Below are 231,886 nucleotides of genomic sequence, written 5' to 3'. Positions count from 1 at the left end.
AACTCCTGCAGGGAGCAGCACTGTTCATGCAACTCTTAATCATCCTCTATGACTCATTATGTGAGTATTTTGGTCTGTTTTATTTTGGCCAAAGTCCCAGAGCGCCACAGGAAATGCTGGGCCCCCAGAAAACAGCTCACCTGAAACCAAAAACTTTCTGTAATTCCTGTCTTGGTGTTGTGCACCCCTGCAAAAGTCACCGCCTTGAAATTGCATCATGTTTTATTGCACATGCAGGAAAAGAGGCCATGCATGTTTTGAGCTCTTGGCCCTGTGGAAGCCACTGAAAATCTTTGTATCCTTACCAGGATATTTATCATTATTTGTTTTCCTTCCATATGCACAGTTTCTTTCTGTGCAACAGACACAAATCAAAACAGATCCACCCCCGTGCTCAGTGGTTGCCTGCCAAGAAGTTCTTTTATTTAAAATCTTTGAGTAAATCCTATTTTTACCCAGACATACTGTCGGAGAGCGTGGCCAAAGAGTTGTTGTTGTTCATCAGTCCACAACACAGACTGCTCCGTGGGCAGTGGGCTGAGCAAAGCCTTCCTTTAGATCTTGGAGACTTCTCTGGATTGTGATTCATCAGCTCACGGTCCTCCTCAAAGTCAGGCTGCATGGTTGTGAGCAGCCGCAATGACAGGTGAGGTATCCCACTTTGTTCAGGTGTCTGCAAACGTGTCTTGTTTCTGGTCCTTTGAGACGATCTTTAATGATGTGCTGTTTTGAACAAGTAGTGTTCAGGAAAAGGAGCTTTAAAATACCTTTATTTTAGTGGATAATCTTATTAATAGGCCACAGTAATAAACGACCTCTCAGGAAACTCCATGTTGCGCCTCCTTTTGTCCAGCAGATGGCAGCATTGTCATAGTAAATAAACGCAGCTGAGGCTGTTTTCAGGGCCCTCTGGCCTGACAGGACATCAGTTTGATTAGCTCTTAATAGCCAGTTGGCCCCTGTGCCCTCCTTCAACTGCACCACCTTCATTTCTGAACAAATTATATATATTTATCTTTTTAATGTCTCCACCTGCAGGTCTGGAAATCTGCACATGCTGTGTCTGTGACAAAAATGACCATAACGACTATCAGTTTCCAAACTGTCATGTCCTCCGTCAGTCCAGGAGTCATTGTTCTGTGTTGTCAAAGGGAGTTCCACACGGCTCAATACTGAGCCCTCGAGGTTTAAATAGAGCCATCAACTTCGCTCATGTTATGAGCAAAAAGCATCATCGCTGTTTTGTTTGTGATGCAGAAACTTTCTTCCACGTCAGGAAGCCACGCGTACACAACCACACCAGGTTGTATCCGTGGCCTTTCTTTTCTGATGCTTCCGGTGGACAAAAATAACCAAGAACACTTTGATCAGGCGAGCGCCTCCGTCCATCTTCACGACTTATTCAGACATCATTGAGTATTCCACATATGTGCTTTGCTTTTACCTGAGTTTCTCTGCACTCACCTGGCCAGTTATATGGACAGCCTCAAAATATCTTAGTCACTATGCTTTAAATAGCCACGTCCTCCTTCTTAGTCTGTTGAACTGGCGTACAGGAGGAATGGTCCACACATAAACCACTTTGTTGACTCTGGATGAGTCTCTTTAGACAACCTCAAGGATAAAAACATCATGTTCTTGTGGCACAGATAAGCAAAGCAATCAGACACTTTATTTGTGGCTTGTGCAGACGGAGCATGTGACGCAGGCTCAGAGTCCCAGAAGCGACAAATGTCCAGCAGCTCTCTGTGTGCTTTTATATGTCCCGCGGACAAACGAACAGGACCCACTTTGTTCCGTGGACTTATGTCTTCATGTGTTCAGAGACACTTTGATCAGACAAATCTTCTAACGAGTGGATGTGGTGGATTAACCGAGTTTAAAGTGGGAGGATTAAGTTGTTTTGCCCTCTTTTCAGCTCTGCTAGCAGCATGTTCTGTCCGTCCGTCCGTCCGTCCGTCCGTCCACCGCTTTGCTTCAGACGGAAACATCTCAGCCACTATTGAACGGCTGAACTACAAAACAGCATATTTTTCATATAAGTAAATAAAATCTCTTCAAATATTGATTCTGTAGCATGTGTGCAGCATGAAACAGGCCAACAGCCTTCACCAATGTGAGTGAATCCTCTGTATTAGTGTAATATTTATGGACTGTTGCTCCAGTTTTTCCAGTTGCTAAATGGGAGAGAAAAAAGACATTCACATGAATGAATGAATAAATAAATATAAGTGTCTATTCTGGTGACCCAGCAGCAGCAGCAGCAGCAGCAGCAGCAGCAGCAGCAGCAGAGCAGCGCTGTCACTGGACCGCGAACCACAAACACTGGTGATGTGAGACCCAGCCTCTCTCAGATACTTGGCAGTGGATGGTGGACGCTGCTCTTTCAGTACGATGTGATGCCACCTGATCAGAGTCTATCCCAGCATGCAATGTGTCACACACAGACAGACACCCTAAGGTTTGCGCACACACACAGAAAAACAGATTTAACGATGTTTCACACTGGTTATCATACAGGTATATGTTGTGCACCTTTCTGGCCGTGGGTTGCAGCTTCTCTACCAGGGCCCGGCTGTCAGCATCGTGAAACACAAACAGGATTACAGGCCCGAGTGTAGAAAGCAGAGTTTCCAGGAACGGAGCCCTGCAGCACCTTTCATCTCCCTCGCATTAATCTCACTGCAGTAAATGAACAGCAGATCTGACTGAAGCTGTGAAGCTCCTCACAAAGCGGAGAACCTACCTCCATCCTCCATGTGAACGACTTGACTCTCCAATCATGACGCACTCACCTGTTACCAATGAACCTGCTCACCTGTGGAATGGCCCAGGTCTTTTTGTTGTTCACAGCAACAGTGAGGATGATGAGGTCAGACATTAAATACATGGTCTTTGCACTGTTTTTAACTGAGCAGAAGCCAAAAATGATGATGAGATCATCACATCTGGTTTGGTTTGAGCTGCACAGGCAGAGTGGACTGTCTGGAGCTGCCCTGCCCTCCATGCTTCTATTATTCATCAGTTTAAGATCTCTTCACCTGCCTACATGAAAAACAGAAACCACCGTGGTGTACTGGACAAAATGTTGGACTTGGAGGTTGTGATGACTTACCTGCGTGCCGGTCTTCTCTCAAACAACGTCAATTATTAAAGACGAGTTACTCAGAGACCACTTAAAGGAAGAGAGAAACCCACCTGAAGCAACATCTGACCCAGTGAAAAGAAAAGGCTGCTGGGAATGATCTGTACTTTGGGCCCATTTGCTTGTGTATTTTGGGGATTTGGACAGCGGGACGAACTGAAAACATGTGATGTCATTTCTGGATTATTTCCAGAACACAGCGGAGCTCAAAACATGTTACCGTCTGTTCCTCTTCTACTTTTCTCCAAATTTGAGATACATAACGAGATAATTAGGATGGAGAATGAAAGAATAGTTTCCTTTCAGCAGGCTGAGTCATCATGTGCAGGGTTAAATATGAGCATACCGACCAGGAGAGGGACGGTGCTGACGCTGAGTCGAGCCTGAACGGGTTCATCAAAGCGAGGCTGCAAGGCTGAAAAGAGAAGCCCATTAATCAGTCAATATGCTCAAATTTCTCTGGAATCGATCCTCCTCTTGCACACTATTAGTAACCCAAAACCTTTGATGAAAGATTATGAAGAAAACCAACATACTGGCACCAAAATTGATTTATTCTTCTTTTTTTTTACAGTGTACATTATACAAAAATAGAGAGTACCAAAAGTTCACAGTGTCCAGAAGGCAGTGTTAAGTCAACTTCACATCAATCACACTCAGCTGTGTCACAAAAGCGTCTTTTGGGAGCAAATCCATGTAGGGTCGTGTGAAGATGCTGCCGCGCGTGGGACGACTCTTCAGACCTCACCGCCGAGAAGGCCGTCGAGGCCACGGCACGCGGCGAGGACGCCCCCTAGGCATGTCTACCCTCTAGGTCAAATACGCACAAGCAGATTTGCACAGTGTACACAAACATGTATTGAGTATTCCTGTAAGAGTGTTAGTTCATGCAGTCGCACGTACCCGAGCACCCGGACGTGAACGCGCATCATCAGAGCTGCTTGTTTCATGCTACATAACACTGCAGACGGTGAGAAACACCTGAATTCACTTCTTGGTATTTGCAATTTAGAAACACAAGATATGCAATATACATTTTACAGCACGAGTAACATAAATATTAACAGCACTGTCCTGGAGTGAGACAGAAATCCTCGACAGTTTTTGACTTTATTTAAAGCCCCAGTGTGCAGATTCTTACTGTGATTCTTCAGATTATTGTGACGTGTACAAGAACGAGATAATCCCAGTGAAAGAAGGTGGGATTCATACACATGGAGGCTTTAGGAGCCCACTACAGTGAGCTTTTTCAGCAGGAGAATTTGTGAAAATGCTTTATTTTACGTTTCTGCAACTTCAGAATATTTTCCAAGATAATCCTAATTGTCAGGAAAACTTCAAGTAGAAATAAAAAGTGTAAAGTTCCTAATTATAATGGAAAAATGACATTTATTTAGATTTAAATCACGCAATTATATCATTTGCTTTTTCTTTGAGTTTGTCCAAAATGACAAAATTATTAGGAAGTGATTCTGAAATGACAGACCCTTAAAACAAGGCATGACTGAATTTGTGTAACATCACGTGAACATAATCCAACAGGAATGTGCAAAACGTATTTATACAAGCAACTGGTAATGTCATCCATCCATCTGCACCACACACACACACACACACGCACATTCACATCTACAGACAATTAAGAGAAGCTGCTTCATGTCAGCTGCATGTGTTTGGAGGAAATGCATGCAGACATGGAGGAGAGCCACAGTTAAAAGCCCAGTGTGATTCCTTAATTGTCAGAAACAGTGTTTAGCACATTCGATCAGAAACAAATGTCAGAGTTAGAACTTCATCGCACTGCTGCAGAACGATTTTAAAATGCCCTTTTCCTGCTTCGGGGCGGCCGTCGTTTGTCATTCCTTTCAGAAAGCGACAAGAACAAAACGCAGACTTGAGACCTGCTGGAGCAGTGAATCCATCACAGTTATGCTTGTTATGAGTTACCTTTTTGCTGCGTGGCACTCGAGCTGAAGTGTGGACTCGTGTGAAAAGTCTCTGGCTGATTTAGGATGTGCTCGTGCAGCGGAGGGATGCTCTGAAATCTACATTATACATACAGCTGTGTTGTATTTGGTGATGTTTTCAAACAGTAACCATTGAAACCTGCAGAGGAGGAGTGTGACTGACAGAGTCAAATCATTTCAGCAGATACGAACTGCGACAGAAACTTTAAACCTTTAAACAATGTACAGTACATAGTGAGGTGTCAGAAACGTTCTCTACAGTGTTGTTTTCCATCCTACTAAACATGAACATTAAAGCAAATAAGTCAGAAATGTGCAAGTGTCTGTTCATCTCTTCCACCCATTCGCACACAGCGAAGGGTGAAGTGTGGGTGTTTCTCACAACATGTCATTTGTCTGCTCTTCGTCACAGATATCAGCGGGCCACACTTCAGCCCAACAGTGTACAGGATCAGTGAGTCCTCTGAGCCCACCAGCTGACAATGAGAGGGAAAAGCCTCAGTCCAGTGGAAATCCAGCTGCATAAAATGTGTGAAATCGAGTTGAACCCCGGAGCTGCGACCCTGCTTTCACACGGCTGTGAGCACAGACAGAGCACCTCAGGGTCGGTAAAGTAAGAGGAGGGACGGGGACACCTGCACTGAGAGGTTCTCCTTGGGGAAGCACAGGCTGCTGCAGGCCTCCTGCGCTGGTTGATGTGGGCTTGTGTTCCAGTGTAGCTTGCGCACATTATGCAAAATTTGACACGAGGACTGCGGTTGACCTGCTGACACGCAGCTCCTGGTTGACCGTTGGCCCATCGCGCATGCTCTCTGAGACGGCGTGCATGAGATTCACTGAAATTTGCCAGCGCTGCACGCTCTGCACCTTGAATTCCCTTGCATGCTGCAGCAACTCATAAATGCTACTCATCATGTAATTAAGAGCCAATTAATAAAACAGAGATGTGTCAAAACCCCAGCAAATAAAACCCAAACTATCACTTTAAGATCTTCTTAAATTTGACTGTTCAGACTATCTTGACCAACAGGATAATGGATCAAAATCTTTGCGTACATCTTTGAATGAGGAAACTCTTCAGGGTGGTGTTAACGGGTGGTGTTGGTGGTGAGAACCTCAGCTGTGCATGTAGGTCCTGCAGGGGGAGTCTGGGTGGAAGTCGTACTTGCTCAGGCTGGTCGGGTAGTAGGTGGTGGTGAACATATTGCTGGAGGGCAGCGGGGAGGGGAAGTGGTTGCACGTCTCATCGTTCACGTGGAGATTGTTCTTGTTTAATGTCTGCAGGGTGGAGACATAATGGAAGTTTTGGCGCTCAGGTAAAAGCACAAAAATCTCTTCCCATAAAGGCGTCTGCACATAGATTATACCGGAGCAGCCCACCTTGAACTCCATGGGGATGTACTTCTCATTCTTTGGCGTGGCGTTGCCCTGCTTGTTGTAGGTGAGGTGGTTGGGCGTGCTGGGGTGGATGACTGCTGACTCCGCTGACGGCCGGTTCAGGTGGTAGCAGTAGGAGTAGGCGAGCGCTGACAGCAACGCTGCTGCAAAGAAACTGGCTGAGCCCACAGCTACCAGCTGGAACAGAGTAAAGGCTGGAAGCAGAGGGGTTGGAGAGGAAGAGACTGTCAACCAACATGACTGAAAAATGAAGCGAACTGTTGTGCATAAGGACTGGGCAACTGATCGTGGGGAAAAATAGCTTAGATCATAAATACTGCATAACCATGAGGAAGAACATGGCCCATGGAGCAGGTGGTACAAATCTCTGAGCTGGAATGAGGCAGATTTGATGGCAGGCGTTACAAGCATGATGCCTAACGAGATGAAACCTCAAAAGCCCTGAGAGAGGCCCCGAGAGGCTGAATTGTCCATTACACCCAACAGGTCACTGAATCAACAACTTAAGGAGGTTTTCCAAGCCTGGTTCCAGATCTCCACAGAGCTGCCAACACCCCCATTTTTCAGGGATTCAAACAGAGCTGGTGACGCGCTCACTGGCAGCTGGAAACACAGCTGAGCCAGTCTGAAGTTTGCAGTCAGGATTATGAATGAGGGACATCATCTGCGTTTGTCCGAGCCAGAAAAACGGCATGAGGAAATACCTCTACAGGTTACTGCAACCCAACATAAAGAAATAATAAATATAATTGCAGTCTGGCCAGTAAATGCCAACATTTCTGGCCTTGGATCAAAGTCTAGGACAGACAGAGTCCTGACTGTCATCCTGAGGTCGTGCTGCCTGGAGGCTGGAGAGGAGGAAACTTCATCATCCTGGGATTTGATGTCACTACCTGGCTGCTTTCTAACTTCATCAAAAGGCCAATAAAGAGCCCACACTTCGCAGTCCCATGCCACACGGAGAAACAAACAAAAGCCAATATGCTAGCAACTGTGCTGTACACAAGAGGTGAAGAAGAAAACCAATAACTGTGCAGCTTTGCAGTAAGAACTAGGTGTTGGTATGAGTTCAGCAACTGCAATTAAACCAAGGGGAGATTTACTCTGTCTGCAAAAGGTGTGAGGTGTGTGTGAGCAGAATAATCTGGGGGGAAGAAGTGGAGGGGCATCACTTGTTTTCACTTACTTCCGCAGCTCTGGTCGTCCTGTCCGGGTAAAATAACTGGAGGGAGGAAGAAAAAAAACAATGCAGAGAAGTAAAATCACTCCAGCCCCGAAAGATCAAACAACAAAAACGACAAGGCCAGTTAATTCCTCTCAAAGGCGTCTCTGTTCTGCAGGTACGCAGAGCGCTGACAGCTCCATTAATTCATCTTTTTAATTTCTACTCGTCAGCGTTCACCGCGTCTGATGAAACTTTTTACAGCTCATATCAGCAACGGTCTCATTCCAGCGATTCGCCATTGAAAGCGTGTGCTTACCTGGCACCTCATGAGGCTGGCAGGGCCTGGACTGGGTGATGTTGCCCTGGCAGAGACCGGCCTCAGCCTCCTGGTCCTCACCACAGCGACGAGTGCGATGCTGCAGACCCTCCTCATCGCAGTCGCCCCACTCTGTCCATTCACCCCAACCTGAGGACCAAAGAAAGGAGGGGACAGAGAGAGCGAAAGCTTGAGAAACTGAAGCAATACAATGCTGTCGGCCGCTGCTTTGTTGTAAATCCAGGCAGCTGATTTTGGACACGAGCTAATTTTTAGCCTTTTTAGCATGAATAAAAGCTACACATAAGAGAGCTCGTAAACAATCAGACCAGCAGGAACTGTGTGGTTTAGGTTTAGAAATGTTGGCCGCGGCGCCGTGGTCATCATCAGTCACAGCTCGGCCTCCTTGTGCGCCCACTGGGGTCACTTTGTTTGCTGAACAATAGTGTAAAATACATGAGAGGTTAATTACACCCATTTGCTCGACTTCGATTTGAACAAAGTTGCACACAAGCTGCATCCATCCCTCCATGTTTGGAGTCAATAGTAAAATGTCAAAATTGTCTTTTTTCTCTTTATTTTCTGACTTTCAGCCAACGCATGCTGGGACAGACACCAACAGCAGCATTATTTGCCTTCTCAGCCCAAATATTGAACCACCCCTCGCTGTGTGGAGGAGATTTCAGCGTCCATACAAACACCGTTATTTAATCTGGGGAGACAGTGTGAGAGTTATGGAGTGCATTTATGGTGTAACAATTAACAGAACGACGATAACGCCGACGAATTGGCTTAGAAAGAAAAAAAAGTTAATTAAAATACCCAGTTTGCAAAAGCATAGAGTGATTTGTGTCACCAATAATAAGAATAATAACGATAATAATGGCAGCAGATTGTGAAGAATCCCACTTTTTCTTCCATTTTTAGAGCAAAAAAAAGACCAGATGCAGATGATGGGAAAGATTAAAATAATGACAGAATTTTGACTCTCGGCCAAATTGTTCTCCAGATAACAACAAAACATAAACTTGATTATCACAGCGTCACCTTGAGGTCAAGGAGAGTCATGAGTAGAAGGTGAAATTTGCAACCCACCTGATGTTTGTAGGTCTTACAGTTTTTGCTGCTCAGAAAAATAACAATAAAAACAAACCACAGTAATTATGTATTTGTCTCGGGAGATTTGAGTTTGGAAATTGCAAAAGTAGGACAAGATAAGGCATCAAGTAACGAACCAGAAGAGTTCACAACAGATTTTGATTCGAAAAGCTTCATTAAATGATGTCCTCTCATACCTGAAGTGTGTGTGCAAACAAAACACAAAACCACAACCAATCGAGCTGGTGGAGGCCTGGGAGGAAGAGGAGGAAAAGGCCTGGCCAAAGAGGCTGAGGCCTGTGCTAACCAGGCGCAACACCACTGGAAACATTGATATCCTGGTAAAATTTAACTGAATTTGACATTTTCAGAGCGGGATTGGAGCAAAGGTGCAGATGAACTGAGAGATTCAGGTCTCAGCCACATGTTGTGATTAGCCAGAAGCTAACGGGTTTTACATAAAGTCATACCTTCACAGACGTGTGTGTTACAGAGCGCCTCCTCAGTGTGCAGGCCGATGCAGATGTCTCCTCCACTGGCAGGCGGTGGACTACTGCACGTCCGAGTCCGCTGGTAGTGTCCGCCCCCGCAGCTGGCCGAGCACTGGGACCAGGCGGACCAGCAAGACCAGGCTCCGCTCACTGGAACGCACATAATAAACTTTATTTATGTAATGGCTGTGATGTTGCTGTGGCAACTAAACCGACCTCCCGTTACCTGGACAGGGCTGGATGTTGCAGTCCTGATACTCCACCGGGGATCCCACGCAGGCGCTGGGGTTGGTCCTGCCCTCTGCTGTCGAGCAGCTACGTTTCCGGGTTCGGAAGCCTCTGGAACACTGCTGAGAACAGCTGGACCACGTTTCCCACGATCCCCAACGCACACCTTGGGGCTGAGAGAGAGTTCGCCCACTAGTCTTCACCAAGTCCTCAACCAGAGCTGGAAACACACAGAAAACACATTTTATCTGCTTTATTAGAATCTAAAGGCATTGAAAATGCAGCATAAATTGAGATTTATTCAGTCGCTTTCACACCATCAGCGATTCACTGGAGCCGTTAGACGGAGAGCAGAATGAGTGAAACAACCTGCACTCATATAAAGACCGAAAGCTGATCTCTTTTGATCCACTGCCTCAACGAGCGAATCGCTTGGAAATTTTTCGCTGAGTTCAAAGAAGGACCGCAGGATTTTATCTTTTTATTGGCAAACTCAGCAGACAGGCAGCCTTTTATGAAACATTAATTAGTGAGATGTAATGTGGGTCACGTTGAAAAATGGAAGTCGTTTTCCCCCTACACCTGCCACACACACACACACACACACATCGGCATCCACAATCACAAATTATTAACTTGATATGAATGAGGAGGCTTTCAATGAGGCCATCAGAAATATTTCTGAGAGAAGCAACACAACATACGATGAAGCGATGAATGACATTTTGGCCCTGCTTCACCTATTTTGTAGTAGATTTCTGAACTTTTTGCATCTTTGTGTTGCATAAACGGATTCCATGAAGCCTGCGTATCTCCAAGGGATGGAGGAAGCGGACGTGTGCTTCCCCACGATGCTTCAATGATGTTTAATCAATCTGCCGATTGATGTCTACATACAGTTTGGCTACATCCGCCTCTGAATAGACCAGCTGTGTTTATTGTGACAAACTGGGATCTCTGCCACCAGCAGCACTTGATCCAGTTCTACTCTGCAGGTTTTACAGACGCAGCTCATTAGACTGCTCCATGGAGTTAGACCAGGCTTAGTTCTGTTTTAAGGTGGCATCTGGTTCCACCTGCAGTGGGCTAAGTAATTACAGCACCAGCTGTGTTTCAAGAACACCTGCTGGCAGCTGACAAAAGAGGAAAACATGGCGAGACCTGCTAAGTGAGCAGGGAAAGCTGATGTTTCTGCTCCATGGTCCCTCTACTCACAGTCAGTCTGGCAGGCTCCAGACCCGTCATTGGGGCAGAACCGCGTCTCCGCCTTCTTCTTGCCCAGCTGGAGCTGCTGGGGGTCGGGGAGCAGGGCCCGACAGGTGTATCTGAACCTCTGCTCTTGCCTTGAGCCATCTTGACTGACGTTGACTGGCATCCAGGGGGTCCAGGGGGTGTTGCGGCGCACCTCAGGGCAGGCCTCCAGGTTACAGGCCTTATATTCCTGGAAAACAGGACAGAGGAAGCTTGTTAGCATTAATGCAGATGGAAAGTCTGAACCAAGTTACTGCTGTCTCATCGACTGCAGGTTGTCTTTACCTCACGTAGCCATGGCCCCTGCTTCAGTGATTCATTTTCAACAGCTTGCAGAGACACACTGCTGTCTTATTACATTCTGCTAAACAACACAAATATTGCAGTACTTTGTGGAGGGACTTTATTATGCAGCTAATTACTGTCTTTAATGGAACAATTGTCTGGTGGCTGTGAAGAGGCAAAGTTAAGGCAGCATGGAAGGATGCACCTTCACAATGAGGCTCTGATGGCATTGTTGGATCACTACGAAGCAGCGCTTGTGGCTCCGTAGTGGGTTCCAAGACAAACACTTGGCATTGAGGATGGGAAGCTAGGAATAGCAACTGCAGCAGCTTCTACTTGTTGATCAGGGCTCCTGTGGGGAAGGAGGAGGATTCGTGGAAGGACAGCATAAACCTCTGCATGGAGCTCCTCATCAGCAGGTAAAAAGATGCAGCTATGGGACGCAAAGGCCACGGCCAAAAGAACTGGTCATGAAAACTGGATGGTAAAAAATGCCAAGGGGCTTCATCTCTGACTCTAATAATAATTTGTCTTCTAGCAAACAAAGTCTGGAGAATCTATTATTCCAAATAAATAATTGCTATAAATAGTTGAAATAAATTGGCTCCTCTCTGCAGAGAAGCATCAATGAGAAATGGGACTGCTTTAAATAAATATGGCGAAACTGTTCAATTTAACATATTTTTTAAAACTTTTATTATTCGCTTTTGTCTTCTATCTATTTCACTTATTTATCACGTTTGGAAAGGCCATGAAGAGAAGATTAAACCATATTTATCTTGAACTATATGCTGAAGTTTTGCTGTGAATGTGCCGTATCAGTGCAGGATTAGCAGAACGAGATGCAGCATTAAGATATTCTCTGAACTATTTCATAAATACAGCACAGCACAATAAAGAAATATTCACACGTCAGAATATTTCCTCTTCCTTCCTACCGTAGAACATCCAGGACAGCCGTTGCCGTTCTCACAAATCCTGGTCCTGGAGTGGACCCCCCCCCCACATTCAGCACTGCAGTGAGCCCAGGACCCCCATGCTGTCCACAGCACAGGCAGAGGACAGGGCTTCTTCTCATTGCACAGCCTGGAAGCACAGACACACAGTTGTGTCGTCATGCAGTAATGATGGCTGTTCATGAACTTCTAGCAGCCACACTGATGACGTTTATATCATTCATGGTAGCATTTCCACCTCCACGTGCAGAATGAGGCAAATATATTCCACCTCACCTCTCTTCTCGACCCTGGCCGACACAGATTCGACCACCGTGGCGAGGCGAGGGGTTGTTGCAGGACCGCTGCCGCACTTCAAATCCGATGCCGCAACTGCTGCTGCACTGGCCCCATGAAGACCAGGGAGTCCAGCCGCCGTTCCTGACCAAAACATAAGACGTGACGGGAAACGTAAGCTGTGTGTGCACGTGAATCCATGTGCTTTATGGCACACAGGCTCCACTCTCAACGACCACCTTAAATGTTACCAACTAGCTAGCTAAGTTAGCAGCTATTCAAGATTATGAGCATCATATTTCACAATTAATTCAACTCCGCAGGCTACATAACTTGCTTCATTGTCTTTCCAATTTGCTCACTTTTATTTTACACTTTATTAGTCCATTATGCACTCTGTAGGTCTAATTATGTGAGCACAAATCCATCAAGTGCAATCACCCTGTGACTCTCACTCTCTGCTTTAATGAGATATGTTTATGATAAAGGAGCACGGTTGCATTGATATAACTGTTTTCAGATTTATAGGCCAATTACGGCCTGTTAGGAAATCAGTAGCTTATGGTAATTGATCTCTGAAGCAATGACGATTACTCCTTGTTTTCACAGCACATGACTGGCAGAACAACACAGTGGTGTGGTTGTACCTGGAACAGTTTGCCACCTGGATGGTCGAGCCTTTACATTCGACCCCGCCGCACTGGGCTGGGGGTCCGTCACACGAGCGGGACCGACACACACAGCTGCTGACGGAGCCCTCGCCGTCATCGTGGTTACAAGGCTGCCATGGTGCCCATGGACCAAAACCGCCATCCTGTGTCAGGTTCCTCACCTCCAGAGAGGATTTAAGAGGGGTTTAAAGTCCACATCAAACGCATCACATTTGCATAAATGTATCATTTCGGCGTAAATCGACAGCTTGATGCCCTGAAAATGTTCAGCTGAACAAATAAACCAATGAGAATTAATCAAATGTCATTCTAGATTATCTGTGAGCTGTGAGTCTTACTGGGCACTCAGTGATGTTTTGGGTCCACTGGTTCATGTTGGAGCTCTCCTCGATGGTGGTGCAGCGCTTCTGTTTGTGATCCCAGCCGCAGTAAGGGTCCCGAGCTTCCATGCATTGACTGTTAGGAGAGCAGACGTTGAGTCAGTAATTGCTGCAGTTTCAGGATGATCAAGCCTCTCTGCAGCGCACTCTTTTTTGCCATGAATTGACTAATTATAACATAAAAAACTGCACGTTTCTACAGTCAGCAGGATGCTTTCAGTTACTAATTATTTTCTCTGTATTAAAGGACTTCTATTGTGTTTCAAGTAGGAGGGCTGCCAGAGGCACTGATACCGACAAAGAGCTGTACATCATACAATACTTTGTAAGGCTGTCAACATATTCTACCAGTGCTTTTATTGTCAACAAACTCATTATGCCTGCTTATGTAATGTCTGCTCCGAGTCTTGCCAAAATATGGATTGACAGTTTCAGAAGCAGTTTGTTTACAGGGAGAAAAAAACAGGCTCTTAACATAATCATCTTCGTCAGCATTTATTGTGGGCCTTGCAGACTTGGCCACCCACACGTGTTTGTCTCTTTAATGGCACTAAGTTCATAAATCTTTTTAAGCATTTTGAAGTTCAGTCAGTAAACTTGCGCACTCACCACCGGCACACAAACGAACACACAAACTGAACAGGCTCCCAGATCTAAAGCTCAGTGTTGACTGAATTATCAGCTGCAGATATTGGATTTTCATTTTCTCTAAACTTAACACATTCATACTGGATGTGTTGGATATGTCGCTGTGGCTGCTATATGTTTGTTAATCCTTGAGCCCTTCTATCATAATCACATAAAAAACAACAATAAAGTTGTGAGGGTCTGCGGGATCATACCGTTCAGCTGGATAGCTGGAGCAGCGCTCTAACGGGATCTTCACCAGCCTGTCATCGAGCCCAACAAACAAAGATCTGTCACTGTGGAGGATCTGCAGGCTCTTGATTGGTCTGATTTGCCCGTCCGGGAGAATCCTGAGCTCCTCCAGGTAGCAGCCTTGAAGGCTTTTATTGGTTGTGGAGAGAGCCTTCAGGATGGTGCCGTATTCTGATTGGACGAAAGGAACAAAGAGAATCATAAATGAGCTGGTCAACAGATAAAAAGGTACAAACTGTTGCTGATTCAGATCTACTATCTCTCCACTCTTGCTCACCGGTGCCGATGTACATGATATGGTAGAGGGTGTCTCGCCCCTGCACGATGTCCACCACCATCTTGGAGAAGCGCAGGTTATCCTGCGTGAGCAGAGGGTTGATGGTGACCGGTTGGACCACATCGTTCATGAGGAAGAGTCGCTGGGCGTCCTGGAGGCTGCGCTCCGTCAGGTTCCCGCCGGGGCCTCCCTCCTCCAGAACGCCACACTGCAGGCAGGAAGAAGGGATCAGTGTCAGGCGTTCAGGTCGCAGATGGTTTTCAAACACGCCTCTGAGTTTGCTCTTTTCAGCAAAAGACTCCAGCAGCTAATATTATTGCTTAGTATTCCTTCCACCTGGGGGCACAAACTCCAAATTAACTGCCACAGAGCCTTCATAAATCTTAGCAGTTACACCTCGTTGCTCTTTTTCTTGCAAAAATTGTGCAATGAGAAAGATCAATATGAGACGCAGAGGGCAGATCTGAAATCAGACAGAACAAAACTAAAGCGCGTGATGACATAATCTGAAGCTTTCAGCCTGATTTGGGCAGCACGCCGTGCACGTACTGTTGGAGGTTACCTGAAAATTGGGTATGGGGTTTGGGGTGGACAGCCAGGCAGTGCGCGGGTTCTCCTGGTAGCGGAAGGGTCCATTGAAGGCCTGGGTGATGGAGCTCAGGTTGAAGGCACAGACAGCAGAAGCTGATATACTGTTCCTAAAGGACGGAAGCACAGTCAGAGCTCAGCAGCTCAGTGAGACAGAAAGCAAGAATGGAAGTGGGAGAATGACAGTGGAGTCACCTGTGGTGTGATGTCATCTGTAATCCTGCTATTGATGAATATTACTCACACGTTGGTGGTGAAGATACCGTAGATCAGGTCCTGCTCTGGTAAGTAAAACGTACTCTGCAGCTCGTTGTAGTAAAAGGGGATTTCTCCTGAGCGCGAGCAGTTGAGCCGGGCCTTCATGAAGGTGGTCCACGTGTCCTCCAAAAGGAAGCGTCCGCCCATATCGTTCTTGCAGACCCGCGCCACGCGAGAGAACACCATCTTCCCGCAGTCATTTTCAACCGTGGTTTCTCTCAGGAAGAAGTAGGCGAACCGACCGATCTCATACACCGAGACAAAATGAGGCTCTGCGAGAAAAGAAAGGATATGGAGGACGTCCACAAAGAGACACAGGTCAATACGAGGCTGACAAAAGCACCAGTGAGGGTGTTTACCGTTGAGCCATTTGGAGTTGTACTGGGCGGTGCGCAGCGGCGGCATGTTCCCCAAGCTCCTGTAGATGACAGGGTCACGTCCAGAGAAGTCGATGACCGTGGCCGCATACAGCTCTCCCCTCTCTGTGACCATGGCGGTGGAGTTGTGGCGTGGGTCGTAGGGACACCGCGCGACGCCGTTCACCGTGTCCAACACCTGACTGATGTTACCAACCTGACAGGAAGCACACACACGTGTCGACACAGCTTAATCACAACAAATGGACAATTCGGCAGTGGGACAAAGAGGATCTGCTGACGACATTTTTAACACATTTTTAATAATTAATTTAAAAGTTTTAATTAATTTATCAGGACAGAACTTACTACCATTTCTCAAATGCTGAAAGCTTTCAAAAAATGTATTATTTATATTAATACTTTCGGGATCATAAAATCAACAAGAGCTATATTTCCTTTTTAGGGCTGAAACTATTTGAAAATGAATGATTTATTTATTTATTAAGCATAAATTTGTTGGTTCTATCTTTTAAAATGTGAGGATTTTATGCTGAAACAAGAACTGACACCCTTGAAATTAATCTAATCAGTATTTTGTTACTATTTTCTGACTCTTTTAGTTTTGAAAGACAAATCCTCATCAGCTTTTTAAAGATAATACCAGTGTTTTTGTATGTTTTATCCCATTTCAAAGTAATCAAAAGTGTTTTCAATTGCAGAACATGTTTTCCTACGTCAGGCCCAGCCTGAACTGCTCACACCTCATGATAAACTGTTTGTACCAACCAGCCTGGTGATGCAGACGGGGGTGAAAGCATTGGTCCCGCACGTGAAGAGCGTCCTCCCGCTTATCAACAAAACTCGGATGTAGTTTTGACACTCCTCCTGCAGACGAACGCAGCACAAAGTGTGAGAATCCTCTGTCAGTCATAAAACCATCTCAGTAGCATAGAGTGAGCGGAGTACGACGTGTGACAGAGGACACTACCTCAGACTTCCCCTTGCTTTGACACGAGCGCTTCGTGTCGTCATCAGGCGCCCATTCCGTCGCCTGAGGAACAAAACAAAGAAATACTTGGAAAATGTGTATTCATCTTAAATGTAATGAGCACGGAAGAAAAATGAAGCGAAGTAAAAATCCTCTGTCTAACATCAGCTCCTGTGTTGGTGAGCATTACCTGTATGAGCGAGGCGTTGCTCAAACTCAGCCTGAAGAGGAAGTTTCTGTGGAAGAGACGTTTGGGACGTAAAGCAGCAGAAGCAGACACACAGCAGAGGGTTTAATAAGCTGTTTTTTCCCTCCTGTTCTCTCTCATGATGCACTCTGATCAAACCTTATTACATACACTCATTTTACAACATACTGGCTGACTGCACGTAGTTATTTGTCACCTTGCTCCCACAACGAGCTGGTTTCTGCTCAGGTCCAGAGCCAGCTGGGAGAAATCCTTCACTCCTGGACGGGAGAACTCTGACACCCACGGCCTCAACGCTGGCAAGACAAAGCAAGAGGATGAAGGAAGAAAGGATGAGGAGAAGGAATTCCACCTCCACCAATCGGCTGGTTGGTCAAAGCACTCACCTTGGTAGGAGACAACAGGGTGTTCCTTTCGACTGCAGTCTGCCGGTTTGACGTGAGGCTGCTGGGACAGACACACAGACCAGCAGATGACCAGCACAAGGCCACTGGGGGAGAGGGCCCACGCCCCCCACCCTGACGTAACCATAGTTACAACCGCATCCAGTTTTCTATCAGGTCCTCGGGAAACACCTGAAGGAACAGAGGAAACAGAAAAAGTGTTACATACTGAAGGTTTTCTATTCTTTTTTTAACCAAAACATCTGCACTGCACTTCAAAAATCCATAAAACCGTACTTCACACTTGCACACCATTCCCTGCTCTCTGTCTGCTTGACGTCCATCTAAATTAGTTCTGCCAGTCTCCCCATCCCAGCGGTCCTGGTGCTGACTGTCTGCTCCGGGTGTCCTCCCCTCAGTGTCAGCGGGACTCAGTCACGGCTAATTCCAATCAAAAGGCCAGAGCCGCCGATCTCTCTAATGCCGGCTCTCAGACCGAGGGTGCCATCAACAGAGATCTTCATGACTGAGGAGACCCATTCAGAGATGAACCTGGGCCCGGAGCCAAACAGGGGGTGTGAACTTTGAGCTGTGAGCCACATGAAGGGTCTTTGTGCCGACATCCAAAACCGTTTACGTACATCAAATGTGCTCAGAGATGATGATCTGATGGCAATGACTCTGGGCGCAGCAAAGTGTCACAAAATGGCACAAAAATGCAGAAAAAACGTAAAATGTAAATAAGTCACCATAAAAACACCACAGTATGGATCTGCTGCCTTACTCATTTCCATTTTAGTCACTTCTTCCTCCATATTTATTTTACTTTCCAGCACTTGGTCAACTCACAACAGAGAGCCTGCAGACATACAGACACGCAGGTCAAAAGGACGATGCCAGCTTTTCTGTTACAGCGCAACATTTTACAGTTGCACATGGATTTGTTTTTAGCATGCCCTTTTCTAGGATGGGACGTGGCAATATATGTGTTTTTTCGGCCTTTTTGTTATGCTTATTTAATGATCTGCCTCCAAAGAACGAGAGAGAACCGCAGCACAGCGACAGAATCTCAGTCAGCGAGATTACCCAGAAGTTTATTATGTTTATTTATTAGACTAATCCATAAACATAGAGGGTTTGCTGTGAGCACACATCTCCACATCTCCCGGCTGAAACTGTGGAGGGGCGGCACATACTGACACACATCGCTGGTTGTTTGAACATATCGCCCAACCCTAGCTCCCAATTACTTAAGCCAGTTTCTCTGCAGCTGCTCTGAGCTCTGCAGAAAGAGGCAGTGGATGTCTGTCTGTCCACTGCTCACCAGGAGGACTGAATGTGTGTCAAGGCAGAGGTTTTTCAAGCTGCTGGGTCTCACATTGCTGCTTAATGAAGCGACAGGAACAGAGCCTCCACCACTGGCTTCGCTTTTGTTATGCGGCAACGCTCCTCTCACCGTGCGAAGGCTGGCCAGTGAGAGGCCGAGTGTTATAGGATTTGTCTATTGAGTACAATGAGGGGGGGCAGCAGCAGACGTCACTCAGATTCTTCAGGGCTACGAGGAAATGCACAGATGTACACCGAACCATCCACCCTGACCTTCTTCCTGAGAGGATATGCAGAGCTTTAACATTATACTTCCACCTGTCCTCGAGTTAATTTTTCATATATTTGCTTCAGCTAATTTTCCACTGACTGTGGCGGCACAAGTTACAATATGGCTTAAAAGATCAGATCATGTGTCCCCGATGAGTTCTGGGCACAGTCGGATCAGCCAAAACTCATTATGCTGCCAGGTGTGTGCTGTCTAAGATATTCAAGGTAGAAAGTAATGGTGGAAAAACATTCGAGCCGTTTTCCTGGAGCCCTGAGGGCGCCCCTTCATTCATGTAGCTGCCCGTGTTGGAAAAACAGCATAAAGCCTTCACAACCTGTGAGGAGATTAGAAATACACAGTCTCCGATTCATGTGACCTGTGTGTTTTTGGACTGTGGGAGGAAAACCGCAGGAACACGGAGCGGACATGTGACCTCCACATAGAGAGGAACGCTGCCAAGATTAAAGATTAAGAGTTCACGCTGTGCATAACGTTGAAGACGTGACTTCGATGTATCAATAAACCGCAACAAGACAGGTGCATACTTTATCTGTTAGCATCTGAATGCCTCGTGTTTGCTCTGCAGACTAATCTCCGCGCTTCATTCCTCTGTCAGAGTAAAAGCCCTCTCAAACATCACGTGGAGCCCTGCGCCTCGCTCTGAGGAAACACAGACCTGCATAACTAAGGCGCTGGTGTGTCTGCTGAAAGTCTGCAGCACTGTTCAGAGACACGCAGGCCAGCGTGCTCCACCCTGAACATGACAGCCACTTCGTTTCGCTCCACAAACAAACTCAAAGCAGAAGCACAAAGGTTAACTTGTTATTGTCAAAGTAAAACCTTTACTTTGTAGGAGCAGTTTTAGGCTTATCCTGTGTTTGCAATGTGCATAACAAACTTCTACTATGACCCTCACAAAGCTATAATGATAGCAGAATAACTTTGGGAAATATAAACACTGCTGCAGCGAAAACAGCTCACCACTATCTCCTTTAAAAGCCCATGAAGAGATAGTTTACCTGCCCTCTTACTTTATTTTGACGTTTGTTACTAGCACTTGATTTGTTACAACCGCTTCAGCTAAAATTATACAAGCCCTGTATGGAGAAAAGGCTAAACTATTTCCCTGCACCTCTCAGCCAATAGAGTTTATGACTTTACCATTTCTCCTGGCAATAATCTGACCGATACTGCCAATAATCACCTGTCAGGCTCAAATCCAGACTTTTCTCTAAAGCCAGAAAGTCATCTCACAGCAGACGTCACGATGGCCATGACCCTGTAAATCAGTGGTTTCCAAAGTTTTTGACTAGTGATGTCTTAAGAAGAAACTATAAACACAGCTTCATTTGCGACTACTCATCACGGTTTGCAAAACGAAATGAATAAATATTTTTCAGGGATGCATCTGCAGTCCTGCAAACAGCGTCAATCAACAGGTGGATACGCTGAAATGTGCCAATGAGGACAGAGAAAAGGCTAACAAACGCGGATGTAAACAATGCAGGATTAAAAATAAGAACAAGCCGAAAACATTAAGTCACCGGCCGCGGCTGTCATAATGTTTTACGAGGAAGGAAGTGCACATGACACATTTGTGAGACCTCAAGGATGCACATAATGTAAAAATAAGTGCTTGTTTAGATCCACAGTGCACCTTCAAGCTGCCAGTCACCAGAACAGCTTCCCGGATGGTCGAAAAGCCTCACAACCCCGAACCCACCGAGGTTGGCTGAACTCGCCGCGGCCTTCAGAGTCTCTATTTCAGTGGTGGTGAAAATACTCTGACACATTAACAAGTGTTTGGACAGAATGGAAGAGGTGCTGCAGCACTTCATCACGGCTGTGTAAAGTTTACACACAGCAGAGGTTTTTGTCCGACGCTCCATTTTTCTTTCAGAAGACTATATGGAGCCAGTTATTGGATTTTAGTGTTGGCAGAAAGAAATTGAAAATCTCTTGGTTATTTTTTTGTGTGTGTGTGTGTGTGTGTGTGCGTGCGTGCGTCACAGTCACACACACACACCACAATTTAAACCATTTCATGTTGAACACTGCTGAATCCAATCCAAGTTCAAGCGAACCTTCAATGCCACGAACGAATCCTTACACACCCTTATCTTCACAGCCACCACTCCTGCAGCATCCTTAAAAAAACGAGGAATCTCAAGACTTTAAAGCACGCTCTAATTAAAGTAAAGTTTTTCTTGCGAGCCTCCCTTCTTTATTTCAACAACTTTCCATTCAAGCACTCTTGGCTTTGTCTTGAGACAGACTGAAGCGGTAGAACATTTCAGCCTTTTCAGCAGCCAAAGGGATGGCCCTCCCATGGTGTGTGTCACTTGGAAACCTTCAACCCACTGCTTATATATGAATGAGTTGATTCGATGGGGTAAAAAGTAAGGCATGGACGAAGCTCTTTTGTGGCCATGCGACCGCTAAGCTTACTGGGCTTGAATTCACCAACAGGGCAGCCATACTGACACTGTGAAGGTACTATTTCTTTTTCTGTCAAGATGAGTAAAACCTCTTCAGTCACGTCTTACAAAAAAGCTATTAAAGAGAATTATATGTCATGATCTGACTATAGAAGACGCACAAAGACCTTGAAAATGCTAATTAACACTTCCTCTGGGATTACACAGGCTACAGAATGAGCATGCTGAGACGCTGGGTATACATATTAAGTGAGCTTCATTAAAATCCAGACAAATCTTCTTCACTCAGGTCATATATGACAGGGAAATTAATTACAAGTAATTATTTCCTCATTCGGAAGGCCCATAATTTGCTCCTCCGTGGCATCAAAAATAAAAGGGAGCCCAGCGTCTGACCCTTTTGCATTAGTCTCCTGTCTAAAATCTCTTGTACTTGGACTTCATCCAAATATCATTAAAAGAGAGAGTGGATCCCCCTCCCGCCTCCCGCCTCCCTGTGCTGAAAAACCTGGGATTCCAAACTCCAAATTCCTCAAATCAAAAGGGCTCACAAAGCAACAGCTGCTCCCGAACGCAAATACCTTGAAATTTCTCCTCCTGTCACGGCAGCAGCGACTCGACAGCCCTCGCCTTTAACGAGCGGTGATATTAATTACCAATAAAGTCAGTTCATGGAGATTTGTTAGTCGGAGCAAACGGACACTGAGAGGGCATCCAAAGTCTCTCCATCAAAATATTCAGAGAGGACCATTTCCGAGGCAGTGTTCTCAGCTCCTTCCTACCGGGGTGAATGGCCTCTCTGTGCAACCTGCCAACTATCTGCCAATGGCCGCTCTCTTTTACAAGTGAATAGACTGAGTTTAGCCACAGTTAAAAAGACACACTAACGTGCCATGGCTGCGCCACAATGGCCGTTCGGGTAATTTGCCAAACCTAATGATGCCGGTTTGGCCCCGGCTAGAGGAGGTAGAGAGCAGGAATCCTAAAGAGGCACACAGCTGCACTGATCCCTCTCTTCCTATCTCGCCTCTCTCATCTCTGCCTCTCTCTGCTCTCTTATCATGGACTCCACTTCTTTTGCTTTCTGGAAAATGGCACAAGTGGAGCGTGTAACCAAATGCATGCTTCTGCATCCTCTCAAAATGGTGCACTATCAGGACTTTTCCCAAATTTCCCAGGAGGGAAATCTCTCAGTCATTAAACATGACTGAAAATGAGCGGTCTGTCCAGTCATTCCTTACAAAATGAAGAGTTTTAGCAGCTACCTGCTCTGCTCCAGGCAGCAGACAGACGCAGTTAGAGATTTGCTGGTGAACATGGCGGAGCAGTTAGCAGCTAAAGAGCCAGATATTTCCTTCAGGACATGGTGGAGGACAAAATCAGAGCTAAAAGGAGAGTGATTATTGGACTAGCCAGAAACATAACTGCAAATGAATGTCAAAATTGGTCTGCTAATAGTTTGCTTATATGATAGCCTAAATGGACCAAACTGTAAAGCCCTCTGAGGCAGTTTTGCAATCTAAATAAAATTGATTTGACCATATATCAAACATTTGAGCTCTGCCACCTAGTGGCCAAAAAAGATTACTGCAGCTTGAAGTAACAACTATTACAAGGCTGGCAATAAGTGCAAAGATAATGCTCTGCATTAAACCCAAAATTTACAGTAGCTGCCTTTAAACTTTCGTAAGAGTGAGAATCAGTATGTGTGGATCCTGCTCTGGAGGGTTTGTTTTTACAGTAACACCGTTAAACACCGTTTTTGTGCACAGACCATCTGACTGCACATCAGAAAAGCACCAGTGCCAGTCAACACCATAAATTCATGCATGACAACATGTGATTAGACTGAGAGTCATGTAAATTAGACAACCACACAAAAACTGCAGCCTCAAAAATGTATCATACAGCTGAATCTACAACTGTCTGATCCCTCCAAACTGATCCCTGCTTTCCTTCACTTACTGTACAGACACCTGCAGGCAAACAGCAGCATTCAGGCATTGATACTGCAATAAAAGATACTGAAACTTCCACTGAGGAAGACCATGAGATTCTGTTAAAGACTAGTAGGTGCAAGATTGTTCTCCAGAGTGAATTCTCATGCTCATACAGCATTCTCTGATTGTCCAGTCATGTGTGATTAGCTGGTGGGTTACAAGATAAACATCCAATAGTTTGTAAAAAAGCAAACCATAATAAGCCTCACAGAGAAAGTATGATGCATACTTATTGCAATGGATTTAATTGGGCTGTAACAGTGTTTATATAATACTGTCCACCCCTTGAGGACATCTTGTAAATGGAAAAATATTCAAGCTATAATGCCCGAGTGCATGTAATTTTAATGGTTATTTGCAGAATACAAATGATAGGTTTGGAGTTTATTAATCTCAGTATGATGAGTAGCTTGTTTTCCACTTGCGAGCCCGTGCTCTCCTTACATTTATTCTTAAATATACCTTCGAGTGGCTGTTCTGCCTTTGCATGGCTGGTCAAACTAATATCAGCACGCCAATTAAGACTGCCTCTGCATACGAAACTCTTGGTTGACTTAACAGTGTTAGTATTTTAATAGCTAATCCACTGCAGCTAATTGATGCAGTAGTCAAGGAGAAGGATCTCATAAAATCTCGCCCTTATTACCGATGACAGCATTTTTAGAGAGTTATTGTGATGCCAGATATGGAACTATTATTTTCCAGATACCTCACTCTCCATAAAAATACCATAAAAACGACTAATTAACGAAAGAATTGTAAGTCAGCCTCAATCCTATTGGACGTGTAATCAACCACGAGAGGTGCAAACCCTGTGTCCAGCAATTATTTGAAGGGAAGGGGAAAGAAAAATGGCAATTTTTATGTAATAGTTGTAAAAAATAGTAATCTTTTCTAAAAGGAATTTGAAACATTGTCCGCGGTTACATCAGTGCAACATGTGGCTCTTGCTTGACAAAAAGCCAACTGCCCTCTGCTGAACAGTCAGGTAAAAAATGTCCCTCGCTCAGACATCATTTTAGACTCCAGACTGAGGCTATTGATCCAGATTTGGGAGTCTTTACCTCCGTCTCCCCTCTGCTTTTCTCTCCTTTGCCATCCCCTTGCCAATTTCAGCACTCATGTCTCAGACAGAACAAAGGAAATTTCCACTACACGTTACCTGAAGCCCTGAATGTTAGCGCATGTGTATCCATGCCACATATAGTCTGCAGAGTGAGAGACAGAGCGACATCAGCCGAGGATGGGAACGAGACGGGAGGAGGGAGAGGTCGAGGGTCGTGTTATCGATCATTAGAGGTGAAATGAGGCTGCAGAGAGGAAACAGATAGACAGGCAGAACAGAACAGCCCCAAAAAGTAGGCGAGCTCGGCACAGAGACGGAAAGGACGGCACAAAAGAATAAGTAATTGAACCGAACCAGCCAACGTCCACATGGGATGCATGCATGGGTACACACACTGCGCACGGAAATACACGGAGAAATGAACTTACTTATTCACCATCACCAAACTGACTCGGGAGACAAACAGGTGGCACAGATCCCGACGCTTCGCATGGTGATGGAGACAGAAAGAGGTACGAGAAACAAGAGAGAGGGAACTTGTTACACATCGGCACACAGTGGCACGCTGACCAGAGTGTGTGCAGGACGGCGGGGAGGGGGGTTAGGGGTGTGTGTGATGGGGGGAGCAAAGCATTCCTGTTTGTGCAGAGCAAACTTTACTCTGTATAGAGACGGAGTGTGTGTGCACTGTTGTCTTTGTGAGTTAAAATACATCAGATTTGAAGCACTATTTGAGTCACTTGTGTTTTGTCCTTATGGATCAGCAGCGTGGTGTTTTTGCGCTGCATTTATCATCAGTCACTTAACATATAAACATATTCACACACTCATATCCACTAATATTCTTCTCAGACTGATGCACTGAACCAGAGCAGTGCCAAACACTCAGTCACTAGTTGATTGACACAAATTTAATTGCATACTGCAGCCTCCTGGTGAATGTAGGTACGCACAAATCTCCGACTAATAACAGAGACGGTTCAGAAACAAGACAGCGCACTTCAGAGCCATTTCCTGTATCTGTGTCACATGGGCTTTGCCACAGACGTGCCCCTTTAGGAGAGTCTATTCAGCCTCACGGGAGCAGTGAATGCGAGCACAGACAACGTAAACAATATGGGACTGAAAATATCTTTTTAAGGGGATAGAAATGCATTCAAAACATGTTAGAGCTCACTGAGTGTGAATATAACATCCAAGAATCCAAGGACACTTTCACTGACTTCAACTATTCCTGGAAACACAATATCTCAGGATTTCAATCAATAAATCTGACCTGTCCTAAATGTTCTGGCCGTTCCTTTAGCAGCAGTTTTACTCTTTGTAATTACTCTTCAGGCCATTTAATGTCCACTGGACCGCTGGTGGACACAGCAAAATTTGAATGAAGAGCACCATTTTATAGTGCTAATTGTGTTCTTCTGAGTTGCTAAAGAAAATCGACATCTGAATCGGTGAACGGAGCCAGACTAGAATCTGAGGCTTGGTGTTGGTCGAACACAGCTGCGGTATCATCAATGTGTAAATGACTGAGGAGACAGAGTCAACAGTGAAAGCCATTAGCTCTGACAAACATTTTGTTTGCCTAAACAAAGAAACCCAGTCTGGCCTCCAGAGTCACCCATGATGGCCAGCAGAAAGAGCCTCATTGCTCACTCACAGTAACCTTGATTGAATGAGACCCATCAATGGCAAAAAACATAAATACATAAAGACCGTGTTTCTACACACAGTGGATATAAAGTGCAACCTTAGAAATTAGAAATGACCACAGAGTCATCTCTAGGTTTCTGAGCATCACTCGCAAAGGTAATATTAAATCTCCAGACAACTGCATGTGTTGACTCAGTTTCATGCTCTTGCCTCCTTGAGGTTTCTTAAAATCCCTCAGTGTAATGACACGGACATTCTTTTCCTCATTCCTGAATGGGTTTTGGTTTGTGGTACATTTGTGATATTTACTTTAGCATGCCAACACAACTGGTGGCACGCTGAGGTTGTTTATCATCCCTGAACGCAGCATTCACAGCGAGTCCTGGAGATTACAGGGAGGGCTGACACAAACACCAGAAAAATACTGGGTGTATCTAAATGTTTGTCTTCTATTAATACGCTGGAAACATTAAGGATCAGCGTAACAGTCGCATCAACAACACAGGAGAAAACCATCTCTGTGATAAGACATTCCAAACAGGCATTAAGTGGGCCTTTAGTTTGTCCTCACTACTGTTTCTGGACATATTCTGTGTCCACAAGCAGGAAATATGACAGATCTATGAATTGTTGACAGAGACACCAGTCAGACATGCCTGTAGAGGTGGATGCCAGTCTGAGAAGGTGAAAGGCTGACCTCCCATTCACAAATTCATGGCACCAATAAATCATATTCAATGAAAAACGACAGCATCGTTTAGCTTCTTGTGCGCCCAGCAGAGCATAAGAGACAAATAACACTTCCAGCCTCATCCCCAACCTTTACAGAGCAGGACATTCATCCATCTCAGCCTCAGTCTCACCACAGCGGAGTGTCAAACCCCCCTAGGAGGATGAATGGATCGTTCCTGTGCAAACTTCAGGATGACCTCCTGCGACTGTGTTTTTACAGCTCTCCTGTCACTGCTGAGGCTGAAAGATTACAGGCAGAGTGAGGCGCAGGGGAGCGCTGAGCAAAGGCCACACCAGGAGCAGCGAAAGATGGCCAGAGCAGAGAGCAGCGGACTTCAGGAGGCGCAAAGGAGGCCGCCAACCTGTCAACTAAAGCCCTGAATACAAGACTAACTTCTATATCACCTTGTATGAGTCAGAAAAGCTACTAGTACATATTCAGTCACCTGTGGTTGCCTCCAAGAGCCAGCATTTCAGGCTCTGACTATCATAACTTTAAAACATCTGCTAATCAGCTCTTTCAACTCTGGTGTCACGAGATCAACAGTGGCGGCTCCTGAAGAGGTTAGCATGGATGCTGCGACAGCGTCATTATATCAGAGAGTATTTCATTAAAGGATGAGCAGAGTACAGCACTAAAGGCTTTTCTCCCAACTAGCTTTGGCAAGAGTCGTACTACAACATATGGTTCGTTGATCTGATTGGTTTAAGTTAGCCCATATAGATGGTGATAGACAGATGGTTCATCCAATCACCTGCCAAGTATTTTTTTGAGCGTGCCTGCCCTTTTCCAAAGAGTTTACAAGGATTTCGTCCCAGATGGTTCTGTGAGCAATAATGAAACAAAACCTAAATAAATGAAAAAAAAGTCTCTCTAAGTTCATCAGTGTGAGCAACAAATTTCACGTTACACGTTTGACCTTTTATTCTTATAAAAAATATTGATTAGTGCAACAACTAAATGCAAAGAAAATGTGTCACAAGGCCACTGTTGTTTCTTTTTGTTGCTGTTCCTCTGTGGGTTTTTAGAGGTTTTTCGCTGAGCTCAGCTGCCTCTTGCATCTGGAGAATCAGTAGAAAGTTGTGAAAACCCTCTGTCGAGATGAGGACAAACGTGGATTTGGGTAATAATTCTCTGTGAGTTCCTCACTATAAACAACACCTTTCACGTCCTCATTTGATCTATTGTTAATATAAAAAGATTGATTGTCGCAGCAGAAAGTAAAATTCCTATCTTCCCTCCGTTTTCAGCTCAAACTTGTAGAGTCGAAGCATATTTTACAGGAGACAAGCCAATAACGAGACTACCATATGTGTTTATATGAATTAAAAAACATATTAGTTAATCCCCCATGATTTCCATTAATCTATGACCAGCTGGAAAAGAGGCCTGCAGTGGTTACCCAACAACTCTTAACCCCCAAAACCAGCACCCGACCCCGACCCACCCACCTCGTCACAGCCCTCAATGGATGCCTTGTCCAGCACATAGCACTCCTCTGTGAGACAGGTCTGCATGTCACAAAGAAATATTGACTTTTAATACTTTAAACATTCAGCTCACTCTGTTTTAAACAAGCACGGCTGTGTTGATCTTTGAAACCCTCGCAGTCACTGAGGTTTACCTTTCTGGTGGAGCAATAAAACTGCATTAACAGGAGTAACACGCGCACATGCAGACACAAGTTGAGGTTGCAGTTTAGAGGGCAGACAAGCAGCACAGTGAGGACGCTAAAGTGATTCACACATGAAAAATCACGTGTTATTTGGACAGTTTGACATTCAAGAAAATATGCTAATGTGAATGCTAAATATGGATATCAAATTCACCTAGCGTCGCATAAATCCAGGATGTGCTTAGCCGAGCTGAACGTGAGCTAGCTCGGAGAGGGCAGCCGCTGCCAAAAGTTAAAAAAAGTGCCGTCTGACACCTCCAAATCTGTATTATTTACCCTTCATATTTTGTTTATTTGCTTGTTTAGAAATAGAAATGTAAAAATGAGAGATTGTGGTTTTAGGGCGCAGTTAGCCTTTGAGCTATTTCTTGACCAAGCATTGGGGTTAGCATCTCACGTAGCAAGTCCGCAATGAAACTGTCACTCTAAAAAAGGCTGGGATGCTGCGTTGAACATGAATAAAAACACAATTCAATCATTTTCAAATGAACTGGCAATAGTTTTATGAAGTCTTCCAAAGCCCATGTAGTAATATCCTTTACACAATCACAAACTGGTGAACCTCGCTCCATCCTTGCTTGTGATCAAAGGAGCCTTTTGTAGCCCTGTCCCAACTTTTTTATGTTTATTCACAAAAAATCAATGAAGCTGATGAGGTCAAACATTAAATATATTGTCTTTGCACTGTTTTCAATTGAGAATATGTCAAAAAGGATTAGAAAACACACTCAGCATCATCACTGTTTTTAGAAACTGGGATGTAGCTGAGAGGTTAATGAATGCCCTGCTGTCCCCCAGCAGCTCTATCATGGTCCCACACACAAGCCGCTAAATGGCAAAAGCTTGTACGGCAGCGTTAAAAGACTGTGGCTTTCTATAGAAAAAATCCTGAAGTTCTAACAACATTTCCTGAATAAATAAAGGTCAAACACACTCACAGACACAGTCTCAGAGCCTGAAAAACACCCAGCCGCCTGTCCATCAGCTCCTTAGCGCTAAACTCTCCTCATCCATCTTTCTCTCCTTTTCCACTTCAGCCCGACCTCATATGTGACTGCGGAGGTCTGTGGGTAGCACATTCAGGCATCCAGTTTAATGATTTAATGCCACTTCCATTTAGAGTGTTATATATTAGCAGCAGTAGGTCCTTGCATGTCCCTGTGGTCCCTGCTTCCATTCAGCTCTGAGGCAGATTTTAAGCTGATGTTTAAAAAGAGGCAGAAAATACAGCAAAAAAATACATTTGCAGTCAAGTCTTTGTATAAATATCTGATATTTCCTACATGATTTCCTTGTCCGTTTAGAACTGCTTACTAACTACTTGTCAAAGGTTATTTTTACCTTCCTGAGTGTGTTTTTCAGCTTCAGCCTTTGGTTGTTATTCATTTCACTGCAGTATGAACGACAGCACAATGGATGACAAAAGAAAACATGATGGTCTATTGAACTCTCAAAGTCTCACATTGATGATGATGATCAAAAATAAAAAACAACCTGATAAGCTTTGGGAAATGTCAAAGCAGCTTATTGAATTTGTGATTGCGATTTAGAAAATACACTAAAACATGTAAACCCAGGAGTCCGACCTGTCAGTCAGTAAGCAATATTTTTTTGGTGCACCATTTGTTATGTGTGATGAACAAGTGCAATGGAAGCAGCTAAAAAGATGGAGGAGAAGATTTTCAAATTAAAGGCTTAAATATATGTTGAATAAGCTTTTTTTTTTGGTCTGTCTGTCTAATTAAATCTGTGCTGAGACTGAGAAATGCCACGGCAGAGCAAGGAGTGTGACAAGGTGGTTTAGGCTCTGGTAGTTTTGTTGCTCAGCCTATTATTCTTTTGTCTGTAGGAGCTGACAACTTGAAAGGTCCAATCGGGACACGTATCCTTGACAAGAAACGAGGATGGAGAGAAAGCAGCTGTCTGCTGGCTCTGCACATTAAGATATTTGACATGTGAAAGGGAAATACTGGGACCAATCACATTTCTGTTATCTATTATAACACAAATGATAGATCTTGAACTGGTCACTACTAAGTCAGTGTAAATTATTAGTACTAAAATGTGTCTGTTCAATGTTTATCAGCCTACAAAAAAGGATGTTCTTTAGGTTTACGAGCTAAAGCTAAAGCTGCAATTTTATTTTTTAGAGTTCGTTTTTGTTTGATTTACACAACCTTCCTCCACTATAGGCGAAACACTAAGAGTAGCAGAATTTATTTTTTCACTGTGGCACCAGATCATGGAAGAAATTCCAGTTTCTCCTCACCTACAAATGTCGTGATGAATCCTTAAGGGTTTGGTTACTGAAATGAAAGCGCACATCTCCAAAGTTCTGTTCAATGGATTAAAACGTGCATAGTCGCGGTCAGACCTGCGTGCAGCCTCCACTCAGGTTTCAGAAACGGTGCCAGACGACCTGCACGCTTTAGATTTGGATTTATTTTGCAGGAAAACGGCAGCTCTATTAATGACAAAACATTTACTTCATCATAAGCCGTGCCTGCATTTCTCTTTTGCAGACGTTCAACTTTGAGCATTACTTTGTACTGCCTGCATCCAGCTTGATTTATTTTCCAGAAATCAATGTTACAGCAGCATCTGCTGCATAGTACATGGTAGCCGAATTGAAGAGTGGACCCTAATTATGGGTTTCATAAGTGTCTTAAGACAAATATGTTTTCCGGAAAGCTCGGAAGCAATAAAATCGTATTTTTTGAATGAAGTTCGGTGTAAATTCTTTCAACGCCGGAGCTAAATGCAACAAAAAACGATAATGAGTGGGCGCTAGGCTACTGTCTTTCAAGCTTCCACATGAAGTAAACTTGACACAACTAAATGAATCTCAGTCTTACCATTCACGTCTGATTCATCGCGGGATTTCTGCTGCTGACTGAAGTTGTCGCTTTCAGGGACAGAGATGGTGCAGATTGACGGCAGCCTGCTATCCAGAGGTCTGGACTCTGCTGCGGCTCTGTGAACAACAGGCGACCAAGTTACAGGTTTAGCTGAGACCAGTAGGGGTGCTGTCAGGAATCAAAGTGAACCAAGTGTGTAATAAAGTCTGTAATGTTAGGAGAGGAGTGAGACTCATCTGACTGAAAAGTACTTTATACTGGAAAGTGCTCTGTTCAAGTCCCTCTGAGGACTTTCTGCTGTTTATGAATGTAATCATCTTTTGCATATGTCTTAATAAATAAAACTCAAAGCCAAGAAAACAAGTTAAGCAAGTTAAACTATATCTATTTATTTTGTCCAACCCTGTTTGAACTGTATTTGCATGAATGTGCAGTAATTAAACAGGGTGTGTTTTCAATTAAGTTTTGTCTTATTTCTGGAGCTCATTCCCCCATTAACTCTCAAATGCCAGCTACTGTCAGCGTATAACTTGATCACTGTTCATGGACATGTAACCCTGAGTCTCAGTAAGGTGAGATGCTGGGACAGAGCAATGAAATGCGCAACAAATGGGAAATGACACAGACATAAAGAAAATAAATGAAAAAGACAAACTCATACTCAACTTTTTCTTGGGCCGAGAGCTGCCTGTCGACCACCTGTCTTTCAGATCTGCTGCAGCTTTTCGATATAACCTGTCTGACCTACAAACACACTAAAGGATTTCATTGCCAGAGGTTTGCTGTGTTCACTGAGAAAAATGCTTTGCAAAAAGCTTGGCTGCCATCTACTGGGACATCACCCTCCACATTTCATTGATGCGGCTGAGCTGTAAACACAACCTGTTTTGGCATATCAACTCTTATTAATAAGAGTTATACAATACTAATAAAGTGTAAACACACTCTGCAATTGCAGTGAAAAGACATGGTGGGTAGTTTATAGGCTGATCCCAGTCTTTAGTATATTTACCTTTCGTCATCATATTCCATTTTCCATATGAAATAACACATTTTTGAGAGGGTGTTGATACAGCATTTACAGTTTGTGTTGTGAACATAACTAAAAATGACATTTTTAAATAACATTTATATAAAATATAAATGAACAGTTAACTTCAATCTGAAAATTAGGCATATTTCATTCATATTTAGTGGGAGCGGAGACTTGGACTCATGACCTCAGTATTTACAAAATCCTGGCTAAAGCTACACTTTCAAATCCATTTTAGCTAACTATCTTTTTTATTTTTTTTTCAATGACGCCACAAACAATACATGGAAGTATTCAGGTCATTTACTTCTGTAAAAGTAAGAATATAACTTACTGTTGGTAAAACAGAGAAGGTGGAGCTGAGTAGTTTAATCTACTACATTTTCACATTTTAAAAACTCACCGTGCCTTTTATGCGGCTCAAAATCTTAATTTGAGACGTCACTAGCAGGTATATTGTCGGCTACTGAAGTAGAAGACTAAAGTAGTATAAAATAGAAATACTGAAAAAAAGTATAAATATCTCCGAATTGAACTTAAGTACATTACTTGAGTAAATGTACTTCGTTACTTCTAGTACTCCGAATATTCATTTAGCGACGCAACGCAGTTTCAACTTCCTCACCGAGGATGAAGCAATTTCCCGCGCTTTAGATTATCTCTATTAGCCAATAGGAACAACGCATTCCCTTTCCGTGATCGAATCAACCCAATAGACACTAGGAAGGCGTGTGAACCAATGGCGTGGGGTGTCTGGTTCAATGAACGACGATTAGAGTTGATAAATCAAGCCAATGGGACGATAGCAGCATTGTGTGACCAAAGGAGGGTCAGCCCGGCTCATTTCGCCGCTTCTCCACCCGGCTGGTCTTTTTGGATCTCACTGCAATGGCGGAACAGCAGCAGTTCTACCTTTTGCTGGGTAACCTGATGAGCCCTGACAACAACGTCAGGAAGCAAGCAGAGGTGAGCAAAGCGATCGGAGCTGTTTTCATAGGTGTCACGTTCGTAGAAAGCAGGGCGGCCAGGTTAGCAAAAGCTAACAGCGCAGCTATCCAATGTGGCCGCGCGCGCAGTGAGCTTCGCGTCAAGCTTGGTAGCCCACGTGCAATGTGAAGCCAGCAGCGAGCACTGGTCGGCTAACGGTAACTACCTCCATCGTGTTGCGTAGTTATGAGGGCATAATGTGGACCTCACCTTACTGATACAAACCCCGTCGTTAAACTGCGTGATTGTGTGTGAATGTGTTTGCTCGTGTCACGATCAGTGGGTTTGATTCAAAGTGAAATACTCCTGTTTGCTGAGTACTAAACCTCATTTATCCAGCTGACACTAGCTAAACATTTAGCTAGCAGAGTACAGGAACTAGCATGTAGCTAATGAGCTACTACTATGTTGCTAGTTTCATAGCTAGCACGCTAGCGCTGAACACAGTAGATTGCTAAAAAAAAAAAAAAAGAGAAACCGAAAATCAGAGATTAAGTAACTAGCCAAAATACAAGTTACGCTAAAATGGCAATGATGAACAAAACAACAATGGGTTGTGTTATAGCTTGAGTTAGAGAACCAGTTCATTCAGAGGACGAGCCTTGTTAGCAGTACGATGGCCTTCAGTCATTTCATCTGAAAGTCTATTAAACACAACTGTATAAAGACGTGCCGGTGTCGTCCGTGTTTGGTTTATTGTTAACTACTTATGCAGGACATTGTCTCAGTTTCAGCCACGTCACTGTAAAGGCTCGTCTCAGGTCGACCAGCCCCTCTCACTGGATTAATTTCTCTCAGGATTTGTTTGGGCTCAGTCTAGCTGGCCTATTCACTTTTTTCCCCACCACGATTAGCCTCTTGTCGCGGCAAAGCATTGTTACCCCGCTATACCTCTGTAACAACCGACTTTTGGATGAGGTGGTTAAATCTTATCACACTCCCCCTCACTGGCAGTCAGCGTTTTCCTTTGTAAACCACAGACTGTCTGCCGCGATGCTAAGCTCATTGGGATTCATCCTTTATAGAAGCTCTCCCTCTCTGTCTTATACACACAATGGGGATTGATCTATGTGTACAGGACTTTAAACCCATATTTTAACAGCTGTGGTCTGCAGCTTCTAAACCTTTGAAAGTGTCCCCATTTAAGACATAATCAGAAGGATGACAAGCCACGAAGTCCAATATTGTTAAAGCTGGGAAGTGAAAGTGCTGTCTGTCTTGAGGTTAAAGTGGTTGAATGCTGAGGCTGTTCTTCTTGTTAATACTGAAGTGCTTTTCATCCACCGAGTGGACATGCCTTACCGCTCAGTAGTCATTTTGGCTCTTTATGTTGTGCTATGGACTGCTTGGTGTTTAGTAAAAGCACTTAAGTGTTAAAGTAGGCAGATGATCTGAGCCAATGGGAGTAAACACCCCAAGAACAACATATTGTGAGAAATCTGGTTAAGGCAAGGATTTGCCTCTGTGTTTACATGCAGTTTCTCCCCCGATGCCACAATGAAACTCCACCCGGCCCTGGTCCTTTGTCATGCGAATTTGTGTGCTTAAAAACCGTGAGAGAGCCAGTCTTTTCAGGTTGCATAATGTTTCTCCATCTGCAAATGTTTCAGTTTCAACTGGATTTCTCTTGATTCTTTCACCTGATAATGAAACCCAAGTTCATTATTTACTGTTGGCACATGATCATCTGCCATATTCCTTAGAGCACACACCCGAGGAGATATGTGCAGCATGCAATGTGCATCAGAACCATTGCCATACGAGCAGTAAACCTCCCAACAATAAAACAGGTTTTGCTATTAAATGGTGAACATTTCTGAACTAACCTCTGCATCTGTTTCAGTTGAAAATGTGTCATGGTGGAGATGGCATTACGGGCGTGTGCAAAATGCCATTACTTACATTAAGTGAACACGACACTCTCACTGGTGGATTCATTTTTCACAGGGCTAAATTTGTGTTTCTCTACGCATGCACCAATTGGCAAGTCTCCTCCTGACCACTGTCCATTAATTTTCCTTCCAGGAGACCTATGACACCATCCCGGGTCAGAACAAGATCACGTTCTTGCTGCAGGCCATCAGAGATGCATCTGCTGCAGAGGAGGTTTGTACACTTTCCGCTGACACATCTGTGAATGACATGTTCGCTTCTTTCAGCCTGAGTCAGAGGGAAGTTACAAAACAACATATATCAAAGGTTATGCACTCCCTTTTTTTGCTGGGAGGAAAAACATTTCAGGGTGGAAGCATTCATATTGTCAGTACTGGAACGTCTGGCAAAGGTCAGGTGATTTTATAGCGTGTCACCGATGAAGATCCCCTCCACGTTGCTGCAAAATCTTTGACAAGGTGCCACAGTGATGGCATTTTAAGAATGTAGTGTGGCACTGCACATGCAGCCCCTCACCCATAGCCTGACATATGAAGGCTTGTCATGAGTCACAGTTTTGGCATTTGGGCAGTTATGTTTACTCTGAGTCCACCAGCTGCTTGGTCCCTCATGCTTCCTCTCCTTTTCTTTACCTCAAGGCTGATATTTTTAGAGTCGTGAAATGGGAGCAGGCAGAGAGGTGCTTGGCCCAGGGAGAGTGACTCTGCCTTTTAGAGATGCTCCAGGTTTTGTCTCTGTAGTTTCATATTCTTTTGGGGTGTCCATTGAGTGGAAACATTTTATTCCACTCAATGTTCTTGTGCATGTTTGGCAGCTGCACTCCCATTGTCTGTCCTGTGACGCTTAATGATATTATTGTGTGTTTTCTGAACTGCCAGAATCAATCCAAAGGAGGACTGTGGCATAAACTTATTTCTAATTCAGGGTTTATTCAAAGGCAGGCAGCCTTTGTTGAAAATCCCTGCAAAAACACAAAGGCTTTTTTGTTTTAAATGCCAAAATTATGGTGCCTTTTATCAGCAACTGCTTTGAAGCATGTTAAGTGCAGCACTCTAGTATGGAGGGAATAACACATTCACAATTTCTGCAAGATGAAGGCAAGCAATGAATTACTGTTATTTGTGAGGCAGACGTGTGTACTGAAAGCCAGGACTCAGAAGCAAACCTAGGTAGCCTACTTTTTCACCACCGGTACTCGACCAATTGTTTTTGAAACTTCAGAAATGAACAATCTTGTGTGGGAAGGGTGACATGGTTTGTTGCACACCCTGTTGTTTCATGTTGGGCATGACGAGAAGCATGGCATCGCATGAAACCAGTGTTTTCATCCACACAGGTCAAACAGATGGCAGCAGTGCTACTGCGGCGGCTGCTGTCCTCGTCCTTTGAGGAGATCTACCCGGGCCTGACCCTGGAGATGCAGATGGCCATCAAGACGGAGCTCGTGACCTGCATCCAACAGGAGGCCGCGCCAAACATCCGCAAGAAGGTCTGCGACATTGCAGCTGAGCTCTCCCGCAACCTCATCGGTAAGGCCGCTCTTCAGATTCCTGCAGCTGTGGGAATATTTAGCCAGTGTCATCTCTGATCTAAAACTGTGACTCTCTAGCCGGTAAGATGAATATTAACATTCTTTGATTGTGATGTCTCTCGTGTAGATGATGATGGAAATAACCAGTGGCCAGAGTTGCTCAAGTTTTTGTTTGACTCTGTAAACTCTGACAACGTTGGCCTGCGAGAAGCTGCCCTGCACATATTCTGGTGAGCCCCAGTTCATCCCAGGTCTTTTATTATGGCTGATCAAAGTCAGACCGCTTGTATGTTCAGACAGAAGTACTGGTGGCTGACAGTTTGGTGTGTGTTGGCCTCTGTAGGAACTTCCCAGGAATCTTTGGCAACCAGCAGCAGCATTATATGGAGGTTATCAAGCGCATGCTTGTTCAGTGCATGCAGGACCAGGCAAACCCACAGGTAAGATCTTACCACACCTGATTTTGGACCGTTCATTTCCTGATTTGATATCACTGTCTCATTCATTCGTATTTCATTTTCTTCAGATTCGTACTCTGGCGGCTCGGGCTGCGGCGTCCTTTGTTCTGTCAAACGAAAGCAACACGGCACTGCTGAAGCACTTTGCTGACCTGCTTCCAGGCATCCTGCAGGTAACATGCCAGGACCGCTGCACTCTTCCTCTGACTCATGTCAACTGGCTCAGTCCCGTCAGTCAGTTTGGATGGCTTTCTTATGTTGACCTTGTGCAGCATACACTGCCCTGTCCATTAGTTCTGTTGTTATCTGATGGTTCCCACACGTTTGAGGACGTTGTCGCGCAGAGCTGTGTTTTGTGTGATGCCTTTATGTAATCCTTGCACGAGGAATGGCTTTTAAGCAGTCAGTGAAAGTTGGTACATGACTCCTCTGAGACCCGTTAATGCGAGCTAAATGCTACATATCCTACAGTCTGACATGGATGCATTAGCTAATGTGAAAGATCAGGTGAAAGTGATGTGCCGTTGACTGACTTCCACCCATAGAGCCGTTAAAGTTGAGTCTTGTTTTTCTGTGTATTGCATTAATAGCTATGTAAACGCAGCATATGGAAAGTAAATAAGGAGCTGTGGCACTTGTTTGCCTTTACTGAGAGGCATAGGGTGTCTTATCAGTCCACGTCAGTCTACATGTTGATCAAACTGTCTGCATTGAGGAAAGAGTGAAGTTCTGTTTGTAAAGTGCTCACAAAATGTGTCCAGCACTCGACACTCAGTCTAGATTGTGTTGATTTTATTGAACATGCTGAATCCTGTTGCTGGTTCACAACAGCTAGCAATGTCTCGGCATCCTTAAAAGCTATATTGTAACAGTGTTTAGTGAGTATTTTCCTCTCAGTGACTCATGATGGTAGAGGTGGAGGTTAAGCACTCAGATTGTGGTAACAGTATAAATTCAGCATTGGCAGCAGGCCACTGCTGAATGAATGCACTTGTAACACTGACTCCACCCGCTGTTGTTTCCAATCAGGCAGTGAATGAGTCATGCTACCAAGGAGATGACTCTGTGCTCAAGTCCTTAGTGGAAATCGCAGACACAGCACCCAAATACCTGAGACCCAACCTGGAGGCCACTCTGCAGCTCTGTCTGAAGGTGAGTCAGGGTGTTCCCCAGTGCAAAGAATAACCTGACTGCTGTGAATGTGAGACCCAAAGTCCCACTAACATCTGCATGTCAGTGTTTTGTTGACATTTCTTAATATTGACCTTGTACTGTTGCATGGACTCCTGTAGAAAACAAACCGGAGGTGCATTAAATGCATATCCATAACAAAGCGCCACCATGTTTCCACAGTTGTGTGCCGACAGCAACCTGACAAACATGCAGAGGCAGTTGGCGCTGGAGGTCATCGTCACCTTATCTGAGACTGCGGCAGCCATGCTGAGGAAACACACGGCCATCGTGGCCCAGAGTGGTGAGGAATTGACCCGCCGTCAGTTTGCTGCACTTAACCGCTTTGCCGAATAAACTTTGGGCATCGAAACACAAAACTAGACAATGATGGTATTTATGCATGTTGTCTTCAGTGCCCCAGATGTTGGCCATGATGGTGGACCTTGAGGATGATGATGAATGGGCCATGGCTGACGAGCTGGAGGATGATGACTTTGACAGGTAAGGCCTGGTGTACCGTCCTCACTGCTGATGTGCGTCAGGGTTGGGGGCGTGCAGGACCACTCAGCTGATCAGCCCCTTTTTTGTTGAAAATGTTTTTTGGTGTAATCATCTGACAGTTGGGAGGAAACTTTTTGGACATTTTGCGTTCTCCACTGATTTCTTACACCTAAAACGACATTTGTTCCTCATTATCTACCAGTAACGCTGTGGCTGGGGAAAGCGCTCTCGACAGAATCGCCTGCGGTCTGGGGGGAAAGATCATTTTGCCCATGATCAAACAGCACATCATGCAGATGCTGCAGAACCGTAAGTAAACTGTCATAGATTTGTTCTGAAACTCTGTGCAAGGCCTTCAGAGATCTGACACCTGCTAAAGTTTTTAATTGTTCAATGCGAACATGAGATCAACACCATGTATTTGTCACCAGCTGACTGGAAGTACCGCCACGCCGGGCTGATGGCGCTGTCAGCCATCGGTGAGGGCTGCCACCAGCAGATGGAGGCCATCCTCCAAGAGATCGTCAGCTTTGTCCTCCTCTTCTGCTCCGATCCAGTAAGAAACAACCTTTAATGCAAAGACGCACAGTAGACTTTTCTCTCTCAAATACTTTGTTTATTTGGTTATTAATATTCCAGGCGGTTACTGTGCTGCATGGTGACTGAGTTTCCTTTTCCCTCCTCAGCACCCAAGGGTACGCTATGCTGTCTGCAATGCTATTGGACAAATGGCCACAGACTTCGCCCCAACCTTCCAAAAGAAGTTCCATGATAAGGTAAATAAAATGACATGCAGCTTTGAACATGACCTGATTACAGATTACAAATTAGTCTCTGTTTGAGGTGTAAATAAAGTAAATATTTACGACTGCAGGCTGCGAGGACTCTGACTCTGCATCCTCCTCCCTTCTAGGTGATTTCAGCCCTGCTTCAGACCATGGAGGACCAGAGTAACCCTCGGGTGCAGGCTCACGCTGCCGCCGCCCTCATCAACTTCACAGAGGACTGTCCCAAATCATTGCTGATCCCGTATCTGGACAACTTGGTGCAGCACCTTCATGTCATCATGGTAGCCAAGCTGCAAGAGGTACAAATGAATCTTCACGCTAAATTTTGATTGATGACACAGATCATATCCAAAGAGACATTTCTATTTTTGCAGACTCCTGCTGTTTATTGGCAGCCAGTTCAGAAGCTACAGGGCTGTCAGGAGTCTTAATCCTGTTTTGTTCTCTCCTCCCAGTTGATCCAGAAGGGCACCAAACTGGTCCTGGAGCAGGTGGTGACGTCCATCGCCTCGGTGGCCGACACAGCAGAAGAGAAGTTCGTGCCATACTACGACCTGTTCATGCCCTCGCTCAAACACATCGTGGAGAACGCCGTGCAGAAGGAGCTCCGGCTGCTTCGTGGAAAGACCATCGAGTGCATCAGCCTCATCGGCCTGGCTGTTGGCAAGGAGAAGGTACGTCTGCACGGGATGCGACCACATTGAATTAACTGCACATTCAGGCCTCAGACGTCTTCACATCTGCCTCTCCTTTCTGCTCTGTTACTAGTTCATGCCGGACGCCTCTGCCGTCATGCAGCTGCTCCTCAAAACCCAGACAGACTTCAACGACCTGGAGGATGACGATCCTCAGGTAGGAAGGCCTCAATGTAACTTTGGACCAGCCGGTTTTCTGCATCACTAATGCTGCATAATTTAACTGTCATCACGTTTTGCTGCTTGTGGTTTAGATCTCGTACATGATCTCAGCCTGGGCCAGGATGTGCAAGATCCTGGGGAAGGAGTTTCAGCAGTACCTGCCTGTGGTGATGGGCCCCCTGATGAAGACAGCCTCTATCAAGCCAGAGGTGGCCCTGCTCGACAGTACGTAACACAGCAGTGGTTTTATACCGTGGACACGTTGCTTTCATTTTATTTATCACATTTAACGTGTTTGATCGTCTGTCTTGTAGCCCAGGACATGGAGAACATATCAGAGGATGACGGCTGGGAGTTTGTCAACCTCGGAGACCAGCAGAGTTTTGGCATCAAGACGGCCGGCTTGGAGGAGAAGGCCACTGCCTGCCAGATGCTGGTGAGTCCACCACAGCATGAGAGCACCGAGACCACGTCCTGACAGACTGTCAGAGTACCAGACAGAAGCCCTGACATAAAGACGTTGTTGATACTGAGCTTGTTGTTGAGACGCTCTGTGTTGTGTTCCAGGTGTGCTATGCCAAAGAGCTGAAGGAGGGTTTTGTGGAGTACACGGAGCAGGTGGTGAAGCTGATGGTTCCTCTCCTCAAGTTTTACTTCCACGATGATATCCTTTTGGTTTGAAGTGTTGCTAAAATATCACAGGAAATGTGAGAAAATACTGGAGATTGGAACATGTGGATGAATATGGGGCTTGGTGGTGTTTGGGGTTTCCTTAACTGGCTCACGGGTGCGGGTGGCGGCAGCTGAGTCCATGCCCCTGCTGCTGGAGTGTGCGCGGGTTCGAGGACCAGAGTACCTCACCCAGATGTGGCACTTCATGTGCGACGCCCTCATCAAGTCCATCGGCACAGAACCAGACTCCGACGTCCTGTCAGAGATCATGCACTCTTTTGCCAAGGTAACTTTGTTTTGGACTGAATGTGATTTAAGAAGCAGCTCCAGCCTCGGACCGCACTGATGGCAGTTTGTTTTCTGTTGAAGTGCATTGAGTTGATGGGAGACGGCTGTCTGAACAACGAGCATTTCGAGGAGCTGGGCGGCATCTTAAAAGGAAAACTGGAGGAGCATTTTAAGAACCAGGAGCTCAGACAAGGTGAGACTTTATTACAATCGTAAAACATCAAGAGCTGCTTTTCCCCTTGATTTTAACTGAGCTGCCATTCTGAGAAGAGTCCAGCCTGTGAGACAAACAAACAAACCTTGCATGACGATGACAGTTTCTATTAAAGTGTGTGAACGCTTCCTTGTCCTTCACAGCTAAGAGACAGGATGAAGACTACGATGAGCAGGTGGAGGAAACCCTCCAAGACGAGGTAAACATTTTCACCTCGGTAAAGGAATGCAAGCTTTTATAAAACCAAATTTTAAATGTTAAGACACAATCTCACAGAAATGTTGTTTTTCTTTCCTGCAGGATGAGAACGATGTGTACATCCTGACCAAAGTGTCAGACATCCTGCACTCTGTGTTCAGTAGTTACAAAGAGAAGGTGCTGCCTTGGTTTGAGCAGCTGCTGCAGCTCATCGTCCAGCTAATAGTGAGTACTTATTTTGTATAAAAACATCGTATTACAATAAACACTCTGAAATTGTGGAATTTTAGAGGCATATTTCACTCAGAAGAATGTAAAGTTTGTATGAATTGTGTGGGGATTTCATCATACCTGTTGGATTAAGTTCAACAGTGAGTAAACTTGTCTCGTTTGTCCTCAGTGTCCCAACAGGCCGTGGGCGGACAGACAGTGGGGTCTGTGCATCTTTGATGACGTGGTGGAGCACTGCAGCCCCTCCTCCTTCAAATACGCCGAGTACTTCCTGCGGCCAATGGTGCAGTCGCTGGGTGACTCGAGCCCCGAGGTCCGGCAGGCGGCCGCCTACGGCGTCGGCGTCATGGCTCAGTATGGAGGCGAGAACTACCGCCCCTTCTGCACAGGTGTGGCCTGGCTTTGGTCTTCTCTGGGTGGTGTTGGCAGGTGATTGCCTTTAGCTAACCACGTGGCGTCTTTGTGTCTGCTTCCTTGGTCCAGAGGCCATCCCCATGCTGGTCAGAGTCATCCAGGCAGCTGACTCGCGCTCCAAGGAGAACATCAACGCTACTGAGAACTGCATCTCTGCTGTCGGAAAGGTCATGAGGTTCCGGCCAGAGTGCGTCAACGTCAATGAGATCCTTCCCCATTGGCTCAGCTGGCTACCGCTCAACGAGGACAAAGAGGAGGCCGTCCACACGTTTGACTTCCTGTGTGACCTCATTGAAAGGTACCTCCAGCTGATTTCTCTCCTTATTTGCTGATGTAAAAACACCTCTGAGACTTCTTTTTAAACCAGATGAACAAACCCGCTGACCGCTCTCTCGTCTCTTGTCTCCACAGCAACAACCCCATTGTCCTCGGACCAGACAATTCCAACCTCCCGAAAATTTTCTTCATCATCGCAGACGGAGTTGCAAACGAGTCAGTCAAGAGTGAAGACGCGTGCAGCAAACGGCTGGCGAATGTCATCCGTCAAGTACAGGTGAGCCATCACTGTGTCAGTTAGCCCCCCCAGTGATTAAAAACTGTCTCTAACTCATTTTCCACGCGTACAATGAGGCTGACCCTTCTGTCGTGTCCCCCAGGTGTCAGCAGGACTATGGACACAGTGTGTATCGACGCTGAACGAGACGCAGCAGAAAGCCATACAGGACCTACTGAATACTGCTTGAGCCTCAACCCCCGGTCACCCCCCCGCTCTTTAACAAAGCCCATGAAGAAAAGTCGAGCTCCTGGATCTCCTCCATCCACTCCATCTTCTTCCTCCTGCTCTGATCTGTAGTGTGTATGGACGCTGGCTTCACCCCCACCACCCCCGCCCTACTATTATATAACTCCACCTATATTCAGCTGACTGGGGGAGCAGGTTGGATATGTATGACAATGGAGGACATTGGCCATCCACCTCAAAGACCTTCACCCTGTATCCAAGGAAGTGGGAACCAGAGTTAGGTGTCAGTCATCCCGTCTTATCGCAGTCACATCTTCTATCCGGACGTTTCGTTTCCAACCTCATTCCCGTATGTTTGACTTCACGCCCAGAGTCGCCCAACATAAACTCATTGGTCAGTCAGGCTCAGAGGGGCCACAGTGGGGGAAATGGGGACAGGACATTCTAGCGGACTGAGCAATTGAACGAGGTGGAAATGCACACTGGGCGATCACTGCCTGTCTCCTGTGAATTCTTCTTTTTTTTTTTTAACGTTATTTTGTTTTTCTCGTTCAGTGTTCCCAGTGTTACCTGGGGGAAACGGCCTCTGTGTGCCACAGCTCAGAGGGTGTGTTTCAGAAGTAACGGCATGTTAAGTGGCTAACCCTAGAAAATATACATAGTTAGGAAATCTCCATCATTGTTGTGTGGGACGAGTTGACGTCGATGTAAGCAGCTTTCTTCCATAGCCTTCCAGATAGCTGTTGACTGGAAACGAGTCTGAAGATTTGCTGAACGGTTCTCAGCCCTTAAGGTAGCAACGTCAGGGGCTCTCAGAGAAGAAGAGCAATAATCTGTTGTTGGTCACGGCCGTGTAGCTAGTGACAGGTTGGAGGTACACAAACTGTTGAGGAAAACAAATTGTAGAGTATTTGTAAAATGTGTGCTACCATAACTCTTAACTTTATGGTTTTGACCCTTTGCAGTCCTGCAGGTATGTGATGGAAGTCCAGAAACTACCAACAATAAAATTCCATTTGAGAATTCTGAGAAATCACTTTTCTTCCATTTGATTTATTCGCCTAAAATAACAGAAGTGATGTGTCGATTGTCCGGAGTTGGATGAGAAGATTGATACCAAGAGACCTTTACCGTAAAGACTGGCTCATTGCAAAGGTCCAAAATGTGCCGATGTGCACCTCCAGAGCTCATACTGAAAGACTTTACAAGTGTTTTGCAATTTAAGATCAATTTAAAATCATTAATGCAGAGAAATGAATCAAATAATTTAAAATGAAGTTTAGAAATTGAACAACCCAAACAGTGTTTTACTCTAAGGTTCGTCTCACTTCATCAGATCGCCTGCTTCCGTTCTAAAAACTGGTTTATGTTCGGTGTCTTCACGAGGTCCCAGGCATTTGTTGACAGACAGCAGTTTCAACAGAGCAGCCATGCTTTATTTAGGACATCTAGACCAACAGCAACAAAGAGTTTAAATTAAAGCTTTCAACCAAACTGTCATGAATTGGTGACCCTGGCTTGCTGTAGACAGCTGGAAATGTGTTATTCCCACATTTTACAACCCCCCCTCCCCCGATATTCACATGTATGTTCCACAGTGTACAGCACATACACTCAGTTGCCAGTCTGTCAGAGGGCTATAACTAATGCGGTCCAGTGCAGCAGCCCTGCCTTCATGATGGTCATCAGAGGTTCTGACGGTCGCGGTGGGAAGTTGAAGCTTGTGGTGTCGGTTGAACTGTCAGGCTGAGATGTCTCCACTCAAAAGTATCCGAAACAACTCCGTATAACACAATTCAACAACTACGGCCTGACTCAGACTTCAACCTTCACTGCAGGCCTGCTGTATTAGTTTTAGGGAGGTGAGCGTCGTTCACTACATGCTTTTCTCTGTACATAAGGACAGCAGTTGCTTCAATTGCTTTGGGGCCATTTGCTGACATTGAAGTTGGCAGTTTAAATCCCCAGACCAGCTGGGAAACACCTGGTTAGGGTAAATGAGATTTGTCACCTCCGTGTTGCCTTTGAGCAAGGCAGTGCGCCCTTAATGGCTTTTGATACTAGGACTCGATTGCGAAATGTTAAGTAGGACATTTCTGAATTACTCGCCTCATTATGCAAAGGACTGCTGTCCACTGGAAGGCTAAGTGCAACTTATTTGCCAAGACCAGCTCTGGAGAAGAAGCCTTTCCTGAAGCCAAATTCACAACAAATGTCGGCTTGATTTCTCGAGTCACTTCACTGACCCTCAGGCCTTAGCTCAGATATGATCAGTTCAATCGTGGATCAATTACAGTGGCTTTATAATGGCTGCCTAAAGTGACTACATGATCATCTGATTTTGTGATTAAACACTGAGGACGAGAGCAGATCTGTGCCACAGAGAAAACCAAGATCTTTAGATGAACTATCAGACCAGAGGGGGGTGGGAGCCAGTGTCAGGAGCTAATACAGTATTTACAGTGGAAAGGACGACCTGTACAAGCTGGTAGGGGGGGTGAACGTGCTGGGCGGGGGAGAACAGAGGACAATGTCAGAAATGAGGAGCTTCATATTAAAACATGGTGGTTAGGTCTGATTCTCACAGAACAAACAACTACAGAGCCTCCAGGCTGCTTCTCCCTGTCATTCTCTTTGTCTGCTTCATTCACCGTCACCCATTTAGTCTTTTCTCACCAACAGCCTTTTTCTTCACTCCTCCTCTACTGGAGCATGTCCACGAAAGCGTCGAACTCATCGATGTTTTTCTCGTAAACGGCCAGTTTCTCTGGCAGTGAGTCCTGCAGACAGGAAGCACAAATCCTCATTACGAACATGCGCTAACTCAGATTTGCTCCAGACTTTAGACCTTTTTTTCAATAGTGAGATTTTTTTTTTTGTGTTACCAGGTCATCAGCCATCGACTGGGAGCTAATGTGCAGCGAGAGGCTGGCCAGCTGAGGAGGGTTTTGAAACTCTCTGTAGAAAGTGCCCAGATCCATGGGCAACAAATCGTCTTTAGAGAAGGCTGGACGCTGCAGACAGATAAAGACACACTCTTCAATCTTCACAAAGACTCGTCAGCTTTGCTGTTCTGATACACTGAGGTCCTTATCTACATAAAACTACAAATAGTTGGACAATCAGGACAACTTCAGGACTAAACTGTCTACAATTGTGTCTTTCATATTCATAGTGAGCGGGCAGACGTACAAAGTCGACCATGACGAAGTCATCCTGTGGCCCCGATCCCTCTGAGCCCTGAGAATGGAGGCTGGCCTGCAGGGGAGACGGGCAAGGAGGAGAGTCTGGAGGCTGCACCTGAGACAAATACACACATTATCACAACTGCATATAACGAACAAACCACAGTGTTCTGCTTTATGAGGAAGAAAGGTATTTTTGGGATTTTGTCAATCTTAAATTACCATGGGATCGTTCTCCTCTGAGTCCAGGCCTCGAGGAGCAAATGCAGCGAATGGCAGGTCCAGACTGGCTGCTGTGATCTACACACACAGGGTGGAGTTCAGTGTACTAAGCGGGTAACAAAGAAGCCACGTCAAAAAGTCTGCCAGAGACAATTCTGAGACTTTTGTGTTTGTCGCCTTTATAATTAGTGTGAGGATAATTCAGCAGAAGGAATAAGCAGGCCCACGCGTGTCGGTCATGTATGGTTCACCTGTGTGCTGGGTTTATTCACAAAGGCTCCGATTTTCCTCGTGAACGCATTGAGAGACTCCACAGGGTCTGTTGGAGAAACGCTCCTCCTGCCCTCATCCCTCCTTCCCTCTCCAATCTGCGACAGGCCGTCATCGTCGCCGCTGGGAGGAGAGACGAGACACGGTTACAGGAAGTTTCATTAGTCATTGTTTGAATATTGATATTTATGGTGCAGGAGAAGCTCATAAAAAAACTCTGCTCGCTCTGCAGATGCTGAGTGTAACTGATGTCAGGAGAGATGTACCTGCTGCCAGGTGTGTTGGGGGCGTGCTCCACTGTCAGGTGGGCATCAGCTCCGTGTGCAGGCTGTGGAGGACCCAACACCACCCCGCCCTCCTTCCCACCATGCAACATCTGAGGAGGAGGAACAGAAATGAGTTATTTGTAGAGTGCAGCCCAGCAGACATATACTGTGATTGTGACACCTATGCATCTGGGTGTGAAGTGGACTGACAGGTGAGTGACAGGTGCATCACCTGGTTTGGATTGGCAGCAGGGTGACAAAGCTCAGCAGCTCCTGCTAGAGCCGGAGGCTGGTATGATAACCTGGAAGTATAGAGCTGGAGAGACGGACAGAAGGGGGAGGGAGGCTTAATCACACAGCATGAAGATCAGCATGTTCAGGCAGAACATCAGTGCTCTTGAGATGGCGCTCACCACTGTGCTACATGTCATGGAGATGATCAAATGTTCCAATAAAACAGGTGTGGTGCAGCAAACAGGAGCTACGGTGCTGTATGTGATGCAATTCTAAACAAAATCAGAAGGAATGATGGGAAAAAAGGTTTCTGATGCAACCCTGACGCACAAGGTGTCTCACACACAGTCGCACTCTCACAGTGGCCAGTAAAGACTCACAGTGTGAGTGACAAGTCCAGGAGCCAATGGAAGCTGCAGATTGTCCAGGGGGACGGGCTTTGACAGTTTAGAGGGCGAAGGACTCAGTGTGCACACACACTGAGATAACGCAACGTGCACACACACAGATAAACACACAATAAAAAGACAACGAGAAAGAAAACAGACAAAGAGAGAAAAGAGCAAGTGAAATAAAAATAGGTACGAAAACGAAGAGAGGAAGTCACAGGATAAGGAAAGGGACAGTCAAGAGGAGTGGGTGAGGGCGTCCTCGTACCTGAGAGGGTGGGGAGGTAGAGAAGGAGGTGGTGCAGACCTCCTGTGAATCCTGAACCCCTGCAAACGGTCCTCCATCCTCCTCATCTGGAGCTCTGCAGGATAACACACAGACGACTGGATGCTGACAACAGCAGAGGCAGCAAAGCCATAAACCTTCGGACTCCTGTCCCAACTTTTCTCAAACATGATTCAATATATTGTTTTTGTACTGTTTTCAATTAAGTTTATGTCAAAAAGGATTAAGAAATGATCACATCCTCATTTATTTGTTTCACACAGCGTCATGGAATCAGGGTTGTACAGTGTTTTAATCATGGAGAGATGAACAGATATGAAGGCTGGATCGCACAGAAGCAGAGTCTGTGCTCTAAATGGAGTTTAAACTTTCAGATGCAGCTGAGTCATACATTTAAAAATGCAGACATTAGTCACCAAGAGCTGATGTTTACAGTGTGACCTCCAATGGATGACTGGCACCAACTAAAAGCTCTCAATTGTTTGTGACGAGGCCAAGGCTGAAGAGCAGCAGCTGCATGTCTGTGTGCTTTGCAGCTGTTTAACTTTGAGTGCAGCTGTGGGCAGATAATGTCTGTGTTTTCATTTTTAAAAGAGTGGCTGCTTTCTTTTCCGCCGCTCTTTGAAGCTACCTGTAGTTGCAGGGCTGCCCCATGTTTGCTGGACGCTGGCTGCTGCAGGGAGGATCCACGAAGTGATCCACAATGATGCCCATGATGGGAGCTGACCGCTCAAACTGTCTGCAGAAGACATTTCAAAAGTCGATTAGTTAAGCTCATTTTGACTGATCTAGACAGCAGAGCAGTGAAGAACTAAAGGCATAAAAGTGTCTAATATTCATATTAAATATGCTTCGAATTGAGGCAAATGCGTTTCTTTGCAAGAAGACATGCAGTGTGTTAGCTACCTGTTGGACATGAATGCCAGGTTGGTGCGGTAAGCACATGAAAGTGTGACTGTGCCAACAGGAGTGCCAACGACTCCAACACGCACCGTCTGAAAGCCTTAAAAACAAACCACAAACTACAGTAAACTCTCAAATAAGTGACATTAACAGCATAATTTCTAGTTCATATACCGTTACCTTCTCCTAATCCACTCAGCTGGACTTCCCCAAAGTAAATCCTGGAAATGAGAGAGGCAGAAACAGATGATCTCATCTGCCAACCATCAACTGAATGAAAACAATCAAGTTTGATAAGAAGCAAAATCAGCATGAATGAAACCAGCTCAGCTGTTCACAGACACAGTGGAGACAGACCAAAGCTGGTGTAGCTTGGCAGTCAGGCAGCTGCTCAACAGGTTTAACAGTCCACTCACCTGTATAATATGACATAGTCGTGTCCCTGCTTTCGAGACAGTTTGTAGGCGGGCGTTACTCTGGTGATAGCCAGCAGAGACTTCAGAAGGACAGACAGACGATTGTAGACCGTATAAGACACCTTGATGTCTTTATCGCACCTTCAGTAGAGACAGACAACACATACAGTCATTACAATTAAACAGAAATCCTTAATCCTTAAATCCTGGGATCCTTTAGCTCACACAGAGACCTGCAGCCCTGCAGGTTGACCTAAAACAAGTGAAATTAGAATCCACTCACTTTTCATTCATCTCCAGGCACCAAGTCTCTAACTCCATTGAGTCACCCTGAGCAAGACGGAGAGAGACAGACACATTTTACACGCAGGCATTTTACAAAAACAATACATGGACGGCGGGAGGTGGTCCAAGGTCGCCCTGCTGAGGGAGGTCCTACCTCTGACGTCTTCAGAGAGATCTCCACACACATGGAGCGTCCGATGCCTGGGAGCTGACCGGCCAGCGCCTTCTTCGCTTCATGAGTCACCTCTGGGATGTCTTTGATGGCCAAATTAAACTAGGAGACGACAGTAATCAAAATGATTTTCAATTTATGCTTTAACTTTACAAAAGAAGACCAACAATCCAAACCAGATATGTGAGGATCTACAGTGGAACTATGAACTATGTGTGAAAGGTATCTTTAAATATATTTTACCCAATCAGAGCCAGTGGGTGATGAGGACGAGCGGGTGCATATCTTCTCTCCGAGACGAGCTTGGACAATCACCTGGACAGTCTACAAACAGGACACAGGAAAAACAATCACGCTTCAAGCACATAATTTACGACAGGACGACCTGAACGAGACAAAAACAAGTTGGAAGGCGAGTCCTTCTCCCGACAGCGTTCAGGCAGCCTCTCACTGAAGATTCAGACCAAAGCAATGAATAATGGTACAGAGGTGTTGATCTCTGGGGTGACCACACTCATCCATGGCTTCAAAATGCCCTTTCACAGAGCAATAATCACTGATTCATCAACACGATAATCACACTGGCGTCTTACCTTCAAGGCAAAGAACTTGATGAACTTGTCCAAGTCTTTTTTATCCTGGGGACTCAGGCCGCTGTCCATGTTGTCACGACCCTGTAATCAAACAAAACAACCCACTGGAGATAAACATGACTCAAAACTGTGATTGTAATCTGCGTTCAGCTGTGAAAACCTCTCCTGTCAACCATCTAGCTCAACACTGAGTGGAAGTAAATTAAACGTTTGTTTAATAAAGCTGCTGAATTCAAGCCAAATTGGACCAAAACAAACAATCCTGATCACACAGATAGTGTTTTTCTACGTGGCAATTCAACGGTTAATGACTAAAATAATGTACAATACAGTGCCAATACTGCTTTCAGCATGAACAGGACAATATTGTTTATCACAACTGTCTTAAATCCCCAAGTGTTTCTGTCTCAAGTTAGCATGTGAGGCCTCCACATTGAAATGAAATGGTCCGAATAAGATTTGGAGGTCACAACAAACTACAGATACCGACAACCATCTCAACCGGTACACTACGCAACCAGGCAAATAAAAAACGGGCAATACTTTGATTTCATCGATAATTATTGAGCGTTTACGATTCACGAAGGGGAGGCACATGCACTGGATAGGTGACTCACTGGCCACCAAGCGTTAGCCTATAGCTAATGTTAGCTAGCTAGCTAAAAAACACGCAGTTTCACTTCATCACAAAACGGCAAAACTTACATTAGCTTGTCCTTTAACAATGTAGCATCAATAAAATATAAATTAATTTGATAACGATGACATGCACCGCTGTGTTTCACAAACATTTACACGCCCAATTCAGATGTGTACACCGTCAACGGCGGCTGTGCTACTTTTCTGTTGTGTTTATCTTCGCCATGTCGACGTGTTTGGATAGCAGCACTTTCGCAAACGCACTTTCATTAAATTTGTTTATTATTATTTTTTATATATTTTGAAATATCTAGAAACTCTACACTCTGGAGAACAAATAGAAAGAACACAGAATAATACACAATTTATAGTTTTGTGAGCAACGAAACGACCATCTGTGCAGAAAACAAATAAAACCACTTCCTGTGTCGAATCTGCGAATCTGCGTAGCAAGCTGCGTATTTCTGAGGCTTGTTTTGGTTGATGAATGCTGCATGACTTTTTTTTTTTAAGGTAATAGCGTTTTCCATTATAATGAAAAATAAATTAATTATGCTTTCATTCTCACTTACGGCCACTCAACTACGTGTGTTAATAGAGTTGTCTCCAAAAGTACGCGTCGCTGATATCGGGAAACCTCGCATGCTAGGTGGCTAGCTAGCTGGTTAGCGCGTACGCTTGACCTGATTCAGTTATACAGCAATGCGTACGTAACGTTAGCGTTAGTGGCTTCCTGATATTTATCCTCAAAAAAAGAAGAAGACAGGGTTTACGTTCTGGAAAGTCACAACTTTCCACATTTTTTCAGCCAGCAAGGGCTGCATTGGCACTGTACTCAGCTGAAACAAATAAAAATAGTAATATACACATCAAAAGAGATTAATTACTACAGTAATGTAGACAAAATGTTGTCTTGATGAAGGCACCATCAATAGGTTTTGAAAGGCCAAATCTTACTGAGGCAAAGAACAAAGTGTGGAAATGATTGTGTTCTGAGTGTATTTACAGTATTAAAATGTAAAACTATAAATGTCAAATAAGAGTAGAATAATATTGTATTGATATATATTTATTATCACCCACAGCATGGCGATCCCTATAGCCATCTTGGACTGTGATCTACTATTACACGGTCGAGGCCATAAGACCCTGGACCGCTTTGAGCTGGACTCTGTCTCTGACAATTTCCTCCTCACGCAGTTTGGCTTCCCCAGAGAGTTCATCCTGTATCTGGTGGAGTTACTCAGAGAGGTGAGTGTGTGCCGATGAAGTATCCTGTTAAATGTGTCTTTGTGTAAATCTGCAGATGCTCTGTCTGTACTGTGCATGTTAGGCTCTCTGCAGACGGACCCAGAGGTCCAGAGCCATCAGTCCTGAGGTCCAGGTGTTGGCTGCTTTGGGCTTCTACACATCTGGGTCATTCCAGACCTCTATGGGAGATACTATAGGGATCAGCCAGGCATCAATGTCAAGATGTGTGTCCAATGTGACCAGAGCCCTGGTGGAGAAAGCTCCCCAGTTCATCACATTCAACAGGTATGATGCCATGCTTCACTCCTGGATACACTGACACACTGTAGGTGCATAAGAAAGTGTGCAATGACAGCAATGTTTCCCAAACAGAGAGCCCTCCAGCAGAGAGCAGTCCTTCCAGGAGTTTCAGAGGGTGGCTGGATTCCCAGGAGTGCTGGGAGTGCTGGACTGTGTTCAGGTTTCTAATGTTTGAACACTTTTGAACACTGTGTACACAGGTGACAGCCTCACTGATTCTCCCTTCTCCCTTTCCCCTTCATCTCCAGGTCACCATCAAAGCTCCAAACAGCGAAGACTCATCGTATGTGAACAAGAAGGGGTTTCACTCTGTGGGCTGTCAGCTGGTTTGTGATGCCAGAGGATTGTTACTGAGCGCAGAAACCCACTGGCCAGGTGGACTCAAAGACACCGACGTTCTGGAAAGATCTGCTCTCTACAAACAGCTGCAGGACACAGAGGAGGGCTGGCTGTTGGGTGAGACATGGACTTCAGACTCTGACGTCATTCTGTAGACTCTGAAAAGGTCTGGAAAAGGTCTAAAGTCCTCTTCTGCTTCCTAGGTGACCGCCGTTATCCTCTAAAGAAGTGGTTGATGACCCCGGTTGACTACCCAGAGTCCCCTGCAGAGTTTCAATATAACCTGGCCCACACTGCTACACATGAGATAGTGGACAGAACCTTCAGAGCCATCCAGACCAGATTCAGATGCTTAGATGGCACCAAAGGATACCTGCAGGTACTTCACTACACCTCTCTGTTCTATGTGAATCTGTCCCAAAGCAAAACGTCATCAAATTTTCCATTAAAAAGAAGGAAAAAGATGACGTATTGTTCAGGAAGTAATGTAGTTCCCATCTCTCCCCGTGCTCGCTGCAGTATTCTCCAGAGAGGAGCTCGTCCATCCTGCTGGCCTGCTGCGTTCTCCACAACGCCTCCCTGCAGTCGGGACTGGACGCCTGGACCCTGGAGAGGACAGACCCTCTGGAGCAGCCCGAGAGCCTCGAACAGAGGCCCGAGGACCGCGACAGCCAGGCAGAGGAGCTCCGAAAGCAGCTCATCCTCAAACACTTCAGCTAAACTGCTGAGACTGAATCAAGACACATTCAAATCAAGTCCACAGACAGAGTTGCTGATGCAGTTTTTTAATATTTTGCTGGTTTCTACTCTACGGACTACACTAAGATAACATACTTATATATGGAGGAACATGCAAGACGCTATACAACAAACCAAGACGACATGGTACCCGAACACATTTCAGATAACTCCCTGGAAAGTGCTTGATTATTCTTTGTCAAACAAACATTCTCCAAATACTGACGGACAGGTCAAAGTAATCAAGCACCTCCTTTTGTTTTACGGCTATTCAAACTGTGTGCAGCTGCTGTGTTATCAAGGTTTCTTTACAAGTGGAAGAAGTCACCCTCCCTTTATTTTTTTAATCCCTCCCCACTTGACATCTTCCTCCCCCACACATCCACTGGTCCCCCCCCCCCCCCCCCCCCCACGTGATTCCACAGGTGAAAATCTCGGACTATGTCACAATACAAAAACAAGGCCCTTATTTACAACAACTGCACATTACATAGTTGTCATTATTTATGTACACTGGTGCATTAAGACTGATAAGGCTGAGAATAACAGGGTGTTTGTGCGACAAGCTGCAGTCACATGATGTTTGTGTGTACGCTCGGCACGAGGGACACAAAAGGAAATGCATACAGAAAATCGGTCTTAATTGAAATGTTTTGGGGATTTTGGGGATCTTGTTATTCCCTCGAGGATTTGGACTGGGACAGTGAAATGTCTGTTTTCATAGCTTCTAATTTGAAGGAATACCAGGACCTTTAAAGCAGTTGCTTTTTTGTTAGAATAGTGGTGAAGGAACAGAGTTTCTGCTTGTGTCCTGGTTTGCCTTCAAATCATAGAGATAGCAAAGCTAGTGGTGTTTTACTTCCTGGAATGTATTAGTCCCCTGATTGGCTTCATCAATATATACACACTTTCTACAAACAGGAATAAATACAACATACACTGCTGTCGCATGAGCACATTTACTGTCGGTGACGACAGGTTTCCTCTGCTGCTTTGAACTGTAAAATATGTACATGAAGTGTTTTTTCAAAGCCAATGTTTTTGAAATTCTGCAGTTGATTTGTGACACTTTCATTTTTTGGCTTTTTGGGTCAAGAAAGTTCAGCTTGAGGCTAAAATTTCTTCTTTTTTACATTCCATTGTTAAAGCTAAAGGCGTTTTTAATCATGAAGACGCTGTGAGGTTTCCATGCGACAGCAGTGAAACATAAACACTGTATTACAGTTAAAAGACACAAACAGATCATGTCAAAGTTTTACGCTCCACCGCCACGTAAAACTTCACATCATCCTAAATGCCGAAACACAACAGACAATTCCCTTTTTTTTTGCATATATTAAATATGCTCTTTTTTTTGATGCTCAGAATATATTATAAGTTGGATTTTTGAGTTTTTTTTGTAAACATTATTTAGAAAAACAAGACATTAAGATAAACTAATCTTAAAAACAAGTTCCTTATTTTTTTGTCGCATAAATTAAGTATGCTCCTTTTTTGATGCTGCAAATATATTACATATACAATTTTTAATTCAATAAAAATACTTTTATGTCATGTTTCCCCAACCTCTGTCAGGACCCCTTTCACGGTCCCTTGATATGAAAATATGGTTTCCCCCCAAAATGATGCAGAATTTTGGTCTGTTGAAAGTCAAAAGCTAAACTTCGGAGACGGATTTAAAAAGTGGAAAAATAAATCATTCCGTGTTTTGTCGTGGCTCTTAACTGTGAACATGTCTGTTTGGGAACCAAGGCTGGCTCAGGGTGAAGGTGGATTTGCTGAGCTTTTACTGCCATGCCCCCTAAATACAGCTGCAGGCATAAACGAGAGACAGATAAACCCTGAACATTCATCCAGGTTATGATTAGTCAAAAGAAAGAAGAACCAGAGTGATTAGAAAAACAAGCTAAATCTGAGGCCAGCAACAAACAGTGTGAGCAGTCAGAGTCACGTTTCAAGGTTTATAGTTGAGTGTGGGCTTCAGTCGTTAAAGGCCAAGTCGGTCATAATTGACTTAAGTGGAAGGCACTTTTGAAATGGCACAGCTTCCTTTCAGACATTTTCAACAAGCTAGTGGCAACACGTCGCGTTCATCACGCACTGTTCTGAGAACAGATCGTTATGACGGTTATTCCGATTAGCTGATGTACAGAAAATGAATCGACGATAATTTTCATGATCCAATAATGACTGAACTTTCTTTTTTTGGACTTTCGGGAAGACGAAACATTTGAAGATGCTACCTGGGCCTCTGGGGAAGCGTGACAGTGAGATACGTGCACCATGTGGATGTCAAAGAGGGTCCTACAGTGGAGGTCATGAGTTGAGACCACATTTCCCATGAGGCTGTTTGCTTACTCAGCGAGTAAACAGTGCAGCGCACAGTAGCTCATATCTCCTTGGCAATGGTCTGACTTGTTTGTGGTGATGATGAAGTGACTTATTGTGTACTGACGAGAGGTTCTTTAAGATCTTACGTCTTTAATATATCTCTAAAATATTATTCCTGAATTTTAAACATTTTCACATTAAAACGTCGAAAAACAACTAGACCTATTTTATCTATTTAACTGACTTTGTACTGACATTATCCCAAATGTTCATTCAAACAGTGCGTTTAATTTGGTCACCTGTCAGCGGCGTCACATCCCCTGAACCTCCTCTAGTAGCTCTAACTTCGGGGGAAACACCAGATGATACGTCGGAGAGCGAAGAAGGAAGTTTGCAAACGCAACTTACTTAATGTGAATAAAACCTCAATACATTACCTCGTCCGTGAACATGATTTCTGCCTGAGTCACGTCAGATAGACTCTCATCGGCCATGTTGGCTGTTTGACGATGAAGAAAACGCTTTCGTTTTTGCTGTTTTGATTGGCAGAAATTACATGCTGTGCATTTAGAATTACACAATATTTTCATACACAAAAATGGAAATTCCAATAAGATTGTCCTTTTAAAATCAAGTATATTCAGGTGGAGCAGAATCTGTGTAAGGGCAGTGAACCGGCTGTGGAGGATGGGACGGCTGTCTGAAGGGATGACGGTGAAGTAATGCAGATTTTGGTCCTGGTGGAGGTTGATGAAGCCTGCTGAGTTCAGGAATCCGGACGGTTAGGCCTTTTTAGGGGTCAGAGGTGAGAAATCGGGCGTCAGGTCGTGTCAGAAGAACTCTGAGACTCCGTCTGGTTTTGTTTCTCTGAGGAGAGGAGAGGACACTGTTAATGCTGAGAGGACACTGGAGGTTTGAAGACATGAAACAATCTCCACGTGTTCGTACCTCCGCTCTAGCTTGGGCCCAGTTGTCTGGTTGCTGTGTGCGTCAGCTGTGTATCGGCTTGTCTGGACGTGGGAATGGCCTTCTGACTGTGGCCTCTCTCCCTCTGACGTCGCTAAGCTCTCCTCCAGCGGAGCCCCTTCGTTGTAGAAGAGCAGGCTGCGGGAACGGACTGCAACGCACAGACACACACTGGTTTTCACTCTCATGCCATTCGGGCTGCAGTGACTTGTCAAATTCATTCATTTCGTAGACTTCAGCCAAAAAGTCCTTCCTAGGAAGTGACAGCGGCAGTGTGCACTCAATTATCAAGCAAAGAAAAGGAAGTATTGCTACCAGGCACCATGTCATTAAAGGAATTATCAACTGCTGAACATAAAAAGTGAGATATCTCAATGGTAACTGGGCCTGTTGGGTGAAATTTAACGGATTTAAAGGAGCTGAAATTAAATGTAAGCAATAAAGATGACGTGCACACAAGAAATATGAAAACTCACGCACAGTTTACCACAAGATTATCCAAAAGAATCATATCTAGGGTGTATTTTAGGGTGTTATGAACATCGTGGCCTCAAGGGGCCCCTAGCAGGGACTTTTAACCCCTCCCACCTCCACCCCTACTGCAGGGCAATATGGCCAATTTCAGCCCCCGATGGTTACAGTCGAGCAGACTTTTTCCAGTACCACTCAGAGGATGGTTGTTGGCAGAGAGGAGTGGTATTTAACATGATCACAGCCTAACTTTCAGCGGGGGTTTCCCAAGAGTAAGCGGTTAGAGACAGTGAATTTATAGGGAAGTGGAATGCAGCAAGAAAGTGGATCGTCTTCACGTGTTGAGAGAAATATGTTTGTGGTGTGGAACGCTGCACTTGATTTATTGTTCTTATAATGAGTCTTACTGCCTTTCACTCAGTCATACTTTTGCCATTAGACATTACACAATGTGATGTTTTTCAGTCTCTATCTATAAGTATTAACTTGTTGAAAGGCACTCTGGGAAATGTATTATGACTAAAGGGGCCGTGCAGAAGGAAAGTTTGTGGGTACGTTAAAGGAGAGTTTTTGAGTGTGCTTCAATACCAACCCTGACTGGTGGTGTAGAGGTCCGCTGATGGAAGAGAAGGAGAGGAGGGATGCGAGGAGGAGGAGGAGGTGTCGGTGAGGAGGGAGAGGGGAGAGAGGCAGGGAGAGAAGGAGCCCAACACCAGGACAAAACACACGGCCATCATCTGCGCAGAGGAGGTGAGAAACGCTCGCATTAACAAATGTCACTTTGTCATGAAGTCACTTAAATAACAATATCCAAGAGCTTGTCAATAACAGCAAGAATATATTTACCATGAGGCACGTTCCTGTTTGAGTTGAGGCCATTTTACAAGAGCGGGGAACAACTTTCCCTGAAATCAAGGACTGGAGCTTCTGGAGCTGCTGTAGGAGAGACCTAAAGAGAGAAATTAAAGGCATCATTTGACTGATGGTTTGTGCAGAGCCGCCCAATGCTCCTGCAGTCATTTCTCTCCTCTTGCACAGGTCTCAATACGGGCTTGATCGGACATTAAAGCAAACTTTTTTTTTTTTGCATCGTCAGTTAGCCAGAGTAAGCAAAGAGTACAGTCAGGCTGGACAGATAACAAGAGGAAAACCGCTAGAATACAGCATGTCAGTGGGATCTGGAGAGCAAGGTTCTGATGGTATGAGCTGTCAGGAGATGTGAGGACACACTCTGACCACTAAGTGGAGACAGAGGACCAGATACTGCTGAAGCAGCCCTCAGCCAGTTAACAAGCTGGGAGCAGATCTGCAGGTGGCAAACTGAACAGTGAGTGAATCAGTCGGTCCATATGTACGTCCAGCGTCTCACATCACGTGCAGCAGAACGCAGCACTGACCTGCCAGTTTGCCAGCTGTAATAAACTTATACGGTATGATGCCGACCAGCATCACTCACACGGGACTTTGATGCGAAACCGCAGTGATTTACTGCTGAAGTTACTGCTGCTTTAAATGTACAGCGCTCCCAAAGGTCACGCTGGCTGGCTGGCTGGCTGGGTGGACGGTTGTGTGTAAATATTCAGCACAAAGATGGCACTTTTTAATACATATTTAATGCTACATGAGTTCAAATTGCTCTTGTTCAGCTAATAAAGCAGCAGCACTCACTCAGCTCTGCATGAATCAAAGCGGATGAAACCGTCGCATGCAGAACACAATGACCACTAATAACTGCATGCGGGGAATTTTTAGAAACGAGGACCTTAAATTTAGCTCATTTGTTTAAAAACTTTTTTTTTTAGACCTGCGCTGAGTGAGTGTGCTGTGTGCTGACTCATGTTTGCCACTTTGTGCCAACTCATTGTTCCTCCTTGTGGTGGTTTAACATATTCATCAGTGTGAGTGTGTGTGTGTGTGTGTGTGCGGTGGGAAGGGAGGGGGTTGCTTTCCATGATGAAAGCTTCTGTTAAGTTGCAGCTTTAATGACAGGCTGAAGCCGCCACAGACAGACAGACAGAGACAGACCCCCCCTCTAAACCTTAACCCTCTGTCCCACCACACCCACCCACCCATCTACCCATCTACCCACCCACTCCAGGATAATAGCAGATTGGTTTCATATTGTTATAATAACAGAGGAGACAAAGAGAGCTGGGTGAGTCCACACTTTGCTCATGGAGCCGACAAATTTCTGTTTAGACTCCTATAATGTAACACACTGCATATAAACTGCAGACCCCAAAAGTTTTAACATACGGAGCATAAACACTCACATGTATAACCTACAGTTGCACGCTTTCGTCCTTTGAAGACAACATGGCTGCAGCTCAATCAACATTTCCCTGCTCGCAGTTATAATCATGGTTATCGCTCCAAGAAAGATTAAAGAAGAATCAGAGGCGGTTTCTCCCGCCCTGCTGCAGCACTCATCATTCAGCCCTCAGTTTATCAAGCGCACAACGCAACACTAATGTCAGTGTGTGTGTGTGCGTGCGTGTGTGTGTGTGTGTGTGTGTGTGAGAGAGGCAGCCTCACCTGTTGGCGGTCTCCAGGTTTTCTACTTTTCTCCACAGGTCGCTGTTTTCTGACGTGTAGCTCTCCACCCTGATCAGACAGACAGAGACAGATTTTAGTTTCTCAGATCAAATGTTATACATATGGACGGACTGGACATACAAGACACCAGATTCATTCTCCTGTATGTCATTTTTGAGCAGCATCCACCAACAGTTTGCAGAATGAGAGACGCTCTCCTCCCAGCCTCCTACTGATTTCCATTATCGTCTGTTGCCCATCTTGTGTTCGGTTGCTCAGAATCCGCCTGATCTCCTCCTGTGTTTGGTTTGAACACGGCTCATTCATACATTCCTTTCAGCCAGTCGCCCTGCTGTTTTCTTTCTGAGATGTCTTCCAATAATCCCGTCCTTATGTCCGAAACAGAAACACAAACACAAAGAGGACAGAGAGAGGAGGATTTCTGCGCTTGCACACCTCTTCTTGCTCCTCTTACTGTGTTGATTCAGAGGAACCTGCATGAGGACACACACTCTCATGGGATTAACAGGGCATTTTGTATGAACCTTTTGGATATATATCAACTGACTGCACCAGTTCACTTTTGGCTATGAAAGCCACTCAAGGCGCCTCTCTTTCAGTCCCACTGACTCACATTCAGCAGGTTAATGGAGTCCTGCCATTGCACGAAATGGGCAGAATAACAAAGGAAAGAAGAGGAGGAGGAGTTTCTGTTCACTCGTGATGATGAAATGCTTTCTGTTAGTAAGATGTGCTCATGTGGACATTCGTACCTGACTCCACTTTAATCCCCTACAGTAATCTGGTGTCTGTTACCACACTCAGCTCCAAAGACAAAAACTACCTCTTAACTGAACTTCAAGGGCCAAGCTCGCTTCAGGATTACACAACTCTATCTTTCCTGTCTTTTGCCAGTTTTCATGTGTTCCTCTGCCAGCGATGTGCATAAAGAGCACAATTATGTACACAAAGGCTTACGGTCAGGTTCAGCTTACGAGCCAACATGGCTGCTTTCTGGACGACATGCAACAAGCTTAAATACAGCTTGTAGAAGAAGGAGGGAAAGTCATTCATTGGTTGCTGTGAAGGATAGCCGTATCTATCTATCTATCTATCTATCTATCTATCTATCTATCTATCTATCTATCTATCTATCTATCTATCTATCTATCTATCTATCTATCTATCTATCTATCTATCTATCTATCTCTAGAACAACATACATCGTTTGGCTGTCTCAGCTTGGCATCAGGTAAACCTGCCTTCAACAGGAGACACACAAAAGAGAGCAATTAAGGGGCACAGGGTTGGGAAATGTCAAGAACGGGTGTCAAAAAGACGTCCAAACAGTTCGAGCTTTGGGCAAGAAGCACCTGCTCCAGGTACCAGAAAACAACAAAATTACATCCAAAAAGACAACACGTTCCTCTGACGTGATGCTGGGGAGGCAGGTCTCAAGTCGGGACCACATTTGGTTCACACAGACTAAGTTAATTAGTTAATCAGACAGAAGTATCAGAGGGGGGCTGTGATTTGTAAAGGCTGTGCATTGAAAGAAATGATACGCACACGGATAAAAGCTTTCAACGTTTTCCCATAATCCATTTCAGGTAATAACTTTCGTCGAGCGTCCTGTTCGCCCACCTGACATTAAAGTGTCACTTGTCATGAGTAGGACACAAGGCTGATGTGTGGTTTGGCTGCAGTGAGTCTTGCAGTGGTTAAGGCCAGACCATCTTTCCCCTCCAGTTTCGAATGGTCGTCCACTTTCTCTTTGGGTGCCGTATTCTCCTCCATTGCTGACTGAGGTTTAACTGGAGCCCACTCACGTCAAGTTCCAGCTGCGTCATCCTGTCGCTGCGGTCAGACAGGCTGGTCTCATCCTCTCTGCTGTGACAGCTTTTCAAGCTCTTGCTCTTGAAGTTTCTCCATTAGCGGTGATACACAGTCATCCCCCATGTTGCTACAAGTCTTAACAGCCTGATTTTGGGCTTGACTACTCGCCTTATTGCCCATTTTTCCCGTTGTGCTGGGAAGATGTGCACCATACTGTTTAACTGGAAGTCCACTGGGCCTTTTTTTAACCATGGAAGTACATTTTTCAGTTTTTAAAGATTGATGTCCTCAGTAAAAAGTCATGGACATTGTGGCTGCGAGCGACAGACAAAGTAAGGAAGTACTGAGAGACAGACTCAGCCTTCAGTATGCTTCAAACAAAGTCCTTCAGACTGTTGAACAGCCTCTGAAACCCCTGTCTGACACTGGAATCGTGGCCAGATAACATGCGACCAATTTTATTGCAAGAATTCTGAAGGCCGTGACACATCGTTGGTTTCGGTCTTTTCACGGGATATAAAAAAATACTGAATAACACCAGTTTTATCCTTCAAAATTCAATCCCTATGCCACTGACAGCAGCTTGGTACAATACATTCCAGACAGTGGATTGATTAGGTTTTTAATTTGGGATGAATTACAGATCAATTCAGGAACTGCGCTGTGATGGATAATCTGGAGCTCTGCATGGACCACTGATACAGTGCAGTGTCATTACTTTAATACTGTTTGAGTGGACTATAATGGGGAAAAAAGGTTTGGAAATACACACGGACAGATAGAAAGGTAAACCAAAAGGAGCGGGAAAGGAATGGAAAAAATGATTTGTTTTCCGAGCCTTACTTTTTCTCCAGACATTCAACGTACTCCTTCTTCTTCCTCCGACTCTCCTGAGCTGAGATCTGGGTAGAAAAACAGACGTTTCTCAGTGTTAGGCACCCAAATCTCTTTGTTTGGATGCTTATAATGTTTCTGTTTCAGCATCATTTGTCAGAGCACATTGCTTGCACTGCTTCTGTGATGTTCAGAGCACAAACTGAATGAAAGGTGCAGCGTTTACCTTATTTTTGATCTTCCGTCGGACTCTCTTCAGTGCCTTCTCTTCACTCTTAGTGAGAGGAAGTTTGTTTGGTACTGGGTAACCCTCAGCAACCAGGGTCCTTTTCTCTTCTTCTGTCAGCATGAGGGGCCCTGAACCCTGCAGCTTCTGCACAATGAAGCAAGAACCACATCAATCTATATGTTGCACGATCACATTTGACACATCATCATTTCTTATATGCACAAAAATGAAACAGCCTCCCCCGAATATCTCAACCTTAATATGTTTTACATTCTCTGTATTAGCCAAAATCCTTTGTTTCCTGTGCATCCCAGCTGCTCTCACTTTCACTGAGTCTGCAGCTCTGTGGGTGCAGAAGGGCGGAAAGATGCAGGGTGGCGTTCTTTTACTCACATGTGGTGCAGTGAGGAGAGGTGAAGAAGAGATGGCTGAGGAGGAGGAGGAGGAGGAGGAGGAGGAGGAGGCACGACCCCCTGGCCTCTGTTGTGGTTGAGGGGAAGACGGTGGCAGAGGGAGGTGCGGGGAGGAGGGGGGGAGGGAGCCGTCACTGTCGCCGTGGTTGCTGCTGGGAGGGGTGGGTGGGAGCTGGAGAGCATCATCTGAAGGAGAGAGGGGTGTCGACTGAGTGCTTCTGCTTTCAGCTACTCTCCTTTGTGGCAACTTCTGCTCGTGAGATGTGTGTCGGTGATGCTCTGTAACACGTGTGTGCATCTGTCTGTGGTGTGTGTGTGTGTGTGCGCGTGTGTGTACCGCTGGGCAGGCTGAGGTACTGTCCAATCTCTCTGGGCTCGTCTTTTATGGCCACTGGCTTCACTTCGTCTTGACTGTGCTCCTGCAGAAACACACCAACAACCGAGAGTGATGCCGATGAAGTTCACATCAGTGCTAACACTTTGTAATGCTAGGCTGAGGATGCTAACCGTGTGTCTCCATGGCGATCCCCTGTGTGGCGGGGCGGGGCTCAATATGAGAGGGGGGCCTTCCAGAGGTTGAGGATCTAACCGCTGACCCACGTCAGGCTCCTCCTGTTTCACCAGGATGGCTGAAAGGTCCTGACTGAAGTTCCATTCAAACTCTGAGGGAAAGACAATAAACACCAAAGAAACACAGAAATGTGCTTTTGTTCTTTTCTTTTTGAAACTATCAAGTCAAAGGTCGAAATTAAATAATCAAACTTTAATTCTAACCCAGAAAGTTCAAAAAGCAGCATGAACCACAATGTTTTGAGCAACTTAAGTAAATCTAACTATCTGTCTCCAGCGAGGCTTTGCTGTAGGTCTTCCAATGGGAAGTAACTGGTAGCTTATAAATCACACTTTCAAAGAGCTTCCCCAAAACATTTGAGCACTTCCTGACAAAGCCGGTCATTATAGACTGCAGGAAGACGTCGCTCTGGCAACTGTGGTGCATAATTTGTCTCCAGCGAGTGTGTATCTACCCTGAAATAAAAGATTGGGCTGAACCAGCAACTCGTCTTCAGTGTCCTCCCCGAGAAAAAGACAGTCACTGCCTTTCAACACCGTCGAAAATATGCATAATCATTGACCCAACAATGAGGTTAGAGTACAATTTTGAAGGAGGTTCACCAAAACACAATGAGGATATATTTCTAAGAGCATCTTGCAGGTACGTGGTTTAGTCTACTGTGAGCTGCAGGAAAGTTAGTCACTGGCACTCCTCGTATATATTTGGTGTCCTAGAGGGCAAGATGATGAAGACGCTCTGGTCCTCCTCACCAGCAGCAGCCAACCCCTGAGTCTTATGCCACTGGTCCCTAAAGCAACACGCCCGCAGCAGCGCAGCCCCTCGTGTTGTTTTAACAAAGGGCTGTTTTCAGCCTGGACGTCAGCGAACCTCCTGCAGCCACCACTGGACCACAGTGAGCTTAAACTGCGGACCTCAAGGAAACCCTGCCACTGGCAAGAGAGGGTCATGTCTGCTGCAGTCTGTCTTACAAAGCAGGATTAGTGAGTCAGGGCACTGAATTAAACCTGGAACAGCTAACTGCTCCAAATGTGGTTATTTCCAGATTTTACTCCGCACACTATCCAACTAACTCAACTCCAGATGCTGCAATCAACACGATCCAGAGCTAACTGACTAGACGTCTTACACGGGAGGAGCCTTTAAAGGAGCGCTCCACCAATTTTACACATGAGGATCAGTTTACTCGCCATGGGAAACACTGCTTGTGGAGACCGGTCTTTAACGTCTTCTGTGGCTCTGGGTGGGCTTTGCTGAATCTGATGAAATCCCCGATTTTAAGGCTTTTAATTCATAACAGAAAGCTGGATCGCAAACAAAAATGTGGGGGTGTGACAGGCAGGCAGGGTGTGATGAAACATGCAATTGAGCTGTCTTATGGGAATTGTAGTTTTTGTTTCCGCTTGACCCATACTTGGGAATAAATATGGGATATCTGGTTCTGCTGCATCAGTTTTAACCACTGTTTTTTCTTTCTTTCTTAATCTGCCTCTTGCAAGTCCCCAAACGTTATGGCAGTGCAACACTAAGTGCTGCTATAAACTTAGATAAAATACAGTCATCAGCCAACATCTGTTATGTCGCTGCACCATTACGTTAAATGGAAATGATGTAGATGTCTTTTATTACACACATTTGGTTCAAAATAATGTTCAGTTATTGTAACAATACACCTACTGATGGAGGTTAACTGTGTATGCTTTCAATTAAGGCCCTTTTAAAGGTGAGCTGATTGGGCACCGATCCAAAGGACTCCCACCAAAAAGCAAACATTTGACTTTAAATTGAGAAGTGAAACCATGTTCTGAGCCATGACATGATGAAGCGGCTGCAGGTAGAGACGGAGGGGTGTGTGATGTTTCAGCGAGTCAGCTTTTTTCATTTTAGAATAAGACGTAAACACCAGGAAGGACACTTTGATGTTTGTCGCAGCTCACGCACACACAAACTACCAAAAGGCCCCCATGGTGTATGGAAAGAGCGCAGTGGCTGTTTAACAAGACACGGGCTGCTGTGTGTGCGCGCGTCGGGGGTCAACGTCATTTTAATCACCTCCTGGTTTCCAAGCAACATCGTGCTGGTAAAATGCTCTGAAGTTTACAAGCTGTGTGCGCGCTGGGGAAAAAACGGCAATGCAAAGGGTCAGCAAACCTCACGTCAATCAGCCCGGTCGCCTGCCGGACTGGGACGTTCTGAAGTGATGTTTGCACCAGAGGAAAGGCCTGACTGCTTATTATAACTTCCTAAATCCTTTGTGATGGCTTCAAATGTCTTTTTATATCCAACCTACGCGCACAACTCAAATATATTCAGTTTACAATCAAATAAAACAGACTGGAGTGCGGGATTTTAGCTTGATAAGCGACTCGAGCAATTAATCTTCTCTCAATCAGCTTCCTGTCTAACTGATGAATGGTTTCAGCTCTACTGGAAAACAAAGGAGCATCACAGGTTAATTAATCTAGTCCTGTCTCAAAATCAAATGACAGCTTCGGTCTCTGATCAGCATGATGACTCTGAAATCAATCACTACATATTAAAGATCAGGAGTAGCATCTGAATTCAGTTTTGGGGGGTAGCTCCACTCTTTACTCTCCCCCCACATCCTCTCCGTAAGTCAGACCCACAGAAGCCTCTCCTAATGAGGCCGGTCCTGCTGCTAGCCTGAGCCTCGTTAAGCCTCCTGCCCTTGTTAAGCCAGGGCTTGATTGGAAGCCCTCCACCACCATTTCATAATGAATACCAGAGGCTGCTAGCTGTTAGCCAACACATGGGAAGGTTCTGCACATTTGTAGCTACTCTGGTATTTTCATCAAAGCTAGAACGACACATCCTTTGACACGTCTGGAGGAAGGTTCATCAAAAAGAATGCATTTTGATTATTTGATGCATTCTTCGACAGCTGTCTGGGCCGCTTTCTTCTTTCTTTTTCCTTCATATTATCAGACTTGATACTCCTAAATATAACTCTGTGAAGTGTACTCAGCAAAGAATCATTGAATATTATGTAATTTGAATGGGCTGCAGCTGACGTTTGCTTTATTTTGGCGCCACTGACAGAAACTGCAAGGAAAAGGCTCGACAGAACAAGAACCAGTGGAAACTTCACTTGATTTAAATTCTGCATATGAATGCTGCAGAGAAGTAGGCATGAATGCATATTTAGTCTTCTGTTCATGCAAATAACATAAACAGAAATGATAGCAAGAAGACATTTTCTAAATAACGATGCAATTCAAAGAAAAATGCACATTTTTAACATTAAAGTGATTAAAAATGTTCGTACTCTGTGAAGAGGGGTCTAAACATCATTTTAGACATATTGTTTTGTATTTCTGTAACTGTAAAAGATGCTTCTGGATACAGTAAAACCTGATCCTCTGCTTAAACACTTTACGGCATCTCTTTGGATGCTGTCAATAAAAGAGACTCTGCCTGTGCGGCTCGTAAACGCAGGTAAGAAATCCTATCATAGGGCAACGGCTAATGAACAAAGGCTCCTGGCAGTCATGACGGGGGGCTTTAACGGCGGAGAGGTGGTGACTGTGTTTGATCTCAGTGGGACAGCAGGAGTATTAAAACCATAAATGGAGCAGCGCAGCAGGAGCTGCAGTAAAACACACAGCTTCCCTTTGACTGAATGAGACCAAATGAGACCAACACGCGCTAATACCAAAAAGAAAGAAGAGGGGACAGCAGGGTTAAAACCTCCCTACCGATGCTTTGCCAAATCAGGCAAATTTGATTTGTATCCGGGGCATCCATTGCTTGGGCAGGACCTTAAATTACTATCTGTTGTTGTCCAAGAGAATAAACTATGATCCACTAACTCCCTCATTCAGAACAAACTAGCTGTCTGAAAGGGCAACCACTCCTGAGATCCCCGGGTGGCTAATTAACCTGATTCATCAAGACAAACGAGCTGCTGCTGCTGCCATAGCGCTGCTCTCACTGGATGCCTGTGAGGCCTGTGAAAAGGCACAAAAAGCAGCTTGCACATGGATCCTCTCAAGCATCACTGGAGAATAAGATTGAGCACCAAGAGATCCCAGTTTTATGTGCGACTCTTAGCAGAATCTACAGCTGCTTTTTGCACGTGTGTTAGCATGCATCGTAAATGTACTGAAACACAGTTGTGTTATGGTCCAAGGCAACTATTGTAGTTAAATACTTGCAAGCCCAACCCTGAAATGCCATCATTAGAGCGATACTGTACGACTGGATCAACGTTTCAGCTGCAGCAGTCTTGTCAAAACACTTTTCAAGCCAAAATGGCAGCTAATGGTCCAGCTGTCTCACAGAAGATTTTTCAGAAGAAATGTGAACAGGGCGAAGTGGTAAATCTGAAAATGAAAAGTATGCAGTAGGTGTTCCAACAAGTGGCTTAATCCGACATGTGACACTCAGATCAGAGCGCACAGCGGCGTTCTGCAGGTGGAGCATCGCGTGCAGGAGACGCGATGAGGCCCGGAGACGACACAAACGAACATGCAGTAAAACCCTTTGCTCATTCTGCAGCCAAAATACTGCAATTTTTGGACAACAACACATATAAACACACAATCTAGCAAGTATGAGAGAATAACAAAAGCATATTCAATAAAAACAAACGTAATTTATGGAGTGAAATCTGGGGTAAAGAGTGATATCTTCCCAGAAGTAATAATCATAATATATGTATTTGTATGCAATCATGCATTTGTGCAGGGGAGGCACCAAAGTAGACTTGGTGGAAAAGTAATACGGAGCACATTCTGGTTGCAAAATGCATTTTGGATAAAGTTCAATAGCAATGGATTACATTCAAATACATAAGACATGTAGGTCTCTCTCTCTCTCTGTGTGCATGCTCCATATGTGAGCTCAAGACTACAGCTATGCAACTACAGACGAAGGCAGCGAATGACAAAAATATATATGAGCTACCACGAAATCAAAGCCGCCTAAACGTTTCAGTTTTTTTCTTTTAGGTTTCAGAACATCCTGTTTGCTTTGGCATCAGTGTACATTTACATTATAAGCATAGCGTATGTGTAAGAGCTGGATTGACTGCAGTGATTCTGACTCTGTCTTACACTGATTCATCCAGTCTGATGTTTTTTTAATCTCGCTGAAGAGCAGAATATTATATAAATAAACATTCAAGTTCACAGTGTTGAACTGAAAACAATGCACGAGCCAGGCGGGCGTTTTATGATGTGAGCTCCGTGTTTTTGTCCAGTGTGGTATTTTGGCAATACAGGTAATCCGACATTCATACCAATAAAATGGATTTAATTGGATTAAGGGAGACGGAGAAGGAACGATAGAAAAAGAAAAGTTAGAGAGAGAGAGAGAGAGACAGAGAGACAGAGCGGGAGACAGAGAGAGACAGAGAGAGAGACAGAGAGAGAGAGAGATAACCTGTCAGAAGAGAGAGTTTCCGCTGCCTTCGGCTAAAGCTGCAGACTCGAAACCATATGCTTGTCATAGCGTTTTGTGTGTGTGTGTGTGTGTGTGTGTGTGTGTGTGTGTGTGTATGTGTGTGTGTGTTAGGTGGGCAGGGCTTAGCTGGAGGAAAACTACTCAGTCTGGGATCCTGCTGCTCAGACAGCAGGATCCCCGGGACAAACGGAGAACAGACAGACAGAGCGAGGACGACAGGTACAGACAGAGACAGAGGAGGACGGGCAGAGACACAGGCAGAGAAGACGACAGGACGAGATAATGAGGAAGACTAGACAGACAGAGAGAGAGAGACAGCAGAGTCTGAAAGACAGTATTTCTATCTTACAGCGCAGAAGACAAACGCTCCTCTTACATACAGCATAACAGACCTATCAGTCCCAGCGCAGCCTCCTCCCCGCTGCAAACTAACCGATTGGCCTGTCTTCCTGTCAATCAACATATCAATAACCTGGTCCTCATTAGACAAATGAAGCATCACGCCTGCTTGCACACAGTCTTTGTACAAGACAGTAAGGTTTCTGGCCCTGAGGCTGAAAGAGCCAATCATCACACATATCACATGACAGACGGCGGATTAATTCAGTCAGAGTTCATATGATTGGACAGACGGGGTCAGAGTGCTTGACAGATAGTATATGAGAGAGAAAACAGGGCCAACCAGATAAACAGAGGACAGCCAGGGTGATGATGAACCAGACTAAACATCAGCCGCTGAGTTTTGGTTGGCTCGCCATTTTTCCAAGAGGCATAAACTAAGACAGAAAGGAGCAAACGGGTTTAAGGATCGGTGAAACGTTTTAATGAACAGGATGACCTACCAGACTCTTGGTCCATTTTGATTGACAGGGCTGGGCTCTGGGGGGCGGAGTCTTCGCTCAAAGAGTAGCTGTGCTCCGCTTGAATATCTGTGAGATTCAGAGGTCCTTTTCAGAAATGGAAAATGTGACATTGCTGCGTTTAACACGTTGAAGTGATGCCTTTTAGTCATTCAGGCGTATTGTAGGAGCCACAGCGCTCTCATGTTTACCACCTGGTGCGTGAGCGGCGAGCAGCCTACAGGGTGCTGCTCTCATTTACACTGTGGGAAAGGTTTGGTTTAACCCACACCACGAGGGGATAAAATCATTTTTATATTACAGAAAAATTTAAAATCACCTCATTAACATTGTTTTTTTCCGACACTGGTGTTTATGGAGACATGACACCGACATGCTAAACTGACCTCAAATTAAAGTCATAAACTTTATGTCTGAGAGGAGCTTATTATTCATGATTTACTATCCAGACAGCTTTATTAGCAACTTTATGCGAAACATATTTTCGTGGACTGTTTAGCTGTGATATGAGAACGTTTGTGACCCGACCGCCATGTTGGAAAACAGACGAGCCAAAACCAAGCACTCGTAGTACATCACCGGATTCTGTCCATAGGCAAGCGCTCAAGATGGTCCTTCGACAGCTTTAACAGACTGACACAATAACTCTGAACAGGCAGAACAAGCCCCATCTGAGCGGCTCTCGTTTCAGATTGTGAGCGAGTAGCTCGGCCAGTGGCCCCCTCTTCACAGACCCAGCACCTGCTAGGTGAGGGGTGCAAGTCCTGTGTGTTCCCTCCTGGTCCACAGTGCGGAGTTTTGGAAGTGAGAGGCTTTTGCAACAGACTCTGGCTCTCATTTGGTGGAATTCGACCTCTCTGGGGAGAACCGAGCCAGGGTTGATGTCAGTGGTTGGGAAGTTACAACTTGATACGGTTGCTGTTCATGCAGAGTTTTGGCTTTCCAATCAAACCAAATAATGGGATTTTCTACTCGCTCGGGAGTGGAGCAACTGGCTGCTGCGCTGCTGGACATTATGCGAGTAAATGAGAAGGTCATGTAAATGTCACCATTACTGCAGCGAGGGAAACTGTGGTATTTTTTGGCCTACAGGCATTTCAAGGCAAACATATGGGAATGAGTTCCAGCAAGCAACTTCAGCTACCTGCTGTGAGAAGTTAATCCAGACACTGGAAATAAGTAGGAATTTTAGGCTAATGGAACGAGTGTGATCTAACCCCTGGTGCATTTCTATCTTTGCACAGGTGTTTTATTTTACACTGTGAGGAGGAAAGTGCCATGCGTTTTCTCGTAATAATGATTCTTGATTATGTAAGAGGAGCTGACCTGGGCTGCTGTCTATGTCCATGTGTAACAGAGAAGGTCTGTCTGCCAGCAGGGGCCGCTCTAATAGGTGGTCGTCAAAGAAACTGCTGAATAATTCGCTGCTGAAGTCGTCCATCTGGTCACCCGAAAAAGGCTGGAAAACAACAAGAGCAACAATTTAATAAAACAAAGACAAGCAGCAAATCCTCGGACAGAAGATGAAATATTTCAGACCGAATGTGAATTACGGCCACGGTCTCTCCTCGCATTATGACGTCACAGAGAAGCTGACCTTTGCATATGAAATGTCACCACTTGTTCATGTTATCTTATGAGGCGTTTGTGTGAAGTTCTGTCAAAATTAGCGACCTTGACCTTTGACCACCAAGTTTTAATCAGACATATCTGCATTCACGACAATGGCGACATGGAGGCATAAAAGTTACTCAGGTTAATTTCAAAATAGTGGACGATTAGTCGACGGCGGACTATCTCTCCGAATCAGAAAGCAGACAGCGCTGCGCTGATGGCCTGAAGACTGCCTGGGAAACAGCCCTGACAGATTCATCCTCAGTCTGGATGAATGAGTCACTGAGCTGAGAGACGATGTTCTGGAAGCCTGGGACAGCATGGTGCTCTGCTTTCACTGCTTTACACACACAAACACACAATATGAGTCACCCTGGTCTTAAGCAAAAATGCACAAAGCAGTACAAAAGCGTGCACACACACACACACACACACACACACACACACACACACACACAGATGGATTTGTTGAAACCAATCAACTGCACAAGCGAACTCTGCTTGGAGACGTCTCAGGCAGACACAGTGACAGAAATAACTTGATTTAATTAACAGCAAATACAAAAATTGATTTACATGTTTTATGCCTGGAAATTAGCTTCAGATCTTCTCCAAAAACTGCCAGAAGTGTCACAGCAGATTAGATGTGGCCAGTAGCAACAATAAAGACACGACTGTGATAATAAATACAGAGCTAACTTCAATATGCTTTCAAATGAACAATGGAGGAATGAAAGGCTCGCCTGTCGTGACAAAACCAACAAGGAGCACTCACCAAACTCTGCAGCTCCCTCAGCTCGACGGAGCTTTGCAAAGTCGGAAAAGGTGTGCTCGGCCATTGCTTAGCGTCATAGCTTTGCACAGGAGTGTACTAAAGGTATGAGTGCTGGGAGTCACTGGTGATGTGCGCAGGTTATGTAATGTAAGATTATTTGTTTGTTTCAATAAGTTAAGCAACTTTGACATGTGCGTTATCTCCGAGCACCAGCACGTGTGACTGTTGGAGGTCAACGGTGTTTGTCAGGAAACTCTGAGACGCATGCAGCTGTCTAATAAAAGCATGTGGAGTAAGCACACACTCATACCCACACACACATACACACAGAGGATAGACATGCATATGGTGGGTAGAATAACAGTAGCACGTGACACATGAAGAACTGCTGACGCTTTGAAACTCAGCTGTGGACTGTGATGAGCTCTGAGAAAGAATGTTAATTTAAAACAGCACAAAAAAAAAGATTTGCATGAAGTCGAAGCCCGTTTTTGATGATTATTTACGGTTGTAGCCATTCAACATATTTGCACTCTGTAAGTCATCTGTGTAGTTTTCATTGTTAGTGGCACCTCCATGCTGAATTCAAGTGATGAACGGGAAACGAGGCGTGTGCGTAATCCTGCATTGTTTTTAATTCTCTCTCATTGATAACAGCCTCACTCTTCACTCTGCTTACTTTGCATCAGAGCTGTATTAAATTACTGCTCATGCAAACCTGCAAAACGTTCATCAAAATGCATCTACGAGACGTCTCCGTTCAGCTTCGTTTCTAATTGTTGCAAGGGAGGAACGCAACAAGGAGCAGCTGCAGTTCGATGAAGAGCTGCAGGTGAGAGGCTGCAAACCCTCAGAAAGGTAAACCCTGCATCTGCCCCGCTGTTGTGTAGAAAACTGCAGGGTTGTGTCTGCACAAACAAACATCGGGTGGTTCACTTTTTTCCACAAAAAAAGATAGATGGCAATCAGGAGATCTCATAGTCACTCAAGGAATCACATCAATATTTGTATTTGAGCATAATCTCAAGGCTGAGGTACAATTGCTCTTCGCTCACACACAAGCGAACTTCTTATTCATTCATCAGTAACACAGCATTGTTCTGTCGCTGCACTAAATGCTGGAACAATATGGCTTTAAAAGAGCCGTGACGTCCCCCCCACTGTAACTGCCCTTACCGGTGTGATCAACTCTATCCGTCTGATGGAGAAAATGACTTTTAACCTCCAACTACAAAAAGAGAAGGGAGATATATTGTGGAACAAGTGGGACTGTTGTTACCAAACAGACAATGAGTAACTGCTGTATCTCCTGGACACTTCTTGAACTTGATAATATGTATCTGTGACTGTTTTCCCTTTTTATTTTACCTATAGATTGTATTACGTATTGTCCCAGACCTCTTTTGTTTGTTCGTTTGTGTGTTGTCTTATGGTAAAAACAAAAAAATAAAAGTGTTTAAAAGAGCCATGACGGCGCTGCTGTGACCCTGTTCCGTGAAGGAATATAGGCCACATTTAAAGCGGGCAGCTGAAAATAAACAGTGGAAAGGTTCCCGTCTGGAGAAATGAGGGTGAAATTGGTGGTAGGAAAGTTGCAGGGAAGGAGAGGAATAATTGAAACAATTTAGTATGACCTTCAATTAGCTAATAGCCGCATTAGATGAACAGTGTTAGCCTTTATGCTGCTCTCCACTAGCAGCGCTGACATTTTACTGTATAATATTTAACTCCTGCACACCCAGCAGTGGCTATAACACACAAATGATCAAGGATTGATAGACTGACTTTGAGGCTGACAGTAGAGAAATGAAAGGTAAGTGAGGGGAGAGAGTCGGGAAATTACACTGATGTTGCAGCTCAGGGTTGGTGTCTTAACCCTGAAGCCACAGGGGAGCCCCTCAAGGATCGATGCAGGCTATAAAAAGCTATGAAGGCTAAAAAATATTTGCATTTACAACATAAAATCGTTGCTGGGGCAGCTGCTCTCTTAATTTAGCAGGTATTTATGTTATGCAGGTAATCAGTGCATCACCTGATATCTCATTATAAATGTTATTTTCTGTTTGTCTCTGTGTAATTGTTTCATCATTTGTCTTGTAAACCACTCCAGAGCACAGCTTTGAAAGACAGGGATAAATACATATAGTTGTGACTTGTGATTGCAGTTATTAGGACAGGAAGCTTTCTGAGTCCACGGTGGTTCAGTCGCTCCTGGAACAGATGCAGTCAGTCTGAATAGAGCTGCAGAGGTCTGGACCTTTCATTACCTGAACCCTCTGTGCTGGGAAAAGAATCACATTAGGGAGGAAAACAGTGTTAAAAAGCAGTTGACGGGTTTTATAGCTTATTTCAGTGGTGGTGTGTCATTAGGGGGATGGGGCTGAGATCTAAACCACACAGGCAAAGAGCTGGGAAAGGCAGATGCAGGGAGTAATTATAAAAGCAGAGCGCGACTCTGTTATGCCTGTAATTAACAGTGTTGAGTCTCAACATATCTCCGTCCTCTCCTTTCATTTGGATGCCTGACTGGTTCAGGTGAAACAGGCAGAAAGGGTTCAAATCGCCAGCGTCGCTCTGCATGCGAAGTTTGCTGCCATGAGCCAAACTGCTCATCCATCAGTCACCTTTAACCCAGCAGGGTGGGGGTCTGCTGGTGAGGCAGCCACCTGCTGCTCCTTAACAATCATACAAACGAATCACATTCTCACTCTTTCCCTGATAGAGCGACGGAGGAAGCCCAGATGGGAAGTGGACTGACAGCCAGGTCAAAGATTTTATGTCATTATGGCGAAAACACTGCAGTCCAAACCATCATAAACTCCTCAGAACATCAAGTACAGGCCAAAGGGAAGCACGCTGAAAAAATGTCACTGATTAAGGCTACTTTCTAACTTGAGATGTAGATTTTTGTGTAGTGTAAAACGCTTGCTGCAGGTGTGAGAGAGCTGAAAACGTCGGCATTACGCTCTTATCCTGGCTAACACGCTAGCACCGTCCAGACGTCCAGTCTTCAACACCCAGCTCTGTCCTAAACCAAAGGACCTTGCTTCAATACGCTGACGCTTTGTGCATTTCTGTTGGTATGCAACTTAAACCTGTTCTCATAAACTCTTTCTACTGTCGCTGCCATTTCAAACCTCTGTGATTGCTGGGATTCAGTCCAGCATCAGACATTTTGACCCTTCTCCTATTTCATTTTATTAAATTACTTCTGAAAGGTGTCTCTAAAGTCACTCACTTTCCCCATTTTGCATTGAATTGAACCGGCTTGACTTGACTCTGATGATCTTTTCATGCATTGCTTAGATGGTGGCGAATACACAGCATCCTCTAACAATACTAGAAATAGTCTTTCACCCCGTCACTACAGTCCATGTCTTACGCAGAGTCGCCTACTCTGCGGTCCTGGCTCAAAATCCATTATCAAATACTTCTGCGGCCAATCGCGTCAACGCCGTCCTCGCGAATGTAAGCTCTCATTTTTGTGGTTATCAGCTCTGATGTTCCCCTGTCATTCCATCTGCTGTTGTGGTCCCGGCTGCACTTATCTTGTATTCACGTCCTCCCTAGTATATAATTCATTCAGATAATAAAGGTACCAATTATCAGGCAATGCATCATCGCTGACCTTGCTCATTGCATACACATGCATGCATCACATCTGGTCATTACCATATTCATGCATTTCTGCTCACCGCAGACCTCATATCATCACATTCATTTCAACAGAAAAATGAACCGATAACCACGTGAAGTTTTCCTCTGCTTTGCTTTTCACTTTGCGTCCACTGCTGCCCGTAAAGGTAAGGGACGATGTTTTCTTTGGTGGTGGGGGGGCATCACTGCCCCCTTATGTCATGATGGGGTTTAATTGCCAAAGACTTTCAATTAAGTCTCTCCTGAATGAACTGGCCACATGTGGTGATGTGAGCTGTGTGTGTGTGTGTGCGTGTGTGTGCGTGTGTGTTGAGACAGAAGCGAGCTCCTCTGTAGTGCTCAGTGAAACAGTGGAGGAGTATTTTTCCTCACACACTCACACTGCTGCATGCCTGCTCACATTCCATCTGGCAGCTCGGTGGCCAATCGGCAGCGAGCATGCAAATGAGCTGGGTGTGTCCTTTTAAAGCTGGAGTACAGGGTCTGAACGGAGAGTAGAACAGAGTTGAATAGAATATGGACAGAGGATATATTAGAAGGAGGAGAAGACGGGGGACACAATATAAATCTAGAGGAGACTCATGGATGAGGGACTGAAGGATGTATATATGTGTGTGTGTGTGTGTGTGTGTGTTTACCAGCGAAAGGCTGCGTGGTCCAAACATCTGCAGAGAATTATGACTGCAGATTTGGTTTTTATAGAAACATAGATGAGAGGAGAGTAGAAAAGAATCACATAGAAAACACAGAGACCAACCCACAACTTGCACTCACTGAACTACCCCTGCTTTGTGCAAGTGTGTGTAAACGCATGTGCTCGCCTGCAAAGAACGCTTATTTTCATTTTTGATAAATCTCAGCCGATTAAACGGTGGAAGTTCAGAATCTCAGACCAAAACGTAAAGATATCTGCACTTCTGAATTGTGAGAATACACAAAGTAAAAGTAAGCGGAATATCTTTAGGTTTTGGAGTCTCATGACAATCATGAAAATACTCATTAGCTGCAGCCCGACTGATTCCTCCTTAAGGATTCAGGAGAGCGGTCCTCACCCATCAGGAGTTTGCAGACAGTGGTAAATGGTGCATGACCCTTGATATTGTGGGAAAATGCAGAGGTGCACATGATGCTCAGATGATCGACTACAGCAAACCAGCAGCTGTGGTCACTGATCAGCTTCACAGCATCTGTTCAATTCCACTGCAGCTAAGAGCTAAACAGAGCGGAAAGTGTGTGAATCCCTGCTGTCCTGCATGTAGGAACACACCCTGCCATAAAGCAATCTTTGCTGTTTTGGTGCACCACCACCACCACCACCACCATACCCATCCGACTTGCCCACCACTGTCTGAACTTTGGAGCATTTAGCAGCTGCTGGGTGAAGTTGGTGGAGAGTCAAAAGCAGAGTAAATACTGGATTAACAATAGTCAGGAGGCTCCACATCTGCTGATCTGGATCTGCTCATCCTTCTCCACACGACTGCCATGAACGCTGCACACCAGTGGAGAACACAAGCAGGGATGGAGAAAAAGAGGAACTCACAGGTTACCATTAATACCATTGCCGGTACATAAAGATGGGCGGCATGACAGAAGCCAAAACATCTCGCCTCCTGGTGGCTGGCTGCAGCACAGGCCATAAACCCACCCCCTCCAGCAGGTGGGACACAGGCCGAAGTAAAAATCAAAGTACTAGTCAAGTGCATTTTGCCAAAGATGGTCAGTTTAGGTAGTTCTCATGCTGATCGATGCTCAAGTCTTCACTTTTCTGCTGAGTTTGGGTTTTAATCAGATATTTGATGCTATAAAAAGAGGGAGTCAAGTGATGATTGTCAGCTGTGACTGGCTTGTGATTGAGTCGGGTGGGTGTCCCCTGATAGGGGGGATATTTTTGAATAAATTTTTGTACAGTGGGAAAAAGACGCGTCGCCCATCTTTACGGACAGTCTATGATTAAGACACTGTCAGAGGAAGGTCTTTGATGCTGCTTCCCATCATTAGCACCTGTTCATACAACACCACTGCAGAGTACATGTTAAGGAGAGAAAATCAGGCCCATTCACTGCACTGAAGCATGTATAAGCGTGCCATTCTGCAGTGCAGCTAATCAGCCATCTTTTCCCATGTCCTCAATGGTACAGCCCAGCCTAGTGGCTTCACAGCAGAGTGGACTACTTTATTTAGAACAGGGACGGGGGGGTATAAACCACAAGCAGACTGCTCGGCTGACTCACTGACTAGAATAGAGGCCTGCTTATAAAAACCTGCACTGTTAAAAAAAAGAAAAGAGGGAATGACACAGAGTGGAAAAAGAGACAGCTGCTGATGGACGGAAATGAAGAAAGAGTACTTCCTGCTAACACGGAGATATTTGTCATTAAACTCCCAGCGTGCAGCAGGGAAACGGTACTCAGAGTGCAAAGCTCGGTCAAGCATAGCGTGCACAGAGGACGCGGCGGTGTACTTTCGTAGCTGGAGGTGCATGGCAGTTCACTTGGAAACAGGGCAGAGTGGGGAGGAATACATTGTCAGACATCACAGGTAACAGGCTCTCATCACAACTGACTACATTTACATGGAGCAGCGCAGTCACTAACGCTCAAAGTGGCCATGAAACAACTAATTATTTGCCTGGAAACGAGTGAAATTCTGCTCGACCACATCCCGTTCACTACAGCCACAGGTCTTCTTCTATGGTGCAACAGGAGGATACGTGCAGCTGTTGCCCCTGGTAACCTGTTGCTTTTGGACACGGCATAAGGATTGGTGACGACAGGTGGCTTTAAAGGGGTCTGAGTGATGCACGGAGAGAGAGAAAAGGGCGGCAGAAGCACTGAGCTGGTAGGATAAGATTCAATCACAGGACAGGATACACTACAGCTGACTAAACATGAGATGTACAATTTAACAACTGGCTGACTAAAGTCAATAAAGACATCAAATTAAACACCTGATTTCATTACTCAGGCCTGCATCTGCCTTTTTCAAAACTCAAAGATCATAGAAAATGACCAGTTTGAAAGAGTGCAACGAGCCATTTTCTGCTTTAAAAATGACTTAAATGATCATCAAAGCAGCCGCAGATTATTTTTCTGTCAGACAACTGATCGATTACTTGGCTGAAATGCGGCTTGAGTTGCAGCAGTGAAGGCTTTCATTAGTTCAGGAGCTACCTGGGTGTTAATTAAGGTTTAGTTAAGACAAACACTGGAAGGCTTCATTGAAAACTAATGGACACAAAACAGCTGTGCACAATCCAGATTCTGCTGAGGACATGCCCAGGCTGTCACACACACACACACACACACACACACACACACACACACACACACACACACACACCGCAGCAGCAGTCAGGTGTGCTGCTGAGGACTGCAACACCTGCAGCTGAGCACACACGCGCAAGTTAACGAGTAACTCGCCAGCTTGTGTGAGTGTCCTCAGTCTCACAGCTTAGTTTACACGATTAAACACAAACAGCACGATAGGAGGCCCGGATGTCAGTCAGGATCTGAAAACTGCACCGCCCTCCTGAGGTCCGGCTCCGGGAGGAACGGGCAGCGCTGTGCGTTTGATTGAAGGGACTTTAAATGCGGACAGCTGACTTCCAGCTGAGAAAAATCAAAACACTGCATCACACTTTATGGGTCACACTCGTCAACATGTAGCTACACTGTACACTCACACAGGTGACAACAGGGAGATGCTAATTAAAGGCAGTGTGCGCGAGAGCTCACCACATTAGTGAGGAAATCTCCGTCGCTGAGTTCCTCCAGGTCCAACAGGTTGGTCCCTCCGGACGGGTAGAGTTTCTCTGCTGTCAAACTGTCTAAGATAGACTCCATCATGGTTGCGTGTCTGTCTACAGCTCACTGGACGGATGGTCAGCAGCTATCTAATCTTAAAATCGACTCATTAATGAAGCGAGGCAGTTTGTTTTCAAACGGCCGCCGCGCGCCGTGTCCGTGTCCAGCCGGTGTTGGACCACCCGCGTGCGAACCCGGTGAGTCGAGCTGAGTCCAGCTGCTGCTTTCTTTCGGTGACAAACTTGAAAAACGTCGAAAATTCACATCCTTCGACAGCTGTGGCGGAGTCGGTCCTGTCCATCCAGCTGCGTGCGTGCGGCTCTGCCTACCTCCTCGCGTGCGCTGTCTCTCCCTCGCGCCAATGAATATTCAGCGCAGCCCCGCCTCGTGGCGTCAAATAACGAGCCCGTCCAAAACACTGAATATGCAGCCTAAAACTACTCATATCTGACCAATCCCGTCTTTGCAACAACATGTAATACATAGTTTAAGTACCCACATTTAGAGTAGAGTACTTATACTTGAGTATTTCCATTTCATATGGGCGAACTTTACATTTCAGAGGGAGGTATTGTACTTTATACTACTACATCCATGTGAAAACTACAGTTTCGGTATGTTAAGAATATGATCATGAGGATAACTGAAATGCTGAAAACACCTCAAAAACAAGTAGTGCATTAGTAATAATAATCCAGTAATGTAATACTATGATACTATTATTTTGACAATTACTTGTCACAGCATACATTTTCACTGATTATATAAAGTACAGGTGTATGTACTTTTACCTAAGTAAAGGATCTGAGTACTTCCTCCACCACTGAGTAGAATTATGGAATAAATGATTTGACAAAATACAGAATAATACAAACAAACATTGATCTCAGGTGTGGATTTTTAAGCGTACAGGTTATTAATGGCCCTGCACGCGCATGATACACTCACACAGGTGATTTCAGTTAATGTGATGTCCTGTCAGGACTGCGTGGGCGTGTACAGACCAGATGGTTGACGTCTCTCTTACACTTATGTCAGCGCGGAGGGGCAAATTACACCTTTATCATCAATATTAGCCTGGACACCTTTAACCTGAGCAGTCAGCTGGAGTAAGTGAAAACACCTGTGTTGCTCAGATCCTGACACAGCTTCCTGGGACTCTCCATGAACTGAGCCCTCATTTATGTCATTAGTTGCAAAAGTCCATATGTCAGTTTCACCAGCAGGCACTGGGGTGTAACATCACCCCCTTTAGGTCAGAGGGAGTCATTGCAATTTGAGTTATTTTAATATTTTTTTATTATAGTGTGGAAATAAGCATGGAATTAGATTTGAAGTTTGCTGCAATTTTAGATTAAAAATGTGTTTATGTGTGGAAGAAAAACAGAAAAAGAGAGGTGGATGCTGTCTGCAGCTATAACACACACACACACACACACACACACACACACACACACACACAGCAAAGTGGGAATGAAATAGACTTTTCTCTCTCGTCCATGATTGCTCAGGCTCGCCCATCTCATTCCTCCCCTGTCATTCTGCCCCGGATCGTTTCTCCTCTGAGAGACAGAGACATGGAGAGGCTGAAACCCAGACGAGCCGGAGAAACAGCGACCATTGTGCAACAGGTATCAGAGGTGCCTGTGTGTGCACTGCAGCTCTGACCTGTTACATAATCTGGATAGATTTCAGTCAGAAGAGGCATGTAAGGAGGACGTTTCCAGGCATTTCAGCATGAATTGTGATCGCTTTGACTCAACACCGACAGAACAAATGACACTCCCATCAATCTCTGCCGTGCATTGTGTTTAATGTCAATAAGAAACTTGCTAAACAGAGAGTGAACATTGTAAACATTAGCATCACCTCTTAGCAGCATCATTATGAGCATGTCAGCAGGATATTTTCTTGGATTTAGCCCTGACTGTATTATTCATATCTGGGTCACTGCAGAGGATGCGGTGGAGGCTCAGAGACAGAATTCTTTGTTATACTGGACGACAATGATTCCCATCAGGTATTTGTTTGGATGCTTTATGTGACACTTCAGACAATAGTTATTACCCATTACGTGACCATCTCCTGTTACTCTGCCACCTCTTTCCACCTCATTTCTTCTTCTTCTTCCTTCCTGGGTTTTCTTGTTTTCTGCCTTTTCCTTCATCACTCATTTCTCCTCTCTCTGCTTCCACCCCTCCTCTTGTCTTTGTCTCCTTTTTCTTTCCAGGTATCGTCTTACGGAGGTGTCCCACCTCAAGGGACAGGGTGTCTCTCTTTTCTCTCACACATGCTGGTGTTGCATAAGTAACAGTGGTGACCTTCCATTAACTACAGTAACTCTCTCCTAAACCTAGCTGATCCTAATTCAGTTTTAATGGTACCCTTTTGATCAGGCCACCCTTATTTTGGACTGTGGATCAAGCTGTAAGCCCACCATAGACATATTATCGCCTTATAAAGTTGTGATTTTGATTTTTGAACACTGTTGCACGCAGCCGTTGGTTTGTTCTCGTGTCACTTCAGCATGAAATCAACTCGCTTTTTAATCTGTGGAGTGAGGAATGGAAACACATCTAGACCTCAGATCTAAGCTGGCATTGATCAGCAGATCTAATTAGCAGTCAGCTTTTATGGAAAGTCAGTGCCCACGTCCTCCTGGACACAACACACAGTGCAGGACGCCGAGTGAGAAGACGTCTCCATCATTCTTACGTACTTAACATTCATATTTGCATATAAGATGCAAACTTCAAGTAATACCTCACTTGGGATAAGAGTAGTACATCTGATTGATGTATTTATTTATTTATTTGAAATAAATCGGATTTATACAAAATTCAAAAGCTGGAGTTTTTGTCTGTTTGAATGTAGTAGCTCTCTGATTGGTTGGTCATGTGTTGATGCAGGTTGTGACAGGCAGCTCTCTGATTGGCCGCGGATGTAATGATGCAAGTGTGACTCATCCTCTATTCTCAGCTTGGTGACTTGGGGTTTTGACCTTTTGTCTCCGTGGTGACTGCTGTGATGTCATCACCTCTCCGCGCATTCGTTGTTGTCATCATCGTGCTCTGTGTCTCTGTCAAGTCCACTCAGGTTTGTTGGCATCACAAAGCATCGAGGGGGAGAACACACGGTTTAGACGAGCCTGTGTGACTCAGTGATGGGTTCGACCAGACGATGATGGATTCTACCAGACCGCTAGTCCTCCTTATCTCTAACACTCACTGTGCTGACCCAGTTCAGAGGCTGCAGCGTGTTCGCTCTAGCACCCACTCATGTTGATGAATATAAATTCATACTTACATATTAATTACTTTTATTTCCATCTGGCTTATCGCCTCGCCTGAAACAAACTAGTGCCGTTGAGAAAGAGGACAGTCAGCAACCACACTTTGCTGACTTTATCTTCTCCACTATGGTCCATCCAGTAAGCGCGTCCATCATGTCCAGTTGTGTGGCTGCAGAATATGAATCCTGTCCTGGAAAGGTGGACTCTGCTGGTCACAATGAAAACTATTCTGCAGAGATGCAGTCATAAAATTCAAAGACACTGAAAGGGTAATGCTTAAAAAAATGGCAGCCATAAATAGTGTCAAAAAATGGGGTCAGACTTCAAAGCCAACATCTGAAACAACTGCACATTTTCATCCTCTGTGTTTGTACATCAAGCCCAGTTGGGCTCTGTGGTTGGTTGGTTGGTTGGTGGTAGCTGGGTGGAGCAGTTGATGTATAATAAATGGTCAGGGGGTGGATAGAGTGGTGGGATTGAGAGTAAACTCGCAGTCAATTTTCCCAAGATTGCTTTGAGGAGTGGCTGAAGATGGTGCAGTTCGACTCAGTGTGGCTGCAGCTGAGCGGCTCCCCTTTCCTTTGTCTGCTCCTCGCAGACAAAAGAGATGCCAGAGAAGCCCAATGTTTTCCTTCCCTGTTATAGTCTGTCTTATTTTCTGCTGCTCGCTGAGTTGCTTTTTCCTGCCTCTCTTTTTTCAGATGCCTCGCTGATCATACGGTTCAGAAGTTCAGCGTGTGCAATGAGGAGAGACAGAGATACACGGAAAGGAGCACAGAGACGAAGTCAAATAACGCCAAGAGGGTAATCAAAGCCAGCCTCATTCTTTACACACTGTTACATCATCTACACACTCCACAGCAAGGGCAAGTTTAACTGCTTTACTCGCTAACTGATGGGCTTCAGCGGCCCTTTCATTGATCGACAGGTTAGATTCTTGCACAAACTATGCGTGAAAAAGTCAAATTTTACAAATGAACACTGAAGTTGACAGCCTGGCCAAAAGTATTTGGACACAATGTGACACAATCATTTGCATATTGTGTAAAAGGGAAATAAATACCTTCCTGTAACACAAGCTGCAGCTTTGACATCATTAGCATTTAAAAGCTGATTTATCATCCTCCTGTAGGTTTCAGTAATTTCTTTCTCTTTGCATATCCGTGCTTCCCACCGTCCCCCTCTTCATCTATTAAAACTGCATAGGTGGAATTGGGTGTTTTTGACTGCTGTCCTCCAGGACCACAATACATTGGTATTTTTAAAGAAAAAAAAACAAACAGATATCAATAATATGAAGTCATTAAAAACAAAATGCACCTGTGAGATTGTGCTTAAAAGGCCTGCAGGTGCGTGCTGGGGTTGAGGTCAGGGCTCTGTGCAGGCTTGTCAGCTTCTTCCTCACCAAACTGGACTTGCGTGTTGACATACCTTTGGCCACATGCTGCGGGACTGAGGTGAGTCTGCACGAGAGGAAATGACTCTACCGCCCTCTACTGGAGAATCAAGCAAATAACTCCCGTGGATGCATCAGAAGCTCTCGTGGGGAGCTCTCAGTTTACACACAGCTTAAACAGACTGTAGCGTTTGCAGTGGGCCCGTGCACGTGTTGAAAAGCATGTGACTTGGTGAAGCTGTTGCTCTTCATAGGCAAAAAGCTTGGGAGCAGACTCTAATAAGAAAAAACACATTTCATTTCCGCTTTCTGTTGTCTGCTGCACTTTTGGGCCGCTGTATATTTGTCCTTCAGAGAACAACAACAAGCATTTTTCTCCTCGTACTAACTGTCCTGCAGTCACATCCAGGCCCACTGAAGTGTCTGCTGAGAGGAGCCCCAACTCTCCTTCTAACATTGCATGCATTCAGATCCAACCTCCTTTCCAGAGTACCTCAAACTGAGCTGGAAATGTGCAATAATATTCCTTTGAGAAGCAAAACATTCAAATTTGCTCTGCGTGGATGTAAAACTGCAGTGTTATGAGAACAGACTACACAGTCTCTTCAAATGTCCCTCGGTCCCTCACTGATGAGCTGTTTGTTTGCTGCGGTCACCACTGCATGGTCTTCGATCGGGTCAGTTTCCGGGTCAGAGCGTGGCGAACAGTCAGCATGTAGGAGCGACGGTCAGGTAGAGGGCGCTGCTGATCCAAGACCAGCCTGTCAGACACAAGAAGCACAACATCAGCACCAGCAACAACACGTGCAACAGCTACACAACATGCAGATGAGATCTGCTATTTGACTGTGCATCTGCGGTGCCTTTGTGAAATGCATTGTGGGAGCACAGTGTCCATGAACAAGACACCCAAAAATCAAGTGTTTTTGAGTGTGCCTACAGTGTGTTTAGAGTACACTTAATGATGTTAACTGTACAGTAATAGGACTGAGCCAAACCTGATGAGCTGAAACACTGCTGCCTCTACAGCTGACACAGCTTCTGCCACCGACAGCTCCCTGAAACCACACCTGCACACACACACACACACACACACACACACACACACACACACACACACACACACACACACACACACACACACTGAATGTTACACCTGGCATCTGCAGTTCACTTATGTCAGTCCAAACTAAGCAGAAAACTAGACTTAACATTCACAATAAACAGCAGGGAAATATCATGATTAGGATTTTTGATTATGAAGAACAATTTAAAATTCAAACATTCAAGAGAAATTAAGAAATAAGTCGCAAACACACTCAAACCTTAAATCCTTGGCCATTCTCTGTCCCTCCTCCGTCGTCACCTCCCTGCCAATCTCCAAGTCAGCCTTATTGGCGATCAGCACTGTCGGAACAACTGACACACACGCGCACACACACATGCACGCACAGTGAAATAGAGAGTCAAAAACAGCAGGATGATGCCGTGGCACGCAGAGTTAGGAGTTTGTGCTGTTAATGCATTACCTACAGAGCACAGCCTACCAAGTATGGCATCTACGTTCACTTCCTCTGTGCATGTGTGTGTGTGTGTGTGTGTGTGTGTGTGACAAGACACAGAGTTAGAACAGAGACATGCTGGACTTAAAGAGCAAACACAGTGAACACTTTGTTCCTGTAGAGATCACACTGCTGGGTCAGTAGTTCAGCAGCTGGTATGTTGCTTCGTTGCAACTGTTTCATGTCTCTTAAGTCACCTGCAGCAGCTACAAGTGATGCTGATTTCTATGGAGAAGTTTCACTCATCTCCTGCCAATGATTGCAAAACAGATCTGTTCTCATGCTGCCACATTAGTGACATTAAAGCCTCTATGTGTAGGATTTGCCTTAAATCCCGATGGTAAAGAAAGACTGGTCCACCGGTGGTTGGACGTAGCTCCATACCCAGACTCTGCTTGGTTTGGTCGATGAGCTTCTTGATTGGAGGGACCTCCAGGAAGCTGAAGCGTTGTGTGATGGAGTAGAGCAGCAGGAAACCATCTGCCCAGCGGATGGAGGACTCCAGAGAGGCCACAGAGCTCTGCTGGAGGAGAGAGCGTCATGTATTATGTTGGAACATCCTCATAACGTTGGAGTATTTCATCAGCAGGTTTTAAAATTAAGAAGCAAAAAGCAAAACTTACCTTACAAGCTATGTCCAAAATCTCCAGATCAACAGCTTCTTGGTCCACCGCCCGACTGCATCTGTAGGTCACCTCTGCGGCGAAGCACAGACACATCTGACTTATGCTCTCCTGTCAGTGAATGATGCAGGAGGGTGCTGCACAGTCCATGTCAATAATGTTTATTGTTCGAAACACCTAGTGAAGTCTCACCCTTTTTATGGTCGTATTCACCGATGAAGCGCCTGGTTATGAAACGAACACACAGTGCTGGAGACACAAAGCAGACACCAGAGAATGAACCGCCAGACGCACACTAATACAGTATGTCTGTCACATGCTGTGCTGATCTGCTGCAGTATGCTCATGTGTAATGTCGTCACTGTCGCGTTGAGAAGCATCCTCTTCGTATCGTTACCTGCCTTATTTAACCAGGCGCAGCAGTGCTTCCTCTGTGTTTGGGTGGAAGCGGTCTGGATGTGTTCATGCTTGTTTTTGACGTCTGGGTCTGCCATTTGAGGGCTCATGCAGGACACATTCAAGGGTTATTTAGCCTTGTTCAGACTCTTATTTGAGTCAGCTGAAATAATCACTTTTAGGAATGAAGCTAGCTTATTCTTTCTGGTCACAAAACGCCTTAAAAAATCTGGTTCTGCAAAATGAGCACATATAATGAAACCATGCACCGTGCACAGGTTTTCCCACCATGGAAACTCTCGACACTCGACATGAAGGTGCAGGAGGTAGTTTGACACTGGCAGCGGTCACAGTGGCTGGATACGCTCACACTTCAATGCTCAAGAAGAGGGGTCAACGTTAGACCTGTGTGAGGTTTCCATATTTAGCAAAATGTCTTACACCGTGACTAAACCTCTCTAACTTTTTTCTTCACATGAGGACCATGTGACAGAACCTATGGTGCTGTTACATAATCCAAAATGTGCACACACACATTCCCGCTTCTTGTCCACCTGTTTCTCTGTACGTCAGCGTTTCTGTCCTCTACCTGTTTTTCCAGTGTTCTGAGCTCCCAGAATGAGGAGTTTCACTGGAACCATTTTCCTGTTGGGTCCAGTATTAGTCTGCTGTCTGTCCCTGCATGGAAACCCTACAGAGGAGGCAGAGTCAGCTGTAAGTCGCACAAGAAGGCATGCAGCCTAACACAAAAGAGCACCACAAACATGGATGAGAAATATAAATGTACATGGAGCAGTCCATAAGTATAACTAAAGACAAACCAAGCAGCCCCTACAGGTCGCAATAAAACTGACCTTTAAGTTGAAATAAATTCCAGATATGAAGAGGAGTGAAATCAGTCAGTGGGTTCAGCTTCAGACACTGAGCAGACGGGGAATGAAGAGATGGGACCAGCTTGGTTATATACTCTCTTGCTCTCTCGCTCTCTCTCTCTTTCTTAGGGAACAGTATATGACAAGAGCCATTTGTCTGGAGGAACTGGGTCCAACTCCAGATACCAGTATCTCATTCTGGATCTGCTGGAGACAGACAGAAAGACTCTTTTAATAATAATAATAATAATACATTTTATTTGAAAGCGCCTTTCAGGACACCCAAGGTCGCTGTACAGAAAATATACAAACAGTGATATAAAATACAAGATAAAAACAAGATACAGATACTTTTGAGGTACGAGGGACTTCCACTGGTTCACAATCTTTTCCAAAGCGAAAGAGCTAAAAATAATCATGCTGATGCTCAATATTGATGCCAAAAATCACATTTCCTACCACCTCGCTGTGGTGGTTTTTAGGCTCTGTAAAATGTCTCTGAATGTTCAGACCATGGGTGTAATACTGGTGCACAGATTCATGTCTTTACTCATTTACTTCTCTCAGCAGTCTTGACTTTACCTGTGAAGCTGTTTTCTATCAGGCCGTCTGCATGTCAGCAGGCCTGTGCAGAAAGCCACATCTGACCACGCATCATAGAGTATTTGGCAAATGCTGCCGGCAAAGTTCAGACATTTTAAAGTCTGCGGTGTAACAGTTTGTTTGAGGGAGACTTTTGTTACAATTCACTGCAAAGATACTGTGCAAGTGCAACTTTAATTTGGTGTGCAACAATATTTTGACACATTTGTAAGTCTCAAAGCCTAAATTCATTAATAAAATAGATGATGAATGACATTAATGAGGACTGAATTTCAACCAAAAATAAAAGAAAACCACTCAAACGGGAGTAAAGACATTCGTAAGGTTTTATTCATATTTCATACGTTTCCCATCTTTATTCGACAAAGCTCGTTCTCTGGAGTGAAAACGATTAAACTGTATACAACAAGCATCAAGGACAACTTTAAATTAAGGAGCGGCCGTGTGTTCTGGCAGAGGACAGAGAGTTTATCATCGCACTGTACGGGAGCGTTGTTGGGTGTTCAGCACACTGACGGCTCGTCGACAGCGGCCGCTCCCTCCGTCACCGCTTTGACGCATTTGGCCATCGTCTGGGAAGCCCTGCTGATAGAGTCTGAACACAGAGCGGGAGGGAATATGAGAAGCTTATCTTACATTTGTATGCTTGTATTTTCGCTGGTGTAACTGCGCACTCGCCTGTCATGTAGAAGTCCTTTACTGAAAGCTGAGGCGGCACCAGAGGAGCTGTTAACAGGTTCTGGTTCACAGCCTGAAGGAGGAAACGGAGATTTTCTTCTTACTGACTCAACAAACTTTCAAGCTTAGGTAACAAACACCCTGTGGTGACAAAGAAACCTGCTCATCAAAGCTTGACTTGAATAAAGGCAGCGAGCACGAGCCAATCAGAGGCAGAGGAGGGTGGGTCATACCTTCGCCATCCTATACAGACACTACACCACTGCTGCTGTGATACAATATGAACATACGTGAAAGATGAAGTTAAAGAGACTCTATGGATGGTGTGTGTGTGTGTGTGTGTGTGTGTGTGTGTGTGTGTGTGTGTGTACCTTGGCGAGCTCGTTAGCCTGTTTGAAGTAGTTCGCCTCCTCTACGTCGTCATAACGCACCAGATTAGGAGAGACCTCGGCTAATCTGGATCGGACCTCATCCAGAGAGTCGTAGGGCAGCGTCACACCAGCCAGCTGCAAGCGCACAAAAACATTCTGTTTAACGACGGCCCGTTAGGTCAAAGTTCATGTTAATGTCATCTGCAGGATGACTCCCTGCTTACTTCAGACACAGCCCTGATGATCTTCCAGTCCTCTCTGGCCACTCCAGGAGCAGTGACGGCCACCCGGGTGTGCTGGCTCCTGCCTTCAGTGTTGACGTAGGTGCCGTTTTTCTCTGTGTATGCAGCGCCGGGCAGGATGATGTCTGCCATTGGTGCTCCTACGTCACCATGATGACCTGGAGGGTTGAAAACGATGTTAAATACGCTGTAGTAACACAGCTGAATGTGTATGCTTTGTGTGCGTGCGTGTGTGTGTACCCTGGTAGATGATGAGGCTGTCTTTGGGCAGGTCGGCTCTGGTGATGCAGCCGGCATCAGCTCCCAACAGGAACAGGACTTTGGGTGGGCTCTTCCTGATGGCGTCCACGCCGGTCTTGTAGCCCAGGTCCAATGCAGCTACCTGACTGGCCACTCTGCTCTCACACACACACACACACACACACACACACACACACACACACACACACACACACACACACACACACACACACACACACACACACACACACACACACACACACACACACACACACACACAATGGATGAGCAGGAAGCATTTACTATAGCTCACTTAAGAGAAAAAAAGCCAACTATGACGACGCAGACTGCAGAAAAGACTTCCAGCTGTACCTGTGCAGGACGTTGAGGACCTTCCACCCCTCTTCCACTCCACTGCTGGTTCTGGCGTTCTGAGCGATGGTGGAGACGGTGCTCAAAATGGCGGCTCCGTCTTCCCTCTGCAGAGCGCTGCTGCCCACAACCACTACCGGACGCTTAGCAGCAGAAAGGACCTGGACACAGGGAAAGGAAAAAATTCAAGCAAAAGTTGCCAGAAGTGTTTCAGCACCAAAGGTCCGTCCAAACGTCCTCTGAGTCAGACTGTGTGCTCATCACCTGGCAGAAGGGGTGTGTGCCATTCGCCAGCTCCTTCAGCACCGACGTCTCCTCTCCCAGATGGTCGTACGTGTAGCTCAGATCAACCTTGTGACCCACCATGGCGACACGCAGCTCATTGTGGAGCCAGCTGACAGAGGATGAGGAGCAAGAGAGAGAGACGGAGGGAGGCAAGTTACAAAGCAGCTGGTTAGCTTAGCTTAGCTCAAAGACAAAGCAGCCAGCCTGGGTCTGCTCAGCAGTTATATCCTGTTTGTTTAATCCATACAGAAAGTAAAGACCAGGTCTCGGCTATGAGCAGTTACCAGACCCCGATTCCGATACTTGCATAAATGCAAACGATGAAGCATACCTCTTGCGGATTCGGGTGTTGAAGAGCGGGGCTTCGTAGCGCGGGTTGGTTCCTATGAGCAGCAGCAGGTCACAGTCTTCAATGCCCGCGATGCGAGAGTTCAGCAGGTAGTTGGAGCGCAGGTCAGTGCTGGAGCGAGAGAGGATGAAGAAGCAGCGTCAGCTTGAGACAAACTGCACCACATTATATTCTTACTGTATGAAGCGCTACACGCAGTCTCACCCGGCCCCTGCCGTCGGGAAGAGCTCCTCGGTGCAGAGGTTTTCTGAGTTGAGTCTGTTGAGGAGGTCTTTGAGGGAGATCAAAGCTTCGGCGTCGGCCATGCCTCCTGCGATGGCTGCCACCTCGCTGCCCTGCACGCTCTGGAGCTACACACACAGCACACAGTACACACTCAGATATGCACCTGGGATGCCTCAACTCTCACAAATGACCTCTAATAATGAATAAAGATGCAGTTGGCTGCATGAATAGACACAAACATCACCTGTGTGCTATCATACAATAAGTCCAGAAAGAGGAATAAACAGAAATATCAAATACAGAAGCAAAAACACACTTACTGCTCCAGCAACACGAGTAAGAGCGTCCTCCCAGCTGGTTGGGGTCAGCTGACCTGCATCATTCTTCACCATTGGTTGGGTCAACCTCTGCCTCTTCAGACCATCATATGCAAACCTGAGGACACATATGGACACAAGCACACATGTGTGAGTGCATATTAAGTCAAATCTGACTGCATTCATTTTAAAGACTTCATTTATCCAACAAGTCCAGCAGGCACCATGTGACGCCCCCTGAACCCAGCTCCTCTGGCTTCTGTGTGTACGTCACCTGGTCTTGTCAGAGATCCATTCTTCGTTGACGTCTTCGTTCAGCCTGGGCATCACTCTCATCACCTCACCGCCTCTGGTGCTCACAACAATGTTACTGCCCACAGCGTCCAACACATCAATCGACTCGGTTTTCCTGCAAAGACAGCAGAAGATGTTTAGCATGGTGAAGGCACTTGTGCGTTAGCTTAACCTAAAGCATCACAGCCCACCTGGTCTCCCATGGCCGCGCAGTGAAAGCGTAGGGTTTGGAGGTGAGCGCTCCCACAGGACAGACGTCGATAACGTTGCCTGACATCTCTGACATGAACATCTTCTCTACGTAGGTCCCGATCTGCAGGTTGTTTCCTCTTCCTGTCGTTCCCAGGTCTTCAACGCCGGCGATCTCACTGGCAAAACTGCAAAAACACATACAGGAACACACAAATGAGCTCTTGGAAGATCCCACATATTCCAGCACTTGAAATGATAACAGCAGATTATCACAGGGCCCCTTCCTGCACCTCATCCCCTCTCTCTCCCCCGCTGTCACTATCTATCTAAATAAAGCAGAAATGCTTAAAAAAGGACGTCTGTGACGCTTACCGGACGCAGCGTGTGCACTGGATGCAGCGGGTCATGATGGTTTTGATGAGCGGCCCGATGTTTTTGTCCTCCACCGCTCTCTTGCCTTCTGAGAAACGACTGCGGTCCGAACCAAACTGCATGGACTGATCCTAAGAACACAGGCAGAGTGTGAACAAGGACATGAGAGTTAAAACTGGATCGGCTCTAAGGGCTAAATCAACGCCTTTGACCCTTTAACCTTCATGCTACTAAGACTACTCCTACTAGCTGTTTGGTTACCTGCAGGTCACACTCTCCTCCCTGGTCACAGATGGGGCAGTCCAGTGGGTGGTTGGCCAACAGGAACTCCATCACTCCCTCTCTGGTGAGACACAAAGACACACATTCATAAGGCCCGTTTCCAGTAGTTTATTGACTTTGGTGTTGGCCTTTTTGAATCTCTACCTGGCTTTGCGCGTCTTCTCTGAGTTAGTGAGGATGTTCCAACCCTTCATGACGGGCATGGCACAGGCTGCCACAGGCTGAGGGACACACGACAGCACACGCACATCAGATGGACTATTTCTATGCAAAGATATCTCGTTTAATCTCAGTCAAACAAATGCGCTCTCTTACCTTTGGAGCTTTCTCAATCTCCACCAGACACATACGACAATTTCCTGCCACTGAGAGGCGCTCATGGTAGCAGAACCTGGGGATCTGGACTCCTGCCTTCTCACAGGCCTGAGGTGGAAACAGTCATCAGGCAGAACAACAAGAAAACAACTAATGAGTGTCTGAAGGATACCTTTGTTTTCTGCAGTCTGTGTGTGACACAAGAGATGAGGTTAACTCTTCTTTTAGAGTGAGGATCAAAGTGAAATGCTGAGTTTCTAGTTTCTATAATCTGCCATTTCTTACCTGCAGCACAGTCGTTCCAGGCTCCACTTCGAACGGTTTCCCATCCACAAACACTTCCACCATGTTGCTGGCGGCACGCACTGCAGTGCGCACTGAAAGTGGGCACACAAAAGTGAAAGTTACTGAAATGAAATGAAGACCAAAATAGAAATAATGCTTCTGAAAATGATATAAACTACAAACATTTGCCTGACATACTGAAATGCATCTACATTCGAAATAAGAAATGAAATACAAACGAAATACATTGAAGAAAATCAAGTTTTTTGATTTTCTTCAAGTTTTTTTCTAAAACTACAAGTCTGGTCATTAAGAGTGAGGAGAATAACTTGTTGTTGTTTACCTTGACCTTGACATGCACACACACAAACACAGACACACACATACACAGGAGGTCTCACCAGCGCTGGAGGGAGTCAGGCTGCCCTTGGCGGCTCCGGCCAGAGCTCGGCCGACGGTCGGCAGTCGCAACATGACGCTGTGAGAGCAAAACAGACAGACGTGAGCTGACCTCATTCTGATATCATGATTAATATCCTGTTGATCAACTAAAACTGACTAACTAATTATTTCAGATGCAACCACAATCACCACAGTGTCTGTTTGGAGATAAGAAGTGAACATAGCTGCCAGATGTTTCAGTCCAGCTGTGAGAAGCTACATTAATTTTTTACCAGAAATAAATAAGACTTTAAATACAGATTTAGGAGGCATTAACATTGTATTTAGTGAGATGTTCTTTATGTCCTTTTGAGTTGAGGTCTTCAACTGTAAAACTAGATAATACTTTCGCCATGCCTCCCTAAAAAAATCACAGTGGGCACTTTGCCTGGACTTTATTTTTCATATAACAGTACTGTGCAGTGTCAGTAATTATTAAAGGCTACAATCAGGATCTTTCACAGAGGCCTGATGTTGATGTTGTGGTTGTGCAGGTCTTTCCAATTGACTCGTATCGCAGCGGCAGTGTATATATGCAGAACCACAGTGGCTAATGCTAACTAGCTTCATAACTGTCACTGTCAACAATAACAAGAGATACTGAGTCCCATAGCAAACGTTTCAAGGACATGGTGCACATACAACAAAAGCTGAATCTCCGAAATGTACTGAGATAAAATGTAATCACAAATATATAGTTTAAATAAGTGTCATGAACCATGCAATGAGGACTCCTTGCTTGCAGGCTAATAGCATTAGCGAACAGTAAATTGCTACTCAAGGACACGGGCATTGCGGTGTTGTACAAGGGTTACTGGGGGTTGTAAGGTCAAATACTTCATTTTCCTCTGGCTTTGCAATTTTATAGCATATAGGTTTAAGCGTTAATAAGTACATCACATGTTTCTGGTTCTTACCTTTCGCTATTTGGCCTTCTTGACCAGAACAGCAGTGATCTGAGTTATACCACCAATCAAACGGCTACGCAGTGGTTAGCGGAAATAGCATATGTGGTACTTCCGTTTGAAATTACGTCCCCATTCATAATAAAAGTTACTTCTACACTTCGTGTCATCATGTCAGTAACTATAATATTGGTATATCTGAAAATAATTATTTACTGCTCTTCAAAGCGAAATAAAGATAAGATATTTTAATTCGATGTGTTTACATCGCAGCAGAAGAAGCTTGCTTTAACGGACTACATTTCCAATGATGAGCTGTTACCGAAAGTAGCTACGTGTTCATTTTCGCGACAGTTCAGGAAGCGTCTAGATTAGGGATAGTACCTGGTACCCAATACTATTTTTAGTACCTGCTCTGGCGAGGTTCCAAGCGAGTAGAACATAGACATAATATACGTATATTATGTCTATGGAGTAGAAGCGATACTATGTGTGACGTCAACAGCCTGTCGGCCACTGATTGGCCGGAGAGTGTCGTCACTGGTCTGCGATGTCCAACACCGGAAAGACAATCCCGCCCCCTCCATTGTAACGCCGGGCAACAGCAACCGCTGACTTTATTCTTTATTCGCACTCGAGGGAAATGGCTGCTCGTAAAATATCACCGTGGTCCGTCGACAAAAAGCCACAAACCGAGCAGCAAATACAACATCGCCTCGATGTCCTCCATTGTTTGTCGGCTGTTTGCGTCGCCTACAAATTGACGTCATGGCAGTTTCGCGCAGCCGTGGTAAGACGACCCCGCCTACGTTGAGGAGGTACTATGAAGTACTCAATTGTAATGGAAACTCAACCAAACCAAGTAGAGTAGAGTAGAGTAGAACCGAGTCGAGTAGAGCTGGAACTGTGTAATGGAAATGCGCCACATATGATGTGCCATGCCTTACTCTGCTCTACCATACTATACTTCACTATGATTATTATACTATGCCATACTATACTTAGTAATATGCAATATTATGCCATACTATACCATACTATACTATGCTATAATTTACTATGCTATATATGATACTCTACACGTAGACTTTATTGATCCCAATTTGGGAAATTCTTTGTTGTGAATGCAAAGATAGAACTTACAAACAATCTGAAAACACAAAATAAAAAAACAAACAAAAAACAAATAAAGACAAAGGAGCGACTGCAACAGGTGGCCACCTAACACGATGCACAGCACAGTATACCAAAGTGTAGCATAGCATAGTATAGTTCAGTAGTGTATTTACCTTTTGACATTTCCTACACAAAGATTTCATTTTTGAACTTTTACCTTTTTGGTATTCTAAAGACCAAATCATCTGTCTAAGGATGCAGATCACAAAGAGGCAAACACCAGTTAGAGTTGAAGACTGAATTACTGCCTATGGGAGTAATGTATGTAATGTAATGTATGTAAATAAGGTAAGCTTTCTGTTAATCCACTTGAAAATATAAGCCTATAATACAACAAGTCAAACAGTGAAGGGTTCAAAACACATGCTCAAAATTTAAAACTTTTATTCGTGAACCAATGAAATCCATTTGTGCCTTCTATCTTAAAGAATACTAACATGAACATAAAAAAAGGGACAGAAACCCAGCAAAACGTGACAGCTGGTGGCAGGTCATCACAGGACACTGGCTTCATTGGAGGGGACAGGCAGGCCAATGACACTGCAGAGTCTAACTGAAGCCTTACAGCTTGAACGTGGGGGGGGTTTGGGGGTGTCAACAAGAGTTTTCTCCTCCAATGAAGCTGTCCAGTACAGCGAAGCGTGCTGCTGGTTTAGGGTTTTTGAACACAATACAAAAATATCAGCTGGAAGCACAAGATGATTTTTTCACCTGCTATGGCAAACACAACACTAACAACAGACACTGTGAAGTTAAACACAAAAAGGCAGGCTTCAGTGTCTCGTTTCATACAAGTGCTTTCACTTTAAAACTTGACAATTTAAAAAAAAAAAAAATATATCAACCTACACCAGCTGTCACGTAGAGCATAACATATAATACCATACACATTTTTCAATATATTGTTAATAAAAAAAATTCATGTTCACTCATTTCAAAAAAATGCACCCTGGAACTTTTTTTCCACCCCACAAAAGATGGAGTCAATTTGTTGTCTGAGCACAAATAATGTTGTTAGATGACAATTTATAGTATGCTTCTAGGGGAAGAAATTGGCCTACTCGCCATCACATTCTGAAGAGATGTGAACACAATAGCAAGGTCCCTTCACATTAACGACTGCTCATCAATAACTCATCAACACTCTCAGTCTCCTGAATCCACTGCACGTCTGCAAACTGTCTCCTGAAAGTGAAATCTTAACAGACATCGAAGGTCAGTTTCAGCGAGTCTGTCACACCTCCATTCTAACATTCGCAGCATTATTTATTTCACCTTCAATTCTTTTTTTTTTTACAGACAAAAACGAGAATGAACCAACACATCCGAGCAAGGCCAGGAGCAGAGAGAGACCACTAGTAACACTCCCTCCTCCACAACCTCCATCTCACTTAAGTCTTACATAAACCCTCTATATTGTCTAAAGAGCTGTGCAGCCACAAATCAACTGAGCTCTAACGCAATGCAGCCTGCCCAGAGCCCCACCCAAAGATGTAACAGTAACCAAGTAAAACCATGACTTTCAATTCTGGGAAGGGGGGGCACCCTGAGTGTTTGACTGTCAGTCACCACTGCTAACATTACTGAGGTAGAGATTTGTCCCGGGTCGAGGACTGATGTTTTCATAAGCTCCCCAGCCAGAGAGGTGCCAGGCCTCAGCTTCCACACATGTCGCAGTTGGACAGACAGACAAACAGCCTGGACGTAAAACTCATCTCTCTGTTCCTCTGTCTGTCCTTTTAATACCCTGGGTTCCTTTGTGAGCTGGTAGGCAGAGAAAACCATCTGTGGTGACTGGGAATGAAACACAGGGATGCCTCTGGAAAACACGCACACACACAAGGCTACACAACTATCAATTAGCTTATTGTTTGTAACACTTTTAAGCTCGAGGGCGATAGCTCAGTGGCATTAGCTCGTTAGGTGCTATCCTATCACCTCTGCATGTAAAACACTTTCCCTTTGTTACCTTTGCTACATTCAATCATCAAAACCTGTCATGTGACAAGTTGGGTGGCTCTTTTACCTACGAGGGTCAATTCGCTTCCACTTCATTCACAGAGAGGGTTTTCAGCCTGAAATGTAACTATTAAAATACTGCAGTGTCCTTTTTATAGAAATGTAACATTCAAACAACGGTTTGAACTGGTAGAATAGCTCTCTACTGACTCACAGATGCTAAGCCAATTAGCATAACTAGCTCGTGATATGCTTTGATATAATTTAACATGAATGAATTTAGCCCAGAACTCTGGTTTTCATTCATAGCTCGGGACAAAACCTAGATCAATGTGTTCGACAGACAACTATAAAGAAGGGCATCATCAATAAAACGAGTCAAACAAAAGCGGGGGGGGGGGGGGGGGGGGGGCTTAAAAACAAGGAGAGGACAAGTAATCTTAAACCGAAGACATGGAATCATACTAAACCTTTGCATACAAGTCGCAAAGCAAAACCAAAACAACAAAAGTAGCTTTCTATGGCCATGTTTGCTCAAATAAAAAAAATCCAATCGCTTCCATTTTGGTTTAACAGTTTCTCTTCAGGAGTACAGATGATCTCAGCAGTACGATGACATCTGCGTGTTCAGAGTGGCGTGCAGGCGGCCCCTTCTGAGGGAGACATCCGTAACTTTCAGAGTGGAGATGTGGGGCAGGACTTTGGCAGTTTCTGACAAGATGATTTCTCAAGATTGCCTGGGGGCATTGAGGGGGACTACAAGGACGGCAGCATCTGTTGTCCATGAAAATCGAGCAGCCGCTGAGGGGAAAGTTCGGGAACAGACACCCCTGAGGGCAAAGAGGGGTGAGGGGGCAGAGGCGCTGTCCTCACATGGACTCAAACTCATCGATGCGCTGCTTCGTGTTGCCCTGTCGGATCTGGCGCAGCGTTTTGTATTTGTCTCGGCCTGCTTTCACGTTCTCGGCGTGGAGCACGTCGTTCTGTGTCTTCTTGGTTTCGTCTCTGGCCTGGGCCAACTCTGAACTTAACGTCTGAGAGATCAAAGAGAAGGAAGGATGAGGGGGAGATGAGGAAGAGGGAGGAAAAACACAAGAACACGGTGAAGCGAGGAAAAGAAAAGAAGGGGCATAGAGATTGCAGAGGAGGAGAAAGGGGAAAACACGGCTCGGACATTTTAAAAGTAAACATCGGACTGACGCGAAGCAACTTATCTACAGCTACACTTAACTGTGTGTGTCAACACGTCTTCAGTTAACAGGTAAATCCATCCATGAGGCACAACAGCTTGCTTTACACCCTGAAGCAGGGGTCCGCTGTAATAGCCCAGTTCATTGAGAAGCCCGACGCAGGCTGGAGACACAGGCTTGGATGTCACTTCTTTTTGTTTGACGTTCGTTTGGAAATTAAGATTCCTGACACTATTTGGTTGATGTTTGACCTCTTCTTGCCATAGCTTCAGTACAAGTCCTGGCCTATACTGTAGCCCAGCTTACATCTGAAGCCCCTGTAGTTGATTTAAAGTTCTGCTACATATGAAGAGTTTTGACATCATCTGTTTGATTGATTAATTAAAATCAGGGCTGCTTTCAAGCCAGGCTACAGTCCAAGCCAGAGTTTAAAGACGAACGCACAGAGAAGTTTGCCTTATCTTACCCTTATTTGCCATTTCTTGGCTGGTGTTTCTCCTTTGCAACAAAGCTGCTGTTAGAAAATAATATAATCTCATTGTTATTTGTGTTTGTGAGACGTAAATCTCTTTTGGTTATATGAAACCGATGAACTGTTTCATTAAAAAGAGCTGGTTCAGTTTTAAATGTGTCGTTCATCTGGTCTCTCTCCACGTGCAACATTTATGAGATGTATTTTCATGTTTCCTTTTAAATGAATTTTACATTAAGTGCGAAAGTTCATTTAACCTTGAGAAAAGTTGTCTATATTGTTGATATTTCCCTTCAATGGAAAATACAAGACTTCACTCTGAGGCTAAATTTGACTGCCATTTTCAACCCCCCAGCCCCCTCTCTGACCTGCAGCTGCTGTTTGACCCTCTCGTTCTTCTGAGCCTCGGTGACACGCGCCTCTTCGCTGCGGAGGTCGAGCTGGCTGACGCCCTCGTTGGAGAGCTCGGCGCTGGCCTCTGCGTGGTTCTCATCCTGCTCATCGTGCTCGCTCTCGGCATTGCCGCCCAGAGGCGCTGGCATCACCGTCACTGCAGTCTTCAGCTCCTCCTTGGCCTTTTCCAGGTCCTCCTGGGCTGTCAGGGCCTGCAGGTGAGGGCAGAGTGTGTGATGTGTTGATCTAAGATTACACAACAAAGGCAAAATCAGAACGTGTAGGATTGGGGGAGAAGAGCCCTGTACCTTGTGCTGCCATTCTATGGCCTCATTATCTTTCTTCCTCTTGGCTTCCTCCAGGAGGGAGATCTTGGCTGTGAATTCAGCCAGTTCAGAAGCCTGGGATAAAACAGAGACCCCCCGCTGTTACACATACTACACATTTAAAAACACACATGAATGTATCATAGACTCCTCCAGCTCCGCTGTCACGAGGACCTCTTCAGGAAAACAGAATTGCGTGTGCGAAAATGTATAAATGTCGACATAAGCCAGAGCGGAAACAAACACACACCAGTTGTTCCTGGTTCTTCTGCTGGTCTGCTGCCTGTTTGGCCAGCTCTGCCTTGGCCTCCTCAGCAGCACGCCTCTCTTTCTCCAGCCTCTCGGCCTCCTCCCTCGCCCTCATTCTCTCCTGTTCCAGCTCCCTGGCCCGGCGAGTCTGTTCCTCGAGCTCTGTGGAAAGACAGACACAGTGTATGACTTGTTAACTGGGTTTGACATCTGTTAAAGAAAGAGTAAAAAACAATTAACAGTGAGACCCACTGGAGAGAAAAGAGCATGACGAATAGACATGACTGGCCTTGACTTGCAGCCCTAGAGAAATTCTCTAATTTGACACCAGGAGGGGACACAGCAGCAAAGACGAGTGAACAGATGGATGGATAAAAGGAAAAATGCGTACCTTTCTGAGCTCTCATCGTCTGCTCTTCAATCTGCCTCAGCCTCTCCATGAGCTCGTCTTTCTCACGCTCTATCCTCTCCTTCTCTTTCTCGGCATACTCGCGCTTTTTCTTCTCATTCTCCAGCTGAGCCCTGACAAGTTTTGCAGTTACATGTTCAGCATTTTTGAGTGAGAAACACAGGTTACTATATGACACATACAGAAAAACACAGTCACTCATATCCTGACCTGAATGCTACTTATCTGTTGCTGCATCACCTTTAAATGAATAAAATGCTGGCAACACTGCCCTCCAGTGGAGAAGCTCTACCAGCTTCGATTTCCATTTGACTGAGTAGGAGGCAACTGCCCTAAAAACTATTTGCCAGTGATAAACATTGATTAAAACTCATCTGTTATTTGAAATAATACATTTTTAAATGTGACAAATTGGAGTTCGGGGGTCTTATATTAATGTTCCACTGCAGTACCTCTCCATCTGTTTGTGGTGCTTCTCCTCCCGGGCCTGAGCTTTCATCTGCTGCACCTCGATGGTGTCGGGCTTTCTCCTCCTCATGTACAACTCGTGGTTGCCCATACACAATGCCAAGATGCGCTTGTTGATGCGCAGTCGCGGGGCGTAAAACACAAAGTCCTACATGTTTTTGTTTTTTTATAAAGAGAAGGGCAGAAATTACACAGTGGATACTTCAGTGCCAAACAGGACATGTTCACTGTATACATATATACTTCCAATGATCTGACACTCACGGGGGCTTTCTTGTCAATAGGTTTGATGACAAACTTCTTGTCATTGAAAGAGATGTTGCGAATCTCACTCCAGGGGAAGCCAATCTTTGGTGTCAACCTGAAACAAGAAAAGAAGAAGTGGTTAACAATTTACACTTTAAGCATTTCAACTCTTGTGATGATCCAATGGTTACACAGTTAAATATGGAAGGTTTTATAACAGCAGATAGGGCCTTGTATAAATAGACCACTGTTCAGGAAATCTGAACACACAAGGAATACTTTTTTAGTTTACGTTCACATTTTTTTTCAGGAACATGGTTAAGAATAGCGACAGGAAAGAGGAGAGGTGGATGAAACTCAAAGCATCACTTCCTGCCAAGAGTTAAAAGGATGGTGGGTGTTTTCTAATCGAGAGGGAGCGAGCAGAAGGAAAGGAGAGGGGATAAGGTGATGAGGAGGTTACTGTCTCAGGAGGGGGAAAGAAGCTATCCCTTGTTTCCTTCCTTTGTCACCTGGACAAGAGAATAAAGATGGAAGTTGTGATGGCCTACGATAACAGACAGGAAGGGAAAAGCAGTGACAGGAAATGCAGCTACAGCTGAGATTAGATCTATCCTCTCTTCCATGGGGTGGGGTGGGGGGGATCCACAGGAGCACAGGAAAGACTCTCCTACGACTGACGGACAGACAGACAGCGTTTTTCCACCTCTTCCTCAGTTTTTACTTCGATGTAAGCCTTTGTTTCCTCTGAACTTGTGCATCTCATGCTGGCACCGGATCTCTCACATATGAGAACACAGCACAGACAGCTTGGCAGAGAAAATAAGGAAATGCGAAGCAGTTTGAGGTAGTTTGGAAACAGTGGCATCACTGCATTGTTTACCCACAAGAAAGCACAGGATCACGCTTCGCTCACAGTAATTTCAAGACCAGCTCTGTGGACACTAAATAAACTGTGTCATATTTATTGGCAAATGGATCTCGTGCAGCCTGGTTTGTGAACACAGATTCAAATCGTTTCCAAACATTCTGCCTGACACCAAAATGTGTGTCGTAACTCCAACAAGCACCATTTTAACTAACTTGCTATGAGAACTAAGATGTTATGAACATTATCTCTCCAGTCTGTCAGAGATGTTTCTTGCGGGGTCTGCCAGCTGATCCCTCTGCAGGAGAGCCGAGTCAATGTTAAATCCTTAATTACAGACCTGTTTGCTGTCTCTTTTCTATGGATCTGACACATCTCTGTTCTCCATATGCATGCATCATAATGTTGCACAGAGCATAGACACAGACATTTACATAGTTTGTAGATAAGCTGTGTATTATTTAGGCTTCAAGTCATTTTTTTTCAACAATATGCATGTAACCACGAGGGTGATGCCCAATTAAAAAGCACTGAATAAATATATTTATGTAAATTCATGAAATATCTAGTGCAGTATTACATTTTTTCTTCAATATTACATTCCTATCTTCTTGAATCAAGTCTCTGCATATGCATATTTTTCTTCTTTATACTGCTACATACTTTTAATCCAATGTGCAATACTGAAAAACGCTGTACTCCCTTGTATAGAATGTAAATATACTGTTTTTTTATACGTTTTGATGCTACTGCTGCTGCCTGAAACACCCAAATTTCCCCGATGGAGGATTAATGAAACGTTATCTTATCTTAAGGCTCTGGCTCTGATTTTATGGTGAGGCTGTGTGACGCAGCAGGTATAACAGACATCGTTATGACAGCATGCATTGACTCACATCCCTTGTGACATGCTGTGTCATAAGCCTCAACCTACACACTTGCCCTGATGTCTGCTGCTGTTTAGTAATTAACAGTAAACCACAGCTCTGAGCCCTTTGCAAGCACATGTTTCTGTGTGATGGCATTCATACCAAAACATGACACATCCATTCAGGGGAATAAGCTGCTGTTGTGTGTGTGTGTCCCTTACTTGTCTTCGTGTTCGTAGATGTTGAGGCCAAGGGCATCTACGCCCAGCCACAGCTGTGTGCCCTTCTTGTTTTTGATCTCAAAGTAGTTGACGCCGTACATCTCCAAGTCCTGGGCGATTTTCAGATATTCCATCATAGAGTCCTCTCTGGAGGAAGAGGAAAAGCAGAGGAGTTAGGGGGTTTTATATTACACATGTTTTATTAGAAAAAGTTCACATTGAAAGGCCCCGTTCACCCCAAAATCAAAACTACATTTTTTCCTCTTACTTGTGGTTCTATTTATCCATCGACATTGTTTTAGTGTTGGGTACTGAGTTCTCGAGATCTCGGCCGTAGTGATGTCTGCCTCCTCTCAAACATAACAGAACTGCATGACACTTGGCTTGTGTTGATCAAAGCGCCAAAAAAAATAAATAAATAAAAATAACAGCAGCCGCTCTTCCCAGAAATCATGACCCAATTACCCAAGATAATCCACAGACCTCATTGTGCGCAGTTTCATGATGGAACGATCTTCCACTGAGCAGAAGGAAGCACACATCTGCTCAGTCTGACATCGTTATTTTGTGGATAGCTTGTGTATAGCTAAGCGATGCTGCTAGCTAATGGAAAGAGAATCTAATCTGTGCATATCATACTTTTCATTTTCTAAAGCAAATGACCGCTCAATCATACAATCAAAGACAGGGAACACTCTCTGAACCGTAGGCCTTGTTCAGCTCTCTACAATAAGCAACTGCACAGACAATGACGAATATTTCCACATCCTAACATGATATAACAAGCCTAAAGGCGTACACTCAAACGCAATTGTTCTTTGTCTCTCTGGCTGTTTCATGCGAAGAATCTGACATGAAATGTTGACACGTACCTGAGCATTCCTCTGTGCTCTTCATGCCAAGTCTGTATCCTGTCCTCCCACTGCTCCTTGGTCAGCTTGTGCTGCTCCAGGACTCTGCATCCAAACATCAACACAATGACTTCACCTGAAGGGATGTTGAACTGAGCGGAATTGTTTCCTTGAGAGGAAATTATTAAAAATTCCAACGGGGTACGAGACACATTCCAAGTCTCTACAGATCTAGTCTGCGGGTTAAAAATGAGAGGACACCTCCTGCACATCCCTCTTCACCTTCAGTGACTTTGGCTTGCAGCAGAGCCATATAGGCTGTGACATACTGTGTGCATGTACCTCTGAGGCAGCAGCCTGTCATGGGTAAGGTACCCAGGCTTGTGCACATCTTTGTTGTAGTCTCCATATTTGGCCTGGACAGCATATGATGCCAGCAGCACTGCTGTCTCTGGGGGACAGTAGTTCTCATCATTCAGGATGGCTTCCTTCACCTGGCAGGACAGGAGGGAGTATAGGAGTTAGCGAAGTTATCAAACTTGATCAGCCTGGCTTTAGCAAATAAATAATGAGGTTATTGAAGCATGTGACTGAAAGATCACTCGAGCCCTTTGCTCCACTGAAGACACTAAAATATGCACATTCTCCCCTTCTGCAATGGTTTTATTCCAACCAGTTGAAGAATTTATCTCGATGTTTTCATCTTCACGTTTCAGCAGTGAATGGAGATGCGCATTCATTTGCATCTTCTGCTCATTCAAATGCAGACTTGACTATGCATTGGCTTGTTACCTGCAGGAAGAAGAGTCTCTGGGTGATCTCCTGGATCAGCTCCTCTGAGACATCCTCAGGGAAGAACTTGGCTCTGAATTTAAACTGCAGAGGGTTCTCTTTCTTCACGTCCTGCTGGGTCACCTGGACAACAAACACATCATCCATACATTTAAGCAACACATCATAAACTTTGTGTCACAGATACATCTCAGTGAGTGGCCTTGAAGAAAGATCAAGTCACACCTACGCCTGTTACTTTGGTAGCTTGTGTGAATTTTGAATCATCATTCTCATTAAATTTCTATTAAAGCGCATCAAGGGACTGTAAACAAGAACACTCATCACACAACACGTCTGTAACCAGGTCACTGTGAGATCATTTGATAACCGAGGACATATGTTATTGGGCTGTTCTGTACATACTGTATGTGCACAGCTGTTACTCACACACATGCAAAATAGTTTGCATTTGAGCCCAGCTTGTTCGACGCAATCAGCCTGCATTGGTCTACAAAAGGCTGCCATCACACACTTTCCTCTGGAAATTAGTGGGATAACTTTTGAGCCAGCGATTGCGATTTTCACCACTGACACATGAGCTACATTCAGGAACATTCAAGTCTTGCACCTTTTCACACAGCAATGCCACAATAGACGGGGCAGAGGACGGAGGTACTGCAACACTAGACCTGCCTCTCTCCATCTATCTGAAACACACTCGTTGAGTGTGAGGGGAAATTTATGTCAGGCATTCTTGGAAACACACAGACACACTGTAATAGCAGGGGTGTTAAGGCTGGAGGGTGTGTTGGCCAGAGTGAGAGACAGTGAGAGACAGTGAGAGAGAAAGCCTGTTAAAAGAGCACATGTGAGGCTCCAGATCCCAGCAAAGCTTCGAGGCAAATCCCAGACAAACAACAGACACTGACTGGAGCAAAACAGAAAGATCCTGAGAAAGAATGAAAAAAAGGAGGAGGCAGAGAGACAACAAGGAAAAAGACAATGAAAAAACTACGTGCTTTGTGGTGGTTAAGACAAAGGAGAGGAGTAAAGCAGAGGACTGACCTTCTTATTGAGTTTGAGCCAGGTGATGTAGCCTTTACTGTCCACATACTGTAGACCAAAGAACCACACCTCCCGCAGTCCCACCGTCTTCACCACCTGAGGGGAAAAACATCCAAAATGGTTTGCCATGTACCTATTATCTAAGCACAGTACAAAACAAAACCTTTTTGACACTTACTACACACTGTCGTGCACGTCATGTTTGATTTCACGCTTTCTTCCATACATGCAGTTGTTTTTAACATTAGATTAAAATACTACTCAAGTGTGCAGCTTCAGTTGTTTTCTGCAGATGCTCCACAGGGGCTGCACACACAGCCATTACTGGTTTGGAGTATGTGGGAGTATGTTAATTGCTTTGTGACTGACTGGACCACAGGCTCGACTGATTTTCTTTTTGCTGCTAGAATAATCCTTCTTGTATCTGCTATTAAATGTGGAGATGATGGAAGGACGGAGCTGTGGAGGCAAGCTGTCCAAGATGAACACACCACAAAGGTAAAACCTTCTGAGTGAGTGCACCCAACATGTCTGTTATAGTCGATTACACAGTACACAAAGCCAACTTCTAACCTAAAAAGGTGGCCAAAGAAGATTTAGCTTTTAGGGAAGCAGCAATCAGTCAACATCTGTGGTTAAGTCACTCGTGCTCACCTGGTCAAAGAGCTGTTTTCCTGTGGTATTAGGCTGGATGGCAAACTCCAGCTCTGCATCCATGGTGGTCACACGGACGTTGATCTAGAAAACAAGCATAACAATTTTCCTTTGCTTGCCATGTTACACAGGCAAAGACTGAGGCAACGATATGAAGACGTGACAAAGGTCTACAAAAATACCCCTCTCTACTTAAAATGGCTCTTCAACATTATGAAGCTGAATGCAGGAACTTTATTGTATGTACGTAACAACATGACAACATATAAGTGTTGCTGTTACTTTTTCCTCAGTCGAGTCTCCCAGGAAATTACAGGATTCCTCCAGAGGAGCAAGGAACAATGCTCACTGAGTATGCATGCAATGTGTCAATATCCCTCAATCCTAACCCAAGTTAGCCCAGGCGTATAGTAAAAGTGTATACTTGTCTCTCTTTCCCTCAAGCCCCACCTTTCAAGGCAACCTACTCCTCAAGGGCCTCTGTTGGGGTGGTGCAGAGGATGAAACTCAGTCATTGGCTGTGCTCTGTTAAGTGGCACTGGCAGTAGGCCTAGCAGCAGCTGATGGTACAGAACCGAGCGGGGCTGACCTCCGAGGCATCTGACATACTTCCTCTCACGCCTACGCATACACTGAGCTGTTACGTCGCCTCAGTAGTGGTTAACAACATGAGAGGGAAGACGTAGGGTAGCGCATGGTACAGAAGCAAAATGCTTATGCTTGAGCGTGCAAAACAAAAACTTTTAGCGAGAGTGCAAGAACAAAGAAACGAAAGCAGGGGATATCAAGCACTAAACAGGAAGAAAGAGAGATCCGGGGTGTACTCCCTTTGAGATTAAGTTACAGAGTACAACTGTGCTTGAGCCAGCCATACAAAAAAATGGAGGAAAAGAAGGGCACAGAAAGAACCTTCCTTTTCCTCTGAGCAATTATACACTAAACCTCAAGAACGCTGACTTTGCATTTCTCTCCCTCTCCTCTCAAGATCTCCTCACTGTCTCTCATGCCTTCATCCCTCTTTCTCTCAATATCCCTGCAATGAATAATCCATGAAACTTGTGTCTATACAGCACATAGCTGGACTCCCCTGCGCCACACGGAGCTCAGACCACAATGTATCTGCCTCTGTCTCCCTCTCATTAATTACCCATGAAAAGTTGCAGCACTTTCTCCACACTGTAGACATCCCGCATGAACACTCCTGCATGGCCTTCACCATTACTGTAATGTGCAAAAGTCCATTTATATAACTTATCAAAGGGACTAAACTGTATCCCACATGTTCATAATCTAACCTGCTTCAGGCCAGGCTTTATGTTGTTGTCATGATACCTGAAATTTAAACTTTAATGATAGCAGTAAAAAAAATGATACCTCTTTCGATAAGATGGGATAATCTTAATAGTAATGGTTGAGGACCAGTTGATTTTCTTCCTGGTTGTTTCATCTGTGCAGCCTTGGGTTGAAATTGTATCATTTTAAGGATGCGATATCAAAAAAGTATCAAAGCATAAACAGTTTAGACAACCTTACTTCAGTCAGGGTCAATTTTCGATTGGTTCAGTTTGTGCTCTTTGACAGCAAATCTCTCTGGCATGCTTGCTGCCAGTGTGTCTTTGAATGAAGATTCCACACAGCGAGAGGCACTTTATTTTTAGTCCACATCAAGACCAAGGCTAAATCCTTGATCCCTGTCTGGAAAAATCAACCCACGTTGCAATATATGCCAGTTATCTGCAGGGGAGGGAAATGAAACGGATGCACAAAGGGACGGCTTGTCAGGCAAATATGGTGAAATTGGAGTTCAGTGTGATGATATGGGCCTGAACTTAACTTTCTTTATCTGTGAGAAACTAGCTTTTCAGATCAGTGGCATGACTGTTAAATTTTGTTTGTTCCTCAATAAATTTTAATGTGTTGACTGCACACCAGAACAATAGAGGAAATTCATCATTATAGTTCTTTGTCATTAAATTCACTCAATAAAAACCTCTACATACTGCTGACTGTGTGTAGTAAGCTTTATCATTAATACTCTGGAGGTTGCAGAGTTTCTAATCCTAGTTTAGTTTTTTCTTGTTTCCTACAAAGTGATTCTGAGATGCTTTATAAACGCAAGTCTCTACACCAATGACAGTCAAATCCAATAACATTAGCTGCTTATTACAACACAGCCCTGTTGACATCATTTCAATGAGCGTGCTAAGGATATGGTTACATGCTGGAACATGAGCTACACCGACCAAGGAAAGCCAGCTCTTGCCTCTGGTTGGTTTGGTGAAGATGCAGACACTTAAACACAACCAACAGATTGTGGATTCATGCTAATGAAACCATCAGCCACCACAAACTAATGTGGAAAAACAATTCAAAAAGAAGCCAGCGATTACATTTTCCCAAGTTCAATTAGATGCTACTACAAGACAACACGATCACAACTCAGGCAAAACTTGGAACTACTTGGGAAACATCTCAATCTGCTCTTGCAAGCGCACAAACAAACCCCTGACAAAAGCCACATCGGCAAATAAGCTCTTCATGGTTCACGGACAGATGAATTAAGGCTCTGTGTTGGTTTCAAGAAGAGCTGCCTCATTGACTTTCTGAGACGGGAGTAGTTATGGAGAATGTAGTGCTGAGCCGGGGTTTCCAAGTGACCAGCCTTGAATGTCCCTTCACTTGCGTTTGCGTGGGGCCCGCCTTTGTGTGAGCGTCTCTGCCAAAACATAGCAACCCACAGAGCAGAGAGAGGTGGAATCCTGTATGGACCAGACGGTCAGTTAATCCTCTCTCTCCTGCAGAGAGAGGGGGAGGAGAAGAGGGACAACAACACGCCGAGGCACTGACACAACTAATCACACACTCGGACAACTGAGAAGTCTCGAAGGAGCGACTTTTGCGAGCCTGTCCTTATATGACACTGTCTGGTGATACTAGACACACTGACTGGGCAACATGACAGTTCTTTAGAGGACCAAATTACAGTAGTCTCTTTAAAAAGACAGTCACACCAGATAGATCAGCAATAAACACCAAAACGCATCGAACAACTCAGCAGTTTAGCCCAACCTCTGTAGGTAAACGCATGTATACTGACACGCCATATGAGCCTGTGAAGCCTGATGTAATGATGATGTTCCCAAAAGCAACAGGTAAACCTATAAGTAGTCTAACACCAAATGTCCACTTGATGCGGCCGAGTCACGTTCCACATGCAGCGCTGGCCCGACACGTCTCGAGTGCGGCTCCGATGCCAGAAGCGTTTTAGAAGCAGAAGCCCGTTCTTCACATTTGCAATATAATGTTTGGCAACACTTTTTAAGTTTCCAAGCACACTGAATAACCTCATTTAGATGTGGTAACACATGCTTTGTGGCTGTAATTTACTTAATTGCGGTATTACCCAACACCATCTTGTACCTGCATTGGCTGAATAGTGTTTATTAGAAAAACATGTCTGGGCAGCATGTTTATTCAAGTGCAATGAACAATACGTGTTTATCTTATATAAACATATTAAAATGATTGATAGATACAAATTTTTACCTAAGTTAACTTACAGCAGTTTTAGGACAAGCACTTATCTAACTTAGCTAACTTCTGATGAGGAACAGCAGCTCTTCATCTGTTGCTGGTGTATGGAAGCTCCAGAAAACATTCGAGGAGGCGACCCTTTAACAATGAGTCCTTTTATTTAATGATGTCTGCCCACAGACGCTCATTGTGGCCAATGACTTAAATCTATTCTGGTCTTCTGGATCCTTGTTTCACTGCTTCCCATTTTTTTTGTAAATTACTAATAAGAGAACAAAAAGCAAGCATAATCAACATGAATTTCTGAATGGCACTGTATGTATGATGATAGAAATTTACTTACAACATTTATGTCCTTCGCCAGTCACATGGGATGAACTGCACTGCATGTGGTGGCTTTTAGAGATGGTAACAGATGTTTCACACTTGCGCTAACATTTTGTGGCCTTTCAACCTCTGTTGCACCAGTGCTTTGTGCCAAAAATGTTAATGTACAGCCCTGCATATCATCTACGATGGCAACAGCAGAGCCAAAATACGACACAGCTGCATCTGGTGGATATTGTGGATCACTCCAGGTCCATCTCCAATTGCATGACACTGACCAAATGGCAGGCAGCTATGACCAGGCTTTTCACAAGTTTGGGCTTTTATTGGTTTGTGGTCTTTGTTGTTTTCGACCTTCCTCTGGTCTTTTTCTATGGTGTAAGGGAGGGCCCGTCTTAAACTATGCGTCTCCTCCTATCTCGTACGAACACTATAATTTGCTCTGCGTCCTTCGTGTTCAGCGACACTAAACAGACCTCGAGTTGCAGTGAGTATGGATCAAAACTGCACTGAGGCACTGACTCAACACGCAAGTGAGTAAATGAGGCAAACAAACACGAAAGGCCAGTGAGAATCTCAGTGTACCTCTCATTTGCGTTATTTTTTTTTTTAGCGCTTTCGGGATGTTTCTAAATCCCCCTCTCCATTTCAACTGTGAAGATGAGTTCTCACTCAGACGGGCCCCTTGTTAAATGTGCAGCTGTTTAGTAACTGTAAGCTGTTAAGAAGAGCTTTGCTGAGAGAGGCCTTAAGACATACACACACACACACTTCAATCAGTAGAGCTGCTAATCTGGCCTGCTGGGCTCTGAGCAGCTGTCTGTCCCTCTGATTAACCCCCATGCAGGATGAGGCAGGCTTCAGAGGGAGGGAGGAACGGAGGGAGGAGAGAGAGCGGAGGAGGAATCACTGCTACCTACAAACACAAAGGGAAGGTGAATGCTGCATGGGACGCAACCCTCTCACAAGGGGGGGGGGGATCTACTTATAGGTGTCCAGTCGACGGTTGTACAGACGGGATGTGGAAAGCTTCCAGTGACTTTACAAGATTCATTAGAGGGAAAATAAAGAGGAAACTTTATTATGGATCTCGCTTTTGTCTTGTAAATGATGTGAAGGGTCAAACACAACTGGCACAACAATGCAACTCCTCCCTTTCCACAGGTCTTGCTGTTTTCCTACCTCTTAAAATTCCTATGAAATATCTCCCAAGCACGACAACAAATTCCCATGTCCCCTTCTTTCTCTCTCAATTTCCTATTATTCCCAAATTTTATGGCCATCCATCTGACTCCTTCCGTTCCTGACAGTCCCTCGGCCGTGGTGACAATCCTCTCTCTTCACCTTGCCCCTGTACTTCCAGAGACAGGATGTTGACATAGACTGGGCCCCGATATACACAGCGGGCCCCCTCTCCAGCAAACAGGAAAACAGACACGAGCGAGGAAGACAGTGAGGGCCCTCATCCTGTAGGGTGCCATCACCTCATAATAGCCCTGACCCAAGCCCACAGAAAGCAGGAGTTTATGTTCACAGACTCCCTGAAAAGGACTGCTTCATGCTTTATCTGCACTGATGTTGATGCCATCAGACAGGGATGCTAATATCTACTTCATGATCAAAGGGTCATCATTACAAAATCTACTGATCTATTAACTAATTACTTTCCTGTAAATCCTACAAACGCAACAAGAGTGTAGAGAAAATCCTTAAGCCAGCAAGGCCACACTTATCAATGTTTAACAGCAACAAAACACCTCCAACACACCGGCTAAATCTGTTTTAAGCAAGTTACTGCAGACCTCAGCTGTTCTTGTGTTGCTATGCTGCATCCCGAGTGTCAGTCTAATTATTCTGATTTTAATTATGCAACTGCGTTTTTGAGAAACTGCATGCAATTTAGCTCAATCGCTGATTCACTCGATGGATAAGAAGTGGAGGAGTTTTGGAAGAGCAGCTGACAGTTCGATAACAATTTTAATGATTGCTTCACCATTTAAATAATTTATCAAGAATAAATTTGCAAGTGACAGCTTCTAAAATGTGAGGACTTTCTTCCTTGCTTTGTATATTTTCACATGAATATAAGCTGAACTTATCACATTTGGCTCTGGGAAACTGTGACAAACATTGTTTTTACCATTTTCTAATGTTTTACAGAGTGGATTCATCAATAATGAATCCTTGACCCTTCAGCCTCTTGCTCAACCATGATGGGATGAAAATCAAAACTGCAACAGCTTTACCTCCAAACTGACCTTAACAGGAAGTGCAAAAGTCCTGTTGTGAACAAGAGCCATATTGTTTTTTCAACTTTGAAATTCTGTAAAGTTGTGATTATAATTGCAAAATCACTACTGAAAAACAAAGTCAGTATCTTCCCTGCTAGCTAAACAAACTCTTGTTACTCAACATTGGGATTGTTTTTATGTCTTGGTTACAAATGAGTGCCTGGCAGCGATCCCAGACAGTTAAGTCTGATGTTTCCTCTGTTTATTATGTCAGTGCCTCCCTGCAACAATCTGTACTTTCTCTGTCACTTATTGTCTGTGACAGAGACGTCGCTCTCAGCAGAGGGGCCAGCTCTGTCCGAAGAGCAGTTTTTGGGACGGTGCCCCGGTGACTCAGGGGACAAGAGTGGGAAGTGGAGGATGACATCAGCGGCTGGCTGTTCCTCTTCTGTGGCTTCCTAAACCTCCCCACCCACAGACATACAACAAACGCCCACCACCTAAAGAGCTAGACAGGAGATGAGCTTCACTTGTGGCCAAGCCTGGAGCATGCTGCTGCCAGTTCCTAGGAAAGTTTCTGATGTAATCTTTAGCAACTTTCCACAGAAACTTTAATTAATCATAATGTTACACCAAATACTCAGTGCTGCTGTCATAGTTTGACATGTAGCCTAGACAGCTTCATATTCCCTAAAATCTCTTACCGCGAAAAAGTAATAGTGTAACATGCAATCCCCAGACTCATGCGTGCCATCTACCGAAGTCTGTTTATGACGAAAAAGCAGCATGACAACAGTGGGACCGCCATGAAGGGGCTGCATCAAATTGGCTTTGATTGGCCGTTGTTCACATCCCAGGACTCTGGCATTCTCTCCACCCTTTAAGCAACAATGGCAGCAGTGTTGCAGTTGCAGGCCTGTGGGCCAGGCAGCTCATTTCACACTCTGGCTGTTGTTTACTTGGAAGAGGAGTATGAGGAGTAGGAGCAGCCATGGGGATGAAGCTGCCACTTCCCAAAATGCACAAATGTAGCTTTCGGTGGCAGTGCAAGCCGACTATTATGACAGCTAGAGAGCAGTTCTGAAAAGTCAGTTTATACAAGCAGGGCAGACAGGAACAAACAAGCAACTTTCATGTTTCTGATCCATATCATATACCCTGAGCTACAAGGGCTACTGATTAACTTCACTTTTTTCATCAAACAATCTGAATCAATTAGCAGGGAAAGTGGCTAACTCAAGTGTTTTTTCCTGGCATCTTTCCCTTAGAGCTGCATTTCTGTTCACAAGAGGAAACGATAAAAGCTGCTGACATTCATAAGCCAAATGTCATGTAGCTCCATTCAAGCTCTTACCGGTTTCGGCATCTTGGCTTCCTCTCCTCCGTGTACCAGACAGCTGAGAGGATAAATCCGTCACAGGACGGCAAGAGCACCTGTATCACAGGACCTGAAAGTGACAGAGATCATTTTTCCTTAAGGCACAGAGTATGCATGGGTGAAACAATAAATACATTCCATTTTAATGATTAAACTTTAAATTTACTGGACAGTTTTTCTAACTACCATCTATCAGTCAGGCCCTGAATTCAGTGGTGTGGACAATATAAGGCATACAGCATAAAATAACAGGATATGATGCTTCAGGAGAGGTAAATAAGACGCTCACTGAGTAAAAGTAGGATACTCCAAAGATCTGACGGACTGAAAAATAAGGAAAAAAATGACATGAAACGAATCCCATTCCTAAATCTGTTAATGGCTACAAGGCACAGAAACCCCAAACAGCCCGATGCAGAGAAAAGTGGTTTCACATTCAGTCTCAACATGCGCTGCCACTTCGCTGTACACAGCGTACATATGGTAGCTATTGTACGGCTGTATGGGGAAACTACTTAAAACATAATTAGTCTGGAAGACAGAAGTGAAAGACAGCAAGTCGTTAAGTGGTGACTCATGGACAATGTAAAATTATTACGTTACACTTAGAAATAAACTATCTGACACTCTACACCTCATCAATGCATGCTTTAATTACTTATACTGCATCATGCCAACTAAAAACTGTGCTCTGTAATATTCTTGGTGACTTATTCTCATCCAACCCCTGAAAGTTCATCCAATCAGATTTTTACTACATTGGACTGCTGCCAGTGGCTGAGTCCCTGCCATGTTTTCTGTAAAATATGTGCCACAGCCAAGGTTGAAATTTCCCAAATTGGGATCAATAAAGTGAAGTCTAAGACACACTGGCCTGAAAGTTTGGATATGACCTCAGTTAAACTGCCATATGATGCTTCTTGGCAATACTGAGATATTAAAGTGACACGCAGCTCTTGTCTTGCACAATCCCAAAGTTGGCAAATAATTAAATCAATTCCACCTCATTTATTTCCTCTCTTTGCTGGAGCACATTTTTTTAGGGCCAGACCCCAGAACACGACCAGCAAAGGACCCTCCTCCATATTGGTAGCTGAAGAAAGAGCAATGATTAACACCACACGGAGAATAATGCTCTCAGCTATCAATGAGCGTGGCCTCACTGAGTAACAGTGAAACAAAAACGATGGTTTTGTTCAAGAAAAATGTGCAAGGGAGCCCGCTGAACATCTGAGCCTTTGTAGCATACTCCAGATGAAGGCATGCCCACTTGTAGCTTGCACGCAATTAGCTTGACTGTCTGCAGTGCACGTTCATTTAACCACAATTGAATCAGACGGCGGACAAGTTACCGACACGTTAGCTAAGTTTCAACGGTGCGACACGGCGAAAGAAACATACCTTTGTCGTGTCAAAGCGCCCTTTTTCTGAGTTTCACCCGGTAGCACGCTAACGTTAGCCGTTTTGTGACTCTTCAATTCAAAAATAGTTTCATGAAGTCAAGAGGTGGCCCCGCTGAAAGGCTGACATTTTCAAGCTAGTGAGTGTAGTCAAGCTAACTACATAACGGGACCGGGCTAGCCAAACTTTGCCTCACTCTTCCAAATGCAGGTCTACAACCTATAAACGTTGGCCATCGTTAATTCACCACTGTGACTCAAAGCTACAGCGCGTTTAAAGGCAGTTTAAGGGGTACAACTTGGTACAAGTCGGCGTTTCTATCGCGTTTTAGATGTGAATTGGTCGAACACGAGGATATCCGCTACTGCATCTAAGTTGAAGAGAAGCTCATCTTTAAGGGAGAGGCAACTCACCGGGGGGGGACGAAGTATAGCCTTGAATTGATGGGAAAGCCCGTTATCTTCAAATGGAAGAAAATGTCAACGATCAGAAATCCGTCCTGGTTTTCGCTCCTTATCTCTTGATGCTTTTACAGAAACAAATTAGCGCAGACATAGGAAAACCGTTGAAGTCTTAACAGCCATAAGGCGATTTGGGGCGCTAGCGTCGAGCCAGCCGGAATGAAATACTATGACTTCCGGTCTCAACTTTAAAAATAAAAGCCTCGTAGAAGAATGGGTCGAAAATATGTCAATTTAAGGCGTTTAGTCTCGTAATCTTAACAATTCTCTAAACTATTACGATGGTTAATAGTTAACATGTCCCGGAACTATTAACAACAGTTCAGAGAAAAGAAGCAGTAAATAAAAAGTACAACTTTTCCCCCTCAAGAGTCTTTTAAACTACTAGCAAAGCCGTTACCGTAAAAAAAAAACTCATATACATATGAAAAATAAAAACAGGGAAGCTACTTTCACTTCGTTTCAAAATCATCTAACCAAGAGCTCTAAGACGATTTTTGTTCTATACACAAGAACCGTGTCCCTCCACCAATATTCGTATTTTGAGGTTACTTTGAAGGGAGAAAAACCTTATTTCCGGTCATGTCTTCAGTTTCTGTTGCAAACTTGCCGCAGCTGATTGTGGAGATGTTCAATATGGCTGTCATTAGCCGATGACTAGATCCAAGGCATATATGGGGCATTCATCGTGCCATGACCTGTATGGGGGTGATTAATATCAGACCGAGCATTTAATTTGAAGAGGCTGCATCAGTGCCCGAGCTCCTCACTCTGGACCCCCCTGGCAGACTGCATCTGCGCCCGAGCTTGCACTGGAGGGCAGTTCATTTGGTATATGCACCCAATCTGCAGTTTAAATCTGTGTTAGATTGAGCCATACATGCATCACATGCAACAGCTACAAATAGCTGACCCAAAGCATTGAAATATCTGACATCTATCTCACAAATGACATCATGCGAAAGACATTTGATGCATTGAAGTACAAAATTAATAACATTTTTGACCTACTTCTCTTGCCCTGACCTTCACATGAATACACACTCCTGACCTCTGTGACCCTCAGCAGAAACATTCAGACTTATGATAGTTAAATACTTGTGTGTCATAGATTCTCCAGCTGTCATTTTACTCCACAGATGTCACAGCGACTCATTGAGTTATTAGAATTTATAGGGTAATCCTGACATCTAGTGGACAGATGACACAACTGCAGCTTGTCATTTTGTATTTAATTTCTAGCAGCGGTTTCATTTCAGCTGTCTGTTATTTGTTTACCAGATATGCCTGTATTAAAATCACTTTTTTTTATGTAAAACACAGCAGAGACAAGGCGACACTGTTACACGTGTTTGGTATTATTCTGCTTATCTTAATGTTTCTTTCAAACATAGCAACAGGTGGTCGTTAGATAACTGTGGGCTCAAAAGATAATAAAAAAAAACCCCAGAAAGAAATATGACATATTTCTAATTTCTTCCATCACTTTCCTCTAAATTTAGCCATCTGTAAAGTTCGAGTTAGTGAGCTAATTCAGTAAAAAAGGATTCTTGACAAGCAGGCTAACCAAAATACCTTCATACAGTATGAGAAACACAAGGCAAGGGAGGTGGTGGAGGAGGAGGAGGAGGAGGAGGAGGAGGAGGAGGAGGAGGAGGAGGAGGAGGAGGAGGAGGAGGAGGAGGAGGAGGAGGAGACCGAACTGGGTCCAATTAATTGGGTAGGAGGAGCTGTGCGACTGGCGGATGACATGCAGGTAAGGACGGACCGTTTTCATTGGAACGCACGATATTAACAATCAATTATTTACACGTTAAAGCACAAAATCCACTTCTGGTGCTGTGACAGATAAATGTATGCAGTTTCCTAACAGGACGCAGGGAGGCAGCGCAGATCTGTCGGCAGGCATATTCATTTTACAGCGCTATCAGTGAAGGTACCTTACGAAGACGCTCGCACGCCAAACTCTATTCTTAATTGTGCAAATTAAATGTTTTCATATCGGCAAAGCATAGCTATTCACTCCGCAAGGGATATTTTAATGAAGATAAGCTGGTTGACAATTCGGCATACAAATGGTTAACTGGTTTTTAGAAACAGTGAACAAATTGGACTCTACAAATCCCTGCAGAATGGCATTGGGGACGGCAAAGGGGGAGACTGAGATGAGATGCATGTGCATGTGAAGCTGTATGTGCTGTGTGATGTGAGTGCATGCTGCTGTGAAGACATGCTTCTGTTTTAAGCCCCTGGTTTGCATAATGTGGTATTTGACCTGCAGATAATGCTGAGATTTTGGAATCAGGTTTGGAGGGATGATGATGATGAAGAGAACATTATGTGAACAGGGGTGTTTGCCCCCCCAGTTCTGGTCCACTTTTTAAAAAACACAAGAGCAAATATTGGCTGTGGTGGGAACTTGAAGTTGAAACTGAAATTAAGATTTAGGGGCTTTCCGTGGAAAACACACAAACCGTTGACTCGTTCCCATGTGCTCTAGAAATCCCTTCGGCCACATCTGTAAACTTGGCTGTTAGAGGTGTCACATTGTGTTGCGTGTGGGACAAGTCTTGGTCTTTATTTAGCCTGGCATATACCACCACATCACAAGATCTCTGTTCATATGACTAAGGGCATGCTGCTCTATTGTCAAAGCAATGAAAGGAGCCACTGTGAGGGGACCTGTAATTGGGTGGGGGGAATTGGATAAATTTGCTCTGATTGTTCTCCCAGAGGTCATCAGGTGTGCGTGCTATCTGTGTGAGAAAGTCAGTTTTTGAAGACCAGGTCAGATATTTATGGACACACTCCTCACATGCAAGAAAACAGCTTAAAACACTGAACTTTGACACCATGCCCGTTCCTCCTGTCATGTATGTCTCTCAACAGCATTGTGTTATTTATCATCACAATCCAACAGGTTGACCTGAGTTGACCACACACGTCCAAACGCTGGGCTAAACCGCTGCGCAGCTCAATTTAAAGCAAGGGTAAAATTAGCATCACTAATGTCGTTAACACCACTGAGGACAGACGTGTGTGTTTGGTGCACAGAGGCATGGATGTTGTTATGTGTTACGCAATTGCAAAAGTACCTTCACTGCCGTCCCGTGTGTGTCTCTTCCTTCCTCCCCTCTCTCTCTCTGTACACTGCTGACCAAATTAAATGGACAGTCCGTTAGCCTCTTTCGCTTCTCATTATTCCTGCTGTGCACTCTCTCCCCAGTCTGCTGCTCAAGTACGGTCATGGTTCAGTTTTGTTTTTTTAAGATCTACTCTTATATTTGTCCTTTCAGTAATAGCTGCTGTGTGTGCTCTTGCAGGAGCTGTGAAGCACATGCAAAGAGGAGAGTCTGCTGAGGTTTGGTGTCCAGGGGCGAGGATGGGAGAGCAGCTGTCGGTACCAGACGACCTGGAGCAAACGCTGGAGGTGCTGTCAACAGTTAGTGGTAGGGGTCCCTGTCTTGTGTGTCTGTTTAGGGTCCTCTGTACTCATATGGTGTAAGGGATGCATGAACTCTTGGCCTGCATTGTTCTGAGGTAGAGTTTTCATTTACACCTGACACTGAAATGAGCCTCTGGTGCACACATTATGCTTAAACTCGACGTATTTACTCTTCTCCGTTGCAGCAGGTGTTCGAGTTATTCCATCTGAGTGTAAGAGCTGCTTATCACAAGTGATTTAATACAGATAAATTTGCATGTCCTGTAAGGGCTGACGCGTGTTTATGCATAGGTCGCAAGTACTGTGTTTCATTTGATGAGTTAAATGGGGCAAAATGAATTCAAGGGAAAATGATGCCATGCTGCAAATATCAGGTCGCTTTTGATTTTGAATCTGTGTTTTTGAATTTTAGGTTTTTCAGTTGCTTTTTCTCTCAAAATCTGAATAAGTTCACGTGATTCCCCCGTTTCTCGACCTCCTCCACACACAGACTTTGTCCAATTAGTAGGAGTCACTAGTGCAGCGACAAGGAGATAATACTCACTTCGCTCTGAGATCCCAGTCAGCCGTGATAGATTGGGAGAGTCGATCAATAGGGACTGAACGCAGGCCTTAGCTGTGTGTAGCAGCTTTGGCTGGAGAAATCGCTGTAAAGCTGGAAAAAAACGCATTGCAGGACATATTTTCATGTGGTCTTGTGTTGACTTTGTCAAACTATACAGCTCAATGCTAAAGGTAAAACGCATTGTTGTTTGAAAGACAGATACAAATGGTATTAATTATTATAAATCACTTCAAGAAAGCAGTTGGAGGATGAGCTTCACTGAGAATAAGCAGGAATAACTCAGTTTTGAAGCCGTGTCAGAGCAGGAGGCCGTAGGTTTGGATCTCTCGGGGTGTGACTCTTCTCCTTGATTGATTACTAAATCTAATTGTGCAAAATGGCACATAATGCAACGGGCATGACCATGTCTGCCGGCTGCCCTTTGAGGTTTAACTCGGGAATGCCTGTGTGATTGTGCGATGATGAATTAGATGACATAAAGATAATGTGAGACCTGAAAGGATGGCACCAGTTTCATTTTAGGTTTCTCCCCCTTTTTGCCACAAATGCCCCAAAAGCGCCCCATTTGGTTGCCGCTATCGAGGCCAATGAGACACTTATTGTAGCTTCTGACATGTGGCAGAGTGTTTTCGAGTGACAGGAGAATTAAAAGCACTGACCGTCATATCAATCACTCAGCTGCTCACTCACTGCTGATTTATTACTGCCTCTAACTTAAATTCAGTGAGTTATCAGTGATTTACTGTTCATATCACACTGGCAAGTACAAGATGATCATTCATGGGGCTTAAGTAAGGTCACCACGGGGGAAACAAGTAGCAGTTTTGTTTCTCTGGCGTAAATAGTTCATTAGTTTCTATGATTGTTGTTGCCAAGTTTCAGATCTCTAAATTTGTGCCCACGTTTGCTCTCCCTCAGTGAAGGCAGTCCCTCCGATGAAGTGAAACCAAGTGGCACTTCAGCCTGATTATCAGGTTCGAGTTCTCTGGTTTTCTGATACTCAGCTTGTTAATTTGGCCGCACATTCACTCATCATCTCAGATGTGAACAGGCCTCTCAGATATGTCTCTGTCCATACATAACGCTGCAGTCGCTTTGACATTTCCAGTGTCAAAGCCTATAGAAACAGGCAAATTTTGCATGCAGTGTTTGTTCTTGGGAGCCTTGTGTGGCTTTTCGGATCATGTGCTCGTGAATTACTTATGCGCACACACAGAAAAACACACATTGTTGATACCAGTTTAATAGATTACTCCTCTTTCTGCTCAGACTTGTGAAATCAGGCTCAAGTTTATGTGCTTTTCAGCTGGAAAACCAAAAAAATGAAGGCGACAGAATCTGTTTTTAGAGTACTTTTGAACCCTGGTGAAAAGTCCAAATCTGTCCTCAGTTGTGACATGGGACAACACACACACGCACACACACACGCACACAGACGCAAGTCAGTGTAATTAGTTGTAGGGGGGTTTGTGTCACAGCCCACCCTCCACCCCTCTCTTCCTGCGATAAACACAGAGCAGACATTAAGTGAGATAAACAATCACACATTCACAAGAACAAACCCGGCAGCTTCATCAAGGAGGAGGAGGAGGAGGAGGAGGAGGAGAAGAGACAGGCGGCTCCAACAAGCTCATAGACATACTGTAGCATGAAGCCGACTCTGATGTGACAATGTCTCTTTTGGAGTTAATTCAAGAGGGCCAAGAGGTTTTGAGCGGACTGCTTCACAATCTGTTCGTGTCTATCAGTCTGTTGACCCGACACGCAGACAGCAGGAGCCGCGAGCCGACCTGGAGAACAGGTTAGTGTTTGTTTTCCGCGCACCCATTGGAGGAGCGCAGGTGTGCGTTTTGTGTTACGCGTACGTCTCTCACAGTAGCTGCACATCCATGTTATAAGAGCCTGTGGTGTCTGTTATTTAGATCAATATGGCAGGATGACAGGACAGGATTTCCCGTCACCACGGGGAGATTCCTCCTGCTTTGCTTCTCCCTTCATTATTCTAACATACTCGAAAAACCTCACTATTTAGCTTCCTGCTGATGCTTCAGTGTGTCTGTGGGAGTTTGGGTGACCTCGGATTTGACCAAAGGCACCGCAGAGGGGAACAGCCATGAATGCATTGACCTTAAAAAAGCGGTTTTCTGCATCTTAATTCAACAATTAAGGCCCTTTTTAAGGTGCAAATTCAGAAAATCTTTATGCAGAGGCCCCACTTTCTTCCATCTGCACATTATCTGTCTGAAAATATCACATTTAACAAACTCTTAACTGGAAAATCCCCATCATCCTCAGCAGTAGCTGTCACTTTTTGCAGAGCAAGCCCCCTGACTATAGCCATTGTGAGTGACAAATTGATAATTAACCACGTGTCTGCCCTCTTGTTGGATAGTTGAGGGGCAGATAAGCAGGCAGACAAACAGAAAGTCAAAGAAAGTGATTCGGGGGAGAAGCAGACTGGTGGACGTTTATCATGCCAGGCAGCATTTGCTGTGTCCGTCGACCAGCAGAAAGGAAACAGAATCACAAACGCACGCAGACTTACAGACAAGGTGAGTCCTCTTATTGTATGGAGTTGTTATTCTACTTCTGGAAGCCTGTTGAGTAGGATAGACAAGAAGCAGGCACATTTCCACTGATCTGACACTTCGTAAAAGGGTCATTTCAGGGTTACATGTGAGGTCAGGTTTAAAAGGTCAGGTTTAAAACACGCCATAGTCACGCGGCACAGCCTAATCAATATTTGTCCACATCAGCAACTTTCTCACAGGGCCAGAAACCAGACAGGTCAGGGGAGCAATCTTGGTTTGTAGACATTAGATTAGGTTTATTTTGCGCTTGAGCTTTTCCGTTCAAACAATAAAATCGCTTCAGGCTCTTTATCCGATATTCAGTGAAGATATCTGACTCACAACATGCTGCTGAGGCTGAGAGTTAAAGCTACGAGCTTTAGCTCTGAGTAGCATGTGATTGTAGCTAAAGCAGCACAATCGGCAGCAAAATATTGGCATTATCAGTGTTATGGTCCAAATACAGGCAAGCGGGAGTGTTTGTGTGGTTGCAGGTAAAAGCCTTTCTTCAGTTTAAGAGTGAAGAAGCAGCTTAGGTCTGTGCTGCAGGAGTCACGCTGGCAATCAGCTCCCGGATGGACTATGAACTCTTTAAAGGGTAATTCCAGTATCTTTAAACCTGGACTGATAGGTGCAGGCGCCTCTGCTGTTAAAGTACATCCACCGAGTGCTTGCTTTTGCCACTGACAAGCTCAAAGTATGTAAAAACAGAGTTGAAAACTACCTGAATTACCCTTTAATTTATGTAACTTTTATGTTCACCAGTGCTCTCAAATCTGCAGATTTTACGACATCTGTTCACGTCCACGCTGACACCTGTTCGAGCCCGTCGCACGCCCCCGTTAAAGAAAAAGAAGGCTCTTTATGTGACAGCATCTGTGCCAAAACTGCAAGCCATTAAAAATGCAAAATACTGTCAGTTGTGCTCTGGTATCAGTTCTGCTCTTTGTCAGATACGCTGTACAGATACAGATATACTGATATACTGTAGGCATACTGATTCCCACGGCAGAGGGAGGGGCAGAGCAAAGACGAGTGATGTAATCCCTCAAGAAACTTTGACAGGTGTGCGTGCGTGTGTGTGTGTGTGTGTGTGCAAGAGAGAGGCAGATGGGGAGGGTTTTGGAAATACAAACGAAGTGAGCAGGATGAGGTGGGTGGTGCTCTCCTCTCTACCTGTGGACATGAAGACGGTAAGGGAGGAAGAGGGGAGCAGGCAGAGGCACGGGATGAAGGAATGCACGGGAAAAGAGGGTTATGGAGGAGCGAGGTTTGTCTGCATCTCACTGGAGGAGATGAAGAGCTACTACAGATACACCCAGTGCTGTGAGCAGCTGCACCGTGAGTTTTGGAGGGATGTGTGTGTTGATTGTGGTGTTTGAGTTCATGTCCAGTGTCTCGTTTCACATTCGATTTGAACGAAGCGCTATGAGTGATGTCCACAATCTGCGAATGCCGCTTTTTCTCTTAGTTGTGCCTGTTTGCCACATGATGATCACATGCACTTTTCCATCCTACCAGCCTCTGTTCCTATGAAAAGTCGTCCCTACACAAGCTTAAAAAATTGGGGGTCAGTGCACTGCAGACTAACTATCAAAGTCTGGTCCTAAATCAAGCTGTGTGCTCGTGCACAGCTGTTAATTTTCCCAGCTGTTTCAACCACGTCTGTATAAACTGGGCTTTGCTGGTCAAGTGCATAATGTGTCCATAGCCACTCTTTATCCGTGTGACCAGGAGTTAGATATAAAGTAATATAGCGTATTCCTGCATCCTTATTTACTCAAGGTGGTTCGACAGAAGGTGACCAGACTATCTGACAGCCCGTGTGTGTATGTGTGTCTGTGACAGATAGAGGAGGAAAGGTGTGTGTGTGTGCGTGTATTAACAAAAGACTGCTTAATATTTGTACACCATTAACCATGCAGACTCATGGGCGTTTGTGTGCACGTGAGCACTGAAGGATGGTTTTTACATCTTGGTGCCCATCAGTGATGGTTCAGGTCTATTCTGGTCTGCTTTCCTGTGGGCTTTGGTCTGTATTTAGAGACGATATGTGTATTTTTAGCAGGAGCTATTCTAGAGAGGCTGCGTCAGGGAGACAGGTGCTGTGTTTTTTGCTCTTGATCTTATTTTCCTGCTGACTGTCGGCCATGTTTCCATCACTTGTTTGTTTGGGGATATAAAACGTAGATGCTAAGACATGAGGTGAGACATATTTGGAGATCTTCTTCTCTGGACAGGTCTTTGTTGTGATAGGTTTAAACTTAAGTTTAAATTACGCTGCTAAAGTCTGGTAATTCATCAAAATTAATGCAGTATTTGTGAAAAACGCACCACCAAAACTGCATGAGAGTCAGCTGCTGCTTCCTGTGGTGTTCCCCTGAATGATGATCCATCGTGACAGATGCCAGCCCTCCCTCTAAATGACATTACTTCCTCATTCATGAGTATTCACATGATTTTGCAGTCTGTTTCCCATCATTTTAACCGTCTTTCCCATAATATCCCTCTCTCTCTGATTTATTTGACACCAGGTGACTTCTTGAAGTGAAGTCCCGGGTCTTCATCTGAATTCTTGGCGTGTGTGACCCTGACCCTTCCACTCATGCTCCTCTTCTTCAAGTTCATTGTCTTTACTGCGAGCAGGGAAAATGATCTCAAACGGTTTCCTATTTCAGAGACATGAAGTCTCATGATAGTCAAAAACGGCTGAAATCTGATTTATCACTTTGAATTTTCCTACAGGAAGAAATGCAAACGTGGATTTTTGCAGATTAATTAATCACACCTTGTTCTCTTCTCCTACTTATCCTTAACTGGTTCGGCCTGTGACTCACTTCTCTATTGGTGTCTTCCTGTTTACGCTCCAGCCGGCCAATAGCGTTTGATCCTGGAGCGGAAGGAGTCAATAGGGTTTTTGTCCCTGCCGACACAGACATGGGGGGCAAGTCTCGAATAGATAATTCAGCTGGGGGTTATTCTCGCTGTAGTCTGCACCACATCCCTCATACATGCACATGCAGGCACAAACAGGTCTCCTTTACATCCTTTAGACACACTGAAGTCTGCTCTGCATCCCACAGATGCTCGTTCACACGTCACAAAGTATTTTTAAGTCAAAGTTGATTTTCGAGGCTTTGCATGCGCCACATTTACTGATGCACTTACACACACCTGCGTTTCTTCCCTCGCATGAAAATGACCTGAAGTCAGTGTCATATGAGCCGCTGTGCGTCTGTATGATGACTTTCATAAGAGAAGTTTGAAGCTCACATCATAATGAAACTCATCATGTGACGAGGTGGAATTTTACAAACTAATAAATGTCTTCACCTGGATCAAAAGTAGATTAAAGTTTGAAAAGACTTGAGGTCATCAGAAATGATCATTCCTATCATATACTGTAAATAACTGGAAAATAGATCCATAGATTGTGATTTATTTCTCATAACTTTCATTTTTTATCAGGAAAGGCTGCGACTCGTATCAAATAGGTCATTGCAAATGTGAAAATAGAGTCAAAATGTGATCCATCAGACAGTTCAGTTCAGTTCAGCCAGATTATCTAAACCTCTTTATTTTGAGGTTAAACTGAAAATGAGTGTTGCATAATAATAAAACACTGATTCCTCATTATACCAGAAAGCTGTGTGCTGACAACAGCGAGTACAGTAGGTCAGATTACGCAGGAAGTCGGTCTGTAGACTGATGGATGTTTGAAACAGGCTGCGGTTGCAAAATAAAAAGACAAAAATCACCCCCCAAAAAAGGGAAAACGACTGGTGATGAGCTCAGTCAGAGGCTGAGAGCTGATGTATTCGTCCAATCATCCAAATTTTCAGCTGACAGTTGGGAAATATAAGAATGATGTCCACCGGAAATGCGCTGATCTGTCACAATAAACTAGAACTGTTAACATTAATCTGTAATTCAGTTAAAATGTGAGTGTTGAGGGTGGAAGTGTAAACCTGCTGCCACTGGGTGAAGCCGGCTGCTGTCGGGGCTGTTTCAGGATAAATCGGCAGAGACAGGAAATGAACCATTATAAACCCTCTGCTGCTTCCTCTCTCACAGCCAGCATGCTCTATCATCTAAATCTGAGGTTAGGTAAACACACACAGGCAGGCCTGCAGTCTGACACCACGCTAACAGACCGCCATTTTTTTAAAATCCCGGCGGCTCAAACTCACTTGAATCCCTTCATTTGTTGATAATCTTACCTCGATTTGGCGCTAATCTAATTCTTAACCTCACACTTTCTAGAATTTATACCACTGTGACGTCACTTTATTTTAGTAAACGTTTGTCTTAAAATTCCACTGGTGGCTGGATGGATGACGGATTCAGTTCATCTGGGACGGCGCATATTTGCCTTTGCGAGTAAAACTATTGTGCAAGTTAATAAAACGACTCGGCGTGTACTTTATGCTGAGACCGAGGGACCACACAGACAGATTGAGGAAGGGGTTTCCCTGCCTCTGCATGTGTGTTTGTGTGTTTGTTCATGCATGTGAGCACGGATTATCCCCTTTGTGCTGGTCAGCGGTGTCACAGAGGAGGCCTGAAGACGAACGTGATGCTTCTCGATCAGCCTCCTTCTGAGGTGTCATACTGTAATACAGTCCCAACACGACTCGAGAGCATGTCTGTATTAAGTTCAGTGAGGTTTCATAGACTCAGATTGATCTATTTGCTATTAAAAGCTGGCTGACACCAAAGAGGAAGAGAGGGGAAAAAGAGGAAAATGGGTCTCATGGGAAGTTAACTCTTAAAGGGCTACTCCAGCAACTTCGTATTATACTTAGATTAAGTGGGGGGACTTGTGTGGGACACGACAAAAAAAAAAAAAAGTAATGGTCACAATGATTGAGTGTGCTCATCTTACACACACAGGATGTGAAGCGACAGAATGGCAGTTTAAACGTGTGTGTTTTCCTCTGCAGGGCTGCGTTTTGTGAATCGAGCTCCTGAGGGTCTGTTCACATTTTCAGTGTGTGGCACACTGGGTCCCCCTGCTGTCTTCGCTGGCATTGCATGTGTTTGTGTGTGTGTGGGAAAGAGTGTGAGAAAGCAGAGAGAGAGGCCTTCGCTCCCCCTGGCACACGCAGGAGTCCAGTATTCACAGACAGTACACACAGAAATCAAGCTTACCTCACATTAGCCGAATCTGAGCCGCGCTGTCGGTTCACGTCTCTGCCTGCTCGATATTCTACAAAAAAAAAGCCAGACATGAAGTCAGACATTAAAGAAAGACGAAAAACTCAAAAATACTGTCAAATACTTTATAGATTAATATCAATTAATGTAGTTTTGTGACAAAAATTTGATCAGATGAAACCTCATACTTCATGCAGTAGTGACATAAACTCATTTTTAATTTTACTATCGTGACATCTCTCATTACCTGCAGAAACACATCGTGCAGAAGCAGATCTAAACAGCACGACTTAACATAACCAACGAAAAGATTTTAAGATTGGTGTTGACAGCTGTCCCAACTTTATCTGCTTATTTATTTCTGTTTAAAAGGCTGACTGACAGACAGACATCCGCCATAAAAATGGAAATAAACCTTTAAAAACGAATTAGTATTGGCCGAGAGATCCTCTTCGTTTCAGCTAATTTACACCATATTTCATGCTGCTTCATGTACAAAACAAAGAGATGCATTCATGCAGTAATCTAATTTATTAACTCAGTGTCTTTGAACCAGGCTGCAGACAGATTGTGCATGGGAGCGATCATAATTAACAATAATCATTATCATGTTAGTATGTCTTGGGAAGTCAGTGCACATGGTTTTCTGTGTGCATGTTTTGGTTTATCGTTCAGACTTTTTCTTCTGTCCATCAGTGAAAACGGTGTGAAATGTGAAACTGGAGGCGGATCAGCTGAAACTCCGCCTGCTTGCTGGCACACATGAGGAGGGGGGAGGTGTGTGTGTGTGTGTGTGTGTGTGTGTGGGCTGCGCCGTGCAGTGACAGCTCAGTTAGAGGCTGAAGTGCTCGGCCGTGGCGGAATGGGCTGCCTGAGCTTCCACCGTGATGCGCTCTGACAGGATATGTGGCCGTGTGTGAATGTGTTTTAACGGCGTGTGTGTGTGTGCATGTGCATCAGGGGGCATACATGTACCGGCAACAGCATGGCTCTAAACCGAGTGTCTCAACTCTGCCACGATATCACCAGGCTGTGGCTGCAGCTGAAGATGATGACAGGTAGAGTGTGCATGTGACTGTCTGAGTGTGTGATGGGTGTATGAGTGTCACCTGCAGGAATAAGACCATGAGAGGCCTGCAGGTGCTTTCCTGTTCGTGTGTCTGTTATCATGTGCAGCAGCAGACTTTGGCTTCACAGGTTGAGCAGGTGGTAAAACAGAGTCCTGCGTACCTTTTAGAGCTTTAAAGTAGTGGATATTAAACTCCCGTAGCACTACTGAGGCCGCTGAGAGTGAATGACAACACAGCAAATTGTTTATTAGTTAGAGGTTGTTTTTGTCATGGCTGTAGTCAAGACAGAAGGAGTGTCCATGCAGTATTTGTTATTCACAGTGAGTCAACTATGATTCACTCAGTGTAGTTATATCGCTTTGGATTTGAAAAGTTTGAAACAGGAACAGGAAACAATGTAAACCTGCCTCAAAATATCAAATTATTTGCTGAATTTAGGATTCAAAAAGAGAAAAATGTACTTACAGTACAGTATATTTCCACACATCTGTGCATAATACTACAAACTGTGCATGTGATATTAAATAATTTTACACAATGGCCACTGAAAATCCCCCTTTCTGATTGGCTGGAAGGTGACGCAGGTGTTTGTTTGCCATCAGGTCGTTCCCATGTACAATTTGGTGAGGATTAGCCCAGAACCTGAGCCAAAGCTATTCAAGCTAATTATTTAGCTTGTTATAGATATGTTACAAGAAATTACAGTAAGACATAAACTTGAAATAATTTAGTGTAATCATTGCATAGTTTGTCCACCGAGAGCAGCAAAAAGTCTATTTTTCAACTATAAAATGCCTCCCAGTGTGTGTCTTGGTCGCAGTTCTCTGAATGAGTCGAGGGATCTTTATCAAAAAAAATGTGTTTATGTTAAAGCAGAATATCAAAGTCAAGCAGTCAGCAGCAGCATCATGAATCATGTTGAGGGGAATATCTCAGTCTGGCCTCCGCTTGTAAAGATATATTGGACAAAGTGTTGGACGGAGACAAAATCATCAGTGTGTGACGAATCTCTCGTTAGAAGCTTCTGGATGGGTGTGAAACGCTGTGAATGAGCAGGACCTCACTTTGTCATCCACATTGATTTTTTTTCCTCATTACTCAAAGACTCTCTTCCTGCTGAAGGCATTATTATCCATCAGACGGTTACGTAAGCCAATCTGAGGTGGACAGTTTTGTCCTGAGGTCCTGGCTGTGTGCTGAAGTGCGCTGGACGTTAACGTGAGGTCCGTCTGTCCGTCCTCCGTACAGTACACAGCGGAGCACACTGGCGGCATGTTAATCACGTTCGTCCCCATTAACACAGTGCATTTCCTCTTGTCAGCTGGGAGCAGCGCGGGGACAAAACCCTTTTGAGAGTTTGAATGTCAACATCTCCTCCCCCTTATTTCCACTCTCAGATGTGTGTGTGGCCATTGGTCGACTCCATCTCTTTAATTCAGTTTGCTCTGATGTGCAGCGTTGATAATAATCCATGGAGATGTGTGTGTGCTTTTCTTGGCCCTCTGCCGGCTTGCTCAGGTGTGTGTGCCGCGCGGTGTGTTTTGTTTTGTGTTGCTGCGCAGAGATGGTGTTTGCTTTAGAGGCAGATGGACCGAGGTTAACTGCTCGCACACACACACCCACAAACACACACTGTATCGAGGTATCAACCTTTCCAACTTTGCTTTGTGCCAAGTCAAGATTAGAAGTTGACAAGCCTCAGCTAAGCTCCCATAATGCAATCTAGGATGTAGAACAGCGTTTCTCTGTTGGAGCAGCGGCTGTCTGCTGTCGTGCATCTTTCAGTCAATTTATTTTGTCCTCAAACAAACTGTATCAATACAGAAGCAAGAGGACATGATCAATAAAGTCAGCGCGGAGAGCTAAACTGGATTAAGTGGACGGGATGAATCTTTAATGATCCCAGAGGGCGGATAGGATGATGGGAACAAGACGCAACAAGCAAACAAACATATTGATTTTTAAAAGGAGCGACATATTGATCGTGCTCCAGTGACTCCTGCAGTTAAATGATGACTTCATATTTGACCTCGCTGCATCCAGATGTCATTTGGCGTTTGCTGATGAGCCCATGTGTCATTAGATTGTTGTCTTTCAGAAGCTAAGCCCTCTTCAACGTGAGCTATAAAGTCGGTGGAGTGGCCCTGAATGAACGCATTCTGCATGCGCACAATGCAAACCTGCACATGCAAACATACCACAGCTGAGCTGAAACTAATGATACTCTGAAAAGCTGTATATCATAGCCCGGGGCAGCGGGGCCTTTCATCATGCCCTACATATGAGCTTTGAAGGGAGGGATCACTTTCTGCAGAGGACTGCTGACCTTTTGATTATGACCTACTCAACCTCAGCACAGAGGTGTGTTAGCAGCGTGCCACAGTCCAAGTTTCCTCTCCTCTGTTAATATTACAATTGATTTATCAGCGATCACATGCCAGATTTTTCCTGCAAGTTTCTTTTAGGGCAGGTAAAAACAGAGTCCTCCTGGATTCTTTGCAGCCGTCCTTCTCTTCCGCCTCTCCGTCTTTCTCAGTTTTCATGTTTTCTTTGTTCCACGGAGTGTAATGACTGGTAGCTATGGCCAGAGGCAGCTAAAAAAAAAAAGGCTGCTGTTTTACTCCCAGCTGAGCTCTTAGTCTGTTGTTTTTTTAACTCTAATGGTGGAGAGAGAGGAAGGGAGGAGGACCTGGATTTAAAACCCACAAGATTGCGAGTACATGCTTTGTCGTTTAGTGAGCTGCACCGCAGATGGCACAACAACTCGCAGCGATTTCCATAAATTTCCATCAGACTCCAGGTCGGCTGTGTGCGCTCAGATCGAGACATTTTGGCCGGAGCAAAATTTTCTTGGTGCACAAATTGCTGCTTGGCAATCAAATACTGACAACTCAGCAAAACCACATCTGGTCACTTTTACTCTACAGTTTTTGTCCAGATTAAACAAACAAGCTGCAAGATTTTAATTAGTGAGCTTTAGAGGTGATGGTAAGCTCCCAGCGGTTATGCTAAGCTAAGATAGCCGGCGCTGATACTGATACTTAGTGGACAGATGCAAACATTTTGAGCTCATACAGTTGTTGGCACTAAATATTTGGCCTAAATCACAAGAGAAACATTCACTGAATAAATCGCAGTGTCCGTATTTTGACATGATCTGACGCTGGCGAGCAGTAATTGATGTAATACATGTGCATTATTTATTCGTCTGTACACAAATTCTTTGTCATCCCAGATAATGGAATCTCAGCTAATTGCCGGTTTTTGCATCAGGTTTGAGTACAGTTTGCCCGAGCGTTGGACGGGGACCCAGCCTCTCAGCGTGTGTGTGTTGTGACGGCAGCGCAGACTGCGGACAGGCGGACAGTAGTGTGTTGTTTGGCTGAGATGATGATGCCACCGTCTATTCAGTAGGCCAGGGCGCGGTGCCAGCGACAGAGTCAGGCCTGAAGCCATTGTTCTGGATTTCTAACCGTTGCTGAACGGAGGCAGTGCGCGTCGCTTCTCGCTCCTTGGCCTCACCAAGACATGACATGCTGGACGATAAATAAATATGAAATGATTTAGCATCGTTCTTGTGATCTGATCTGATCCCTGAAGCACCTTCATCAAACCACACGCGACCTGTTACTGGATCCCTGCTAAGCATCCTTGAACTGGGCTCATTTTTATTAAATGACATGCATGTGAAAGTGAAATGAGCGTGGACTGACCTCCGTGACCCCTGGGTGTCCCCTGATCGCAACCCAAACAATTCACGTGACTGTCGGCAACATTTTGATAATTGTCTGGCTGCTGGTTTTCCTGATCCACAGTAAGTCAAGCTTTGGGTTTGGGTATGGGCACCACGCACACACACACACACACACACACACACACACACACACACACACACACACACACACACACACACACACACACACACACACACACACACACACACACACACACACACACACACACACACACACACACATTCCAGGCCACCGTTGGCCCTGTGACCCAGTTGTTGTTTGGCATGGTGTGTCCCTGTGTGTGTGTGTGTGTGTGTGTGTGTGTGTGTGTGTGTGTTAGAGAGCCCACAGCAGTGACAGATGGGCTTTGGTAAACCCTGACTATAATTCCAGATAATAGAGCTTGGATTCCCTCACACAAGTGCATGTACACACACACACACACACACACACACACACACACACACACACACACACACAGCTGCAGGGCGGCTGGCAAATCCTTGCTTTCCTACATGCAAACACACACAATGCAAGTGACCATCTCCCTCTCTGCTGACATTCGATACCAACGCAGAAACTTCCAACCCTGTGGCCACACCCTCACCATGCGCACACACATATACACACAAACCTTCTCCAACCTGGAGCCCTCAAGTCTACATTTCACGTCCGTCCTTTGCATGTGTGCATTGCAGAGCAGCAGCTGGAGAGCTGAAGGCCTCGCTGACTCCTGAGTGCTCGATGTGTCTCTGCGACATCACTGTTGTGCTTTTTTAATACGAATGTCTTGATCTGACAATTTATTTCTGTGGTAGTCACATTAAAGACTCCACCTGGAATATTGTTATACGTACATATTAGATAAACGAGCGTTATTGTGGTACGTTCATCAGAGTTTTTGCATGCATATTAATAATCAGCATTTTAGGCAGCAATTTGGGGAACAAGTGGTTGAATCTAGCTGCTGAAAGGTGGCCACGTTCTTGCAGCTGTAGCATCTGTAAGGTGCTACCTTAAAGTGTATAAATATGCAAGGAAATATACAACTCACTCAGGTTTTAATTTAAAAACGCTGAAGGTAATTTGATCCCAGCAACAAATCATAAAGAGATGTTTGCTGTTATCAGTGTATCCTGATGGGAGTTGCCCTCTATGTCTGAGATCTTCTGTGTGTTTAACATAGTCCACAGACAGAGCTGTGTGTGTGTGTGTGTGTGTGTGTGTGTGTGTGTGTGTGTGTGTGTGTGTGTGTGTGTGTGTGTGTGTGTGTGTGTGTGTGTGTTTGAGTGAACATCAGACAGCTTCCAGCGGCTTTGAACTTTGACCGGCCACCAGCGCTGGCCGCCATTAACCAGCAGAGAACAGCTGTCTGCCATCTTTGAACTGAACAATGTGTGTTTAGCAATGAAAACCTGTCGGAACACGAGCGCAGAACAGAGGAGGAGGAGGAGGAGGAGGAGGAGGAGGAGGAGGAGGAGGAGGTGAGCGAGGCGGACGACGTCAGCTGGGTTTGCATCAGGTGCTCATGGTTCGAGTGTGTGCGCTGGACCGCAGCGTAACGAGATGTAATTGGTCCGTTGCCTGTCTTTCACCTCTGAGGACTGACGTAATCAAAGTGTGTGCACAAATTGAGTTTTTCCACATTACAAAGGAGTGTTAGTGGTAATCAAATCCCAACACACACTGTGTAAAGTCACATTGTACTCACTTATACACTGTTAACTGTTGAGGTTGAGATGCTGAGATCAGTCTGCTGGTTCTAAACCAAGACCGCTGGTATTTCAGACCATAGCGCCGTTTGAAGGCAAGTACTGCTACTTTATTTAATCAGACCAATGCCGGCCTCATGATTCCAGCTCACTGATTCACCAGTTTAACCCTAATTTGGAGGGAGTCTGCAGGCAAGAAACCGTGCTGCTCTTTTACACAAGCATGTTTTGTGTCCTAAGTTAGAGCTTGCATCTCCATAATACCCTCACAAATGTGGCGACTGCGCTCACGCTTCAACATTCAAGACTCCAACGGGGCTGCAGCTAAAGATTATTTCATCTATCCGCTGATTAGCTTCTCGATTAATAAAGAAAGCATGAAAACACGTCTGAGAAGTCAACAGAATCATCAGTTATCAAAACAGTTGATGCTAACTGCAGCATCTCCTTGGGAGTTGTGCATTTGTTGGTGTGTGTTTTACAGTATTTTAGTGTGTGGTACTGCTCTTGACCCCCTACCACAGGGAAAACACATCCTCAGTATCAGCTAGCGCCGGGCCAACGCATTAAATATGTAGGCATGTGTAAAGAAACCCTGTCCTCCATTTCATCCTATTGAGACGAGAGCACCTCTACGCTCTTTTTTCCGACTGCCTCATTCCCCCTCCTCCTCCTCCTCTTCACTATCTTTTCACCTCTCTAAATCCAGGGCTTATGCTCTCTCTCTCTCTCTCTCTCTCTCTCTCTCTCTCTCTCTCTCTCTCTCTCTCTCTCTCTCTCTGTGTGTTTCGGTTGGTTTTCATTTGAGTAAGTCTCATGTTGAAATCCTGAAAACAGGCTGAAAAGTTATGACGCACAGTTTGTTATAGCAACACCTGTTACATCAGGACATAATCAAGAGCAAAAGTGACCTGAGCGTACGTCTAACGGCTGAGTAGAAACACAGAGAAAACTGGAAAATAGAGCTGAACAGTCGAATATTTAGTTTTAATGGGAAGATTGCTGGCTTGTATTGGTTTGCCCCTCAGCTAAGCCCCTGGAAGAAAAGGATGAATGAAATGCTGAAGGGGTGTCAGGGCTTGGGGGAAGGGTACAAGGAGGCGGGGGGACATTCTTTCTAGGCCCCCCATAATCACTATTTGTGTTTGGCCCGCATTGCCCCACTTCCCGTGTGTGTGTGTGTGTGTGTGTGTGTGTGTGTGTTGTTTGGTGGGTAAAGGGGTTCACTTGCAGCCTAAGCGCTATAGTTTAATTTCATTCATTCGACTGAGGACAAAGCAGGACGTTTTAGAGGTTCAGCACCAGTGAAAGCAGCCTGACGCCTGAATGTCTGATATGTTTGTACAATTCAGCCCTGTGGTGCTCTGTTTTTTTCCTAATAATCACCTGGTACCTAACACAGGTCTCAGGTTTGTATCTGCATTTCCCCTAAAACCCCCAAAGCTGATTTATTGCTAACAGTGACGATACCAGTTCGTGATGGGCAGACTGGAAACAGCAATGTGAAACTCTTGTGGCTGCTGCGTTAAAGCAGTGATGCACAAGATGCGTCATGTGCCACGTCATGTGATTTCAAGGTATTTACATCATATTATTTTGAAATATCTGCAGTTGTGACCTGGTTTTGTAGGTGGCTGCAGGCACAAATCATTGAATTGTTTAAGGTGAAGTTTAATGTGTTTTTAATTTAACACCCTGCTTCTCCCAAGGCCAACCTGCTCTTTCCATCTGAATGATAGCAAAAAAAGTACAGTGTGAAACAGCTGTTATTCCAGCCTGCCCTCTCATTTCCCCGGCTGGAAAACAAATCGCTCACTGATGCCGTCCCAGCTGCTTTATTGACCTGTATTTACAACCCACTGCTCAGTGCTGCATGTGCTGCTCGTGGGAAAGTCCACAGGCTGCTGAGGTACGATGGTGACTTTAATACGGGCTAAAATTTACTTTGACAGCTGCTTTTATTTTGAAATGATCTCGGACATCCTCATATTAATGCAAATTTGGTTAGCTTTTGGTTTACAGGTTGTGATCGTGATGTCTGTGGGTTATGAGTATTGGGTTAAAGTCTGGAGGTCAAAGACACACACACACACACACACACACATGCACGCACGCACGCACGCACGCACGCACGCACGCACGCACGCACGCACGCACACACACAGTAGAGTCAGAGAGCAGCGCACATGTCTGGCCGTGCTCCAAAGTTTGCGTCTTATCCCGAGCTTACTGCTTGACACACTGAACTGACAGCTGGCGCGACAACACACTGAAACACACACCCCGACATATGACAGCACACTTGCTCACACACAGCCTCAACCATGGCTCTTTTTAACTCCTTTGCATTGTGCACACTTCGCTTAAAGTCACTCCAGAGTGACTCCTTCACATTTCAAAGCACAGCCTCTCTTCCATCCCTTCCTCCTCTGTGGTTTCTGCTGTAGTAGAAGCTAATTATAGCAGAGTTCCTGTTTTTGGTTAAATTAAAGGCTGGTTGGCTTCGCTGCAGGCTCTGTGGTCTGTAAGGTCTCTTAAAGTGGACTTGCATTAGTGCCACGTTAACCGTCTCTCTGAGCTGGATCCTGCTTTCCTTCATTCTTTCCAGCTTTGCAACTTCCATTTCTTCCTTTTTTGCCCAATTAATCAGTTCCTTTTATAAATCACTCATTTATTTTCTTCCTTCCCTTTTCTGTCAGTGTGATGTTTGGTCTTGGATGTTCCTGCTTTTGCGGTATTTGTGTATATGCACAGAAGCTGGATGGTCCTGAGTCACTGCTCTGTCATCTTAATATAATCCCATGATATCTGGTGCCATGCCCAGCGCCTTACTGGCATTATTAGCATGTGAGTGTGTGTGTGATTCCTACCTGACCACAACTACATGTACTCTGTGCTGCCTGTTTAATCGCTGTAAAGGAACAACAGCTGCCCGCCCTCTCACACATGCCACTCTGTGCTAAGTGTGGACTACACATGAGACATGAGACCTACAGTATGTGATGTGTCACCGTCTAGCCAATGGTATGTGGCGCGGTGCTGAGGATCTAAGCTCTTAATCTAGCGGGTTTCTTCATCATATGGAACACAACAGCGTCCACAGACTTCTAAGATCAATGAAAGAAATGACCAACAGGCATCTGAATGTGCACTTTTCTTGCAGAAAACCTCATGAAAGATCATATTTATGATGGCGAATGCGAGCTGTATGATCACTTGCCTGCTCTCACAGGTTCATTTGTAAGATTAAAAACTGCAAAGATTGCTTATTTTAAAGATCAGCTGTTGGACCCAAGAAGCTGGAGCCTGATACTGAGCGAGGAGCTGCTCTGTGGGGGGCTTTGAGCGCCTGGCTCTTTTCTAAAATATGAACAGTTTGCTTGGTTTGCACTTGGATGGTAATTAATGCCTCTCGCTGCCAGCCCGACCATACTGCTGGGAAACCTTGCCACGCTTCCCTCACACCACTCTCAGTGCCAGCCTTTGTCTGTCTGCGCAGACACACACATGCACTTCACAGCGCCTTTGCACACAGTAAAATTCTCAGCTTTCGTTCACACATGATCGTACACAGTGCTGCTCCTTGTGTTTGGCATGCGCGGGTCACACATGGCAAACAAATGGGTGGGCGGAGAGTGCTTTTCCTCTGTGTCTGTGTTACTCTGTCTCTGCGGATCTCACAGAGATAAATGAGATTACTGTAATCCAGAGAGAGGAAATCCAAATGCTGTTTAGTTCATCCCATCTCTCTTTCACTCTCCTCTTTATTTCCACTCTCAGTTTATGTCAGTGTAGCAAGAAGTCTATGAAAGGTTGACACCAGTAAGATCAGCTTCACGCTATATAAACCTGATTCAATTACATGTATTTGTCATGGAAAGATCATCTGATGGCTATTAAACCCAAGAAGCTCACACTGCGTTATTTGCTCCATATCAGAACACGGCTCATCAGCCATGGCCTGATTGAACTTTTCTTAGACCTTTGTCAGGATTCAGATCAGTCCAGGCCCCTTTGGGTTCAAAAGCACGATCAGCTGTCCTTAATTGCAAAGAGCTGAGAACTTCCAACATGGCCACCGGCTTTACGGGGCGATAATGCGCAGCAATGATGTGTTTTGTGTGCGGCTACATGAGCATCTTGTAAATCTGTCTCCCTTTTTTTCCCTCAGATGACATTCTGCAGAGGGAGGCCGGCCCTCTGTGCGCAGCAGAAATCGGCTCTGGGCTCCAGAAACAGTTTGCCATCCTGCCAGGTTGGTCTGAGTTCACACTGGGCACGCGGGCCGTGTAACTGTACAATAGGACTTTTTAATAATTAGTTAAGCAAATTGAACTAATTGACTGCACCTGCAAACAAACACACGCGAGTTGCAGCTTTTATTTCTACATTTTTCTGGTAAGTAAAAGTGCAAGTTTTGAGTTAGCTTAATAAATTCAATTACATGACACAATGTAATCCTGTTAAATTACTGTGTTAGACTGAGGTACAGTGGCGAGGGTCAGGATGAACTGCTAACCTCTGGGTTTGTTCCCAAATGGGCACCATGAATTAAATTAGGATGGAGAATTGGGTTGTTGGTGCAAAACACATTTAATAAAAAAATGGGGTTAATAACATAATGCTAAGGCCGAAACCCTTTGAAATCTAAGTTCGCACACCAACGCACACACAAACACACACTAAGGGCCCTGTGTTGGGTTACTATGACAATAATGCCAGCCCACTAACGCCATGTGAATAATTCAACGCCGTGATGATTCGCTCTGCAACTTGAGCCATCAGTGAAAGACACGGCTGAGTGTGTGTGTGTGTGTGTGTGAGGCCCTTTTGATTTTACACTTTCGCTATAGTTTGTTTCTCCTCCTGTTCGTTCTCAGTTTTAAAATATTTGTCTGAATTTCTTAAGAAAATTAACATAAATTGATTTTCAAAATAAAAGAAGACAGTTTTCCATTTCCGCTATGATCCATAAATACACCATTTTTTATCAGTGTATAGGGTGTGATATTCAGCGGTGAAGGAGGTATTCAGATCCTTTTTGACTAGGATATTATTATATATCATTAGATGAGATTAGATCTTTTTATAAGCTCTTCATATGTTTTGTAATTTGTAAAGTAATCAAAACTTTTGAATCACTGTAGTGAAGTAAAACGTACAAAACACCTCAAATTTGTGCTGAAGTACAGAACTGGAGTAAATGTACTGAGTTACAAGTCCATGGACGTCACACTGACCTGCCTGTTTGCCTGTGTCTCCAGGGGGCCGCGGGACGAATGGCAGCCCCATCATCGTCTTCCCAGAATTCCCAGCTTTCGGCGAGCTGGAGGAGGAGGAGGTCCAGAATGTCCTCGGCTACCTCACCAGCATCCCCAGGTTGGCATCTCAAAGCGTGTGCATGCCTCATCCTGTCAACAAACAAACTGTGGTGATTAATCTGGCCAGTTTGTGCAGGTGCAATACCTCACGGAGCCAACAGATGGCAGCATAATACAAAAGGCCTGCCACAAGGGGACAGCCACAAAAGAGCAAAAAAGGAAACGACAGACTGCACAAAAAGGGATTTTGAGAATGAAAACTAAAGGATGCACAATTTGCTGCAGAGAGGAGAAGAAACAACAAGCAATATCCTGAAGACGTCCCAAAATCAGATGATCTTGGAGATGTTCATTAAATTTGTACATAATTTGAAGTATTTTTCACCCAATACTCATAACCCACAGGCAGGCCAAATGAACAGCCTGTGCATTAAACCTGAAAGAAAGGTTTTAGGTGTGGCCTTGAGGTTAATGCACCATCATTTGTTTTGCTAATTAAAGTCTAATTAAATCATAATGTACACCTCCTTTTCCTCTCGGTCCTTTCTCCTCCTTTCCCTCTTTATTCCCTCCTCCCTCTCTCTGTCCCTCCTCTCTCTCCCCTTTCTTTCACCTTTCCTGTACTGCTGCACTCTCATCTCTCTCTCACACACACACACACACACACACCCACACACACACACTCTTGCATACACACACATAATTAAGGGGAGGAGAAAAGATGGAGATGTCTGCATCTGTATATCTATGTATACTGTATATATGTGCTTGTGTGTGCCTGTGTGTGTGTGTCATGGCGTCCTCTTTTTTTTTTTTTTTTTTTCGTGGCTCATCACCTTTCATATCCCACCCCCCACCCCTCCCAGAGTCCCCTCCCACCAGCTACTTGCACCCAGCTGCCAATCGGCTTCACTCTGAGCTCTGATTGGCTTTGGGAGAACAGCAAGACTCTGGGCTTGGCTCTGATTGGCCGAGGGTGGGGAAGCAGGTGGTGGAGGAGCAGAGTGAGAAGGGAAAGGAGGAGCGAGATGCTGTTTGAGGATGTGAACGGTCACCTCTCTCCATCTGCGAGCTGCAAACAGATGATTGTGGATGCGGGATTTGAACACTGACAACAGCGGGATGAGGACAGATTCAGGACGAGCGGATTCTGGATGGACGATAACGATGGGATTTTAAGGATCTGTTGTCTTTTTGTCCTGGAATAGCAAAGATTTTCCCCGTTCAGCAGGCTGCATTTCTGTGATTTGAATATTTTCTCCGCTAGAGATGGACTGAGGATTTGCTGTCGCAGCATTTACCGGGTAGTGTGGCGTGTTCGTGTTCTTAACATGTCTGTGTGATGATGAAAACTGGCTAATTATGTCCCCCATATGGACCCACTCAGCAGCATCCGTATGCTGGACCCACAGTGTGTGCGTGTGTGTGCGTATTCCTTCATCTGGCTTGTGTGTTTAGGTGTCAGGATGTATGTCAGTTTGTCCAGTACGTCCTCTCCTGGAAATGCTGCATTCACACACTGACACACACACATTTAGCTTAATGAGGCTGCTACATATGGCACTGCCTATGGACCGAGTGGCAAGATCTTCACATACACAACTCGCAGATATTAACACTGAGCCAAGGTTGCCATGGTAATCAAAAGGGTCTCTCTCATAATCACCAATGATGACAAATGTTGGCGTCGGTCTGTACCGAGGTTTTAACCTTTCCCAGCATCGCTCTTTCATCCCCAAATGATGCTTTTTTCCAACAAAACCCACCAAAATTCTGTCATTTTTCTTGGATTTTTATATAATCTACCATGTTGTGGTGACCCAACCTGATGATCGCTAACGTACAGCCCTCCAGCGGACCGAAAATGTGTTAATTTGTGTTATTGTTAATACAGAATCACATCACCTGCTTCACTGTTCGAGAGACGAACGGTGCAGAAATCTATAATATGAACAGATGGAGATCTTATTTTTATAATATGTGTTGTGTGATTCTAACACTTGATGAATTTAATTAACAGGGCCTGACTCCTGTTGGGGACACCCTGCAGTTGCAGCCACATATCACATCCATTAAGTTCCCTTGCTGGACTAATGCAGGTTGACCTGATGTCTAGACGTTAACACTTAGATCTCAGCCTGGTGCTGTGTACAAACACACACACAGTCACATATAGAAAAGCGGTGATAACAGTGTGTGCTTCTCTCCTGCAGCGTTGCAGCATCAGGAGTGGGTTTCATCCTGGTCATCGACAGACGACTGGACCGATGGGCCGCCGTCAGGGCCACCCTGCTCCGCATCGCTGTAAGACCCCGCGTGATTGTGTGTGTCGCTCTGTTTGTGTGCATCATTTGCTGATGAAGTGCGTCTGATGATGGGCGTGTGTGCATTACTCCACACATGCTAATGCTTATTTAGAGATGTGTCTGTGTCTGTGGGTGTAGCTGCTGGTGTCAGCGGTGTGTGTGTATAATTTGGTTTGTCCCCACTTAGAGTAATGGATGTTTTGGTCCTTCCTGTGTGTTTGCTAGCTTGTAACTGTACATTATGTGAGCGTGTTTCAGTTAAGTTTGTATGTGTTCATTAGCTGTACATACGAAGAACATTTACTGGCGATTGGCGATTGTTTTTTCTTTTCTGGATGTAGGAACGAGACAAGAGGGGAGTTAAAAATAGCTATTATCTTGGAGTGGGTGGTGGAGTCTCACAGTGTGTGAGATACCGTCCTGTTAGACAGAGAAAGTCCAAACTGTGCGCGCCGTCAGTCTCATTCTGTAATTGTTTTTTACCGTCAGCGTTGTATCTGTGTGCCATTAGCCTACTAGCCTACTTCTTGGACAGTGTGAAACTTTCCCTCCTCTCTAAGATGATAAAACGAGGAGGAAGAGGAGGCGAGTGATGTGATGAGAAAAGGCACAAAGGAAAAGAGGAAAAAGAACATAAAACAGCAGAGAGGATGAGAGGACTTACATCAGACAGACTTGAGAATCAAAGTTACTGCTGTCCTTAATAAGAAAAACTGGGAAAAGTAGAGAAGGAAACTATCTGCAGGGACTTTTAGCTTTCTTGAATCCTTCCTTTGAATCATGATTAACCAGCTGTGCCACCACGAGGAGGCTGAAGCTTCACCACACCCTACACATCGTTGTTAGGATGCTCATCCTGAATTACACCACTAAGCGTGTTCAATATATGCAGATCTATGCTAATATATGCTAATTGGACACTGATTATCATCAAACCTAATGGTCTTTCCATGGTATTTCTAAGAAACTATCCCCACTGTGACAATAAATCATTCTGAAGCTCCTTTCTTTACTAACTTAACTCCTCCATGTCGGTTTAACCTGTACACACAAACATCTGCACATTCAACCAGCCATAATGGACCGTTCCAGGGCTGTTATCTTATGCCAGTCCATTGGGCCAGTCCGTGTCCTTGAAAGGGACATTTATGGACTGTGGGGTGGACTGATAGCAGGGAACCAATCAGTAATTGTCTCGCTGCTTTAATTGGTCTCAACAAATCAAGATACATAGAATCAGTTTCAGGTTCTGCAGTATGAAGCTGGAACCAGCGACTGGTTGGCTTAACTGCTTGTTCCACTTGATTAAATACGTGTAATTCTTCTCTGAAATGTCTTTGCAATTTGCGCTTTGTCTTTGCTGTCATTGGGTGCAATAATACTAAGGAGGGGTAAAAGATAATGGTGCTAAAGCTGCAGTGAGGTAAAATGAGCCTCACGTCCTATTATACCAGGTAGAAACCCTATGATGTGGAGAGGTCGGTGGAGGGTTATCAGCAGGATAGCAGAAGCTTTCCCATCCTCCCTTTAGATCTCCTGCTGAGCACCTCTCTCTCCTCTTTTTTTGTATCCATTACTTCACTTCTTTGTTCTGCTTTTGAGTTTGTGTCTGCGCTCTGTTCGTCTGTTGTGGATTATCATGAAGGAAATGATTCTGCAGCTTCTTATATCAAGATATAAAGCAGTTCAGCAGATTTACCACTGACCTGCTGGCTGGCTAGATGCTGATAATCTCTTGGTGCATCGTCTACTCGTATCTCAAAATAATTGCAGTCATAATTTATCGATGGCGAGATGCTGCACCTGGCGTGTTTTGAGGAAGCACAAGCTATTATAGTGCCATCAACACAAACACAAATGTTGCACGCAGTAATAGCTTGCCTACATGAGAGCCAAGGATGCTGCCTCACTGTGTAAATCAGCAAATTCAGGTGACACGAGGGTCTTAAATCCATGCTCTAATATAAGTCCCATTTAAAAAGATACACCAGCTGTTTTAGCTTTAAATCCTGTGCGGGTTTCAGGGGATGAAGCCAGAGTGTGTGAAATGTGTCCATGATGGAAGCAGACAGCGCTTTAACTAACCTGAAGGCATGAAGAGCAGGTGGTGCGCTCTCCTCCTCACTCCCCGACGCTGGATGTCCCTCTTCGGCCACGCCTGCCTTGTCCACCAGCCAATGGCACGTGGTCTTCCTGGAGAATGAAGGTCGTTCGTCTTCCTGCGAGACGCCCTGCTCATCAAGGCCGTTCAAGGTCGCCTAATGCCATTTGCCGGTCCCCCCCCGCTGCAAAGAAAAAAAACAAGAGGAGTGGGCAGCATTGTCATGTAAAGATGGAGATTAGTGTACATGCACGGATACTCTCATTCTGCCACGTTGACTGTCAGACAGTCAACTAGTGTGCTATAGCGGCAAATAAAACCAAGGGTGACATTTGACCTCCAGCTAATAGTCACCATGAAATATGCAACAGTTGCTGCTCGACTTGAGCCTAGAAAAATGTGATTATCTAAAGGGACGTTCTAGCAATTCATAACCATCAGTCACAATCAGTTTTCCTGCGAGCCCGACACTTTCTCTTGTTCCAATTGTTGATCTCATTCGTGGAAGTTTCAGTATCACCTTTGGATGCTTTAACAACAGACTCATCATCCATATTAATCTTACTGTAGATCCACCAGAATTTAATCAGTCTGAACAGGGTGAATCCATGTGTGTAGCAGTCAAATGATTTTGGGACACCTTCATCTCTGTTGCAGCCCATCTTTGTGGTTTAGGGTAATCAATATGCTGCTGTTGAAGCGTACAGGAGCATTGCTGCAGGGTGAACACACAGCCGGTGCAACAAGAAGCTTGAATTTGTAACAAGCAGCTAAGAAGCAGCCTCTTGTCAAGACTCACTTCTGGCTCTCTTTGTCATAATTGGAGCTCCTTTCATGTCCAAAAGCAAAAGCAGTGATAGACGGGGGGGGGGTGGAGCATGAGGAGGGAGGCGGTGTAATACGGTGGCTATCCAGCTCCCAGGAGGACGATGTGGATGTCGTTAGAGGACATGACTGGAGTGGTTTTCCTCTGCTTCCTCACCGGGAGAATATAAATCAGCCTGGTCAACAGAAAATTATATTCTAATCCTTATCATTTATTTATGTGTGCTTTTTATCTGTGAGCCCTGTGTGTGTGTGCGCACATCTCTTAAATGTATAAGAGTGTGTCCAGGGATGTGTATGCACATTAGCATGTCTGTGTTCGTCTGTCAGGGGGATGCATGGAGCAGATTGTGTATTATCATGTTAATGGGGAGGTACAAATTAAACCAAGACCTCTCAGGGTTTATTGAATTTAATAGATTCCAATTACAGACATATTGCTTCCTGTGGTTTGTGTGGTGTGTTACTGGTAGAAGAACCAGCCCAATATGAGAATTTGAATTTAAAAATTATGGTTTTATGTCTGTAAATGTGGCTGTAATCTACCGTTTTATTGCGTTTTTGCACGTTTGTTATCTGCAGATGTGATTATTTCAGATATTCTGTGAAATTAGAGAGGAGCCATGTGGGACGAGTGAATTTTCCAACCTGGCTGTCTTTCATCAACATCACAGCAGGCAGTGTGTGTGTGCGCGTGTGTGTGCGTGTGTGCGTGTGTGCGTGTGTGTGTGTGTGTGTGCGCGCGCGCGTGTGTGTATGAGCCAAAAATAAATGAGTGGAAGAGCAGAGTGGAGCTGCAGCACCATTGACTCTTTGAGAAGACTCCTCCACACAGAGACATCAGCGTCTCTCCCTCGCTTCATTCCTCTCTCCCTGTATCATCACTCTCGCTTGCATGCCGTCATGCACACTCTCTCTCTCTCTCTCTCTTTCTCTCTCTCTCTCTCTCCATCCCTCTTCATGCGTTTTCCAAGGAGGGTTTCCATGGCAACGCCGTGCAGACTGTGATATGTGTGTGCGCCACTGTGCGAGTGCGGGTCTCGTTGTGGACTAAATTAAAGCCGTGTACAGCATTTTTGACTGATTTTATCAAAGTGCTCCTGCTGTCTGCTTTCTTGGGGTGATTTAGGTGCATACATGACGGTGATGACAGTCAGTGGGTGGTGCCATTTTGTGGACATGCAATATAATCCGTGTATTAAAACATCCTTCTAAATAGGTAGATGATAAATCTATAAATAGGGATGTAGTAAATCCAGCAATAGCTAGCATAGCTCAGTAGATGCTGCTAATAACAACATTACATCAACAGGAAAGCTGGGTAAGATTAGGACTGCCTATGATGTTTGAGATCAGTGTAAATACCACATCTTCTGAGCAAAAAAGATTCAAATCCTTCAAACATCCTCAACGTTTTTTTCTTGAACGTCCTCATTTTTTCCGGGTTTTATTTATGGCAACGCTAAAGATTTCATGAGCTTGTCACACATCTCTGAGCGTGCCTCCGGCCTCGTGTGTTGGTGTGCGCACATGTCATCCTACGTCGATTTATGATGCCTAACAGGGTGGAGTAATTCACCCAGGGCTTTAGAGGAAGCCATAACCAATATAGCCTTTTAGCTGAGTGGCCTCTTGGGCTGTTGTCTGTGTAAAGGCAATTCTACGCTTTTAACCTGTTAGTGTGGAGGTGGAGGGACACAAACTGTGCTTACTCCCAGAGTCACAGGACTAATTTACCTTGCAGTCACAGCTTTCTAGACGAGAGGTGCAACAAGGGAACAACTGTAAGAGATTTAGGGGATATTAAATCCCAGAAAAACTGGCTTCATGTCGGTTCAGGGTTGCAGCTGGGGACAGCCGTTACACCAGAGTGCTTGTTCATACCTCTGCAGGACTCTGGACCTGGAGGCTGCATAAACCTTTTCCTTAATTTACTGAAAATACTGATAAATAACCTTTTAATGTCTAATGCTGAAATTAAAGCTTTGAGATATGCATAAAATCTGGACTATAAACAAATTTTTCACTGCGAGACACAAGAGGCAAAGTGCATATTGATTACAGAATATATATCATATATATGAACTGTATTAAGACCAGTTAAGACCTTGGTTTCAGAATAACTGATGCAGATCTGATCCTGATCCTCACGCTGGCAGACTATTAGCACAGCTGATTTCCTCCATAATTGAAAGCCACACACACTAAAAGATGACTAAATCCTGTCAATCCTCTCCTCTGTCTCAGGGTTCATTTCCAGGGAACTTACACTTGGTTCTGGTGTTGCGTCCCACGACTTTGCTCCAGCGGACTCTGTCAGACTTCCTGTTCAAGTTCAGCAAGGATGAGTTCAAAATGAAGGTGCACTATCCCGTCTTGTATTTGACTCCCCTCTTTATTTATCGCTTTTGTTTTGTTCTAATATGACATATTACGTTCTTCAGGATTCTCTTTTGATGAATAATTTGTCATCAGGTGGTGATGCTGAGTTCAGTGACTGAGCTCCATGCCTATATCGACCCAAGACAACTGACCACGGAGCTGGGAGGCACGCAGGAGTACTGCCATGACAGCTGGATCTCACACCGCACTGTGTGTCCTCACACACACCTCCAGGTTTTTCCTGTTTTCCACGGCGTAACCTCTGTGCATGTATTCATGCCTGAATGTCTCCTCCGCAGGCGATCGAGGCGTTCGCCCTCATGGTGAAGACCACGGCTCAGACCCTGCAGGCGTTCGGCACTGAGCTCGCAGAGACAGAATTGCCCAACGATGCCGAGGCCACCACCAGCCTGCTGCACACACACACTCTGAAGAAGGACAGAATGAAGGTCAGATACGCTCTGTTAACCAACCATACATCCCACTGTACTTCCTCTCATAAATATGAGGTGAATAGTGATCGATAATTATTTCTTCAATTTCCAGGAGGACCTGCAGGTGGCGCTGTCTCAAGGGGGACGCCTGTTGGAGTGTATCAACGAGCCTCTACAGGCCGACCCAGAATACAGCATGACCTACGATGAGGTGGAAAACTTAGCGACTGTGCAGAGGTAGAGGAAGGGACGAAGGCATGCATGCACAGATGAGCACCTGAGCACATGAATAAATCCTCTCTGTCTCTCTCAGGCTCCTGGGTCAGCTGGACGAAACGGAGACAGCGTTTGACGATTTCTGGGAGCGTCACCACACCAAGCTGGAACAGTGTCTACAGCTCCGCCATTTTGAACAGCACTTCCGTGAAGTGAGTCACGTTGTCGTGAAGTGTGCTTTCAGCGTAAATGAAGTCGGCTAACACGTGCGCTGCTAACACGACGGTGTGTGTGCTTGCAGGTGCGCGCCCAGCTTGACGTGACGTCAGAGCGCCTGTCGGGTTTCTCCGAGGTCAGCGTAAGCCCCGCCCATGCTGAGCACGTCCTGCGAGAGCTCAGCAGCCATGAGGACAAGGCCTGTGTAAGACACACACACACACACACACACCCTCACCCATCCAGAATTAAGTAATGAATGCTGCAGTCTACTTAGAGGAAGAGGACTGAGGAGGAGGAGGACGAAGAGGAGGACAGGGGGTCGTTTTATTGTCAGGCATTGATGGATGATGTGTCCGTTGCTGTTAGCTGACAAGCCAGCAACTCTCCATGTGTCCTAAAGCATAGTCTCGTATTGAAACAGACGTCTTCACTGTGTCTCCACAGGACGTACTGGACAGAGCTCTGTCCCTGGCCAGTGAAGGTGACAGGCTGATAGAAAACTCCCACTATGCCGAGGACTCCATCAGGCCCAAGTGCGGCGAGCTGAGGGGGGTGTGTGAGGAGATCAGCTCCACTCTGAGGAGCAAGAAGGGCCTCCTGCTCAGGGCGATGGAGCTCCACCACGCTCTGGAGAAGGTACGCTCGGTCAAGTCTTAGCAGAATTTGGACTTGAGTAACAGAAGAGGGAACTTTTGCCATTATTTCTGTAAAACCTTTCCTCCCAGGCGTCACGGTGGTGCGAGGAGGGCATCTTCCTGCTCGCCAGCCAGCCAGTCGATCGCTGTCAGTCTCAGGACGGAGCTGAAGCAGCTCTGCAAGAACTGGAGCGATACTTGGACACGGCGGCGCTGCACACCCTCACCGACCGCAGCGCCATCTGCTGCCAGTATGAGGCGACGCTCACGACACAGCTCAGGGTCAGCAGGGAGCGGATTCAACAGATTAAACGCATGCTTTTCTCACACTGTGATCAGTCTCATGCCTGACGGTTTCTGACGGTTCCTCCTCCATCAGGACCAGGTAGAGAAAGTTTTCCAGAAGCAAAGCTCTGTCCAGGAGATGTTTGAAAAGAGACGCATCAGCCTGAAGAAACTCGCTGCCAAGCAGACCAGACCGGTCCAGCCAGTAGCACCTAGACCTGAAGTGAAGTCTCCGCTCTCCTCTCCCAGTAAGCTTGGATGAATAGATGGTGATGTGATGGAAGAGAGCAGCCACACTAAGACTTCTGCTCAAAGGCATGAAAACTTTGTTTTCTCTCTGTCCTTCAGGTGAACAGAGAAAAGAGAGAAGATACTCTGCAGATAATGCCATCTGCAAAAAGGTAAATGCATGACTGCTGATACTCTGTTTTCATCAAAGCGAGGCGATGTGGATGTAAAGAGGTAGATATGCGAGGTCATAATATACCATCTGTGAATGTGTGTGCATCCAGGCAGAGTCGCCCATACATAACGGTGGCACCAGACATGCGTCTCTCTCGGAAGAAGAAGAAAACCTGGCAGTGCTTCGGCGGTAAGGGGTCAAAGGTCATCCTCAAAGCCTTAGATAAGACAGCAGTTAATGGGGCACTGGGAGCTCATCTTGGGGTTACAGAAACTTCATTTGTATTTTCTGTTCCAGCCACGTTATGAATGAACTGCTGGAGACAGAGAGAGCGTACGTGGAGGAGCTGCTGTGTGTGCTGGAGGTGAGCGTTCGTCGTGCGTATTCCAAGAAAAATGTCCATTTTCATCCAGTAATTTATCATCATTCTTTACGTAGTCACATGGGGCGTGGGCCTGTCCCATCATCCACTGGGGGGATGAAATTTAGTGAATCTGCTGATGTGATATATGTGATATTAATCTCCAGGGCTATGCTGCAGAGATGGACAACCCCGCCATGGCTCACCTCATCCCCAGCAACCTGCTCAGCAAGAAGGACGTCCTGTTTGGCAACATGTCTGAAATCTACCAGTTTCATAAGAGGTGAGCCTCTTCCAGACAGTTCTCTTATTTCCCAGAATGTGGAACTGCTCCTTTTTCAGCGCTAATATTCAGCACAATATTGAGCTTTTACTTCATACTGTAACCACTGGCCATGTTGTTTGTCTCCAGGACGTTTCTGAAGGAACTGGAAGCGTACACTGACTGCCCAGAGCTGGTGGGCCGCTGCTTTTTAGAGAGGGTGAGCTCTCACTTCCTACACTCTGGTCTGCATTTCCTTATAAATACCCAGTAGAAAAAAAAGCGTCAAGTCTGTGACAGACATAGCTTCATTCTGGCACCTGCTGTGCTCTCTCTGCAGATGAAGGACCTGCAGATCTATGAGGCTTACTGCCAGAATAAACCTCGCTCGGAGAGCTTGTGGAGACAGTGCTCCGACTGTGCCTTCTTCCAGGTTTCCCTCTCGCCTTCCACCTCATAGCAACACCTTCCTTTTCATGCGCCTTACAAGTACAACAGACTGAAAGTATCCTCACTGGTTTATGTTTTGTGAACCAGGAGTGCCAGAAGAAGCTGGAACATAAACTTGGTTTGGACTCCTACCTCCTCAAACCTGTCCAGAGAATCACCAAGTACCAGCTACTGCTTAAGGTGAGCTGAGTTCATGTTCTGTGTGCGTATTTCAGACAGGGAAGACTCGCTGTGTTCTCTGCTTACATTTCTTGTGTGTTTGCAGGAGTTGTTGAAGTACAGTAAGGGCTGTGATGGCTGCGATGACCTCCAGGAAGCTCTCTCCTCCATCCTGGGGATCCTGAAAGCTGTTAATGACTCCATGCACCTCATTGCCATCACAGGCTACGAGGTCAGAGAAGCGACACCCCCTGCGCCCTCACCCTCTGTGGCTGTCAGAGGGCTGATCTCAAAGTCTCCCCTTTCCCCCTTTTCAGGGCAACCTGTCGGAGCTGGGCCGCCTCCTGATGCAGGGCTCCTTCAGCGTGTGGACGGAGCATAAAAAAGGTCACGCCAAGGTCAAGGACCTGGCCCGGTTTAAGCCCATGCAGAGGCACCTGTTCCTGCACGAGAAGGCGCTGCTCTTCTGCAAGAGGAGAGAGGAGAACGGCGAGGGCTACGAGAAGGCTCCGTCTTACAGCTTCAAACACTCCCTCAGTGTAAGCTGCTCACATTTGAAGACAAAGTCCATAATTGGATGCAGCCACAGCGGAAGATGATTGCTGACTGTGTGCTTTCCTCCCTCAGATGAGCGCGGTGGGCATTACAGAGAATGCAAAAGGAGACAACAAGAAGTTTGAGATTTGGTGTAACTCCAGAGATGAAGTTTTCATAGTGCAGGTACGGCCTCTGAGTCTCGCTGCTGAGACGACACCACATCACAGCCATGGCTGTATAACCATCATGACTTGTCTCACGCAGGCTCCGACACCAGAGATTAAGACAGCGTGGGTGAACGAGATCCGCAAAGTTCTGACCCAACAGCTGCAAGCCTGCAGAGGTACAGTGGACGAAGAGCCACACAAGCTTGTTTGCACGTCCTCTGCTCACCTGCCCCAGCTGTAATTCACTGTTATGTGTTTTAGATGCCAGTCAGCAGAAGAGCTCCGACCCCGTTTCCCCGAGCGCCACCAGCACCAACACCTCCATCTCCCTCAGGTTGGCGTCCAGCCTGATAAACACTGCACAAGCCCACAGATAAGATGCCTTTTATTCACAGCCGTGTTTTCTTCTTCTTCTCCATGCCAGTCCCTTTCGTAGCAGCGTTCAGAAAAACCAGAAGAAGCAGGAGGAGAAGAAGGCGGAGGCGAGCACCATCTCTGAGGTCACCTCGTCTTCTTCACCGAAACACAAAGGTGAGTGATGAGCGCTGCGTCGTCACGCACAGACAAAATGCATAAAACTCTGAAACTGTGACTGATCTGGACTCTTTGCTTCATCATCTTCACCTTCATGCTTCCTCTTTCTGTCCCTCCACCTCTGTGTTTGGGTGACTGCAACGCTCTTTTCTTTCCCGTTCCATTTCAAACCATCGTTTCCAGATGAACCAGTGACCAGTCCGACCACTGACAGGTCTTCAGTGGCTAAAAAGCGTTTTACTTTGCAGGGCTTCAGCAATCTCAAGAGCCCGAAAGGTAACACCAGCAGACCTAAGAGTGTTTTTAAAACGGGCTCATGATGCCTGTGCTGTGATCACAGTTTAATGTGGTTAGTAAGCTTTTTAAAAGATTCCTCAGTTTGCTAATTTAACTCATACATTGAGCAATAAAATGCATGTGCTCAGTTATAAATACATGAAGGAATTTTGCTGCTTTACAGCCTTATTTATCCTGCAATGAATGTTAGCTTATGGTGGCTAATGTTTGCAAACTTTACATAGATATTGCTGTTTATCTGACGTTACAGAGTTTTGAATGAAATAAAGATCATGAAATATAAACTTGATCTTGACAGACAGATTTAGCATTCAGTTAATATTTAAAAAAGATGGATTTGATTGTAGGGGAAAAATATTTTAAGTAAAACATCAGAAACAATGTGTATTTGTGTCAAATTGGAAATGTTATATTATTTGAATCAATAAAGGAAGATAGTGTTTAATTAATTATCACCAGTTCTACATTAGATGCACGTTAAACGTCTTAAAACAGCGATTGGTCAGTGCTGTGAGTTCTTAATTAAAGATCAATTATTGCTCCTGGTCTAACTTGATTTAGAGCCTGCTCTCGCTGAGAGGCAGTCCTAGTTTTTATTTGCAGACACTCTGCCTCCTGGTGGTGAAAGCCAAACATTGCCACTTGTGTACTTTCCTGCAGTAGCGTGGGAAAGAGTTATTTAGGGTAAATTCAACAGTTTTTTATCCTAATGGTGATCAAAGACTGGAGGTCACATTAGTTACATAAGCTTCTCGCTGCTCTAGATATTTAGTGTGTTGAGTGTTAACAGACTTCTCCTCTCATTGCTGTCTTCTTTTTCTTCCTCCTTATCTTGACTTTTCTCTTCCCGTGTGGCCAGGCTCGGCCCTGAGCCCCGAGCATGGCTCCAAACGCCACTTGGTCAAGAGTGACCCCACGCCGTTTGGGTTCAAAGGTATACCGACGGCCCATAATGAAGGCTGTTTCATTCTCGAGGCCATCGTCCATCTTTTCATCCCTCACTGAGAAAGTGTACTCCAGTCTCATGTGTTTTCATGATGTAGATTTCACCTGTGTCTTACATAGAAGATGAAACTGGATAGATGTTATAGCAAACATTCATCCAGTGATAGAAGCTGTTCTCCATACTATCACCCTACATTTAGAGAGAATTATGTGGTGCTCACACATGCTATCTGCAGGTCCTGGAAGTCTTCAAATCAGTGATATGAGGGACTTAAATAGTCTTAAACCTAGTTGTATTTCCATCACGATGGATTTCCTTTGCCCAGTTTGTCAATCCAGTACAAACTGCATCCAGTTTGCTCACTTTTTTGGCTTTCTGAAACATGCAGATGCCCTTTGACGTACACATTTTTCCCTGAACACTGCATTTGCCATGTGTGTGACAACATTTTTCACAGGTCATCATCATCATCACATTTTGGGAAACATGCTGATGTGCTTTGACTTGCTGAGAGTTAGCTTAGCTTAGCATAAATACTGGAAAGGAGGGGAGACAGCTAGCCCTGCTCTGTCCAAAGATACAAGCTGGACAGAGCTAGGCTAACAATTTTGCCCTGTTTCCAGTATTTATGCTAAGCTAAGCTAGCTAGCTAGCTGCTGAATCCAAATGCACCATACAAACATGGGAGTGATACTTATGTACTAACTGAGCAGCTGATTACTTTACTGACCATGTCAGAAGGGTCATTGCACGTCTGATGACAGTGATTTTGAGCGTGATTACACTGTAGTTTTCTCCTGGTCCACATCGAGGACGCTTACGTGGACTGACCAGGTAACCCAGCTAAAGCAGCTGTCTGACCACAGGACTAGTCCAGCTGTCTCACTCATTCGCTGGCTGTTTCTCCCCGTCTAGAGCCGGCGCTTCATGTCAGTCTGAGCAGAGTCAAATGGATGAGTACGTCTAGTCTGTTACAGAGCAAGCGGCAAGGTACAGAGCCGCTGTGAGGATGAGCCACTGTGGGTGTTTGCTGTGCTTTTAAGGTGGTCATGATTGATTTTACGAGAGGTAAAGTCAAACAGAATACCTGTTTTCCTTTCATTTGGCCTTGCATTGAGTCTTACTGTCTTATCTTCCATTGATTGAAGCTTTTTGTGCTCTTTTTGCTTGTCGATACGAGATGTTAAGTCTCAATTTGAGGCTAAATGATAATGGTTTTTTGCCACTACTCTACCTCAAATCAATCATTTTCTCCTCTTCTACCGTTGGGTGTTTTGGGTTAGAGGTTGTGTGGACTTTCAGCCCTGGCAGTCAGATCTGTGTCCTCTCACCATAAATCCCTCATCTACTTGAATTTGCTTCTTGGTGTGTTTCACTGGGATCTGTCCGCTGTCTCCATTGATCTTTTCTGGGATTTTGGAGGAGTTTGGTTTGACCTTTTTTGTGTGTGTACAGATTCATCCCTAGATTTCCTCAACTCACTTTTCCCTGCTTCTCTCCTTTGTCTCTCATCCTCTCTGCACCACCACCACAGGCTGGAACAAGGCGTCTCTCTCGGTGGACGCCTCAGAAGAGAATGATGGGTACTCCAGTGGCGAGGACCCCATGAACTCTGACCCCGAGGACGAAGCAGGAAAGAAGCTGGTGAGCATAAAGAGTTTGACATTAGTTTATGTCTGCTCACTGCGCTTCTTTCCTCTATTCTGCTGTTTCATGTTCGCCGCCTGACTCCTCTCACTCACCGTCTTTGGTGACCTTTAACCCATCAGGCTCCAGGAAAGTATACGGTGGTAGCGGACTGCGAGAAGGCGGGACCTCAGGAGCTGTCTGTCAAGAGCGGAGACATGGTCCAGCTAATCAGAGAGGGAGAGGAGGGACAATGGTAAACATTTCTCCAGTCAAAATAATGCAAATTTAAAGCAGACTTGGAAGCGTCTTCATATTTGTCTGCAAATCACGGAAGCTACATTTTTAACTAAAGTCACCGTTTGTGACTCTGCAGGTTTGTGAAGAACCTCCGCAGCAGTAAGGAGGGCTGGGTGGCCGCAGCGAACCTCCTCAGCCTCATCTCAGAGTCCAAATCATCCCAGTCACTCAGCAGCTCAGGTATTTTATGAGGATTATTGTGCAAACGGCCAGCGTATTCGGATAGAGCTGTTTATATGAGGATCTGCCTGGAAGTAAGCCAACACTGCTGTTTGCGCGTTTGTCCTGCAGATGGCAGCGTCTCCGGGAACCTCAGCACTTCCTCCAGCTGCAGCGAGACCTACACCAGCTTCTCTGACATCAAACCCTGACCTGCCATCACCGTCCCGGCTCCAACCCTCCACCTAAAACTATTTCCAGGTGGAATTACAGCTGACCCTGACGGGGGCGGGGGGACGTCCACTGCACATCTTATCGGATACAAAAACTATTATTGTATCTGCGAATACTGCTTGCTGCGCTCACCTGTTCTATGATTTACTGTATCTGCAGCCCCTTGTCAATGAAAAATAGCTTATTTCCACTCAGCGGTGTTACACCCTCATTTTGAATCAAGTGTAGGTATTGTCATTGAACTATCAGGGAAAAATAGTTCTTCACATGGTGTAGTCGTGTGATCTCTGTGACCTACAGGGAAAAGCTAAATATCTTCAGCTCAATAACTTACTGAACAGATGTTTAGTGCTATGTTTAACCCTCCCGATCATGTAGCATTAAAGTGGACAAACGTCAACAATATCTGCACTAAACGTGAGCTGTAGGCAGCTTTCAGAACCTCACTGAAACCCCTTCGCGTCACAGCGCAGCGACAGATTCTTGTGTGAAACATCCACAGGTACAGATACTACGAGGCTGGTATTTCACACGATGCATCGTCTGTAGTGTCAGACATTAATCGTACACTGTGAAAACTGGCAGCTGGCTGCAACAGGAAAAAAAATGCTTTCGGTGCGTCTTGGAGCATCACTGAGCAGGATCAATGTTCAGGGCGTGATACTGAAGAAGTTTTCCCCCATTCAAGAATGCTGTATCCCTCCCTTACTGTTAATATGAGCTTCTCTTAGCCCCGGTTTTCTGGTCTTAACTACACGTCAGTCGCATGCATCACTGGGTGAATGTCACCAACAGCACTACCTGGTGGTCAGACATCTTGCACTTCTCCAACTACGCAAACAGTTCACTCACACAGAGCGCGGCAGCTTGGAACAACTTCTGAACCTCTTTTTTTGTTTGTTTTCCAAGAGTGATTGTCTAACTCGCCTCTGAACTGCTCTGGATTTACCTCTCAGGAAGCCCAAGAAGTTGCGTGGGCAGGCAGGTGTGATTGCACACCTGCCTGTGGCGACCACCTGTCTTTGTGTGTGTGCAGCCTTGTGTGTGTGTGTGTGTGCGCGCGCTTCAAGCCTACGTCGCAAACCGTCAGAGAGATATGTGGATACAGTCACCCGCTGGATTCATTTCAAGCCAAGGGTCCCATAACTGCTAGTTAAAGAACCCATAAATGTCAGCGCTGCGTATGAATCCAGTTTTTGTGTCACAGCCGGCGTGCTCACCTATCTTTGGTCTGCCCTGCAGCAACAAAAGCAGGCTTTGTCCTCTCCCTGTGCTCCCAGCCCCACTCAGACATGTGACAGTCGCCACTTCTCTATAAGCAGGACTAACCGGGGCCCGGACCTTTTCAGCATGCTTGCACAACCAGCCTGAGAGCAATATTTGTTTACTTGACACCACGATGTAGCTGAGTAACTGTCACATAATAATGTGCAAAAAAAAAAAAAAAAAAAAAAAGACAAAAGTCTGACTGGATTGCACAGCAGGGGTGGTGAGTAAGCTCAGCCCTGTTTGGCCCTGGACAACCAGCTGCTGTGACACCCTACTTCACACACACGCATATAAGGAGCTTGTGCTATTCTGAACACTGAATGAATCCTGTTTTCTTGCCTTGTTTTTCAAGGGTTTTTTAATATCCCAACATTTCTACTGTATCCGCAAGGCGCTCTGTACAACAATCTCTTCCTTTTTCCGTATTTAACGTCGAATGTGTGACTGTTACTAAACCGAGAAACACCAAGCGCAGCATGCTGTTACACTAAAACCAGCCCCACCCGTCTGTCACTCAGGATGGGTTGTATTTGTCCACTGGTTTAATTGAAACCACTGCGGTCTTGTTTGATTTGTCCCTGACTTTCGTCTCTGGAAAGAGGAAGAAGCTAGTTTACAGGCCTCTCGGTGTGAGAGAGTAAACTTTGGCTGGCGTTACGTGTTGATCCGTGTAAGTTCTGTAAGGCTGAGAAATGTGTGTTACACTTGTACAGATGTGTCCTCTATACCTCACATTGTTTTGCTCGAGAGCATGTGTATTGTGAAGAGGATCATGGTTTTTGTGAGTCTCCTTGTTGCTCTGTGTGTCATCGCTCTTTGTGGCATGTTCTTCATAGCCCCAGTTTTAAAGCTCTCGTGTAAAAAGCCCTGAACGAGGCAAGTATTTTTACCAGGCACTGATGTATTTTGTGAGAGCTTATTTTCTGCCCTCTGAAGAAAGCTGACCCGGGGCGCTAAACTCGTCAGTGTTTTATCGTGATCACACAATAAAGCTTATTGAATTATTTGTACGTCTGACTTGGCTGGATGAGATGAGAAGGTTTCTATTTTTTAGTTTCTTTTTATGCAGCACATTGCAGCAACCACTGTCTTTATTTTCCTATTGTATCTACTGAGTATGGTGTTGATATGAACATATTATAATGAGACATATCTGTGTATATTTGTAAATATGTAATTCTGAATTGTATGTAAAATGAGAAGCAGCTTTAATAAAGTCTGAGATGGTTTCCTCTATGGGATTTGGCCTTTTTTTGTGGGAAACGATTTAATTTAATTTAAATCTTCAATGTTATTATTTTTAATGGACGACAGACCACTGATGAGTCGTGTGTGGACTTTTGGAGCCCATTTAACCAGAACATTCTGTAATGAAACAAAAATGTTTGCTTTTAATTTATCAGTTTCTACTAATTTAATAATTTTGTACAACAGGAAAACACATGGATAAATTCCCAATGTTATGAATTGTGTTTTTGAATCCGGAAGTGTAATTTCACCCACGTGGTATTTAGCCTCCAATGAGCTTTTCCCAGTCGAGGCTGTCATATTGTAGCCTGGGATTCGTTCCAATATGTACATTAGCCGACCTTCAGTCTCTATTCTCCTTTATTTTTCCCTCTTGGGGTGGAGAAAAGTTAATAGCTTCAACAGAATATTTTAAATTTAAGATGTTGTCTGTTTTAATACCATATAATGTTGAAACACATGAGGCAAGCGGTTACAAGGTCTCGATATGAGAGGATGTGAACGAGACTCATCCGCGGCTGGAAAGATACAGGTGTGTCAAGTTGGCAAACGGAAGCCGGACTAATACCGGACGTGACGTTGATGGCTCTACAAAGCAAATTTGTCTTTCTGACAGCGCCATAGTGTACAACTAGGAAATTAATAGATTGAATTCATAAACATGAGCAATATGTTGAACATTAATTTAAACAGTAATTCAACTGTGCTGGTAGAAACTGAATCAGTATGAATTTCAACCTGGCTTCCCCTTTTTCTTCCATTAATGGAAACGGATGAGGGTCAGCGGCTTTTTATTCCGAAAGCTCAAACCGGAAAGGCTTCACGTTTGTTCAGCTTGACAGACGACTGGAAAGCGACCAGATGGAATTCTGCTCTGCCTTCTTAACAGATTCCACACATTTAAAATTGAATCGCACACATTTTTAGCCGACTTTCCCGTTGACAGACAGTCCTGGCGTGACCACAGAAGCTGATCTGGGAGGCTCGGCTGCGCTGTGAACCGGGACAGAGGCGGTCAAGACATTTAAGAAACCTACCAAACATCTTCCCTCTGAAGGTATCTTTTCTAGCTCATTTTGTCGGAGAGCAGTAGCTTGTAGTTATCCTATCGGTGTATTATTGTTGCCCTTGACAGTCTTGACAGAGAGGCGGAAACGTAGAAATGTGTTTAGTGTTAAGAAATGAGACCTGCCGAATGTCCTTCACAGCAGTTGTTTCTGAAATGATGCAGACAGCTGTGATTAGCTTTGGGAATCTGTCAAACAAAAAGGGATTTTAGCCGGAGGCGAGAGGGGTGTAGCCTTGTTAAATCACATTGTCTGGGGCGGCCTGATGTGTTATTTACTGCCGTCTGCGTTACCAGCTCTTATTCCTCTAAACACTGTCGTTCTGGATCTTTAATTATTCAGCAGCATAAATACAGTGTGTGCCTTTTGTTTTTGTTTTTTTTCTCCTCCTTGCTATGTTACTTTAGACGATCGGCGTCAGGCTGGCCTGAATGAAAATACTGCAGCTTCCGGTGACGAATTTCAAAATAATACCACCCTTTTACGATTCTCTAGAGCTGAGAGAATTGCTTTATTGATCTATCAGCTGATCTCCAGAAAGTTAATTGCATGTGCTATATGAAAGCCCATTTTTGCTAGTGTGATGTAAAATAAAGATCATTATTTTAATGAGAAACTTCATCAAAAATAATGAATAATTTCTCATTGTTCTGAGATACTAACTCATTTTTGAGATATTATGTGATTATTTCTCATTTATGACATACTGAGTCATTATGTTCAAGGATGTTTCTAATTATTTTGAGACTCATTGAGAGAAATTAAGTTGTTATTTTGAGTTACTAAGTCATTATTTATCAATACTAAATCATTATTTCAACAAAGTTTCTCATTATAATGATTTACAGATCTTTTTTTCATCATATTGATGGAAATTTGCTTCCAGAGGTTATAACCAATGTTTAAGAAACTGTAATGACCATTTTTCATCATTTTCTAACATTCTGTACATCAAATAATCAAAGAAATAACTGATCAATATTGAAAATAATGGTGTATATGGTGTATCAGTTTGTAATTTGTGAAATCAATTAATATTTAAAAGACCCTTTACTTTTGCTGGGGTAGGATTAGACTGATGGTGACAGATTTTATGCTCTTTCATGCAGTAAAATCAGCGTTTAGAGTGAGACTCAATGAGTTTCAGTGTTTTTTTGTCTGAGTAAACAGAATGAATCATGGAGTGATTCATAAGTTATCTGCAGCAGTGTTTGTTTGGCGTTTTAAAATGATGTCAGTATTTTCAGGTTTCTCCATCCTCTGTGATAAGAAACTGAATATCTTTGGGTTTTGCTGTTTATGATGCTCTAAATCTGCTCTGCTTTTAATTTGAAAGCAAAGCTACAGAACATCCTGTGTTCCTCTGACTCCCTTTATTTGCCTTGACACATAGACAGACCAGAATCAGATACAGTCGGCTCTCATATCCTGGTGGGGTAGGCCAGTCTGTCACTGGTTCACAGCGTTAACCCTTTCTGACCCTGCATGTGACTGCAGACTCTGCTGGTGAGGCTGCTGCTCACGGTGACAGACAGTCTGCTTTGTCAGTCTGTGTAAGCCTGCTGCCAGTCGGTTTAGTTCCTGTTTTTATGCCCTGAACTTTGCCTCCCAGGCTCTGTACCTGGGCCAAATACCCAGGTTAGATCTAAAGCTGCCTATAATGAAAGAGATGAGGTTTGGATGAAGGCTTGCCTGGCAGACCGACCTGAGGGTGCGGAAGTTTTGAAATACTGCTTTTAGCTTGTTTCTTGTAACCAACATAGACCTTCCTCTTCCTCATTGCAGCAGCTGGACCTGCAGCAGGTGATGCAGGCAGGCGTCAGGGTTTGCACAGGGACATTTCTGGCCTTTTGTTTTCCACCCAACATTCAAAAGAGAAGGAATTTTTCACATCATCATCAACCTGAGGACTGGACATGACGCGCTGATGTCTGTCCTGTCGGGGAGCGTTCCTTCCCTCCACGCAAGAAGCAAACCATGTTATGCTTTCTCATATTTCTGGGGGTTAAATATCCTCCTTGCTCCTCCTTGAATGCCTAAATTCCAGTTGTATGCGTCCTCTGACATCATGAACGGCTGCTTCTGCATTCCAGACGGTCGTGAAGAAATGCTGTCAAATTAGAGGCAGCCGCCCTTCTTCCTGCCTGAAAGGCGGCGCATTCATCGCATTGTTCAACGCCTTCGCGACTTAATGGAACAGCTTTGCCAGCATTGAAGGACGTAGAAACAAAAGCTAACAATTCGGAATCAGTGCATGTTTACATTTTGAATCCCGATACGAGCTTCTCTGCAGGTTTTACATGCTTTGTGCTGCAGAATGAGTCATGGCGTGCAGAGCAGGCCTGCTATGGTTTTCTGCTTCAGATGCTTCAGCAGCGTAAAGACAGCAGTGTTGAAGATTGTGAGTTTTCTGACCCTGTGTGCAGAATGTAAAAGCAGTGGCACTCTGATGTCACTCCACGGGCTGACGCCAAACCTGTTTTTTGCTCTAACCATGAAATGCCAAACTTGTATGTCCACAACTGCTGCCAGAGGGACACAAAGGTGTGACGAGTCACCATCTTGCTGTGCTAAAAACTCTTTGATTAGTCATGAACCACCAACTGCCAGCATAACTACTTCTTCTGAGGCCGCGGATGATGCTGCACCTTCTGAACAAAGAAGAAAACCAGACGAAAGGCCTTTAAAGTAATGCACGAACAACAGGTGACACAAAGAGAAGAGCGCGCTGCAGAGGTCATGAACTCAGGATAACAAAATGAAGTTTACAGTCAGCCAGCAGCCCTAATGCGTGTTCTGTAGGACGGCCTGAATGATTCAGAGCACACAGAGCGGCTGTTGAACGCGGGTGAAGATGAAAGCTGGTCTTTTCTTTCAGATGTCTGCTTTTACATTAAGCCCATATGTCACAGCAAAGGTCACGCTTCCAGATAATCCAGCAGAAATCTGCTTACAGCCGAAATATGCCGTCGTCCTTACATCTACGCCGCAGCCGAGGCAGTTCGCTGTGAATGAGGAGAGGACTGGCTCGCCCCCGCCGGCTTCAGGCATAATCGAATGGCGCTTTGATGTTCACGTGTCACACGGCAGAACACGTCTTTATGTGATCACGCTGGGGATGGACGCGGTGGCTTTTTGTCTAGCTGAGAGAGGTGCTCCACCACGGAAAAATAACCGTCAATCATGTTAATAATCGTTATTTTTTCTGGCAAAAATGAGCCAGTTCAAGGCTCTCAGCTGGGAGGACTTTCTGCTTTTCTTCTTATCTGAGAGTAAACTGAGCGTCATTGAGTTTGGGACAGTTACTCATAAAAAAACAAACATTTTCATGGATGATTAGCCGATGATGAAAATAATGAGTCATTTCTCATTCACTGCTTTAGTCAGTAATCAATTAAGTGCAGCTCTGAAGTGTATTTACTGTGTAGACGTTACTTCCACCCTGCTTTTGTTGAAAATCAGCATTTATATAAAATAACGTGCCTAAATACGTCTTGAGAGCGACATTATTCTTTATAATCTGAGCATCCTTTAGCTTTGATTTGTATATCTTTATTCAAGGCTCATTTGGTCGCATAATTACAGCTGAAAAATGAATATTTGGGGCAACGTGGAGCCTTTCTCTGCTAGATTATACTTTAACAGAGCAGCTAGCTGTGTGCATTGGAGCCCAGTGGGCACCAGATTAATTCCATTACATAACATTTAGTCAGTCTTAAGTAGGCTACAAGTGAAAATGAAGGCTTCACAGTCACCTCGAGCTTAAGCTTTCCATGACTCAAAGGAGCATTATTGGATGATTAAAACGGACCCGTTCAGTTTTCTTTAATAATCACGAGCGTTTAGTCACAGCTGCAGATGACAGAGTGGAAATATTGGACTTATTATCTGCCGCGGCCATCGACAGTAGGGCTGGATTTAAGAGCAGGGGACCTTGTGCAACCCAGCCTCCTGTTTTGATAACTGCTTCCTCTTTGCCTGCTTATCCTTTGACAAATATTGACTGTGTTGCACTTTAAAGGCATGACGTCATGTGATGATAAAGCGAAGCCTCAAAGTCCGGATATTTTTCTAAACAGGAAGACGTCACACACCTGAGTGCAGAGCGTTAAAGCGAGGTGTTTGGAGGCGCGCATGGTCACGTTAGAACGCGCGTCCCGCCACATTAATGCATCATGTTTAAGGGACTAAAGGGCATTGAAGTCTTTAAGCTCCTTGAGTTCAAGCTGACCTCCTGAGGGGGAAATATTTTGTGCACTTAGCAGCTTGTGGACCAAGTGTTTTTGAGTTTACGGGGCATGTTGTTCCGTGTGATTTGATTTGCTAAATGTGAATCAGCAGTCTGCCCTCTGGCCGACGCCATTGTCTCGGCGTCAGAATAAAAGCATCGTAAAACATTGCCGTGACTCACAGAGAACTTGGCCCGGCGTCTCGTGCATCAGAGCCGAGGGTGCGATCGTTAAAATCGATTCTTTGTGCCCTGATGAAGGTTGAGCGCTGCGTGGAGGAGAGTGAAGTCGCTCAGCGGAGGTTTGGTCTTCGTCAGGTGAAAACCTCGTGACTCCAATTTGAGCTGTTTTCTTGTTTTTGCGGGCGCTGAACGAATGGGGAATTGTACAAATGCAGACTCTCTGTTTTTAAAATTAGACATTTAGCAGTGATCAAGGACTCACTCTGAGCGATTTATCTTCATGCTTCCATCTGCTGTGTTCATCTGCAGCAGCTGTGGTGTTGCCCTGTGCTTTGGACGTCTTCTAGAAATCTCCAGCTGATAGTATTTGGGCAGCATGTTGGGTTTCATGTCATGTAATTAGATTTTTCTAATGCATGCAATAAATCCACTGTGCAGCTCAGAGTTTAGCGCTTTGTTGCAGTTGTCTGGGGAGTCAGCAGGCCCCGCTTTGCTCTGTCGCTGCCATAAAGCGTCCTGACTCCGGCCGGCCGAGGAAGCCGATTTAGTGAGTGTCCTTAGAGGTTTCCTGTCTTAAATAGAGATCCACCCCTGATCACTGTTCTGGCTTTGGTTAATGCGTTTTCAGGCGCTGGCGATAGCTGATGGACGCCTTGAAAAGCCAAGAGGGGGATGAATTTGGCTCACTGCTTCATGCAGTGTGCGGGCTTAAAGGAGCGCTCCAGTGAATTAATAATGTACGTCCATTAACTCCACACCCTCAGTTTATAACGCAGGCTTTCTGTTAACACGCCGTGCTTTAAGCTGAATGTTGGTATGATGGTGACGAGGCTGGATTTTGGCCTTATGATCGCAGGAGAGAGGATGGAAGGAGGGAAGGTGGGAGTTGGAGTGAAGGGGGGAGCGTAATGCCCGTCCACATTCCCAGATGAGGATTAGCAGTCACAAGTTCTCCGCCTGCTCTGGACCTGGCCTGGATCGTGAAGGCCTCTGCTGCCTCCTGAGTGCTTTAAATGCTCACACTGGACCACACACTCTCCCTCACACCTCCACCACACACACACGCAGCAGCACATTCAGTGTGTTACCTGGCATTTTAACTTTAAAGCACAGCATCTACAGCCTCTGACGCCGTCATGGCACTCTTACAGCACCAGGGCAAAACACAACCTGAGGCCTGCTCACATATTATGAAATAAAACAAAACTCAATTACATGGATCACATAAAGTCACGACTGGACCTCATTGAATCGAGGAACAGCAGAGTGAACAGCGAGCGCTCCGTCATGTCGCCGCCTTTTAAAGGAAACTGAGTCAGAGAGCGTTTACTGAAGCTCCTGACTTAATCAGACTTATAAAGAACATTGAGACAGGTCTCACAACCTGTGCACACTTATTAAGAGGAGCTATTAGTGGGATGGACTGAAGCATGACTCTACATGCACAGCGTCTGTTTTTGAGGTTTCCTGTGCGGTGGATCCAGTCCATCCCTGCTCTGTTTCTGGTGTTTGGTGACTGATCAGATGGATCCGACTCTGATTATCTGAAGAGTCCGGCGTCAAAGCGCCTGCAGCTGTCGCTCATGTGGACGAGAGATGACTCTGGAATGTGTCTCTAAGGTGCTAGAGGAATCCTAGCATGCGCACACACATGCATAACACACACCTCTGTCTCCCACAACAGCCTTTTGTTGAGTCGTCAGACCCGCTGGATGAAGAAGAAGAAGCACAAGCTTAATAATTCATCCATTCCAGGAATTGCTTACGATTGGTCAATTACTGCTCGTTTCCTTCACACGGCTGAGCTGCGATGGGACGGGCTGCCAGAAGATGATAGTTTGGATATTTCATTAACTTTGTATTTGCTATTTGTTTCCTCATGTTTAGTGTCAGGACTGTCGTGTTCTTCATATATATGACGTCTATATGAGCCTCAGAAACGCTGATTATTGTTGTCATCGCTGCGTCTCCCAGGTCCCAAGGCGAGTGCGTGTCCATCATGCCGCTGTTTGGAAAATCCCACAAGAGTCCAGCGGACATTGTCAAGACCTTGAAGGAAAACCTGGCCATCCTGGTCAAACAGGACAAGAAGACAGACAAGGTAGAGGAGGACAGCGTCCTTCAGCGTGTTTGTGTGTCTGTGAGTGCCGGCGTGTCCGGGGGGCCCGAGGGGTGACAGCCCTCTGTGAAATTAGAACATGGAACAGCCTGGTCCTGTCATCTCCTGACACTTGACTGTCAGGACGGTTTACGCTCTCTCTCTCTCTCTCTCTCACACACACACACACACACACACACACACGTAAATTTAGCCACACAGGCCAAGTTCAGGCTCAAGTGAGTCGCAGCTTTCTTCCTCTTTCACCAGGATGTCTCTGTTAGTTTTAGGTCCATGTTTGCTTCTCCTTCAGCTCCTCCTCTCTGTTCTCCAGGCGTCTGAGGAGGTGTCCAAGTGTTTGGTGTCCATGAAGGAGATTCTGTACGGCAGCAACGACAAGGAGCCTCACACCGAGACTGTGGCCCAGCTGGCCCAGGAGCTGTACAACAGCGGCCTGCTGATCGCGCTGGTAGAAAACCTGCAGGTCATAGACTTCGAGGTGAGGACTCACTTTTGTGCAAGCGTGTCCAGCGTGGAGCAGGTGTTGATCACTGGCGGCCCCTACTGGCCGGCTGAGGGGAGTCCGCAGTCAGGAAGGGAAGGACGCCACAGTACTTGGTGCTTGTTCGTCTAATTATGCGTGTGTGTGTGTGTTTTCAGGGGAAGAAGGATGTGTGTCAGATCTTTAACAACATCCTGAGGAGGCAGATTGGGACGAGGAGCCCCACTGTGGAATATTTCTGTTCCCACCAAGAGGTCCTCTTTATACTGCTGAAAGGGTGAGTCATGCACACACACACACACACACACACACACACACACACACACACACACACACACTGGGTAATGGCTGCCAATCAAATACTCCGTCTGTCTGAAGGTACGAGACGCCCCAGGTAGCGTTGAATTGTGGCATCATGCTGAGGGAGTGCATCCGCCACGAGCCGCTCGCCAAGATAGTCCTCCAGTCGGATCACTTCCACTGCTTCTTCAACTACGTGGAGATGTCCACCTTCGACATCGCCTCCGACGCCTTCGCCACCTTCAAGGTAAGTCGGGTCTCACCGGAAACTACAGAAATCTGTTTTCAGCTCAGACTTCAGTAACGAACGCCACCTCAGGCGACTTCTTTTGTCTGGCTATCTGTAATTCGTTGTTCTGTCTTGATTCACAGGATCTGCTGACAAGACACAAAGTGCTCGTGGCTGAATACCTCGAACAGAACTACGATGCTGTGAGTGACTTGAGCCACACACGCGTTTCTAAACACAGGAGTCATCTGGAAAGCACATGAACGACGGCCGCAGCGGCTCCCACGCACGTGACTTTGAATCAGCGTCACACGCCTCCCCTTCATCACACACACACACACGCAGCTCCTGCAGCAGCCGCCGAACGCTATTTCGGAGGCGTAAACATAAACACTGCCCACGGCTCTCAATGACGGCTTGACCAGGAGGACCCTGAGAGAGAACATACGCACAGATACATAACCGGATCAGGCGTCAGCCCCCTCCGGACTCAATGGCCCAGTCACACATCCCAAAAACCAAAAAAAAGTTTGTCAAAGTTTCGACTAAAACGCTTAAAGCTCCAGGAAAACTGAATCCGTCTCAGTGTCACAGCGTGCGTCAGCACAAAGCTCTGCTCTATGCTGTCAGTCGCTCGAGGCAGAGGGGCCCCTTTCATAGGGAGGACCCCAGGGGTCTCAGGCTGAAGGAACCCCACACAAAACTGCCTTTTTACCTGGAGGCCGTAAGCTGACAGGTGTCACAGAAAAGGAGACGGCGGCCGAGGCTCAACAGAGGCGATGTAATCTGTGATGAAGCCCAGCCTAAACACAGCGCTTGGGTTAGAAAGAGCTCAGATTGGCTCAAGAGTGAAGGACATGAAACATGTGTGAGATTAAGATCCAAAGGTCGCTGGTATGAGGAAGTGGAGGAGTGAGATGACATCTCCCGCTTCATCCTCTGCCTCGTTTCCATCCAAGTATCCAAAACACAACGAAACCCGTTAAACTACAAGCTGAGAGTCTCAAATCTGACTGTCAGGCTGTTCCTAAGAACGTATAATGAGGTGTGTTTCCTGTCTCGCTGCAGGTGTTTGCAGACTATGAGAAGCTGCTGCACTCCGAGAACTACGTCACCAAGAGGCAGTCTCTGAAGGTTTGATCAGGCCTGAACTCACACCGTCTGTGCTCAGCAGTCATGAGTCCACTGGACTTGTCTCACATGTCATCCTCTCCTGCAGCTGTTGGGCGAGCTGTTATTGGACAGACACAACTTCACGGTGATGACGCGCTACATCAGCAAACCTGAGAATCTCAAGCTGATGATGAATCTGCTGAGAGACAAGAGCCTCAACATCCAGTTTGAGGCCTTCCACGTCTTCAAGGTAAAAACCTGCCGGTGAGAAACCGACAGTGAAATCCTCTTAGTGTCTGCTCTGAAGTGTCTGCCCCTGTCCTCAGGTTTTTGTCGCCAACCCCAACAAGACGCAGCCCATCATCGACATCCTGCTCAAGAACCAGACCAAACTAATCGACTTCCTGAGCAACTTCCAGAAGGACCGCATGGACGACGAGCAGTTCAATGACGAGAAGACCTACCTAATCAAACAGATCAGGGATCTGAAGAAACCAGCCTCCTAGAAAAGCCCCCCCCCCCACCCGCCCTGCCCTCTCCCCCAACTTTTTATCAATAGGAAGACATACAGTAGAAAAAAAACACATTAACAATAACGGTTATTCTATTTAAAAAAAAAAAAAAAATCAAGACGTTATTTGTCTTTTTTCTCTTCGTTGGTTCATTTAAAACTCGTGCAGAAGTAGTTCTCGATCACTGATCTTTCTTTTGTAAATTTCTCTCATGGAGCCTTTTGTTTTTTTTCTTTCTTTCATCTGTAGCATGTAGTGCCACAGCTCCAGCTGCTGGAGGCGGCTGATCTGCTCCGCTGGGAGAACCGGCGGTTAAAAAGCTTCGGCCAGCGTGGTCGTGCTGCACATGAGCGCTAACTTTCAAATGAAGTAGCTGCAAATCAAAAGAAATAATGAAGAATTTCTTTTCCCTTTTCACTCTAGAGAGCGTTGAAAGTGTGAAACATCCTCAGGCTTTGCTAAAAGCTTCGTTAGCCAAACGGCGGCAGCAGGCCTTCGTCTCCCTCTGCTAGCCAAACGTCTTTCTTACTGTGCTGCCAAAGCCAACGATTGCTCCAGTTCTCTCTCTCTAACACTAAAAAGCATCACTAGACTGAAGTACGATCCCCGAACGCCAACTCTCGTCTTCCTCGAAAGAAAAACTCCACGTCTAACTCGCTTATTTGTGCCATGACTCAGCAGCTCGACGAGGCTACAGGATGTATAAATGCTGATTTGTCTGCGGTAGCTTTCCAGGATCACAAACATGCAGAAAAACTGCAAAAAAACGTAACATTCAGATGTGTTGCAGCTTTTTGTGCCGTTGTGATGAAGCGAATAAGCTGTAGTGAGACTGAGAGTATCCTTGGTTTTAGGATTGCTGACGTAAAATCGTACCTGCAGCCTGTGAAGCGGAGGCGTGCTTGGATTGATCCACGGCTTGGGGCTGCTATCGGTACAGTAAGCCTCAATCGATTTGATCACTGGTTCTCTTTGCTGGTGGCTGATAGCACTTTCTGTATGATAAAAAAATAATATGATGATTCAAGTGGTTTTTTTTTCACTGTTTTCACACTGCTTGGTGGTATTTTTTTTATATATATGTAGAGTTTCATTTCTCGTTGTGTACAGTTTATGGTTTGCACACCTGAAGCGAGTGCCATCGCGAGTGAGAACATTAATGGGAGAGGAAGAGGAGGAGGAGGAGGAGGAGGAGGAGGAGGGGGAGAGCAGCTGGAAGAGCGCTGTTTGTTTCTGTTTCACTCCTTTTCTTTCTGTACTGTAACAAGCGTTTTCGCTCTGACGTGGATCTGATGTTGGTGTTAGGACGGAAACACGGGGGAAGATTCAGAGGTGCCTTTTTGGTTTGCTGTGTTTTCCCTTCTTTGATCTTTTTTTTTGTATTTTCAGTATCTTTATAGGGGGAGCTTAATTATTATGTTAATGAAAATATGCTCTGGATAGAACATATTTGTTGTGATTAAGCAGTGAACCTCTTAACTCACTATATTTGAGTTATGCTGTAAAGGAAATGTTTTTTTTTGGTTGCCATTGTGTCCGGTCCAGGGTCAACGTCTTTCGCCAAAGTAGCGCCGATTCAACGTGTGAATGACAAACTGTGTCGAGCGCGGATTCGTCTGGCCAAAGCTGAGCTGCAGCAGGATTCGACGGTGAAACGTAACTGTGAAAAACCCACTTGTAGTTAAAGGACCATAAAATGTGCAGAGTCGGCGAGGTGAGATGCTCCTTTAAAGTGGTGTTGCTTTTATATTTGACTTCAAAACGACAGAAAAATCCTGAATTGAATTCCCCATCGATATTTGATGCGCGTCCGTCGGGTGACTTTGCGGGTTCCACAGACCTTTTTAAGTAAGTTTTATGTTGAATGGAGTCATGAATGAAAATCACGTCTCTTCAGTTGGGACTTTTCACTCTAAACAGTTACAAAGTAAATTTCAAGACTAATGTCAAACACAGCGAATCTGAACAGAAATACAGGCAGTAGTGGAGTGCAGGGGGGCGACAGCAACACCTGCAAGGAAAAATAGTAAAAGTTTGTCTTTACGGTGAAAAATAAAAACAATACCAGCTGTTTTGGGATGTTATAAGCTGTGATTTATCAGAATCTCGTCACTTGAGCCAAACTCCACTACGTCTCTGTTTGGATTTTGCCTGTTTTTCGAGCAGCTTTGGTCTCCGCGTCATCTTCCCTCTCTGAAAGCAGCCGCTTTATTTTCCACTTTGATGCTATTGTACTACATTCACGACAAATAAAAGGATGGGAATGCAAGCTTTGTGTGTGTGCGTGCTCGTTTGCAGGCAGGTGGTGTGAAATCATTGATGCTGATCACTCTTACTGTGTAAAGAAAGCGCTTTATTTTCATTTTGTCTGCATTTGTATTTGTATCTCAGCCTGGAAAGGTGATTAAAAGTGTTTCACACCAAAGCACTTCTTCCTGGATCACGCTCTGAGGCTCAGTCGTAGATACACAGTCTTTTGGCATGATTTGCCAAGTTACAGCAGCATTTGAACAGCGTGTTATCGTACCAGCAGGAAAAGGTATGACAATGCAAACAGGAAAAAAAACTCCTCAACACTGAAGATTAATGACCGCAGAGTAAAGCTACGTTCCTTCCTTAGAGCTGCTTCATGCAACACCTTCATGTGACGTTAAAATGAATTATGACTGCTTGATTTAAAAAAAGAGACTTCCTTTCATTTGTCTGCACCGAGATGCAAACTGCATTTTGTTTGGGCCCAAATCAAATAAAAAAAAACAGTATAATTGGAATATAATCCTAAATAAAATATCCTCACAGCTGCAGCCTTTCCAGTAAAATGCACGCAGAGATGCTGCAGAGTGCCTTATTAAAGTGAACGTCCTGGTGAGCAGAGGCTGCACCCATGCTGACCTTTGATAGATTCCCAAAAAAGATAGACGCCGCATAACCGATAAAACAGATAATATTACTTCATGGGTTTGGGAACATTTCGTAGAATCGTTGCCAGTAAACACGGCTCATTTGCGAAGGATTGCATTGTTCTTATTTCTGACTTATTTGGAATCGGGGATGTATGAATGCATGAATGTTTCTACATCCACACACCCGTTAAAGAAACTACTCACCACATGTGCAACAAAATAAAACAACATGAACAAATCCACGTAGTACACTTTATATTTCTATCTTAAATATAGATTTTCCGTAGAATACCCATTTCCCGTCTCGCTCCCCTTCTGTCCAACGTCCTCGTGTGTTCTCTTACCTCTTCCATCACCGATCCATCCATCCGTCCCTTCTCTGTGAGCTCATCCTGTTGTTTTCAGTTTGTCTCGCCTCTCCAGCCCACTGCCGACGGTTTCTTAATGACTGGACGCAAAAGATACAGTAGAGGGAAAGTCGTTCAAAGGAGGGCTCCCACTCCTTCCATTTGAGCCTCAAACATGGGGGACTGTCCTCCAATCACCCATCAATAAAAAAGTCTGTTTAAAGCAGCCCTTGGTGGTTCAAATACAGCCTTTTTGGTGTCAGTTTTGCCACCTGAAAGTGGGCTGCTGTTGGTCCACCATCGCTCTAAACAGTAACAGTCAGAGGGACACCGGAAAAATGTCAACGTCTACGTCCTGATCCCATAACGCACAGACTGATCGATCATCAGTCTCCACAAATAAAATGCCAATGTGGCACAGATTTGATTTAAAGGGAGGAAACGATCTTCACATTCCTCAGATTTTCCTCCCAGAAAATATCAAATCTGTGGTCCAAAAGCATGACCCAGCGCTTTTTTTTGGCGTGTCCGTTTATCTGTCCGTCCACCCATCCGCGGCTCAGCTAACGGGAGGCGAGGTGTGCGATCGGCTGGTGCGCAGCTTCTTGTTGCTGTGGCTCTCCTGATCAGCCTGCCTGCTGTGCTTCCCAACACAACCATCTGGACCAGAAGACACCGCCGTTACTAAAGGCCACAAGAAAGGCACATGTGAAGACACAAAGATAACGAGATGGAACTTACTGGCCTGCTGAGGAGGGGACGAAGAGCAAGCTGACGGGCTCCTCTGCCACTGTGAAAGCAGAAAAGTGTCATTTCGTTATATAACCTAATAAATTAACCTTCTCACGCACATAGAAAAGCATATGTAAAGGTCTCACTATGAACTTGTTGACGTTCTTCATGCTGCTGAACCTCAGGTAGGAAATGTCCTCCTTGTCCTTGTCCCTGTCCTGGTCGGTGGTGTAGATGTGCGTGATGCCGGCCCCTCTGATCAGAGGGACGCACTCGTCACACGGACATTTAGTGACAAACAGCATGGTGGGCTCCTCCGCTTTGATGGCTCGGGCCCTGAAAGCAGCACTTCTGTCAAACACTGTCTGAAAGCAAGGAGACATTTTCACATGACTGTCGTCCTCCGCTGTGTAAACTGCTCTGACCTGAAGGTGAGGGCATTCTGCTCCGCGTGGACAATGTATCTGTATTTGCGTCTCTGTCTGTCCTCCTGCTTGTCGTCCATCTGGGGGTACTCGGCGTACTGTGAGCCTGCTGGGTAAGCGTTGTACCCGCAGCCCACCAGGTACAGACACCCCGTTCCATCACCGCCAGTCTGGAGCAAGAGCAGTTCAAATTCATTTGGATCTAATAGTTTAGCTTCGCATAAATACTGGAAACAGGTGAAAACAGTGAGCCTGGCTCTGTCCAAAGGTAGAAAACATGCACCTGAAGGCACCCTCTGCAACCATTAAAATCATCTGTGTAGATCAAACACACTAGATATGATGTGTTGGTGTTATCTGTCAAAAGCTTGAAGCACTACAGCATCCATGCACGCCGAAAACATCAGTGTCTTAATGCAATCACCCATAAATGAATATCTTTGATTTGGAGGCTGATGTTGTCAGTTTTGACCATTCTGTCACTCGAGCAGCAGACAGAAATCCTGGAGGTAAAACAGCCAAACCAAAGCAAAAGGTGGACGGGGGAGCTTACCGACTGTCCCCTGGCCCAGATCACAGCACCCACGCCCACTTTAGGATCCTCTGGAAAGAAAAATGGCAGTTTTGCATGGAAGAAGATAAACGGGACCTTTGAACCTGACACTCAGAAAAATGTCCTCCAGGCGAGGACCTGTAGCCTTACCCTTTAAAACCTGAGAGTAACCATAAAGATATGAGGAAGAATCAGTGAGTCCGACAATCATCCAGCCAAACCTGAACAGCTGCTCTCATTAGTTTCTCCATTACTCTGATTATTTTCTGTCCCTTTTAACTCATTTTCAGCTGAACGGCTGCAGCTCTCAGCCTCTTTTTGTTCAGTCTGACGTGAAACAGGATATGTGCTGCTATGCTGAACCCTTCCAGCTCTGTGTAACATCCTGTGAGAAACATAAAAACCAATCAGACCTGTTCTATAAGCCAGCAGCCTGGCTTGGATGATGCAATGGCGAGCCCCTTCCTGAGAGAGTCCCTCATGACGAAGAGGCAGCGAGGACTTGGCTAGTGATGGCTCGGCGGGTGAATGCTGTTCCCTGGCTCACAGGAACAGCGCAATCAACAACAAGAAACATCCCTGAGCAGGCAGAAAAACTGGAGAGGTGTGAGTGTTTCTTACTTGTAGAAGCCGTAGTTTTGCTGCGGCAGCCCGGCAGCCACTGCAGCGAGAACCTCCACCAGCTCCCTCATGTTATTCCTCAGGTTGGAGAAGTATGGCTCCAAGCAGAAGTTCTCCAGACGCATGTGGGTCAAAATGGCCCGGTGCTGCCGAGACGTCTCAACCAGGAAGCGTCTGGAGAAGTCCCTCAGGTGTCTCGTCCTCTCTCTGTAACACAAGGGGACAATTTATCTGCAACTTGACTTACTCTAAGTGTCAGAATCCAGATGAAAGAAGCTCCAAGTTGATGAAAAACGTTAAAGGTCGTTACTGCTGCAGCAGTAAAGGTGCGGTACCTGTTGAAGAGCTCCTCTGTGTTCGGCCCTGGTTCATCATCAGTCACCCTCTCCATGAAATCACACTCTCTGGACGTCTCGTCAACGAACTGCGCCAGGCCTGGAGCGAGCGGCTGCAGCCGCACGCAGATGTGAGATCGGCTGTTGGACTTCAGCTTCTCTGTTACCACGGCGTCCAGCGCGGCCTCCTTCGTGATGCCGTCAGGTGGACTGCGGGGGTGGGAGTTGGAATGGTTTGCAGAGGTGGACCTCAGCATGCTGACCTCAGGGTCTCCGGGCCAGAAGGAGATCTGACTGACTCCAGCTGGAGGAGATCAAAGCGCATCGTCAGTATTTGGAAAATAACCACACATGGAAATAAAGTGGGTTCAGCGGCTCTCCTCACCGTTGATGATCATCTTCAGGCAGGTAGCACAGGGTCTCCTGGAGAAGTACAAGTGACAGTCAGCCAGGGAGGCGCCATGATGGATGATGGCTGCTTGTCCCGCGTGGAGCTCAGGTCCTGAACAGTGGAGCCCCACCACCTTGCTGTCCCGCACCACCACCAGACCCATCCCACGGATCTGGAAGACCGCACATTCAGAGCGATCAGAGAGAATATTGGAGTGCTGGCCTCATTCTGGATGCTCCACCTGTGTGTTTGTACACCAACCTGGATGTGGTCATCCTCCTCAGGCTGCTCCTGGGGAAACAGCTCCATCCACAAACTCAGCAAGGTAAACAGGTTCACCTTTGACAGCCTGGGACCGTGACCTGGAGGAGGAGGAAGCTGCTCTATGAGGCTGAATCGGAAAACTGTGTTTGAGTCCTCTCTCAGCACTCTGCTGTTAATGACCAGCATACTCAACTCAAATGTCTTTGGAGTGTAATGGGTGCTGACCCCAAAATCACAAACGCAGCAGATGAAGTCCTCAGTATTCACAAATACGTCTGTAAAACTGAATCCTGCCTTTTTTATGACGGGACAGAATAGAAACCTATGCCGCTCACCATTACCGCATTAACTCTTCCTCCATCCGGCTCACCTTGTATTTTGCTGTCAGTCTGGGTGCTGCTGTCTCTCGTATCTCGACCCGGCCTGAACTGGATCGTATCGGCTTGCTTCGGCATGTCGCTCCTTTCCATTTGGCCCGCCAGCTGGCCAAATAACGTGTCGCCCTGGCAAAATAGTAAGAGTTGAACCAGAATTAGTATTAACCCGGTATACAGCGTCAAGATGGACAGATGAAATACCATTTCCAATCAGTCTTTTCAATATAAAAGCCTAGCGGGCGAAACAAATTACCGTCGGTTTGCTAAAGCTAACGCAACAACGACTTACAGCAACATTAATGAAAAAAAAGTAAATGAATTCAATGGGTTTAGGTTATTCTATACAGTCTGGCATCATTTCAACCCTGTCCAGGAACTGTTAATATCTTATTTGTAAGGACATTTGTCCTTACCTCTGTTCCTATCGCCGCTAGCGGGTTGTAGCTTGACGAAGTTCCGGGTTATTTCCGCAATAACGTCTGACGCAGGCACGAGGGCGGGGCAACGACTATATTTGTTAAATACCGCCCTGCTCCAATAGATGGCAGCACACTGCTGCTCTCATACAGCATCATATAACTGCTCCTTGTCTCAACCTACGAATTACTTAAAAACACACAATAATAAGTAATACCAAGTGCTTATGTGACAAAATATGTATTAGATGGAAACAAAGCAGAGTTTGGAGTCGTTTATTTCGTCACAGAAACATCACTCCATAGCTAAATATAAAAAACAAAGTAAAATAACATGTCAGTTATGCAACAGCAAAAAAAAGTCATACAAACCCCACAATTATAACACTGATTGCCTCAAAGCAAACCACTATGCTGTAAATTGAATTTAACCCAAATTACCTGCCGTTTTATAAACTTGCCATATGTAAATAAAAGCTTAACAAAGCACGATAAAAATAGAGATTCTTATCTTCATACGGCACGCAAAACAATCTTATTTTTTCCAGTTCGCTCTTCATATTCAAGCATTAACTGCCACACACACACCCTTTCAAGCATCAAGAAACAGAAACCTAACAGAGGAAACAGAAACTGACCTCAGAGTCTTCCAGCTGACCTGCTCCATAACACACATCTCTAAAACAACTCCACCTGGTGAGGCAGCGGAGCCTGCAGGTAGTGTTTGGTCATCACCAGCCAAAGCTAATAGAATATAAACACAACATCTCACTTACTAAAGTGGTCATATTGCTTTAGTTTGCAGTGTCTTCAGTGCAGTGTGACAGACAAATGATTCGTCATTTTGGTCTTACCAACTCTGCTGCATTGCCCATTTGTTTCTTTACTTTTGCCCCAGTAACAGTAGCAAACACGAACAACAGTCACCGTGGATCAGCTTGTTAAAGGTCCCTGTGTCATCAGGAAAATAAGGTTATTCTTAGAATATAAAGCATCTGCAACATACCATCAGCCTTAGATATATTTTACAGCTTTTACATTTGTAAAGAAAGAAAAAAAGCTTTTCTAAGTCAGTTTTCTAGACTTCCCCTCCACTGCATCACTGTTTTACTGAATATGAAGAAAAAGAAAATGTCATTTCTTAAAGTGCCAAAGAGCAAAAGTTTAAATCAGGCAGAATGAGCATAAAACAATAAAACAGATGTTGGTATAAAAAGGAAAATATTATGCATCCCACCACGGTTTTGATACAGGGAACTGTTCAAATAACCAGCCAAGTGAGCAATAACAGGAGCCTCTGAATGGGATTTATCAGCTCAATAGCTTCAATAGTTAAATAAAATTTTAAGGTTCAACACATCCAGGAGCTGCTTTTGCCTAAATACAAAGGCTGCTAATTGAAAAAGACGAGTGTCCCAGCCAGTGTCAGTCAGTTATCTAACCCCCTCTAACGAAACATCTCTTTCAGTTCCCTCAGAAACACACAGGCTGTTCTCTGCTTTCTCACCCTCCAGGTTTTTGGTCTCCCGTGTTAACTTTTCCAGAAGTTTAAAGAAGCACACGTAAGTGCTGCCGAGAGGACGAACAAAGTTCAAAATTCAAGTATACAGACGCCATGTAAAGAATAGGGACAGAAAAAGGTGCCATGACTTCGTCGAGCGACTCCACAGGAACTGGCCAAAGTGCTGATTTCAGATCCACAGGCAATGCAGCTTAAACTCCAGTCCAACACCTCCAGAGTGACGATGCTCATGTGCCAGCATGTGCCTCAGTAAGTACGTAAATCCCAAAAAACAAGAAGCCTTCACCCTCATGAGGAATGTGGTAACTTTGGGAGCAGTGACACACACCCGCCTGCTCAGAATAGAGTTTGTGAAAAGAGTACCACTCAGTTCTTGAAGGCTCCGCAGCGGCTAGCTTTGCTGATGAACTCCTTGAGCATGGCTCCGTCCACCTGCCAGAAGGCTCCAGTCTGAGTCACCTGAGTCAGATGGTTTACACAAAACCTGAAGCAAAACACTTCGAGGTCCTAGAAGAAGACAAATATTACGAGGCGGGATTAGAATACGCACAATGTAATGTAATGTAATAGAAAAAGAACAGCTCCGAATGGAGCAGAAAAGGTAAAATTGACACGATCCCTCTGGAGAACACAATGCTGCAGCGTTACAGTGTCCAGTGAGTCTGTGTATATTGTACCTCTGCATCGTATCGTATGGCAGCAGACAGCAGGGTAAAGGCATTTTCGACAGTGATTCCTCTCTTGATGATCTGCTGGCACAGGCGTTTCAGGCGGTTTTCACAGTAAGAGGTGGCCAGGTCCAACAGGCCTGCAGCCAACACACAGACGAGCATAAATACCGTACAATGGAAGAAGCCTCGGAGGGCGTACAAATGAGAGACAACCGTGCGCGTGCTAACCGATAGCGTCCTCAGGCGGAAGGTCAACTGTGTCCGTGTAGAGGAACTGCAGGAAGGATCTGTAGACGGGGTAAGAGAACTGGTCGATCTGGATCACGTCCTGCTGGTCCTCCGTCCACTGGGAGCGAAACATGGACCGGAAATGCTCACACCTACTCCAAGAAAAGGCCGTTAACTATGCTGCATCTACCGCGGAGCTGCGTATGGGAAAAGCATTCAATGACTTGGCATGATGACGCTTTAGTGACGTCTTCTAAGCACACCTGATCTTCAGCACAGCTTTGTGAACGTGAATGCATTTGCCGTCGACGCTGAACTTCAGGTCAGCCGTCTCCGGGCTGTCGAACTCTTTCTTCAGAGCCTCCCCGACGGTCAGGAAGTCATCGTGCTCTGGAGTAAAGCAGATTACAAAAACGACCCTTCACAATACATTTAAAGCAAAATCCCCCCACTGCTGAGGATTGGCCCTCCCTCTCTCTCTTTCTCACCCATAGACATGAGCCTCCACATGACGGAGGGCGTGGCGAAGCAGGCGAAGACGTCGTCAGTGCTCGTGAAGTGTGTGAGGTGCGGCATGACGATGGACTGCCCCCGACACTGACCCCACATGTACACCTGGAGGAGAGGCACTGTCAGTCCATTCCAACTGCAAGCATCCTCACCGTATGACGCTCTTCTGATCGTTTTAATGTCGTTATCTTGAGATCACAAGTTAATTATTTCATTATCTCACGATAACGAAGCTCGTTTCCTCGTGATAGCGGGTTGATCTTGTTATCTCCAGAGAAAAAAAGGCCGTGCTCTCAAGATAAGGAGATTTATCACAAGAAAACTACTTTTGTTTTCTCCTGATCAGGCCTGAATCAGTTGCTACAGTGGTCAAGATGCCATCTGTGCACGCTGGCACATCACTCCTGATCTTTGATAAACACTCTAAGTAATAAGAGGAAGCAGCCTTTTGTTTTCTCTTCGTAAAAAGTTGATTATCTCGAGATAACAAGGCTTGATTTCTCTCAGTGACCTCACAGCATTAAAAAATAACACGGCCGTCCTCTGCTTCTGTACACAGGGACATTTTGCACCTCAAAAATTTGCTTATAGCCGAAGTGCAAAACGCAAAAATCCACTCACATGTAAACAAAACACATGAAGCCATTGTAGTTACTTGCATACACACCTGCCCGCTTTGGGTCTTGGCTGCTGAGGTGTGTGTTGAATGGCATGCTGCGACCTCGACAATCCTGTTAAACGAGAGCTGTGTTAGCAAACAGGCAGATTTTCATCTTCCAGTTTGTACAGAATCACGTGGAAAGTGTAAATATTGTGTTACAGCCACAGCGAGGCGATAACTGGACTGAGCAGTGTTTTTGTGGTGGCAGGATTGGCTCTGCAGTCATTGTTTATGAAGGGGAACAACATTACGATGAGTTCCTTCTGTCCACTGACATCTACTTAAGACTGGGAGCGGAAACAGAGGGACAGAGGGAGGAAATGGGGACAGGAAACAGGAAGCTGAGGTTTGAACAGGATGGGATGCCTGTCCGTTCTGCAAATACAAAGAAATACTGCTCTGAAAATCAGCTTTGAGCACCCCTCCTTGTTCCACCACTACCTCTCTTTGTCAGCCATGATCTGGACTGGTTTCAGGTGGTTGCTCTTGTTGCCAGTTCCCAGTTGACCGTAGGTGTTTGCTCCCCAGGCGTACAGCAGCCCTTCATCTGTCAGAGCCAGGCAGTGGCCGTAGCCTGATACTATCTGGAGGAGAGGGAACACCTGAGTCATGAATAAAGAAAAATTATGTTTTCATCAACTTTAAGCATAACGTTAGGTTTCACCTGTTGAATGCACAGCCCCTGGAGTGCAGCGAGGCGGCAAGGCGTGAGCTGGTTTCCATTGTTGCCGATACCAAGCTGTCCATTCCCATTATATCCCCAGCCGTAAACCTACATAGAGACAAAACAATCCTTTTTACAGCGTGAAGTTCAATTTCTCACCGGGATAATTAAGATTTCATCTCATCTTCACCTCTCCGTTGTCGATCACAGCCACGGAGGAGGTCTGCCCACAGGTGATGCCGACAGCAGCCTTGCCCTGCAGGCAGCCGGTCACTTTCCTGGGGTAGGGCTGGTTGGCTGTGGAGCCCGAGCCAATCTGGCCACAGTTATTATAACCCCACGCAAAGACCTGGACGAGCAGGGAGGCAGGTCAGGACCAGGGGTGCGACACGCTCAGGTTTGGATGAAGTTGAAGTGCAAGGAAAGCTGAACGTCTCAGTTTTACACGGCGGTCGAATGTAAGTCTGTCAATTCTCTCATTCAGGAGACAAGAAAAGCAACCTTGAATTTCAAACTCAGTCGCTTTCTTGCTGGGAGTTCGATGAGAAGAGCGATGCCAATTTCATATCTGCAACTTATTATGAAGCTACAGCCAGAAGACAGTTAACTTGGCTGAGCATGAAGCTGGAAAACAGCTAGCCTGGCTCTGTTCACGGGAACCAAATCCACCTACAGGCACCTCCAAAGCTGCAAATCAACACGTCACATCTGATTTGTTTAATCTGCACAAAAACTGAACGTAAAAGTTGTGCGTCGTGGTGTCACGATGCACAATTACAGAATGTAGACAGACAGAGCGATGTTTACCCAACACCGGCACGCTCTACTGCGCAGTTAGCAACATTTAACACGGTGACAACCTTTCCTGCTCGCAACACACACACACACCCTAATTAGCTCTAATGCCTTGGGGGGTTAAAAATAAGCCGCTTAGTCTGACACTGGCGGAGCAGGAGGTGGCTATGTAAAGGTTTTCAAGTGAGCCAAGTAAGGTTAAACATGAAATACACACATACGAGTACATGCGAGTATATGTAAATATGCTTCCTGCTTCATAGTAAACAGAACGTCAAATTCTTGTGTTTTACAGTATTTCTGTTTCTTTCCTGCGGAGTATTAGAGTGCAATACTTTACTCAGATGGGAATGACATTTATTTAAGAGAAATTTAAGTCTGTAAATCATTCCATATATTTGACCTATTATCATGGCAAAATCAGTAAATGATGATGAACAGCTACCTCTCCATCGTGAGTGAGGGCCATGGAGTGATGAGAGCCACATGCAACTTCTCTCACTTTCTTGTCCTGTAGGTTAGCGGTGACCAGCACCGGGGACAGTCCCTGGTTGGCATTCCCATTCCCTATCTGACTGTAGCCGTTGTGACCCCAAGCAAACAGCTGTCCATCTGCAACGAATCAACACAAGGTCAAGAACAGAGGAGTCAGCGGCGTGTGAAAGTGAGCTCAAAGGTGCACATATATCTGCATTAAATTTCCCTGACAGTTAAAAGGAGCCACAGCTCCGGACCACAGGACAGAACCCCCTACTCAAGAACCTTTATATCAGAAAATGACTTAAAAGGATTGAAGGTGAGAGGAGCAGAGAAACATGCTACGAGTTGATGATTTACATACATATATATAGCGAGCATAAGCAAAAACTCACCGTCAGTGGCCAACAGGACGTGAGGCCCGCTGCCATAGCTCAGGCTGACCACCTTCTTCCCCCGCAGGAAGTCCAGTTTCTTTGGCACAATGGTGCTCAGACTGTCTCCTGTGCCGAGGCAGCTGCTGCAGTTCAACCCTAACACAAATACCTGGGAAATGACAACACACACGCACTACTCAACATAAAAGAGGGAGTTCAAAAATATAACTTGTGCAACACTGCGTGGTGTGGTGGCCATGTTTCCTGCTGTGTTTTATAGCGAAGATAAGGTACCTTAAAAATAACAGACTGTTATAAACTCACATAAAATCAGCCTTTGGAAAGAGGTAGATATACTGGTGTCTCTGTAACACACATGCACACTCCTCACCTCATTGCTGTGTGTGATGTAGATGACCTCATTAGCAGAGGTTCCAAACACACAGGCCTGTCGGATTGTGGCTAGTTCCTCAGCGTTCAGCAGAGAGAACAGGGGCCACTTGCTGACGTCCACCATGGCTCCCGCAAAACTCAGCCTTCCCTGACGCGGCGGAGGAGTCAGGGCTGACGGGGGAGAGGATGGAGGGATAGGAGGGGGCTGACGAGGAGAAGGGAGGGCGTGAGGAGGAGGAGGAGGAGGCGATGCTGGAGGAGGTGGGGAGCAGGGAGCAGAATCATCCCTGCTGACGCTGACAAGAAGGACAAGATGAAGGGCAGCAGTGAGAGCGTGGAAGAAGGCGAACAGAGACAGAGAGATGCACTCAGAATCACATGCAAAAAATAATTCATAATCCTTAATCCATTCATGAAAACCAGAAGTTGAAGAAACCAACTTTCTTGGAAATGAGGCATGCAATCAAAGCAGCACAAGCGATCAACTATAAGATGTTTCGCTTCACATGTGGCTGTTTTTGAAATGGACCAAATTCTACGCAAATTTTGTCAATTCAAATTATGATTGCTTGTGGGCAACTGTTCAGCAGTGGTTCAGCAGCTATGACTCATTACTTTGCTTAACCAAACCCGCAATTCAATTCGGGATATATGCCAAGTTCGTTTTACTCTAAATGTAATAGTAATAGTTCAAGTTAAGGTGAATGACTTCCTATGCGGAGTAAGATACTGAACGTGAGTGCATAATATTGACTGGTTTGTTGGAATGAGCATTACTCGTTGTGTTTAAATGATAACCAAACGCTAAATGTGCTAGCTTAGCTCTAAGGGTCAAGAAAAGCCTCTGAGTCGTTTGACAAGACACATCCTGCAGCTGACAAGGAGGGAACAATTAAATTGCTCAGTTTTTGACTGGAGTTCGGCGTCCTGTCCTCTCGACCAGGACTAGCTAAAACACATCATAGAACACTATCCGCGAGCTAAAATGAGGTTCTGTGTTGGACAAAGTGTAAAAAACTCTTTTCATTTTAACTATCTAAGAATGCACCACAAGTAAGTTAACTGGCACTGAAGCGTTTGCTAATGGGAGAAGCTAGTAGCTTAACGTCAGTTAAGCGCTTTCCTCTCCTTTTCCTACCTAAAGCATCGCTCCATGACAACGAGTCAACTGAGAAAAGACAGACAGACAACGACATTTAATTACAATATCACAACAAGTACAATACCCACGATAACAGCAGCAACACTAATGGTACAAAGTTACCCGACTGAAACCGCTTGCCCGATGTTGTCAACAGTAGAACTGCGTCGGCTAATTTCTCTTCCTCGTCGCCTAAATTTCCGGTAGACTAGGCGATGCCTGGGTGCATTGCTGCCCCCCTTCGGCCATTATGTAAATAATCCTTCTTAAGATGTCATCAAGCTGTAGCTCCTAAAAGTCTAATTGGGGGAGTTACATCCTCCTTTTCCTCTCCTGTAAACATGATCATTCCAAATATTTAAGATAATATTTTCTTTGCACCTTATCAAATTTCTTTACAGAGGGCGAACATGTTTATGATCTTGTTACATTTTCCTCTCTGCATCGTCTCCTCCTCCAACCCCTTTCGTAATAGCGTAAAATTTAGTAATTTTAAGTAAGTGTAATTTCATTTTTGACACTGATAACTTAAGTTCTCATCTAGTTTTCTTGCATTCATTTTGTTCTGTTGCTTGATTGATGCTGAACTAATGTGAAAAACATGCAAGTTCATTTCGGTTAGACTATATATATTTCTTTCTCTGTTTCAGGATAAAATTGCGCTTGTTGATTACGCATATAAACGCACAAAAACCCTGCAGTAACCATCACTTCTCCGCAAATATGTAATTTTCCTTGACAACCACCAGGTAGAGCACTAATACATAGCTCTGTGCCCATGATGTGCTGCATCATTTGGGATGCTCTTCCAGTGATACAATGCCAGAAAATTAGGATTTAAGCTGTAGGGTTTTTTGATAAAGCATCAATTGTCGTGATTCAGTATAAGAGTGTTTTATAAACGCTGGACTTTACTGAAAAAAGGTTGCCTCTGAATGATTTTGAAGATCAGATTCTCACTCAAAAAAGACTGGTTGACAATGAATAGCAGCTTTTCTAGTTGGAAAAAGGTAAGCATGCTGAGTCAGGACTTCAAATTCTTCACCTACTCTTCAGCAAAAGGAGACGATCAGAATCAAACTCACATACGTTTACCTGAGTTTGTCTTTGTTTGATGTGTCCAGAAGAACCATTTCAAATCCTTTTTCAGTTTTTCTGGCATTTGTAACACCTGTTTTAGATCACAGGGGATTGGATTAAATGTGAAGGCCTGCAAATCAGGATATAATCATTTCCAGTTTGGCTTCCATTCTTGTCCAGCTGCACTTGCGTTGCAGCATATTCTGTGGCTCAGAGTACAGTTATATGATATTCCCTGGACGCGAGCCACATTGAGCTTTTCTATCAGAGCTGCAGCCAACAGATCAATGCATCAGCAGGCTTAGTGCTAACCCACTTCTCACTGTCCGGGTGTACATGCTCCTACAGGCGTTCAGTCTGCAAACCTGCCACTCTGATGGGCTGTCAGTCTTTTGGTAGACAACAGCTGCGAGGACTTAAAATAAATCACCTTCACTTCAGGTGTTTGCATTAAATCAAAAAGTTAACACTGCAGTTTTACATTTAACTTTCTTTACATTCAGCATAAGGCCAAACTAACTAACAAATTCTGTTTTTATTCATGTTTCACACAGCATTCAAACTGTATGGACTCTCTTATTTCTGTAAGTCACCTCTTCTCTGGTTCATTTTCTTCTTCTGATTTCTCACTGGTTCGCCTTTTCTCCTGCACCCTTCTTCCTCTCACACCTCATTTCTCCGTGCTCCTGCACCCTCGCTCCTTTCAGCTCCTCTCCCTCCTCCTTTCCCGAACTACGCTATTTGCTGTGTGTGACAAACACACACATACTGTGCACACACATGCAGCTGGGACTGTGTGCTCATGGAGCTGAAGCAGCTCTCTGTGCACACAGATGATATTTTGCCCCTTGATGACAGCAATTCCACGCTGCAGCCTTGAAAACAACGCAAGTCATGAAGAGAGTGTGAGAAAAAGTCTGTCAGGCGTCAGTTGTCCTGCAGTAATGACTGTCTGTGTGTGTGTGTGTGTGTGTGTGTGTGTGTGTGTGTGCATCTCTTATGTCACAGTATACCACACTGTGTGGCTGTTTGTGAGGACCATCGCACTGGACTCACTTGCCAATACTGCAATGCAGCTGAGAGTGATGTTTGCTCCAGGAAGTTCAGGGTTTGTCTGTAAATTGATCATTTGTGCAACTGCAGAATTTCACTCATTTGCATGTGAGTCTGACAACTCCAAAAACATGCAGCTGTCTTAAACACAGCTGTTTGCCACAGCGTGAGGCAAAAGGTTAAAGGTGCAATGTGTGGGAAATGTAAACATCCTGCTGTGCCTTTACAGCATGACCAGGATCTAAAGGAAGAAAATCATTGACTCGCATGTTGGTGTTCTCAACGTTTATATGATTCAAGTTGTGCTGGATTTTTACTGTATTTTAGTAAAAACGCATATTTGACTGCAGTTTTTCTCCAGAAAATTAAAATGTGTATAATTGCTGAGAGACTTCCTCATATGCTGAATTCTCTTCTTGAATTCCCAAGTCCATGCCTTCATTTCCGGCAGCTCGGAGAGGATTTTATTACACTGCAAACATCAAAGGCACTTTATACATAAAAGTCTTTCCTCTTTCCTCGGTGAAACTGCTGTTTTGGTTTAGAAATCCAGTGACTGACACAGGCAAATGAGCACAAACCCATCTAGAGAACGGATGGTGTGTTTTAAAAGCTTTTCAAGATGCCGAAACGCTCTAAGGGGCTTGATTTTGTGTGTAAGTTTTGTATGACTTGCTGACTTTGTTAATCATTCCTCGGTCCTTCAGTGAAATGTGGACACAGGAGAGGTATCAGTGACTTGGATGATTTGCATCTGCAGAGTCATGAAGTCACTTTATTGCTTCTCGTTGTGCTTCGGTTTATTCAATCGGTCTGAAACGTCACTGGCACTGTTAAGGACCAGAGACCTCACGCGCGTGCCAACAGGATAATGAAGCTGTCCGCTGATAAGGTTTCCGGCGCGCGCGTGTTTGTGCGGAGTCTGAGCAGTTTGTGAGGATTCAGCACCGCGGACAGCGCGAGCTCTCCTGCGACCACTGCAGCATTTTCAGCTGCGCTTCAGTCGGCCGTCAGCGCGAGACAGGACAGCCTTTAATCATTTCTGTGGTCTGTCCGGTGTTCATTAAACAGCCTCAATCTCGGCTCTGATAATTTAATAAATTCTTTTCAGGTTTCTCAACCTGAAAATGTGGAAGAAACAAACTATTGTAAAGGAAAGCTGCATTCAGCGAGCCGCGTGCAACAGGTGTGCACATCCTCCAACAGAAGAGGCGGCATTAATCTGACTGATTTTTGGACGGAGTTTGAAGGGACGCCTGTCTGATGCAAAGAGGCGCGCGCTCGTACAGCAGCGACAACAAGGAGACAAAGCTCTGTCGTGGTCTCGTACCCACATCAGTGACGGCATCTCGCCGCCGCCCCCCTCCCCAAATGTTGCCGGTTACGGTTCATATCCCCTCAGTCCAGATACTGACGGTGTGGGAACCACGTGTCTACGTAACTGCGAGCGGGCTCCTCTAAGTGGGGCCGCATCAAGCTGCACGGGCAAACCGGAGGTTACTCACTCCTTCAGAATAAAAATCGAGGGTAAGACGAAGAACAAGGGCTTGGGGAACATGCATAGCTCGAGGCTGCTTTAAGGAGCGATGCGGACAAGAAAGTGTCATCAAAAATGTAATCAATACACATAAATGTATAATAAGGAAAGATAGTCTGGGCTTATAATATCATACTACCTCATTTTATTATTATATAAGATTATAAGACTTCCAGTTCTAATTTAGTCCACATTTCTTCTTTAATATTTCTTTGCTATGTTGCCTATTTATCAAAATATACTGATAAAATGCTGTTTTAATAAATCAAGTACTAAATTACGTGTTGTAAGAAAATGCATACTAGGCTATAAAAGAAGATAAAAAGCACATACTGCAAGAAAAGCGAAGCAGTTTGCTCACATTCAATCAAGAGTGTTCAATTAAAACGTTCATGCTTCTTTTATTTTGTAGGTGCCAACCGGAATAGGTGCTTTGTTTAATTGCCGCCACTTTGTCGCTGGTTGGGTATAGATAGGCTAGTCAGTGCACCTCCTCGCGCCCCACCGGCCGTCGGTCGTCTCGAGCGCTGCTGAAGAAGCCGCTGAAACACCAGAGGAGCGCGAGAGGACCACGAGCCGGACCCGGTCTTCCTCTTCTACTTCCTCTCCATCTAGTTTCTGGAGTAGTAGAGGCAACAGAGCCAGAGTCCAGCAGCTTCTTTTCATCAGCAAGGTGAGGAAGAGGAAGAGGAGGAGGAGGAGGAGGAGAGGAAGAGGAGACAGACAGACAGACAGCAGCAGCAGCAGCAGCAGTATCTTGGCGCATTGGAGATTATGGATTATTGAGAAGTGGAGGCCGAAACGCGGATGAAATATTCATAAGGACTTTTTAAAGAGAAAAGCCCTGAGTGGGATAGTGCAGAGATCCCTGCAGTGATTCACCTGCCAGCTCCAGCGCTGCATGCGCTCTCACTGACCAGAGAGCAGAGAACTGCTGCTGAACGGGATTCTGCATCTGACGTGTGTGTGCAGTGTGTGTGAGTGTGTCTGAGTGAGTGTGTGCGTTTGGAAAGGAGCCCCCCTGCTGCAGTACTTGCCTGCTGTACGGGTACAGGGATGCCACCGACTTTCTGACGGACGCCCGGTATCCGCACCCCTCCCCTCCTCCTCCCCTCCCGGACGGACGGACGCACCGACCCCTGCGATCCCCACTAATATGCAATGGTTTTTTGTGCAGAAGCCGACAGCTGCCGCGTACCGCCGACTTCACGCTAGCGCCGCCGCATGCCTGTCCGCCGCTGCCGCTCCTCTCCCCGCGCCGCGCGGCAGACGACGCCATTTGAAGAGGAGCGCTCGGGGGCTTTTCACGCCGCGGCGGCCGGGCGGCAGCAGCAGCGACCGATCCTCTGCCGCTGAGGACCACCGGCCGCTGGGGCAGCCGGAGGCGGAGACCGCGGAGAAAAGCGCCGCAGCGGTTGCTCTTTTCCTGCCGCACGGGGACGACGTCGACGCGGAATACGTGCGGTTGCTGGTCTCTGGGCTTGTGGAGGAACCGGGCGAGAAACCGGGCGACGAGCCGGGCTTCCTGCTGTTATTCTTGTCTATGGTGCAGATTGGGGGGGCGAAGCACCGCCGAACTGAGCACAACAGCTGGCCGACTCTGCTGGCATGCAAACAGGGGGGCGGATCAGCCCCCATGCGGTGGGTGAATTTTAGGCTGCCGCATCCGGAGCGCCTCTCGTCCCCCACCTCCTCTTCCTCCACCTCCTCCTCCTCCTCCCCCGTCTCAGCCAAATCCATGCGGTTTATTTGGAACAACATTTTCAGCAAAGGATCGCATATGCTGCAGTGTCTTTGTGGCAGGAGCCTCAAGAAAAACAAGAACCCAACTGGTGAGTTTGTTGTGGGCTTGTTTTTCCCCTTGTGTGCGCGCGCGCGTGTGTGCGTGCGTGCGTGCGTGTACGTGCGAATGTGGGTGTCACGGAGAAAGACTTTGTTGCGTGTTTGTGCGCGCGCAGGAGTGTGTGTGCGCGTGTATTCGCTCCCGAGACTGCACTGTTCGACTGCTTGCTGGTGTTTCTCTGCAATCGCAGTTGTGCAGCAAGTGAGTGCACTACAGGGAGGGGGAGGGAGGAGACGGGGGTATGATGGGGGGAGGCAGAAGGAGACGAGGAGGGGGGGTGATAACTTATTAGCACAGAAACTGACTACAGTGGCTGTGCGTGCGAAAAAGAGTGCGTGCGTGCTGTGCGTGGCAGAGATGCTGCAGAAAATCAAGTCTAATGCAGCATACAGACCCGTTCAGGCTCCAGTAACCTGCATGATTAAACAGCACATAGCCTTATTTAGACTTCCACTGTGGATACTCGGAGCATACTGTGGAATAGGAGGAAAGTGTGTTTTTCTTATGACTGCAGACATTTCAGTCAGACCGTGTGAACACAAACATCTCTCCTCCTGAGACCGAACGTTGGATGGCGAGGCTGTGCTCAGCAGAGCTTCTTGGAGGACTTTCCTTAAGGGGTCATTCAGTGTTTCTCATGCAGGTGGACTGTGAATCATGTTCAGGCTTGGTAGGCTCACAGGCAACATGTGCATCCTCTAAAGTTGGATGTAGAGGTAACTTCAAAGCTCAGGGCCGGGACATCCCTCCATCACATGTACCCGGCTGTGTTTATCAACAGAGTGCAGGGACAATATAATTAAGAGTGAAATTCAGTTTAATTCGCCAGCAGGGCTTTTGATTCCCTTCATGCTCTCCAGAGGGTCCAGCACACGTTCAGATGTTCTAAAAGCTTTGGCCAAACCGAATAGCTTGCTGTGTTTTCCCTCCGCTCTGGGTGAGGGCAGGACAGAGATTGACATTGGCATTGCAACAGGAAATGGACATGATGACATTATTGGCATATTGACATTGCATCACAGAGTTGGCCTCTGTATCCTCAACACAGTGTTTAGAGGGCAGCAGCAGGTCCCATGAGTCAGATATTATGGTTTCAAGAACAAATGTGAGAGAGTCATCAAACCATAAGCGTCATTCCTTCCTCTTCCATCGCCGCTGACAGTGATTGTGTTGCTTTTATGTATTTTAGAGGGATTACAGTGAAGACATGATCATTTGTATGACTGGTCTGTTCATTGATTGGTCAGTCAAAACATGATAATTCTGTTAATTTCTCACTTGTTTAAGCTGTAATTTGAAAACTTCAGACTTGAATCATCCAGATGAAAAACTGATTGACAGACAGTAACAGCTGCAGTCCTAATATCCTGAAGCCAGCTCTGCAGTGCACAGTCCTCACTGTAAACTCAGCCAACATATATAGAGATTCACCTTAAGTGCATGAACACATGTAATTTGTAGTTCTGAATATGCAAATTTGAAGCCATGTCTTGTGGCATTACTTTTTATCCTTGAAAAAAATAAGCTGGTTGGCGACCACATGGCTGGATGCAGCGTCTTGCTCGAGGGCACCTCATCAGACCTCAAGTAAAGGACACCACTGCACCAGCCAAGTGGCCCATTTATAAGCAAGTTACAATTTCACCTCTAACTTGTTATTCTCTCCTCTTTTTTGACCCAACTAAGCAGCAAACACACACGTAGAAAAACATTGCTGGGACCAGCAAATGACTCTGAACAGCAGAGACACCTGCCAGTTAAAAGTTAAGTGAAAAGAGAGTAAATGTTCTTGCTGCTCTGCCTCTGCCACCATGCACTCCACGGTGCATCAACAGGCCTGTTCACACACTACTCAGAGTCACCACAATGCAACATTTTCACTTTGTGGGCACTTCTGCTGCACTTCTGCTTACATGAAGAGGTCTGTGTGGAGGAAACCGCACACCAGAAGACCAAAAAGCAAAACACACTGAGCGGATATTCTGATGCTGTGATGAGGACATTAATGCTGCGTCTCCTCTTTGTCCCTGAACGCTGAAGAGTCTTTTTTTCCAGTTGTTTGAGTGATTACAAAACACTGTCCATCTGGCTTGGAGCTGATGCGTACAAAGGATGAACACATGATAAATCAAATCTGTATGAACGCTGCAGCACAGCTTTGCTCAGTGGTGTGAATGTCTTGTGTCTAAAGGCACACAGGACACTTAGTTTGTGCTGCAGCAGCACTCAACCGTGTCTCTACAACTCTGTATTTGTAAGTACAAATTGCAGTGGTGACAGTGTGCGAGAGGCTGGTTGGTCTTTCCTGAGAAACACATTTGGGCTTTAGTTCAAGCAAAAAGGCTCCCGTGTGCAATCGACAAGTATCTCTGTGGGAAAACACGAGAGCGCTAAACCTTCAGCGCCGAAGAAAAGCCACTAATCTAGCAGATTAAAGGTGAAAACAAAGAAAACAAAATCAATATTGATGTGTTGGCGCAGGTGAAAGGACTCATTCACTTCGCAGAACTGAACCGTCGTACCAACTGCAAAATTTTCACAGCATCCTTTCGCCGCCTGCCAACACGCCACTGCCTGCAATTTACAAAGAGTCACATGACTGGTTGTGTTTTTTGTGTCCTCTGGGCTCTCTGTGCTCCTGCTTTAATTCCTTTTTATATTGTGCTCCTCTTTGCTTATTTGATGAATTGGCTTGGAGCTAGACTTGCTGGATTTCTGAGAGAATGTGCACTCCTGTGATACATAAGCAGGGATATTAACAACGCTGAGCATAACCTCCAAACTCATAGCTCCCCTGCAGTTTCAAACGAAATAAAATAATGCAGAACTTCACTTAGATGTGTCATAGAATAATCTAAATTCAGCTTTTTCTGGAGCTTTCAAATGAATCTCACATCCTTCATCAGTTGCCTCACTTCTCCTGAGAGAGCTAGTTAATAAGCTATTTTGTCAAATTAGTGGATTAATTAGTGGATTAACCCTAATTTGTTGAACCAGTCAGAGATATCCCATAGATTTGTTAAGTTATTATTCAAGTTAAAAATAACATCTGCTCCTCATCTTCTCTCTTTCATGGAACTGCACCTTGAATGCTTTCAGGTTTCTGACTGTTTGTGTGGACTCTGGTAAACCTGATTCATTCAGGGTTTGACTTTTTATAAACTACATGAATAAATAATCATCAGTTTTTCCAGATCTCTGCACCCGTGAGGTAAATTATTGTAGCCATTGAAGTAATTATGTTATTTTCTGGTGTAATTCCAAACATGTTGTGTAAATAGTTCAATGTAAGTGGCTGCAACCAGGAGTTCAGAAACTTGGCTTATGTGTCGTTGATGTTGCTTCGTCATGTGAGGTGATCAGCGAGCGAAAGACTATCTCACTCCCACACACACAGTGGGAACGCAAGGAACGGCACATACTGTACGCTATCTTTGAGAGAAACAAGTTCCCACCAGCGTCCTGCTGTCAGGCTCATGGATTTATAGCAGCAGACGCGTTAGCCGTCGCTTTCTCTTTTAATTAAAGGCAAACGTATGAACGCTCTGCCTTGGCGTTTCTGTGTGTTGATGCATAACACACACAGAAGTTAGTGGTGAAATATGGACCTGCTGCACATAGGGAGGAGGCAGAGTTCTGCTGAGTCAGCGTTTGCTGGCGCTTTTCCTCTGAATTGCACTATTTAGTGAAGGTCCGCTGGGAGGGCAGAGACACAGCTTTGTTGTGTGTGCACGTGTACGTGTGTGAGTGCGAGCATCAGTATGTCTAAAGCTAAAAGTTTCACTTTCTTTCTCACTACGGAGACTTCTGTTCAGTTTCCAGAATTAGCTAAATAACAAGATTAAGGTTTAAATCCCAATTCGCTCCCAAGATACTGCAGTATTCATTACACTTCACAATAAAGGACGGAGGGAGCAACATCAGTGATTTAGCACATTTTAGCAGCACTGGGATTAAAAACATTTGGTCCCATTGCAAGCAGGACGTGCTCAATAAATCTCACAATTACTGTTTGATATTTCTTGTGCACAAATGGAAAGTTTGCTCTGATGGTGACGCTGGCAGAAAGGCAAAGGGGGTCACCAGAAGCACTGTGTCCATCCTCTGGGGGTATACAGAGTGAATTTAGAGGAAATTTGGTCATTAGTTCCCAGTATTCCTTCCCATGAACTTAACTGTTTGTCCAGGGGGACATTTGAGGATGCTGTCATCATGTTTCTGAGAGTCAGACTCAAGATTTTGGTTGACTTGAGGACTCCAGTTCCTTCCAACATAACACATCCACCACTGAAGCTACCAGACACGCCTGAAGTGGCTAATGTGCAACAGAAGAAGAAGAGAAAATGCTGATATTTTGCAGCGCATCAAAGAAACTGGGGGCTGGGATTCCCTGACCATGTTAAGAGCCCTTCTCATGCTGTGAAGGCTTCTCCAAACATCAGGACAGCATGGCAACGACTGCAGCCGCTTCCTCATTTTCCCCTGGAAATATTAAATTCACTGCCACCCGTCGCCGGAAATATGCTGTTGAGAAGACACATTTCAGTGAACAGTAGCTTTGCTAACAAATTACCACTAACTACGGGGAGAAACGTATTGGATTTTCTGTGGCTGCTGTTGTCGGCTACATTAAAAGCCACCTCATGCTTTGCCGGTTGAGCAATCAGCAGGAAATGTTTTCTCCAATACAGCTCTGTTATGGCTGTGGGAGAGCGATCAGCAAACAGGGAGGTTCCTATCAAATAGATGAGGGTTCGGCACAAGAGAAACTCACTTTTCTGCAAATTCCAGCTCAGTGATGAGGTCAGGTCCCACTGCTGTGGAGTGTTTCCTGTTAGAAAGGCTGAAACTGTGTGAATTGACTTCCAGCCTTGTAAATGGGACTCCCTTGGTTTCCTCCAGTTGAACCAGCATCAGTGTCATTCATTGTTAAAAGGAATAAGGCACAAAGTTACTCAATCTCTTGTGTCCCATGTGGCTCGACCCAGATAGAGACTTTCACCTTTTATAGCACACGTAGGCGTGAATGCCCACACACACACACACACACACACACACACACACACACACACACACACACACGCCCGCTCACCTTCTCTGGAGAGCTGCCATTAAGGCATCGTACTTTATATTTTATTCAAACGCTGGAGTATAGCAGTGGGGTTAGTGCCAAGTCCGATCTGTCTCTGTCAGTGAAAGGCCCACACACGCACACACACACACACACACACACACACACGCACACACACACACACTTTATGCTATTTCGATGTATTGCCTTCAAATTGTATATTGGTGCATTGAAAGTATTCACGTCAGATTTTCCTCAAGCTTGCACTAAAGTAAATGTGTGTCCCTCTCTGCCTCTGTTTCTCAGTTGCGTGCTGTTACATTGTCCAAAGGTGATGAGTTGACGAAATAGTGACAGACATCATAGTGATGTCTGTCCTCTAAGGTCACACAGAGGCTTTTGGTGCAGTCCTCTAATACGCTGCCTTTATGTGCATGTGTGTGTGAGAGGACTCATTAGCTCATGGCCCCGCTGTCCGAACACACTGAGTCTGCAGAAAGACTTTATGACTTTGCTTTCGTCTGAACTCTCTTGTACGTCACACTTCACACACACTCGCAAGCTGTCAGCTAATCACCCCCCCGACACAAACAGAGGCCTACAGCGCAGTCACACATTGTGTAATCGGACCAGAAACTGAGCTGAACCTGCAGATAAAAAAGCCAAAAATAAGAGAGCATAGAGGATCATTTAGCAGCTAAACAAAAAGCTTTGCTGGATGTACAAATAGGCCAGTGTTTGCTAACATGTTATATAAAACCACTGATTAGAGCAGCTTCGAATCACACCATAGCTTAGCATGGAAGGAGGAGGATCAGGTGGTGGCAGCAGATTATGATACTGGCGTGAGCGCATCAGCGGAGAAGTCATAATGAGAAGGTTATAACAGCCAGGCCGCACCTGCATAAATATGATTGGACGTCAGCAAACAGCTTGTAGCCAAACAGCGAGCGAATGAGCCGCTGATGGAGAAGCATGAATGAAGCTGCTTGGTCTCTGCTTGTACTGACGCTGTATTAATACAGCTAATGACACGCAGTGAACCTGGGGCTTTTGGGGGGGCCCTGGGAATCTTGCATGCCTTGCCCAGCTGCTGATCCAGTATTGGCTGAAGTTACGTAACAACCAAACAGAAAACTATTGTAAATATTGCATTGACTGCAATGAGTGCAGTTACTGAAGGGTGTCAAATAAAGAAAAATGAGAAGCCAGCGCTGCTGATTACAGCGTGATGGAAACGCTGTAATTTTCAAAATGAAGCAATGAGGATACAGATGTGTGTGTGTGTGTGTGTGTGTGTGTGTGTGTGTGCATGTGTTTGGACAGCTCTCGCTCCAGGTTTCTGTCAAGAGTGAGTGAGTGAGTGCTGAGTGTTATTTTTCCAAGTGCACTTAAAAAGCAGCAGGGCATCAAAGGCTCCACTAAGAAGTGTTTTCACAGACTGAATGATAAGAAGCAGAGACACACTCGACAACAACTCAGTCTCCCTCTCTGACTCGCTGCATAAAATGTGTTTAATTGGCTGGGCTTGAAGATGCTGAAGCCGGATTCGCACAGTATTACCTGGAGACCTCAAGTAATTTGTAATAATCATCCGTGATCTTAATCCCGTGTGAATCCGCCATGTCTGTAGTCTGTAAAATAAAAATTCCTCTGCAGTTTACCAACCACAGCTGCCCAGATGCAGAAATCAGCTGATAAAATCAGGTCTGTGTGAATCAGAATTCAGGAGGCTCATTGTTCAGGAATGTTCCTTGATCATATCCAGAGGGTAATGTCAGTGCACTTATAAGCTTTTCCCAGAGCTTTCAACCAGTCGTCATCCATAGCACCTTGTCTGGCCTCAGTTTGTTGTTTTCCTTGCAGTAATTAGACAAACAATCTAATCCATCCCACAAAAATCCAGCAGGAAGTTGGGGTCGATGAGTGGGTGTTTGTAGAGATGGTTGTCTGCATCCTGCCTCTTCCCAGTGCTGTACACTGGTTTCTTCAAAACAGGGGTACCCAAATGTTTTGTCTTTGAAGGGCCAAAGCTGACAAAATATAGCATAAGACCAGAAGAGGACGACATAGATATTAAATAATGATATTAAAATGCAAACATCTGCTCTTTTTAACTAATGAGTTCTCACTCTGTGGCTTTTTCTCAGCGCCTCCTCTCTTTATCTCTGTCCTCCACTTCTTTCCTACCTCTCCCTCACACACACTTGAGCTGACTTCTTCCCTCGTCTGCGCTAACCTTTTGCTTGATGACAGCCCTGCATGACATAATCGCCATATCTGTCCCACTCACTCTGTGTGTGTGTGTCTATGTCTGAGGCCGCGTTGGGGGAGTCCAGGCGATTTTAGAGGGGAGTTGTTGTAGGAGTGTAATGGGCTGGTGTTTACAGGTGTGTGTGTGTTAGCCATGGACTTTGAGTTTATACTGACGGTAGCAGAGAGGAGAATAAAGGCTGCTTTGGGCAAAGCTGAAGCAGGTAAGACACTTTTTACACTGGCAACAGCTGTGTGAGACACTTAGGAGAAGGACATGCAAAGACAGCAGTATAATTACATCCAAATAAACATTTCCATGTGCTGTCAGCTGAGGTTAGATATCAACTGTCTTTTCAAAAGTTTGCTTAAAATTCATTTGACAATTTGAAACAGAACTTCCTGTTCTGGTTGCTTAAAATGACTCTTTTGAGTTTGAGCACATCGTTAAAGAGTAAAGGCAAACTTGAGGCAAAGCTCCTCCACTTTCAGATGTCTGGTAGAAGTAGCGTTCTGTGAACTGGACAAGTGACGGGACAAAGGCTGTCATTTCCCAGAAGGCCAAAAATACCACAGATCTGACTGACGGGTTTGGAACAGGCAAAAATGATCCTGCTGATGTTAAGCTAATCCCATCCAGATGGGATTAAGGGTGCTGTAAAGTGGGTGTATTTGAATTCTGTGAGCATTAATTCTCACAAAGCTTATGAATTTGGACTGATAATGAGAGCACACACACACACACACACACACACACACACACACACACACACACACAAAGCACACACAAAGCACACCTACAGCACACAGACACACCGTGTAAACTGACGTGCCTTTTGCAGCTGATGATAAGTCAGGCGTCACCCTGCAGCCTCTGTCTGGATGGCTCTGTATTACATAGCTGCTGATGATATGTGTGCGTGTGTGTGTGTGTGTGTGTGTGTGTGTGTGTGTGTGTGTGTGGTGGACAGATGAGGTCATGACGCCTCCTTCCCGGCAAAGCCATTTTCTCATTTCATTTGCTTCTCTTCCTGTTGTGTCCTGTTTGTCCGGTGTGTGTCAGTCACTTTCAGTCTGCAGCCAAAGCATGCAGGCGTTCAGGTGCAGCTCTGTGTAAAACACTTCAAATGCTCAACTTTTAACTCTCACATGAGGCGGCAAACACCCCCATCAATGCAAATCACTGTCCCACATGGGTCACCGTTGGTGATATTCACTGGGCAAGCAAGCTCCTTTAATCAGCAGAATTTGCAGGAATGTGCAGCCACAGCAGAGCACGTTGACCCTCTCATCTCACCGATTCAACAGAGAAACTAACTTTTCTCCTAAAACATTTGGGTTGGGGGTGGAGGATGGACCGAGAGAGGAGAACCGCACCATCCTCTGTGAGGTCTGCTGAAAACAGCTGAACAGGGCTGATCCAAGCTAAAGTACCGTGAGTGCGCTCTTAGTAATGAAGGAATAAGTCAGGCAGAGCAACACTGACGTGTTTTTGGACCACAGTGCGGCTCTGTGGCACAGAGGAAAAACTGTATCAGCATCAGGTTATTGTTGGCTTTGATCTTCTCATGAGAATAAGAAAAGTATAAACCAGCCTTACTCTTCAATCCACGCCTTTGAGTTTGGATTTTCACCTGCTTCAGGTCATTAAGATATTATGGCCTGAAGGAAAATCCTGTGGAGAAACAGCTCCTTTAACGCTCTGAAATGGCAATAAAAGGCGACTTTGTTCAAGCTGGAGCAGTCAGACGAGGCGGAAGGAGAATCTGAAAGTCTTCACCTCTGATAAAAACGCCCGTCATGTTGTGTTTTGATGATTAACACCAGTTGCTAACGCGCTCTGATAAGCCGGCTCTTGCAAAATGAGGAGATTGGGAGCAATTTCATGCCTTTTTGTCCAATTCTAAATGAAACGTAATGTATGTTAACAGTCTGTCATCTCACATCCATTACTGTTCTCTTTACGGCTCCACATAATGCCCTCAGTGTTTTCCATATCCCCACTCAATCAGCCTTTTAGTTTCCGAGGATTCCTTGAACGCAGCCTCAGTAACGTGTGTTTCACCACCTTTACGCCTGCCTCCTGTCATGTCACTCTATTATTTATCTACAGGGACCAATCTGCTGAATCACCTCAGTCGATAACACTAGTTTTTTATTGTATATGTTCATGGTTGAATGTGTTAGCCTTTGTTTTTCACCCAGCAGAGCCAGAAATCGCAGCTGACCACAACAATGCAGAGAGTCTTCTCCAGAAGTCCACCACCTGCTCAGTCATCCTCCTCCTCGATCCAACTGTGAGCTTCTCTCTGAGAGGTGTGAGGAACAAAATAGCTGAAATTAGGCTTCATTTTACTCAGACAAAAGCTGACTGGAGCTGCTGCCGAGAGAAATAAACTTAAGCTGTCGCCCAGCGTGCGCACGGCTGTGGGTGGCACTGAAAACATTCTCTTTTGTTGAGTCTTAAATGCTCAACAAAGTTTTATCTCTTGTCACATTATCGACCTACGCTCTCTGTTCCCACTATTCAAAACTAATTTTGGGTCTTATTCAGTCAGGGACACATACAGGAGTGTTTGAAAGCACTCTAAAAACTACTAAAAAGAAAAATAAGGCCGTCATCAAAGCTGTAATCTCCCTCTTTGGGAAAATATGAAGCAGATAGTTTGCATATTGCTGCTTGTCGTGCTCTAAGTAGCCAAACAAAACATTTTAAACTTCAAAATGTTTTCATCTGTAACAGCACAAAAAAATCAGTGTCTTTGCTGTCAGCAATCAGATTCTGACCTGCCCGAGATGTGACTGACTCATTACAGAGAGGCCAGCAGGTTACAGTGATGCAAACACACTGAGGCATGAGAATAAAATCACTGTCGTCACTCATTAAAGGAGCGCTACGCTGAAAAGTACGCTGGCAGAGGAGCAGCGGGCTGGGAATTGTGGTTTAGCGGAGATCAGAGGAGTTCAGCTATTGGGAAACCGCTTAATTCTACTCTGACTGTAAGTGCTTTCTGATCCAGACCACTGCAGCACACTCAACCACAGAGGGGCAGAGAATGAATTAATTAGTATTGACAGATGTATTAGATTTCTCTGATAATGGTCCAGTCTACACTGTATGACCAGCGCTGTCCATCCTCAGCGCTACACTGCGATCAAGTGTTTGCACTTATGAGCACACAGTGACGGCACAGGCTCTCCAAGCGGCGGGCGACTCCTCGTAGACGTCAGCCATCAAACCCGGTCCTGACGGGCGGGTTGTGTTTGCGTCGTGGAGAGCGGATGGAGCGGCATCATGGCAGCGTGCTTGCCTGACTGCACTGCATGATCCATTTAAAGAGACAATGAGGAAGCATGACATGATGCTTTTAATGCTTAAGATGAATGATGCATTTTGGGTTTTTTTCTTCATTAAATACTTAAACGACACAGAGCCGAGCCTCGCTGCAGAGTAACAAATGGCTGTGCTGTTAGTTCTGCTTCGTTCTGTCACGCTGCGTTTTCACATTATATAAACATATTTTCAAGCCACCTCCGCCCAGCTTTGACTTGCAGCACCTCCTTAATTCAAACTCCTGCTTGAAGGATCTCTCCCCCATCCCCACGGTTCCACGCTCTCCTTCTCCTCCCCCCTCCTCCCGTCTTCCTCTGTAGTTCTGACTTTTTGGGGAAAGATCTGGAGCGATTATGTAACCGCTCTGACGCAGAAGTCTTCCATTTTCAACCGTTATCACTGTGCGTGGAAAATTGCCACTGATGACTTCCTGCTTTACCTGCTCCAGCAGCTGCCTGTGACCTCTGAGGTCTCTGGGAAAATCCCGCCATAACTGGCAGCCATGATGGATAAAGTTAAGTTTCGAGCTTCCAGACACATCCACCGTCCACCATCTTTTTTTACAGTTGGCCACGCTGGGGAAAAGGCATGACTAACATGAATTGACTTTCGCTGTTATTGCTTCACACTTCAAAGTACCAACAACACCAGCGATATTACAGCGGCACTTCCTGGGATATCCCCTCTAAATGGCCCTGGAGCTCGGGGAGTTTTAAAAGAGCAAGCAATAGAGATACGTGAGGCGTTCAGAGGGCCACGGTCCATGAAGCCCTGCTGTTGTTGAGCTTAACCCTGGGGATATGCAGACAGGAGTTTTATTGATATTGTTTGATATATTCTCAGTAAACTAGAGGTGAAATACACCATATAATCGACTTAAATCATCCTCTATCACTATCACTCCAGGCTGCTGACACGCCCTTGCTTTCTGGGGCTGACTTGCAGTGATTTCAGCCCAAACATCTGCAGACGCTGCAGTGTTCAAGAAGGACGTCGACAGCCAATCTGAAGCGAGGTGACTGTGAGCTCAGGTGCGCGAGATTTAAGCAACCATACGCTAAGCAGAGCAGAGGAGAGTCTTCTCAGACGATTAACAGTGAGACTGACTGTCAACAACCATCTGTGTTTGTCTCCTTTCTTGTCCTCTGTCTTCTCTCTCGGTCCCTCTGCAGTCTCTGCTCTGTTCTCTCGCTGCTATAATTAAATCAGCATCCTTGCTAGTTTTTTTCAAAGCCTTTGTATATTCAGAGAAGCTTCCCTAAGAGCGACGCTGTCTTTATTCGGGGAAGCCCTGCTCACGCTCACACAGTTACACACATTCACACCTGGAAACTGTCTCGTCACACTGCTGGTCGGGGGTTCGCCGCCCCGCTCGGGGGCTCCTCAGCGGTGGTAATGAGCCCAGTCTTTCACTTTGTCTGCACAGATTATCTTGGATTTTACTCTGGAGTTGCTGACAGTACATAACAGTATATTTACAGTATTTAAAAGGACCGTAACACATCTGTCCTCTTCCAAATGAAAGTTAATCTTATAGGCAATAAAACAGTTCAATGGTCTGAGTGGTTTTTCATACTCAGCTTACCCCATTTTCCCCTATCAGAAAGTTATATTTGTGAAAATACAGCTTTCTTTAACCGTCCTAACTGACAAACTAGCTTGACAGGAGCGAAAACACGATGTATGTTTCACTGCGTCTGTCCCGTGTGATATCTCTGAGAGTTTTCTGACACCCTCGACATAAAGTTTTTCACTGGTCTTTGTGCTGCAAGCAAGAGAGGCGTTGAAAGAAATGTGGGATGAGAGAGGAATAGGTATGACTGAGGAAGAGGAGTAAGAGAGGAGGGGGGATTGAGACACTGGAGACAGCAGACAGAGATGCAAGAAAAGAGAGGAGGGTGTGGATGAATAATTTAGTCCCTCCATTCCCTCTCTGCTCCTCCCTGCTGAGTTGGTGATGTTACAAAGATAGATGAGGAGAGGAGAGGAGAGGAGAGAGACGAGGGGAGAGGAAGAAAGGAAAGGAAAGGAAAGGAAAGGAAAGGAAAGGAAAGGAAAGGAAAGGAAAGGAAAGGAAAGGAAAGGAAAGGATGAAACATAGGACAAAGAGAGAAGAGGCAAGAAAAGGAAATGATGGAATAGAGGAGAGGAGAGGCGACAAGGAAAGGAGAGGAGAAAAGCCAAGGGAAGGTGAGGATGAAAGGAAAGGAAAGGCGATCAGACGAGATGAGAGGAAATGAAACAAAGAACAAAGAAAGAATCGGCAAGTAAAGGAGACGAAGGAAGAGAGGAGACAAGGAAAGGAGATGAATAGAGGAGAGGAGAGGAAACGAGATGAGACAGACAGGAGAGTGGACGAAAGGAGGTGAAAGGAAAGCAGAGGAGGAGACAAGGAAAGGAAATAAGGATGAACAGAAAAGAAGTGAAGGGAGCAAAAACAAGAAGATGAGAGGAACAAGAAAAGAAAAGGAGAAAAATAGGTTACGGTTGTTTCATAGCTCGACGGTGTGTGTGTGTGTGTGAGTGTGTGTGTGTGTGTGTGTGTGTGTGTGTGTGTGTGTGTGTGCGTGCGCGTGTGTGTGTGAGACAGAGAGAGAAACCCATCGGCAGAGCGCAGAGATGAAGTCAGAGATGCAGCACGGTGAATGTAATTGATGCCAGATGTGTGTGTCTGTGTGCCTGTCTGCTGTGTGTGTGTGTGTGTGTGTGTGTGTATGTTATCGTCTCAGCATTCAGCAGGTGTTCTCTCCCTCCGTTCGGAGACCCACCTGCGTCACTAATCACTCGTTACCTAGGTAACAGTGGACTTCCCCGTGTCTGCGGCGCTGTGTGTGTGTGCGTGTGTGTGTGGGCGGGTGTCTGAGTGTAAATTATGACTCATCCTGCTCACTTCAGAGTGGCTATCCTCACAGTCCTGTCTGGGGAACACCCACCCACATCTGTTGCCTCCCTGCCTGTCTTTCTGTCCCTTCCTGCCGCTCCATCTCTGCTGTCTCTCCATCGTCCCCAACTCTGTCCTCGCCCGCCGCCCCCACACTCACAGATGTTCATGATCTTGATACGTATTTGTAATGTTTACCTGTTGCTTTCTTGCCGTCTGCTGTTTGTTTGGAGCACACTGATGGCATTACTAAACAAAGAAAAGAGCGCCACCTACAGAGAGGCTGTCTGATGGACAAGTGATCCCCGAGAGCTGCTGTGAGTGCAGCTTTTATGACTAAATGGAGGGTATAAATGCGTCAAAAACAGAAAACCTGCTGACACGTGAGTCTTAAATATCAGCGTGTACTACACAAAAGTATGTCGACAGCAGAGAGTACTTTTCAAAAAAACACCTACCTGGCCTCAAAGACACTTCCTCCATTGTACTGTACATCTATGAATGCACAGAAAACAAAGATCACAACCAAACAGTCATCATCATCCTCCCACAGACAACATGTTCATTACTTCTCTCAAGGTAGTCGAGCAGATTTGGTGCCGGTGCTGTACAATACCTCTCTTTTTGCTCGTAGGCGTGGGCGGCGCTCCATTGTTGTTGAGCAAACACTTTGAAATGTCAAAGACGAACCTTAGTTTCAGCATTTCGGTTCATTTCAGCAGCCGGTTCATCGGATTTGTCCGCATGGATTGGCCCTTTGAGGAGATGCTTTGGATTAATAACATAATTATTAATCTGAGGCAGCTTCTTGAGGGTGTGGACATGTGCTTGAGCAAGATCCTGGTGGTGGTGTTAGGGGAAATGTCAGGGGGTCCACAGAATGATTAAGAATCCTCTTCTTAAATATCTGTGATGTTTCTGGCTCGAGTTACTCTGAAATGTTTGCATAAACTCCATCACTCAGCTTTTTTCTACTACTCCATTCTCCTTTTCTTATTCTGGCTCTCCTCCTCTTCATCATTAATGCAAGGGCATGCATCTTCTATTTTTCCAGGGTACAGTATACGCTGTCATCCTTGTTGCAGCTGCTCCTCACTAACATACTGCTGACAGTTTGAATATAACGAAAGAAGGTGACCTCTGCCAGATTAATGGACGATCTCTACCACTGGCTGCAAACAGCTTCGGCCCTCACGCTGGTGTCTTACAACAAACTGAGACTATGAGAGGCAGAAAGAGCAGCGAGGAGGAAGAGCTTGAGATGAAATTGTCTGGAAGACATCTGTCCTGTCAGGAGCTTGAGTTGGACGATAGTGTTGAAGAATATGACGTAAGAAAAAGGTGATGAAGTGAACTAAGCTGCTCAGTGTCACCAAAGGCCCTCCTCACAATTGTTCATGTGTTAATACTTGTACATTGTTGGCCATTGATTATTTTGTTTTGAATATAAAAGGGGTGATAATTAAGTGTCCGTCCTTACTGGGTAAGGAAGCATCTTGAAGACTAATGAGCAATGACACCTGATGGATTAGTGAGTATGTGAAACAGTATAAATCAAAATTCATCCAAGGAGGAAAGAAGAAGAGGTGTGTAAGAGAAAGAGGGATGTGGTGGATGAGTGCTGTGTTCTTTTGGTGGCTGTAGAGGGCGCTGCTGCCTCTCTACTGACATAGAAGACAATAGAAAGAAAAGGAGTGTGTGTGTGTGTGTGTGTGTGTGTGTGTGTGTGTGTTCTGGACAGCCACTATAAGGATTTCTTTTTATTCATGCACACTGTTGCATATTTCTGTTTACTTGCGTGATTTGTGTGTGTTTATCTGTGTGTGTATGTGTGTATGCTCATGCAAGTCGTGCACCATGAAGCGGAGAGATTTGGGACGGGTGGTGGAATAAGTGGATGGAGGAAGCACGGTGGTGCAAAGAATTTTTCTTTTGAAGTTTAAGAGCTGTGTCCCGCCTCCCTCCAATGTTATAAAAAGCAGCAGAAGAGATGAATTTTAATGTAAATGTAGCTTTGATTTATTCATAACTCCTTCACTTGGACTGACCTGGATAAAACAGCGTACACACCAACACACTCATCTTTTCCCGCTCTCGTTTCTCAGCTGTCTGGGACGGAGACAAGCAAGGGCGAATCAGTGGTTCCTCCCGTACTTAAATAGTAGTGTGTCAGCAGCATCAAGGGCAACAGAAGGAGCGCCTGGGACCCTGTCGAGGACTCTGGGTTTACCTGCTGAAATGGGACAAAAGATGAAGATCCAGGGTGACAGGCTGCTGCTGCTGCGTCTATAAGAGACTCTGCATTCAAAACTCCATTTGTCATTATAGCGTTTTTATGAACAGGTGTTTCATCTTCTGTGTTGTCTGTACAAGGTCTCACACTGCTGCTGATCCCCCCCCCCCCCCGCACACACACACAGAACACACATAACACACATGAAAGTACAACCACTATTAATTCTGTTATGGCTGACTATTGTTGCTGATAGACGCGCTCTGGTGCCACCTAGTGGGCGTGTGGGTGGAACTACATCATATGTATGTCATGCCTTGGAGAAGACTGTGTGCGTGCGTGTGTGCGTGCGTGCGTGCGTGTTTGTGTGTGTGTGTATTATTTGTGTTGTGGGGACAAAAAAACTTTTTACACAGTCACATTTGTTCCTCATGGGGACAAAACTCAAGTCCCCACAGACTAAATGATAACATTTTAAGGTGAGGACTTGAGTTAAGGCTAAGGTTAAGGTTAAGGCGAAGGTTAAGGTTAAGGTTAAGGTTAGGGTAAAGTTTGCAGTAAGGCATAGGGTTAACACACACGCACACAGAGGCAGACCGGCTGTTCGCTCTCCGTGGTGCTGAAATCTTTTGGTTCACGTGCTCCGTCCTGCCTCTGATGTCCTGAAGCCTCAAAGCGACATAAAGCAAACACACACTACAAATACTATTGGTGCCAATCATATATTTAATTCAGAGTTTTATTTTATTGTGACATAACTTGAGATTTTTTTGAACGCAGCCACACTTCAGCCTCGATGTGTGATCACCCGGATATGTAACATAACAATCATAATGCGTATAATATTGCAGCAGTCTATACTGGAACTGAAAGGCTCGATCATCTTGATTGCAATCAGCACACTGATTCACAATCAGCCTGTCAGACACGGAGAGATTTCATATGCAAAGTTGACATTTGGGCCAGAGAGAAACGGCGATGATTTGTCCCCTTTGGGTGCTTGAATACGATGAGTAAATCAGATTTGGATATTTCTCCGCAGAAGTGGAAATTATACTGTGCTGCCGGTGCCAGAGGAAATGCTGGACAGTCTTTTTTAAGAAGAAATGTATTCAAACAATAAGACATCAGAGTATCTGAGGGAATTACATATTCCCCAGCGGATGAATTGTCCCTGGCATGATGGGGTTTCCCATCAGAGCCTCAAACTTCGACCGTCCATTATTCATTGTGAGGACGTTAAATTGGAAAAGGTGTGGAGATTTTCTTTGATATCGGTTTCCCCGGAGGACAGGAACATTTCATTTCAGTGTTCTTTGTGTCCAGCTGGGTCCTAGCCCAGCTCTTTATTCCGGAGAGATGGCTGACCTACATGCCGCGACGGAAAGACGCATTCGTGCTGGCTCAGGAAATTTAGGCAGAACTTCATTCAGAACTTGACTTTTCAAAATAAAAACACTTTGTTTGAGTTTCCTTGTGCATGCAGCGATAGGGTACACTCCTCAGGTAGGGCGGCAGCATTTTAACTGATGGAAACACACCTCCTCAGAGCAGGGCTGCGTTCAGCGCTGTAGTATGAGCTGACGGTGAGAGGTAGAAGCACGTGTACAGCAGACAAAGCAGACATGTGAGGCGGGCAGCCCTCCAGTTTATCAGCCTGTCAATCTAACCCACCTCTTGCATTTTTAAACCATTCATTGAGACGGCCTTTCATGAGCTGAATGCAGACAGCGGGACTGTGTGGGATGAAGAAATGAGCCGAGAAGCTTTCATTGTCTGCGTGACATTCCTCAACATGCGACTCAGATTCTTTACTCGGTCTGACCGACCTTAAAACTCACGTCTGTAAAAGACTTGAATTTTAGTTTTTCCACATTTTACTTTTAGCTTTTCGGTTCATGTCACTGGGATGTTTGACCTTCACTGCGCAGATGATGTGTGTGCTGAGTGTGAGCGCAGGCACACACACTGAAAACTGACTTTTCGGTGGATTTTCAGGAAAACACATATTTTAGAGGATTTTTTAATATGTTTTAATGAACAAACAAACGCTTTTTAGGTACAATGAGGCCCCACATTATCCATCATTCACGTAAAAACATTTTGTTCCACTATTCACTTTACGCTCCTTTCCGAGAACCCCACCTGTACACCTGCTGCGGGTTCCAGCTAACCGCCGACCGGTGACGTCGCCCCCTCACCAGCCACACCCCCCTCACCGGCCCGTAACGAGGATGACAAGTTGTTTTTGAGAGCGCGTGTGTGACTGCTCGCTCGGCGCGTGGCTCCACCAACGATTTGGTTCCAGAGAGCGCTCGCGCCTTCAAACGTCAAACCACCCACAACGACAATCACAGGGACTTCCGGTCAGCACTTTCAAAATAATCATAAAATATGAAGCCTTGAAACGTATTTCGCAGTAAAAAAAAAATGTTTCGCGCGTTTCATTTAATGTTCCCCGTTAAAACACCTTCACAGTTAGACCTAGCATGCTGCCTAAAATAGAAAACTAAAGATCAAAGTTAAATAGAAAGAGTCACGTTAGAAGAGAGGAGCAAATAAATCACACTAAACAGTCATTAAATGACACAAGATGAGACTATGATATTGCATGCAGAAGCAAATGTTAATGATATTTAAAAAGCAAATATGAACAGATGTGGTTGACACGAATAAAAAAAAAGATGGTTGCTCTGACAAACAGGTGCAATATGTCCTATTATTTTTTTTTAAAGTTGACACTGCCAGTCGTGTCTTTATTAAAAGAGAGAAAAAAAGATTTTCTTCAGTAATTGAGATGACATGAAAATTGACCACTTGATGGCAGCAACAAGTAGCGAAACGACAGAGAAATGAACTAAGGATAGTAAGCTCTCAATAAGAATACAGTAAATCGTCATTTTTGTCGAGGTTGACATTTTTGTCAGCACAGTGAGCCATTAATTTAAAAATCTACGTGAAAAAACACAAAGCCTATTAAGCTTTGACTTTGAAAGCCAGACCACCCTGTTTCCGGTGATGCTCTCAGTAACTCTCGCTAATTTTACGCAGCTGGAGCGGCTCGCGTCTGCACGCGCGCCTCGCGCTTCTCTCCGCTGAATACAAACGGACGTCTTCGGAGGAGACGACAGAACTGCTTTGAGGGGCTTTATTCTCCTCACACATATTTGTTTTTGTCGCCTGTTGACCATGGGAACACAAACTGACGAACGGGGTCCGGTAAAATCGGTCGGAGGAGCCGTTCAGTGACAGCTGCTGGTCTCTGACTGACAGACAGACCGGTGAAACGTGACGGACAGGTAAACCGCTGTGCGTCTCAAATCAATGGCCTGGGGAATAAGGACAACAGAAAATATGCTGTAGGGTGAAGTGGTGCGTTTTTTTGGACTTCACCGCGTTGTGGCTGAAGTATGGGGCCGTTGTAGCCGGTAAAGCGGAGACTGGCGGTTTGTGTCTGGTTTTGTCTGCGCTCCGTCCCCTCCGGTGGACAGAACTGAAGAGACTGGAGACACGGACGGAGACAGGGCTGTTTTTGTGTCGGCTGTTTCGGCGGAGACATGGCAGCGGCTATTGCCAGCGGTTTGATCCGGCAGAAGCGACAGGCGAGGGAGCAGCACGCCCACCGACCGACCACTCACCGGCGGCGGAAAAGCCCCGGTAAGAAGCAGGGGCTGTGCAACGGGAACCTGGTCGACATCTTCTCCAAAGTCCGGATATTCGGCTTGAAGAAGAGGAGGCTACGGAGACAAGGTGTGGGGGGAAACGGGGGGCGGACACACGCGCGCATGCATGCATGCACACAGGCAACCGCACGCGCGGCGATAGATTGATATGCATATGCACGCGCGCTTCTACACACACGCATAAAACGCACGCACACACCCCAATCATGCATAAACACAGACTGACAGACTCGCCCCCCCCCCCCTTTTCCTTTTCCCCTCTGTCCTCTCTCTCGCACGCACACACACACACACACACACACACACACACACACACACACACACACACACACACACACACACACACACACACACACACACACACACACACACACACACTGTCATGTCTTGTAGTGCCCTATGGTTCAGTAGTTTCCAGGTACATCCATTATTGAAGCCACAGATTAGTCTGTCTGGTCTCTCTCTCTCCGTCTGTCTCTCCGTGCATCTCTGCCTCGCTCTCTCATTTTCACCGTGATCAGACTTTGCCTGAACATTAGCAGAATGTCGGACTTGACACAATGACAGGAACAAAATTAACACCTCGCTCTTATTTTGAAGTGACACTTTGCTCCGCGTAATTCTGATATTTCTCTGGGTGTGAAGAAGAGGCAGGTTTTGGCTCGCGTGGAGGTCAAAAAGTAAAAGTGAAAATGTCCACCGTTGACACGTCCCAGTGGACATCGCTGTTAACGTCCCTGCACAGAGAAGTGATCAGACACGAGCGAATGCAGATTGATGAGCGTGTTGTGATTGTGCGCGGTGGTAAGCGCTCAATAGCAGAGGCGATAAGTGCTGTTGTAATCAATTGATTGTGTGAGAAACCAGCAGGTGACGGCGCGTGGAGGGACGGATGAAGGGGGGAGAGAAGGAGGCAGGAAACGAGGGACAGAGGAGGAGAGAGGAGAGGCGAGTGGAGGAGTCACGTTGGTGGGAATTGGTTTTCACCAGTTTGGACTGGTGAGTGCCGGGAAGACGTGGGAGCTGAGAGGCAGGTTCCAGATCGTGGTGGGAGTTGCTCCTCTTTTCTTTTTGTCGCCTCCTCTCCTCATGTCGGCCTCACTTCCTCCTCCCTTCCTTTTTCCTTTTTTCCCTGCCATCTTTCACCCTTCTACGTTTTACTTACTTTTGCTCCTTTTTTGTCCTTCCACCCTTCATCAACACCCTCCTCTCCATTTTTTCCTCCCTTTTCGTCCTTCCTCTGATTTTTTCTTCTCTTCCGCCCTTCGTTCATTTAGAAGGAGCAGACAAACAGCCTCCTCTCCTCCCTCCATCTTTCCTCTTACCTTTTTTCCTCACATCCTCTCCTATGTTACCCTTAGTTCCCCCCTTCTCTTCCCCCTTCTTCACCCCACTCCCTAACCTTGTTTCTCCTCCTCCTCCTCCTCCTCCACCTGCTCCACCCCTCCTTCACCTCCATCAGCTCTTTTTATGTCATCCAGTCCTCCTCACCTTAGATCTTTTCAGCCTCTCTCCTTTTTGGGAAGAATAGTCTCCTTCCATCTCTTCTCATTTTTATTATTTGCTTCTCTCCTCCTTCCCCCCCCTTCATCCCCCTTCTCCTCACCTCCTTTCCTCTCCATCTTTTCTCATTTCTCCTTTTACCTTCTTCCCTTTTCCATTTTCTTTTCCTCACATCATCCTCAGTTCCTCTTCATTTTCTCCCTTACCTCATATCTTCCTCTCATCTTCTCCTCATCTCTTCTTCCATCCTAACCTTCCCTCCACCATCTCTTCATCCCCTTTTCCAGCTTCATTTTGTTTTTCCTCCCCCTTTTCAGCCTCCTCTCCTCTCCATATTGCCCTCACCTACCTTCCTCTCCCTCATTGCCTCCTTCTCTCCTCCTGTCTTAGCTTCAGTTCTTCTTATCCCTTCCTCCTTTTCCCTTTTGTCACCTTTCTCTACTACCTCCCCTGTTCTCCTCCTCCTCACCGCTCCCTCTCCTTCATAATCCCCTTCTTTTCATCCCTCCATCCCTTCTTTCATATTTGGAAGGACTGGATGAAAACAGCCTCCTCTTCTCTCCTTCGCTCGCCTTTCTCTTTCTTTTGTCTCCTCCTCCTCCTCTCTTGTCTCGTCTGCATTTTAGTTCCTTCTTTCAGTTTTAGACATTTTTTTGTCATCTTCCTCCCTTACCCTCTTTCTTCTCCTCCTCCTCGACCCATCAGCCCTCCTCCTCTCCACCCAATCCTCCCCACATACCTTACATCTCCTCATCCCTCCTTCCAGCTTCATTTTAATTTCTTTCCTCCCTCCTCTCCTCCTTTTTGCTCCTTCCCTCTGTCCCTCCTCTGTGTTCCCAGCTGTGAGGGCTGCTGGTGAAAGCTTGGCAACGTCTACAATGTCTGTACTCTGTGTGTGTGTGTGTGTGTGTGTGTGTGTGTGTGTGTGTGTGTGTGTGTGTGAGAGAGATTTGCCAGCATCCCCTACTGTCTTCCAGAGGTTTTGTGAAGGAGAGGCAGAAAGACTCAAACTGATCTGCAGCCTCCATATCTCGATCAAAGGTTCAGTACAGCTTGAATTTACATGCTTTTATCAGTTTGACTGACGTGGAGTCAGATTTTTATTAAAAATGTGACATCGGTCCACTTGCGACATGATGGAGGCGATGTCTCGTCCGCAGCTAGTCCCAGTATGTTGTTATTAGTAATTAGAAGTGTGAGTGGAGAATTCACGGCACTGGTGTGGGAGGATTTCACTCAACGCTATTTAAACCGTGCAGTGAAATCAGCCTCATTAAAGAGCTGCTAACCCACCTAAAACTACTTCACCAGTCAGATTCAGAGTGGGGGATTTGATGGCGACATGATGGGCAGGATTTCCCCGCCAAATTAAAGGATAATCACTGCCACAAAACACTGGGTTTTGGTGACTTCAATCAGGAAATAAATAAGCGGCTTCAAGGAATTCACATCGGCTGAGTCACAACAGCAGCCGGGAGAGGTTTTCTGATATTACACGCTGCGCTGAAACGCACCTGCTGTAATACATCCACGTCAGACAGGGCTTGAAACCTATGTGTGGATGCAAAGCCGGGCTGGAAGCTGCACGCTCCGGGTTTGATTCAGCAGCATTTAAGATACGAAAACACATTTTACACCAGCTTTTATAAATTAAAGAAACGTGACGCGTTGTGGAAAAAAAGATAAGAGACAATAAATTGAATTTCCAGCAGCTTCGTCTGGTCGTGCGTCACACAAACAAGGCCAGAGAGATTGAAATGTGACTGATTTCAGTGCGTCTGCAGTGGGCAGCGCGTGTTGGTCTCTGCTCTGCTCTGACAGACGGATGCTGGGCAGGTACTTTGAATCATAAAGCAGCAAGAAATATCACGGCTGTCAGTCGGAGTGATATTTACGTAAAGCATGAAAATATACTGTCTCATTGGTAGGAAAGAGGAAATGCAGCTGAAGTGGGGGAGTAAGTGTCTTATTTTCATTATCGAGTCATACGTCAATAGTTTTTTTGATCCATTGTTTAGTCTATAAAATCAGTTTTTCCCGCAGCCCGAGGCGATGCATTCAAATGTCATGTTAGTCAGTTATATTGTCCTGTTTTTCAGCCCAAATAAGACACCAAAGGCCCACATCTATTGTGCACAACAGAGGGTCCCGTCCTCACCGAGCCATGAACCCTGCGTAGTGACCGAGAGGATGAGATTACAGATATGACAAAATAAGGATTTACTGCTGAATTGAGGAGCTTAGCGATGCATGAGGACCTTCTGTCCACTCACGTTGATGGGAGCCTGTTGCACATTTCCAGGTGAGGATACCCCAGGGGAACTTTTAATAAAGAAAACAGCCTAAAACTGAGAAAAATATTATTATTATCAGTAAATGGAAGAAAATGTAATAAGAAGCACTTCTCCCATCTGGTCCCTGATCACCTTGAGATCCCCCAGGAGGGACAAGAGGAGGACGCTAAGTAAAAAGACATCTCAGCCGCTCTTTCGCCACATGATCCTGACCCCAGCTTGGAGAATCATTGTTAGTAAAACGGGTTTCCACAGATCAGAAAACCAGTGCCAGCGTTTGTCACGTTAAAGCTGTTAGTGCTGGTTAATGTGTGGCTGTGTGGTTAACACTGTCACCTCTGTTTGTCTATATGTTTACACTGCGATGGACTGGCTGTCTGTACAGGGTGTGTGGGGGGGGTTCCCTGGCCTTTCGATCAGTGCATAATGATCAGCAGGTATTGACAGATGTCATTGGTGTCACTCTCCGCATTGTATTCTTGTCAAGGCAGAAAAAACCTCTGAATTGAGTGACACATAACAGGCTGCGTCATTGCTTCCACATTCGAGCTGTAGGACGTTTACCGTAGCTCAACCACATCTGAATGGTTCTTAACCAGAAATCACCCTTTCAGAGTGCTTCTCTAATCACCGACGGCTCTGATGTAAATGAGGATGAAACGCTGCTCGTGGGTTCTTCACTTGGGCGCCGTTGTTTGGCGAGGTGGTGCGTGTGGAGAAGAGGGAGAGAGAAGGTCTTGAATGCATCGCCTGTGTGAGACACCCATGTTGATGCTTGGTACCGTGTTAAACACTGTGTTTAGACTCAGACTGGGGCAAATTATCAGACGATGTGACGCGTCAAATCAGCTGCTCGACGCTCTGACTGATTGAATCAGATCACGTCGTGGTGAGAACGTAGCTGTGTGTGCGCGCGTGCGTGCGCGTGCGTCTGTGCGGATGGGGGAATACCCTTCCACTGGAACGGTCTGGAATCACGAGACTGTTGCCATGGCAACGCGAGGACGGGAATTTCCCTAGTAACAGACGGGATGCGGAGGCTCTGGGAAGAGCGGGAGCATCACCTTGGCGGCTGCGGGAATGTCACTGGAATGGGAGTGAATGGATGGCTGGACGTCAGGTGGATGAATAGACACATAAATAGATGATGAGTTGATGCTGAGTAGATGCAGCAGGACCGTCCCCCGTGGGGGACTATTGATTTTTCATCTGTTGCAGCGGGGAGCCATGCAAACACCAACAATAACTCCATCTGAGACTGTAATTGTGCTCATAATGGGGCTGGATAAAGTGATTAAAAATCTATATCAGCGTAAATGACATGAATGTAACAGCGACAGTCAAACTAATCACCGCAGGGCGAGGATTGCGAGGCGATTGGTGAAACATCTGGCCAGATGTGATTGGCCGTCTTCTCAGTTTAATGACATGGGTGTCAGACAAAATATGCATTTAAATTAGAGTAAACTAATATAGTACAGATAATTCTGAATATAAACGGTAAAAAGATCTACTTTGCATCAAAGTGCAGAGCTGAAGGTTTGATTTAAAATTAGTCCTCACGTGTAATGAATCAGCTCCTCAGAGCGGACGTCACAGCACAAGATGGCATTTTCATTTTTACAGTCACTCAGAGAGAGAAAAAGTTGTTTTTCAGTGCTGCGTGGGGTTGGATATTATTCCAAATTTTATAATACTTGTGTTTTTTTCTCTCCCCAATATCTTGAGAAATGTAAATGTTTTCCTACAAACCCTTAAAAAATTGCGCTGCCTTAAAAATTCCCATCAGCTGAGTCACAACAGCAGCCAGGAGAGGCTTTCTGATATTACTTGCTGCCACTGAAAGGCGCCTGCTGTAATATATCCATATCAGACAGGGTTTGAAGGCAGCGGAAAGACACATGTATAAATGCAAAGCTGGGCTGGAAGGCGCTCTCTCATCTGTGCCTCCAAGTCTGATTGAGCAACATCTACGACACAAAAATACCTTTTATTATCATCCATAAATTAAAAAGGCAGATGGAGCGCAGAAGACATGACACATCCTCGAAAAAGATAAGAGCTAATAAATTAAATTTCCAGCAGCTTCGTCTGGTCGTGCGTCACGCAAACAAGGCCAGAGAGATTGAAATGTGTCTGATTTCAGTGCGTCTGCAGTGGGCAGCGCGTGTTGGTCTCTGCTCTGCTCTGACAGACGGATGCTGGGCAGGTATTTTGAAACATGAAGCAGCAAGAAATATCACAGCTGTCAGTCAGAGTGATATTTACTTAAAGCATGAAAATGTGGACTTTGCTGCACTGTGGTAGGAAAGAAAGAACGCAGGTGCTGCGAGGAGTGTTTGTGCACAGGGTGCAGCTATCAGATGTTTCTATCACCAGTATGTTGATGCTTACATGAAAGAAGGAAACATGCATATCATCAACAGTGCAAAATCCAAATACATTGATGAAAAGAAAATTAGAAAAATGATCAAAAATTCAAATTAATGACTTGAACTCGCTTAAATGCAGTTGCACAAGAACTCCGCCTAAATAAAAAAGTCGAAAACTGGCAAAAATCCCAGTAAATATATGATTAAAGAATAATTAAACAAGCATTCATTAGGAGTTTATTTACGAGGGACAATGCAGAAAACAACATAACAGGATATAAAAACAAGATGCAGATACTTTTCTACATAAAAAGGTGGCAGCATACCGTCCTTACCAGGAGAAAATTAGTAAAATTGAGCGTAATAAATAGTCTCATAGATTACAATTACGATCATATGGGTGGATGTGTGTTTTCAGTCTGATTTCCAGCAGCCTCGCACCCACATGTGATGTGCACGTCGCTGCGCTCCTCCTGCTCGTGGGGGATCCTTTCACAGCTGTCGCTCTAATCGAACTCAGATTCATTATTGACGGCTCCTCACAACATGCTAAGCAGTGTGCTGGGAGGTTTGTCAGTTCAAGTGCTGGTTGCAAGCTTCAGTGCTCCTCTTCCCTCCTTCTCCCCTGCTGCACAAGATGGATCCTTCACAAAGATGGAAAACACCCCCGCTTCTCTCTCTGTCTCTCTCTCTCTCTCTCTCATGCACACACACACACACACACACACACACCCTTCATAAACTGGGTCAGTTTTGGCTTTCTTCTGTCCCTGTGCATTAGGGCACACCTTTATGCATCCACTCTCCGTCTCTCTCTCTCACACACATGTTCAAAGGGGATTTCCACCCTGCTTCAGCTGCGCCGGCGAAGGCGACGTCACTGATCTGGTGTGTGTTTTATGGAGGGAGAATGGGTGTGGTCACGTCATGTAAGCGTGCGTGACGAGCCGTTTGAGATAATCAGCGTGTGTGTTTACGTGGAAAAAGCGCGCTGTCTACCTACAGAGAGTCACACAGTGGAAACCTGCCTGTCTGTACCTGCTGGAGAAGCATCAATATTATATCACCTCATGCAGGTGTCTCCATCTTTATCCAGTGACTCAGTCTTTGTCCCTCAGCTCTTTCCCGTCCCCTTTGTGAGACGCAAGGAACAAACAGCGAGAGGCAAAAGTGGCAGCATCATTTCAGCCATTTAAGTGTATTACAGTGCACTCATAGAGCATCTGTGTTAAACATTATAAATAAGCTCCACACAGTCATCTAAGTTTGATGAAGGGAATCGAACCTACAAGCAGATAGTGGTCAATATATAAACAGTAGATGCAAAGCCATTACGAAACTGCTCTGGACCATCAGAGGTTCAGAAATAATTTATCAATGTTACTCAAGTGGAACAATGACCACGAAGGAAGGATTAGTCCAAGAATCCTGCTATGGATTGGATGTGCCTGACTACCCTCTCCACAGGAAATCCCTCAGGATGCAGCACGCGGTCACGTTGAACTGTACTGAATCCCAAACCTGCCGCTCAGGATAGGTGCAGAAATTGAATTCTGGGGGTGAATTTGCAGATAAATGGTTTTGCCTCATCTTAATTTTTATTTGCTGTGTGGCGTGCAGCGCGTACTCAACTGTTCTTCCTCCTCTGTCCTTGTCTGTGTCGTGTAGAACCACAGCTGAAGGGCATAGTGACCAGGTTGTTCTGCAGGCAGGGCTTCTATCTCCAGATGGGCCAGGATGGAAGTCTGGATGGGACCAAAGACGACAGCACCAACTCCTGTAAGTAGACTCACCACTCACACCGTGATGTTTAGACCACCAGGTGAGCTCAGATATTAAAAGGCCTCATTTAGAAAATAGCCAAAAAGATCCAGAGATACACAAATAGGATGTTTAGTGAAAATAATGAAAAGCTCAATCAGTAAAATAATAAAACCTTAAGGATTAAATAAAGCAATTAAAATTAAGCCACAACAAGAACAGCTGGAAGGGACATAAGATGAAATTAAAGCAGCATTTTAATTGCCACAAGGATAAAAAAGAGGTAAACAGGCCTAATACGTTTATATATTAGACATGTTTCCTGCTACAGTAGCACTTCACAAAGAATAGCAATTATGTTTGCTTCAAAACATGTTATGGGTAATGTATAACTGTAATTTCTGAGACACGGGGCTTCCTGCTGACGGTGCATTCGCTTTAAGCATTCAGCTCTGCCACTGATGGTTGTTTAAATCAGGATATTGACCAGAGTTGTTGCACAGAGCTGATCCCAGAGAGACTTTCCACAACACAGCCGCAGTGACGAGTAAGATGCAGTCACCTCAACGACACAACGCAGCTTAACGAAAGGCGTGTGCAGTCATTTTCAGGAGTTACATGGTCGTTTTTCTTGACAATGCATGAATGTAGGCAGTGCAGCTGAGAGGAGAGACCAAAGAGAGAAGGAGCATCGCTGCTCAAAACAACACCGGGGAGGGTTGCAAAATCAAAATTTCATCAGTGCGAAGGGAAAGCCGTGACAGCCTCCATCAAGGCCACATAATTATTAAGAGATGATCTGTCTCTTGTCCTAGATTGACTTAATGAAGGTGTTTTTTTTCCCTGGCTGTGAAAAGGTGAGACCAGCAGGAAAGATCTCGTTATTCTAAAAACCATTAAAAGCTTAAAGTGCTTTGATCTAAATGACCGGCAGCCATTTTTAATGTTCAATCGGAGGATTTTGTTTTTTAAATCCTAGGTTATCGGACCTCTGCACCCAATACTGCCATCACGGAGGAGCTGCAGGTGGCTGTCTTATTGATTGCTGATTAATGATTAATGGAGCTTTTTCTATATGCTGATCAGTAATCACTACAGCAGAGCCTCACTGGTTTGAAGTGTCCGTCCCACACTGGCTGAGCTGGTCGCTCTCTGCCATCGGCCTGTTGCAGCAATGTCCCACTTGTTTACTCCAATTTCTTTATTTTTTTTGGCAAACGTCTTCATATCAATCTTTGGCAAACGTTCACATCCCGATTTTTGAAATTTCTGCCACCGCTCGGCGTGCAGATCAAACAGGATTCGCTGCAGCTCCCACTTGTTGCCAAGCTTCATTTTCCATTTGTTTGTCAGTCTTTTCTGAGCCGTGTTCAGCAGAGGGGAGACATCAGTGACATTTCCTGCAGCATTTAAAGCGAGGGTTGTTACCATCCCTAATCAGCTGGGTGCATATCTTTATGTTAATGAAGGCTGTGCATGAGCGTGATGGTGGTTTAGAAAGTGTGATACTTACCAAGGATGATTACTTGCAGGTGTACTTTCGCATATTTAATAAATCCTTCTGCTCAACTCTGAATGCTGTCAATGTTGGTTCCAAGAGAGATTTAACAACCATTTCTATGCAACCTTGATTAATGAGGGCAATGATATCCCAGGTGTAATCAGCTCTTGATTAGACAGAAAAGGGCTGTTGGTTCCAAACATAACGTCCACTGTCATGGCCTTTTGTTGCAGGTCATTGTTTTAGTGCATTAATACTGACTGTGTGTATATTTCCTCATGCATGAAATAAAAGATGCCATTGTCTTTGGAGAATCCTCTGCTGTTGTGAAACGTCGATCAGCCCGTCATGCTGTCCAGTGTCAATAAAGCCTGCTCAAAATAGCATCAGCACACTGGAGGGGAAGCTTCTCACGGTGTCTTTTAATTCACTGGAATCAGCAGCTTCAACACTTTTCCGGCCGGCGCTTCTTAAAAGTTGAAATAAACGGCGGTCCTTCGACTTGGCCGACCACAGCGGCCGTCTTTTAATTCAATCATCACTCTGGCTTATCTCTCCATACTGGAGAGGGCAACAACGTGCAAGAAGTTACACAATTCAGCTTTAGAGGATTAATTAAGAGTCAAGTGTGTTTAGACGGCCATATCTTTGACTCATGGCTGGATTAGTTGTGTAAGCTAATGTGGGCATGATTGGACAAAAGTATTCAACTGGAGGAATATTCAAAATAAAAACAGTTTGCAGAGAGGTCTGTGGATTGATCAGGGGTAATTTGGCCAGCACATACAAACAAGATGAAACACCTGAGACAATGCACCAACATGCTGAATGCATGCAGACAGGCAGGATTCACCTTGACCTTGGTTTGACTTTGTTTCTGTCATCGCAGCTCGACTGTATGTGCCGTCAGCTAACTGCTAACTCTCTGATGAATGAAAAGAGGCATAAGGTTTAAAGCCTGAAAGGTCAACAAATGACATAATAATGGTCCCATTTTCACATGAGAGAGGAGGTGGACACAGATCACAATGCAAAATTAATAATGATAATTTTCAAGCTTCACCATTGTCATTTTATGCTTTCGAGCAAAATGTCAATGACTCTCTTGCTGCAGCTCCTCCGTCATTGTGTAATGGGACTTTTGGAAGCTTCCTTATTTGATCATTGATTGGTGATTGGTCCCCTGAGATGAATGTGATATTTGCTCATTTGTTATGTTGATTTATTGTCAATTGTTGCTGCTAATTCTGACTTTTTCACACGGTATGAGAGATGTTTGTGAACACTTGTGCTGAACCTCCAAAGGCATGTTCACACACCTTTAAATCCCGCAAACAAGACCTTTTATTGGTTTACAACTCTGACAGTCATCACATGATTTCCCTTTGAGCCCTCGGTTTATTGACTTCAGTAACACACTGTATTTACACTCCAGATGAGTTCAGATTTAAGTATTATAATTTATCAGCATGGTCACTGATTCCAGTGGGTGGGTCTGATAACTTACAGTATATGATGGAGATAATCTATAGATTAAACATTCACCCCTTCTGAAAAATAGTGATGTAACCTTAATTGTATAGAGCTATAGACAGATTAGATTAGGATTAGAATTGATTTTTCAAGCAGTGATGTGAATTTTTGGTCAATTTTCTGCGAAACAGGGACTCTGAAAGCCTTGCAAGCAGCCCCCGGAGGCCAAGCTGCTTCTTCACCTCACGACCTAACCAAACTGAGCAACTGACATTTCAGTTCACAGAGCACACACGCACACACAAACACACACACATGCACACACACTGAGTTTGTCTGTTTTTGTCCTCAGCTCTGTTTAACTTAATTCCTGTGGGTCTGAGAGTTGTGGCCATCCAATCAGTCAAGACTGGCCTCTACATCGCCATGAACGGGGAGGGTCACCTCTACTCATCGGTGAGCATTCACACGCATGCACGCACGCACACACACGCACACACACACACAGTATGCAAGTATGAACCCAGAAGAAAGAGGACAGCGTCCGCAAGTTCTGTTGAATTTTCTGTACTTGTGTCTGTCAGATTTGTTTAAGATGTGCATAAAAACATCAAATCGTTGACGTTAGAGAGACACAACAGTATGGAAGACATGATTGGACAGAAGGGGGAAAGAGGTGGAGAAGAGTAACTGGAGGGCAAGTGAAGCAGAGGAGGAGCGTTTGGCTGCGAGCAGACCTGCTTGAGTAGAATATGAATTATTTGCATGCTGACTCTTCAGAGAGAGTTCACACTCCTCCACTGACGTCTCCTTGCCCTCACATCATCCCTCTCTCCTCCCCTTCATTTCTTTTTTTGGGTGGAGATGACAGGAGCCAGAGAGGAGGGGAAAGGAGGTGATGGGAGGAGAAGAGGGGTAATGGAGAGAGGTTACAGGGGAGTAGACGTGGATGGGAGGGGAGAAGAAAGGAGGGGAGGAGATGAAAGGAGGGAAATGAAAGGGAGAGGTGAGGGGGAATAAAGGTGAGGTCAGGACAAATCATGAAAGAGAGGGGAGAAGAAAAGATGGGTGGGAGGCAAAAGAAAGGAGGTGAGGAAGAAATAGGGCAAGGACAATGAGGAGGAAAAGACGGACAGGAAAGAGGAAAAATGTTGTAGACTGCTGGAGGAAAAGGTTGTGGCCAGAAGAGGAGACAATGGAGAGGAAGGAGGAAAAAGGTTTCAGACGGAAGAGAAAAAGATGGCGAGGAAGAAGGGAAAACGTTGGAGACAAAGGGACGAGGGGAAGAGAAAGGAGTAATTGGGAGGAGAAAGAAAGGAGATCTGTGCTGCTCTGCTGGGCTTTCTCAGTCTGTCGCTGAAAGTCACAGATGCATGAGGGCTTCCTGTAAATAATTGAAGAGGGGGAGTCCCCCCCTACACACACACACACACACACACATGCACACACACTCTAACACACACAGTAGAAATCCCTCTAAAGCTGCGTAGAGGGAAAGCGAGGATGTTTGATCAGGTTCCATCTCTGAGACTGATGTGCAGGCAGCTACGTGATAAGGAACATATAGATGACATACAGCAGGTCTAATTGATCACCGTGTTTGCACTGATCGATGCTTCGGCCCTGGCAGGTGCAGTGTGTTGAAATGTGTGGTAAAGGTGGTGCCTGAGGAGATACTCATTAAACATTACAAGGGTGCCACGGCAGCCACAGTTTGTTTCATCCCGGTGTCATCCTTTATGTATTTGTGTAATTGGTTGGTTCGGGTTCACATGGACCGAGCTGCTTGTTTATCGTCTTTCATCCAGTCGGGTTAGTTATTGTAGAGGTGTCAGGAAGTCGATACGAATCAGACTCTAGTTTCTGTGGCGTCAACTAAACACGGTGCGGTTGTCAGCAGTCTTTGCTGTAATACCTTTGAGATGCTGCTTTTTGCCCTTGGAGGATTTTTTATGGAACAATATGTTGAGTAGCAGATGTCAGCACGCCTTCTTGGAGGTGTATCTTGCTTTTTTTGCTTATAGTACATTTGTGTATTGCTCATTTAATGACCTCTGCAGTATACTGATGTAAAAAACACGCGAGCATGAGCAAACAAATCCATTTTCCTGGTAAAAGCGCACATCATTGAGTGGGAGCATCAGCACAGTATGACTGCACGGTAATAATTATAATCATGATGCACTGAATGCTGAATACAGTGTCCATGAAGAGGTGCAATGTGTAATTAATGGTGTTTGATTTAATTGCGTGTAAGAACTTTTATGGTGAATCAAAAAATATAAAATTCACATTCAAGAATTCAAAACTTCTCAGTATAAACAAGGTGAATCTTCGTATGTCTAAGGGATGTCACCAACTTTTTTTCAATTATCAATTAACCATTCAATTCGGCAATCAATCCTTTAGTCTATCATTCAATAGCATAACATTTAAAAAGTTTTTTTTTGGCAAATAAATCATCAGTTATCAGAATTGTTGATGATCCTTTCCATCGATCCACTAATCAACTACTTGTTACAGAACTTTTTTCTGTAGTTTTTGGTAGTATTTATCTTGGCTTTTTCATACTTCAATATATATAGCAGCATAGTGCTGTCAAAATATTTTTACAATTGTGATATCAGTTTTATTCATATTGCCTATCCCTGTCTCAAAAACCAAAATTTAGGACATTTCCTGGTAACGTGCAACAGTTTTTGAGCTTGTTGTTAAATTTCTGCTTCTCTGCCCTCGATGAGATTTTTTATCCTCTTATTGCAAATTGTTAATGATGTACTGCAAACTTAGTTATACACGGTAGGACTATCGTATTAATCCCAGATCCCAAGCATCTGGCGGTTGTGCGTGTACGTGTCCTGTGTGTGTGTGTCTTGGTCTTGGGCATGTGTGTGTGCAGCTAACAGATGGCACAGTGTGCAATGAGCTGCTATGTGATAATTATGGAGCATGCTGGGGAAAGTGGGAAAAAAAGTGCTGATGAGTTTGGGACTGTGTGTGTTTATGTGTGAATGAGGGTTGGAGTGACGAGAGTGTTCCTGTGCAAAAAGTGTGTGTGTGTTTGCGTGTGTGCGTGGGTGTATCAGTGTGTTTGGGTACGTAGGTGTCAGGATGTCAGCTGTGAGATGAAAGATGAAGACGACTTTTTCTGTAAAATCTTCACACATTTGCTGTAACACACCACTGTTGCTGCTACTCCTCATATTATTATTATCTTCTTCTTCTACTACTGCAGGAAGAGGGTGAGAAAACCGTTATTAGGTTAAAGAAGAGTGCAAATACACAGGTGATTTTAAAGGTAACTGACGTACGTAACGTAATTCTCCAAAGAGAAGCTCTTTCTTCAGGATAAGATGTTATAATGTGTATAATGTATCTCGACCATGACTTATGCTCGTCTACAACAGAGCTCCCCCTAAAATCTGCTTGTTTTGAAAATCTGAATTGTGCTGACTGTCCACCAGCCAAGATTAGAAATGGAAATGTATTCCTTCATGCCAGCTCCTGTGAGTCAGACTGTTAGAGCCCCAGTCTGTCTGCTGGAGAGGTCCTTGGAGCCCAAACACCATCAGTTCAAGTCCATCCTCCATCCATCTCTGCCATCCTCTTGTTGCTCCTTTCACTGCCCTCCCTCCCCCTTTTCTCAGTCCAGGTATCCTCAGGTCACAGAAACATGTTGAAGTAAGTGACGGCAAATAGCCTGCGGTCACATCTGGTCCACTGCAAAAACTCTTGGTCACCTTGAACAAAGTTTAGGTATGTTGCAGAAATCCTGATGAAGCAGCTCAGATTTATGCTAATATAATATATAATTAACACCCCAAATGATGCAGAAGTATCTTAGTGGAGGCCTGTTTGAATTCTCTAAATGCTAAGGAAAGGTTCCTCAATGCTTCCTTTCTTATCTCCTTTAGCATAGCGTGCATTGATCACCCCTCATTAAAGGAAAAGAGATAACGCCATCCCACAATTCCTTGCAGCAACAACACAATCATCTGTCGGTGCACGTTTATGCCGCCTTGTGCCAGTGCAGTCCAGTCTTTTGAATTCTCCTTCCCATATTTCTTCCACCTCGTGAGGTTTTCCGTCAAGGTCGAGGAAAAGTGTTTAGGAAAAGACACAGGATGTCACATTTTTTTGGCTATTTGGCCGCAGCCTGCGCCTCGGTCAAGGTCGTACGGGGGAGTCGCCAGATGAGTGACATGAAAAATAAAAACAGATTATATCGTCGGTTAAATTGCACGTTAAAGGTAAATTAAAGACATGTTTATCTTTTCTTTTTGCACATCTTTAATTGGCTTTCTATTGGGCTGCAACTAACGATTATTTTCATTATTGCTTAATCCACAATGTGATGTTTTATGTATGTAAATTAGACCTTTTCCACATGGTGCATTTGTTCTTCCATTTCCTCGTCACCTTCCCCACTCGGTTGTTTTCCCCTCCACTTCTCTCTCCTCCCGAGCTGCTGCGTGTTGTCATACAACAGGATGTTTTCAACAAACACAGGGGTGTGTGCCCTGTACGTATGTGCATGCGTGTGTGTGTGTCTCGCACATGACTGTGTACGTAGGCGTGCGCTTCCATTCATCACAGTCTGCACAGCACTCAGAGTGAGTCCTGCGACGGCTGGATGAGACGGAAGAGAGGCAGACAGAATAAATGTTAGTCATGTGAGTCATGATGCACACACATGCACAAACACACAATTTGTGGTGAATTCGTTGCCGGTGAGCCTCTTCAAAGGTGCATCTCTGTGCATCATGGTGCTGAAGTGCCACATGGCAGATATCACACTCAAAAGCAGATTTGAACATTTGGTCAAAACTGTCATTCGCTGATGATGTATGTGGAGCTTTTTTCTCTTCCTCCCATAAATCTTTTTTTTACTAATATCAACGCCTGACATACTGTAATGGACTGATGGATACAGAAACCTAAACAAAACCCACACATTCAATGTGATTATAACCTTTAATCAAGACTTTTAGACTGGAACAATCTGAGCTCAGTAAAATGTCTCTGACGCTGCCTTTTTATCCCTAACTTGTCGTGTCAGACTGTGATGATGGACGGCAGGTTTGAGACACAAGGAGAGTAGACTTAGGAAAACCAGATCTAGAGCTCATAACAAAGCACAAGGAGAGCAAAGTGGCTGAGACGTGTTACCAAGCTGGTGAGGACAGCAGTGTGGGAAAGACTGGTGAGGAGATCTGGCTTTATCCTGCGGCTGATGAGTGTGGATTGGCTGCAGATGCGTTGGCTGATTGGCGCTGGGAGCAGGTGTAGGTGAGCCGTGATTGCAGGGAAACGCCCAGTCCAGACACACACAAGGACAGACACAAGGAGAGGCTAACGTGACACAAAGGGACAGGGGGAAAAACACGGGGAAAGGGAGGAGGAAGGAGGCGTCCTGACAGAGAGCGAGAGCACCGATCAGATAACAAGCAGCTGCAGTTGAAAAGCGCATATTCCTGGTAGATGATGCAAATGTACAAACCGTAATGTGAATGGGAATAACTCTGCTGTTTAGCAGCGTGGAGGCTGAGGATAACACGATTGCTTCCTCATAACATTACAATCCCTTGTGCAGTACAGTATGCTGATGCTGAAAAGCCTCCACGCTCATGAATCTATTACTCAAACAGGCCTTACAGGTCGTATTTCCTCGTCTCGCCGGTACCTGAGTCAACAGACTGAGGGCATCCTGATATGAAATGATGGTATTCATATGTAACAGCAGACCCTGTGGTGGCTCTGATCTTAAGAAATAGTCAAAACTTATTCAGATTATTCATTAACAGCCATGTGACCTTCAGGACCGCAGACAGCAGAACCTCTGCTCGAGCACTCAGTGTCATCTATGCATGAAATGTAATAAAAGGCTGCGTTTACCAGCTATCTAGATAAAGTTTTAATATTTTAGAGAGATTCTCTGTTTATACAATCCATTAGTTTCCCAAGCAGTCCTTCAGGAGCGTTTGTGCTGTGAGCTGTTGCTCCAGCTCGAACGCACCTGATCCAATTAGAGGCCACACACTTTCACAACAGCATAACTGGATCAGGTGCGGCGGTCCGGAGTGGTTTAGGGACACCTTGGTGTTCGACGCTGTGACTGGAGTCACATTTATGCTTGGATTCAGTCTGTCTGGGCTCGAGGACATCCTTTCAAGTCCCCGCTCAAACCGCCCTCTTCACTTTTTTGTTTTCGTGTGTCGACACTCCTCCTCCTCGTTCTTCTCTGTGGGCTTCTTTTCTTTAGAATGATTTGTTTACCCACAATTCCCCTGGGTAATTAGTGCTGTGATAATAACTGGTGTTGGAAACAAACACACCCACTCACTGAGCAGTGCACACAAACAGACACGCACACACATACTGTATATATATACATACACAATGGGATGAAAAACAACTTCCTTGAGCTTTGTCGCATTAAGTAATGTTACACGAAGAGCAACTGCACTCCACTTTTAAATGAGAGGGAACAAATCTGAAGGATGCTTCCACATTTTTTCCTCAAGTAAACACTGCGACTGTGTTCAAAACCACCCACTACACTAGCAGTAGATACCGATTTGGCCAAAATGTAGCGTGTAGTGTGCAAACAATAGTAAAATCAGCAGGATGCCAAAATATCTGCAAAGATATCCAACATGCATCGGCCCAGTCGATCTCGTCTACTGTGTCCCGCACTACGCTGGAGCGGCCCCAACACAGCCCACACAACAACGGGTTTGTCAGAATTTGCGTATGCTGTTTCAACTGTGCAGATTCCAGATATCGGCAGTTTTATGAAAATTGCAGATGAATTGAAAAGTTGAGTTGAGAAGCTCCATAATAGCTAGCCAAACCAGCATGGACATTAACATGAGCAAAAACACCATCAACCAGCATGTTTTATGGAAGGAGCATGGCAAACAAGGATGAAGTTCCAAAGCAGCAGAAATACCAGGAGGACGAGCTCCAACTTGTGTTAAATTTAATTAAAGTAAAACCACAAAATTCAGGTGAGTCTGGACACGAGAGTAACCTCTGTCAAACCCACTTACCCGGTGTGTCCGAGCTGCATGTCCTGCAGAAGATCCGTCTGCTGGCACACTGTGCTTAAAGCGTAAGACGCAGGATTGAGATGAATCGAGGGCCCTAATTTGTTATTGACAGTGGAAAACAGTTTTATTAAATATCAGTTTGATTATTTCTGTGGGATTTTACACAAAGAAAACAGGTTTTCTTCAACAACAACTAGAAATGTTGGCGATCACTAGAAGCATGGGCAAACTTGTCTTTGTAGCATTGCCAGCATTGAAGAAAATACACTGGAGGAAGGTTGCATGGTGTGACTTTTTTACATTTTACAGCAGCAAAAATTGACAGTGTTTTGGAAGCAAGCTTACTTATGTAATAAAACATATAATGCAGAGCCATGATATGAAGGTTTAGCTCGTGCCCCTTCTTTCTCGACTGTAGCCTCACCACAGCGCAGTCACATTTTTGAGAAGTGCTACATGTGTGGGCTTTGTGGACGCTTTAACCCATTGATGCACAAGTATAACTCCAGCTTCAGGCAGTCAGTCAGTCTGTTTTTAGCCCATGAATCTGAAGAATCAGACCTTGAAAGGAGCATTTGTGGCCTCGCAGTCATTCAGCAGCTGCCCTGGTCAGCGAGGTCACAGGCCTGAACTCTCCGCCTTCCCTCAGAGGCCATTGTTATGCTATCCATCCAGCTCTTTTCAACACGATGTGCTCCTGATTGTCTGTGGATTAAAGGCTTTGGTAAATTACACCAGAGAAAGAAAATACGCTGGAACAGTAATTCATCAACAGTTAATTGTTGTACCATGAATGTGCTTCTACTGGGAAGCTCCTAGTGGCCAGCAGGGAAGCGGTGGTAGCACTGGGCAGCTCGAGCTGCCAAGTGTTGTTATTAGTGCAGCCTTGCGCTGTGCCAAGGCTTGAGATTGCTTTTTCCCACTCTGTTGTTGAGTTTCTTATTTTTAGGTCGTTAATGAACAAGGGACAAAGCTCTGCCTGCGTCGGTTTAGTATGTTTTGGAGTAGGATGTTTAAGATGTTAATGGGCTGCTCTCTGTCTTATTATGGCTGCCTGTAAAACAGCCGCCGTTCAGGCTGGGGTGCTCGAACGTATGCGTGTGTAATTCAAAGGATAACACCGTGCATGTGTGCCGTGCGTTCACTTCCACGACATGTCTGCAGAGCGCAGAGAAATGACAGAGCGGGAAAGAAATGAGAGGAAAGAGAGGGAGAGAATCCCCTGCTGTTTTTCCAATCAGAAGGCGTCGTCCTCCTCACTGGGTGATTTATTCTCTCTCTTCTCCTTCATGTCCCAATTTTCAACCCCCACCCTCCGTTTCTTTCATTCATTCTTTCTGCCCTCTTCTTTCTGTGGGCAGCTTGTGAACACAGCTATTTAGAAATGACGACAGAAACACTTTGAGGCAGGCCGTGTTGTTAAAATGACTCACCTGCGAGGCTGAGGTTCTCATCTCAAGTCGTTCTTACAGTTCACTTTTTGGCTCTCGATTCAGCGGGGAGTGAATGCTTCTTCTTCAGACGAGGCAGGGAGAGAGAGACGCCTCGACATCAAACATCTTTTATTTTAAAAGCAGCGTTAAATGATGTATGACCTCACTGACCAACATTAATAAGTGTCTGGCACTGCTCTCTGCACACCAGCAAAGATCATCGTCCGGAACAAATGAATAATGAGTCCGGGGTGCAGGTCAAGACTAAATATATATTATTAAGTCAATTCAGTCCAGGAATTAAAAAAAATTAAGCTCTACAGAGGACAATGTTAATACAAATCAGAACCATGGTTGCCAAAGGATCCGACTTGTTGGAGTATCCGTGCATGTCTCACCGACGTCGCCAATAAATAGACCATCCATTCATTATAACCTGTCTTGTTCATTTAGTCACATTTCATATCCCAGCAAGCCCTCCTACACCTCCCTCCATTCATCCCCTAGAGCCACAAGTGTGTGTGCCAGTGTCTGATCCCTCGCAGCTGCGTCCTGGTGTCTCCCAGCCCTGTCTTTCCTAAGTGTCTTCCCGTGTTAGCATGAGTGGACGTGCTAGAGCACAAGGTATAGGACAGGTTTAGGAAATTACCAATCTTTGCGCTCGTGTGTGTATTTCTTTCCCCCCAGCCCCAACACACGCACACACACCCACCCACTGACCCCTCCCTCTCAGCGCTGGTTGGTTGCCACGGCTACAGTGTCGCCTCTCTTCCTCATGTTGCTATGAGACTCGGACCGACAGACCTGAGCTGAATGACAATGTGTCTGTGGCTCTGGCAAGAGGCCCACAACAACCAATAAGAGACGGTCTAGACAAACACTTCCCAATCTCGGGTCTGGGGACCTCGGGGTGATTGTTTGGGTTGGCAGGAGCCTCCTCCGTCGTACGAGGAGTAGTTTATTAACACTATTTTTTCATTTCCTCAGCAATTGTTTCAATGAGAAAATGTGTCAGTCACTGGCTGCTAAATGATTATGAGTTCCTGATTATACGTTGCCCCAAGAAAGGAAGATTGTTATTCAAGAGGAGATGATAGTGATGTGATATTTGTCAGATATGGTCAGTTAAAGCTGCATAAATCCATATTTTTAATGTTAACAAAGATCAGTGACTATGTATAATGTGAAAGGTGCTTCTCGAAGTAATAAACCCAGAGAATTACCACATCCCCTCAGCTCTATGAAGCTTTTTTGCCTCTTTTCGCTCATTGTTTTGGTTTTCTGGCCAACATAAGAATAGTGAAATAGAGAAATAGTTGCTCAATTAATTGATTAGTTGATATACAGAACATTTTTATTCTTGGTTGTTTGGACAAAAGGAGCAATTTTAAGATGTCTCCTTGGGCTCTGGTGGATTTGTCACTGTATAAACTGTTAGTTAATTAACCAAAAGGATCCACTGATTAGTTGATGATCATTAGCTGCAGCGCTAACAGGGAAGTTCGCTATCGCAGACTGTCGTCAGCAACATAAACAGTAGAAAGTTCCTCCTAAAACCATGCATCTGACCTAAGCTGCAGCTTTTTCGGTGTAAATATTGGTTGAGAAGTTGCGCTTTGCTCGTAAGTAATCAGACTCGAGGTTGTCTGGCTTCTCAGACTGCCTCCATCCTGACCCCCCCCCCCCCAAAAAAAAGATTGTTTTATGTCAGGCTGCCTTTTACACTGCTGTGCACACTGCTGTGTCACCGCTGTGACTCAGTAGTGCAAGCGGACACCAGGGAGAGACGATTTTTCTCCCAGTAAGAATAACACCTTGATTCTGTACTGAAATATGCTCCACTGGAGGCGCCGGCAGCCATAGAAAAGAGTTTTGACACATAACAGCAGAGCTGATGTGGGTGGGAGGGTGAGATCTTTTGGGCTTTGTGTCACCGAAATCAATCTGCTTCTTTATCTGTTTAGTTTGTTGTTCGTGTGCTTGCAGAGAGTTTCAGGGTAGAATGACATGGGTTAGAGCAATGCATCATGCAGTCAGCGATGGCTTGCTCCTCCCAATGTGATTTAGTAGTAGTTTTCTGCTACTGAATAGGTGCTCAGAGTGTCCTGTGGAGCTGCCTGCTTCATCAGTCTCACTTTACCTGCTCATAATTTTATTTTCAACATGCTAAAATATAAGTGGAGGTTTGAAAAGTTTTATGTTTGCAGGTGCAGTTGAATAATATCTGATTTGTCTGTCTGTGTCTCCTCAGGAACTGTTTACAGCGGAGTGTAAGTTTAAGGAGTCGGTGTTTGAGAACTACTACGTGATCTACAGCTCTATGCTCTACAGACAGAAGGAGTCGGGCCGGGCCTGGTTTCTGGGCCTCAATAAAGAGGGACAGGCCATGAAAGGCAACAGGGTCAAAAAGACCAAACCAGCTGCACACTTCCTGCCTAAACCTATAGAAGGTAACACGTTTCTCCACACTCACACACACACACACACACACACACACACACACACACACACACACACACACACACACACACACACACACACACACACACAGCAGGGTTAATTCCTTTAGCTGCTGTTTTATTTTCATTTCTGGCTTTAGACCAGATTTCTTCTGCTAAAGTGTTGTTTGGTTTTGTTCCTTTAGTTTTATTGGATTATAGATTAAAGACACACCTTTCGTCCGATTCTTGCTCATCCTTCTCTTACCTTCTCCTTTACTGCTTTTCGTCCATATTTACTCCCATCTCCCGTCCCTCCCTTTCTCCTCCTGTCTCTTCCCTTTCTTTCATCAATTCCGTATCCCTTTCTTCTTCTCCTCTCTTCCCAATACCGCTGTATCTCCTTCATTTCTCCTCCTCCCTCTTTTCTTCCTCCACTCCTCCAGTTGCGATGTACCGAGAGCCTTCTTTGCACGATGTAGGGGAGGCGGTGCCTAAACTCGCCGGGGGCCCGCCTTCCAAAAGCACAACCAGCGAACCGGTGGTCATGAATGGCGGCAAACCAGTCAACAAACCCGACAAGGAGGAGACATAACCCCGCCCCCCTTTTTGCCCTCCCCTGGCCGACCAGAGGCCAGGAAAAGCCAGAGACTCACCTCACTGCTGCGCTCTCAAAAATCTAAAACTGCGACAAAAGTTAACAAAACAAACAACCGCTCGAGTTCTGACTGGTCAGCAGTGGGGCTGCACGTCCCGCCTCACCTCTCTCCCTATTGGATGGATTTGGAGTTGTGGGGCAAGGCCAGAGGGTGAAGAGGAGGATGAAGACAGTAAAGTCAGGCCAGTGCCAGCCAGATATTTTGGACCTGGGACAGTGGCATGCCCTCACGCGGGAGACAAAATGACTTCTTACAAATATAAACAAAACAAAGAAAAAATGGAAAAAAAATGTCGTCTTCACCGGTATTTTTCTGTGACAATCTGTAAGAATGAGGCCCCTGTTTCCTCTCCTGATAGTCCCGTTTTCTGTTGCCAGGTACGCTTGCTTGCTGGTGGCTGCAGACACGCGCACACACATGCACACCCAGAATCGACCGCTTGGATTCGATCTTTGAGTAAATAAAGAACAGATTAAAAACATCAGCAAACAGTGGGCAGAGAGAACACTTAAAGCAGCAAACACTGGTGATTCAGTGGGTGCTTCGTCATCGATCAATTAAGATTTGGCCGAGGACATTCTGCACTGAGCTTAAGACGACTTGAAAATGGCCCTGAATGTGGCATCACGTACAAGGCAAACACACGTTATGACCTGTCCC

At 45.1% G+C, this 231,886-nt stretch overlaps 13 protein-coding genes across 25 annotated transcripts; 5 read left to right on the top strand and 8 right to left on the bottom strand.

The window, feature by feature from the left end:
- Positions 1–3,679: 3,679 nt before the first annotated feature.
- On the bottom strand, positions 3,680–31,661 carry LOC139327712 (semaphorin-5B-like). Of its 2 annotated transcripts, XM_070957639.1 has the most exons (22): positions 31,585–31,661; positions 17,571–17,759; positions 17,381–17,480; positions 17,167–17,212; positions 16,977–17,039; positions 16,775–16,873; positions 15,989–16,202; positions 15,616–15,901; positions 15,346–15,481; positions 14,784–14,991; positions 14,470–14,677; positions 13,586–13,703; positions 13,224–13,408; positions 12,577–12,720; positions 12,283–12,430; positions 11,024–11,249; positions 9,807–10,028; positions 9,560–9,730; positions 7,992–8,141; positions 7,697–7,732; positions 6,493–6,704; positions 3,680–6,390 (listed from the first exon to the last, which is right to left on the bottom strand). In XM_070957639.1, the coding sequence occupies exons 2-22, from the start codon at positions 17,713–17,715 to the stop codon at positions 6,229–6,231; spliced, it is 3,279 nt and encodes a 1,092-aa protein (XP_070813740.1). In that variant the 5' UTR covers positions 17,716–17,759; positions 31,585–31,661; the 3' UTR covers positions 3,680–6,228. The 2 variants fall into 2 exon arrangements, with proteins under 2 accessions (XP_070813740.1, XP_070813741.1); XM_070957640.1 differs by lacking the exons at positions 3,680–6,390; positions 6,493–6,704 and adding an exon at positions 6,705–6,882.
- A 1,778-nt stretch (positions 31,662–33,439) lies between these two features.
- kpnb3 (karyopherin (importin) beta 3) lies at positions 33,440–44,601 on the top strand. Its single transcript, XM_070958139.1, has 26 exons — positions 33,440–33,586; positions 35,633–35,713; positions 36,837–37,029; positions 37,159–37,261; positions 37,375–37,471; positions 37,558–37,662; positions 38,519–38,641; positions 38,843–38,963; positions 39,076–39,163; positions 39,366–39,472; positions 39,595–39,719; positions 39,850–39,939; positions 40,077–40,250; positions 40,407–40,625; positions 40,720–40,803; positions 40,901–41,033; positions 41,123–41,244; positions 41,376–41,472; positions 41,594–41,766; positions 41,850–41,961; positions 42,126–42,181; positions 42,283–42,405; positions 42,581–42,800; positions 42,895–43,123; positions 43,237–43,378; positions 43,482–44,601. Exons 1-26 carry the CDS (start codon positions 33,509–33,511, stop codon positions 43,566–43,568), a joined length of 3,282 nt encoding a protein of 1,093 aa, XP_070814240.1. The 5' UTR covers positions 33,440–33,508; the 3' UTR covers positions 43,569–44,601.
- atg13 (ATG13 autophagy related 13 homolog (S. cerevisiae)) lies at positions 44,079–51,675 on the bottom strand. Of its 4 annotated transcripts, none has more exons than XM_070958142.1 (18): positions 51,494–51,675; positions 50,789–50,869; positions 50,439–50,519; positions 50,178–50,297; positions 50,022–50,068; positions 49,739–49,879; positions 49,503–49,543; positions 49,326–49,422; positions 49,051–49,158; positions 48,402–48,495; positions 48,125–48,223; positions 47,743–47,826; positions 47,511–47,620; positions 47,226–47,367; positions 46,975–47,052; positions 46,760–46,867; positions 46,453–46,581; positions 44,079–46,347 (listed from the first exon to the last, which is right to left on the bottom strand). In XM_070958142.1, the coding sequence occupies exons 2-18, from the start codon at positions 50,855–50,857 to the stop codon at positions 46,270–46,272; spliced, it is 1,626 nt and encodes a 541-aa protein (XP_070814243.1). In that variant the 5' UTR covers positions 50,858–50,869; positions 51,494–51,675; the 3' UTR covers positions 44,079–46,269. The 4 variants fall into 4 exon arrangements, with proteins under 4 accessions (XP_070814243.1, XP_070814242.1, XP_070814245.1 ...); XM_070958141.1 differs by lacking the exon at positions 51,494–51,675 and adding an exon at positions 51,332–51,447; XM_070958144.1 differs by lacking the exon at positions 48,125–48,223 and having other exon boundaries at positions 51,494–51,669.
- A 190-nt stretch (positions 51,676–51,865) lies between these two features.
- On the top strand, positions 51,866–55,770 carry harbi1 (harbinger transposase derived 1). Its single transcript, XM_070958138.1, has 7 exons — positions 51,866–51,940; positions 52,513–52,678; positions 52,761–52,963; positions 53,051–53,138; positions 53,227–53,434; positions 53,521–53,696; positions 53,837–55,770. The coding sequence occupies exons 1-7, from the start codon at positions 51,915–51,917 to the stop codon at positions 54,035–54,037; spliced, it is 1,068 nt and encodes a 355-aa protein (XP_070814239.1). The 5' UTR covers positions 51,866–51,914; the 3' UTR covers positions 54,038–55,770.
- Positions 55,765–80,740, bottom strand: creb3l1 (cAMP responsive element binding protein 3-like 1). Its single transcript, XM_070958137.1, has 13 exons — positions 80,309–80,740; positions 71,852–71,984; positions 70,508–70,594; positions 64,178–64,332; positions 64,008–64,089; positions 63,651–63,856; positions 63,255–63,401; positions 63,038–63,096; positions 60,359–60,427; positions 58,670–58,772; positions 58,416–58,560; positions 57,335–57,503; positions 55,765–57,253 (listed from the first exon to the last, which is right to left on the bottom strand). The coding sequence occupies exons 1-13, from the start codon at positions 80,417–80,419 to the stop codon at positions 57,217–57,219; spliced, it is 1,503 nt and encodes a 500-aa protein (XP_070814238.1). The 5' UTR covers positions 80,420–80,740; the 3' UTR covers positions 55,765–57,216.
- A 4,977-nt stretch (positions 80,741–85,717) lies between these two features.
- On the bottom strand, positions 85,718–88,287 carry LOC139351981 (ras-related and estrogen-regulated growth inhibitor). Its single transcript, XM_070993951.1, has 7 exons — positions 88,236–88,287; positions 87,443–87,499; positions 87,251–87,324; positions 87,012–87,150; positions 86,391–86,484; positions 86,064–86,135; positions 85,718–85,826 (listed from the first exon to the last, which is right to left on the bottom strand). The coding sequence occupies exons 1-7, from the start codon at positions 88,285–88,287 to the stop codon at positions 85,718–85,720; spliced, it is 597 nt and encodes a 198-aa protein (XP_070850052.1).
- A 1,142-nt stretch (positions 88,288–89,429) lies between these two features.
- On the bottom strand, positions 89,430–95,592 carry LOC139327844 (NADH-ubiquinone oxidoreductase 75 kDa subunit, mitochondrial-like). The gene is made up of 19 exons (XM_070957851.1): positions 95,299–95,592; positions 94,342–94,418; positions 93,941–94,032; positions 93,656–93,763; positions 93,485–93,561; positions 93,320–93,401; positions 93,059–93,189; positions 92,686–92,871; positions 92,475–92,609; positions 92,204–92,318; positions 91,863–92,008; positions 91,641–91,769; positions 91,289–91,418; positions 91,025–91,185; positions 90,653–90,807; positions 90,395–90,570; positions 90,171–90,305; positions 89,800–89,872; positions 89,430–89,716 (listed from the first exon to the last, which is right to left on the bottom strand). Exons 2-19 carry the CDS (start codon positions 94,412–94,414, stop codon positions 89,625–89,627), a joined length of 2,196 nt encoding a protein of 731 aa, XP_070813952.1. The 5' UTR covers positions 94,415–94,418; positions 95,299–95,592; the 3' UTR covers positions 89,430–89,624.
- A 1,237-nt stretch (positions 95,593–96,829) lies between these two features.
- On the bottom strand, positions 96,830–116,976 carry LOC139327842 (radixin-like). 2 transcript variants are annotated; one of them, XM_070957847.1, is made up of 15 exons: positions 116,761–116,976; positions 114,923–115,016; positions 107,477–107,560; positions 106,823–106,918; positions 105,776–105,898; positions 105,326–105,477; positions 105,005–105,088; positions 104,133–104,279; positions 102,193–102,289; positions 101,913–102,076; positions 101,443–101,573; positions 101,053–101,213; positions 100,785–100,877; positions 100,452–100,688; positions 96,830–99,455 (listed from the first exon to the last, which is right to left on the bottom strand). In XM_070957847.1, exons 2-15 carry the CDS (start codon positions 114,932–114,934, stop codon positions 99,291–99,293), a joined length of 1,746 nt encoding a protein of 581 aa, XP_070813948.1. In that variant the 5' UTR covers positions 114,935–115,016; positions 116,761–116,976; the 3' UTR covers positions 96,830–99,290. The 2 variants fall into 2 exon arrangements, with proteins under 2 accessions (XP_070813948.1, XP_070813949.1); XM_070957848.1 differs by having other exon boundaries at positions 116,757–116,866.
- Positions 116,977–120,025: 3,049 nt separating this feature from the next.
- On the top strand, positions 120,026–157,652 carry mcf2la (mcf.2 cell line derived transforming sequence-like a). 4 transcript variants are annotated; one of them, XM_070994216.1, is made up of 33 exons: positions 120,026–120,046; positions 120,132–120,257; positions 139,233–139,316; positions 140,326–140,440; positions 142,596–142,686; positions 147,862–147,975; positions 148,090–148,206; positions 148,296–148,445; positions 148,543–148,667; positions 148,744–148,858; positions 148,948–149,067; positions 149,310–149,501; positions 149,591–149,782; positions 149,880–150,033; positions 150,134–150,186; positions 150,298–150,377; positions 150,486–150,552; positions 150,717–150,832; positions 150,962–151,031; positions 151,152–151,244; positions 151,349–151,441; positions 151,527–151,652; positions 151,738–151,959; positions 152,048–152,140; positions 152,222–152,300; positions 152,386–152,458; positions 152,549–152,655; positions 152,842–152,934; positions 153,815–153,889; positions 155,436–155,545; positions 155,671–155,783; positions 155,904–156,007; positions 156,119–157,652. In XM_070994216.1, the coding sequence occupies exons 2-33, from the start codon at positions 120,146–120,148 to the stop codon at positions 156,196–156,198; spliced, it is 3,528 nt and encodes a 1,175-aa protein (XP_070850317.1). In that variant the 5' UTR covers positions 120,026–120,046; positions 120,132–120,145; the 3' UTR covers positions 156,199–157,652. The 4 variants fall into 4 exon arrangements, with proteins under 4 accessions (XP_070850317.1, XP_070850319.1, XP_070850318.1 ...); XM_070994217.1 differs by lacking the exons at positions 120,026–120,046; positions 120,132–120,257 and adding an exon at positions 129,392–129,603; XM_070994218.1 differs by lacking the exons at positions 152,842–152,934; positions 153,815–153,889.
- Positions 157,653–159,548: 1,896 nt separating this feature from the next.
- Positions 159,549–171,238, top strand: cab39l (calcium binding protein 39-like). Its single transcript, XM_070957619.1, has 9 exons — positions 159,549–159,794; positions 166,190–166,316; positions 166,648–166,812; positions 166,974–167,092; positions 167,194–167,362; positions 167,488–167,547; positions 168,413–168,478; positions 168,564–168,707; positions 168,784–171,238. The coding sequence occupies exons 2-9, from the start codon at positions 166,215–166,217 to the stop codon at positions 168,961–168,963; spliced, it is 1,005 nt and encodes a 334-aa protein (XP_070813720.1). The 5' UTR covers positions 159,549–159,794; positions 166,190–166,214; the 3' UTR covers positions 168,964–171,238.
- A 65-nt stretch (positions 171,239–171,303) lies between these two features.
- Positions 171,304–176,386, bottom strand: cdadc1 (cytidine and dCMP deaminase domain containing 1). Its single transcript, XM_070957618.1, has 12 exons — positions 176,331–176,386; positions 175,911–176,043; positions 175,538–175,638; positions 175,271–175,448; positions 174,886–175,189; positions 174,551–174,757; positions 174,343–174,467; positions 173,930–173,979; positions 173,377–173,546; positions 173,098–173,287; positions 172,961–173,009; positions 171,304–172,879 (listed from the first exon to the last, which is right to left on the bottom strand). The coding sequence occupies exons 2-12, from the start codon at positions 176,008–176,010 to the stop codon at positions 172,779–172,781; spliced, it is 1,575 nt and encodes a 524-aa protein (XP_070813719.1). The 5' UTR covers positions 176,011–176,043; positions 176,331–176,386; the 3' UTR covers positions 171,304–172,778.
- A 207-nt stretch (positions 176,387–176,593) lies between these two features.
- On the bottom strand, positions 176,594–183,980 carry rcbtb1 (regulator of chromosome condensation (RCC1) and BTB (POZ) domain containing protein 1). 4 transcript variants are annotated; one of them, XM_070957956.1, is made up of 13 exons: positions 183,896–183,980; positions 182,630–182,927; positions 182,257–182,407; positions 181,830–181,996; positions 180,780–180,938; positions 180,590–180,697; positions 180,367–180,509; positions 179,932–179,995; positions 179,243–179,369; positions 179,018–179,144; positions 178,755–178,906; positions 178,533–178,663; positions 176,594–178,362 (listed from the first exon to the last, which is right to left on the bottom strand). In XM_070957956.1, exons 2-13 carry the CDS (start codon positions 182,753–182,755, stop codon positions 178,222–178,224), a joined length of 1,596 nt encoding a protein of 531 aa, XP_070814057.1. In that variant the 5' UTR covers positions 182,756–182,927; positions 183,896–183,980; the 3' UTR covers positions 176,594–178,221. The 4 variants fall into 4 exon arrangements, with proteins under 4 accessions (XP_070814057.1, XP_070814058.1, XP_070814056.1 ...); XM_070957957.1 differs by having other exon boundaries at positions 182,630–182,921; positions 183,896–183,966; XM_070957955.1 differs by lacking the exon at positions 183,896–183,980 and adding an exon at positions 183,770–183,803.
- A 3,941-nt stretch (positions 183,981–187,921) lies between these two features.
- On the top strand, positions 187,922–231,480 carry LOC139327843 (fibroblast growth factor 14-like). 2 transcript variants are annotated; one of them, XM_070957849.1, is made up of 5 exons: positions 187,922–189,274; positions 216,578–216,688; positions 219,997–220,100; positions 230,381–230,579; positions 231,014–231,480. In XM_070957849.1, exons 1-5 carry the CDS (start codon positions 188,599–188,601, stop codon positions 231,160–231,162), a joined length of 1,239 nt encoding a protein of 412 aa, XP_070813950.1. In that variant the 5' UTR covers positions 187,922–188,598; the 3' UTR covers positions 231,163–231,480. The 2 variants fall into 2 exon arrangements, with proteins under 2 accessions (XP_070813950.1, XP_070813951.1); XM_070957850.1 differs by lacking the exon at positions 187,922–189,274 and adding an exon at positions 207,956–208,807.
- Positions 231,481–231,886: the final 406 nt, after the last annotated feature.

The sequence above is a fragment of the Chaetodon trifascialis genome, chromosome 24, assembly GCF_039877785.1.
Source record: "Chaetodon trifascialis isolate fChaTrf1 chromosome 24, fChaTrf1.hap1, whole genome shotgun sequence".
Taxonomy (NCBI): domain Eukaryota; kingdom Metazoa; phylum Chordata; class Actinopteri; order Chaetodontiformes; family Chaetodontidae; genus Chaetodon; species Chaetodon trifascialis.
Note: the sequence above shows the minus strand (reverse complement) of the source record. Positions and strands in the feature narration are given on the sequence as shown.

What these genes read in the sequence shown, in the direction of transcription:
- LOC139327712 (XM_070957639.1), bottom strand. Translation starts at nt 17,715, where the DNA reads ATGGTTACGTCAGGGTGGGGGGCGTGGGCCCTCTCCCCCAGTGGCCTT. An exon ending in TAACACACACGTCTGTGAAG is followed by an intron (nt 8,142 to 9,559) that starts GTATGACTTTAT and finishes TTTGGTCCTCAG; the next exon opens with GTTGGGGTGAATGGACAGAG. An exon ending in CCAGCCTCATGAGGTGCCAG is followed by an intron (nt 7,733 to 7,991) that starts GTAAGCACACGC and finishes TCCTCCCTCCAG; the next exon opens with TTATTTTACCCGGACAGGAC.
- kpnb3 (XM_070958139.1), top strand. Translation starts at nt 33,509, where the DNA reads ATGGCGGAACAGCAGCAGTTCTACCTTTTGCTGGGTAACCTGATGAGC. An exon ending in ATGCATCTGCTGCAGAGGAG is followed by an intron (nt 35,714 to 36,836) that starts GTTTGTACACTT and finishes TCATCCACACAG; the next exon opens with GTCAAACAGATGGCAGCAGT. An exon ending in AAAAGAAGTTCCATGATAAG is followed by an intron (nt 39,940 to 40,076) that starts GTAAATAAAATG and finishes CCTCCCTTCTAG; the next exon opens with GTGATTTCAGCCCTGCTTCA.
- atg13 (XM_070958141.1), bottom strand. Translation starts at nt 51,385, where the DNA reads ATGTGCCTCCCCTTCGTGAATCGTAAACGCTCAATAATTATCGATGAA. An exon ending in GGGCAGCCCTGCAACTACAG is followed by an intron (nt 48,496 to 49,050) that starts GTAGCTTCAAAG and finishes GTTATCCTGCAG; the next exon opens with AGCTCCAGATGAGGAGGATG. An exon ending in CCCAACACACCTGGCAGCAG is followed by an intron (nt 47,368 to 47,510) that starts GTACATCTCTCC and finishes CTCTCCTCCCAG; the next exon opens with CGGCGACGATGACGGCCTGT.
- harbi1 (XM_070958138.1), top strand. Translation starts at nt 51,915, where the DNA reads ATGCTGCATGACTTTTTTTTTTTAAG. An exon ending in CATGACTTTTTTTTTTTAAG is followed by an intron (nt 51,941 to 52,512) that starts GTAATAGCGTTT and finishes TATCACCCACAG; the next exon opens with CATGGCGATCCCTATAGCCA. An exon ending in TGGTGGAGTTACTCAGAGAG is followed by an intron (nt 52,679 to 52,760) that starts GTGAGTGTGTGC and finishes TGTGCATGTTAG; the next exon opens with GCTCTCTGCAGACGGACCCA.
- creb3l1 (XM_070958137.1), bottom strand. Translation starts at nt 80,419, where the DNA reads ATGATGGAGTCTATCTTAGACAGTTTGACAGCAGAGAAACTCTACCCG. An exon ending in GTACCTCAGCCTGCCCAGCG is followed by an intron (nt 63,857 to 64,007) that starts GTACACACACGC and finishes TCTCTCCTTCAG; the next exon opens with ATGATGCTCTCCAGCTCCCA. An exon ending in CCTCTACACCACCAGTCAGG is followed by an intron (nt 57,504 to 58,415) that starts GTTGGTATTGAA and finishes TGTGCGTTGCAG; the next exon opens with TCCGTTCCCGCAGCCTGCTC.
- LOC139351981 (XM_070993951.1), bottom strand. Translation starts at nt 88,287, where the DNA reads ATGGTTCCAGTGAAACTCCTCATTCTGGGAGCTCAGAACACTGGAAAA. An exon ending in TCAGAACACTGGAAAAACAG is followed by an intron (nt 87,500 to 88,235) that starts GTAGAGGACAGA and finishes TTGTGTCTCCAG; the next exon opens with CACTGTGTGTTCGTTTCATA. An exon ending in AGAATGGCCAAGGATTTAAG is followed by an intron (nt 86,136 to 86,390) that starts GTTTGAGTGTGT and finishes GTGTGTGTGCAG; the next exon opens with GTGTGGTTTCAGGGAGCTGT.
- LOC139327844 (XM_070957851.1), bottom strand. Translation starts at nt 94,414, where the DNA reads ATGTTGCGACTGCCGACCGTCGGCCGAGCTCTGGCCGGAGCCGCCAAG. An exon ending in GAGAAGACGCGCAAAGCCAG is followed by an intron (nt 93,402 to 93,484) that starts GTAGAGATTCAA and finishes GTGTCTCACCAG; the next exon opens with AGAGGGAGTGATGGAGTTCC. An exon ending in AACACCCGAATCCGCAAGAG is followed by an intron (nt 91,419 to 91,640) that starts GTATGCTTCATC and finishes ATCCTCTGTCAG; the next exon opens with CTGGCTCCACAATGAGCTGC.
- LOC139327842 (XM_070957847.1), bottom strand. An exon ending in GAGCACAGAGGAATGCTCAG is followed by an intron (nt 104,280 to 105,004) that starts GTACGTGTCAAC and finishes CTCTTCCTCCAG; the next exon opens with AGAGGACTCTATGATGGAAT. An exon ending in AGAAGAACCAGGAACAACTG is followed by an intron (nt 100,878 to 101,052) that starts GTGTGTGTTTGT and finishes GTTTTATCCCAG; the next exon opens with GCTTCTGAACTGGCTGAATT.
- mcf2la (XM_070994216.1), top strand. Translation starts at nt 120,146, where the DNA reads ATGCAAAGAGGAGAGTCTGCTGAGGTTTGGTGTCCAGGGGCGAGGATG. An exon ending in GCCGCTGCTTTTTAGAGAGG is followed by an intron (nt 151,032 to 151,151) that starts GTGAGCTCTCAC and finishes CTCTCTCTGCAG; the next exon opens with ATGAAGGACCTGCAGATCTA. An exon ending in ATGAAGTTTTCATAGTGCAG is followed by an intron (nt 152,141 to 152,221) that starts GTACGGCCTCTG and finishes TGTCTCACGCAG; the next exon opens with GCTCCGACACCAGAGATTAA.
- cab39l (XM_070957619.1), top strand. Translation starts at nt 166,215, where the DNA reads ATGCCGCTGTTTGGAAAATCCCACAAGAGTCCAGCGGACATTGTCAAG. An exon ending in AGGACAAGAAGACAGACAAG is followed by an intron (nt 166,317 to 166,647) that starts GTAGAGGAGGAC and finishes TCTGTTCTCCAG; the next exon opens with GCGTCTGAGGAGGTGTCCAA. An exon ending in CCAAGAGGCAGTCTCTGAAG is followed by an intron (nt 168,479 to 168,563) that starts GTTTGATCAGGC and finishes CCTCTCCTGCAG; the next exon opens with CTGTTGGGCGAGCTGTTATT.
- cdadc1 (XM_070957618.1), bottom strand. Translation starts at nt 176,010, where the DNA reads ATGGAAAGGAGCGACATGCCGAAGCAAGCCGATACGATCCAGTTCAGG. An exon ending in AGGAGGATGACCACATCCAG is followed by an intron (nt 175,449 to 175,537) that starts GTTGGTGTACAA and finishes GCGGTCTTCCAG; the next exon opens with ATCCGTGGGATGGGTCTGGT. An exon ending in TCTGGGCCAGGGGACAGTCG is followed by an intron (nt 173,547 to 173,929) that starts GTAAGCTCCCCC and finishes CTCTTGCTCCAG; the next exon opens with ACTGGCGGTGATGGAACGGG.
- rcbtb1 (XM_070957955.1), bottom strand. An exon ending in ACATCACACACAGCAATGAG is followed by an intron (nt 182,408 to 182,629) that starts GTGAGGAGTGTG and finishes GTCATTTCCCAG; the next exon opens with GTATTTGTGTTAGGGTTGAA. An exon ending in GTGGAGGCTCATGTCTATGG is followed by an intron (nt 179,145 to 179,242) that starts GTGAGAAAGAGA and finishes GCTTTACTCCAG; the next exon opens with AGCACGATGACTTCCTGACC.
- LOC139327843 (XM_070957849.1), top strand. Translation starts at nt 188,599, where the DNA reads ATGCAATGGTTTTTTGTGCAGAAGCCGACAGCTGCCGCGTACCGCCGA. An exon ending in AGGGTCACCTCTACTCATCG is followed by an intron (nt 220,101 to 230,380) that starts GTGAGCATTCAC and finishes GTGTCTCCTCAG; the next exon opens with GAACTGTTTACAGCGGAGTG. An exon ending in CCTGCCTAAACCTATAGAAG is followed by an intron (nt 230,580 to 231,013) that starts GTAACACGTTTC and finishes CCACTCCTCCAG; the next exon opens with TTGCGATGTACCGAGAGCCT.